We start from the raw sequence: 288358 nt of genomic DNA, 5'->3' as shown, positions 1-288358 counted from the left end.
TGTCCACCCTTCTCAGCAACTGGTTGCTTTCTGCTCCTGAAATCCACAATCTAGAATCCAGTAGAGTCAGCATCAGCTGCTAAGATACAACAGTTCAACCTTGAAACTCAGTGAACCCTCCCCTCTCCTTCACAAATACAGCCATCAAATGACTACTCAACATACTACCAATAGGAAAGTAGGTGGAGCACACTTCGAAATGTAAATATGTAATGAAAAAAATAATTTTATGAGCCTGTCTTCAGAATGTGTTCAGATTTGAAACACATTTTTATTCCTCGACAAAGGATCTAGTGATGGTACAGGCAGGTGCAATATTATGGCATGTGGAAAAACGAACAGCCAATGTCCAAAAAGAAACACGTCCAATATGGACTCCCCAGGAAGAGAACTAGGATTAGAGGTAAGTAACTTATCGTTCTCTTCCTGGGGATCCTCATCAATAGTCATGGGCACTGAATAGAGTAGCAAGCCCATCCCACACCCCTGCAGACAAAGCAAGCAGAAACAACTACCATCATCAAAAAAGGTTTCTTAAGGAGTCCTACCCTACTGGGGGGTCCATCTTAGTGCTTGAATCTATACAGTAATGCTTTGTGAAAGTATGCACCGATCTCCAAGTAGCAGCTTTGCAGATTTCGGAGAGTGCTTTACTAGTGCTGCTGTTGCCACCTTGCCCCTTGTCGAGTGGGCTTTGGTCTGGCACTTTACTCTTTGCTGGCTAACTGGTAGGTGAACAAAATACAAGAAACTATCCATCTAGAAAGGGTTTGTTTAGAGGAGGCTATACTTGTCCTCATAGGGCCATAGTTTACAGATGGTCATACTGTCTGATGGATTTGGTCTTGTCCAAATACAATTTCAGCACTCTCTTAAGATCTAGACAATGTAATATTCTTTCTGCTGGTGTGGATGGATTAAGAGAGAATGTAGGTTGTGACATTCTCTGATTAATATGGAAATCAGACACTACCATAGGAAGAAACCTGGGGTGAGTTCTCATCACTACCCTGTTAGCATGGAATACCATGTAAGGCACAGAGAGACTGAATTTCATTGACTGTGTGCTGGAATAATAGCAACAAGTAGAACAATTTTCCAGGTAAGGTGCTGTAGGGATGCCTTATGAATAGGTTTGAAAGGTGGTCCCACGAGTTTCAAAAGTACCACATTCAACTCCCAAGGTGGAGAGGGGGAACGGACAGGTGGGAACACCTTTCCCAGTCCCTCTAAAAAGCTTTAACTACAGGCATTTGGAAAAATGTCATTTGAGTAGGGGATTTCAGGTAAGCAGTAATCACTGCCAGATGCACCCTGATAAAAGAGAATTGCAAACTAGATTTTGCTAAATGGAAGAGATAGGGTAAGATTACTTCCTCCTGAATTGGGTGGAATTGATTCTGAACACAGCACATGTAAACCATTTCCCACTTAAAACCATAGGAACGTCTGGCTGATGTTTTTTTGGACTCCTTAAGAATGTGCATGCATTCCTGAGAAAGGCCCAAGTTTCCATAATGCGGGAATTCAGGAGCCAGGCTGTCAAGCTCAGCGAGGGAAGGTTGAGGTGGAGAATCTTCCCTTTGGACTTGTAGAGGAGATCCAGTCTGCACGGCAGTCACCTGTATGGTCTGTCCGATCGGAGGAGAAGATCTGGATACCACCACTGACGGTGCCATTCTGGGGCTATCAGGATCATTCTGGTCTTGTCTCTGTACAGTTTGTTGATGACTGTAGGTATCAACGGAATGGGAGGAACAGCGTATACAAATGTCCTGAACCAGTCTATCAAAAGGGCATTCTCCTTGGTTCCTGGTCAATAAAACCTGGATGGAAGTCTGGGCATTTTTTGTTGAGTTTGTCTGCAAGCTGGTCTATTTGCAGATGTTCACATTTTCGGAAGATGTCTCGCACAACATCGTTGTGAAGAATCCAGTTGTGCACTTCAGTGAAGTTTCAGCTGAGTCTGCTTCTGTGTCTGGACTTCTGGGAGGTGAATGGCCATGCTTGTCAACTTCCTGGCTAGTAGCCAGTTCCAGATGGCCCATGCTTCCCACGACAGGGGGGCAAGATCGAGTGCCCCCCTGCATTGTGGTTGTGTTCTCTGTTAGGACGAGGAGAGAAGTTGGTTTGAATAGATTTACAGAAGGATTTGAGGGCTAGATGGTCTGCCCCAAGTTCCAGCATATTGATGTGGTAACATTGGTCCATGTCTGACCACAGGCCCTGTGCCTGGAGGGGACCCATGTTATCCCCCCATCCCTGGAAGGATGCATGTGTTACAAGTGTTTGTGCAGGAATATTGGAAAGGGACACCTACCAGGAGATTTTGGTGGCGAGACCACCATTGCAGTGAATGATTTGCAGCCGGTGACAGGGAAAGCTTGTCGCCCCAGTGGTTTGTGAATTGATTACACTGATCCTCCAGATTCTCTTGCAGTGGTCTCATGTGTAATCTGGCATTGGGGACAATGACAATACACAAGGCCATTGACCCAAGCACAGGGATGCTACTTGTCTGGCAGATGGATGTGGAGCATGGAGGAGGTTGGAACACTTCTGGGTTATTGAGGATAGTTTCTCATCTGAAGGATAATTTTATGAGGTTTGTGTCCAGGGTCACACCTAGATAATGCAGCCTCTGGATTGAAGTCTGAATTGATTTCTCCACATTGACCTGGAAACATGCATTCTTGGAAGTCTCGAGACAGACACAGTAGTGCTGTCTTGTTTGAGTTAGAGAGGAGCTTTACACCGCCAGTTGTCCAGGATTTGGTAGACAAAAATCTTTCTCCTTCGTACGGCTGCAGCTGCCACTGCCATGCACTTGGAGAATGTGCGAGGGACTGACTTCAGGTCAAGGCAGCACCTTATACAGGTAGTTTTTGGATGCCTCTGTGAAATGTAGGAACATCAGGTGTTTCCTGGCTATTGGGATGTGGATGTCTGCATCCTGTAGATTGATGAAACGCATCCAGTCCCTCTGATGGAGCTGGGGGTATATCTGGTGAAGAGCAAGCATCCTGAACTTCTCCTTGCGTATGTATTTTGTTAGTAGATGAAAGTCAAGAATGGGCCCTGATTTCCACCTTTGGGCCTTTTTTCTTTTCTAGAAAGTACTGTGAGTATACTCCTATTCCTCTTTGTGGATCAATTCTGTTTATTGGTATTTCAGATTATAAAAGGAGAATAACACAGCCACATGCCTACAACCTTACAGGCCGGCAGCGATAATAACGCTCAAAGTACAACATCGTTTTGACGCCTTCCCTAGGGGTCGGCAGTGCAACCAATTAGGATGAGCACAGCATTTTCAAGAACAACTAACAGAACAATATGGTGTAAAATTGGTCCCCTCCCTGCCCTGCCCTTGTTGGTGTATCCCTTGTGTCCCATCTCCAGGTGTGTATTAAGAATCCCGTCCAGCCTCCCTCCCCGTTCACGGGTTGAGTGAGTATCTTTGAGTGTGATCTATGAGTTCCAAGGTCACCCAACAGGCATAGGACTTTTAGGTATGTGGGGCATGTAATATGGGTGACCATAGTGTGGAAACTTCTGCTGATCGATGTTCCTCTGCTAGGGGAAGTTTCTCCATCCCCAGCAGCAATCATAGTTTGTGTAGCCAGGACGTGTAGGTTGGAGTTCTATCTGTGCCCAAATGTGATGATAATATCTAGTGGGCAGTGTTAAGGGCGAGAGCGATTTGACGACCTCTAATCGATTGTAGAGGAAAGGTAAGGGGGTTAGATAAGCCAAGGATAACATATGTTGGCAATCTCGGGATCTTCTTGTGGAATGCTCGGTCAACTTCGTTCAGGATGCTATTACAGTATCGTTCCTCCAGATTGGGGCAGTGCCAAAGTAAGTGCATCAGTGTGCCTGTGTTCCTGCATCCTCACCAGCATATCTTAGGCTTAGTAGGGTTCCAAGCATGGATTCTCGCATGGGGTATAATACCAGTATGATGCTATTTTATAGGCTATTTCAGTTCACGACATACTGTGGGCAACGTGGTAGGCACTATATGGTATATCTCATCATTCCTCTTCTGTTAGGTCTCTCCATAGTTTGGCCTCCCCCTTCGTTGTCCCTTGGTTTTGGGTATTTGTGTAGTGGCCATTAGGTGCGTGTAAAGTTCAGAGATCAGCCGTTTATCATCTCTTTTAAGTGTTAACCATTTCTCGAATGCTGTGAGTGGCCTCGCCACTAGAGGTCGAACATTCGGTTGAAGCACCCAGTGTCTAACCTGTAAGTATGCCATTCTATCTGTCTACGTAAGCCCTAAGTCTTCTTTCATGCAGTCAAAAGGGATAATACCATCTGTAGGATGCTGGCTCTGTATATACTATTCCAAATGAAATATAGTGTGCAGAGTCCAGAGGTTCCCCAGAGGCTTGACAGAGGCAAAAATAGATAATACTAATGTTGTATTTGTGGTAGTGTGGTCGAGCATTTAGGCTTATCAGAGGGTAGTGTTAAGCATTTGTTGTACACACACAAGCAATAGAAGAAAAACGCACTCAAGGACTTAACTCCAGACCAATGAGTTTTTATGTAGAAAAATATGTTTTGTTAATTTATTTATTTCTCCTTGCGTATGTATTTTGTTAGTAGATGAAAGTCAAGAATGGGCCCTGATTTCCACCTTTGGGCCTTTTTTCTTTTCTAGAAAGTACTGTGAGTATACTCCTATTCCTCTTTGTGGATCAATTCTGTTTATTGGTATTTCAGATTATAAAAGGAGAATAACACAGCCACATGCCTACAACCTTACAGGCCGGCAGCGATAATAACGCTCAAAGTACAACATCGTTTTGACGCCTTCCCTAGGGGTCGGCAGTGCAACCAATTAGGATGAGCACAGCATTTTCAAGAACAACTAACAGAACAATATGGTGTAAAATTGGTCCCCTCCCTGCCCTGCCCTTGTTGGTGTATCCCTTGTGTCCCATCTCCAGGTGTGTATTAAGAATCCCGTCCAGCCTCCCTCCCCGTTCACGGGTTGAGTGAGTATCTTTGAGTGTGATCTATGAGTTCCAAGGTCACCCAACAGGCATAGGACTTTTAGGTATGTGGGGCATGTAATATGGGTGACCATAGTGTGGAAACTTCTGCTGATCGATGTTCCTCTGCTAGGGGAAGTTTCTCCATCCCCAGCAGCAATCATAGTTTGTGTAGCCAGGACGTGTAGGTTGGAGTTCTATCTGTGCCCAAATGTGATGATAATATCTAGTGGGCAGTGTTAAGGGCGAGAGCGATTTGACGACCTCTAATCGATTGTAGAGGAAAGGTAAGGGGGTTAGATAAGCCAAGGATAACATATGTTGGCAATCTCGGGATCTTCTTGTGGAATGCTCGGTCAACTTCGTTCAGGATGCTATTACAGTATCGTTCCTCCAGATTGGGGCAGTGCCAAAGTAAGTGCATCAGTGTGCCTGTGTTCCTGCATCCTCGCCAGCATATCTTAGGCTTAGTAGGGTTCCAAGCATGGATTCTCGCATGGGGTATAATACCAGTATGATGCTATTTTATAGGCTATTTCAGTTCACGACATACTGTGGGCAACGTGGTAGGCACTATATGGTATATCTCATCATTCCTCTTCTGTTAGGTCTCTCCATAGTTTGGCCTCCCCCTTCGTTGTCCCTTGGTTTTGGGTATTTGTGTAGTGGCCATTAGGTGCGTGTAAAGTTCAGAGATCAGCCGTTTATCATCTCTTTTAAGTGTTAACCATTTCTCGAATGCTGTGAGTGGCCTCGCCACTAGAGGTCGAACATTCGGTTGAAGCACCCAGTGTCTAACCTGTAAGTATGCCATTCTATCTGTCTACGTAAGCCCTAAGTCTTCTTTCATGCAGTCAAAAGGGATAATACCATCTGTAGGATGCTGGCTCTGTATATACTATTCCAAATGAAATATAGTGTGCAGAGTCCAGAGGTTCCCCAGAGGCTTGACAGAGGCAAAAATAGATCATACTAATGTTGTATTTGTGGTAGTGTGGTCGAGCATTTAGGCTTATCAGAGGGTAGTGTTAAGCATTTGTTGTACACACACAAGCAATAGAAGAAAAACGCACTCAAGGACTTAACTCCAGACCAATGAGTTTTTATGTAGAAAAATATGTTTTGTTAATTTATTTCTAGAACCACAAGATTCAGTTTGCAGGTAAGTACATAAAAGGAAAGGTACTTTGCATAGATATAATCAGGACTTTGAATGGAATCAACAATGTATACAGTTTTCTTTAAAATGGCAAAAAGCTATTTTAAAAGTGGACACTGAAGTTTTCAACAGTTCCTGGTGGAAGAAAAGATTGTACAGTTTTAAAGGTTAAGTCTTCAACTTACAGTTCCTATCTCTGGGTTTTAGGTAGTCCGTTGTTGGGGGATCAAGTTAACCCCAAATACCCACCACCAACAACACGGGCCGGTCGGGTGCAGAGGTCAAAGATGCACCAAATTTACGTGGGCCATTATGGAGACAGGGGGGTACTCGGAATCCGGTCAGCCAGCTTGTAAGTACCCGTGACTCGGAGGGCAGACCAGGGGGGTTCAAGAGAGCACTGGAGGGGCCCCAAGTAGGCATCAAACACACACCCTCAGCAGCACTAGGGTTGCCGGGTGCAAACAGGGTGTTGGGTTTTAAATGCAACTCTGTGAGGTGACCCCGACCCCAGGAGTCACTCTGAGGCAGCAGTCGAGGTCCAGGGGGGCTTTTCGGGCAAACCATGGGCTGGACAGGGAAGAGGGCCACCTGCTGGTGGATGCTGCAGCGGGGGTCAGGTTCTCCAAGGACTGGGGGCTGCAGGTGCAGTGTGCCCTTTAGGTGTCTGATATTTTCATCTGGAGCTCGCGGTCAGGGGGGTCCTCTGGATTCCTTCTGCAGGCGTCATCGTGGAGGTTTGGAGGGGTCAACCCAGGGTGGGCTCTTGCTCCTAATTGCCTGGGGACCCTTTCTTGCTGGGTGGACCACCTGGACACGGGACATGGGTGTCGGGTGCACAGGGGTCAGAACTTACGCATCTGGAGTGAGGTGGTAGTCTTTAGCTGTCAGTTTCTTTTGGACAGGGCAGTTGTCCTTGGGAGTTCTTGGTCATTTTGGGTGCAGGGCAGTCCTCTGGAGTTGGCAGAGGTCACTGGGCCCGCTGGATGCGTCACTGGTCTTCTTGCAGGTTCTTTGAAGCAGGAGACAGGCCTGTTGGGCTTGGGCCAAAGCAGTTGTCGTCTTCTTTCTTCTCTGCTGGGGTTTTCAGGTGAGCAGCCCTTTTTCTTGTAAGTCACCAGGAACCTGGTGAGCTGGGTTCAGGGAGGCCCTTAAATCCTAGATTTAGGGGTGTGTAAGGGGTCAGAGGGCAGTAGCCAGTGGCTACTGTCCCTGAGGGTGGCTACACCCTCCTTGTGCCCACTTCCTTTGGGGAGGGGGCCCATTCCTGTCCCTATTGGTCCCTGTCCTCCAAACCAAGATGGAGGATTCTGCAGGGTGGGGGTCACCTCAGCTCTGGACACCTTAGAGGTGGTCCTGGCTGAGGTGGTCACTCCTCCCTATTTTCCCAACTGGACTTGCCGCCAAAAGTGGGGCTTTGTCCCAGGGGTGGGAATCTCCCCTAGCTGGAGTCCCACGGGGCACTGTAATCCGAGGCTTGAGTCTTAAAGGCTCACTGCCAGGTGTTACAATTCCAGCAGCATCCCCACCCAGGACAGGCTTTGTTTCTGACAACAGGAGTGCACAAAGGCACTCACCCCATGTGGTCAGAAACTCGTCTGAAAGTGGTAGGCTGGCACAGACTGGTCAGTCCTACACTAGCAGTTGGGCTAACATACAGGGGGCATCTCCAAGATGCCCTCTGTGTGCATTTTTCAATAAATCCCACACTGGTATCACTGGTTTTATTGTGCTGAGAAGTTTGATACCAAACTTCCCAGTATTCATTCAGTGAAGCCATTATGGTGCTGTGGAGTTCGTAATGACTAACTCCCAGACCATATACTCATTATGGCTACACTGCACTTACAACGGCATATTGCTTATGCAGCTATGCCCTCACCTGTGGTATAGTGCACCCTTCCTTAGGGCTGTAAGGACTGCTAGAGGAGTGACTTACCTATGCCACAGGCAGTGGTTTGTGGGCATGGCACCTTGAGAGGGGTGTCATGTCGACTTTGCCTTTTTCTCCCCACCATCACACACAAGCTGCAAGGCAGTGTGCATGGGCTGAGTGAGGGGTCTCCCAGGGTGGCATAATACATGCTGCAGCCCTTAGGGACCTTCCCTGGCCACTGGGCCTCCATACCATGGGTACCTTTTACAAGGGACTTGACTGTTTCCACAATTGGCACAGCCCTGGCACACAAAGGTACAGTTTCAGGGAAGGAACACTGGTGCTGGGGCCTGATTAGCAGGGTCTCAGCACAGTTTCAATCAAAGTTGGCATCAACACTAGGTAAAACGTGGGGGGTAACCATGCCAACAGTGGCACTTTTCTATACCATCTATGTCAAATACACTCCCAACTCTCTTGTAACCTTCGGCTTGCCGTCATGGGTGAGAGGAAGGTTGTCAGTCCATCCTAACCGCAACCAAGTCCCAGACCCAGAGCTTTGTGCCAGTGATAGGGGAGGAATATAATCCCATAGCCGTATGTCTGCATTGCAGCCAAGGCTCCTTCCAGATATGCAACCCTGCAAGTGTTTCTCTGTGTATGGGCGGCTCCATTCCAGTATGAATCACAGTTGGGTAGCCTGGTAGCATTTCAAAAGGCACGGACCGCTAGTACCCCTTTCGTCTTAGGGAGATATAGGGTTTGCTGTGGTATGCACAAGGGTTTTCGATCCCATATCAATTTCAGTATGGACTATTGCATTGTGGCTAGGGTTTTGGGCAGAGGAGGGAGAGGGATTGTTTGAAAGATGTATAGAATGTGTGGTAAAATCGTCATCTTTATCGCTGCCACTCTACCCAGCCCTGACAGCTTTTTTTGCTCCAAGTCTCCCGGTCTTTCAGTACATCTTTAGACAGGGCAGCATAGTTCCTATTGGCTGTTTTGATGGTTGTGTTGGCTAGGTCAATGCAGAGGTATGGGATGTGAGAGGAGAACCACATAAAGGGAAGCCTTGAGCGAAGTTCTGCTTCGTGGGCTGGGAGTACTGGGAGCCGGCAGTGACCGTTGGGTCTGACAGTGCCAGGATTACATCATCTGCATAGAGGCTGATAAGATGATGATCGCCCCCAAATGTAATGCCCATTATGAGGGGATCTATAAGGATACTTTGGGCCAGAGGTTTCATGTAGAGGGCAAGTAAGAGTGGGGATAGTGGGCAGCCCCGTCTCGTCCCTCGTCGAATCGGGAAAGACTGAGATAGCGTACCATTGACCCGAACAGCTGCCTTGGGCTCTTTATAGACCCATTTTATTCAATTCAGAAGCTTCGGTCCAAAGCCACAGCATTCCAGGACTGTGAATAGGTATGGCCAGTGCATCCTATCAAAAGCTTTCTCGGCGTCTATAAATAGTAATATTGCCTCTCTCTGCGATCTATGCGTTTTGTCTATAAGGTGTAGAAGTCATTTGTGTTATCACCACATTGCCGGTGCAGTATAAAACCTGCCTGGTCAAGATCCACGAGGCCGGGCATGTAGGGATTAAGGCGATGCGCTAAGATGCCAGTGAACAGCTTAGTGTCTATGTTTAGAAGTGAGATGGGCCGATAAGAGCCACACTCCTCCGGGTCTTTGCCCGGTTTGGGGATTACAGTGATGATCGCGTCTAGCATACTAGCAGTGAGGGAGTTGGTCTCTGAGAAGGAGTTAAATAGCCTCATGATTATTGGGGTTAGTTCTGAGCAAAATGTTTTGTAGAAAAGTGAGGTGTAGCCATCCAGGCCCGGCGATTTACCAGTCTTCAAGCAGGAGATAGCCGATATCACTTCCTCTACCTGAATTGGCTTGTCAAGGAGACTTGCGTCATCTGGTGAGAGTGAAGCAAGAGTACAGTGGTCTAAATATGGGGAGGGATCCGTGTTGATAGAGGTATCGGCCACATATAATGCTTGGTAGAATTCGCGGAAAACTGTCGCTATTTGGGGTCTGTGCACGCATCGCTCAAGGAGGAGTGTATAATTTTAATAGTATTGGCCTAGAGCCGTGCCCTCAGCTTGTGGGCTAGAAGCTTTCCGCTGCGGTTGCCCCCCACGTAATATTTATGTTTGAGTTGTACAATGGCGTATTCAGCACGATCCCAATCTAACCGCCTCAGTTGAACGCATTTTTTTCTAGCTCCCTCTAGACTCTGGGGGCTCCCATGCATTTGTGAATGCGTTCCCATTCAACCACTCTCTGCTCAAGCTGTGCTTGCCGCTCCCTCCGAGCCTTATTCTCCATTGCAGATAGAGAGATCACCTCCCCCTGTACCACTGCCTTACAGGTGTCCCACACAGTCACTAATGAAGTGTGTTCATCATTGTTTTGGCTAAGGTGGTCCTTGATCATGCGTCTCAGAGTCGTCACTGTGCTCTGTGTCAGGAGTTTAGTGTCCCTCAATCTCCAGCCAGTATGAATTACAGGGCTCGGAAATGGTTTATGGCAATCTGAACTGTTAATGTAAGGGGTGTGTGGTCAGAGAGCGCAGGGCTTGATGGTGACATCTTGAATGTGGGCTTCGGAAGACTGAAGAAGCTAGAAAATAGTCTGCGTACGTTTTTGTTGCTCATGGATAGAAGGTGTAGTCCTGGGAGTTTGGGTTCGTGTCCCTCCATACATCAGTGAGGCCACAGTCCTTGAGCCATTGAAGCCCTGCCAGGGAGAGAGCACCTGTCTGACCTCACCTGTGTCCCGACCGGTCTAAGTCATTGTCCATGATTAAGTTAAGATCAGCTACCACGAGGATCGCCATGTCGGGGGTAGTCAAGGTTGGGGTAAGAGCTTGTGTGATGAATGCTTCCTGGTGTGTGTTAGGGGCATATATAGTGGCTAATGTGAAGTGAAATGAGTCTGTCCGCACTCCATAGGGTAGGTATCTACCTTTTTTCTTGTGTACCGTAGTGAGGAATTCTCCTGGGAATGTAATAAGACCAGGATCGCACCACCCCCCGGAGGCTGATGACCAGAAATGTTGAGGGAATCGTTTAGAACGCATTCAATAGATATCTTTGGGTAGGAGGTACGTTTCATGTAATAAGCATATATGACTCTGAGCGCTTTAGGAGGGAGAGAATATCCAGTTGTTTCAGAGGGTTATTGAGGCCTCTAACATTGAGGCTCAGACGTTTAAGTGTCAAGTGTGTTGATGGTTAGGGAAGGCCATTGGAATCTGCGTGTTATGGGTGAAAAGGAGTGGAGGGTGTTTCTCCACAGTGTGCCTATGTAGGGGTTGTCAGACATGTTTCTATGTTGCGCGGGAAGGGTAGAAGGACACCATTAACAGTGTAGCACAACAGGTGCTTAACCAAACTAATAACCAAGTCCTCTCTTCAAGACAACCCATATAGAGGGCATCGATCGAGGCTCAAGGACGTTCAGTGGGGTCCGCAGAAGCCGTCCATGGGCTCTGCCACTCCAGGCCCAGGGATCGCCACTCATCTGACCCGAGCCCGAAGGGCAGCAACCGGCTCATTCTCGCAGGCTGGTGTTGTCTCTCAGTGTCTATGCTTTGGTGCCAGAAACAATGCTATCCAGAACTGCCTGCCGCTCGTGTGTTCGCTCCTCAGATGACTGTGTTGCGTGCTTCTGCCTTCGTCCTGCCCTTTTCCATGACGTTTGGCCCCCAGGGGGGCCTTCCCCCAAAACTCTCACCTCCGAGTCCGAGGGGTCCTCCGCCATGTCCAGTACTTGTCAGGCCTCTTTAATTGTTTTCACTTGTCCCAATTGGTTGTCCGAACGAAATACAAGTCTAAAGGGGTGTCCCCAGCCATATGTGACGTTGTGAGACCAGAGGTGATCAGTGATGGGTTTAAATTCTCTGCATCGCTGCAGTATAAGCAGCGCGAGGTCCTGGAATAGAAGTAGGGTGTGAACCCTAAAGTGGATTCTAAGTTGGCTTCTCACTCGAAGGATGTCTTCTTTAATCAAAAAGTTGTGTACGCAGGCTAAAATATCCATAAGTCGTGATCCGGTCCCCCCACGAGTGGCCTGTGCTGTGAAAATGATCCAGCAAGAGCTCCTGATTGTCCTCCCATCCAAGGAGTGATCGGAACAAGGCCGTGGTGTCCTCTCTGATGTCCCAACCCTTTGATTCGTGTGTTATGACGACGGGAGCGATTCTCCAAGTCCTCAGTCATGATCTGCAGTTGCTCCTGTGGTTCCCGTAATCGAAGGATCTCTTGCTGGAGTTGTTCATCATTTTCTCCTCTCGCACTCTCATTGTCTTCCAGGCCCGAAACCCATTCCCCTATCGAGGCAAGGTCATAGCGATGCTCGCTTAGTTCTTGCGAGAGGTCTTTTTGTAGGTGCTGGAGATCAGTCTTTAGGGAGTCAAACAAGGAGGTGAGAAATCCTCTTGTCACTGGCACAAGCTCATTGTCGCCCGGGCTGCCATTGTCAGCTATCATCGAGGGTTGTAAGGAAGTATCCAAGTGTTTTGCGCCAGCATGGATCTGGTCAGCATCTCGCAGACTGACTGATCCTTTTTATTCTTTGATGTAGCCACTGTCTAATGGTGAGCCGCTATGGCAGGTGTAGGCCGACAATCAGTCAGAACAGGTTTTGTAGGTGACCTATCACTGGGCCCTCTTTCACCCGTTCCCCACAGCCACTCTTGTCAGCTCAGCAGGCCCCTGCCCAGTCGTCCCTTAGGCATACCCCAGTGTTCTCGGCGCCTCTATTTCTTTTCCACGCTGTTTAGCGATCCTTTGCCGCAGTGCACTTTTCTTTGCACCTTGGTCGCAAGGCCCAACCTCTCGGCGCCTCCTGCAGCCCGATCTGTGCCACCGATCAGTCCACTTGGTCAGTTTACTGCTGCTCGTTCATCAAAAGGGGCCCTCAACTGTGTTGCTCACCTGTGTCTAGTTGGGCCTCTGTCTTCTGCAAGCCCCAGGTCCTTCTGCTGGCGTATGTCAGGCTGCCCGCCCTGGCCAGCCCTGCCATTGGACGCCTCGCAGTTGGCAGAGGCAACTCCTCCACACTGTCTGGAGCTCGGAACTAGGGCCTATCTGATTCTATGGGTCCGGAGGCCTGATGTATCTTGTGCCGTGGCCACGAGGCCCGACTATTATGCCCTGCCCATATTGGCCTTCGCTAAGGCCCGATCCGTGCCGCCGATCAGGAGGCCTGGGGCCCACTCAGCACCCACCTCTGGTGTTGGGCCCCCTTTATGTCTGCTCCTCTGCCCTGGGGCCCCCGGACTGTGCAGTTCTCCGGTGTCCCTCTGGGCCGTGCTCAGGCCTTCGCAGCTTGTGAGCCAGAGCCCTTTCACTAGTGCGCCTCCGGTTGCAGGCCACAAAAGCCAGAAGGGTCCGTTCCTCACCGGCACCTCCTCTTGCGCTACTTAGTTTATTGTGTAGGGGGTGGCTAAGGGGGCTCTGCAACGTCCCTCTTTTCAGGCCCGGGTGGCGGAGAGCCCTAGCGGCACGTCCATTCACGCCGCCATCTTGGCCACACACCCCTCCTACTCCTCTTTGAGATAATGAAGCCTCCTGTATTGCGTCTTTACAGAGTAAAGTGGAGACTTCATTTTGCAGCAGCTCCTGCTGTTGGTAAGAGGCTTTTGACGGGGGAATAGCCGGAGGAGGGGACTTGAAGCAAAGTAGGTACCCATCCTCTTTAATATTTAAGACCCAGCTGTCACTTATGATTGTGATACTTCCCTCTACCGGAGTGGGTAACGGCAAAGGGGGGAAAAGAAACTCATTGTTTGCCTGGTGCCTTGAGGAAGCTAGTGGTTGACTATTAGCTACTCGCCACGCAGATCTGTGGTGCAGAGACAGAGATTTGGCTAGTTGATGTTGGTGGTGGCATGAAAACCAGTGAGTGGTTTGTTGGTAGTGCTGCTTGTCATAAGGCCTGTAGGTTCTGCGGACTTCTTTCCTTTTCTGTAGTCGGATGACCTTAAGTGTGTCTAACTCTGTTTTTATCTTAGCCATTTTATCACCCGTATGAGACCCAAACAATGAGCTGTCAGTAAAAGGAAGGCGTATGATGCGCTGCTGCACCTCTGGCCTAAGACCTGTAAGACAAAGCCACGATGAGCGTCTGGCATACATATGTGAACATCTGCATGCCACCAAAAAGCCATCTGCAGCTGTGCTAATTATGTGGTTGGCAACCTAACTTCCTTCCTGCAGGACCTCCTCAAAGTCCTGTCTGTCTTGTCCGGGTAGCTTTTCTGCAAATATGGCCAGTGAGTCCCAGAGAGACCCATAGTATCGCCTTAGTAATGCCGTCGCACTAGACACCTTCATAAAGGAGGCCGATGTGCCACACATTTATCTCTGTTTCCTTTCCTTGTCTGGTGGGGCGGATAGTGAATCGTCAATTGAGTGCGTCTTCTTGGCAGCTGCTATAATTACTGAATCTGGTGGAGAGTCGGTTCTTAGAAATAAAGGATCTTGATCTGGAGCCTTGTATTTCTTTAGAATTCTAGCTGGAGCCACTCGAAGAGAGGCTGGAGTAAGAAAAATGTCCATTACAGGTTCAAGAAGCCCTGGGACCAAAGGCAGCAATGGTCTTGATGAAGACCTATGATGTAATGTCTCAAAAATGACTGATGAGGTTATAGCGGGCACTGGAATATCAATGTTCAGCTAAATTGGATCTTCTAATCAACACCTCTTGAAATGTATTTAATTCACTTACTGGGGATAGCCTCATTGGTGGAGTGTCCTTAAGTAATCCCACTTTGATGATCTTGTGGAAGTAAACCATGTACGGGATCTATGTGTGCAATGGCATGAGAGACCTTCGAGAATTTCAGGCAGGAGTAGAGTATCTTGCTTTGGCCATGTAACAAGATCTACTCCTTGTCAGTGATCTGCACTGAGGAGTGGGCTTCCTATATATCTGGGATTTGTTGGGAACCTAGGAGAGCCCACCTCTGCCAAGCAGGCTAGAGACACCTTGTTTCGTGGAGACGGTTTTGGAGGATGAGTCCATGGGGGAGAGCTTGAAAGCGAGTATGTCCTTGAGTACTGTGAGTCCATATTGTGTGGCACATGCCAGTTGCAACCATTTTTTTGTGATTGTGGTGTCTGAGGTGCTTCTGACTGATGGAGAGATCTTTGTCTAGCAGAAGAGTGTGGGGAAGTCCTTGAAGGCGCAGCTGAAAGCTGTCTAGAAGAATGATGCACTGTAGGCCCGTCCATGGGGGAATGCTGCCTCGATGTCAAGCAACGAGCAGCTTCCATTGACGGTGGTCTAGTGGATGGTTCATGACGTTGAGGTGGTGAGACCTCGACGGCATCTCAATGCTGTTAGCAAAGACTTCCAGTAGGTATCTGTCTCAACCTCGATTGGCACCTGGTTACATCCAACAGAGAATTGTATCTCGATGTGGAACTGCACCTGATTGCTGTTGGCAGAGTATTCTGCCTCTACGGCGCATGGCACGTAGTTGCCGCCGATGGAGATGTGTGGCTCGATGTCGAACGGCATCTGGTTGCCATCGACGGAGACATGTGCCTTGAAACCAAACAGAGTTTGGTTACTGTCTACAGAGATTGCCTTGGTGGTGTGTGCCTTGATGGTGAGAGGTGATGAGATACAGTCGATGGAGTCTTGTCCTGCCTCAATGTTGATTGGTAGGTGTAGAAAGCTGGCCTGGTGTGTGGAAAGCAGCTATGGTGTTATCACCTTATACCAGGTCCAGGTATCCCCTATTAGTGAGGTGTAGGCAGTGTCTAGCAAGCCAGGGCTCTCTAGAGGTAGGTGTGGATGGGCAACCGAGACTTATCTAGGAGATGTGCAAAGCTTGTGAAATACCAGTACATTCACAATACCACTACAGTCACACAGTGTTACAAAAATAAGGGTACTTTATTATAGTAACACAAATACTAAAATACAGAATAGGCAATACTTCAATAGGAGTTAAGTAAACACACTATTATGTACACATTAGAAGTCAGTGATCAGCATAGAAAGCAATAGCAAATAGTAAAAACTACAGAAAATATTGAAGGCCCTAGGGTGAGAACAAGTCATATACTAAATAAGTGGAATTTGAAAGGCAGTCCCCCCACACAATGAAGTGGAATCAGTGGAGGGGAGGTGGAGGAACCCCAAAAGGTAAGTACCACAGTGCCCCCCCAGCGACCAGGAAAGCAGAGGTAGGTACCTGGGCCCATATTTATACTTTTTTTGCGCCGCATTTGCGTTGTTTTTTGACGCAAAAACGGCGCAAACTTGTAAAATGACGTATTTTGTAGGTTTGCGACGTTTTGCGCCAAAAAGCGGCGCAAATGCGGCGCTAAAAAAAGTATAAATACGGGCCCTGGTTTTTCCCCAAACCCACAGGGATACTTTGGTAAAGGACTGTGCAAGACCCAGACAAGACGAAGAAACCAAAGGTGGATTCTGACAGAAGAGGACATACAAAAGAAGGGGACCAGGTCCAGTTTGAGATGGAGTGTCCGGCTGTGACAGGAGCCACTATCCTCCCTTCTTTGGATGCAGGACCAGGTCGATGGCAGACAAAGAAAGTCAGCAGTGCAGCACAGGAGCCAAAGAGGAGTTCCAGAAGTGATGCAAGCAATGTCCCACGTCAGCAGTCGGGTTGCAGTCGGATAGTGGTGCTGGAAAACCACCACCAAGCCTCGGCAAATGCAAGAGTTGGAGAAGGTTTTCAAGGCTGAAGGGGACCAGCAAGATCCAAGGGACTCAACCCAAGAAGGGGAGTCCAGGGTGACCCTCAGCAACTGGAAGAATCGCAAGAGGAAGCAGCCCCCACAGGCGACCCATAGGCAGTAGGTACAGGAGCCATAGTGAGTCTCACTTAGCATACCTGGCAAGATGTCCAGTGTCTCTGGAGCAGCAGGCAGGAGACTGTACTTTGCAGGGAAGAGTGATGGAGTCCAGGGCTACACGGAGCCTGAAGATCCCTTGGAGGAGGAACAAAACAAGCCTTGGTAGCTGCAAGAGTTGTGGTGCACAAGGGTACTGAGCTGCAAGGAGAGGCAAGGGCTTACCGTCTCCCAAGTTGGACATCTGGTAGAGTGGACCAAGAGGACCACTCCAGAGCACCACTTGTGATGCAGGATCCATGCAACTCTGGAGGAGAAAAGATCCACGCAGCCAGTCATTGTTGCAGCTGGTGCCTGCGGATGCAAGGGAGTGAATCCTTCACTCCAAGGGAGATTCTTTCTTGTGCAGGCTGAAGACTCATCGCCCTCTGAGGATGCAAAGACGGGGAAATGTTGCAGTTGCTGGAAGGAGCCAGAAAAACAATGTTGAAGAGCTGAGTTGTTGTTGTAGCTGCAGATTGTTGGTTCCTGGAGGGTCCAGTTGCAGTCCCAGTGGCCAGAAGATGAAGTATACAATGCAGAGGAGTCCTGCTTGAATCTTGTACATCGAATCTGAGGACCCACCAAAGAGGAAGACCATAAATGGCCAAGGAAGGGGGGATTGGTCACCTAGCAAGGTGACTGCCTATCAGGAGGGGACTGTGATGTCACTTACCTGACCACTGATGCTCCCAGGTGCCTCTGTCCACCTTGGACTCAAGATGGCAGAATCAAGTAGCCACCTGCAGCAGCTCTGGGCACCACCCTTAGGGTGGTGATGGACAAGGGAGTGGTCACTCCCCTTTCCTTTGTCCAGTTTCACACCAGAGTGGGGGCAGAGGGTCCTTGGACTGGGGCAAACCGGCTTATGCAAGGAGGGCACCAAAATGTGCCCTTTAAAGCATACTGGTGGATTGGGAGGTTACCCCTCCCAAGCCATGTAACACCTATTTCCAAAGGGAGAGGGCGTTGCCTCCCTCTCCCACAGGAAATCATTTGTTCTGCCTTGGATGGTCAAGCAGCAGGAGGGCAGGATCCTGTCTGACGGGTGGCGGCAGCACAAGCTGCCCGGAAAAGACTGGTAGAACCAATGCTGGGGGTCCTCGAAGGAGCTTTCAGAGTCCATGAATCACACAACCAATACTGGCAACAGTATTGGGGTACGATTCTGACATATTTGATTCCAAACATGCCCAGATTTGGATTTACCATTATGCAGTTCGACACAGGTAAAATGGCTTCCCTGCACTTACGAAGTCCAGTGTAATGGAGCTGGAGTTTGTAGGGGCACCTCTGCTCATGGAGATGTGTCCTCGCACACAGGTTCCTGCACCCTGCCCTCTGGGCTTGGAGGGCCTACCATAGTGGTGACTTACAGTGACCTGTAGTGAAAGGGTGCATGCACCTTTCCACACAGGCTGCAACGGCAGATGTGCAGACACAATTTGTCTATGCTCCCATGGGTGGCACAATACATGTTGCAGCCCATGGGGGACCCTGGTGCTCCAATGCCAGGGGAACCTAGGTACCATATACTAGGGACTTATATTGGACACCAGTATGCAGACTGTGGGGTGTGCAAAGTCCTAAGCAACCAAAGCAAGAGGGAAGAAAGAGCACAGTCACTAGGGTCCTGGTTAGCAGGATCCCAGTGAACAGCCAAAACACACTGACAGCAGGCAAAACCATGCCAGAAAGAGGGTACTTTCCTACAAACTGAATCCCATAAACCTTGTATTGTGAGATTGTTGAGATGTGCTTCCCAACCTGTCTGGAATGCATCGGTAGTCAGAGTGGCCTGAGGCACAGGGTCTTGAAAGGGCTGCCCCTTGGAAAGGTTGGTGGGATTCCACCATTGCAGAGAGCGTTGAGTATAGCAGTCCAACAACACTAGATCTTGGTGATGACCCTGTGACTGAGACCATTGATGAGCTAGACACTGCTGTAAGTGGCACTGTTGTTTAGCCATTATTAGTTGTAAGCTACAGGCATGTTATTTTAGCATACTAGGCCTGACGCTGTGCACTTTCACCTAGATATGTTTTATTCGGCTTTGCTTTATTATTTTTACAGTAGTCACTTTTACGGTCTTTGTTTTATTTTCTTCTATCTGACTGTTTTTGCCTAGGCCAGCACTCTGTTCTCAAACAAGACATTCTTGCTCACTCTGTGCTTTTTCCAAGGCTATAGAAAGATAGGTTGCCGGTGAACGTGGTATGAGTTTAATCTCTGACATTCATAGAAAACACACATCCTAACGTAGGGACAGTTTCTCAGAACATCAGCTATTTTATTATAAAAACTCCCCCCTGTCCTTTACACATTAGAGGGAGATCCAGCCAGACAACCACTGCTGTTTGCGGATTGCCGAATGCTTCGCTACAGGTGCTAATGCAGAATTCAGGCCTCTGCTCAGGTATGGGGAAGATGTCTTCCCGGGGGAACCTGAAGGGCAGATTTCGAGCTTAACACGCCGTGCTTCATTATAACCTAGGTAGGGATTAGTCTATTGACTTTAGTGACAACATGGTAGTGTTATTTTTATGCTTTACCCGTTTCGTCTCAATTCTAATCTTATGTTGTGTCGTCCTGGTTATCGAAGCTCATGCTTTGCTAAATAAGATGCAGTCGCTTAATTCAAATCTTATTGAAACATATACTGCCTCTGTTTGTCATTATGTATGAGACTGATGTAACTGAGAGAAACGGATGTAACTGAGAGAAACGGAAGTGACCTAAGTGACCACGGCTTCCCTGAGAAACCATTTATGTCATGCGCTTGGCTGTCCAATCATCCCTGCCCTTGGGTAGAGATGAGGCACTGCTAGTTAGCCGGAGCAAAACCCAGACTTGAGCAACAGGTATCACCCGTAGAGGGCTAGACTCAGTCTCTCACACCGCAGGTCATTCTGCCGCTTAAAACCCAGTAGTGTCATTAGAATAATGAGAGCCTACGCAACATGTCGCCGAGTGTTTGGTCAGGCTCTAATTTTCAGGTCTTCCTGAGTACCTCTGTCTCGTTACATATAATGACACCTCAGTACTATATACAGAGACGTCCGTGGTATTGAGGATTTCCTCCTCAGCTAAGTAGGACATCCTATCTGATGCTGGAGATTGTTCAAGCTTGAACTATAGAAGGAAAATCCCTATTCGGTATGCCTTCTCTGGACAAATTTAGTATATACTATGGCGAATCCACAACAGGTAGCAATTGCAGTTAATGAGACAACCCCTGACTACGCATTTACTGGCAAATGGCGTAATGGCCCAAGGGGGTCGAGTCACATTTATTGTAGACACAGATGCAGCTTCTAGAACAGAACTCTTCCATTCTTGGGTCACATTTCCAGCAGTTGATGGGAACACAAATACATTTCATCACTATACACTTGCAAACGTACATGGACAATACAGGGCTTATGCATATATAGAAATACCTCTATCTTCTCAAGAACATAATGAAGGCTTGATAGCACCCTACCCAACAATTTTACCGGTTAGGTTAGATCCTCTAAGTAATGATGTTCCTACCTGGCCTTTATTTGCCACCTATACACCTCATCCTGCAGTAGCGAACTTAGCAGTAGCTGAAGTCCGTCGCTTATATACTGAACTGGATATACCTGTAACACCTACCAGCTGGATTCCTAGAGTGAGGGATCTAGTACGCTAAAAGGTTGCTGTGAAAAAGGAATTTATTCCTTCTTATCGTGCACCAGTCCCAGTCTTGGGAATACACGGTACCAGAACTGTCATTCTACCACTGTTGGCAGGTGCCAAAGAAAATCACTTTGTCCCCATTGACAATGTCAAACTACACCATGTGGCCGATGCTACACAGTCAACGAAAAGGAACAGCCAGTAGTTCCCGAATCCCTCTCACTACTGGTCAAGAAGTTCCTGTACAAGTTGTAAGCAGCAACACTGATACCTCTCCGAGCTTGGGGATGGTGGAAAATTATCTTGCATTGGTTCCACTAACAACAAATAATACAGAAATAATTGATCGATTTGATCCAATTTCGACACAGACTGATGGTGCTATTTACTCGGTGCCACCAAGAGAAACACCGACTCCACTGATTAACACAGCCCCAGTTTTTGCACGAACTGCCTCTGGATATTTTGCCAACATCCATGATGACGTCTCAGACTCATTCGCCACCGCCTCCAGAACTGTCAAAAACACATAAGCTGATAAACTGGCTTAAAGTAACTCATTTCGTTTTTCCATTGAACTATCTGTGGTTTTCTCTGACTGTTCTAGCTTTCCTGCTTTGGATTGGGTTTGTCATCACCTTCTTTTTGTACATAAATGGTAATTTTCTTCCTGAAAAATCAACAGGTGAACTGGTGGATGAGGTCCTAAAACTAAATTATTCTTCGCACAAGGTCAGCAGAGACTTGTCATTTGTGAACATTTCCACTATTCCAATTCCTGATGGGATTGTTTGGGATAAAGTAATATTTGATATATACGGCCCTACAGAGGTAATTCAAATACAATGTGTGTTCAAACATTCAATGAACGATATAATAGTACCAGGTATTGTTTCTGATGATTGGGATGTGAAAACAGTTGATTCTATGATGACTGAATTACAGTAATCTACTGGATTTGAAAAATAAGATGTTTATCAATCTAAAGAGAATTATGGTGATATGTTTTGCTATAATTATTATGGACACCATTTCATCCACAGAGCAAGCAGCCCAATGACTGTTTTTAACTATACACAATGGGAACATTGTCCAACTCCCCCACAAGGGAGTTCTAAAACGTATGCTGAAAAGTTTACATATTTTACTGGGAATGATGTCAAAAATGCTGAGTCGTATTATTTTAAATTGCCACTTAGAGAAAACACACATATATTATTGACAAATACAAAATTCATATCTTCGGATTCCTTTGTTTCCCGGTTGACTATAGAAGGCTATGAATATTGGCTGAAATCGATTGACTTAAAGAGTGTGTGGGGAACGAGACATTGGCAAGTAAGGGGGAAGGAAGCTTTATTTAGAGCATGCCTGATACCTATACAAATGATATTTTTAAATGACACTGTACAACAAACAAGTTGTTTAGGCTTAGCAAAGATTAAGGAATTGAACACTCACAGTATACCTGCCCCTGCAAAGTTTTATAAATGGCAAAAAATATATAAATGCGACTGAAGATCAACTCGAAGAATGGATCCAAAATGGTACAATTAATGTTTCACTCACATGTCCTGGCTGGTGGTTATTGTGGCCAATAGATACCAATGTGGGTCACAAGCGTTTTGTTAACTCCTCAGGGGTGGGTTTGAACAAGTAGGCTGGTCCCTCGCTATATATCGTCCAAGCATGCAGGTATAGTAGCAACATAGTGTAGGGAAACTATGCCAGCAAGGGTTAAGGACTTCTCACTAAATGTGGTCTCCTGTCTAATAAAACTGACTTACAGGACTTCCTATCAGGTCCCAGAAAACAACGTAAAAAACGCTTCCTATATGAAGTGTATAATGAAATTTGGAAGCTTTCACAACAAGAAGCTGCTGCCCGGTTAAGGCATATAGACCAGGAAACATTAAAAAAGGCATTAGCTGTTGTAGATAATGGGATTAATACCTGTCCGACCGGATATACACTTTAAACAACATTGGGCCTGATTCTAACTTTGGAGGACGGTGTTAAACCGTCCCAAAAGTGGCGGATATACCACCTACCGTATTACGAGTCCATTATATCCTATGGAACTCGTAATACGGTAGGTGGTATATCCGCCACTTTTGGGACGGTTTAACACCGTCCTCCAAAGTTAGAATCAGGCCCATTGTTTCTTCTGCAATAGACATTATACAAACTGATATGTCTTCTTTACATCAGGGATAGAGTCAACTAAGGTCCATTATGCAGTTGGGTTGGACACTCCAAACATTGATGGTGGGTTGAGTTCCCTGGCAACATGTCAGTGTGAGGGAAATATTTTCTTTTAATTTAACGCAACAACAACTAATGGCTAAGAAAGAAGAGACTTATGTCATGTTAAAAATCGAAAAGTTAGAAAAATTGCCTTTTACTGTGGCTGAAATACCATCTGCTGAGTGGTTAATACACGGGGGTCATTAATCTGCTGTTTCCACACTACAATTCATCTCCTATTTAAAACACATTCCAGTATGCAGATATGAAAGGCTAGGAGATAGTTACATCCATGAGGTGTGGGAGCTTCCCTTCTTGTACAAATGTCTCAGTGGCATGAAAGAAGTCTTTCTTAGTGGTAGTGAATGCAAGACTTCAGTCAGCCATTCGATGGTTTGCAAACAGCTGTCCTTGCATGGGGCGTGTAACGCGTCTGCAGCAAACTTGGCTTGTTATCTGAAGGGAGTTCCAGTCCCCTTGATTAGACCTATGTTCCAGGTGCTTTCAAAAGGCAGCCATGTCCTCCTCAGTGGTGAAGACTGCTATGTGATGCGAGCCGGAATAGTTTATGTTGTTTCGGCCTCTAAGATCGTTACATGCTGCACGAACGCACTTTTTCCTCCCACAAGAGTAAAAGAGTAGCTAACATTTGGCTTCAAATTGCTACTTCTAATGTGAATTTTGACAAGTTGTTATTGTTCCAAAAACATGTGGCTCTTACTTCTGCACACAAGAACTATGCACTTCAGGTGGCAAGGTCATCAGCAGAGATACAGTCCCTTTTAACCGCTTGTATGTCACGGACGAGATCACCTCGTCCTGCACCCGACCCACGAGGGGAGCGCTAACGCTCACCCCGTGGGCCCCTCACCCACACCCCCTGGTCGTGGATGGAAGGGGAATCCCTTCCACCCCGATCCCCCCGAGGCAATCTGATGACATCAGCGCGCCGATATAATCAAGTATTGCCGAGGACGCGCTGGGAGCCATTTGCTTCCAGCGCGTCGAGGGAAGAGGACATCAAATAGGTGAGTCCTTCCCTTTTTGAGGGTTAGGGGGGGAAAACAGACACGGGGAAAGGAAAGGGTTTTTCCTTTCCCCCTGTGCCTGTTTTCAGTGGATTCCTGCTCCACGATCGCGGGCGGGGCCTGCGATCGTGGAGCAGGAATCCCCAATAGGCACCAGGGATTATTTTTGAATTGTATTTAGGGGAGCGACCCCTTGAGTAAGGATCGCTCCCATTGGGGGCTATTTTATTTCTTATTTCGGCCCCCCTGGGGGCATATCCGCCGATTGTTTGGCCGATCTGCCCCCGGGGGGGGGGGGGCGAAAACCACTAGACACCAGGGACTTGATTTTTGTTATGTATTTTTGGAGCGACCCCTTGGGCAAGGGTCGCTCCCATGGGGGGGTATTTTTTTTCCCTATTTCGGCCCCCCTGAGGGCAGATCGGCCGATTTTTGGGACGATCTGCCCCCATGGGGGGCCGAAAACCACTAGACACCAGGGATTTGATTTTCTTTGTGCTTTTGGGCAGCGACCCCTTAGACAAGGGTCGCTGCCCTGGGGGGCAATAATTTTTTTATATGTTTCGGCCCCCCCATGGGGCTAGATCGGCCTTGTTTTTGGACGATCTGGCCCCCGGGGGGGGGTCGAAACCCACTAGGCACCAGGGATTGTGTGTGTGTGTTTTGTGTGTTTGGGGCCACCCCTTGGGCAAGGGTCGCCCCCCCTCAAAGAGGGGAAATTTTGTATTGGCTATCTCTGCCCCCCTTGGGGGCAGATGGGCCTATTTTTGTAGGCCCATCTGCCCCTAAGGAGGGCAGAAACCACCAATACGACAGGGATTTCTGTTCTCCCCCCTTTTTTTTTGTGCTGGGGTGCACCCTTTGGCAAGAGTCGCCCCATAAAGGGGGCACAGAGCTGTTGGCCATTTTTGCCCCCCTTGGGGGCAGATCGGGCAATTTTTTTTACACCCATCTGCCCCCAAGGGGGGCAGAATCCACTTAGGCACCAGGGATCGTGTGTGTGTTTTGTGTGGGGGGGCAGCATCTTTGGCAAGGGTGCCCCCCCAAAGGGGGCACGTTAGTGTGGGCCATTTCTGCCCACAATGGAGGCAGATCAGCCTATTTTTTTTTAGGCCCATCTGCCTCCAAGGAGGGCCGAAGGCACCAAGATGTCAGAGATTTATTTGGTTCCCTTTGTTTTATTTGTGCTGGGGGCACCCCCACTCGCCCCCTTTGTCAAGGGCCACCCCCCCCAAACAGGGTATAGAGCTGTTGGCCATTTCTGCCCCACTTTGGGGCAGATCAGCTTTTTTTTTTTTTAGGCCCATCTGCCTCCTAGTGGGGCAGAAACCACTTAGGCACCAGGGACAATTTCTCAGTTCTTGGTGGCGCAGTGTTTGTCAACTGGCAAAATATTTGTGATTATAACAGTTTATTTCTTCTTTTTGTTCTAGTTTAAAGCTGTTGCTTCCTTTGCTGTGGATCCTCGTGGTTTTGGCAGTAGTTGTCCTGCGGTTTGCATAGTTGCATGTTTTAGGTAAGTGAAAGCAATTTACTCCAAAGGAATATTGTTGACATGCATGAATGACATGTTTGTAGGTGGTGTACTAAATGCAGTATTGTGTGTGAAATTGTCCTTAGATTTGAGCACAATGATATTTGTGTTGTCATATGTCTAATTTGCTTTTTTCTTTTTAGTGGGATATCCTTGGTGATTGCTGTGTCTGTGCAGAGTAGTTGCTGGTGAGTAGCTTTTTCAGGCAAGTGAGTGGTATAGTTTTACAGTACATAACTCTTTGTTATAAAGCTACACTTTGTTTATTACTTATTTTAGTGCTAGTTGTTGGCAATCCATTTGTCGTTAGTGAGGGTCATGGCTAGCCGCAGAGTGACCGCTCTGCAGGTTGTTGGCCTGCTCTTTGAGTCGTCTTCAGACCATGATTACGAGACTGACCCTGCATCTGAGGCAGAGGAGGAAGTGAGAGATTCTGGCAGTGAGTTTTCTGTCCGAGAGAGTTTTTCTGATGAGGAAGCTACTCTCAGTGCAGATGAAGGGGCTGTGTTAGAGGAGGACATTGATGTGCCAAGAGTGCAGCAGCTTGGGGCTGAAGGGTTTCCCATTAGAAGACATGACACCTGGATTGCCCCAAACATGGAGCAGCCACAGTTACCTGCATTTACTGGTCTCCCAGGGTGTAGAGTCAATACGTAAAACTTTTTGCCTGTCCATTTCTTTCACTTGTTTATGGACGATGTGTTTTTGGAAGAGATTGTGGAGCAGACTAATTTGTATGCAGAGCAATATTTGAGGGACAACGCTGCCAGACTTAGGCCTCAGTCTAGAGCTACTCAGTGGGTTCCCACATATCTGGAAGAGATGAAAAAGTTTTTAGGTTTGACTTTTTTGATGGGGTTGATGAGAAAGCAGTCACTGGCTTCTTATTGGTCTACTAGTCCCTTGATGGCAACGGCTATATTTCCTGCAACTATGACACGTAATCGCTATTTGCTTCTTCTTCGTATGCTGCATTTTGTAGACAAGGCTTTAGCCTTGCCACAAGATCACCCTGATTGTGACCGTCTTTTTAAGATTAGGCCTATACTTGATCATTTTGTAGATCGGTTTTCAGAGGTCTATGTTCCAGGCAAAGAGATAAGTGTGGACGAGTCTTTGGTCCTTTTCAAGGGGCGTTTAGTTTTTAAGCAGTACATTCCTAGTAAGAGGGCAGTACAGGATATGTGTATAATTTCTAGGTCTACACTGGTAGGGATTCCAGTATTGACCCTCCTGGTTGTCCGGCCACTTTTGGAGTTAGCGAAAAAATTGTGTGGGAACTTGGTAGACGACTGTTTAACAAAGGTCACGATTTGTACGTAGATAATTTCTACACTGGAGTGCAGTTGTTCAAGGAGTTGTTTAGAGTGGAAACTGTTGCTTGTGGCACAATCCGTTCTAACCAGAAAGGCTATCCAAGTGAGCTTGTCTGGTAAAAAAAACTTGAGAGGGGACAGTGCAGTGCCTTGCAGAATAATGAGCTGGTAGGCTCTGAAATTTTCAGACAGGAGGGATGTGTACATGCTATCTACCATCCATGATGAGAGTACTTCCCTTGTGACTGTTTGGGGTCAGGTTGCGGAAGTGTGCAAACCTGCGTGCATTTTGGACTACAATAGGCACATGGGTGGTGTTGATAGAGTAGATCAGAGGTTGGAACCTTACACTGCTCTTCGTAAGTCTTACGTGTGGTATAAAAAAATTGGGCCTACATTTATTTCATTTGGCAACTTTTAATGCTTTTATTGTGTTCAAGGATTGTTCACCTGTGTCAAGGATGACATTTGTTAAATTTCAGGAGTTAGTGATAGAGAGCCTTATTGTGGTGGAACAGGCAAGAGTTCCTAGAGTAGAAGTGGTGGAGGAAGTGGCTAGATTGAAAGATCGCCACTTTTCAGATCACATTCCTCCCACTCCTAAAAAAGACTTGCCCACAAAGAAATGTAGAGTATGTGCCCGGAGAGCAATCCGGAGGGAGAGCCAGATGTACTGCCCCGATTGCCCTTCAAAGCCTAGGCTGTGTGTGCCCGGCTGTTTTAGAAGTTACCACACCAGGAAAAACTTTTGGGAAATACTGTGAGCTTAAACTGCCAGTTTTATATTTTCATATGTTCAGTTTAACGGTTGGCATTACTGTCCTGTATTTAGTTAGAGCTCTTGTGTTTGCAGTTTTGTACTTATTTTATAATTAGTTAGTGGTTTCTTTGTTGTTTATAAACAAAAAAAAGTGATGGCGGTGTGCGTGGGGTGGCGCTTGGCTGACGGTGTGCGTGGGGTGGCGCTTGGCTGGCGGTGTGCTTGGGGTGGCGCTTGGCTGGTGGTATGGGTGGGGCAGCGCTTGGCTGGCGGTATGGGTGGGGCGGCGCTTGGCTGGCGGTATGGGTGGGGCGGCGCTTGGCTAGCGGTGCCAGCCAAATGCCAGTCCACACACTCATCAGCTGGTGTGATTGCTTTATCAGGCATGTGGGCTTATGAAAGTGATGGGCCCTTGACTGGTGCTGTCTGTCGATACAAGTGTTGTAATGTGCTGGGCCCGTGGCTGGCGGCGTGAATGGTCTTGCACATGTCATGTATGAAAGGTGTGTGAATAGACTGTAAAGCGGTTGGTGCCTTGCCGTGGCTTTACAGCTCAAGAGCTGTGAGTCATTGTTTCAGTTTTTTGACCTTTCAGTTATTACCAGTGCATTTCACTTTTGTGAAATCTCTTGTTAATAAAATTTGATCTACTGAACCATCACTCACCCTCGTGCCAAATCCAACAGGTATGTGTGGTAAAAATTAAAAAACCTGCTCCGCTGTAAACAGGCGTCGCAGCACACTTGTGACACGTTAGGTGTCTCAGGTGGGACCCCGATGATGAAGCATGTCACCAACTTGGTTGGTGGGTGAGGGGTCTTTTTCACATAACCTAAGTGCGTTTCTTTTCACAATGTTAGTGTTTGGCACATCACAGACGTATGTGGACACGTCACAATGATATATTACAAAACTACCTTGGGGGGGGGGAGGGGGAACCTATGTTTTTGGTCCTGGGTGCGGCCTTCATCTAGGGAAACCTACCAAACCCAGACATTTTTTCAAACTAGACACCCCAAGGAGTCCAGGGAGGTGTGGCTTGCGTGGATCCCCCAAAATTTTCTTACCCAGACTCCTCTGTAAACCTCAGAATTTGCTTAAAAAAGCATATTTTCCTGACTTTTGTTTGTACGATCACCACTACAGCACAAAATTCCTACTCCCCAGCGTTCCCCTCAGTCTCCCAAGTAAAATAACACCTCACTTATGTGGGCCCCCAAAGCAGAGTCAGCCTAAAGATGTATAAAAGAAGAATATGTGCTTATCAACTCGCTGTGCTATCCCCATAATCTCTACAAGTTTGTGGCCTTTTTCTGTTGCAGGCACCTGGCCCACATCCACAAGTGAGGTATCATGTTTATCGGGAGACTTGGGGGAACGCTGGGTGGAAGGAAATTTGTGGCTCCACTCAGATTCCAGAACTTTGTCACCAAAATGTGAGGAAAATTTGTTTTTTTTAGCCAAATCTTGAGGTTTGCAAAGGATTCTGGGTAACAGAACCTGGTGAGAGCACCACAAGTCACCCCATCTTGGATTCCCCTAGGTCTCTAGTTTTCAAAAATGCACAGATTTGGCAGGTTTCCCTAGGTGCTGGGTGAGCTAGAGGCCAAAATCTACAGGTAGGCACTTTGAAAAAAAACACCTCTGTTTTCTGTACAAAAATGGGATGTGTCCACGTTGTGTTTTGGGGCATTTCCTGTCGCGGGCGCTAGGCCTACCCACACAAGTGAGGTATAATTTTTATCGGGAGACTTGGGGGAACATAGAATAGCAAAACAAGTGTTATTGCCCCTTGTCTTTCTCTACATTTTTTTCTTCCAAATATAAGAGTGTGTAAAAAAGACGTCTATTTGAGAAATGCCCTGTAATTCATATGCTAGTATGGGCACCCCGGAATTCAGAGATATGCAAATAACCACTGCTCCTCAACACCTTATCTTGTGCCCATTTTGGAAATACTAAGGTTTACTTGACAGCTATTTTTCACTCTTTATATTTCAGCAAATGAATTGCTGTATACCCGGTATAGAATGAAAACCCACTGCAGGGTACAGCTCATGTATTGGCTCTGGGTACCTAGGGTTCTTGATGAACCTACAAGCTCTATATATCCCGCAACCAGAAGAGTCCAGCAGACGTAACGGTATATTGCTTTAAAAAATCTGACATTGCAGGAAAAAGTTACAGAGTAAAACGTAGAGACAAATTGCGGTTTTTTTCACCTCAATTTCAATATATCTTTTTTTCAGGTGTTATTTTCTGTAGGAAACCCTTGTAGGATCTACACAAATGACACCTTGCTAAATTTAGAATTTTGTCTACTTTTCAGAAATGTTTAGGTTTCTGGGATCCAGCATTGGTTTCACACCCATTTCGGTCACTGGAATGAGGCTGAAAGCACAAAAAAATCATAAAAATGGGATATGTCCCAGTAAAATGCAAAAATTGTGTTGAAAAATTGGGTTTTCTGATTCAAGTCTGCCTGTTCCTGAATGCTGGGAAGCTGATGATTTTAGCACTGCAAACCCTTTGATGATGCCATTTTCAGGGAAAAAAACACAAGCCTTCTTCTACAGCCCCTTTTTCTAATTTTTTGGGAAAAAACTAAATTTTCACTGTATTTTGGCTAATTTCTTGGCCTCCTTCAGGAGAACCCACAAAGTCTGGGTACCTCTAGAATCCCTAGGATGTTGGAAAACAAGGACTCAAATTTGGCTTGGCTAGCTTATGTGGACAAAAAGTTATGAGGGCCTAAGCGAGAACTGTTCCAAATAGCCCAAAAAAGGCCTTGCACAGGAGGGGGAAAGGCCTAGCAGCGAAGGGGTTAAGTACCAACTTTCCGAGACACTTTGGTGAACTCGTGGGACCAATATTTAATGCGTCCAGTACTACTGGAATCACAAACTTCTTTAAGGCAGTTGGTTCTACTTTCATTCACACCTTCTCCTACATATTTGGTTTAATACCATCAGCCATTCCCTCAATTTTCTCTAGTATTTCCGGAGGCTTCCCAATAACTTTGGCTATAATAGCTGGCGTTTTGCTGTTGCTATTTTTCATGCGCAATGGCTGTCCCGCCGCATCAAGGAGGAATGAAAGCGCACCCATCAGCGCAGCTGTGTCGTGAACGCATGATGCAGTATGTTGGAGCAACACTACTGGAGCAATTGGAGTGTGACTGGTCTCTGGTCATTCAGACCGGTTTTATAGTGTGCAGCCCGTGTTTCGGTGCCTCTGGTGCACTTTTGAACATGCTGTGCAGGAGGCTGGCCTGGCTTATAGTGGGTACCTTGTGGTATCTACACCCTGTGCCAGGTCCAGTTATCCCTTATTAGTAGAATAGAGGCGTTTCTAGCAGCTTAGGCTGATAGAAGGTAGCTATGGCAAAGCAGCTTAGGCTGAACTAGGAGACATGCAAAGCTCCTACTAAACCACTTATATCATATAACACAATATCATAAGAAAACACAATACTCCGAGTTACTCAAAATAAAGGTACTTTATTTTAGTGACAATATGCCAAAGGTATCTTAGAGAATACCCTCACTTAAGAGGTAAGTAATATACACAAGTTCTATGTACACAAACCCAAAACAGGTAAGTAACAGTAAGAAAAGTAGTGCAAACAATGTAGAATCACAATAGGATGCAATAGGTGAACATAGGTCTAGGGGCAACACAAACCGTGTACTCCAAAAGGGGAATGCGAATCACGAATGGACCCCAGACCTATGGGAGATTGTAGAGGGTTGCTGGGACTGTGAGAAAACAGTAAGGGTGTCCAAAATACCCCACCCCACCCCAATACCCTAGAAAGTAGGAGTTGAGTTACTCTACTACCACAGAAAGACACAATAGTTGTGATAGGGGGATTCTGCAAGAATCACAAGCACCAGCAAAACACTGAAGACGTATTCCTGTACGTGAGGACCTGCAAGGCAAGGGGACCAAGTCTAAGAGTCTCTATAGTGTCGGGGGTGGGGGTAGGAGCCCAGGAAACCCCAGATGAAGGTACAAAAGGTCTGCCTCCGGGTGGAAGAAGCCGAAGATTCTGCAACAACGAAAAGGGCTAGGAACTTCTCCTTTGGATGGAAGATGTCCCACGGCGTGCTGGATGTTGCAGAAGTGTTTCCATGCAGAAAGACCGCAAACAAGCCTTGCTAGCTGCAACAGTCGTGGTAGAGGTTTTTGGGTGCTGCTGGGGACCAGGAAGGACCAGGATGTCACCCCTTGGAGGAGGAGACAGAGGGGGCGCTCAGCAACTCAGAGAGCCCCCGCAGAAGCAGGCAGCAACCGCAGAAGTACCGGAGCGGGCACTTGAAAGTTCTGTAAACTCAGAGTCACAAAAGGAGGGTCCCACGACGTCGGAGTCCAACTCAGCGGGTTGAGCACTGCAGGACGGAGTGCTGGGGACCCAGGCTAGGCTATGCACAAAGGAATACTTGGAGAACTGCACAGAAGCTGGAGCAGCTGCAAATCACGCAGAACACAGGTTTGCTGTCTGGCATGGGGAGGCAAGGTCTTATCTCCACCAAATTTGGACAGAAGGGCCACAGGACTGTCAGTGACACCTGGACCCAGCTCCTGTGTTCCAGAGAGCACGCTCGTCAGGATGAGAGGGGACCCAGAGGAGCAGTGATGCAGTCTTTTGTGCCTGCGTTAGCAGGGGGAAGATTCCGTCGACCCACTGGAGATTTCTTCTTGGCTTCCAGTGCAGGGTGAAGGCAGACAGCCCTCAGAGCATGCACCACCAGGAAACAGTCGATAAAGCCGGCAGGATGAGGCGCTACAATGTTGCTGGTAGTCATCTTGCTACTTTGTTACGGTTTTTCAGGAGTCCTGGAGCAGTCAGCGGTCGATCCTTGGCAGAAGTCGAAGAGGGAAGTGCAGAGGAACTCTGGTGAGCTCTTGCATTCGTTATCTGAGGAATAGCCCAGAGGAGAGACCCTAAATAGCCAGAAAAGGAGGTTTGGCTACCAAGAAAGAAGGTTTGGCTACCAAGAGGGGTAAGAACCTATCAGGAGGGGTATCGGACGTCACCTGCTGGCACTGGCCACTCAGAGCAGTCCAGTGTGCCCCCAATACCTCTGAATCCAAGATGGCAGAGGTCTGGGACACACTGGAGCAGCTCTGGGCACCTCCCCTGGGAGGTACTGGTCAGGGGAGTGGTCACTCCCCTTTCCTTTGTCCAGTTTCACGCCAGAGCAGGGCTGGGGGATCCCTGAACCGGTGTAGACTGGCTTATGCAGAGATGGGCACCATCTGTGCCCATCAAAGCATTTCCAAAGGCTGCGGGAGGCTACTCCTCCCCAGCCCTTCACACCTATTTCCAAAGGGAGAGGGTGTGACACCCTCTCTCAGAGAAAATCCTTTGTTCTGCCTTCCTGGTCTGGGGCTGCCCAGACCCCAGGAGGGCAGAATCCTGTCTGAGGGGTTGGCAGCAGCAACAGCTGCAGTGGAATCCCCGGAAAGCAAGTTTGGCAGTACCCAGGTTCTGTGCTAGAGATCCGGGGGATCATGGAATTGTACCCCCAATACCAGAATGGTATTGGGGTGACAATTCCATGATCTTAGACATGTTACATGGCCATGTTCGGAGTTACCATTGTGACGCTACACATAGGTAGTGGCCTATGTGCAGTGCACGCGTGGAATGGTGCCCCCGCACTAAAAAAGTTCGGGGAATTTGCTTATGTGCAGTGAAAAATGGCTGTGAAATAACGTGGACGTTATATCACTCAGGCTGCAGTGGCAGTCCTGTGTAAGAATTGTCTGAGCTCCCTATAGGTGGCAAAAGAAATGCTGCAGCCCATAGGGATCTCCTGTAACCCCAATACCCTGGGTACCGAAGTACCACATACAAGGGAATTATATGGGTGTACCAGTGTGCCAATGAGAATTGGTAAAATTAGTCACTAGCCTGCAGTGACAATTTTAGAAAGCAGAGAGAGCATAAACACTGAGGTTCTGGTTAGCAGAGTCTCAGTGATACAGTTAGGTACCACACAGGGGAACACATACAGGGCATACACTATGAGCACTGGGGTCCTGCCTAGCAGGATCCCAGTGACACAAGGGCAAAAACAAACATACATACAGTGAAAATGGGGGTAACATGCCAGGCAAGATGGTAATTTCCTACACACTGGAAGTTTGTCTTTCTACGCAGCGTTTGCTTTCATTGGACACTGATCTGTTGATGTTCTCGGTGAGGGCTCATTACCAGACATGCGCATTGAGGGTGCGTTTGCTACGGGAAGCTACTTATGAGTCTCCCTTCCTGGAGGCTGTGGCTCTTAACTCATCAATGGGCACACCACGGAATGCCACCTTGGCTGACGCTCAGTCTATGGAACACAAATGCTCCTTGGTCGTTCTTGGCGATGCTTTTCCAACTTTAATACCTGCCCAAGCGGAAGATTTCCTGTCCTCTATTGTCCTGGAATCGATTGGAAATTCTACAAATAACTTTGACTCTTGAAATTCGGTCCTTTTTATGCCACATGTTACCAGCTTTAAATTGTCCTTTTATATGCTTGCATCCTTTTAACATGTCATTATTGACATTTTTACATGCATCTTAAAGAGAGTTTTAGTAGCTTTTATGTACATTTAGGCTTTGAACCACCTTCAACCGACAAGGGGAGGGTGTTGTGTAGCCATTATTAGTTGTAGGCTACAGGCACATTATTTTAGCATACTAGGCCTGCTGCTGTGCACTTTCACCTAGATATGTTTTATTCAGCTTTGCTTTATTATTTTTATAGTTGTTGGAAAAGCCCCTTTTTGCAGGGTTATCCCCAAACTTTTTGCCTTCTTCCTCCTATTTTTTCAGGTCTGTTTTTGCTGGTTTATTGTCTCTGCGCACTTTACCACTGCTAATCAGTTCTAAAGTGCAACCGCTCCCTAAATAAATTGTACTATTGATTGATATATCCATGATTGGCATATTTGATTTACTGATACTTCCCTAGTAAAGTGCACTAGAGGTGCCCAGGGCCTGTAAATCAAATCCTACTAGTGGGCCTGCAGCACTGGTTGTGCCACCCACATGAGTAGCTCTGTAATCATGTCTCAGACCTGCCACTGCAGTGTCTGTGTGTGCCGGTTTGACTGTAACTTCCCTTTTCTAACATGTAAGGCACCCCTAAGGTAGGCCCTAGGTAGCCACAAGGGCAGGGTGCAGTGTATGGCTAAGGTAGGACATATAGTAATGTGTTTTATATGTCCTGACAGTGAAATATTGCTAAATTCGTTTTTCACTGTTGCAAGGCCTGTCCCTCTCATAGGTTAACATGGGGGCTATCTTTAAATCTGATTAAAGTGTAGATTCCCTTTGGGAGCGAATGGACATGGGGAGTTTGGGGTCTCTGAGCTCACAATTTAAAAATACATCTTTTAGTAAAGTTGATTTTAAGATTGTGCGTTTGAAAATGAAAATGTCACTTACCCAGTGTACATCTGTTCGTGGCATTAGTCGCTGCAGATTCACATGTTTAGCACAGTCCGCTGCCTGGTGTTGGGCTCGGAGTATTACAAGTTGTTTTTCTTCGAAGAAGTCTTTTTTGGTCACGGGACCGAAGGACTCCTCCCTCTTCGGCTCCATTGCGCATGGGCGTCGACTCCATCTTAGATTGTTTTCCCCGCAGAGGGTGAGGATGGAGTTGTTTGCTATAAATAGTGCCCATGCAATGGAGGAAATACGTATGTACATAAAAAGTTTATAATAATTATTTACAAATGTACAAATGTTTAAGATTTAAGATCTACTTCTAAACGGCTACAGGCTTCCCGGGGAGGCGGGAGGGCACATGTGAATCTGCAGCGACTAATGCCACGAACAGATGTACACTGGGTAAGTGACATTTTCAGTTCGATGGCATATGTTGCTGCAGATACACATGTTTAGCATAGACTATAAAGCAGTTACCTCCCCTAAAAGCGGTGGTTTAGCCTGTAGGAGTTGAAGTAGTTTGGAATAATGTTCTTAGTACAGCTTGGCCCACTGTAGCTTGTTGTGCATTTAGTACGTCTACACAGTAGTGTTTAGTAAATGTATGAGGCGTAGACCAGGTTGCAGCCTTACATATTTCGCTCATAGGAATGTTTCCTAGAAAGGCCATTGTAGCACCTTTCTTTCTGGTTGAGTGTGCCTTTGGTGTAATAGGCAATTCTCTCTTGGCTTTAAGATAGCATGTTTGAATACATCTGACTATCCATCTAGCAATGCCTTGTTTAGAGATTGGATTTCCTATGTGTGGTTTTTGAAAAGCTATGAACAGTTGTTTTGTTTTCCTGATTAGCTTTGTTCTGTCAATGTAGTACATTAGTGCTCTTTTGATGTCTAATGTATGTAGTGCCCTTTCAGCCACGGAATCTGGTAGTGGGAAGAACACTGGCAATTCTACTGTTTGATTTAAATGGAATGGTGAGATTACTTTTGGTAGAAATTTTGGATTTGTTCTTAGAACTATTTTATTTTTGTGTATTTGAATAAATGGTTCTTGTATGGTAAATGCCTGTATTTCACTTACTCTTCTGAGGGATGTGATTGCAATGAGAAATGCGACTTTCCACGTTAGATATTGCATTTCACAGGAATGCATGGGTTCGAAAGGTGGACCCATGAGTCTTGTTAAGACGATGTTAAGGTTCCATGAAGGAACTGGTGGTGTTCTTGGTGGTATAATTCTTTTTAGCCCTTCCATGAATGCTTTAATAACTGGTATTCTAAATAGAGACGATGAATGAGTAGTTTGTAGGTAAGCAGATATTGCTGCGAGGTGTATTTTTATAGATGAAAAAGCGAGACTCGCTTTTTGCAAATGTAGTAAGTATCCCACTATGTCCTTTGTAGAGGCATGCAATGGTTGGATTTGATTGGTATGGCAGTAGCAAACAAATCTTTTCCACTTAGATGCATAGCAGTGTCTAGTGGAAGCTTTTCTAGCTTGTTTTATGACCTCCATACATTCTTGTGTGAGGTCTAAGTGTCCGAATTCTAGGATTTCAGGAGCCAAATTGCTAGATTCAATGATGCTGGGTTTGGATGCCTGATCTGTTGTTTGTGTTGTGTTAACAGATCTGGTCTGTTGGGTAGTTTGACATGCGGTACTAGTGAAAGGTCTAGTAGAGTTGTATACCAAGGTTGTCTTGCCCATGTGGGTGCTAGCAGTATGAGTTTGAGTTGGTTTTGACTCAATTTGTTTACTAGATATGGAAGGAGAGGGAGAGGGGGAAAAGCGTATGCAAATATCCCTGACCAACTCATCCATAGAGCATTGCCTTGTGATTCGCGGTGTGGGTACCTGGATGCGAAGTTTTGGCATTTTGCGTTTTCTTTTGTTGCGAACAAATCTATCTGGGGTGTTCCCCAAATTTGAAAGTATTTGTTCAGAACTTGGGGGTGAATTTCCCATTCGTGGACTTGTTGGTGGTCTCGCAAAAGGTTGTCTGCTAGTTGGTTTTGGATCCCTGGAATAAATTGTGCTATTAGGCGAATGTGGTTGTGAATCGCCCACTGCCATATTTTTTGTGTTAGGAGACACAATTGTGTTGAGTGTGTTCCTCCTTGTTTGTTTAAATAATACATTGTTGTCATGTTGTCTGTTTTGACAAGAATGTATTTGTGTGTTATGGGTTGAAAGGCTTTTAACGCTAGAAATACTGCTAACAGTTCTAGGTAATTTATATGAAATTTTGTTTGGTGTACATCCCATTGTCCTTGAATGCTGTGGTGATTGAGGTGTGCTCCCCACCCTGTCATGGAAGCATCTGTTGTTATAACGTATTGAGGCACTGGGTCCTGAAATGTCCGCCCTTTGTTTAAATTGTTGCTGTTCCACCATAGAAGCAAGAGGTATGTTTGGCGGTCTACCAACACCAGATCTTGAAGTTGACCCTGTGCCTGTGACCATTGTGATGCTAGGCACTGTTGTAAGGGTCGCATGTGTAGTCTTGCGTTTGGGACAATGGCTATGCATGATGACATCATGCCTAGAAGTTTTAGCACAAATTTTGCTTGTATCTTTTGGTTTGGAAACATAGCACTTATTACCTTGTGGAATGCTTGCACTCTTTGTGGACTTGGAGTGGCAATTCCTTTTGATGTGTTGATGGTTGCCCCTAGATATTGTTGTGTCTGACACGGTTCGAGGTGTGACTTTGTATAGTTGATGGAGAAACCCAGTTTGTGAAGGGTTTGTATGACATATGTGGTGTCGTTTGTGCACTTTTTTACTGTGTTGGTCTTGATTAGCCAATCGTCTAGGTAAGGAAACACATGTATCTGTTGTCTCCTGATATGTGCTGCTACTACTGCTAGACATTTTGTGAATACTCTTGGTGCAGTTGTTATTCCGAATGGCAACACCTTGAATTGGTAATGTATTCCTTTGAATACGAACCTTAGGTACTTTCTGTGAGAAGGGTGTATCGGTATATGAAAGTACGCATCTTTTAGGTCTAATGTGGTCATGTAATCTTGCTGTTTGAGCAGTGGAATGATGTCTTGTAGTGTGACCATGTGAAAGTGGTCCGATATGATGTAGGTATTTAGTGTCCTGAGATCTAATATTGGTCTTAATGTTTTGTCTTTTTTTGGAATTAGAAAGTACAGGGAGTAAACTCCTGTGTTTTTTTGTTGTACTGGTACTAACTCTATTGCATCCTTTTGCAGTAGTGCTTGTACTTCTAGTCCTAAAAGTTCTAAATGTTGTGGTGACATTTTGCGTGTTTTTGGAGGGATGTTTGGTGGGAATTTGTGGAATTCTATGCAATAGCCATGTTGGATTATTGCTAATACCCAATTGTCTGTTGTAATCTGCTGCCAAGATTGGTAGAATTGGCTTAGTCTTCCCCCCACTGGTGTTGAGTGAAGGGGTTGTGTGACTTGAAAGTCACTGTTTAGGAGGAGGTGTTTTTGGAGTCTGGAATCTTCCCCTACTCCTTGGGAATTGACCCCCTCTATATCCCCTGAAACCTCCCCTTTGGAATGAACCCTGATATGGTGTGGTTCTTGTTTGTTGGCTGGTGGTGTCTGTGGGTTGGCCACAAAACCCCCCTCTAAATGGAGTTTTTCTAAAAGAGCCTCTGCTCTGCGGGGAGTAGAGTGCGCCCATGGCTTTGGCCGTGTCTGTGTCCTTTTTAAGTTTTTCAATGGCTGTGTCCACTTCAGGGCCAAAAAGTTGTTTCTCGTTGAAGGTCATATTAAGGACAGCCTGCTGGATTTCAGGTTTGAAGCCTGAAGTGCGGAGCCAAGCGTGTCTCCTTATGGTGACAGCAGTGTTGACTGTTCTCGCTGCAGTATCGGCTGCGTCCAGTGAAGAGCGGATTTGATTGTTTGAGATTGTTTGTCCCTCTTCAACTATTTGCTGCGCCCTTTTTTGGTATTCCTGGGGAAGATGGTCTACGAGAAGTTGCATCTCATCCCAGTGTGCGCGGTCATATCTGGCCAGCAGCGCTTGAGAATTTGCGATGCGCCACTGGTTGGCTGCCTGTGATGCCACTCTTTTTCCTGCCGCATCAAATTTTCTGCTTTCTTTGTCCGGAGGTGGGGCGTCGCCAGATGTATGGTGTAAAGAAATGGCTCCCTGTTGCAGTTACCCCCCACTTTTTGCCTGATACTGATGCTGACTTGACTGAGAAGAGTGCTGGGACCCTGCTAACCAGGCCCCAGCACGAGTGTTCCTTCACCTAAAATGTACCATTGTATCCACAATTGGCACACCCTGGCATTCAGATAAGTCCCTTGTAACTGGTACTTCTAGTACCAAGGGCCCTGATGCCAAGGGAGGTCTCTAAGGGCTGCAGCATGTCTTATGCCACCCTAGAGACCCCTCACTCAGCACAGACACACTGCTTACAAGCCTGTGTGTGCTAGTGAGAACAAAATGAGTAAGTCGACATGGCACTCCCCTCAGGGTGCCATGCCAGCCTCTCACTGCCTATGCAGTATAGGTAAGACACCCCTCTAGCAGGCCTTACAGCCCTAAGGCAGGGTGCACTATACCATAGGTGAGGGTACCAGTGCATGAGCATGGTACCCCTACAGTGTCTAAACAAAACCTTAGACATTGTAAGTGCAGGGTAGCCATAAGAGTATATGGTCTGGGAGTCTGTCAAACACGAACTCCACAGCACCATAATGGCTACACTGAAAACTGGGAAGTTTGGTATCAAACTTCTCAGCACAATAAATGCACACTGATGCCAGTGTACATTTTATTGCAAAACACACCCCAGAGGGCACCTTAGAGGTGCCCCCTGAAACTTAACCGACTGTCTGTGTAGGCTGACTAGTTCCAGCAGCCTGCCACACCAGAGACATGTTGCTGGCCCCATGGGGAGAGTGCCTTTGTCACTCTGAGGCCAGTAACAAAGCCTGCACTGGGTGGAGATGCTAACACCTCCCCCAGGCAGGAGCTGTAACACCTGGCGGTGAGCCTCAAAGGCTCACCCCTTTGTCACAGCCCAGCAGGGCACTCCAGCTTAGTGGAGTTGCCCGCCCCCTCCGGCCACGGCCCCCACTTTTGGCGGCAAGGCTGGAGGGAACAAAGAAAGCAACAAGGAGGAGTCACTGGCCAGTCAGGACAGCCCCTAAGGTGTCCTGAGCTGAGGTGACTCTGACTTTTAGAAATCCTCCATCTTGCAGATGGAGGATTCCCCCAATAGGGTTAGGATTGTGACCCCCTCCCCTTGGGAGGAGGCACAAAGAGGGTGTACCCACCCTCAGGGCTAGTAGCCATTGGCTACTAACCCCCCAGACCTAAACACGCCCTTAAATTTAGTATTTAAGGGCTACCCTGAACCCTAGAAAATTAGATTCCTGCGACTACAAGAAGAAGGACTGCCTAGCTGAAAACCCCTGCAGAGGAAGACCAGAAGACGACAACTGCCTTGGCTCCAGAAACTCACCGGCCTGTCTCCTGCCTTCCAAAGATCCTGCTCCAGCGACGCCTTCCAAAGGGACCAGCGACCTCGACATCCTCTGAGGACTGCCCCTGCTTCGAAAAGACAAGAAACTCCCGAGGACAGCGGACCTGCTCCAAGAAAAGCTGCAACTTTGTTTCCAGCAGCTTTAAAGAACCCTGCAAGCTCCCCGCAAGAAGCGTGAGACTTGCAACACTGCACCCGGCGACCCCGACTCGGCTGGTGGCGATCCAACACCTCAGGAGGGACCCCAGGACTACTCTGATACTGTGAGTACCAAAACCTGTCCCCCCTGAGCCCCCACAGCGCCGCCTGCAGAGGGAATCCCGAGGCTTCCCCTGACCGCGACTCTTTGAACCTAAAGTCCCGACGCCTGGGAGAGACCCTGCACCCGCAGCCCCCAGGACCTGAAGGACCAGACTTTCACTGGAGAAGTGACCCCCAGGAGTCCCTCTCCCTTGCCCAAGTGGAGGTTTCCCCGAGGAATCCCCCCCTTGCCTGTCTGCAGCGCTGAAGAGATCCCGAGATCTCTCATAGACTAACATTGCGAACCCGACGCCTGTTCCTACACTGCACCCGGCCGCCCCCGCGCTGCTGAGGGTGAAATTTCTGTGTGGACTTGTGTCCCCCCCGGTGCCCTACAAAACCCCCCGGGTCTGCCCTCCGAAAACGCGGGTACTTACCTGCAAGCAGACCGGAACCGGGGCACCCCCTTCTCTCCATTCTAGCCTATGTGTTTTGGGCACCACTTTGAACTCTGCACCTGACCGGCCCTGAGCTGCTGGTGTGGTGACTTTGGGGTTGCTCTGAACCCCCAACGGTGGGCTACCTTGGACCAAGAACTAAGCCCTGTAAGTGTCTTACTTACCTGGTTAACCTAACAAATACTTACCTCCCCTAGGAACTGTGAAAATTGCACTAAGTGTCCACTTTTAAAACAGCTATTTGTGAATAACTTGAAAAGTATACATGCAATTTTGATGATTTGAAGTTCCTAAAGTACTTACCTGCAATACCTTTCGAATGAGATATTACATGTAGAATTTGAACCTGTGGTTCTTAAAATAAACTAAGAAAAGATATTTTTCTATATAAAAACCTATTGGCTGGATTTGTCTCTGAGTGTGTGTACCTCATTTATTGTCTATGTGTATGTACAACAAATGCTTAACACTACTCCTTGGATAAGCCTACTGCTCGACCACACTACCACAAAATAGAGCATTAGTATTATCTATTTTTACCACTGTTTTACCTCTAAGGGGAACCCTTGGACTCTGTGCATGCTATTCCTTACTTTGAAATAGCACATACAGAGCCAACTTCCTACATATGGGAATTTGCTCTCTTGCGAGCTGCCCCTACTACTACGGAGTCAGGTGGTAACTGCGAAGTAATAAACACTGGGTCTGTGGGTGGTGGTTTGTATTTCTTATCCACCCTTGGGGTGATGGCTCTTGATTTTACGGGCTCTTCAAAAATTTGTTTTGCGTGCCGGAACATCCCTGGTAGCATTGGGAGACAACGATATTGGCTATGTGTAGCCGAGAGGGTGTTAAATAAAAAATCATCCTCTATAGGATCGGAATGCAGTTGGACATTGTGGAATTCTGCAGCCCTAGCCACCAGTTGCGAGTATGAGGTACTGTCCTCTGGCGGTGACGGCTTTGTGGGGTATGAATCGGGATCATTGTCCGGCACTGGGGTGTCATATAGGTCCCAAGCGTCTTGATCCTGATTATCTTGACTTATGGTAGTTTGCGCTGGTGAGTGCATTTGTGGCGGTGTTTGTGCCGGCGATGCCTGTTGTGGTGGAGAGGGCGGAGGCGTGACTTTTTTAACCACTTTGGCTTGTGGTTGTGCGTCATCCTTAAGAAGTCCGATCCTTCTTTTCCTTATTATTGGGGGAAGGGTTGATATCTTCCCTGTGTCTTGCTGGATGTACAGTCTCTTTTATGTGTAGTCTGATTCTACACTTTGGAGCTCTTGTCCAAATCTGTGCATTTGGCCACTTATTCCTTGTTCCTCTGTATAGGATGAAGGTGTGGAACTTTTCGGTGCCGAGAGAGAATCTTTTTTCGGCTTCGGCACCGACAGAATTTTTGTGGATTTCGGCAGTGTGTCTCGGTGCCGAGGTTTTTCGGTGCCGGCATCTTGTTTTTGCCTCTCGGAGCCGCTATCTCGGCTCCGAGGTTGCTCCATGGCGGTCCCTCGACCGGAGTCGGGTGACTTCGCTATGGGCGTGCCCTTTTTCGGCGCCTTCGACGGGTCGCCGGTCTTATGGGTCGAGCCATGGCCTGTTGGCAGTGGCGTCCCCTGGGCTTTTGTCTTCTCGATGGTTTTAATTTTCGACGTCTTACTCACTGTTTGTTGCTGTTGTTCGACGTCGGAGTCTCCGGATTCTGATTCCGGAACCGAGAAAGTTTCCTCTTCGTCGTCGAAACGTTGTTTTGTTGGCGTGGACGCCATTTGTAGACGCCTGGCTCTTCGGTCCCGGAGTGTTTTTCTGGACCGGAAGGCTCGACAGGCCTCACAGGTATCCTCCTTGTGCTCGGGGGACAAGCACAAGTTACAGACCAAGTGCTGATCTGTATAAGGATACTTACTGTGACATTTTGGGCAGAAACGGAACGGGGTCCGTTCCATCGGCTTCGATGTCGCACGCGGTCGGGCCGACCAGGCCCCGATGGGGGAATCGAAGCTACCCCAAAGTCTTCCGATGATCGATGTCGATGTACCTAACTATCCCGATACCGAACGGAACAATACCGACGCTTTCTTCCGAGATTCTGACTAACTTTCCGAACCGAAACACGGAGCGAAAAGGAATACGTCCGAACCCGACAGCGGAAAAAAAACAATCTAAGATGGAGTCGACGCCCATGCGCAATGGAGCCGAAGAGGGAGGAGTCCTTCGGTCCCGTGACCAAAAAAGACTTCTTCGAAGAAAAACAACTTGTAATACTCCGAGCCCAACACCAGGCAGCGGACTGTGCTAAACATGTGTATCTGCAGCAACATATGCCATCGAACTGCCACTTTTAGAAAGTAGGCATTTTCTTGCTTAATCCATTCTGTGACTGCCTGTTTATGGATTCCCTGTCTGGGTCAGTTTGACAGTTGGGCTGTTCACACCTCTCCTCTAGACAGTGACACAAAGGGGGCTGGGGTGTAGCCTGCATATCTTGATTAGACATCTGTGTTGGAGGGGAGGAGTGGTCACTCACACCTGGAAGGACTGTGCCTGCCATCACACAATACCGCCTCCGACCCCCTGGTGAGTGTCTGGGGCCTGGCCTGGCCAAGGAAGGATCTTGCAAACACTTGAGACTTTGCTTTGAAGTTTGGAAACTTCAAAGGCAGAACTGGGTATAAGAAGCAGACCCAAAACCCCTGACTTTTAGAATCTTTCTGGAATCAAGAGGAACCTCTATCCAGGCGAAGAGATGAAGGAGGAGTACTGTCCCTTTGCTGTGTTGCTTTGCTGGACTGGCCTGCAGTTGCTGCTTCTGCCTGAAGGGTGTGCAAAGGGTGAACTTTGCTGTGTGTCCTGCTTGAGAAAGTTCTCCAAGGGCTTGGAGTAGAGCTTGACTCCTGTTGGAAGTCTCAGGGACACCAAAGACTTCAGTTTCCTCGACCTGCAGCACTGGGAACTGTGTGTTTTGTGATGTTGAAGAGGAGAAACCACTGCGATGCCGCAAACGACACCGCTGGCCTACACCGTGACCTGCTGACGCCACACGGAGTCGCATTGCCACGCTTCGCACCGCAACCCTGGTCTCACCGACGCAGTCATCGGATGACTTCACCAAGCTGCTGCTCGCACCGCGACCTGTGGGCCCGCACTCCGGCGTCACCTGCTCCCACCGCAGCCTGTACATCCCCAAATACGTCACTCCTGTTGACACTGGCGCCACTGCCTGCGCCGTGGCCTGTGGACAACGTTCATGAGGAGCACGAAGCACCGTCCCGTCATGCACCGCAGCCACGGTCCACCGACACCAGCACCATCGGCTCCAGTGTCGTCACCAGGCATCCTTGCCTGCAACGTGGCCTGTGGACAACAGTTGAGGGTCACGAAGCACCGTCCCGTCCCGCACCGCAGCCACGGTCCACCGACGCCAGCACCATCAACTCCAGTGTCATCACCAGGCATCCTTGCCTGCACCGTGGCCTGTGGGCACCGCTCATGAGGGTCACAAAGCACCGTCCCGACCTGCACCGCTGGCTTGGACCTACAGACGACAGCGCTTCTGCAACGACGACGACGCTGCCTGCACCGTGACCTGTGGACACCGCACATTGCACCGCCCCACACCGCAGCCCTGGTCTCATGACACTGCTGGACGCTGTCACCGAGCCGTTGCCTGCACTATGACCTGTGGGCACCGCACATCACATCGTCCCACTTTGCCCCACAGCCCTGACTCCATCCCCGCCAGTGCACCTGATTTCATTAGCCCAGAGTTCGATCCCCGAGGTGCGTGACTTCAAGGGCCCGGCGACTCCTGCACCGACGCCACTCTCTGGAGCTCACCGCGAGGATCACAACGCCCTGCAAATCCAAGGTACTATTTGTGGGTCTTCCTGACACTGCAGCTGGCCCGCGACACAGAGGCCAGCCTGAACTTTTGGTTTTGTTGTTCAGGACACAGTGATAGCCCCAGGTGGAGTTATCGACTTCAAGGAACTGTATTGTTAAGTACATATTGCAGCATTCATATTTGTATTACTGTATGTTGGATTTTTATCATATTTTGTCTTGTTTTATATAGATAAATATTGGTTACTTGTCTAAAACTGGTGTGGAGTCCTTTTGTAGTGTTTTCACTTATTACTGTGTGTTATGTGCAAATGCTTTACACATTGCTTCTGAGATAAGCCTGACTGCTCGTGCCAAGCTACCAAGGGGTTGAGCAGGGGTTATCTGAGCGGGTATCTCCCTTATCCAGACTAGAGTGAGGGTCCCTACTTGGACAGGGTGCAAACCGACTGCCAACTAGAGACCTCATTTCTAACAGTCTTGTTTTATTTTCTTCTGACTTTTTGCCTAGACCAGCACTTTTCTCAAAAAGACAGTCTTGCTCACTCTGTGCCTCTTCCAAGGCTATAGAGAGATAGGTTGCCTTGAACGTGGAAAGAGTTTTGTCTCCGACATTCATAGAAAACACACATCCTAACGTAGGGACAATTTCTCAGAACATCAGCTGTTTCATTATAAAAACACCCCACTGTCCATTACACGTTAGAGGAAGATTCCAGCCAGAAAACCATGGCTGTATGCTGATTGCCAAATGATTTGCTACAGATGCTAATGCAGAATTCAGGCCGTTGCTCAGGTATGGGGGATGATGTCTTCCCGGGGTAACCTGAAGGGCAGATTTAGAGCTTAACATGCTGTGCTCCATTATAACCTAGGTAGGGATTAGTCATTTGACTTTAGTGACATGATAGCATTATTTGTATGCTTTACCTTTTTCGTCACAATTCTAATCTTGTTATGTAGTATCGTCCTGGTTATCGCAGCTCATGCTTTGCTGAATAAGATGCAGTCGCTTCATTCAAATCTTATTGAAACATATACTGCCTCTGTTTGTCATTACGCATATGGGACTGATGTAACAGAGAAACAGATGTGACCTGAGAGACCACTGCTTCCCTGAGAAACCATTTATGTCATGCGCTCGGCTGCCCAATCATCCCTGCCCTTGGGTAGAGATGAAGCACTGCTAGTTAGCTGGAGCAAAACCCAGATTGGAGCAACAGGCATCACCTGCAGTGGGCTAGACTCCGTCTCCCACACCGCAGGCGATTTTGCCACTCGAAACCCAGTAATCTCATTAAAATAATGAGAGCCTAAGCAACAGCGCATGTGTAGTCTGGCATTGGGAACGATGGCAATACATGACGCCACCATCCCGAATAACTGCATCACTGTCCTCACAGTGTAAGATTGGTTTTGTTGTAGCTGTGAAAGGGCTGTATCTGTGGAGGTTGGAGGTGGGATTTGAGAAAGTTGATTATGAACCCCAGAGTGAGGAGAAGGTCTACTGTGGTTTGAGTAGGTTGTCACCCCCGAATGGTAAAATCTTGAATTGATAATGTTTCCCTGCAATGACAAATCTTAGGTATTTGCAGTGTGCTAGGTGAATGGGAATGTGGAAGTAGGCGTCCTTCAGATCTAGTGTTGGCAGTAAGTCACCCTGCTGTCAAAGGGGAATGACATCTTGGAGAGTGAACATTTGGAAATGCTCTGAGAGAATGTATAGATTGAGTAGTCCGATCTAAAATTGGTCTTAGTGACCCATCTTTCTTTGGTAAAAGGAAGTATAGGGAGTATACTCCTAAACCTTGCTGTGAGAGGTGAACTGGCTCTATAGCCCCTTTGACAAGTATGGACTGTACCTCTTCTTTTAAAAGAGCAAGATGGTCTTGTGGAAGTCTGAACGCGAGGGAGAATATGTGGTGGGGTAGAAATTAGTTCCAGTCAGTAACAATGTTGGATAATTGATAGAACCCACTGATCTGTGATGATATTGGGCCATTGTTGATAAAAGTGCATTAATCCCCCCTACTGGAGAGCTGTGAGCTGGAAGGTTTAAGTCACTGCCGTGTATTAGAGGCAGATCTTCTAGAGGTGGACACTTTTCCTCTGCCTTCATTATTCGCACCCCTGTATGACCCTCTAAAGGAAATTATGATAGAAATGGGTACCTTGCTTAGTTTGTGACATGGAGGACGAAAATGACCCGTTTGTGGTGTAATGAGTAGGGCCCCCATAGCCTTTGCTATTTCTGAATCCTTTGAGCTTTTCTATAGTGGTGTCCACCTCCTGCACAAATACATGTGGGATGTCAAAAGGCATATTAAGAACTGCATGTTGGGCTTCAGTCTTGAAACCTGAACATCTGAGCCAAGCATGCCTTCTGATAATGATGCTGGTAGTACTACCACGTGCAGCAGTATCAGGTGCATCAGTGGCATACCTAATAGCATTATTTGAAATAATTTGGCCCTCAGAAACTATTTCTTGTCCCCTTTTGCGATGTTGGGAAATACTGGAGAAGGTCTTCTATCTCATCCTAGCTGGCCCTATCGTAGAGTGCTAGGAGTGCCTGTGAACTGGTGATTGGCTAATGATTGGCTGCTTGTGCAACTACTCGTTTTTCTGTCTGCCAGAACCAGACAGTAGAGAGAAAACAATATAACAAAGGATTTGATGCCCATGCACTGTATCACTAAGAGGAGGAGTCACTCAATCTCGTGTCTCGAAAAGATTCTGTGAAAAAAAATAACACTACAGACCCAAAACTAGATGGCGGACTTATGCAAATCATGCATATCTAAAGCAACACATGCCATCGAACACAGGCTATTCCTGTAGTAAAATCTACTTTTTACATAAAAGTGTTCATTCTTAGTGCAGTGGGTGTGTGATACTGTTAACAACAAAACAGGTTTGTTAGTGTTCCCATGGTGCCCCTGATCGTTCCATAGAGATTGTTAGTAATCCAAAAACAATTTATCTATTTCAATTATACATTGACTAGTGTTCTGCAGTGCTAAAATAACCAGTCTTTCACATTCCTTGATGGTGCACTGAAGTAACTTCACCCATAGGTGGGAAAGTTCATCTTGTAAAACTACGCCAGAGTCCGTTTACGAAACAGAATGTGGGTTTAATATCTCAAAGAAATCCTGTCCCAGCTCTGGGAAGGTTTTCTGTAAACTTCAGCAGTCGCTCATAGAGACTAATTGTATTTTGTATTGTACTTTTGGTCCCGTGGAACTTCCTGCACTCTTGGTTAGCAGACCTAACTACTTAAAAAATAAAAAATATTATAACGAAAACCAATCATTCAAACTAAGTTAATGTTTGTTTGAAATGTGAATGAAGTACAGACAACAGCCTATTTTGTTGGTTAAGGTGTCCAAATGCTTTGATTATTCTTGTTTTTGTAAAAATCAGATGCTTTTGGACTAAGCATGTCAGAGAGATAACATGCTACAATTCAAGGCATATTGCAAATGCCTGTGTGGGTTTCCTAATAGTTTTAAGAGTAACCCCTCGTTACATTAAGTTACTAACCTTTGAAAACTTTGCAAGCGCCAGACTGGCTCTGGAAACTTTTATCAGCAATGCTCCAGCACGCTACCAAGTGGTAATGTGCAGCCCGAAGCTGGCTCCGTACCAGCCCAGAAGTGACAGTGGATCTGAATTCAAGCATCACCCCTATGAACCTATGTCAATGTTTTCACAGAATGGGGAGGTGGGAGGCCGATGAGTCTGCATATCTACTAAAAAGAGCATTATGAAACATAAGTAACTTGTTGCTCTGCTGTATACTTTAAAGTGCAGATTCCTCACCTTAGAAAATATGCCAATGCAGTACTGAGCTGGGGAAACTTTCCTTACCACCCGACCTGGCAGCCAATGTAGTAGTGCTTTGTGAACATACACCAAACCTTAAGTCACAGCAGGAAAGATCTCAAGGATAGGCACTCCTTGTGCCAGCGCAGGGGTATCTCTGAACTTCCAGAGGCTGCGTCGTAACCAGTGCATGTATTTTAATACACAGGACTAACCACACAGCCCAACACAGGAAGGAGTTACAACTTTTGGAAAGAAAGACCCCCTTCCCCAAGTTCAACACCAATTTGTTTGTAAAAAGAAGAAAAAAAAAAGTGGCACGGCAGTTGCACAGTGACTGAAGATCACTCGTGCAACAAGCTGATGTAATCACTAAGGGGAAGATGTCTTCAAAGTCAAGCAATGCATGCTCATGCCCATACGTTCAAGGTAAAACAATCTCCTGTCCCAATCCAGAACCACTAAGATGACGTGGGCCTATCTGCTCCCGATTGTTTTCAAATTCTGGGAGGGAGTGGCAGGAGCAGGAAGGCAAATAGAAGTCCGGTATTCCATTCAAGGAAGAAAGCATTTCCTAATGCAGAAACTCCAATGCACAAAACCTTGGACACTAAGCGTTCTCAATGGTGGTGAAAAGGTCTAGCCAGGGCTTTCCCCACTGTTGGAAGATGAACTGCGGTACCTTGGGTTCGAGGTGATGTGTGGTCCGCCAGACACGGTCTGCTTAGTATTGTTCACTCCGACATTAAAAGATCCCATCAGGTAGTTTGCAAGACGGGAAAAGCCCCAACGCTTCAACCAACTCCATAAGGCATAGAACCTCCTGGCACCGGACTCAAGACCCCACTCAGCCCTGCTTGATGCTATATGTTAACTGTGTCTGCACTAGCCTCCTCCTTAATGAGCGACAAGAAAGTCCTCAGTGCTAGGTGAATGCCCCGCAACTCTAACAAACTGATTAGGGTTCCACCAGAGTCCTATGCTCTTCACATATCACTTCCCCAACCCAGTAGTGATGCGTCGGTCACCACCATCAGCTTTGAGTGGAGAAGGAAGAGGTGTTGCAAGTGGAGCAATTGTGTTCAGGCAGTCACCAATGCAGAACAAGCCCTCTCTTACGATATCTGGATGGCATTGGATAGATTTGCTTGGGGTGGGCCCACTGAAACTAAGAGGCTAAGAAACCTCAGTGCTGCTCTCGCCAAAATCCAGGTCTGAGCCAGAAACATCACCATATTTATCCCACAAGTCCTGGACTTGTGGTGAAAGGAAGGTCTTGAACTGCACTGTATTCAGGATGCGTTCCAATAAATGTTAGCCACTGCAAAGTAGTCCATTAAGACTTTGGCTCACTCATTGTGATCCCCGATGATAACAAGAGGTTTACCATTGTCTGGAGGTGGTCTAGGACTGACTGTGGTGAGCCCAACTTTAACAGACAGGCATCGAGGTAGGAGAAAAACAGCATCTCCAACCTCCAAAGGTGTGCCAAAGCCACCACCATCACTTTTGTGATTATCTAAGGGGTGCTGGTGAGGGCAAGGCGAGCGATGCAAATTGGACCTCGCTGACCTTGAACCTCAGGTAACAACTGAGAGACTACAAAATGTGTATATTGACTATGTCCTGCAGATCGAAGGACACCATCCCCTCTTCCCTGCCCAGAGCAGCCAAGCTCTGAGCTAGCACAAGCCTTTCGAATTTGTTCTTCTGCCAACAGGCTATCAGAGCTCGAAGGTCCCATTAAAGCTAGAGGCATTTCATCCTCTTAGCTCAAGGAAATATTCCCGTTCCAAATTCAGAACACACTCAGTAGCACCCCCGAAGAGCAACAGTTGCACCTCCTGTAGCAGGGAGGTGTGCTCCTTGGAAAGTCAGTTGATGTGTTGGAAAACGTGCTGGATAGCCATGCAGTCAGGCATGGTGGATTGCTACCCAGAGACAAAGTACTTAATCTTGCCCTCCAGGGGATGAGTGTGCACTGCTAATGGCAAACGAAAACAGCTTAGTGGCTGTTGCTGCAGGGGAAGGAGACAAGGACTCGTGCCCCTGCTGGCCTGAATGATGCTTTCCTGACATATGTCTCTTGTCTCGTAAGGACTGGGGTGACTGGTGCAGTGGTTCAGGCCAGTGTCACTGTGGATACGGTAACAACCTGCAATAGCCTCCGATATTTCTCAACTGATATGAAACTTACTTGAGAGGTCAAGAGACCCAGGGAGCACAACAATGCTCTATTACCCTTAAAACGCTCCAGGACAGACTGATTTTCAGAATATAAATATGAGCCATCAAATGTCGAACCTAAGAAAATGCATGTACAGCTCCAAAACATCTTGTGGAATGGACCAATGAATGGCGACAAGGCACAATGCTGGTGCCATTTGCCATTCTCAAGCAGTCAGTAATGCTGAATCCCCCATGAATCACTTATTTCATTGCTTCCTGACCATCATGAATTGTACGAGGCAGAGAGGCCCCAATATCTTCGATGAGAACCAGCAAGATCTTGCTGTCCAAGTTCCAGAGGCAATGCATGTAGCAACCCAACAGACTGCACTAACTAATCTCAATGAGAGTCCACCTTCACGTTTTTGTAGGTACTTTGCCTTTAATTTTGACTTACCTGAGAATTTCGATCAAAAGGTTGACATCTGATTGTAAGGGCCCCTAGAGTTAAGGAGTTCACGATCTAGAGCTGGACTTGCCCATGAGTCTCAACTTATGTTTGGCGACATACATCTTTGCTTCTCAGCCCCAGATTGCCTTGTGTGCATGAGAGCACACTTACTGGAGGACTTCGAATCATGTGCTAAACCCCTGTGCGGGTGTGTGACTAACATCTATTTTCTACAGTCACTGCATGGTTTGAAACCTGCAGTTTTGTTTTCAGGAGCTGTCGGGTAGGCTGACGAATTTGGGATTGGAGCGCCAGATCAGTGTTGGAAGGTGTGGAAAGAAAATAGCACTTCAGCAGATGACGTGTGGGTCACTCTGTCCATTCTGGGTCAGTACGAAGCCAGCACAAAAACATTTAACAGCACAAGGACGATCCCTTGAAAAGGTTTCCGGGTCCAGTCCAGAGCCCAGGGAGTACTGTGTTAGAAGTATTAATCAGAATATCCAGTTAAAAAAAAAAAAAAGGCAAAAAGTTAAGCACAATGTTGTTTGAAGAAAAGGCTCATTTTGTTTTTCTAATATCTTTCCAGTTTCACTGCAATGTACATAAGCCAGAAATAGTAATTTTCAGAAGAAATTGCTGTCATTTCTAGTATATATCGCATTCCTAAAAACGTATATATAATATAGATTTTTGTTTTTTTGTATAACTTTATTGAAAAAAAGATACTTTGAGGGAAGGCATCCACCTCCTACAACCTGTATATACAAAAACATTGAGGATTTTAAACTTGCACCCTTCCTGCACATTATTTCTGTTTTTACAGCATGAAGATTGCAAGGGAAACGTTTGCTTAAAAGGTGGTATGTTTGGATAACTTCTGGTTACAGACCTTATTTCCTTATCCCGCCCTCCCCAATAGAATTACTTCTTAAGAAAAACAGACAGAGCTTCTGACATTTCAAGTAAAACATACATGTCTAAGAATCAAAACCTTTGCTCACTAAAGAACAGTGCAGATAACCACAGAGTAAAACTGCCAGTGAGGAATGACTCAGGATGGATGGGAAACAATTCCAGACAGGAGATCAATAACAAACAGATAGCAATTGTGCCAAATCCAGCCATCACCAATTTCCACAAATGATTGCAAGCAGTTGTAATGCAACATGAGTCTTTCACCACAACCATTAACTGGACTTCTACCCTTCACCCAATCAGCTAGAAAAATAAAAGGTTTAAATCCATCTAAAATAAGCTCTACAATCCGACAGTTTTCATCCTTCCATGTCGACATTTTCTGTGTTGTCAATATCATTCTGCTCAGATACTGGTGTTTTTTCCACTTCTTTCATATCTACATCCTCCAATGCAGACATTACTTCCTTGTGGTCACCTTTGCCTCCATGCCCTTTTTCAGCTTCCAGCTAAGGAAACAAAAATAAGTAAATAAGTACTGTATTCATTTAATAAGATCAACATTTTTCTTTACCTCCCATGCATCCTCTTAAGAGCATATCTGCAAGCTTGCAAATTAAATCAGCCTTAAGTTGAAGGAAATAAAAAAATGTCCTTACTAGGCACATGCCATATGTATTTCTAGGTTTACCTGGCATGCTAGCATTTTATACTGCAGCACTTCTAAGCTACTCTTCCCTGCATACATCAAAATGGCATGGTAATTAAGTACTTATTTCTAGATAGTTATTACCGTGTCTGGACACATGCAATGATTATGGCACTTTTGGCAAAGTGATTTTTGATCCAAAACCCTCCCGTCTGGCTAAGTAAACCATATTTACTACACTACCACCTTAAGAAGGCCACCTAGATGAACAAGTTACTTAACTCTGTATCACCATTTAACCGTAGATTCTTCACAGAAGAATGTTACCCTGGTGTCAGATTGGATCCAGAAAATTCATAGCAGTACCTATGTGCTCTCTGCGTCAGAAGTGATGTGCACCTTGCCTATATAGGCGACACCCTGGGCGCTGACATCAGTTTCTTTAGTGACTATTTCCGCACCAAAAACACAGCCATGTTAGACTGACTATATGACCAGTGTGCACAATCTAACAGAATATTAGGATGAAGAGCCTATTTCAAAGAATGGGGAGGATGATGGGCCCGGTAAGTAATCATCGGTTAGACAGTATCAGAAAAAGCGTTACCGAAGGTGAATAACTTTTTCTTCTTATATAAACTTGTAACTGCAGATTCCTCACTTAAGCAGAGATACCAAAGCAACACATCCCAGGTGATGGGACTGCTAATGACTCAAACTAGGATGCCCCGGAGAAGTCAATGGGGAAAATGCCTGTACTGATGGACCAGACTGTTTGTTGGTTAATGTTTGGCAGGACGCTCATGTAGCAGTTTGGCAAATGTCCAAGATGGGTACCTGCATGCTAATGCAGTGGTAAACGGCCTTGGCCCTGGTGGAATGGGTCCGCAAACCCTCAAGAGGCCGCTTTTCAGGTAATGAGTGGCAGGTCTTGATACACAGTACACAGTCCATTGAGAGAGAGCCTGTTTCTGCACTGTCCTGCACTTTTTCACTTCAGTACACCCAATAAAGAGCTGATCAGCCACCAGATGTTCTTTGGTACAATCAATGTTGAAAGAGCACTCTTTGGGTCCAAGCGGTGGAGTCTCTCCTCCTCCTCCTAAGAAGGATGAGGCTGGGCGAAAAATGTGGGCAGCATGATTTTCTAGTTGACATAAAAGGAGTGACCACCTTCGGCAGAACGAAGAAACGTGTCCAAAGAACCAGTTTGTCTTGGCAAAAGCTGGCCTATGGAGGTTTAACTGAGAGTTTGAAGGCTGCTGACCCTCCTGGTCGATGTAATGGCCACCAAGAAGATGGTCTTGAGAGTTAGAAGTACGAGTGGAAAAAATATGCAGGGGCTCGAATGGGGAACCTAGAAGGAACGATAGGGACAAAATAAGGTTCTATTGGTACCTGATGAAAGGGATAGGAGGGAATAAATGTTACAAGCCATTAAGGAAACAAGTAACAACGGATGACAAACAGTGAGGGATGATCTGCTAACCACACAAGCGAATGCAGATGGTTTGTCGTAGCCTGGAGGTGGGTGACAACTGCCTTGGTGAGCCCACCTTGAGCAACCAGTCATTGAGACAGGGAAAGTCTAGGTCCCCTGACCTCCGAAGGTGAGCTGCAACTACCACGACCACTTTTGTTAACACCCGGGTGCACTGGAGAGGCTGAAGGAGAGCACAGCAAACTGGAAGTGCTCATGCCCCACCATGAACCGCACAAAAACCTGTGGGCTTGCAGGGCAGGGGTGTGGAAGTAAACATTTTACAAGACCAACACTACCATCCAGTCTCCATGACCAGGGCAGACAAATCCTGAGCTATGGTGAGCATACTGAATCTATTTCTTCAGAAAGGCATTGACGGAGGCACAGATCTAGTATGGGGCAGAGCCCCCGGCACTGGAATCCACTCTATCTTTGGCCAACATAGCCTGCTGTCAGGGGTCTTGTATGACAACACGCTGGCTTTGGTTCCCAAGTCCATGAAAAAGGCTGGAAGACCTCGTGCCCTTGCCGGTTTGGCTGGTATTGAGATGCAGCTGGAAGCCCCTACAATAGTCACGGAGGAGGCAAAAGGAGGAGTTCAGCTGGAGCAACAAGGGAGGAATCCAAACATCTGGTGGTAGTCTGACTCAAATAAGCGCTCAAGAGTTGAATCGGCCTCAACACCGAACAGACTGCGTCAAAGAGAACGTCCATCAGAGCCAACTGGGCCCCAACAAGCCGGTTAATCGAAGCCAAGCATAGCAGCATAGTGCCAGTGTGTGGAGGCAATAACCCTGCAGAGCGAATCAGTGGTGTCCAGTCCGTACTAACTGGAGAACTTTGTTGTGACCCTGCCATCAATAATCGCCCGTTCAGTTTGGCTCAGACTTCGGAGGCCATGTGCTGCACTTGCACGACAGGGTCTCACAAGGTATGGGAGTAATGGCCCAAGAGAGGACATAAAGTCCCCACTGCCACACTCCATCTTGAGCAGACCAAGGCTTTTTTTCCTCCATGCAGGAAAGTCCCTCTTTCTAGCATGGTTACCCCCCCCCCTCCACACTTTTAGCCTGTTCTCAGTGTGCTTAGACTGTTTGCTGGGATCCTGCTAGCCAGGACCCCAGTGATTGTGTTCTCTCCTCTAAATGTGGTTGTCTTGGTACTCTTTGGCATACTGGTGTACCCCTATATGTCCCTAGTATTTGGTACTTCGATACCCAGGGCATTACTATACCAGGGGTCCCTCATGGGCTGCAGCATGTATTATGCCACTCATGGGAGCCCATGCAAACTGCGTCTACAGGCCTGCCATTTTCAGCCTGCGTGAAAAGGTGCATGCACCCTTTCACTGCTGGTCACTACACCAGGTCACTGTTAGTCACCCCTATGGTACGCCCTTACCGCCCTGAGGGCAGGGTGCAGCTCCCTGTGTGCAGAGGTACCCCTACAAACTCCAGTTCTAATTCCCTGGGCTGTGTAAGTACAGGGAAGCCATTTTAGCTATGGACTGGCCATAGGTAAATCCGAACCTAGGCATGTTTGGTATCAAACATGTCGGAATCATACCCTAATACTGATGCCTGTATTGGTGGAATGATTCCATGCACTCTGGGAGCTCCTTATAGGACCACCCCAATATTGCTCCTACCAGTGTTCCAGGGTCTGAGAACTGCCAAGCTGCAGCAGCCCCTTAGACAGGATTCTGCCAGCTCAAGAAGGGGAAGGCATAAGAGGATTTCCTGTGGGAGAGGGGTGCAACCGCCTCTCCCTTGAAAATAAGTGTTACAAGGCTGGGGAGGGGTAGACTCCCCACACCACCCGCTTGCTTTTAAGGGCAAATTTGGGGCCCTCCTTGCATAATCCGGTTTGCACCAGTCCAGGGACCCCAGGTCCCTGCTCTGGGGCGAAACTTCAAAGAAAAGAGGTGCGACTACTCCCCTGTCCTTCCAGGTGGCCACTTGATTATGCCAACTTGAAATCAAGATGGGAGCATCTGACTGGTCAGGTTAGGCAGATGACGTCAGTGACCTCCTCTGATGGGTAGGTGGGTCACCTTGCAAAGTGACCAAACCACTTTTTCTGCTATTTAGGGACTCCCTTGCGGGTGGGTCCACAAATTTGGAATGCAAGACTCCACCAGGATTCCTCTACAATGATCTCTTCTGATCCTGGTCACCGGAACCGCTGCTGGACTTCACAGGAACCTAACACCTAGACGACCTCTCCTTGCAACATTGTTTCCGTGGCTCCTGTCAGCAACTTTCAACATTTCCACAGCTGTGCATGCTCTGGGGTCGGCAAAAACTTCAGCTGCACCAAAGAAGCAAGAAGAAATCTCCCTTGGAGTGAAGGAGTCACTCCCCTGCATCCGAGGACAATGACCAGCTAATGGATCCTGCGGTCCCATGGACAACGAAAAGGCTCAGCACACAGGTGGTTCTGTGGTCCTCTCCGGGTCCAACTTGTCTTCTGTTCAACTTGGGAGATGGTGGGCCCTTGCTGCAGCCACTGGAACGGAAACCCTGAACACCTCAACTGTTGCTCTTACCAAGGCTTGCTGACTCTTCCTCCAGGAGATCTTCAGGCTCCAAGAAGCCCCAGCCTCCAGGACTCAAACTCCTAATTCAGTTTTCACTCTGCAGCTCCTACGACGAGGGACTCTGGTCTGGCTGGGTTGCTGAGGCCTCCCTGTGCCTGCTGCCAGTGAGTCACTCGTGGGTTCTCCGACGACTGGCTTTTCTTCCTGCTGACCTTGTTGGTCCTCAAAAACCCACAATTTTCCTTGCAACTACTTGTGCATTTGCCAAGGCTTGTTGGTGGTCCTGCAGGCCACTGACCCTCCTGCAATATAGCAACTATCATGGGACAGCTCGTGGGTGACTCCAAGACTCTCCTGCATCACCTGGACTCCGCAGCTGGACTTCTTCCTTCACCATCCTGCAGGAACTTCACCTCCAACAGGGTTGGCATTGCCCACCTGCACCGCCTGGACATCGGAGTGGTCTGGATACTGTCCCCTTCTTTTTCAGGTTCTTCATGTCTAGAATCCACCTTTGGGTTCCACTGATCCTGGTCCTCAGGTCGCGACAGCAGCTGGACAACAGAGGCTTCCACTGACTCCAATAAGGGTTTGGAATGTCACTTCACTTCAAATCAAATCATTAGCATTTATAAAGCGCGCTACTCACCCGTGCGGGTCTCAAGGGGCTAGGGACAAAGGGGGTGGTTATCGCTGCTCGAACAGCCAGGTCTTTAGGAGTCTCCGGAAAGCGGAGTGGTCCTGGGGCTGGTGGGGAGGGAGTTCCAGGTCTTGGCCGCCAGGAAGGAGAAAGATCTCCCACCCGCCGTGGAGCGTCGGATGCGAGGGACGGCGGAGAGTGCGAGGCCAGAGGAGCGGAGGGGGCGGGTGGGGACGTAGAAGTTGAGGCGTCTGTTGAGGTATTCCGGTCCCTTGTCGTGGAGGGCTTTGTGTGCGTGGGTGAGAAGTCGGAAGGTGATCCTTTTGCTGACTGGGAGCCAATGCAGGTGTCTCAGGTGTGTGGAGATGTGGCTGTTGCGGGGTACGTCGAGGATGAGGCGGGCTGAGGCGTTTTGAATGCGTTGTAGGCGATTTTTGAGTTTGGCGGTGGTCCCAGCGTAGAGGGTGTTGCCGTAGTCCAGGCGGCTCGTGACGAGGGCGTGGGTCACGGTTTTTCTGGTGTCGGCGGGGATCCAGCGGAAGATCTTGCAGAGCATGCGGAGGGTGAGGAAGCAGGCGGAGGACACGGCGTTGACTTGCTTGGTCATGGTGAGAAGGGGGTCCAAGATGAAGCCGAGGTTGCGGGCGTGGTCTGCGGGGGTCGGTGCGGTGCCGAGGGCCGTGGGCCACCAGGAGTCGTCCCAGGCGGACAGGGTGTTGCCGAGGATGAGGACTTCAGTTTTTTCAGAGTTCAGCTTTAGGCAGCTGAGCCTCATCCAATCTGCGACGTCCTTCATACCCTCTTGTAGGTTGGTCTTGGCGCTGGCGGGGTCCTTGGTGAGGGAGAGTAGAAGTTGGGTGTCGTCGGCGTAGGAGGTGATGATGATGATGTCGTGCTTGCGTACGATGTTAGCGAGGGGGCTCATGTAGACATTGAAGAGTGTCGGGCTGAGTGATGAGCCTGGAGGTACGCCGCAGATGATCTCAGTGGGTTCTGAGCGAAACGGAGGGAGGTAGACTCTTTGGGAGCGGTTTACGAGGAAGGAGGCGATCCAGTCCAGGGCCTGGTCTTGGATCCCGGTGGAGCGGAGGCGGGTGATTAGGGTGCGGTGACAGACGGTGTCAAAGGCAGCCGAGAGGTCGAGAAGAATGAGGGCGACTGTTTCACCGTTGTCCATCAGGGTTCTGATGTCGTCAGTGACTGAGATGAGGGCGGTTTCAGTGCTGTGGTTGGTTCGGAATCCGGTCTGTGAGGGGTCGAGCAGGTTGTTGTCTTCCAGGAAGGTGGTCAGCTGTTTGTTGACGGTCTTCTCTATTACTTTGGCTGGGAAAGGCAGAAGGGAGATGGGGCGGAAGTTTTTCAGGTCGCTCGGGTCAGCCGTAGGTTTCTTTAGTAGGGCGTTGACTTCGGCGTGTTTCCAGCATTCGGGGAAGGTAGCAGAAGAAAAAGAAGAGTTGATGACGGTCTGGAGGTGCGGGGCGATGATGTTGTCGGCTTTGTTAAAGATGAAGTGCGGGCAGGGGTCCGAAGGGGCGCCAGAGTGGATAGAGTTCATGATGGATTTGGTTTCTTCCGTGCTGATGTGTGTCCAGTTGTTGAGGGTGATGGTCGGGGATGTGGGTTCGGTGGTGTTAGGTTGGGTCTGGTGTCCGAAGCTGTCGTGGAGGTCACTGATCTTGCGATGGAAGAAAGTGGCGAGGGATTCGCATAGATCCTGTGAGGGCGTGACGGCGTTGGGGTTGGAGAACTCCTTGACGATGCTGAAGAGTTCTCTGCTGTTGTGGCTGTTTTTGTCCAGTCTGTCGGTGAAAAAATTCCTTTTGGCAGTGCGGATCAGGTTGTGGTGTTTGCGGGTAGCGTTCTTGAGGGCGGTCATGTTGTCAGCGGTGCGGTCCTTGCGCCAGGCTTTCTCAAGTGCGCGACAAGTTTTCTTTGATTCTTTGAGGGTGTCAATAGAACCAGAGGGGTTTCTTGGTGTTGTTCTGTCGCTGCGAGCGTTTGAGGGGAGCAAGGTTGTCTGTGCAGTTGGAGATCCAGTTTGTGAGGTTGAGGGCTGCGACGTTGGGGTCGGTGGTGAGGGTGGGTTGGTTGGCGGCGAGTGCGGCGAAGAGTTGCTCTTCAGGGATCTTGTTCCACTGTCGGCGAGGGATGGGTTGAGTGCGGAGGTGGCGGGTCTCGCGTCGGAATGTGAAGTGGACGCAGCTGTGGTCGGTCCAATGAAGGGCGGAGGCGTGGCTGAAGAAGACGTGTTTGCTGGCGGAGAAGATAGGGTCGAGTGTGTGTCCGGCGATGTGGGTGGCAGTGTTCACCAGTTGTTTGAGGCCGAGGTTGGCGAGGTTGTCGAGCAGGGTGGTGGTGTTGGGGTCGTTGTTTTGTTCCAGATGGAAGTTGAGGTCGCCTAGGAGGATGTAGTCTGGTGAGGCGAGGGCGTGCGGGGAGATGAAGTCGGCGATGGTGTCGCTGAAAGGGGCGCGAGGTCCGGGAGGACGGTAGACGAGGGATCCTCTGAGGGTGGTCCTCGGGTCGGTGCAAATCTGAAAATGCAGGTGTTCAGCGGCAAGAGGGGAGTCTTCAGTGGAGGTGGTGACGCTGATGGAGTCTTTGAAGACGATGGCGATACCTCCTCCTACTTGGTTGGTGCGGTCTTTCCTGGAGATCTTGTAGCCTTCGGGGATGGCGGTGGCGATGTCTGGAGCAGAGGAGGCGTTCATCCAGGTCTCCGTGATGAAGGAGACGTCCGGTGCTGTGGAGTCTAGGAGGTCCCAGAGTTCAACGGCGTGTTTGTGAACGGAGCGAGCGTTGACTAGGATGCACTTGAGGTGGTTGATGGCGCGTGGGCTTGTGGTCGTAGTTGTTGCGTGGTGGAAGATGCGTTTGCAGGAGTTGCAGGCGAAGGGTCCATGGGTGCGTTTGGGGTGAGCTTGGAAGCAGGTGTTGGAGCGTCCTGGGTTGAGGGCATGGAGGGTGGTGGGGTCATAGCGGATCATCGGGGCTTGGGAGCGCTGGGGACCAGGGGTCATGGCGCTGGGCGCGGGCCAGGCGCGGATGGGCGCAGACGGGCTTGCCATAAGGTAGGGGGGGGGGGGGGGGGGGAGGGGTCAGCTGGGGGCGAATGGGAGCTGGGGGCGGGGGCGTGCAGGAGGTCGCGGCGGGAAAGCGCGAGGGAGGGGGGGGGGACAGGTAGAGTGAGAAGAGCTGGGGGAGGGGGGTTTAAGGGTGGAGAGTGTTAGGAGGTTTAGAAGATTAGGGAGAAAGATAGGTGTAGGGTTGTGAAGATAGGGGAGGGGGGGTTGTAGAGGTGGGTGAGAGGTAGAGTGACGGGATAGGAAGATAGGTAATAGAGGGAGTGGCGGGAGGGGGGGAGAGATAGAGAAATAGGTAGAGAGAAAAGGTAGATAGAGAAATCGATAGATAGGGAAAAAGATAGAGAGATAGGAAGATAGGAGGAGGTGGAGAGTGAGGGAGTTGGATAGTGGGATAGAGAGATGGAGAGATAGGTAGATAGGAGGAGTGAGGGAGGTAGGAAGTGAACGGGTTAGATAGGGGAGATAGAGGGGGGGGATGCGAGTGGGGGAGGGGGATGAGGCAGGAGCAGGAGGGCAGGCGCGGGGAGAAGAGGACGGAGGAGGCAGAAGAGCCAAAGGCAGAAGACAAGAAGAAAAGAACAGAAGAGCAGAAAAACACCGAGGAAGACAGAAAAACACAGAGGAAGACAGAAAAACACAGAGGAAGACAGAAAAACACAGAGGAAGACAGAAAAACACAGAGGAAGACAGAAAAACACGGAGGAAGACGGAGGAAGACGGAGGAAGACGGAGGAAGACGGAGGAAGACGGAGGAAGACGGAGGAAGACGGAGGAAGACGGAGGAAGACGGAGGGAGACGGAGGGAGATACAAAAAACGAAGAAACAGAGTGCAGAATACCACAGCAGAAGATGAGGAAGAAGAGGAGAGAAGACGGGGAGAAGAGGAGGAGTACAGAAGAAGAATACAGACGAGGAGCGAGGAGGAAGAACAGAGAAGAAGGAAAGAGGAAAAGAAGCAGGAGCAGGAGAGAGGGTGAGTAGCGCGGGGCAGAACGAGGGGCTGGGAGGTGGGGGGTACTTACTGTGGGGTGGGTCTCAGGAACTCAGGAACCTGGAGGAGCTGCAGCGGCAGGGGGAGCGACCTACCCTTGGGTCAAGGGTCGCTACCACTGTCGCGCAGCGGCCGCCATATGAGGTAGGGAGGGGTCAGCTGGGGGCGAATGGGAGCTGGGGCGTGCAGGAGGTCGCGGCGGGAAAGCGCGAGGGAGGGGGGGGGGACGACAGGTAGAGTGAGAAGAGCTGGGGGAGGGGGGTTTAAGGGTGGAGGGGGAGAGTGTTAGGAGGTTTAGGAGATTAGGGAGAAAGATAGGTGTAGGGTTGTGAAGATAGGGGAGGGGGGGTTGTAGAGGTGGGTGAGAGGTAGAGTGAGGGGATAGGAAGATAGGTAACAGAGGGAGTGGCGGGAGGGGGGGAGAGATAGAGAAATAGGTAGAGAGAAAAGGTAGATAGAGAAATCGATAGATAGGGAAAAAGATAGAGAGATAGGAAGATAGGAGGAGGTGGAGAGTGAGGGAGTTGGATAGTGGGATAGAGAGATGGAGAGATAGGTAGATAGGAGGAGTGAGGGAGGTAGGAAGTGAACGGGTTAGATAGGGGAGATAGAGGGGGGGATGCGAGTGGGGGAGGGGGATGAGGCAGGAGCAGGAGGGCAGGCGCGGGGAGAAGAGGACGGAGGAGGCAGAAGAGCCGAAGGCAGAAGACAAGAAGAACAGAAGAAAAGAAGACCGGAAGGACTGAAGACCGGAAGGACTGAAGACCGGAAGGACTGAAGACCGGAAGGACTGAAGACCGGAAGGACTGAAGACCGGAAGGACTGAAGACCGGAAGGACTGAAGACCGGAAGAGCAGAAGACCGGAAGAGCAGAAGACCGGAAGAGCAGAAGACCGGAAGAGCAGAAGACCGGAAGAGCAGAAGAACAGAGAGGAGTACAGAAGAACAGAGAAGAATACAGAAGAACACAGAGGAAGACAGAAGAAGACCGAGGAAGATAGAAGAACAGAGAAGAATACAGAAGAACACAGAGGGAAACAGAAGAACACCGAGGAAGACAGAAAAACACAAAGGAAGACAGAAGACAGAAGAACACAGAAGAACACGGAGGGAGATACAAAAAACGAAGAAACAGAGTGCAGAATACCACAGCAGAAGATGAGGAAGAAGAGAAGAGGAGAGAAGACGGGGAGAAGAGGAGTACAGAAGAAGAATACAGACGAGGAGGAAGAACAGAGAAGAAGGAAAGAGGAAAAGAAGCAGGAGCAGGAGAGAGGGTGAGTAGCGCAGGGCAGAACGAGGGGCTGGGAGGTGGGGGGTACTTACTGTGGGGTGGGTCTCAGGAACTCAGGAACCTGGAGGAGCTGCAGCGGCAGGGGGAGCGACCTACCCTTGGGTCAAGGGTCGCTACCACTGTCGCGCAGCGGCCGCCATATGAGGTAGGAGGGGGGGGAGGGGTCAGCTGGGGGCGAATGGGAGCTGGGGGGCGGGGGCGTGCAGGAGGTCGCGGCGGGAAAGCGCGAGGGAGGGGGGGGGGACAGGTAGAGTGAGAAGAGCTGGGGGAGGGCGGTTTAAGGGTGGAGGGGGGAGAGTTAAGAGGTTTAGGAGATTAGGGAGAAAGATAGGTGTAGGGTTGTGAAGATAGGGGAGGGGGGTTGTAGAGGTGGGTGAGGGTGAGAGGTAGAGTGAGGGGATAGGAATATAGGTAATAGAGGGGGTGGCGGGAGGGGGGGGAGAGATAGAGAAATAGGTAGAGAGAAAAGGTAGATAGAGAAATCGATAGATAGGGAAAAAGATAGAGAGATAGGAAGATAGGAGGAGGTGGAGAGTGAGGGAGTTGGATAGTGGGATAGAGAGATGGAGAGATAGGTAGATAGGAGGAGTGAGGGAGGTACGAAGTGAACGGGTTAGATAGGGGAGATAGAGGGGGGGATGCGAGTGGGGGAGGGGGATGAGGCAGGAGCAGGAGGGCAGGCGGAGGGCAGGCGCGGGGAGAAGAGGACGGAGGAGGCAGAAGAGCCGAAGGCAGAAGACAAGAAGACAAGAAGAACAGAAGAGCAGAAGACACACTGAAGAACACAGAAGAACAGAGAGGAATACAGAAGAACACAGAGGAATACAGAAGAACACAGAGGAATACAGAAGAACACAGAGGAATACAGAAGAACACAGAGGAAGATAGAAGAACAGAGAAGAATACAGAAGAACACCGAGGAAGATAGAAGAACACCGAGGAAGATAGAAGAACACCGAGGAAGACAGAAGAACACCGAGGAAGACAGAAGAACACCGAGGAAGACAGAAGAACACCGAGGAAGACAGAAGAACACCGAGGAAGACAGAAGAACACCGAGGAAGACAGAAGAACACCGAGGAAGACAGAAGAACACCGAGGAAGACAGAAGAACACCGAGGAAGACAGAAGAACACCGAGGAAGACAGAAGAACACCGAGGAAGACAGAAGAACACCGAGGAAGACAGAAGAACACCGAGGAAGACAGAAGAACACCGAGGAAGACAGAAGAACACCGAGGAAGACAGAAGAACACCGAGGAAGACAGAAGAAGACAGAAGAACACGGAGGGAGATACAAAAAACGAAGAAACAGAGTGCAGAATACCACAGCAGAAGATGAGGAAGAAGAGAAGAGAGAAGACGGGGAGAAGAGGAGTACAGAAGAAGAATACAGATGAGGAGCGAGGAGGAAGAACAGAGAAGAAGGAAAGAGGAAAAGAAGCAGGAGCAGGAGAGAGGGTGAGTAGCGCGGGGCAGAACAAGGGGCTGGGAGGTACTTACTGTGGGGTGGGTCTCAGGAACTCAGGAACCTGGAGGAGCTGCAGCGGCAGGGGGAGCGACCTACCCTTGGGTCAAGCACCCTGGTTCCCTGGTGTAGGTACTCTGATCTTCTAGGTAGCCACAGGTGGGGTCCAACCTCCTTTGCGCCAACTGTTTCTCGGGCCCACTGGGAAGGGTCCTGGATCCATAAAATCCAACCGCAACGGTCCTGTGTTATCCTACAGGAAACCCGGCTCGATAACTCTGCACCCAGGTGCTTGTAGGATTTCTGATATTTACCTCTGGTAATTCCCTACTCCCCCAGCCCTTGGGATTCTAACACACTTACCTTGGTTGGGCACCTCCTTTCTTATATCACTTTATTAATATACGGTTTGGCCTCCCCATAGGGTCCCATGTTGTTCTACGCTTTTCCTGCTAGTTCCTAAGTGTATATTTTGTGTGTAGATATCTCAAAGTGGAGATGTAACCATGTTAGTACAGAAGTATTGATTTAGTAAAGAATACTTTAATTTTTAAACAACTGGTGTGGTTCTTTCTTGTGTGGCAGTCGATGCCAGACTATTGTGATATTGCAAGTGCTTTACACTCCTCCCAGATAAGCTTTAGCTGCTCACTACAGCTACCCCTATAGAGCTTCGCTATCTGGACACCTAAACACTATCATTAAGGGTTGCCTGAACTCAATATAGGGTGCCACACCATAGGTGTACACCATAAACTGAGCCAGCCTCCTACATTGTTTCAGCATAATCACAAACTTTTCTTCAATATGAACAGAATGTCACTCAAACCCCAAAAGCTGTATTAGAATTTAGCCGGTGTTTACCACTTACAATCAGGCGGGGTGGTGGGGAAGGTATTGGGGTTTGCCTTACTGGTCGACGCCTCCACCACCTATTAGCCTATTGTTGGAGAAGTATCTAGGCCACCATCTTTTAGTTTTCTACACTCTCCCCCCACCCCCCACAATAAAAAAAAATTGTCAGTCCAAATCAGTGCCCAAAAGGTTCTGTAAATTATGGTCTCTACAGTGTGCTAAAGGTATTGTAAGGAAATGCCTCTTATATGATCACCTCCAAGCTATTTTTTTAACTGATGCTGCTGGTTTTTCGATTCAGAGTGCACCAAGGCCTCCTAACAAGACCTGTGTCCAGACCCTTCAGAGTATGTCAAAATGGCAATACCAAATTTTAAATGTCTAGCTTACATGTACATCCCTAGTATATGGCACCCTGGTACCCGGTGCATGCATGTTAGAGGGGTACCATAGGGCTGCAGAAAGGATTGAGAGCCTGCAGGTCCACCAAAGAGAAGTCATCTTGCATCAGAACCAGTCAATAGGGAACCATTGTAATGTGGATAAAGTGCCTGGAACTGCTAAAGGGCTGTTTCTTCTGTGGAGAAAACTGTTTGAGGACCTTGCTGTTTCTTCTAACTCCCTGTCGGAGTTAGTCGCCCAAAATAACTACCTATCCCTATTGACACTCACCCAAGTTTTCCTTGAAAACATTAGTTATCAAAGTTGTTAAATTTGCCAATGTTTGTTCGCAGCGGAGTGAAAAGCTTTGATTTATTAATACTTGTAATATCTATGGAGCCCTCTGGTGGATCTTTTTCAATCTGATGTCAAAATTCTTATAAATATACAGTATTTTTAGAAATTGGTGCCTGATTTCTTGTGTCAATTTCTTCAATTGTTTTGGCGCGGTTTAAATGCTTTACATTAGTTCCTAAGTGGTTAATGCTCAGTGCCACAGTCATCCTGGATTAGACCGAGGGTTTAACAGACAAACCTACTGGACCTAAAGGGATTTTAAGTATTACATGGTGAGCGCGCACAGCCACACCATATATTAGACCTAATTTTCTCACAAGTATCAAACTGCAGGGTTGCCCGTTGGCTGCGCTCCAATGGGATCGGCACATGACCTCGATAGTGCTTGGGGTGGATTCTGCTCGAAATAAAGAAACACAATGGGTTGCCAATCCTTCTCCGGCACTGGTAGTGTTGGAACAGACATCGATGTGAAGGGGCTGGAGCAGTTGGTGGGTCTGGAACTAGAGCAGGTGCTGAACCCAATACTGGTTCATGAGGCACAGGCTGCACAGAGGGCAGACCTGCAAGCTCAAGTCAGACTGGAGACCCTTGCAGATCCTTGAAGCTTGAAGGTGCGCCGGAGGGCACCAGTAAAGTGCTAAAAATGACAGATCATGGTGTTGAGTGTGTTTGGCGACTAAGCTTTGGTTGCAGGACGGTAAGGTCTTTGAATTCATCTGGGCGCAGTCTTCACAGGTCTTGGAACCATGCACCGACCCCAGACACCATAGCCCTCCAGGACATGAACCCTGCCGTCTTAGGTGATGACATTTTCCATTGCATATTGGAAAAAAAAGCTTAGCAAAATTATTTTGAAAACCTTTGAAGACTAAAGTATACTTGGGTCTATCTCTAAAGGTGCAGAAAGGCAGGTACTCTTGTCTGCACTTATGGGAGGTGGCTCAGCTCGTCTGTTCCAGAGCAGAACAATGGTCTGTGCAGAACCACATAACGTCACCTACTGCCACATCGTAGTACTTTGGAATTTCAGGTTTCAGTTACACACCTGCAGAATATTCACAAGGTGAGGAATCTGCAGAATTATCAATACAGATTACTCACCTTTAGAATAGGAACCTTTGAATGTTTGAAGAGTGGACTCAAACCGGGACGTCTTGCAGGACAGAGGGCACAATGGCCCTCTCTATGGCCTGGTCAAGCACCAATCACCATGCAAACAGCAAGGTAGATATCGAAGACTGGCACGTCCCTGGTCTGCGCAGTTGTGGTGTCAGTGAAATAGGCCGAGGCTCTGAAGAAGTTTTTTTTTTTTACAGCTAACATGCAATATTATATAAAGAGTATCCAGCTCGACAGACTCCTTTTATGCACCACTCTGCCTTCTTATCTTCAGTAACACTCTTTCTGGTACAGAATATCTAGTCGTAGATGCTGTCCTGCCATTTGATAAAGTTTTGTTTTGACCAATGACTTTGTGTTTCACCACTGCGCATATTAGTTGCTCAATGTTCACCAGTAGCACATGGTATGTTTTGTTCAGTTTAGCCGCCTATGGGCTTTGACATTGCATTAGTCATTACATTCTGTATTGTGCCTATTGGCTTGGACATGGCATTAGCCATTGCTTTCTGTATTCAGTTTAGCCGTCTATGGGCTTTGACATTGCATTAGCCATTACATTCTGTATTCTGCCTATTGGCTTTGATATGCTGTATCCAGTCTAGCCGCCTATTGGCTTTGACATTGCATGCCTATTGACTTTGACATGATGTATTCAATTTAGCTGCCTATTGACTTTGACATGCTATTAGATATTCTGCCTATTGGCTTTGACATGATATCATATATTACATTTTGTATTCAGCTCCGCTGCCTATTGGCTTTGACATGATATCATATATTACACTTTGTATTCAGCTTAACTGCCTATTGGCTTTGACATGATATTCAGCTCCGCTGCCTATTGGCTTTGACATGATATTATACATTGCATTTTATATTCAGCTCAGCTGCCTATGGGCTTTGACATGATATAAGACATTGCATTTTGTATTCAGCTTAGATGCCTATTGGCTTTGACATGACACTAGACATTGCATTTGATATTTAGGTTAGCTGCCTATTGCCTTTAACATGACATTGCATTTGATATTTAGGTTAGCTGCCCATTGCCTTTAACGTGGAGTTCTGTATTTTTCCAAGCTGTGTTTTTGCACCAGAGAACCAAGATGTTTTGCTCTCACAGTAGACTAGACCTGATAAGAGAGAGTACATGGGCGTCGTTTCTCTTCCCTTGAGCTTGGGAACAGGAGTAGTCTTGGAGACCTGGCCAGTCTCCAAAAGGCTTGCTCAGTTTCCCAGGTCTGAGAGGAGGGGGCACACCTTTGTAACGAATGTAACAGGCTGCAGAGAGTCAGATTCGAATCTGCCGGACCTCGTGCTGGAGCTTGGCGCCAGCTGCCAGCATCCCGTGTGGGTAGATGACACTCTTTCTCGCGGCTGACAGGGGTCATCAGCTTGCAGACCTTAGAAAGATGTAGCTGTAAATAGTTCCTACACGGTGAAGTATTTGTTTTGCTTTGCATTCAATATCTTATAAATATAACCTGCTGTGTATATTGCAAACTGATATATTTTGTTTGATTAACGCGGACTTGAAAGCTACTAATTCGTCATTCATTCATAAACATTGTGGTTGGGGAAGAATAAAATAACAATAAAAGTCTTCTTTGACCTCAGAAGTGCATTTCTGTTGTGTTATGTTAGTGCTTAGAAACTAAATAAGAGGAAAGCACTACAATTGGTACCTGGAGTCGTGGGGTCGGTCATTAAGAGGTGATTAAGAAGGGGTTTGACGAGTTAGTAGATTTCTAAGTGCACACTTTAAAAGTGTAATTGTTTTTTTGTTGTTTGGAGAATTACAGAAATTGTTTTCTGTTTGGAGAATCACAGTAGCACGGCAGACCATGTCTGAGAATACATGTGTTGATGAACTGCCTGATGGTGCTAAGAAAAACTGTGAATTGTTTTCTGTTTGGGGAATTACAGAAGAAAATGCATGTGTAGCTAAAATGCCTGATGTTGTTTTGAGAAATAATTCCCGTTGTATATATGTAGAAAACGTGTGTTTTGGAAGTAATGATGACAGAAAGGTCTGGATACCTTTATCTGCTTACAGAGAAATGCAGGAAGTTGGAACATGAAAATAGGAATTTACGTGAGCAAATTAGCCAGGATACGATAATTCAAAATAATGCTGAAAGTTATAAAAATGAAGAATCTTTCTTGTCCCATTCCAGTAATGAGGGGGTTAAGACAGCTCCGAGCTGCACTGAGTTTCCGTGTGAGCCAGGGTTTTTGGCAGCCAAAGTGCATTCCTTAACTGATAACACGGACGAGAGAGCTCAGAATGTGATTTACGAGTTACCGTTGCAAAATGCACAAGTAAAACGAAGGATTTTAGAGCAAGACACCCCGAGTTTCATTAGCTTGTTTGATTTTTGGAAAAAGAATAGCCCTCATTTGAGAGAAATCCTAACACTTTTGTACATGGTCACTGTGAAAAATAATATGCAGCTGCGCGCTTGTGATTTGGCAAATGAAATAATGCAGACTTTAGGTTTCTGCGCAGTGCAAGAAGGAAATACTTATGTATATTTAAATCAAGAACAAGGAAAGAAAATAGTGCCCCTAGCTAGAATCATACAATGGATCTGGTACTTGCAAGACAGGGCTAGAGTACCACAGGTAAAAGAATTATCAATGAAATTGTGTGCACCATTTGAATTCGTGTCTACTGAAGATATAAAGCATGTTTGTTTTACTAATGATTCATTGACTGAAATGTTGCTTTCTGGCACAGTAGAAGGAACAGCGTATGTGTGTCTACGTGAGATGTGTCATTTTTATGCTGATTTTTGGTTCTTTGATAATGTTTTAGCCACATGGCTTGTACCTAACTGGTTCAATTACCTTGCTGATGTTAATGAGAAAAATGCAGAGAGAGAAGTGTTCACCCAGAATTCTGCCTTAGTGGGGATGGCTATGTGGGTGCCCCAGAAATGTGAAAAGGCCACTTACAGGTGGGCAGAGATGAGAGAGATGCACATTCCCCTAGATTTGATAAAAACTGTGCAGCACGCACAAAAGCAATCTGTCATGCAAGCAGTCACAGAGCAGTTGGGGAGAGGAAAGTTACCAGAACAGAAATGGCAAATTGATCAGGTTTTAGGGAGAGTGATTGCTGCAAATTACCAAGGAAAAATCGAAATTATGCTGATACCTAGAAAAGAATCTGATTCATTCATACAAATTGGAGACAGAATGGCCCAACTTGGCAAAAATGCAGTGAATGGAGGTTTGGTAAAGAAGGAGTCTGCCCCAGCCCTTCTGACAGTGCAAGAAAAGGGAAGCTGTGGTGCAGCAGATAAAAACCTCAGTGCTGATGTGTGGGCTGACGCCCCAAGTGACCCTCCAGAACCTGCAGAGAATATAACAAAGGGCCCCAAAAACGTCCTGCTGATTATAAAACAGGGAAAGAAAGAGGAAGGGTGCAGTTTAAATGAAAAATGTTATTTGCAAGAAAAGTCATACTTGTTTCTTTTGCAGATCCTACCACGTTTCGCCACTGTCCCTGAGTGCGCTGTGTGGTCCCCCTTCCGGTGTGTGCGTGTGGGGTCGGGGAAGGGACCGAATCCCCAACCTGAACCTGGCTGAGTAAAGTGCCAGCACCATGGATCCATTTTGCGCAAACTGCGCCTTCAGTTCAAGTTCAACTTGTTTGCTGTGTTTTTTTTTTTTTCCCTCTCGTATGGAACTCTGACTTTTGCTTACCTTCCAGCAAACCTTTCAGGTGGACCGTGCACCTTTACATGAGCAGAACTCATGCCACATCAAATTGCTAACACTGTTGAATTAGAGACTCATTCAGAGAAAAAAAAAAAAAAAAAAATAAATTGCCCAGTCTTTTCTATGTAGATGTATCTGATGTGAAAGGTTATGAAATCAATGTGTTAATTCACTTCTATTGCTTTACAGGGATTGCTTTGATCATAATGTTTTTTTTGTGCTGATGTTTTTTTTATGTTTGTTTGAAATATGAGATATGTGAAACAAAAATTCATTGGTCAAAGGGCGGAATGTCCTGCCATTTGATAAAGTTTTGTTTTGACCAATGACTTTGTGTTTCACCACTGCGCATATTAGTTGCTCAATGTTCACCAGTAGCACATGGTATGTTTTGTTCAGTTTAGCCGCCTATGGGCTTTGACATTGCATTAGTCATTACATTCTGTATTGTGCCTATTGGCTTGGACATGGCATTAGCCATTGCTTTCTGTATTCAGTTTAGCCGTCTATGGGCTTTGACATTGCATTAGCCATTACATTCTGTATTCTGCCTATTGGCTTTGATATGCTGTATCCAGTCTAGCCGCCTATTGGCTTTGACATTGCATGCCTATTGACTTTGACATGATGTATTCAATTTAGCTGCCTATTGACTTTGACATGCTATTAGATATTCTGCCTATTGGCTTTGACATGATATCATATATTACATTTTGTATTCAGCTCCGCTGCCTATTGGCTTTGACATGATATCATATATTACACTTTGTATTCAGCTTAACTGCCTATTGGCTTTGACATGATATTCAGCTCCGCTGCCTATTGGCTTTGACATGATATTATACATTACACTTTGTATTCAGCTCCGCTGCCTATTGGCTTTGACATGATATTATACATTGCATTTTATATTCAGCTCAGCTGCCTATGGGCTTTGACATGATATAAGACATTGCATTTTGTATTCAGCTTAGATGCCTATTGGCTTTGACATGACACTAGACATTGCATTTGATATTTAGGTTAGCTGCCTATTGCCTTTAACATGACATTGCATTTGATATTTAGGTTAGCTGCCCATTGCCTTTAACGTGGAGTTCTGTATTTTTCCAAGCTGTGTTTTTGCACCAGAGAACCAAGATGTTTTGCTCTCACAGTAGACTAGACCTGATAAGAGAGAGTACATGGGCGTCGTTTCTCTTCCCTTGAGCTTGGGAACAGGAGTAGTCTTGGAGACCTGGCCAGTCTCCAAAAGGCTTGCTCAGTTTCCCAGGTCTGAGAGGAGGGGGCACACCTTTGTAACGAATGTAACAGGCTGCAGAGAGTCAGATTCGAATCTGCCGGACCTCGTGCTGGAGTTTGGCGCCAGCTGCCAGCATCCCGTGTGGGTAGATGACACTCTTTCTCGCGGCTGACAGGGGTCATCAGCTTGCAGACCTTAGAAAGATGTAGCTGTAAATAGTTCCTACACGGTGAAGTATTTGTTTTGCTTTGCATTCAATATCTTATAAATATAACCTGCTGTGTATATTGCAAACTGATATATTTTGTTTGATTAACGCGGACTTGAAAGCTACTAATTCGTCATTCATTCATAAACATTGTGGTTGGGGAAGAATAAAATAACAATAAAAGTCTTCTTTGACCTCAGAAGTGCTTTTCTGTTGTGTTATGTTAGTGCTTAGAAACTAAATAAGAGGAAAGCACTACAGATGCCTCTTCTTTTGATTATTTATCAAGCATCGTACTGGACCTAGAAGCTTTCAGCAGTACCTCAGAGCACCAGCAGGCAGCACCTTGCAATGCACACTGAAGTGGTTCTGCTTCGGAAATAATATGCGGAGTCAAATAGGCACCACCCCTTTGATGATGCCTGAACTCACAGAAGCAGAGCCCCAAGAGTAAATTAGTTGTGACTACTGTACCGATTCGGAGACTTGGGAACTTAACGTATTAAGTCCACGCACAAACAGGGAGGATCAGTAAGTAATCTGCAGATAAGAGACTCCATCAGAAAGAGCGGTACCAAAGGTAAATAACTTGTTCTTCTGATAGACAATTCTAGCCGCAGATTCCTCCCCCTTTAAATAGATGCCAAAGCAGTTCACATTTGGAGGCTGGTCTGTGAATGTATTCAACCCAGAAAGTCCTGCAGGAACTATCAGGAAAAATGACCCCCTCAGCAAATCTGTCCAGGCAATACTGCTTCGCAAACACATGGCGGGACGCACACACAGCTGCCTGGCATACATCCAGAACAGGTATCTCACACACTAAAGCAGTGGAAGGAGCTTTGCCCTGGTTGATTGAGAGTACAGTCTTACAGAAGCTGCTTTTTGGTTAATGCATAGCAGATCTTCATGCGAAGAACAATACAGCGGGAGATGGCTCTCTTCTGCATTGCCTTGATTTGTTTTACTTCAGAAAACCCCAAAAAGAGTTGATCGACCACATAAAAGCGTAGAGATCTTGGGATTCAAGCAATGCACCCTCTCCTCCTTAGAAGGGGTAAGGTGAAAGAGAACACCATCAGGATGATAGTTTTAACAAAGTGGAACAAGTCACAACTTTTTGTAAGAATGATGCTCGCATCCGTAGAACCAGTTTGTCTGGGAAGAAGGTAGTGTATGGGGGATGGACTGGTGTTGCGGCAAAATGTTTGTAGCAGAAATCTTACTATAGTAAGGACTGGGTTTTGGTGATCTTGTAGAGCAACATCTGTCAAGATGTAGCTGTTTTCTACATCTCAAATTGCTGCCTCTAGAGCTGCAGTATTGTGTTGAATCTGGGTGACCATGAGCAAATATGCAGAGGTGCAGACTGCCATCTGGATAGTGGGCCTAAAGGCACTCTTAGAGAACCTGGAATCATCTGACATGCTGTAGAGTTTATGGTCCAAGAAATTTCACCTGCATCAACGAACTGTGGAATGGAATCAGGGTCACACGAAGGCAGTAGAGTAAGATCCTTACAGCAAAGACTGCATGACCTCTCGCTGGAATCAGAGGGAGGCATGGACTCCTGCTTACATTTTTTTTTTTTTTTTTTTGTACTTGCACTGCGATTTACCTATTGATTCTCCTGGACTTAACCGAGGAAAGTGATGTGGACCAGTACTTTAAAAGTGACCAACGTTGTTACTTGGTGCATGAAACAAAGTTGTACATCACTAAACCCAATGGTCTTGTGGTGCATCAGAGACTACTTAATAGACAGGTTTGGAACCCAATCACCAAAGGCAGACTTAATGCAGATCTGTTACGTACATCAGTTTTTCGGCAGGCATGGCATAAAACCGGTCGCCTTTGGTGGGGACCTTTTCTCTACACTTGCTGTTATTCGTAGTCAGTGAAGACTGATCACATCCATATCAAAAGGGAATAGAAAAAAGAAACTGAGTGGTGCTCGTGGTGGCACTTATAAGGCTCTGTATTGTCATGTTCAGAGGTTAGGCAAGTCTACCACAGAGTTTAAGTGCACTACTTTTTGGAGTGCAAGAATTATTCAAGCCACCTGGAAGAACCCTTAGTGAGAAATTGGCAGATAGAAGTGTCCATCTGAAAACACTGTTTTTAATTATTTACATTTCTTCCAATATGGAGCTTGTTATACTGCCACCATGTATAGCTTTTAAAATACTTCACAGCCCTCAGTGTTTTCTATACATTTAGTGACTACTCTCTAATAATATGACGACATGGCCCAAAGGTGGTAGTCCTGGAATTTCACTATTTAGTTCCACTGTAGCACTTTAACCATCTGCGCTACCTGCTGCATTTTCGTCACATTAACAGGAGACAGTATCGCCAGACCACTTCATTTGAACATGTACAACCTCACTGAATCATTTTACTCAGCTTTTTGTCTCTGCGCATCTTTACACTCATGTGGGCTTTCACAATATAAAATTAAAATCAATGTACACTGTCCCTAACTTAGTGACTGCTGCCATATGCACATAGTTTATACACCCTTCAATGAAGTTCCGGCTTTCTGTGGCATTCTTGCATATTTATTTTCAAACAATGCTGTTGTGGCAGGACTAAGACACCACCTCATGACCACTGTCTTCAAAGCATTTATTGGGTCACTAAGCCCTTTACATTTGAGAAAAAGTTTGTTTCATGTGGCTTATCAATATTTATTTTAATTACATTACATTCTCTAGTTGCCAGGCTATTCCTGCACCTGTTTCAGCAGACTACAACAGGGTATAGTTTATGTTACTTTGTTTGCATTGTAGAGAAGATCAACAAAATGCCAATTGTCGGCTGATGAAGGGAAGCCTTCCAAAATGCATTTGGGCATATCTTCAAACATCATGTTTTAAAGGAACATTAATTGAAAATGCATACATAAATGTGTGTGAAAAAAGCTGACACATCTGTCCATGATTTCTGAAAGTAAACAAGTACACCTTTTGGTGAATAAATAGTGGTGCCACAGGGTATACACTCGCACAGAAGTGTGTAAACTGACTAATACACCTTTCCAGTGGGGCAGTAGCAGGTACAGAAAGTAATTATATTCTGAACTTCAGGAAGCATATATTGCATTCCCTGAGAAATACAGCAGTAACTCAGGTCTGAGACAGATTAGAATGCTGCCAATTAAAAGAAAAACGTACTTCCCATGTGTGCCTTTGGCACCATTAAGGATAAAAAGTAGTTCTGGGGATCTAAAAGTGAAGGCCAGTAGACAAAAAACGTAATATTGGGTGGTAGGGCTGGAGTTAAAGCAGAGTATCCAAGTATATGCGGTGTCACAGATTGCTTCAATGATGCTGCTAGAAGAGGATAAAGGTAATGACATATTGAAGAGCCATGTGGTATGCTGTCAACCTGTAAGGGTGGACAAGCTAATCCGATGTTAAGATTAAAATTATTTTTTAAAAAAATTAAATACATTTAAAAAAAAAAAAAAGCTTTTGCCCTCATCTTGGCAACCTTCCTGCAAAATGAATGGGTGCCAGATGCCCCAGCCATTATGAATTTGACACAGCCTCATGCTTTCTCATATTTGTTGCGAACAACACTTCAGTGGGAGGGAGAGCTACATGTGAGAAATAGAGCTCATGTATGTCTGCGTTCAGGCCTTCCACAGAGTAACCTGAATGCTGATATGCTAGATTAAACAAGTTGCACAACAGTCAACACGACTTTGCAGATAGCAGAGCTGAAAACCTACTTTGGCATCCCTCTCTGCAAACCTCTGGAACATGTTGGCGTAGATCTTCTTATCCCGTTCATGCTGCTGTCGTATTTTTTGCTGACACACAGCTAGCTGTGCTTTTGCTGCCTTGTTGCTTGGATATAGGCTAAGAACCTTATGGAAATCTTCCTTTGCAGAGTCGTATTCATTCACACCAAGATAGGCCTCGCCTCGTCTGAACAGTGCCTTTTCGTTGTTCTTGTCCTGTTCAAGTGCCTGGGAATTAGGAGTGAAGAACAATTTAGAGAAAGCATATTGTTCCCTAAAAGCAGCAAATAACAGCACATCGTTATTTGTCTTTTGTTTAAACATGAATATTTAAGATTCTTGATGCGATAGCAACAATCTTTTCAGATCTGATACAGTATCCTCGGTACTTTTGGTCCTAAACGTCCTCGATTTACCATTATGCAATCCAACATCTACATAAGCCAAAAACACATCATGTCCCAGGCTGCGTCATTAGAGACAGGATATTTTACCTCACGGAGTTGAACAATCATAAAACAAACATTAAGTGGAGCTTGGGGTTGGATTGTTCATACTTTATCATTGAGAATAGAATTTTCTACATCAGGAAAGGAAAAGTTACTTTTAAATTGCTGAAATAAAATTGAAAACAACATTGAAATAACATTGCTGGAAAGTTTTGACTTTTAATTGATTTCACATAAAAAAGGTTGCCTATTAGGACTGGAAAACAGAAATTGTTAGTACTTTGGCTCTCTAATCTAGCACTGCAGGAGTAAGAAATATGACGTAATATTAATCTATGAATACCAGGTAAGAAAGATGTGAAATTTAGGCATCTTAAGTTCCGAAGCAAAACAAAAAGTAATTCTGTAATGCTCCTTCTTGTGGCTACTCTCAGGCATGGTTCTCACCTTTAGAATATCCCGAGACTGGAGTGAGAGAATTCTTCAGCACTGCTCTCATGGGCTGGTAGATGGTGCTGTATAGTTCGGCGATGATTCACAAATGCAACAAATCAGAGTTGAATCACATTAGCACCACCCTGTGCACGGACATGGGTGGTTGCCTGTATGTTGGCAGCAGTGTGTTGATCTGTAATGTGGGACCTTTCTCGAATATCCAAGAAGTTACTTGCCAGAACAGGGAGGTGAGAGGCGGTGAAGAATCAGTGAGAAACAAGTATCCACCAGAGAGCGTTACCAAAAGTACATCACTTTTCTTCCTATAGATACTTGTAACTACAGTTTCCTCACCTTAGGAATAGATAGTGTAGCAGTACTGCCCATATTGGAGTAATATCACTGTGGACCTGGTTGCAAGGGGCTAGTGTCTCGTGAACGCATGGATCAATGGCATATCTAGAGAAGGCGCAAATCTCACCAGTGCATGATAGTTGGCTTGGTCATGGTGGCAAAATCCTCAGAGGACTGCTTCTTGGCTACTGCAAAGATTTAATGCAGAGTACTATCCACCTTGACAAGATCCCATTTTCCACTGTCTCGCCACTTTCACATCTGAAAATCATACAAAAAGCTCACCACCTGCCCAATATTCCTTAGTGCTATTGATGCAGAAGCTAAGCACACCCATGAGGTTAAGGCAGTGGGGTCTCCTTCGCCGGACGAGGCAGAGCAAAGAATACTGGCAGAGGCATCATTTGGCTAATGTAAAAAGTCATTACAACGCACAGAAGAAATGCTGCTGGTGTTCTCAATAGTAATTTGCCATGGAAAAAGGGGGCGTATGGGAGCTATTCTGACATCACCTGCAGTTCACTCATGCAGCGTGGTGACGTGATGGCAATAAGAAAAACCTTTCAGAACTAAGAGCTTTAAGGCACAGCTAAACATGAGATGAAAGGACATGCACCTCAAATGTCAATACTAGATTAAGGTTCCACCCACCAATTCCCCCTGGGTTGGGAGAAAGTAGGCAGCAGACGTGTGTCAAAACGGAAAAAAACCCAACTAATATCCTTTGTCAGTGCCCACCACAAGACCCAGCAGGCTAACAAATGAACAAACAAAAGGACCCCAGAAAGCTTATCCTGAAAGAGTGTTTCAGGCACCACACCAAGAGACAATTGTATCCCAGAGTCCTACAAGAATGACACTCATCACCTTGGTTGCCAAGTTGAATGCATTTAGCTGCTACCACACAATCCCCACGCATGGAGGTGGAGACCCAACGCAGGATCCTGCTCTGTTACTGAGACAGGAGGCCCTCCCACAGTAGAAGTCTGATTAGAGAACAAATGTTAAGGCCCAAGAGTTTGGGAAGCCACACTATCATGGCCAAGTCTAGAGCAATGAGAATGACTCGAGCCTGGTCTGGCTTGCTATGGTCATTGGCAGTAATTAGATGTAGCCAGTGTGTAAAGCAATAAATCGAAAACAGTGCGTCACCTCAGGAAGGAGACGCCACTCATGGTCCAGTAACAACACCTACTAAGTCTAGTATTCAGGGTTCAGCGACCCCCTTTAGGTGGCTGGAGACCAAGGAGATGTTCTGTCGCTCTCTCCACCTCCTAACTGTAGCACCTTCAATCACAGGATGGAGGACCCCACCCTGGCCTGCTTGTTGCACTACCACTTGATGGTACCGTTGTTCATGAGCTACTGCAGCATCCTCCCTATGATGGACAGCAAGTAAGCTTTCGGGGCTAGATTAATTACCTGAAGCACCAAAAGGGTGATGTGAAGCTGGCATTCCACTGGAGAACTAATGTGTCATCTAAACCTCTCAAACCAAGCAGCGACTGGTCTGCCACAACTGTAAAGCCCGGAGTGGAGAAGGGATAGAGGGCTGCGCAGGTCAAGCTGAAGTTCACCCGTCAGTAATGCAGATCCTTTGTAGTTTCCTTTGAGTGCTGGATAGAGTAAAAGACACAACCCTGATGCAGGGCCCATTCGGATTTGCGGTCCCACTGCAGTTCCCCACATGTGCCACCTGCCATTTGGGATAACTAGAATAAATGAGGCCTGGAGACCAAGAACCTCTGTCCTCCCCACCGAGACTGAACCTTTGGGAAAATATCCTAAACATCCCAGGCTCACTGCAGCAGAGGAAACAACTTGAACACATCTGCGTCCAGGATTGCTCCAATAAATGAAATACTATTCATGGGGTTCAGGTGAGGCTTTGGATCGTAAATAGTGAACTCAAACGACACGAGAAGCAGGTGAGCCTGCCTGGAGCTGGTCAGACGTCAGAAAAAACACCTGCAGGAGCCCGTCATGGAGGTTGAGAAATGCAGGTTATGCTGGCCACCAATGATGTAGTGACCACTGACCGCACTTTTGTGAACTCCCGAGGGATCACGTTAAAGCTGAAGGGCACAGCAAACAGTGATCTTGGCCACCATGAACCACAAATAATTTCTGTTTAATCAGAGGACGGGTATATGGAAAAACTTGTCCTGTAAGTCCAAGGACACTGTCCAATCTCTTGGCCGCAGTCCGAAAGGAATCCAAGCCAAGGTAAGTATCTTAAATATGCCCTTTCATAGAACGGCATTCGTTCCCCCCTATGTAAGTCACCCCCACAGCAGGCTCGACAGCTCTTAGGCAGGGTGCATTATATTACACGAGAGCCTATCTGCAGCAGCAGATATGTCCCTGCTATGTCTTTGTCGATTCCTAGACATAGTAAGTGGACAGGGAAGCCATTTTAAATGCATGTTCTGGACACTGGTCAATCCGAGCTCCCCAGCTACATGATGGCTTCACAGAAGCTAGGGACGTTTGGTATCTAACATCTTGTATTGATAAGCCCACACTGGTCCCAGTGATGGATTTACCAATACATGCACCAAGAGGGCAGTTTAGAGGTGCCCCCGAAAACCTACCAGCCTCTGGTGTGCTAACTGACTAGTTTGAGCCAACCTACTACCACCACCACACACTAGTCTGACACCGCCCCCACATCCCCAGGTAAGAGCCTTTGATCTAGGAGGGGTGTTACACACCCCCACACAACAGGATGACCTGCAAATCTACATTCCAAGGCAGAAAGCTTCAAAGAAGCCCGCCGCCCTTGGTATGCAGATCTGGCTTTCCTCACAAGGGAAATGCCGACCAGCTGGCTTTTTCATATTTGGAGAGGTGTGTACACCCCTCAGATCAGTCCCACACCTAAGGTGAGATGCTTGAAGTGGACACTAATACATTTCAGAATCTACCATCTTGGTGTTAGCAGAGTTAGGAATTCTCTGACATGGTTATGCCCACTTCCCACAGAAACTGGACATATAGGGGGTGTAGTCACCCCAGGGTAAGTAGCCTATTGGCTACTACCCTACACTCCCTGAAACGCCCCTAAATGTTGTATTTAGGGGAGTCGCTGGCACCAGAGAAGCAGATCCTGACTACCTCGGAAGCCCAAGGACCCTGAAGATCTACAAAAGTAGAAGAGGAGAAAAGAAGCAGCTGACCTGGTACCGACCCCGGCCTGTATGCATCTTTCATCGAAATATGCACGTTCTTCAGCTGTGTCTCCAGAAATCCAGGACTGCCTGCCTTCGAAAAAGACTCATGACCTCCTTTGAACAGCGGACTGGTTCTTCGGCAAACTCTAAAGAGGGGACTCTGAAGCTTCTGGAAAAGCCAAAACCGTCTGAAGTCACCACTGCACCCACAGTCTCCAACTTGAGTTGAAGTGGTCCACCAGTGCCAACAAGGTTCCCTAACCCTTCAGAGTCCGAGCCATCATGGTTTTACCCCTCTTGGACTCCCCGACGAGGCCTGCAGCCTCTGCATGGTCCCCCCTCCTCTACTGCCACCGCTCCAATAAGGAAAGCTCAACACCTGAAGACACCTGTGCACCCATCTCCCCTGAGCCATGGACCAAAGGTGCCTTCCTGTGCCAAGCATTGTGAGGTCCCAGACACGTTGTTGGTTGAGCCTATTGGCTTTCTAGCCAGAGCCTGCAGCCTCTTTTTGCAGTGACCAATCTTGGCCACCCAATGCCGTTTTGCAACTAGCACCCGGACGCCCTCATGCCGCTGGTGGTGTACTGCTGGTGTTGCCTTGGACCCTGCCTACCACTCACCTTAACTCCTGGAGATGCGTCTTGTAAGTCAGTGTACTATACCTGTTTGCATAAATTGTTCCTCCTCCCATAGGATAACATTGCAGAGCTCTGAAACTGCAGTGTCCACTTTTGAAAGTGAATAGAGTTGATATTTAGAAGCATACTTACCTGAACGATTTTTCTCCAATGCCTAAACATATATAAAGATATTTGCTATTTTAATGAGTTGGTGTAGACCTCCTTTGTGAGTCATGCATGTCATTTACAGACCATTGTGTGTATTTCTGGATGTCTTGCACTCCTGTGTTAAGACAGACTGCTTGACCACACTACCACCAAACAGAGCACTTTGGGATTGCATAGCAAGCCCTGTCAACTCATCGGGGAACCCCTGGACTCTCTACACGGTGCATCTAGTTATTGATATACCACATAAAGAGCCAGCTACCTACAATTAAGACAAGACAATGTGCAGTAGTGTGCCATGGGATACTCTCACCTCTATCACCAAAACACACAAATGGATTTCACGTAGGCATGCCTTCTAAGCACAACACTGGTGCCAACAGCCTTGCCAATACAGTCAGTCCGACCAAGACTATGTACTTTGCGACATCATGAACAGTGCAGGCTAATGAGGCCCTAAGATCCACTGGTACATCTGGCAAAATATCACTGGCTACTTCCCACAAGATAAGTGTTCACCTACCTAGTAAGTAAAACTGTGTTGATAGGTGAAAGTGCTACAATGGCCATAGAACTGCCTCTTCCTAAAAGCATTCATTTTTCTCGATTATATATCCAGGGAATTGGCAGGAAATAATGAAAATGTCACTTACCCAGTGTACATCTGTTCGTGGCATTAGTCGCTGCAGATTCACATGCTGTGCATAGTCCGCCGTCTGGTGTTGGGTCGGAGTGTTACAAGTTGTTTTTCTTCGAAGAAGTCTTTTCGAGTCACGAGACCGAGGGACTCCTCCTCCTTTGTTTCCATTGCACATGGGCGTCGACTCCATCTTAGATTGTTTTCCCCGCAGAGGGTGAGGTAGGAGTTGTGTATGTTAGTAATAGTGCCCATGCAATGGAATGAATAAGTATGTACAAAATAAAGTTTAAGTAATATATTTACAAATGTACAAATGTTGAAGATTACTTCCAAACGGCTACAGGCTCCCGGGGAGGCGGGTGGGCGCATGTGAATCTGCAGCGACTAATGCCACGAACAGATGTACACTGGGTAAGTGACATTTTCAGTTCGGTGGCATGTGTAGCTGCAGATACACATGCTGTGCATAGACTAGTAAGCAGTTATCTCCCCAAAAGCGGTGGCTCAGCCTGTAGGAGTGGAAGTAGTTTGAAATAAAGTTCTTAGTACGGCTTGACCTACTGTGGCTTGTTGTGCGGATAGCACGTCTACACAGTAGTGCTTAGTAAATGTGTGAGGCGTAGACCATGTGGCTGCCTTACATATTTCGTTCATTGGAATATTTCCTAGGAAGGCCATGGTAGCGCCTTTCTTTCTGGTTGAGTGTGCCTTTGGTGTAATGGGCAGCTCTCTCTTTGCTTTAAGGTAGCAGGTTTGGATACACTTAACTATCCATCTGGCTATACCCTGTTTTGATATTGGGTTTCCTGTATGAGGTTTTTGAAATGCAATAAACAGTTGTTTTGTTTTCCTAATTAGTTTTGTTCTGTCAATGTAGTACATTAGTGCTCTTCTGATGTCTAATGTATGTAGTGCCCTTTCAGCTACTGAGTCTGGCTGTGGAAAGAACACTGGTAGTTCTACTGTTTGATTTAAGTGGAATGGTGAAATAACTTTTGGTAAAAATTTAGGATTAGTTCTTAGAACTACCTTATTTTTGTGTATTTGAATAAAAGGTTCCTGTATAGTAAACGCTTGAATTTCGCTTACTCTTCTTGGAGATGTAATGGCAACGAGAAATGCAACCTTCCACGTTAAGAATTGCATTTCGCAAGAATGCATGGGTTCGAAAGGTGGACCCATGAGTCTTGTTAAGACGATGTTGAGGTTCCATGAAGGAACAGGTGGTGTTCTTGGTGGTATAGTTCTTTTTAGGCCTTCCATAAACGCTTTAATGACAGGTATCCTAAATAGTGAAGTTGAATGGGTAATCTGCAGGTATGCAGAAATTGCCGCGAGGTGTATCTTTATGGAAGAGAAGGCCAGATTTGATTTCTGCAAATGTAGTAAGTATCCTACTACATCCTTTGGAGATGCATGTAATGGTTGAACTTGATTACTATGGCAGTAGCAAACAAATCTTTTCCATTTACTTGCATAGCAGTGTCTAGTGGATGGCCTTCTAGCCTGTTTTATGACCTCCATACATTCTTGGGTGAGGTTTAAATGTCCGAATTCTAGGATTTCAGGAGCCAGATTGCTAGATTCAGCGATGCTGGGTTTGGATGCCTGATCTGTTGTTTGTGTTGTGTTAGCAGATCTGGCCTGTTGGGTAGCTTGACATGGGGTACTACTGACATGTCTAGTAGTGTTGTGTACCAGGGTTGTCTTGCCCATGTTGGTGCTATTAGTATGAGTTTGAGTTTGTTTTGACTCAATTTGTTTACTAGATATGGAAGGAGAGGGAGAGGGGGAAAAGCGTATGCAAATATCCCTGACCAATTCATCCATAGAGCATTGCCTTGAGACTGCCTGTGTGGGTACCTGGATGCGAAGTTTTGGCATTTTGCGTTCTCCTTTGTTGCAAATAGGTCTATTTGAGGTGTTCCCCAAATGTGGAAGTAAGTGTTTAGAATTTGGGGGTGAATCTCCCATTCGTGGACTTGTTGGTGATCTCGAGAGAGGTTGTCTGCTCGTTGATTCTGGATCCCTGGAATAAACTGTGCTATTAGGCGAATGTGGTTGTGAATTGCCCATTGCCATATCTTTTGTGCCAGGAGGCACAGCTGTGTCGAGTGTGTTCCCCCCGTTTGTTTAGATAATACATTCTTGTCAAAACAGACAACATGACAACAATGTATTTGTGGGTTATGATGGGTTGAAATGCTTTCAACGCTAGGAATACTGCTAACAATTCGAGGTGATTTATATGCAGCTTCGTTTGATGTACGTCCCATTGTCCTTGGATGCGGTGTTGATTGAGGTGTGCTCCCCACCCTGTCATGGAAGCATCTGTTGTTATCACGTATTGTGGCACTGGGTCTTGGAAAGGCCGCCCCTTGTTTAAATTTATACTGTTCCACCATAGAAGCGAGATGTATGTTTGGCGGTTTATCAACACCAGATCTAGAAGGTGACCCTGTGCCTGTGACCATTGCGATGCTAGGCACTGTTGTAAGGGCCTCATGTGCAGTCTTGCGTTTGGGACAATGGCTATACATGAAGACATCATGCCTAGGAGTTTTAATACCATCTTTGCATGTATTTTTTGTGTCGGATACATGGCTTGTATAACCTTGTAATTTTTTTTAACCCTTTGTGGACTTGGAGTGGCTATCCCCTTTGTTGTGTTGATTGTCGCTCCTAAGTATTGCTGTGTTTTGCATGGCAGAATGTGTGATTTTGCATAGTTGATGGAGAAACCGAGTTTGTAGAGGGTTTGTATGACCTACTCTGTGTGGTGTGAACACTTTGTTAGGGAGTTGGTCTTCATTAGCCAATCGTCTAGGTAGGGGAACACGTGTATTTGCTGCCTTCTGATATGTGCAGCTACTACTGCTAGGCATTTTGTAAATACTCTTGGTGCGGTCGTTATACCGAACGGCAACACTTTGAATTGGTAATGTATTCCCTTGAATACGAACCTTAGGTATTTCCTGTGCGAGGGATGTATCGGTATGTGGAAATACGCGTCCTTTAGATCTAAGGTTGTCATATAGTCTTGTTGTTTTAGCAGTGGTAATACATCTTGTAGCGTGACCATGTGAAAGTGTTCCGATTTGATGTAGATGTTTAGTGTTCTGAGATCTAAGATTGGTCTCAGTGTTTTGTCTTTTTTTGGTATTAGAAAGTACAGTGAGTAAACTCCTGTGTTCCTTTGTGTACGTGGTACAAATTCTATTGCGTCCTTTTGCAGTAATGCCTGAACTTCTAATTCCAGAAGGTCTAGATGCTGTTTTGACATGTTTTGTGTTTTTGGTGGGACATTTGGAGGGATTTGGAGAAATTCTATGCAATAACCATGTTGGATAATTGCTAAGACCCAAGTGTCTGTTGTTATCTCCTCCCAAGCTTTGTAAAATTGGCTTAGTCTTCCCCCCACTGGTGTTGTGTGAAGGGGTTGAGTGACATGTGAGTCACTGTTTGGTTGTAGGGGTTTTGGGACCTTGAAATTTTCCCCGGTTTCTAGGGAATTGTCCTCCTCTGTACTGGCCCCGAAAGCCTCCCCTTTGGTACTGTCCCTGGTAGGTAGACGGTGTTGATTGTGAGGTGCTGGCTTGTGTGGCTTGACCCCGAAACCCTCCTCCGAAGGGTGTTCTGCGAAATGTGCCAAAAGTGCCTCTGCCCTGCGGGGAATAGAGTGCGCCCATGGCCTTGGCCGTGTCAGTGTCCTTTTTCAATTTCTCAATCGCCGTGTCCACATCGGGTCCAAACAATTGTTGAACGGCATATTGAGCCCTGCCTGTTGTATCCCGGGTGTAAAGAAATGGCTCCCTGTTGCAGTTACCCCCCACTTTTTGCCTGATACTGATGCTGACTTGACTGAGAAGAGTGCTGGGACCCTGCTAACCAGGCCCCAGCACCAGTGTTCCTTCACCTAAAATGTACCATTGTATCCACAATTGGCACACCCTGGCATTCAGATAAGTCCCTTGTAACTGGTACTTCTAGTACCAAGGGCCCTGATGCCAAGGAAGGTCTCTAAGGGCTGCAGCATGTCTTATGCCACCCTAGAGACCCCTCACTCAGCACAGACACACTGCTTACAAGCCTGTGTGTGCTAGTGAGAACAAAATGAGTAAGTCGACATGGCACTCCCCTCAGGGTGCCATGCCAGCCTCTCACTGCCTATGCAGTATAGGTAAGACACCCCTCTAGCAGGCCTTACAGCCCTAAGGCAGGGTGCACTATACCATAGGTGAGGGTACCAGTGCATGAGCATGGTACCCCTACAGTGTCTAAACAAAACCTTAGACATTGTAAGTGCAGGGTAGCCATAAGAGTATATGGTCTGGGAGTCTGTCAAACACGAACTCCACAGCACCATAATGGCTACACTGAAAACTGGGAAGTTTGGTATCAAACTTCTCAGCACAATAAATGCACACTGATGCCAGTGTACATTTTATTGTAAAATACACCCCAGAGGGCACCTTAGAGGTGCCCCCTGAAACTTAACCGACTATCTGTGTAGGCTGACTAGTTCTAGCAGCCTGCCACAAACCGAGACATGTTGCTGGCCCCATGGGGAGAGTGCCTTTGTCACTCTGAGGCCAGTAACAAAGCCTGCACTGGGTGGAGATGCTAACACCTCCCCCAGGCAGGAATTGTCACACCTGGCGGTGAGCCTCAAAGGCTCACCTCCTTTGTGCCAACCCAGCAGGACACTCCAGCTAGTGGAGTTGCCCGCCCCCTCCGGCCAGGCCCCACTTTTGGCGGCAAGGCCGGAGAAAATAATGAGAAAAACAAGGAGGAGTCACTGGCCAGTCAGGACAGCCCCTAAGGTGTCCTGAGCTGAAGTGACTCTAACTTTTAGAAATCCTCCATCTTGCAGATGGAGGATTCCCCCAATAGGGTTAGGATTGTGACCCCCTCCCCTTGGGAGGAGGCACAAAGAGGGTGTACCCACCCTCAGGGCTAGTAGCCATTGGCTACTAACCCCCCAGACCTAAACACGCCCTTAAATTTAGTATTTAAGGGCTACCCTGAACCCTAGAAAATTAGATTCCTACAACTACAAGAAGAAGGACTGCCTAGCTGAAAACCCCTGCAGAGGAAGACCAGAAGACGACAACTGCCTTGGCTCCAGAAACTCACCGGCCTGTCTCCTGCCTTCCAAAGATCCTGCTCCAGCGACGCCTTCCAAAGGGACCAGCGACCTCGACATCCTCTGAGGACTGCCCCTGCTTCGAAAAGACAAGAAACTCCCGAGGACAGCGGACCTGCTCCAAGAAAAGCTGCAACTTTGTTTCCAGCAGCTTTAAAGATCCCTGCAAGCTCCCCGCAAGAAGCGTGAGACTTGCAACCCTGCACCCGGCGACCCCGACTCGGCTGGTGGAGATCCGACGCCTCAGGAGGGACCCCAGGACTACTCTGATACTGTGAGTACCAAAACCTGTCCCCCCTGAGCCCCCACAGCGCCGCCTGCAGAGGGAATCCCGAGGCTTCCCCTGACCGCGACTCTTTGAACCTAAAGTCCCGACGCCTGGGAGAGACCCTGCACCCGCAGCCCCCAGGACCTGAAGGACCGGACTTTCACTGGAGAAGTGACCCCCAGGAGTCCCTCTCCCTTAACCAAGTGGAGGTTTCCCCGAGGAATCCCCCCCTTGCCTGCCTGCAGCGCTGAAGAGATCCCGAGATCTCTCATAGACTAACCTTGCGAACCCGACGCTTGTTTCTACACTGCACCCGGCCGCCCCCGCGCCGCTGAGGGTGAAATTTCTGTGTGGGCTTGTGTCCCCCCCGGTGCCCTACAAAACCCCCCTGGTCTGCCCTCCGAAGACGCGGGTACTTACCTGCAAGCAGACCGGAACCGGGGCACCCCCTTCTCTCCATTCTAGCCTATGTGTTTTGGGCACCACTTTGAACTCTGCACCTGACCGGCCCTGAGCTGCTGGTGTGGTGACTTTGGGGTTGCTCTGAACCCCCAACGGTGGGCTACCTTGGACCAAGAACTAAGCCCTGTAAGTGTCTTACTTACCTGGTTAACCTAACAAATACTTACCTCCCCTAGGAACTGTGAAAATTGCACTAAGTGTCCACTTTTAAAACAGCTATTTGTCAATAACTTGTAAAGTATACATGCAATTTTTATGATTTGAAGTTCCTAAAGTACTTACCTGCAATACCTTTCGAATGAGATATTACATGTAGAATTTGAACCTGTGGTTCTTAAAATAAACTAAGAAAAGATATTTTTCTATACAAAAACCTATTGGCTGGATTTGTCTCTGAGTGTGTGTACCTCATTTATTGTCTATGTGTATGTACAACAAATGCTTAACACTACTCCTTGGATAAGCCTACTGCTCGACCACACTACCACAAAATAGAGCATTAGTATTATCTCTTTTTACCACTATTTTACCTCTAAGGGGAACCCTTGGACTCTGTGCATGCTATTCCTTACTTTGAAATAGCACATACAGAGCCAACTTCCTACATTGGTGGATCAGCGGTGGGGTACAAGACTTTGCATTTGCTGGACTACTCAGCCAATACCTGATCACACGACAAATTCCAAAATTGTCATTAGAAATTCATTTTTGCAATTTGAAATTTTTCTAAATTCTTAAAAGTCCTGCTAGGGCCTTGTGTGTTAAGTCCCTGTTTAGCATTGTCTTTTAGAGTTTAAAAGTTTGTTAAAGGTTTGAAATTAGATTCTAGAAACAGTTTTAGATTCTTAAAAAAGTATTCCAACTCTTAGCAGGATAATGTCTGATACAGAGATGCAGGTGGTGGAACTCGACACCACACCTTACCTCCATCTTAAGATGAGGGAGCTAAGGTCTCTCTGTAATATAAAGAAAATAACCATTGGCTCCAGACCTACCAAAATTCAGCTCCAGGAGCTGTTGGCAGAGTTTGAAAAAGCCAACCCCTCTGAGGATGACTTCACAGAGGAAGAAATTAGTGACTTGGAGGGCAATTCCCCCCTTCCAGTCCTAAATAGGGAGACCAGGGCCTCTCAAGCCCTGTCTCCAAAAATGATAGTCAGAAATGTTGCTTCCCTCACAGGAGGGTCCAGCATTTCTGAAATCACTGAGGATGCTCTCAGTGAAGATGACCCCCTGTTAGCCAGGATGGTCAAAAGATTGGCTTTGGAAAAGCAGCTCCTAGCCATAGAAAGGGAAAGAAAAGAGATGGGCCTAGGTCCCATCAATGGTGGCAGCAACTTAAATAGGGTCAGAGATTCTCCTGACATCCTAAAAATCCCCAAAGGGATTGTAACAAAATATGAAGATGGTGATGACATCACCAAATGGTTCACAGCTTTTGAGAGGGCTTGTGTAACCAGAAAAGTGAACAGATCTCACTGGGGTGCTCTCCTTTGGGAAATGTTCACTGGAAAGTGTAGGGATAGACTCCTCACACTCTCTGGAAAAGATGCAGAATCTTATGACCTCATGAAGGGTACCCTGATTGAGGGCTTTGGATTCTCCACTGAGGAGTATAGAATTAGATTCAGGGGGGCTCAAAAATCCTCGAGCCAGACCTGGGTTGATTTTGTAGACTACTCAGTAAAAACACTAGATGGTTGGTTAACTGGAAATGAAGTGTGTGACTATGTTGGGCTTTATAATTTGTTTATGAAAGAACACATTTTAAGTAACTGCTTCAATGAAAAGTTGCATCAGTATCTGGTAGACCTAGGTCCAATTTCTCCCCAAGAATTGGGAAAGAAGGCAGACCACTGGGTCAAGACTAGGGTAACCAAAACTTCCACTGGGGGTGACCAAAAGAAAGGGGTTACAAAAACTCCCCAGGAGAAAGTGGGTAACACTAGAAACAAAGAAAAAGAGTCCTCTGTAGGCCCCCAAAAACCAGAACAGGTGGGTGGGCCCCAAGACACAACCCAAAACAAAGGTGGGTACCAGGGTAAGAACTGGGATGCCACTAAGGCATGGTGCCACAACTGTAAACAGTCTGGGCACCACACCAAGGACACTTCTTGTCCCAAAAACAAACCCCAGAACAAAATTCCAGGGGTAACCAGTGTAGCCATGGGAGATGACTCCTCAGATGAGGAGGTCTTCCTAGCCTTCAACTGGGAACAGGGCCCAACAGGTGAGTTGGAGATTCCAGAGGGAAGTAGACACTTCCACCACCTACTGGTGAATGGAATCCCAACCACTGCCCTGAGAGACACTTGTGCCAGTCACACTATTGTGCATGACAGGCTGGTGCTCTCAAACCAGTACATCCCAGGTGAGACTGCCAGGGTAAGAGTTAGCCTAGACAGGGTCACTAAGAGACCTGTGGCTTTAGTGCCCATAGAAGTGGGTGGCACTCTTAGCTGGAGAAGGGTAGTAGTCAGTACAGACCTCCCCCTTGATTGTCTCCTTGGAAATGACTACCCAGAGGTTAGTCAGAGCCCAAGAGAGAAACTGGTTCAGTGCCAGTCCTCTCCCAAGGATTCTGGAAGTCCTGCCTCTGCAGTAAATGCAAGCAGGCCCCAGAAGAAGAAGAAAAGAAAACAGAGTAGGAAGGGTGGACAACCTTTAGCCAAGGTCACAGCAAGCCAAGGAGATTCTGCTCCAGTAGGGGAGAACTCCAAAAATGGCCCTGATAAAGTCCAACCTGACCCACCAGAAGTCCTGGCTAGTCAGGCAACTGTTAAACCTGAGTGGGTGGCTCCTCAGCTAACAGAAGAAAGAGTGGAAGAAGGGTGTTTACTACAAGATGTGGTAACCCCCCACTCCAATACAGCAGACAGGCAACCTGAACCCAAAGAAGCCTGTAACTTAGCCCCCTCCCTTTTAGGTGAAGAGCTAAAGGTGTGGTTCTGGGCACTGACAGCTGTCAGTGGCCTCTGCTGGGTGTTAGCCTTTATGGCTGCACTATCCTTAGCATGGTGGTCTGACCCCATGCCAAATAGCAAGTTAGGCCCCCTGACCCTATTGGTCATGGTGGGGTTACTCCAGCTCTGGGTAACCTCTCTGGGTAAGCTAGGGGTAACCCTGGCCAAGATAAGGTTAGCAGAGGTGGATACCTCTAAGACCAAGATAGAAAGAATGGGTGGAGACATTGAAGAGGCAGACAAGAGGCAATTCAGACTAGGTCCTATCACTGTGGAAGTAGGTCAGTTCCCCAAAGGGAATGACCTGAACAGAAGGATGTAAGGCAGAGTAGGCCCTGCAACTAACCAGCCTATTTCTCCTACTCTTCCTCGCCTGACAGACTAGGAAGACTCTCCCAGCTTGGGCTGAGTCTCCTGGCCTGTGGGCTGGGGGGGGCTTGTGTAAAGAAATGGCTCCCTGTTGCAGTTACCCCCCACTTTTTGCCTGATACTGATGCTGACTTGACTGAGAAGAGTGCTGGGACCCTGCTAACCAGGCCCCAGCACCAGTGTTCCTTCACCTAAAATGTACCATTGTATCCACAATTGGCACACCCTGGCATTCAGATAAGTCCCTTGTAACTGGTACTTCTAGTACCAAGGGCCCTGATGCCAAGGAAGGTCTCTAAGGGCTGCAGCATGTCTTATGCCACCCTAGAGACCCCTCACTCAGCACAGACACACTGCTTACAAGCCTGTGTGTGCTAGTGAGAACAAAATGAGTAAGTCGACATGGCACTCCCCTCAGGGTGCCATGCCAGCCTCTCACTGCCTATGCAGTATAGGTAAGACACCCCTCTAGCAGGCCTTACAGCCCTAAGGCAGGGTGCACTATACCATAGGTGAGGGTACCAGTGCATGAGCATGGTACCCCTACAGTGTCTAAACAAAACCTTAGACATTGTAAGTGCAGGGTAGCCATAAGAGTATATGGTCTGGGAGTCTGTCAAACACGAACTCCACAGCACCATAATGGCTACACTGAAAACTGGGAAGTTTGGTATCAAACTTCTCAGCACAATAAATGCACACTGATGCCAGTGTACATTTTATTGTAAAATACACCCCAGAGGGCACCTTAGAGGTGCCCCCTGAAACTTAACCGACTATCTGTGTAGGCTGACTAGTTCTAGCAGCCTGCCACAAACCGAGACATGTTGCTGGCCCCATGGGGAGAGTGCCTTTGTCACTCTGAGGCCAGTAACAAAGCCTGCACTGGGTGGAGATGCTAACACCTCCCCCAGGCAGGAATTGTCACACCTGGCGGTGAGCCTCAAAGGCTCACCTCCTTTGTGCCAACCCAGCAGGACACTCCAGCTAGTGGAGTTGCCCGCCCCCTCCGGCCAGGCCCCACTTTTGGCGGCAAGGCCGGAGAAAATAATGAGAAAAACAAGGAGGAGTCACTGGCCAGTCAGGACAGCCCCTAAGGTGTCCTGAGCTGAAGTGACTCTAACTTTTAGAAATCCTCCATCTTGCAGATGGAGGATTCCCCCAATAGGGTTAGGATTGTGACCCCCTCCCCTTGGGAGGAGGCACAAAGAGGGTGTACCCACCCTCAGGGCTAGTAGCCATTGGCTACTAACCCCCCAGACCTAAACACGCCCTTAAATTTAGTATTTAAGGGCTACCCTGAACCCTAGAAAATTAGATTCCTACAACTACAAGAAGAAGGACTGCCTAGCTGAAAACCCCTGCAGAGGAAGACCAGAAGACGACAACTGCCTTGGCTCCAGAAACTCACCGGCCTGTCTCCTGCCTTCCAAAGATCCTGCTCCAGCGACGCCTTCCAAAGGGACCAGCGACCTCGACATCCTCTGAGGACTGCCCCTGCTTCGAAAAGACAAGAAACTCCCGAGGACAGCGGACCTGCTCCAAGAAAAGCTGCAACTTTGTTTCCAGCAGCTTTAAAGATCCCTGCAAGCTCCCCGCAAGAAGCGTGAGACTTGCAACCCTGCACCCGGCGACCCCGACTCGGCTGGTGGAGATCCGACGCCTCAGGAGGGACCCCAGGACTACTCTGATACTGTGAGTACCAAAACCTGTCCCCCCTGAGCCCCCACAGCGCCGCCTGCAGAGGGAATCCCGAGGCTTCCCCTGACCGCGACTCTTTGAACCTAAAGTCCCGACGCCTGGGAGAGACCCTGCACCCGCAGCCCCCAGGACCTGAAGGACCGGACTTTCACTGGAGAAGTGACCCCCAGGAGTCCCTCTCCCTTAACCAAGTGGAGGTTTCCCCGAGGAATCCCCCCCTTGCCTGCCTGCAGCGCTGAAGAGATCCCGAGATCTCTCATAGACTAACCTTGCGAACCCGACGCTTGTTTCTACACTGCACCCGGCCGCCCCCGCGCCGCTGAGGGTGAAATTTCTGTGTGGGCTTGTGTCCCCCCCGGTGCCCTACAAAACCCCCCTGGTCTGCCCTCCGAAGACGCGGGTACTTACCTGCAAGCAGACCGGAACCGGGGCACCCCCTTCTCTCCATTCTAGCCTATGTGTTTTGGGCACCACTTTGAACTCTGCACCTGACCGGCCCTGAGCTGCTGGTGTGGTGACTTTGGGGTTGCTCTGAACCCCCAACGGTGGGCTACCTTGGACCAAGAACTAAGCCCTGTAAGTGTCTTACTTACCTGGTTAACCTAACAAATACTTACCTCCCCTAGGAACTGTGAAAATTGCACTAAGTGTCCACTTTTAAAACAGCTATTTGTCAATAACTTGTAAAGTATACATGCAATTTTTATGATTTGAAGTTCCTAAAGTACTTACCTGCAATACCTTTCGAATGAGATATTACATGTAGAATTTGAACCTGTGGTTCTTAAAATAAACTAAGAAAAGATATTTTTCTATACAAAAACCTATTGGCTGGATTTGTCTCTGAGTGTGTGTACCTCATTTATTGTCTATGTGTATGTACAACAAATGCTTAACACTACTCCTTGGATAAGCCTACTGCTCGACCACACTACCACAAAATAGAGCATTAGTATTATCTCTTTTTACCACTATTTTACCTCTAAGGGGAACCCTTGGACTCTGTGCATGCTATTCCTTACTTTGAAATAGCACATACAGAGCCAACTTCCTACATTGGTGGATCAGCGGTGGGGTACAAGACTTTGCATTTGCTGGACTACTCAGCCAATACCTGATCACACGACAAATTCCAAAATTGTCATTAGAAATTCATTTTTGCAATTTGAAATTTTTCTAAATTCTTAAAAGTCCTGCTAGGGCCTTGTGTGTTAAGTCCCTGTTTAGCATTGTCTTTTAGAGTTTAAAAGTTTGTTAAAGGTTTGAAATTAGATTCTAGAAACAGTTTTAGATTCTTAAAAAAGTATTCCAACTCTTAGCAGAATAATGTCTGATACAGAGATGCAGGTGGTGGAACTCGACACCACACCTTACCTCCATCTTAAGATGAGGGAGCTAAGGTCTCTCTGTAATATAAAGAAAATAACCATTGGCTCCAGACCTACCAAAATTCAGCTCCAGGAGCTGTTGGCAGAGTTTGAAAAAGCCAACCCCTCTGAGGATGACTTCACAGAGGAAGAAATTAGTGACTTGGAGGGCAATTCCCCCCTTCCAGTCCTAAATAGGGAGACCAGGGCCTCTCAAGCCCTGTCTCCAAAAATGATAGTCAGAAATGTTGCTTCCCTCACAGGAGGGTCCAGCATTTCTGAAATCACTGAGGATGCTCTCAGTGAAGATGACCCCCTGTTAGCCAGGATGGTCAAAAGATTGGCTTTGGAAAAGCAGCTCCTAGCCATAGAAAGGGAAAGAAAAGAGATGGGCCTAGGTCCCATCAATGGTGGCAGCAACTTAAATAGGGTCAGAGATTCTCCTGACATCCTAAAAATCCCCAAAGGGATTGTAACAAAATATGAAGATGGTGATGACATCACCAAATGGTTCACAGCTTTTGAGAGGGCTTGTGTAACCAGAAAAGTGAACAGATCTCACTGGGGTGCTCTCCTTTGGGAAATGTTCACTGGAAAGTGTAGGGATAGACTCCTCACACTCTCTGGAAAAGATGCAGAATCTTATGACCTCATGAAGGGTACCCTGATTGAGGGCTTTGGATTCTCCACTGAGGAGTATAGAATTAGATTCAGGGGGGCTCAAAAATCCTCGAGCCAGACCTGGGTTGATTTTGTAGACTACTCAGTAAAAACACTAGATGGTTGGTTAACTGGAAATGAAGTGTGTGACTATGTTGGGCTTTATAATTTGTTTATGAAAGAACACATTTTAAGTAACTGCTTCAATGAAAAGTTGCATCAGTATCTGGTAGACCTAGGTCCAATTTCTCCCCAAGAATTGGGAAAGAAGGCAGACCACTGGGTCAAGACTAGGGTAACCAAAACTTCCACTGGGGGTGACCAAAAGAAAGGGGTTACAAAAACTCCCCAGGAGAAAGTGGGTAACACTAGAAACAAAGAAAAAGAGTCCTCTGTAGGCCCCCAAAAACCAGAACAGGTGGGTGGGCCCCAAGACACAACCCAAAACAAAGGTGGGTACCAGGGTAAGAACTGGGATGCCACTAAGGCATGGTGCCACAACTGTAAACAGTCTGGGCACCACACCAAGGACACTTCTTGTCCCAAAAACAAACCCCAGAACAAAATTCCAGGGGTAACCAGTGTAGCCATGGGAGATGACTCCTCAGATGAGGAGGTCTTCCTAGCCTTCAACTGGGAACAGGGCCCAACAGGTGAGTTGGAGATTCCAGAGGGAAGTAGACACTTCCACCACCTACTGGTGAATGGAATCCCAACCACTGCCCTGAGAGACACTTGTGCCAGTCACACTATTGTGCATGACAGGCTGGTGCTCTCAAACCAGTACATCCCAGGTGAGACTGCCAGGGTAAGAGTTAGCCTAGACAGGGTCACTAAGAGACCTGTGGCTTTAGTGCCCATAGAAGTGGGTGGCACTCTTAGCTGGAGAAGGGTAGTAGTCAGTACAGACCTCCCCCTTGATTGTCTCCTTGGAAATGACTACCCAGAGGTTAGTCAGAGCCCAAGAGAGAAACTGGTTCAGTGCCAGTCCTCTCCCAAGGATTCTGGAAGTCCTGCCTCTGCAGTAAATGCAAGCAGGCCCCAGAAGAAGAAGAAAAGAAAACAGAGTAGGAAGGGTGGACAACCTTTAGCCAAGGTCACAGCAAGCCAAGGAGATTCTGCTCCAGTAGGGGAGAACTCCAAAAATGGCCCTGATAAAGTCCAACCTGACCCACCAGAAGTCCTGGCTAGTCAGGCAACTGTTAAACCTGAGTGGGTGGCTCCTCAGCTAACAGAAGAAAGAGTGGAAGAAGGGTGTTTACTACAAGATGTGGTAACCCCCCACTCCAATACAGCAGACAGGCAACCTGAACCCAAAGAAGCCTGTAACTTAGCCCCCTCCCTTTTAGGTGAAGAGCTAAAGGTGTGGTTCTGGGCACTGACAGCTGTCAGTGGCCTCTGCTGGGTGTTAGCCTTTATGGCTGCACTATCCTTAGCATGGTGGTCTGACCCCATGCCAAATAGCAAGTTAGGCCCCCTGACCCTATTGGTCATGGTGGGGTTACTCCAGCTCTGGGTAACCTCTCTGGGTAAGCTAGGGGTAACCCTGGCCAAGATAAGGTTAGCAGAGGTGGATACCTCTAAGACCAAGATAGAAAGAATGGGTGGAGACATTGAAGAGGCAGACAAGAGGCAATTCAGACTAGGTCCTATCACTGTGGAAGTAGGTCAGTTCCCCAAAGGGAATGACCTGAACAGAAGGATGTAAGGCAGAGTAGGCCCTGCAACTAACCAGCCTATTTCTCCTACTCTTCCTCGCCTGACAGACTAGGAAGACTCTCCCAGCTTGGGCTGAGTCTCCTGGCCTGTGGGATGGGGGGGGCTTGTGTAAAGAAATGGCTCCCTGTTGCAGTTACCCCCCACTTTTTGCCTGATACTGATGCTGACTTGACTGAGAAGAGTGCTGGGACCCTGCTAACCAGGCCCCAGCACCAGTGTTCCTTCACCTACAATGTACCATTGTATCCACAATTGGCACACCCTGGCATTCAGATAAGTCCCTTGTAACTGGTACTTCTAGTACCAAGGGCCCTGATGCCAAGGAAGGTCTCTAAGGGCTGCAGCATGTCTTATGCCACCCTAGAGACCCCTCACTCAGCACAGACACACTGCTTACAAGCCTGTGTGTGCTAGTGAGAACAAAATGAGTAAGTCGACATGGCACTCCCCTCAGGGTGCCATGCCAGCCTCTCACTGCCTATGCAGTATAGGTAAGACACCCCTCTAGCAGGCCTTACAGCCCTAAGGCAGGGTGCACTATACCATAGGTGAGGGTACCAGTGCATGAGCATGGTACCCCTACAGTGTCTAAACAAAACCTTAGACATTGTAAGTGCAGGGTAGCCATAAGAGTATATGGTCTGGGAGTCTGTCAAACACGAACTCCACAGCACCATAATGGCTACACTGAAAACTGGGAAGTTTGGTATCAAACTTCTCAGCACAATAAATGCACACTGATGCCAGTGTACATTTTATTGTAAAATACACCCCAGAGGGCACCTTAGAGGTGCCCCCTGAAACTTAACCGACTATCTGTGTAGGCTGACTAGTTCTAGCAGCCTGCCACAAACCGAGACATGTTGCTGGCCCCATGGGGAGAGTGCCTTTGTCACTCTGAGGCCAGTAACAAAGCCTGCACTGGGTGGAGATGCTAACACCTCCCCCAGGCAGGAATTGTCACACCTGGCGGTGAGCTTCAAAGGCTCACCTCCTTTGTGCCAACCCAGCAGGACACTCCAGCTAGTGGAGTTGCCCGCCCCCTCCGGCCAGGCCCCACTTTTGCCGGCAAGGCCGGAGAAAATAATGAGAAAAACAAGGAGGAGTCACTGGCCAGTCAGGACAGCCCCTAAGGTGTCCTGAGCTGAAGTGACTAACTTTTAGAAATCCTCCATCTTGCAGATGGAGGATTCCCCCAATAGGGTTAGGATTGTGACCCCCTCCCCTTGGGAGGAGGCACAAAGAGGGTGTACCCACCCTCAGGGCTAGTAGCCATTGGCTACTAACCCCCCAGACCTAAACACGCCCTTAAATTTAGTATTTAAGGGCTACCCTGAACCCTAGAAAATTAGATTCCTGCAACTACAAGAAGAAGGACTGCCTAGCTGAAAACCCCTGCAGAGGAAGACCAGAAGACGACAACTGCCTTGGCTCCAGAAACTCACCGGCCTGTCTCCTGCCTTCCAAAGATCCTGCTCCAGCGACGCCTTCCAAAGGGACCAGCGACCTCGACATCCTCTGAGGACTGCCCCTGCTTCGAAAAGACAAGAAACTCCCGAGGACAGCGGACCTGCTCCAAGAAAAGCTGCAACTTTGTTTCCAGCAGCTTTAAAGATCCCTGCAAGCTCCCCGCAAGAAGCGTGAGACTTGCAACCCTGCACCCGGCGACCCCGACTCGGCTGGTGGAGATCCGACGCCTCAGGAGGGACCCCAGGACTACTCTGATACTGTGAGTACCAAAACCTGTCCCCCCTGAGCCCCCACAGCGCCGCCTGCAGAGGGAATCCCGAGGCTTCCCCTGACCGCGACTCTTTGAACCTAAAGTCCCGACGCCTGGGAGAGACCCTGCACCCGCAGCCCCCAGGACCTGAAGGACCGGACTTTCACTGGAGAAGTGACCCCCAGGAGTCCCTCTCCCTTAACCAAGTGGAGGTTTCCCCGAGGAATCCCCCCCTTGCCTGCCTGCAGCGCTGAAGAGATCCCGAGATCTCTCATAGACTAACCTTGCGAACCCAACGCTTGTTTCTACACTGCACCCGGCCGCCCCCGCGCCGCTGAGGGTGAAATTTCTGTGTGGGCTTGTGTCCCCCCCGGTGCCCTACAAAACCCCCCTGGTCTGCCCTCCGAAGACGCGGGTACTTACCTGCAAGCAGACCGGAACCGGGGCACCCCCTTCTCTCCATTCTAGCCTATGTGTTTTGGGCACCACTTTGAACTCTGCACCTGACCGGCCCTGAGCTGCTGGTGTGGTGACTTTGGGGTTGCTCTGAACCCCCAACGGTGGGCTACCTTGGACCAAGAACTAAGCCCTGTAAGTGTCTTACTTACCTGGTTAACCTAACAAATACTTACCTCCCCTAGGAACTGTGAAAATTGCACTAAGTGTCCACTTTTAAAACAGCTATTTGTCAATAACTTGTAAAGTATACATGCAATTTTTATGATTTGAAGTTCCTAAAGTACTTACCTGCAATACCTTTCGAATGAGATATTACATGTAGAATTTGAACCTGTGGTTCTTAAAATAAACTAAGAAAAGATATTTTTCTATACAAAAACCTATTGGCTGGATTTGTCTCTGAGTGTGTGTACCTCATTTATTGTCTATGTGTATGTACAACAAATGCTTAACACTACTCCTTGGATAAGCCTACTGCTCAACCACACTACCACAAAATAGAGCATTAGTATTATCTCTTTTTACCACTATTTTACCTCTAAGGGGAACCCTTGGACTCTGTGCATGCTATTCCTTACTTTGAAATAGCACATACAGAGCCAACTTCCTACACCGGGTTTAACCCGGATGTGCGCAACCATGCGTGTCTTCTTATGGTTACCGCGGTATTTATTGTTCTTGCAGCTGTATCCGCTGCATCCATAGAGGAGCGTATTTGGTTATTAGAGATATTTTGTCCCTCCTCAACTACTTGTTTTGCCCATTTCTGTAATTCTTTGGGTAGATGCTCGATGAGATGCTGCATCTCATCCCAATGGGCTCTGTCATATCGCGCTAGGAGCGCCTGAGAGTTCGCGATGCGCCACTGGTTTGCAGCTTGTACAGCAACCCTTTTTCCAGCTGCGTCAAACTTGCGGCTCTCTTTGTCCGGAGGTGGGGCGTCGCCTGATGTGTGCGAGTTGGCTCTCTTGCGAGCTGCCCCTACTACAACTGAATCTGGTGGCAGTTGTGATGTGATAAAAGCAGGGTCCGTGGGCGGTGGTTTATATTTTTTCTCCACCCGTGGAGTTATCGCTCTGCTTTTGACAGGTTCTTTAAAGATCTGTTTTGTGTGCCTTAGCATTCCCGGGAGCATAGGCAGGCTTTGATAGGTGCTATGGGTGGAGGAGAGGGTGTTGAAAAGGAAGTCATCCTCGACAGGTTCTGAGTGTAACGACACGTTATGGAACTCTGCTGCCCTAGCTACCCCCTGTGCATACGCTGTGCTGTCCTCAGGTGGTGAGGGCTTCGTAGGGTACGACTCAGGACTATTGTCTGATACTGGGGCGTCATATAGGTCCCAAGCGTCCTGGTCATCTTGGCTCATGGTGGTATGAGCTGGTGAATGTGAAGGAGTTCGTGCCGGTGATGTATGAGTTACAGGTGGAGGAGAGGGTGGTGGAGTTACTTTCTTCACCACTTTTGTTTGTGGTGTTTGTTCTTGTGTTTGGAACTCGAGTCTCCTTTTCCTCCTGATTGGGGGAAGAGTGCTGATCTTCCCTGTCCCACTCTGTATGAAGATCCGCTTCTGGGTGTGGTCTACGTCAGTGGTTTGTAACTCTTCTTCAAATCTGTGTTTGCGCATTTGAGAGGACAGTGATTGTTCCTCTGAATACGAGCTGGCAGTCGGTTCGGTTGCTGGGCGTTTTGGCACCGAAACTGTGTCTTTGCTTGTTTTCGGCTCCGAGGAGAATTTTCTCTTTTTTGTAGTCGAGCTTTCTCGGCGTCGATCATCCTCGGTGCCGCTGTCTCTGCGTCGAGCAGCTTCGGTTCCGCTGTCTCGGCGTCGACCCTTTTCGGCAGCACTTTCTCGGTCCCGAGATTGCTGCGTGCCTGTGTCTCGACCCGAGTCGGACGATCTCGGGACCAGTTCGCCCTTTTTCGGTGCCGATGGACGGTCACCTATTTTATGGGTTGAGCCATGGCCTGTTGGCAGTGGCGTCCCCTGGGCCTTGTCTGTTTTCCCGTGTGGTGCTTGTTTCGACGTCTTACTCACGGTTTCTTCGACGTCGAACTCCTCCAAGTCAGATTCATGGATGGAGGCGGCTTCCTCTTCTCCTTGTTCCTCGAACCCTCGTTGTCCTGTCGGCGTGGACGCCATTTGCAACCTTCTGGCTCTTCGGTCACAGAGCGTCTTTCGGGACCGAAACGCACGACAGGCCTCACACGTTTCTTCCTTGTGCTCGGGCGACAGGCACAAGTTACAGACCAAATGTTGGTCTGTATATGGATATTTACTATGTCATTTAGGACAGAATCGGAACGGGGTCCGTTCCATCGGTGTCAATGTTACACGCGGTCGGGCCGACCAGGCCCCGACGGGGGTCGAAGTTACCCCGAAGGGCTACCGGAGCTCTTCACGATTCGGTGTAGATTCTATCTAACCTGATACCGAACGAAACAATACCGACGTAGTTTTCCGAAGTTCTGACTATCTTTCCGTCCCGAAACCCGGAGCGAAAAGGAACACGTCCGTACCCGATGGCGGAAAAAAAACAATCTAAGATGGAGTCGACGCCCATGCGCAATGGAAACAAAGGAGGAGGAGTCCCTCGGTCTCGTGACTCGAAAAGACTTCTTCGAAGAAAAACCACTTGTAACACTCCGACCCAACACCAGACGGCGGACTATGCACAGCATGTGTATCTGCAGCTACACATGCCACCGAACACCTAGTATCACCATACATGTTGAGGCTTGAACTATCAGCTCTCTAATGCTGTACGTTTTGTGAAAAAGACTTGATAACCAGGACTAGGTCTATGCTTTCGTGCTATGGGTCATATGCATAGCAGATATGAACATTGGCTTAACCAACTTAACCATAAGGGCATCAGTAAGGGCTTCATTAAACCGTAGCAGTGGCCTAGCAGAAGGATTTCAGACAATCCGGGATCTCCAGTTGTAGTACTGCTGGCTTAATCTGCATGTAATGCAGTCTGTCCCAGCTAGACCGGTTACCTGGCCCCTACTGATTCCAGTACAGATCTCATCATTGGCATGTATGTCCACATGGGTTCCTTCTGTACCAGCACAGGTATTTCGCTGCTGCTGATAGATCCAGCACTGAAGTCCGCCTGATCTCAACTGATTTTATTCAGAGATCACATACACACATCCAGTTGTAATAGAATCTGAATCGAGACCTCTACCTCAGCGCCATTACAAGAATACTATCCATTGATTCTTTACCTCGGAGTCTGGCCCCTTATAAGAGATGGTCTTTTTTTAAGACACCAATAATGGGAAGTGTAATTTTTTAAAAGTTACCTTTACCCTGCTTGAAGCTGCTGGGGGCTAATCTGCATTAGCTCTCCAGCAACTGCAGAGTCAGTGCCTGGCCTGAATTAGGTGTGAAAACCGCTCCCAGAGCAGAGATAATGGCCTGGGAGTGGGTATGTGTTTTACTCCACTGGCAAGACAACCAAATGGAGTGGGCTCAGAACCTTAATTAGCTTTAAAGGGGCCTGTCATCTAACAGGCACATGCTAGAGGGCACCTAGAAAATCTCAGCTTTTGTTCCCATAGTCTGGCTGGCACCCACTCCAGTGTAAGGAAGCAACCATCAGAACTGGTTTTGAGTGGCCACAAAAGAGGGGACTGCTAATTATTGCAGTCACACCTCTGAGTGGAAAGATAGGTTCTTTACAAGGGGAAAAGGTTTTTACACATCTTCAAATTGAGGATGAGGGGCACTACGGGGTTTGCATTAGAGCAAACAAACTGCAGAAAAAGTTGGTAATGTTATCCCAAGGAACCTTTACTCTGTTGGTTAGGTAGGGCATACGAGTCTTCCCCACCCACATAATGGTGAAACCTACAAAGCTGGACTCTCACCCAGCAATCCTCAGAACACTTTCTGGACATGTGGAAGAGGACTGTAAATGTCATCTGTGAGGAGCTGTAAAAGACTGGAACTGCACCCATTTGGCCCGGGCACCGAAAAGTATCAAGGGTCTGAAAACAGTAGTCTGCCCGCCTAGGTTGTGTGTGTTTATGGAGATACTGGCGCTTTTAATTGCATAAATTGTGGTAGTATGTCATTTAATTTGTACACTAGTTTGCAACCTCATGCATCTCTTTCAACCAGGAGTCAAGCGATTGGGTTTTGTCGGTTTGCCAGCGGCATAAAATGCAGATCTTTGCCTCTCTCATTGCCTTAGAGAGTGACTGGGAGGGTGCGTGGGAAAGTGCTGGAAGCTCATGTCATTGAAGAGAAGTACGTGATGTGCCAGCCTCCAGTTAATGGATAGCATCAGTACCATCAAGTTCCAGACAACCTGCAGTAACCCCATAAAGCTTTTCTAGCGACCAGTGAAATCTATGAAGGTCTTTGTAGCAGCTGCATTTCAGTCAGGATTCCCGGAGTTCCTCATTGTAATACCCCATGACCAAGTCCCAATTGTCCCGAAATTATAAGTCTGAGCCCCCCAACATTGTAAGGCGAGGGAGGTGGAGGTTTACAGACTAAAGAGTCAATTGTGGCCTAGAAGCCAGCAACCATCCCTTTGACGTTTCTCCATATAAAAAGATAATGGACGATTGAGGAAGTTGTGTTGGGGTGGCAGTCAAGCAAGAATGGCATGCATGTAAGAACTGCTTATTACACCATTTTTCAGTAGACAGGAAGCCAGTGTCCCGCTGCAAATCAGTAAATGATTTCTGGGTGCCAATTGTAATGTCGGTCAATTATCCATTTTTGCAGCACTTCCATTGGGACCAGCCAATTTCCTCCTCACCTATGTGAATGACAGAGTTGTGGCATATCAGGGCCCAGCGGGGTAACCATCAGTTTGTGGGCCTTTCACCAGGCCCTCAAACTTTTTCCAAACATGCGACTCAGATTTTCACCAGGACCAGTCAACTTACTGTATCCAGCCAGGTCTCTTTGAAGACTGCCTCAAATTGCCGATAGGTTCTGGTCTAGTGCTTCCATAGACTATTATTGGCACTTACATCTTTACAAATAACTCCATTTCCCTTTATTGGAATTTTGTTGTTTTGGTCTTACTTTACTGAACATTCAAACTCTATTTCAAAATTGGTTGTGGAATTTTAGCATGTTTTATTTGACCTTTGCTACTGCCTAGATATTTTACACATTGCCTTTGATTTGAGCACGACTGCTCTGTGTCACCTTACCAGGGATTGGGTACAGGTTTGTTTTAAATAGTCTGTGCCACATTCAGCCAATTGTGGTATTATCCTTTGAAGTGGACACTTGTCTACCTCAAATAACAATTCACTTTACTACAGAAGGGGATAGACTCATTTGACAATCTGGAGGATCAAACAGTCCTTGGGGAGGGGCCTGCAGGGCGCCAAACAAAAATATAGTGGCCCTGCTACAGGGTGCATGCGCACCCATGGTGAGCTAAAATGGTCTGATTGGCGGAAGAGACAGAAAAGGGGAAGGAATAGCACTGATGCTAGACCTTTGGCACTGCCATGCCCAAAGTAGCTGCGAAAAATAAATTAACTTATATGGAGTATGTCACTTACCCAGTGTACATCTGTTCGTGGCATGTTCCGCTGCAGATTCACATGCTATGCACAGGTCCTGCCATCTAGTGTTGGGCTCGGAGTGTTACAAGTTGTTTTTCTTCGAAGAAGTCTGAGTCACTGGACCGAGTGACTCCTCCTTTTCGGCTCCATTGCATATGGGCATAGACTCCATCTTAGATTGTTTTCCCGCAGATGGTGAGGTAGGAGTGATAAGAGTGTAAAGAAAGATGTCCATGCAATGGAAGAGAGATGGAAAATGTCACTTACCCAGTGTACATCTGTTCATGGCATGAGTCGCTGCAGATTCACATGCTTTGCACATCCCGCCATCTAGTGTTGGGCTCGGAGTGTTACAAGTTGTTTTTCTTCGAAGAAGTCTTTCGAGTCACGAGATCGAGGGACTCCTCCCCTTTCGGCTCCATTGCGCATGGGCGTCGACTCCATCTTAGATTGTTTTCCCCGCAGAGGGTGAGGTAGGAGTTGTGTATTATAGTAATAGTGCCCACGCAATGGAGTAAACATGTCTGTACATAATGTAGTTTAAAGTGATATTCTACGAATTTACAAATGTTCAAGATCAACTTCAAAACGGCTACAGGCTCCCGGGGAGGCGGGTGGGCACATGTGAATCTGCAGCGACTCATGGCACGAACAGATGTACACTGGGTAAGTGACATTTTCCGTTCGATGGCATGTGTAGCTGCAGATACACATGCTTTGCATAGACTAGTAAGCAGTTATCTCCCCAAAAGCGGTGGTTCAGCCTGTAGGAGTTGAAGATGTTTGAAATAAAGTTCGTAGTACTGCTTGTCCTACTGTGGCTTGTTGTGCTGTTAACACATCCACACAGTAGTGCTTGGTAAACGTATGAGACGTAGACCATGTGGCTGCCTTACATATTTCAGTCATTGAAATGTTTCCTAGAAAGGCCATGGTAGCACCTTTCTTTCTAGTTGAGTGTGCCCTTGGTGTAATAGGCAGTTCTCTTTTTGCTTTGAGATAACAGGTTTGAATGCATTTTACTATCCATCTAGCAATGCCTTGTTTGGAAATTGGATTTCCTGTATGAGGTTTTTGGAAAGCAACAAATAATTGTTTTGTTTTCCGAATTTGTTTTCTTCTGGCAATGTAGTACATTACCGCTCTTTTGATATCTAATGTATGTAGTGCTCTCTCAGCTACAGAACCTGGCTGTAGGAAGAACACTGGTAGTTCTACTGTTTGATTCAAGTGGAACGGTGATATGACTTTTGGTAAAAATCTGGATTTGTCCGTAGAACTACTTTATGCTTGTGTATTTGAATAAATGGTTCTTGTATGGTAAATGCTTGGATTTCACCGACTCTTCTTAGAGATGTGATGGCAATTAGAAATTCAACTTTCCATGTTAAATATTGCATTTCACATGAGTGCATGGGTTCAAAAGGTGGCCCCATGAGTCGCGTTAAGACAATGTTGAGGTTCCATGAAGGAACTGGTGGTGTTCTTGGTGGTATAATTCTTTTTAGGCCTTCCATAAAGGCTTTTATGACTGGTATCCTAAACAGTGAAGTTGAGTGGGTAATTTGCAGGTAAGCTGAAATTGCGGTAAGATGTATCTTAATGGATGAAAAAGCTAGTTTTGACTTTTGCAAATGTAGTAAGTAGCTTACGATATCTTTAGCAGATGCGTGTAAGGCTTTAATTTGATTATTATGACAATAATCAACAATCCTTTTCCACTTATTTGCATAGCAATGTCTAGTGGTTGGTTTTCTAGCTTGTTTTAGGACTTCCATACATTCCTGTGTAAGGTCTAAGTGTCCGAATTCTAAGACTTCAGGAGCCAGATTGCTAGATTCAGCGATGCTGGATTGGGGTGTCTGATCTGTTGATTGTGTTGAGTTAACAGATCTGGTCTGTTTGGTAGTTTGATATGAGGCACTACTGAGAGGTCTAGTAGTGTTGTGTACCAAGGTTGTCTTGCCCAAGTTGGTGCTATGAGTACGAGTTTGAGTTTGTTTTGACTCAACTGGTTTACTAGATATGGAAGGAGTGGGAGGAGTGGAAAAGCGTATGCAAATATCCCTGACCAACTCATCCATAACGCATTGCCCAGAGACTGATCTTGTGGGTACCTGGATGCGAAGTTTTGGCATTTTGCGTTTTCTTTTGTTGCAAACAGGTATATTTGTGGTGTTCCCCAATTTTGGAAGTAAGTGTGTAGTACTTGGGGATGAATCTCCCATTCGTGGATCTGTTGGTGATCCCGAGAGAGATTGTCTGCTAATTGATTCTGAATCCCTGGAATGAACTGTGCTATTAGGCGAATGTGGTTGTGTATCGCCCAATGCCATATTTTCTGTGTCAGGAGACACAACTGTGTTGAGTGTGTTCCCCCCAGTTTGTTTAGGAAATATATTGTTGTCATGTTGTCTGTTTTGACAAGAATGTGTTTGTGGCTTATTATTGGTTGAAATGCTTTTAACGCTAGAAATACTGCCAATAGTTCTAAGTGATTTATGTGAAACTGTTTTTGCTGAGAGTCCCATTGCCCCTGAATGCTGTGTTGATTGAGGTGTGCTCCCCACCCTATCATGGAGGCATCTGTAGTTATTACGTATTGAGGCACTGGGTCTTGAAAAGGCCGCCGTTGATTTAAATTTATATTGTTCCACCATTGAAGCGAGGTGTATGTTTGGCGGTCTATCAACACTAGATCTAGAAGTTGACCCTGTGCCTGCGACCATTGTGATGCTAGGCACCGTTGTAAGGGCCGCATGTGCAATCTTTCGTTTGGGACAATGGCTATGCATGAGGACATCATGCCTAGTAGTTTCATTACTATTTTGACTTGTATCCTTTGGTTTGGATATATGACCTGTATTACATTGTGAAATGCTTGTACTCTTTGTGGACTTGGCGTGGCAATCGCTCTTGTTGTGTCGATTGTTGCCCTTAAGTATTGCTGTTTTTGACACGGCTGAAGGTGTGACTGTGTAGTTGATTGAGAAACCTAGTTTGTGTAGGGTTTCTATGACGTACTTTGTGTGTTGTGAACACCGTTTTAGTGTGTTGGTTTTGATTAACCAATCGTCTAGGTATGGAAACACATGTATTTGCTGCCTTCTGATATGCGCAGCTACTACTGCCAGGCATTTTGTAAAGACTCTTGGCGCAGTAGTTATTCCGAATGGCAACACTTTGAATTGGTAGTGTACCCTTTGGAATACAAATCTTAAGTACTTTCTGTGTGAAGGATGTATTGGTATATGGAAATATGCATCCTTGAGGTCTAGTGTTGCCGTGTAGTCTTGTTGTTTGAGCAGTGGGATTACGTCTTGTAATGTCACCATGTGAAAGTGGTCTGATTTGATGTAGATATTTAATGTTCTTAGATCTAATATAGGTCTTAGTGTTTTGTCCTTTTTGGGTATGAGAAAGTACAGAGTAAACTCCTGTTCCTTTCTGTTGGATTGGTACTAATTCTATTGCTCCTTTCTATAGCAATGCCTGGACTTCTAGTCCTAGAAGATCTATATGTTGTTTTGACATTGTGTGTTTTCGGTGGGACGTTTGGAGGAAATTTGAGAAATTCTATGCAATAACCATGCTGGATAATTGCCAGTACCCAAGTGTCTGTTGTTATCTCCTCCCAATGTTTGTAAAATTTGCTTAGTCTCCCCCCCACAGGTGTTATGTGTTGGGGATGTATGACTTGGAAGTCACTGCTTGTTTTGAGGAGTTTTGGGGCTTTGGAAATACCCTCTATTCTTTTGGAATTGTCCCCCTCTATATTGCTCCCGAAAACTTCCCCGCTGATATTGACTTCGATAAGTGGGCCTTGCTTGTGAGGTTGTGGCTTCTGTAGGTTGACCTCGAAACCCTCCCCTAAATTGTGCCTTGCGAAATGTGCCTCTGCTCTGTGGGGAGTAGAGTGCGCCCATGGCTTTTGCCGTATCAATGTCTTTTTTGAGTTTCTCAATAGCAGTGTCCACCTCCGGACCAAACAACTGCTGTTCATTAAAGGGCATATTCAGCACGGCTTGTTGTATTTCCGGCTTGAATCCGGACGTACGCAACCATGCGTGTCTCCTTATCGTTATTGCAGTATTTACTGTCCTTGCAGCCGTATCTGCTGCATCCATTGCTGACCGTATCTGATTATTGGAGATACTTTGTCCTTCTTCCACCACTTGTTGTGCCCTTTTCTAGAACTCTTTGGGTAAGTGTTCTATGAAATGCTGCATTTCGTCCCAATGAGCTCTATCGTATCTTGCCAGAAGTGCTTGTGAGTTGGCAATGCGCCATTGGTTTGCTGCTTGTGCTGCAACCCTTTTCCCCGCAGCGTCGAATTTGCGACTCTCCTTGTCTGGAGGTGGTGCGTCTCCCGAGGTATGAGAGTTTGCTCTCTTGCGAGCTGCCCCGACAACCACAGAGTCTGGTGTTAATTGCTGCGTAATATAAACAGGGTCTGTTGGCGGTGGCTTGTACTTCTTCTCCACCCTTGGAGTTAAGGCCCTGCCTTTTACAGGATCCTGAAATATTTGTTTGGAGTGTTTTAGCATTCCAGGGAGCATAGGTAAGCTTTGGTATTGGCTATGAGTGGAGGATAGTGTATTAAACAAAAAGTCATCCTCAATTGGTTCTGCATGCAAGGTGACGTTATGAAAAGCAGCTGCCCTTGAGACCACCTGCGTGTAGGATGTACTATCTTCAGGTGGCGACGGCCTCGCAGGGTAACAGTCTGGGCTGTTATCTGATACCGGAGCATCATAAAGGTCCCATGCGTCGGGATCATTTTGACTCATTGCAGTATGAGTCGGGGATTGCATCAGTGGTGGAGATGGTTGCGGAGTGGTTTGTCTTGCCACCTTTGCCTGTGGCTGCTTGTCCTTTTCTTGAAAGGCAAGTCTTCTTTTCATCTTAATTGGGGTAAAGATTGCTTATCTTTCCTGTGTCCTTTTGAATGTGGAGCCTCCTTTGAGTGTAGTCTGGCTCCATTGATTCAAGTACTTCTCCGAACTTATGTCCTTGCATTTGGGAGGACAATCCCTGTTCCTCTGTGTAGGAACCTGTTTTCGGTTCCGAGGCTGGATGTTTCCAATCAAAACTTTTTCGGTCGCCTTTTTGGGCTCCGAGGAAACCTTTTTTTTCGGCGTCGTGGTGTCTCGGGGCCGACCCATTTCGGTGCCACTGTCTCGGTGCCGAATCTGCTCGGAGCCGCTGTCTCGGGCCAGAGATTGTTGTGTGCCGGTATCTTGACCGAGTCGGATGACTTCGACACAAGCGTGCCCTTTTTCAGTGCCTATGATCGGTCACCTATTTTTCGGGTTACGCCATGGCCTGTTGGCGGTGGAGTCACCTGGGCTTTTGTGGTCTTCTCGTGAGTTTTATGTTTCGACGTCTTACTCACAGTTTTCGGCGTTTCTTCGGGATCAAGCTCATCTGAGTCCGATTCCTGAATGGAGAAGGTTTCTTCTTCCTCCTCGAAACGCCCTTGTCCTGTCGGCGCCAACGCCATCTGCAGTCTTCTCGCTCGTCGGTCTCTTAATGTCTTCCTCGAACGAAACGCTCGACAGGCTTCACAAGTATCTTCCTTGTGCTCTGGAGACAGACACAAGTTACAGACCAGATGCTGATCTGTATACGGATACTTGTTGTGACATTTTGGGCAGAAGCGGAATGGGGTCCGTTCCATCAGCCTTGAAGAGACACGTGGCCGGGCCGACCAGGCCCCGACGGGGGAATCGAAAAAACCCCAAAGGGCCACCGGAGCTCTTCAAAAGTCGGTGTCGATCTGTTGTAACTAACCCGATACCAAACGCAAACAATACCGACGATTTTTCCGAGATTCTAACTAACTTTCCGACCCGAAACACGGAGCGAAAAGGAAAACGTCCAAACCCGATGGCGGGAAAAAAACAATCTAAGATGGAGTCGACGCCCATGCGCAATGGAGCCGAAAGGGGAGGAGTCCCTCGATCTCGTGACTCGAAAGACTTCTTCGAAGAAAAACAACTTGTAACACTCCGAGCCCAACACTAGATGGCGGGATGTGCAAAGCATGTGTATCTGCAGCTACACATGCCATCGAACATATATATACACACACATATATATATATATGTGCACATCTATCTCTGGAAAATGTCACTTACCCAGTGTACATCTGTTCGTGGCATGTTGCGCTGCAGATTCACATGCTGTGCATTATCCTGCCATCTAGTGTTGGGCTCAGAGTGTTACAAGTTGTTTTTCTTCGAAGAAGTCTTTTCGAGTCACGGGACCGAGTGGCTCCTCCCTTTTAGCTCCACAGCGCATGGGCATCGACTCCATCTTAGATTGTTTTCCCCGCAAAGGGTGAGGTAGGAGAGGTGCCCATGCAATGGAGTAGAAATGTATGTACATAGTGTGTATTAAAGGAATATTTATTTACATATTTACAATTTACATGCAACTAAAACGGCTACAGGCTCCCGGGGAGGGCGCATGTGAATCTGCAGCGCAACATGCCACGAACAGATGTACACTGGGTAAGTGACATTTTCCGTTCAATGGCATGTGTAGCTGCAGATACACATGCTGTGCATAGACTAAAAAGCAGTAATCTCCCCAAAAGCGGTGGTCAGCCTGTAGGAGTTGAAGTTGTCTGAAATAATGTTCTTAGTACAGCCTGTCCTATTGTGGCTTGTTGTGTTGCTAAAAACATCTACACAGTAATGCTTAGTGAATGTATGAGGCGTAGACCAGGTGGCTGCTTTACAAACCTCTGTCATTGGTAAATTACCAAGAAAAGCCATTGTGGCACCTTTTTTCCTAGTGGAATGTGCTCTTGGTGTAATAATCAATTCTCTTTTTGCTTTAATATAGCAAGTTCAAATACATTTAACTATCCATCTGGCGATGCCTTGTTTGGATATAGGATTACCTGCATGAGGTTTTTGGAAGGCTACAAACAACTTTTGTTTTACAAAATTGCTTTGTTCTGTCAATGTAATACATTAGTGCTCTTTTTATATTCAATTTATGTAAGGCTCTTTCAGCTACTGAGTCTGGTTGCTTAAAGGAGACTGGGAGTTCCACAGTTTGGTTTAAGTGGAATGGTGATATGACCTTTGGTAAGAATTTCGGATTTGTTCGGAGAACCACTTTATGTTTATGTATTTGTACAAAGGGTTCTTGAATAGTAAATGCTTGTTTCTCACTTACTCTTCTAAGGCTACTTTCCAAGTCAGATATTGCATTTCACAAGAATGGATGGGTTCGAATGGTGGGCCCATGAGTCGTGTTAATACAATATTAAGGTTCCACGATGGTACTGGTGGTGTTCTTGGGGGTATGATTCTTTTTAGTCTCTCCATAAATGCTTTAATGACTGGGATTCTAAAAAGCGATGTTGTATGTGTAATGTGCAGATAGGCAGATATTGCAGTGAGATGTATTTTAATGGAAGAGAATGCTAGATTAGACTTTTGTAAGTGTAATAAGTAGCTTACGATGTCCTTTGTGGAGGCATGTAGTGGTTGAATCTGATTAGTGTGGCAGTAGCAAACAAATCTTTTCCATTTGTTTGCGTAACAATGTCTTCTTGTTGGTTTTCTCGCTTGTTTAATGACCTCCATACACTATTGTGTAAGATTTAAATGTCCGAATTCTAAGACTTCAGGAGCCAGATTGCTAGATTGAGCGATGCTGGATTCGGGTGTTTGACCTGTTGTTTGTATTGTGTTAACAGATCTGGTATGCTTGGTAATTTGATGTGGGGTACTACTGATAAGTCCAACAGTGTTGTGTACCACAGTTGGCGAGCCCAGGTTGGTGCTATGAGTATTAGTCTGAGTTTGTTTTGACTTCGTTTTTTGACCAGATAAGGAATGAGTGGGAGAGGGGGAAAAGCGTAAGCAAATATATCTGGCCAACTGATCCATAGTGCATTGCCCTTGGATTGAGGGTGTGGGTACCTGGACGCGAAGTTTTGGCATTTTGCATTTTCTTTTGTTGCGAATAGGTCTATGTTTGGTGTTCCCCGGCAGAGGAAGTGATCCTGTAGGATCTGGGGATGAATTTCCCATTCGTGAGTTTCTGGTGATCTCGACTGAGATTGTCGGCTAACTGATTCTGAATGCCTGGTATGTATTGTGCTATCGGGCGAATGTGATTGTGAATTGCCCAATGCCAAATCCTTTGTGCTAAGAGAGACAGTTGTGACGAGTGCCCCCCCCTGTTTGTTGAGATACATTGTTGTCATGTTGTCGGTTTTGACAAGGATGTGTTTGTGGGCTACCAGTGGTTGAAATGCTTTTAATGCTAGAAACACCGCTAGTAGTCCCAAATGATTTATGTGAAGTTGTTTTTGCTGATTGTCCCATTGACCCTGTATGCTGTGCTTGTTGATGTGTGCCCCCCACCCCATCATGGAAGCATCTGTTGTGATAACAGCTGGAGGCACAGGGTCTTGGAATGGCCGCCCTCCGTTTAAATTTATAGGGTTCCACCATTGAAGCGAGAAGTGTGTTTGGCGGTCTATCAACACTAGATCTTGAAGTTGACCCTGTGCTTGTGTCCATTGTTTTGCTAGGCACTGTTGTAAGGGCCTCATGTGTAATCTTGCATTTGGGACAATGGCTATGCATGAAGACATCATGCCTAGAAGTTTCATTACAAACCTTACTGAGTAGTGTTGGTTTGACTGTATGCTTAATGTTACATTTTGGAACGCTTGGACCCTTTGTGGACTTGGAGTGGCAATTGCTCTTTGTGTGTTGAGTGTTGCTCCCAAGTATTGTGTTATTTGGGATGGTTGCAGATTTGATTTCTGGTAATTTATAGAGAACCCTAGTTTGTGTAGAGTTTCTATGACGTATTGCATGTGAAGACACTGTTGTTGAGTGTTCGCTAATAAAAACCAGTTGTCTAAATATGGGAATATTTAGAGCCTTTGAGGCTCACCGCCAAGTGTTACAGTTCCTGCAGGGGGAGGTGAGAAGCACCTCCACCCACTACAGGCTTTGTTCCCGACCACAAAAGGGACAAAGGCACTCTCCCCATGTGGCCAGCAACTTGTCTGGTTTGTGGCAGGAACTGGTCAGCCTAACATTCGTAGTCAGATTGGTATTCAGGGGGCATCTCTAAGATGCCCTCTGGTTGCATTTTACAATAAATTCCACACTAGCATCAGTGTGCATTTATTATGCTGAGAAGTTTAATACCAAGCTTCCCAGATTTCAGTGTAGCCATTATGGAACTGTGGAGTTCGTGTTTGACAAACTCCCAGACCATATACTCTTATGGCTACCCTGCACTTACAATGTCTAAGGTTTTTCTTAGACACTGTAGGGGCATAGTGCTCATGCACATATGCCCTCACCTGTGGCATAGTGCACCCTGCCTTCGGGCTGTGAGGCCTGCTAGAGGGGTGACTTAACTATGCCACATGCAGTGTGGGGTTGGCATGGCAGTCTGAGGGGAGTGCTATGTCGACTTAGTCATTTTCTCCCCACCAGCACACACAAGCTGTGAAGCACTGTGCATGTGCTGAGTGAGGGGTCCCCAGGGTGGCATAAGACATGCTGCAACCGTTAGAGACCTACCCTGGCATCAGGGCCCTTGGTGCCAGGGGTACCAGTTACAAGGGACTTACCTGAGTGCCAGGGTTGTGCCAATTGTGGAGACAAAGGTACAGTTTAGGGAAAGAACACTGGTGCTGGGGCCTGGTTAGCAGGGTCCCAGCACACTTTCAAATCATAACTTAGCATCAGCAAAGGCAAAACGTTAGGGGGTAACTATGCCAAGGAGGCATTTCCTCACAGTCACCTAGCCAGGTAAGTACCTATCAGAAGGGGGTTCGGACGTCACCTGCCTGGCTGGCCACTCAGATGCTAACAGAGTTCCCTGCAAATCTTGGAAGCAAGATGGCAGAACCCAAGGACCCTCTGGAGGAGTTGAGCACCACCTCTGGGGTGGTGATGGACAGGGGAGTGATCACTCCCCATTCCATTGTCAAATTTTGTGCCAGAGCAGGGGACTGGGGGTCCCTGAACCGGTGTGGACTAGTTTATGCACACAGGGCACCAAATGTGCCCTTCAAAGCATACCAGTGGCTTGTATCCCAAGCCCATCACACCCATTTCCAAAGGGAGAGGGTTTTACCTTCCTCTCCCAAAGGAAATCGTTTGCTTGATCAGATCAAGCAGCGGGAGGGCAGAGACCTGTGAGGTGTGGTAGCAGCTGGGGCTGCCTGGAAAACCCTGTAAGACTGGTGATAGCAAGGGTGGGGGTCCTCTAAGGAGCCACTAGAGTGCATGGAATCATACTTCCAATACTTGCAACAGTAATGGGGTATGATTCAGACATGTTTGATACCAAACATGCCCAGGTTCGGAGTTACCATTATGAAGCTGGACATAGGTAGTGACGTATGTCCAGTAGACACATAAAATGGTGTCCCCACACGCACAAAGTCAAGGAGAATAGATCTGGAGTTTGTGGGGGCACCTCTGCTAGTGCAGGGGTGCCCTCAGACACAGGTACCTGCACTCTGCCCTCTGGGCTGAGAGGGCCTACAATAGGCGTGACCGGTAGTGAAAATGGGTAAATGCACTCATCTCACGCAGAGTGCAATGGCAGGCCTGCAGAACCCGTGGCAGGGGCTCCCTATGGTTGGCAGAGTATCTGCTGCAGCCCATAGGGTCCGCTGGTACCCTAATGCCCTGGGTACTTGGGTACCATGTACTAGGGACTTGCACGGGGGTACCAGTATTCCAATTGTGTGGAGAAAAAGGTACAGTTACCAAGTTAGTAGGGAGAGAGCATAATCACTGAGGTCCTGGTTAGCAGGATCCCAGTGAATGCAGCCGAACACACTGACAAACAGGCCAAAAAGTGGGGGTAACCATGCAAGAAAGAAGCTACTTTCCTGCAGACAGGAGATGCCAAACGGAACTGAAAAGACATCGAAGTGGACAAATCTCTCTTACAGTGCTTTGTCTCCTGCAAGATGGTTTGTCCTTGAAAACAGCCTGCTTCAAAGAGCTACCTGTCAAAGAAGGCTTGAAGTGAAATCTAGGGAACATCCTGAAGCCGCAACGGATCAGGCAGTCACTGGTGACCTGTGCAATGAAGAACAAAATACTTACCTTCAGTGACTATCTTTCAGGTGTATACTATATCTAACATCAGATTCCTCGCTTTGTGCATATTTCCCAGGCGTCGGACTGGATCCGTAAACTTCAAAGCAATATTCCTGTGTGCTGGTAGGTGGTGCACTGCGGCTCTGTGACAATGCAGTTTCGCTAGGTAAGTGTTGAGTGGAGCTACATATAAGTGCCACCCATGCGTGTTGTCGCCACTTTCTTAACCTGTCTGCACCATCAGACAGAGCCTATCACCCAATTGTCATGACCAGTGTGCAAATATCTAAATTGGGAAGTTTTAAGATGGAAAAAGACCAGTACAATTCACAGACAGGAGAGGTGGGAGGGTCAGTGAGGACTCTCCGGCTAAAGTATCCACCAGACAGATAGTTACTGTAAGTAAATAAATTGTTCTTCTGATAAAACTTCTCACCTTGTGAAGTGATACCATAGCGGTCCACAGTTGGTGGTGGGTCTGCCACACTTCCCAGGAATTGGTCACTGGGAGGGAGGGAACGTGGTAGCCCCTTGGGTCTAAACTGGATCGAAGAAATAACTTTTGCAGGACCAAGCAGACAAAACGCCCCTCTCAACAGACAGAAGCAGTAATGCTTTAACATATGTACCAATGCCCACATAGCCAACTTAGAAATATCAAGGACGGGCACTTTGTGTGCCAGTCCTGTGGAAGCAGCTTTGGGTAAGAAGCCATCAGGGGTCTGCTCCAGCCTCAGGACGCACAACACATCACTGGGGATCCAGAGTAGGCCCATTCTCAACTAGTCAAGTGGTCTCCTGGTTTCAGAGGTTACCTGCAAGTAAGTAAATCTTTCTTCTAGGAGGCCCAGGGTCCACTTTGGCTCAGTCACAGGTCCTACAACCTAAGGGGCACTTGTTGTAGGTCAAGACTCCCAAGATGCACCTCAGAAACCAGCAGCAAGCAGGTGATAATGCGCAGCAGGGCTATATGGTGCAGGCCTCCTCAGCTTTTGCAGTTGTGATGCTTAACAGGATAGCCACCCAGCCCTTCGAGTCAGATCTGTTCTGGCACAATTGGAGTAGTTTTTCACAAGTGGGCACAGTCTTCTTTGTAAGTCCATCGAGTTCAGAAAGTGCATCTTAATCTTTGAGGCAGACTCTTTGCTGGGCCCAGGGAACAGTAGAGCAGTCCATCTTCTCTCTGCTTTCCAGTCCAGAATGGACCCGAGGACTTTTTGCCTGGGATGCCACTATTATGACACCTTTGTGTTTGAGGGAGGAGAGAACTTAGCCAACACAGCAATAATTCCCATGACTCTACCCTTCCCACTTCACATCCCAGCCTGAGGGACTGGCCAGAAACAATACCAAAGTACCCTTCTCTTCCTGAATCCAAGATGGCTCAAGTCTCCTTCCCATGTGTGGAGCTCTAGGCACACCCTTAAGGATTACCAGCATAATGAGACACTATTTCTGGAAAACTGCTTCTGCAACAGGATTTCCCCCCCCTCAGGAAGAGATACCAGATTGACTCATGACACTGCAGCGGAGAGAGCAAGTTATGATTAGCGTTTACTCCACCAATAATTTCAAACTGGCCTATATGTGGCTACCACCCAGTAGCTCTAGCACGAGTGTTCCTTTCCCTGAACAAGACACCTGGCCACCTGATCCCCAAGTGACCAGGCCCTTTAGCACCTCTGTAAGTCTCTAGTATATGGTCCCACTGGCACCTAGGGCATGGGTACCGAAGAGCGTTGCAGCACAACTTGTCCCACTCTAAGGGACCCAGCACCGACCTCATGTCAGAATGCCACTGCAGGTTCTTCCCCAAAGTGAAAACACAACATGGCATAAATACTGTGTGCCAGGTCTCCTAAACACTGCATGTAATGTTTGTAATTCATCCCTACAGCACGCCTGACAGCCCTAAGCCCTGACAGCCCTAAGGTGTATTACAGTGATCTACAAGAGCAGATATGCCCCTACTATGTCTTTGTCGATTCTTGGACATAGTGTGCAGTGAAGCCATTTTAAATACATGTACTGGACACTGGTCAATACGAGTTTCCCCACAGCATAATGGCTTCACTGCAAATAGTGATGTTTGGTATCAAACATCTCTTATTAATAAATCCTCACACTGATTCTAGTGATGGATGTATTAATGCAGGCACTCAGAGGGCACATTAGAGATGCCCCCTGGAAACTTACCAACAAGCTGGTGACCTCACTGACCAGTTCTGGCCAGTCTGCCACCAACAGATGAGCATCTAGCCCCTCTCTTCCCCCCAATGAGAGCCTTCACTCTCCAGGGATCAGAAACAAAAGCCTGCCGGGCAGGAGCGTGGAACACCCCTTCCCACAGGATGACCTGCATCCCAAGGTAGGGAGCTTCAAAGAAACCCACCACCGTTGGTATGCAGATCTGGCCTTTCTCAGAGGCAGATGTCAACTCCCTTGCCCCAGGGCCCATCTGCTTCCCAGACCGGCAGGAAAATTAGCTATGCAGGAGGAGTGACATTTCCAGACTGGGAACCCCCCTACGGTGACCAGCCTGAACTGGACACGACTTAGGAAATTCCACCATCTTGCTTGCAGTGGAATTTAGGAACTCTGGAGAGGGTAATGCCCATTTCGCACAGGAACTGGCCATGTAGGGGGTGCAGTGACCCCAATGGTAAGGCTACAACCTTTCACTCCCTTTGGCATCCCCTTAAGTATTTAAGGGACACCCTGATATCAAGTCCTCAGATCTTTGCTAGATAACAAAGGAGTGGACAAGAAGACTGCTGAACCTGGGAACAGAGGACGATGACTGACCTGCCGCAAACCCTGCTATCCTGCCTGCTGCATCCGACCCTCAAAGAGCAACTGAACTGTCCTGCCACTATAGCCTCCAGGTAACTGGGAGAGCTGCTAGTGCTTCGCAAATCACCAAGAACTCCCTTACAGCAGAGGAGCTGCAAGCGACCCAACAAAGAACTGTGAGGACTAGGACTACCAAAAACCCAACGCCAGACATCACCACTGCACCCGGGCCACCTACCTCGAGTTGAAGAGAATACTTTGAGTTCGACCACTGTAGACTTCCCGATGGCATCTGCAGCCTCTTTCTGAAGACCCCCTCCCTTCACTGCAGCCTCCTCCAGTGACTGAGATCCAGACAGTCCACTGCACCGGGAAGCCCCAGACTGTGGCAAAGAGGACCACTGGTGTTCCTACATCCCCTGGCTTTTGAGATCTAAGCTCATTTGTTGGTTAGGCTGGACTGGACTGGACGGACTGTCGTCTCCCCCCCACCCCCACAGTCCACACCTGCAGCCTGCTTCTGTGGGCCACCAAGTTGTCTCAGATGACCTAGGCGTTGTCTTTGAGCTGTATCCTTGGCTACAAAAAGGCTGCAAGGCCTGCTGAGCTGGTGGTAGGGTCTGGTGTTGGCAGAACTGAAAACCTGCACCACAGCCAGGGAGGCACCAAAATTATTGTTGGAACTGCCAGGTGGTGTTGTAGTTGGACTCTCACTCCTTAGCAAGACCTTTTTTTCTTTTTTTTTTTTTAGGGATGACAGCACTTCTGTTTGTAGATGACTGAGTCACTCCTAGAACAAGTTGCAACTGTCCACCCAACCCCCCACCCCGGCTCAGAAGCAGTACCTCACCAAAACCCAGCCAGTAAAGGTGAATACTGGCAGCCTTACGCATGGACTACAGATGGGACTTTTCAGGGGAGTCTTGGTGGAACGGAAGGTACCTTTCGCTCTTTAGAAGTAAGTCTCATACACACAAAGTCAACGAAGGAGATGCAGGAAAGTTTACAATACATTTATTGAAACAACTGCAATTTATGGTAAAATGTATGAATTGCAATGATGGTTTCAGTTCTTCAAGCTAAGCAGTCGGTTGTGTCAATCAATCAATCAGGAATTCTGTAAAGCTCACTACTCACCCGTCAGGGTCTCAAGGTGCTGGTGGCGGGTCGGGGTGTAGAAGGAGAGTCGTCTGTTGAGGTAGTCTGGTCCAGTGTTGTGCAGTACTTTGTGAGCGTGGGTGAGGAGTTTGAGGGGGATTCTCTTGTAGACTGTGAGCCAGTGCAGGTTTTTCAGGTGGTCTGATGTGGCAGTGGAGGGGGATGTCCAGGATGAGGAGTGCGGAGGTGTTCTGGATGCGTTGCAGCCTCTTCTGGAGTTTGGCCGTGGTTCCTGCGTAGAGGGCATTGCCGTAATCCAGTTTGCTGCTTACGAGGGCTTGGGTGACTGTTCTGGTTTCGGTGGGTATCCATTTGTAAATCTTTCGGAGCATGCGGAGGGTGTTGAAGCAGGAGGAGGAGATGCCATTGACTTGCTGGGTCATGGGTAGTGAGGACTCCAAGATGAATCCTAGGTTGCGTGCGTGGTCGCTGGGAGTCAGAGCGGTTCCGAGAGTGGCAGGCCACCAGGAGTCATCCCATGCGAAGGGGGTGGAGCCTATGATGAGGACTTCCGTCTAGTCGGAATGGAGTTTGAGGTAGCTGCTCTTCATGCATTCGGTGATGGCCTTCATTCCTTCGTGGAGGTTGGTCTTGGTGGAGTCCTTGGGGAGAGAGAGGATCAGCTGGGTGTCGGCGTATGAGATGATGTTGAGGTATCGGGCAATGTTAGCGAGCGGGGCCATGTAGACGTTGAAGAGGGTCAGGCTGAGGGACAAACCCTGGGGTACGCCACAGATGATTTTGGTGGCCTCTGAGCGGAATGGGAGGAGGTGGACTCTCTGGGTTCTGCTGATGAGAAAGGGGGTGACTCAGTCCACGGCTCTGTTGCAGACTCCAGCAGGAGGTCCAGGAGGATGAGGCCACGGTTTCGCCACTGTCCAGTATGGTTCTGATGTTGTCTGTGTTGGCAATGAGGGCAGGTTCGGTGGGGGGGGAGGGGTCGTGGATGTCTGCAACCTTGCGGTGGAAGTAGGAGGCTAGAGAATCGCAGAGGTCTTGGGACGGCGAGATGTCGTTGGAGCGTTCCTTCACAGCGTTGAAGAGCTCCTTGTCGCTGTGTGCGTGTTGATTCGGTCTTTGAAAGCGGTTCTCTTGGCGGCTCGGATGAGTTGGTGGTGTCTGGATGGCGTTTTTGAAGGCTGTGAGGTTGTCCAGAGTCTGATCTTAGCGCCACTTTCTTTCGAGCTTTGCTTAGATTCGTGGTGGTCTCCAGTAAACCAGAAGGCCTTTCTGTCGGTGCGTCTGTTGGAGGGATTCCTGATGGGGGGGGGGGGGTCAAGAGTATTGGCACAGGTGTTGACCCACTGCCTGAAGTTGGGGGCAGCTGCATCAGTGTCGGTGGTGTTGGTGGGTGGGCTCAGAGAGGGTCGCAATAAGTTGGTCTTCGGTGACCTTGTTCCAACTGCAGTGGGGGATCCGTTGTGGGTGGTGGTGTATTGTGGGTTTCTTGAAGGAGAAGTGGATGCAACAACGGTGGTCTGTCCAGTGTAGCTCAGTGGTCTTGCTGAAAGAGAAGTGATTGCTGGCGGAAAAAAAAGTGTTGAGTGTGTGTCCTGCAGAGTGGGTTGGTGTTGTGATGAGCTGTTTGAGGTGGAGGTTGTCGAGCAAGGTGGTGGTGTCCAAACCACTGCGGATGACAAGCTTTGCTACATCATGTCCATCCCGAATAGCCTAGAGTGAGGGACACATGCAGGTCTTCTAGGACACCTGGCAAAATTCAGGTCACCGTGTTCCAAAGGAAATGTGAGTACAGACTTAAGAGCCAGATGATGTTAGAGAGCAAGGCACACAGACAAAAAGGAATATGTTAGTTAACCTGTAAGCATCTGTTTGTGGTATGTAGTGCTGTAGATTCACACACTCTGTATACTCCTACCAAGAAGTGTCAGGCTTGGACATGTGCAACTTGTTTCTCTCAAGAAGTCTTTCAAATCACGAGGTATAGTGACTCTCCCTATAACCAGCAAAGCACAAGGGCACCTACTCCATTGTTGGACTGTTTTCCGCCCGGCGGGTAAGGACAAAGGTGGAACACAGTAAAGAAAAGCTGGATGACCAGGCAAAAAGAAGAGGAAATGCATCTGCAACAATCAGTGCTTTCCAGGGAAGTGGAAGGCTGCAAGCGATTCTACATCACTACATGCCACCAACAGATGCTTACAGGGTAACATTTTGTTCATTGCATGTGTAGCAGTAGATACACATGCTCTGCAGACTGTAAAGCATTCCCCACTAGTGGCTAGAGGATGTTACACAAGAATTAAAAAAGGAGTCAGTGGAACAGTTAGCCCAGTGTTTGCTTGCTTGCGTGCTAAGTCCACACAATAATGCCTAATGAAAACGTGAGCAGTGGACCAAGTAGCTGCCTTAAGTGTGTCCGCATAGGGAATGTTGCCAAGGAAGGCCATAGAGGCCCCCTTCTTGTGACTGGAGTTTTGTATTGAAGTGACAGGCAGCAAGTAAAGAATTTCTTTTTGGCACTGTGCTAAGTGTCACCAATAAAAAGCATGATTCTTGCTGCTCTGCCTCTATTCGGACATCAAAATGGCTGCTCTTTTCACTACACTATGATTATCTGATGAGGATGCTTCGTAGGGTAAGATTTTAAATCCTCCACTGGTGAGTCTCCCTTAATTTCATTCTATTTTCTCCACTTTTCCCTCCTAAACCTTCACAGGAGTTTCCTCTTCCCTTTCTGGACTTCTGAAAAGTTGCTAATATAATACCACATGTGTATCCCTAACTTTTACATAAGGCTTCATGTTTGCATATTTTTTTTGTTGTTAAATCTTTGGTGGCAACTTTCATTCCAGGAATAGAATCCTGCCGCCATACCAAAAAATTAAATAATGCACACAAACAAAAACAAAAAAAATACACACACATATATATATATATATATATATATATATATATATATATATACACACACACATACACACACATACATATACATACACACACACACACTTCCCGGAGGACAAATTCTTGCTTATGCACCTTTTGTGCCTCCTCTGAAGCCAACCCTATGTCATGCTCAGTTGGCATGAGTCTCTTGTCCGAAGTGTGTATTTTAGCAATTGTTGTTGGAAACAAAATACACAGATTGCAGTTCAAGCTATAAAATGGAGTTAAGAGAACTCCAGTAAACAAATACAATTAAATACATTCTCAAACATAGACGAAAACAGGTTTTTGCCTATACTATTTAGTATCTTTCCTCTACTTCTTGGTAATCCAAAATAACAACGTGACATCTTTCGCCTTTGAGAGCTTCCTACTACACCTCTAAAACCTTTGGCAAAAAACAAACAAAAAAAATTACAAATTGAGGTCATATTTTGGGACATTATGGGCAGTTTATAGTTAGCGTTGAAGAGTCCTATGGCTTTGCTCTGGCCAATGTCCATACTGAAAACTAATAGTTGCAAACACTTCCAGGATCAAACACTAAATGGTGAAATATTACACAGCATGTGAACCTAGAAGATGATTGAGGCTGCAAAATAATTTAATCAACTTAAATTTAAAGCTAAGCTGTCCACAACCTTATTGTAAGGAAGACTACAAATCTAATTGGCCACCTCAATGAATCCTAATATAAGAATGTATTATGGCTTAAGCAGCAGACTTGCTTAACTGCCTAAAACAAGTGTTAATCATATAAATGTAATGTGGCTGCCAAGACGTAAAACCTTGCAATAGAGCAGAGTTTTACAAATTCTTGAAGATGTACATGTAAACTGCAGGACATATGCTTGAAATCCTGCAGGGTTAATTCTAACTTTCCTCACAGGTCAATGTATGGAGAAAAACTGAGACAGTCTCCCACAACACACTAATCACCAGACTCCACAATGCAGGAATTCAAGGACCAACCCACCAATGGATGCACTCCATCCGGTCTAGAAGGACGCAACGGATCAGTCTGACGACTTTCACCTCTGAACCAAAATATGTCATCTGCGGAGTCCCATAAGGGTCATCACCCAGTCCCACCCTCTTAACATCTACCTTGGGCCCCTGGCAAAGGTCAACTGCTCCCATGGACTCAGCATCATGTTGTAAACTGATGACACAACTCATCCTGTGGCTCTCAGAAGACCCCACCAAAAACAACTTCAAACACTGTATGACTCAAGTCGCTACCTGGATGTGCACCTGAAACTCAACGCTGAGAAAATAGAAGTCCTGATTTTCGGAACCACTAATTTCCCCTGGGACGTCATCTAGAGGCCCACTAACCTGGGACCCACCCCGATCCCCACCGACTAGGCTTGTAACTTGCATGTCATCCTGGACACTGAACTCTCCACGAGACCCAAAATTAATGCTGCCACACCTGACTGCTTTAAAACCTACGTATACTCAGGAAAATGTTCAAATTGCCACCCCTGAACACCAGAAAGACTGTCACCCACGCCCTGATCATGAGCAGGTTAGACGACAGCAATGCCATCTACTACAGAATACCTGTCCATCTCAAGAGCAAGCTCCAAACCATCCAAAACACTACAGCAAGTCTTGTTCTGAACCTTCCCCACCACACCTCACTTGAGGTAACTCCACTGCCCCCTCCCCCCCATCCAGAAACATTGACACTTCAACATACTCACCCTTGCCAACAAAGCTCTACACCAGAAAGAACACGTAAACTTCAAACGGCATCGCTGTCACTCTCACACATTCCCCCCCCATTCACTGAAGCAGAGCAGGAGGCTGATCAATCTCTTACCTGGAATGCCCTCTCCCAGGACATCAGAACAGCCACTACACTTAACTTTCCGCAAGAAACTGAAGATCTGGCTCTCCGTCTGATGCTTCTGAGCCTCTGCACCTACACATCGTCTAGAGACCCTCGCATGTGATTAGCGAGTGATATACAAAATTCCATTACAACATATTCGTTGTAATCTAGACCATTCTCCATCAAACATCACTGCATTATAGCAAAATATCAAAACAAAGTACATGTATTACAGCCATTTACTGTTGTGTTGCTTATTTAAGAAGTATACTCCTGTTAATAAATACAACAAAAAAATATGCTTGCACAATCTCCATGTCACGTCACACCTAGAAAATTACTAAAAAAGACCATGCTCATTATCCATTTAGTAATGCATTACGAGAGTCGTATAGGCAAGATCTTAAAAAGCAAATTTTTCACTATCAAAGCATGACCCAGGCAGAGCCTATACATAAACATTGTACCTTGTTGCAGTTTTCCAAAGCTTGCAAATATTCCTTCGATTTCAAGAAACACATGGCCAGGTTGAGGAAGGCAGCCAGAGTCAGGGCTTTGGCATTTGCTTCATTCTCTCCAGTAAGACCAGATTCGTTCTCTAGCCAGGATACTATCTTCTTATATTGCAGAGAAGCCTGTTTGTATTTCCCCTCCTGTACATCAAAATTGAACTTCCATTAGAAACATCGTTCGGTAGACAATGTTTTTATTGTATTCAAAACGTGCAAGTCTGTATGTAACCTAATAAAATCACAAATGTGCATAATACGTTATTGTGAAGAAGAACGAGTTACTTACCTTCGGTAACGACTTTTCTGGTGAGCTACCTGTGGATTCCTCACCTAATGAATACTCCCATGGCACCAGCATTCGATGGAAATCTTCTTCCTAGTCTCTGCACGTCGACGAGGACGTCACTCTAGCCCACGCGACGCCGTCTGACGTCATACAGGCAATAAGAGGTCCTCGCCGACGTGCCGACGTCAGTACCAACATTTTTTACGTGCATGAGAACAACAACCCAATGCAATGAAAGAGCAAGGCAACATCCCATAACACTGTAAAATACACAACATTGCAATAAAATGGCTGTAGATTTAATATAACTTTTTTTTTTTTTTAAACAACAAATATATGCAAATCATGTATATACACAAAGATATATACATATATATACACATATAAATATATACAAGTATCCATATATACAACATCTATTGCAACCTTGAAGACCAAGAGGAGCGCACTCAAGGATTACTTGGTAAAACCAGAAAGGCAACGGGGAGGCGGGTGGGACCGTGAGGAATCCACAGGTAGCTAATGTATCCACCAGAAAAGTCGTTACTGAAGGTAAGTAACTCGTTCTTCTGATGGATACAACTACCTGTGGATTCCTCACCTAATGAATAGAGTCCCAAAGCAGTACCACTCCCGGTGGTGGGTGCCGAAATGGTCAAACCAAGAAATCCTGCAGCACTGACCGTGCAAAATGGCCGTCCCTTCTGACCTCAGAGTCCAAACAGTAATGTTTCGCAAAAGTGTGAAGGGACGACCAAATTGCGGCCTTGCAGATGTCGACCACAGGAACACCCCTGGCCAAGGCCGAAGTGGCCGACTTAGCTCTGGTGGAATGAGCTCTAATGCCATCAGGAGGATCCTTCTTTGCCAAAGAGTAACAGATTTTAATGCAAAGAACAACCCACCTGGAGAGTGTTCTCTTGTGGACTGCCTTTCCTCTCCTCTTGCCCACGTATCCGATGAACAGCTGATCCTCCAGCCTGAAGTCCTTCGTTTTATCAATGTAGAAGCTTAACGCCCTCTTTGGGTCCAATCGATGTAGTCTCTCTTCCTCCTTTGAAGGATGAGGCGGAGGATAGAACGTGGACAAAGTAATTGTCTGGGCCAAATGGAAGGGTGAAACAACCTTCGGGAGGAAAGCAGCCTTGGTCCTCAACACCACCTTATCCCCATAAAAAGTTGTATAAGGGGGTTTTACCGATAAGGCTTGCAACTCACTCACTCTCCTTGCAGATGTTATAGCCACCAGGAAGACTGTTTTAATAACCAAATACCTTAAGGGGCAAGAATGCATAGGCTCAAAAGGGGACCCCATAAGGAAAGTGAGGACCAAGGACAAATCCCATAGAGGCATAACGAATGGTTTTGGAGGATATTTATTTAGAAGACCTTTCAAGAATCTGAGAACAATAGGGGACTTAAATAACGATGGTTGGTCTGGAAGACAGATAAAGGCTGACAGGGCAGACAAATAACCTTTAATGGTAGCCACTGCACAACCTTTCTGCACTAGAGACAGAGCAAAAGACAAAACGTCCGACAGATGAGCATGTAAGGGATCAATCTGTCTCTCCACACCACATAACAAATTTAGACCACCTATTAGCGTAGATAGATTTAGTGGAGTGTCGCCTGGCCGCTAATATAACATCCACTACATCAGGCGGGAGAGAGAAGGAACTCAGGTTGCCCCGTTCAATCTCCAGGCATGTAGGTGTAGACTCTGGAGGTTGGGGAGTAAAACCTGCCCCTGCGACTGCGAGAGGAGGTCTGCCCTGAGAGGGAGACGGAGCGGAGGGCACAGCGAGAGTTGAAGAAGGTCGGAGTACCACATCCTCCTTGGCCAATCCGGAGCTATTAAGATGACTTGGGCCCGGTCTTGGCGAATCTTCCTCAACACTCGAGGAATCAAGGGTATGGGGGGGAAACGCGTAAAGCAACTGGTCGCACCAGGTTATCAGAAACGCGTCCCCCAATGCTCCCTGCACTGGATACTGGAGGCTGCAGAATAACGGACAATGCGCGTTCTCCAGAGTGGCAAACAGATCTACCCGAGGAAACCCCCACATCTGAAAGATTAAACGGACTTGATCTGGATGGAGACGCCACTCGTGGTCGGCCGAGAATTGGCGACAGACTGTCCGCACGTACATTCAAGACCCCGGCCAAATGATTTGCTACCAAGCAAATCTGATGGTCCTTTGCCCAGGACCATAGTCGAAGAGCTTCTCTGCAGAGAAGGTACGACCCTACTCCTCCCTGTTTGTTTATGTACCACATCGTGGTAGTATTGTCCGTCAGGACCTGTACCGACTGACCACGAAGGGAAGGGAGGAAGGCCTTGAGAGCCAGACGTACATCCCGTAACTCTAACAGATTGATATGAAACATCTGTTCCTCTGGAGACCAAAGTCCTTTGATCTCCAGATCCCCCAGATGAGCTCCCCACCCTAGAGTGGAAGCATCCGTTATGACCGTGGCCACCGGTGGCGACAGCGCGAACGGCTTTCCTTGCGAAAGATTGTTGCTCGCAATCCACCACTTCAAGTCCACAGCAGCATCTCTGGAGATCTTGACTGCACCTTCTAGATCTCCCTTGTGTTGAGACCACTGCCTTCGGAGGCACCACTGAAGAGCCCTCATGTGCCAGCGAGCATGCGTGACCAACAGAATGCAGGAGGCAAACAGACCGAGCAGACGAAGGACCTTGAGGACTGGAACTACCGCTCCATTTAGAAACATTGGAACCAATTCCTGAATATCTTGAACCCGCTGAGGCGGAGGAAAGGCTCGATTCAATGTTGTATCCAGTACTGCCCCTATGAACAGGAGGCGCTGAGAGGGCTCCAGGTGAGATTTGGGCACGTTCACCGAAAAGCCCAGGTCGAACAACAACTGGGTTGTTGACTGCAGATGATACGACACAAGCTCCGGGGACTTGGCTTTGATCAACCAGTCGTCCAATTAAGGGAATACTGCTATCCCCTTCCTTCTGAGCTCTGCCGCAACCACTGACATCACCTTCATGAAGACTCGAGGTGCTGAAGTAAGACTAAACGGGAGGACCGCAAACGGATAGTGCTGCGACCCTACCACAAACCGGAGATACTTCCTGTGCGACTTGAGTATCGGGATATGAAAATAAGCATCCTGCAAGTCGACAGACACCATCCAATCTTCTTTGTTCAACGCCAAAAGCACCTGTGCTAGGGTCAGCATCTTGAACTTTTCCTGATTGAGGAACCAATTCAAGATCCTCAGATCCAGGATCGGTCTCAACCGACCATCTTTCTTGGGAATCAGGAAGTACCTTGAGTAACAACCTCGACCCCTTTCCTGCTCTGGAACCAACTCCACTGCGCCCTTTGAAAGGAGGACTTGAACCTCCTGTTCTAGCACCAGGAGGTGTTCTTCTGAACAATAAGATGGGCGAGGCGGGAGGGGGGGCCGAAACTCCCAAAAGGGAAGGGTGTAGCCTTTCTCCACAATACTGATAATCCAAGTGTCCGTTGTAATAGTCTCCCACTTGTGGAGAAAATGCCGTAATCTTCCCCCTACAGGAGAGGAGTGAGTGGGAAATGGTGGAAGCCTAAGGCTGCTTTCCCTGCTGCACCCCTCCAGAGGACGAGGAAGAGGCAGAGTGCTGTTGAGAGGCTCCTCTGGTGCGGGCCCTACCTCTCCCTCTAAATGATCTATAGGGGTGAGAAGAGGCGGGTTGCTGGAACCTCCCCCGAAAGGAAGAGCCACGCCCAAATCCACGAAACCTCCTGAAAAACCTGGAAGAGGCAGAGGAAGAAGGAGCTTGCAGCCCTAACGATTTGGCTGTGGCCCTGCTCTCTTTAAATCGCTCCAAGGCCGAATCTGCCTTTGCTCCAAACAATTTGTCCCCATCAAACGGGAGGTCTAATAGGGTCAACTGTACATCCGCAGAAAACCCTGAATTACGGAGCCAGGCCTGTCTCCTTGCCACCACAGCCGTGCCCATCGCCCTAGCCACCGAGTCGGTCGTGTCCAGCCCAGACTGGATAATCTGGGTTGCGGCAGCCTGGGCGTCTGAGACAACATCCAAGAGTCCCTGGGGAAGCTCCGTAAAAGAAGATGAAATATCATCCATAAGAGCATGAATATATCTCCCCAGAATGCAAGTTACGTTGGTGGCCTTCAACGCCAAACTGCAAGAAGAAAATATTTTCTTGGATTGCGCATCCAGTTTTTTTGAGTCCCTGTCTCCTGGTACCGTCGGGAAAGATCCAGGCGCTGATTTTGATGAACAGGAGGCTTGCACCACCAAGCTCTCCGACGTAGGGTGTCTTGAAAGAAAACCAGGGTCAGATGGTGCAACCCGATATCTCCTGGCAACAGCCCTATGAACTGCCGAGGAAGATACAGGCTTCTTCCACACCTCCAACACCGGATCAAGCAAAAGCCTCATTAAACGGCAAGAGAGGCTCCGCTGCAGCAGAGGCCGGATGCAGCACCTCCGTCAATAAATTCTGCTTCGCCTCTGCCACCGGCAAAGGCAGGTCCAGAAAGTTAGCCGCCTTCCTCACCACCGCGTGAAAGGTAGCAGCCTCCTCCGTATACTCCCCTGGAGATGAAAGGTCTCACTCAGGGGGAAGTATCCAGCCCACTGGCCGTATCCAGACCATGCAGTCCATCACCAGAGTCCTCAACCTCTCCTTCCTCCAGGACTCGCTGGTACTCCTGCTCTTCCAAAAGACGGAGAGCACGCCTCCTTGAATGTAGTCTCTGCTCAATACGCGGAGTCGACATGGCCTCTGCCGAAGATCGGCGCCGATCTCCAGAAGCATCCGACGCCGCATCCGGAGCCACAGGTAGCTTCGGCGCTGATGAAGGAGCAGGACAAAAAGATCTTGGAGCTGATGGACCCACCGGAGTCACAGGACGAAATCCCGACGTCGACGGGATGGAAACCTCCGGAGCCAATCCCTCTGAAGCCACAGGAGCGGCCACCGGCGCCGAGCCCACATTCCCAAAAGGGAGGAAGGGCATAAAGGGTGCCGGCCGAAGAGGCGCAGGATTACCCAATGAAAAGGTCAAAGGCCCCGAAGGACCAGCCGGACCACCTCCTGGAGCCATCTGCTGAAAGATGGTATACATCGCATTCAGAAATGCGGTACTATCGGCTCCAGGGGCTGGAAAAGCCGGATACTGAGGTGCCTGGATCGAGGGCGACCCCGACGCCAGCCTCGACGTCCGCGACGCCGGAGACATCACAATAGGCTGCATCACCTCAACCACAGAGGCTTGTCCAGGCGAAGTCGGTGACGCCGGAGAGGGCAACGGCGTCGATGGATGCGGCGTGACCGTGGGGCTGACCTCCCAAGTCCTCCGACGCCGAGCCGAAGGCGACCTCGAACGAGTCTCCTTGCTGGAATGACGCTGTGAATCTCTACAGCGCCGGGAATCTCGATGGCGCCGATGAGACCTTGGCGAGGAAGACTTTTTGTGATGTTTTTCCTTTCTCTTCGACTTCGCCAAGAATAGTTTAGCCTCACGTTCCTTTAGGGCCTTCGGATTCATGTGCTGACATGAATCGCAAGTCACGACGTCGTGGTCGGAGCTCAAACACCAGAGACAGTCGGAGTGAAGATCTGTAACGGACATCTTGCCCCCACACTCTCGACAGGGCTTGAAACCCGACTTTCTCTGAGACATTGTTACCGCAGAGAAGAACTACGCAGCAGAAAACACACTGTAACCACTAAAGCAACAGTAGCTCCCTCGAAGATAACCGTTTCGAATGCACGGAAAAAAGGGAACCGACGTCGGCGAGGACCTCTTATTGCCTGTATGACGTCAGACGGCGTCGCGTGGGCTAGAGTGACGTCCTCGTCGACGTGCAGAGACTAGGAAGAAGATTTCCGTTGAATGCTGGCGCCATGGGAGTATTCATTAGGTGAGGAATCCACAGGTAGTTGTATCCATCAGAAACAGGATTTTTGAAGGTTTCACTCCCATATTTTTCCCCATTATGATTACTAGGCAGTGGTCCAATGGCTCTGAAATGTCCTGAGCCCAAGACAGGACTCCATACTCTGACCCTTAAAAAATGTACATGGTTGATTTGTTTATACCCAATTGACAGCCTAATTTACCTGCAAGTCCTTACTGTATACTACCAGGGGTACCCAGGGTCTGTAACTTAGAGTGTCACTTCCGGGCCTGTAGCACTTGCTGTATCACACCGGTGGAATAAGGTAAAACATGACTCCCAGTCTACCACTGCAGACTGGAAGGGAAATTTCAAACTGCTAATTCAACTTTTCCATTTTAAGCAACTGCAAAGTCCCTTTGTAATGTGTGCAAGTCCCCTAGAGCAGAGCTCTCGAGTCCTAGGGAAGGGTGCAACAGACAGTAGAACGTTTGTTTTACATGTAAAAACCCACAACTGTGGAAGATTGGTTGCCCAACTGGCAGGTATAGAGTTACACACTGACAACTCAGCTGTGTTGACTTCTGAATGAGACTAACAAAGTTGGTACTTCAAGGTAACAATTTGTTACATTAAACCCAACTTGATCCCAAAGACGAAATTAACATAAGTTGTAGCCACATGCAACTTTTAAAGAAGTGCCACTTTGTTGTTCGAGTTTACTAGTGTCCATCTGCAGAGGGTGGCCATGAACACAGCCTTCTGCTTCCCTAAGGAGACAGATAGGCGACTCCCATGACAGGCAACAATAGAGGCCTGCCGTTGGATGTGGTGTTACCTCCTCTTGGAAAGAAGCCACGCGGAGTGTTGCCCCTAAAAGGCGAACTTCAAAGGGGAAGCCACCTCTGAAGGACAAATGGTGAACACACTTCAGAGGGGCTGCTTTTCTGCACAGGTAGATGTAGGAGTCATCAAGAGGGAAACCCTGGCCAAACCATCCCCCCCCCCCCCCCCCCCCCCCCCCCCCATCCCAAGTGGTAGTGTAGCCCCCAGGTAGCCACACATCTAGGGCAGACTACAGAGCGCCACACATCAAGAGAAGGGTCCAACACCTTCATAGTGGGTAGAATAGTGCACTCTGGGATAGCTAGATGTCAAACTTCACAGGTAGTTCTCTTTAGGCAGGAGAGAACCTAGTAGCCCATTGGCTATTGACCGCGACATCCCCTAAGGGCACTTTCTGGGCATAAATGGGGCACTCCGACATCCAGAACTCAGGTCTTGTTTGGACTGTACAAGAGGACCGAAGAACACCTTGCTGACCATGGAATCAGCAAAGAAGGGGCTGCACCAAAGTTGGACTGCATCAGCTGCTCCTTGCCTAGCGAAGGAAAAGATTGCCCACGGTGTTAGTTTATGGAAAAGTCATCCCAAGCCCAGTCAGAAGAGGAGACTCCAAGAGTCAGTTGGCTGACTTCCTGTTCACAGCACAGGGCCACAAAAGCTGAAAGAGCTATGTGCTTTACACATGTTCCTTGTGGGAGCCTCACTGTCAAACCTTAGCTGACAAACAATCTGACTGGTTCCACAGGGGCTAGTAGTGTATTACACAGGGGAGTCTCAACTACACCATATAATTCACCCCATTTTCTCACACAGGGGAACACATGAATCTCTGGCCATGGAAGGTGGGCAGCAACCACTGACATCACTTTCGGGAACATCAGTAGGGCTGAGCTAAGGCCAAAGAGGAGCTAAGAAAATTTAAAATGTTTCAAACACCCCATGAACCACAGACAATGTCTGTAGGTCTGCAGGACAGGTACATGAAAATATGCATTCAGCAAATCCAATACTACCATATAGTCCCCTGGGTCAGGAGCAGAAAGAATCTGAGACTGGGTGAGCATTCTGAATTAGTCTTTCATCAGAAAAGCATTCAGTGGGTGAAGATTCAGTATAGACCTAAGGCCTCTGTCCTGTGGTATGAAGAAGCAGCACGAACAGCAACAACCCTCTCCTCTTTACAAACCTAGCACCCACGTAATACCACCCTTGGCCAGTAGAAGACCAACTTCTTGCAGCGAGGCTGAGGAATGATCTACCTAGAATCGTTTGATGTGAGGGGGCAGGTGAGAGAAGGGCAGCTAGGAAATTAAATGCTGGGCATAGCCCATTTCAATGATTTGCAGGACCAATTCGTCACTAGTAATGAATCTCCAACTGGGGAGATAATATTGTACCATGCCTCCAAGGTTAGGGTCTGTGAGGGCAAACAAACAGATTGGCAGCTGCAGCAGCAAGGAGCACAAGTTAGAGGAAAGCTGCTCCTGCTGGGGGGAACTTTCTTGGCCACCACCACAACCTCTGTCCTGAAAGGACTGCGTCTGCTGTTTCTGCACAGTTTGGGAGGACTGTTGTTGTCTATACTAGTTTCTACATTTCATGCTATGGGTGAAACTGCTATTGGGATGGCGCTGTTCCAGGTCTGACCTTAAATTGTTCGAGTGCTATAGTCTTCTTTTCAAACAATCAGGAGCAGTCTTAAGGCATGTCCGTCAAGGACGCTTAGACGACATCTGAACATCCAGATCTCATACAGGCATGACTTCCAAGACTAAACACTTGTTCCAATAGGTTTTTCAATACAGTCTGCTTTGTCCAAGCCAGAACACAAGACTTCCTCTGCTGCACCCTATCCTTCATGCTGGTTTTATGACAATGAGGCTCTGAGGTCTTCGACAGCCGGGAAGATCTTGTTGCCCAGGTCCCATAAAATATTGGTGTACCAGTGTTTAAGGACAATAAGGTCTAAGAGATTCTCTTTTGGAAGACATTAATAGGTTCCAACGCTATCCGCAGAATGGGTTGGAAAGATATTAGGAGCAACAATACTTGTTGATGTCTGTTCTACCACAGTCTCAGGCATAGGATGCTGGTCAAAAGATCAGGATCACCAGGGACTGGTCTATGTCACCTGACCACAGATTGGCTTAGCAGAGGACCGGAGTATGGCTTTGCCCAAGTAGCCATGAGATGTTATGTGATAACCTCACTGTGTGGGAAAACTGGCTTGGATAAGGTTGAGTCAGGTTAAAAAATCTCATGAATCTAAAATATTTGTCTTAGTTTCAACAGCAGGCATCTTAAGTCTAGCTCTTCTCATGCCCATCACAGTAATACTGCAAAATAATCACTTTCTTCTGTTGGTGATCCAGATGGCAACTCAAACTCTTCTCCAGAGATTTATGTAGCCCATTGGCATGCCGTAAATCCTATATCCCTTGTCATCAGTATAGTGAGTGGGAAAGTAGGTTGTCTGCATCGTCATCAGTGTGGGGAACATTTTACATACCAAATAAAGCCTCACTCTGATCTGAATAAAAGGTTCTAGCCTCCAATAGTACTGGTGTCAAAAACAAAGGTTGCACAATAATATGGCTACATAATAGCTGTGCTTTTGTAATCTCATATCACAACATTGGCCTGGCATGGAATGCCATCAGTTCAGGTTCAGAGACATACATCTGAAGTGGACCTAGGTGACAGTGGATCCAGCACTGGCTGCGCACAAGAGGTGTAAGTTTAAACAGGTGCCGCTATTGGTACAGGAACAGGCTAAAACATCTCAGATGGCATCAGGGAAGGGACCATCAGCTGACGACCAACTAAAGACCCCTGTGGCTCCAAGGAGCCACAAAGGCATGCCAAAGGGAGCATATGAAAAAGTACGACCTCCTTGAAAGCAGCTATTTGGTGCAGGGTTGACAGTTGGGGGAATTCATGATCAGAAAGCAGATACATAACCAGATTGGAGTCGAAGCTGTTGGCAGGATATGACCATTTGATTTTAACCAGTTCTGAAAGAAATGCTGCCTGCATGGTTCATAGTTGTGTGCCCTTCCCTTCATGCCCAACTGAGATTCTGATTTTACGATTCCTAGATTTTTTGGCCCCAGGCTAACACTAATTTAGCAAGGCCTCCGACCTGCACATAAGAACTGGTGCTACCCTTTATCTTGGCCCTAGAGAGTCACACAAAGGGCGCCCTCATTAGTGAGAGAAAGACAACCAGCGATGTTCACTCATGTAGCATGGTGGTGGAGACAGCATGCCATGCTTTGCAGTATCCTTTTCCCCACAGACCGCAATGCCGGCACGCTCCAAAACATCAACAATGCTACCAGGACATACCTGCCTGCATGTGACTATCGATCTACCAATACACAAGAGGATATTGCAGCATCTAAGAGCGATAAGGAACCTTGATGCAACATACTTGGTGGTTAAACACTCTGCCAAAAACACATACAAGTGATGAGACAAAACTGAAATACAGTGGTTTAATTCAAGTACCAAAACACCTAGTAGGAGGAAATAGAAAACAGAGACCAAGGAGACTAGAGGGCAGACAAATCCTCGATTTGGACAGCAGCGAACCTAATAGTTTAAACTCAGATGAGGAACTGCATGTTTTTTTTTTTTTTGTAGAAACAGCTGCCATGTTCACGCTACCAGCCAAGTGTTGTCTTTGTGAATTTCTTTATTTTAAAGTATTTTTGTAAACATTTTCAATTTTAGATTATGTATGAGGAAAGACTGGATCTGACTGATTTGATTACTCACTTGGGTTTACTAGTGGAACAAGAGCATGGAGAAGAAACGCAACCATTTTGGCATTATGTGCCACAGATGGGATTTTAGCTTTTGGAAATTATGATTTTTTTTAGCGTGCATTACAGACATTGATGTTCAGTTCCTTTTGATGTTCATTATTTGCATGTGTTCTTTGGGCATTCTGACTAGGATGGAGAGTATTTGTTTTTCCTAAACACTGCACAAAATATGTTTAAGTTGAATAAAACAATGAATTAATAAAAAAAGCAGTAATAATGAGTTGTCCAATACGAAATGTAGTGGGAGAAATCGGGTTTGAGTCGAACACTATGAAATAATTTTACACAGGTGATTAGGATGCCTGGTTGAGTCAAGTGTATTAATGATTTTTAGTATTCATGCATTTACTTATAATGCACATCAGTTTTTGCCTACTCGAAGATGAAATAACCAGTGCAGGATTATTCCCATCCTTTAGTTATGTTTGTGTAGAATGAATTGATTGGTCTAATGGTGGCGCTAATTTTTTTCTTCTACATTTAAATACCAACGTGAACAAGAGTTTTGTTGAAACACATCATTAGTGCCTCAGCAATAAACGGAAATCACTGAATCCAGCTGCCTGATTGTCATTCTCTTATTTACTGTGCAAGAAGAGTGCAAGATATATATATACACATATACACACACACACACACACATATATATACACATATACACACACACACACACACACACTTTCACCCCCCCAAAAAAAAAAAAAAAAAAAAAAAAAAAAAAAGATTACAGGAACATTAAAGTTCACATTTTACTTGCAATAAAGAGCATTTGAAAAAATTATTATAAAGAATTTTTTTTTTTTTTTTAAAACAAACTTTTGCCGAAATTCGCAGACAATCCGCAAATTGGAGGCTGGGGGATGACAGTCTCCCGTGCTTGTTCAGTATGGAACCTTGGGTGGCAAGGGCTGGGGTGGGGCGGGGTTTAAGATCTTGGAGATGGGCTGTGCGGACTGCCCTCCATTGTGCTCTTATGAGCCCTGGGGACTCAGTGTGGCAAGGGTCACTCCCATTAAGAGGCACATATTTTGGCTGTTTCTGCACCCCTTTTTCCATCTGTCCCAAGGGGGGGGGGCATAAACAACTAGATACCAAGGATGTTTTATTCACTATGTTTTTGTGGTGGGGAGCTGCCCCTTGGGGGGGTGAATGCTTTGGCCATAGTTTTAGGCCTATCTGCCCCCTCCCACCCTCCACAGCTTGCTGTGTGTAGACTGGCGCATTATTTGCATTTGTGATCGTAATGTTTATTTCTTTTTATTCTAGTGCAAAGCTTTTTATTCCTTTGTTGTGACGCCTGCTTGCGATTTTAGCACTGGTAAATCTTCAGTTTGCGCAGCTGCTTGGTGTGTGGTAAGAAAACGTTTTTTGCACTGTTTACTTCAACAAGTACCATTGCCATGCATGGATGAGTTTTTTTGTAAATGGTTCAATAATAGCCGTATATTTAGCATATGTTTTATTGTGTGTGAAATTCTTCTTGGATTTATGCACTGTTTATTGTGTTGTCTTGGATGTAATTTTGTCTTGCCTTTTTATTGCCATATCATTGGTGCTTGCTGTGCATATGCAGAGTAGGTGCTGTTGAGTCTAGCAATCTCTGGCAAGTGAGGGTAGTGTTTTTCAGTATATGTCTTTGTGATAAATAAAGAATAAACAAAGTGTGGCTTTAACACAGTGTTGGTTGTGGTTGACTCATTTGTCATGTTACTTTTGATTAGTAAGGATCATGGCTAGCCGCAGAATTACCACTAAGCATCCTTACGCATAAAACATAAAAAGTATGTTTTTCAATATTCTTCTGACCATGATTATGAGCCGGACTCTGCATTTGAGGCAGAAGAGGAGGTACAACATTCTGGCAGGGAATTTTCGGTCAAAGAGGAATCATCCGATGATGAAGCCACTCAGTGTGGATGAAGTGTTTGTTTTATAGGAGGACCCTGATGTTCCAAAAGTGAATCAGCCTGGGGCTACAAGGCTTTCCTTTGGAAGATCTTAACTCTTGGTTGCCCCAAACATGGTGCAGCTGGCATTGCCTGCCTTAACTGGTGTTGCAGGGTATAGAGTGAATACTAAAAATCTTTGCCTCTAACTTTGAGTTGTTTAAGAATAATGTATTTTTTGCATGCGATTGTGGAGAGCAGACTAATTTGTATGCTGAACAGTATTTTAGGGACAAAAGTGCCAGACGTGGGCCCCACTTTAGAGCTAACTGGTGGACTCCTACAAATCTGGAAGAGGAAAACAAGACACCAGGGGAGTCCAGGGCGGTGTGGCTTGCATGGGTCCCCCAAAGTTTTCTAATCCATAATCTCCCTGCAAACCTCAAATTTAGCTTAAAAACAATATTACTTTTTCCTCACATTGTGTGTGAGATCACTGTGCCGGCACAAATTTCCTACCCCCCAGCGTTCCCCCTCAATACGCACGTGTGTGTGGGGACCAAGTGTCTGCGACAGGGAAGGGCTAAAAACGTGTAGAGATTGAGAGTGCACCAAAGCATCTTCATAAGCGCAGTTTTTTTTCCCGTACTTTTTAGGCTGACTCTGCTTTGGGCACTCAAAAGTGCAAAAAGAAATATGAGATAGAGATTTGTGATGGCAGTGATCAGACAGAGTTAATAAGCAATTAAGATAATTACCGTCTAACATCTACATAAAATAGATTGGCAGTGTCAAGGTAGGGAAGGACGATATGCAGAGATGGAGGAAGAAACTTCACTCCGCTACACCAAAAAAAGAATCACCTATGGAGATGAGGAATGGGGAATATGAGAGGGTGGGAGGTGGTTCTTTTTATGAGAAAATATTTAAGGCAGGTTCGATCCCACCAAATTATGTTGCATTTTTCTTTTTTAAATTTTAAAAAATATTAAAATGTAAATCTTGAACAAGTACCTTAAAATACTGGGTCCCTCGATCTTTCACAATGACTCCCTGTTCCAGTTTTTCTTCAGCATTCATCTCCCAGGATTCTTTTGCCTGTACAGATAAAACATTCCAGTAAGACCAATTGGCAGCATAATATTTGCATATCACCAAGAGCAGAGAACTGTTCTGAAACCAAAATGTTGCACACAGAGTTACAGCCGCATCCCTACATTATCAAATCATTCACAGAGCTAAGAAAACATAATTTTTGTTGCTGTTAGTAGGAAAAAATGCTGCATTGGGACATGTGACCATGGTGCACTCTGTAATGGTAGTAAAAATGTTTTGCTGCTGATAGTGTATTAACAGCCCTTCGGTTTTAGAAGTACCAAGACTTTCTTTAGGATAGTATGAGCAATCTGCATTTATGAACCAATAAAACCTAAGCAGTAGCACGAGGTGGAGGTCTCTGCCAACATGGATAGTATCCTAAAACAAAGAAGGTCTCTTTTCCGTGGCTAGATCCGATTCTAATTTCATACAATTTTCTTCCTCAACAAGCACTGGCTACACCAACACGTATCACCATAACAACGGGGTGCAGAAAGACTGGTTTTCTCTAAGGTTTTTGTTGCCATCTTTTATGGCATACACCATTAGTAGATCGATGCTGCATACATGCAGAGAAGCCCCATTAATTTTTTTTAAAATAAAGTACAAGAAACACCATTAAAAGATTGCTGCAGCACACCTATGGACAGCCACATAGCAAATATTTCAAAACCATTAAAAGAGCACAGCTAGGTGCTCAAATGGTGGCATGTGGTGGCCGGCAAAGCATGTGAGGACGGACAGAGTAATTTTGAAGTGAGCTCAAGAATGTCAAGCAGGGCAGAAGTGATGGAACTAGATGGATGGATAGAGCGAAATGCCAACAAAAATGGGGGTAGGAGCAGCATGGTGACAAGGGGATTAGATAAAATACTCCTTGTACAATACAATGCAAGGTCATAGCACAGTGGAAGAACACATTTCCATTAAAAAAAACAGTCCAAGAACAATGCTCTTCTGGGTGGGACAAAAACAGAACATGACGCATGCCATCAAATGAGAAGCAGAGAACTGAGATAGACGGGAAGGTGTTAGAGAATTGAATTTAAAAAAAACAAAAAAAAACACATTACGTCTGAAGCAAAAGCTGCCCAGATTTAGCAGTGTTGGGCTGTACCCAGCAAAACGAATACAAGCCCCCAAATAGATATAAATCCAGAGTGTCCACACGTAAGCAGATTTTTTTCCTATTATTTCATTTTAGTCAAAGGAGAGAGAATCACACCTTTTTAATTTACAAAGACAAAAGCGATGATGCACCATCGAAACAGACTAGAAATGTCCAATATCTCAATTCCACTTTTTTTTTTATTGATTTATCTTCAGAAGGAGATCTTCAAATGATAAAAAATAATACTTTTTATTTCTTCAACAGTTGTGGTGTTAAAAACACAGCCAACACGTTTTGTTCCTCATGAATTTATGACCAGAGACGCCTGGTCAGAAATTAAGTGTTTCGCTGTGCAGTCTACGGTTGAGGTTGCTACTCTCTGGAGTGCCTTAATCTGTCAACAATGGAGATCGCTAGTCTTAAATGCAGGGACTGGGCGTGGTATTAACTATACTGCGAATTGCTTCACAGGTCATAAATTCATGAGGAAGAAACTGGTATTATTTTGCAAGATACATATGCCCTGGAGAAGTTTACAGAAGTAAAGAAAAGACGTTGGCTGGCTGTTTTTTTAACCACACAACCGCTGAAGAAATAAAAAGGATTATTTGCCAGCAAGACTTGGCTTTAACTGGTGTAACACAATAGAAAATGTCACCAGGCACAAAACACCATAACCCTAGTTCGTTGAAGTGTATCATATTGCTTTCAGGTGAACAAATTGGATAAGTTACTTACCTGTAAATCCTAGTTCTCTTCCAGGGGTATCCTCATCAAAGTCATAAACATTGAATATTCCCGCCCTTGTGCGGGGACCCCGGAGCATATATAAAATATACACATATTATACATGTGTAACAAATAGTCATGCAGGCTATCATGTTAAAAACAGGCTAAAATGCTTTATTTCTATGAAGTTTTTTTTATTTTTATATTAAATACTACAATAGAGCATAAATATGTACCCAAGCTCCTAAAACTAGGCTTAGGGAAGTAAGCAGTAGCAAACTCTAGAGGAAAAAATAGAAAAAACTGCATTGAAAAACAATGAAGCATTCTTAGCCAATAGGCTGCATGCAGGTTAACACAGGAGAACCATAAAAACTTTGGCACTGTGCCTTTAAGACCCTGAGCACCTCCAGTATCCCACCATGCCTCAGGGGTGAAGGAAAGGTGACAGTTGGTTCACAGTTAGGTCAGTTCTTTTTACGGTGACAATTTGTATAACTGATTCCAGACACAATCTGTCCTGCACTTCTAGGAGACATGCGTCCGGGGAGGAGGGTGGGTTGTTTATGACTTTGCTGAGGATACCCCTGGAAGAGAACTAGGATTTACAGATAAGTAACTTATCCTTCTCTTCCAGGGGATCCTCATCAATAGTCATAAACATTGAATAGATTAGCAAGCCCATCCCTAAACCCAGCGGACTGTCCGATAGAAGTGCAGGAATAGATATGTCTTACGCAAATAGATTTCTTAGAGAGGCCTGCCCCACTTGGGCATCCGCTCTTGCATCTGAGTCTAAACAATAATGTCTTGTAAACGTATGGACAGACTTCCATGTAGCAGCCTTACAAATCTCAGATATCGGAACATTGTTAAGGAGAGCAGCAGTAGCCGCTTTACCCCTTGTGGAATGCGCTCTAGGCCGCGCTAGTAATTGTTTATTAGCTAGCTGGTAAGTATTAACAATACAAGAAACTATCCATCTTGATATTGATCGCTTAGATGCTGCCTCTCCTGTCCTTAAATAACCATAGTTTACAAACAAGCGGTTAGAGTGTCTAATCGATTTTGTCTTGTCCAGATAAAATTTCAGCACTCTTTTCAAGTCTAATGAGTGCAATGCTTTCTCTGCCGGAGTCTCCGGATTGGGAAAGAACGTCGGTAAAGATATGGTCTGATTAATATGGAATTCTGACCCCACCTTCGGAAGGAAAGATGGGTGAGTTCGAAGAACCACTCTATTGTCATGAAAAACCGTGTACGGTTCTTTTGAAGACAAGGCCTGGATTTCACTGACCCTCCTCGCTGAAGTAATGGCCACTAGAAAAGCCGTCTTCCACGTAAGGGGTTGTAAAGAGGCCTTATGTATAGGCTCGAAAGGAGGGCCCATAAGTTTTGCCAGGACTATGTTCAGTTCCCATGGAGGAGAAGGCCTCCGAATTGGCGGAAAAACTTTCTTCAAACCCTCTAAGAAATCCTTGACTACAGGTTTTGTAAAGAAGGATTCCTGAGAAGGTGACTTGCGATAGGCTGTAATAGCAGACAAATGTACCTTAATAGATGATACCTGCAGACCGGACTTCGCTAGATGAAGCAAATAGGACAGTATGACATCTTCCTGCGCCCGTATGGGATTATGACCTTTCTGACGGCACCATATGTAGAATCTCTTCCACTTAAAAGCGTAAGAACGCCGCGTGGAAGGCCGTTTGGACTCTTTCAAGATGTTCATGCACTCCTGCGAGAGCCCTAGGTGCCCATACTGCAGGAATTCAGGAGCCATGCTGTTAAGCTCAGAGAGGGTAGGTTGGGATGTAGAATCCTGCCCTCCATTCTGCTCAGAAGATCCGGTCTGCACGGCAGCCTCCTGTGAGGTTTTTCCGACAGGTTGAGGAGATCCGTGTACCATAACTGTCGGGGTCATTGTGGCGCTATAAGAATCATTCTGGTCCTGGATCTGTAAAGTTTGCTGATCACTGCCGGAATGAGGGGAATCGGCGGAAAAGCGTAAAGAAATATCCCTGACCAGTCGATCAACAGGGCATTCCCTCGAGATCCCGGACGGTAGAACCTGGATGCGAAGTCTGGGCATTTCTTGTTTACTTCATCTGCGAAGAGATCCAGTTGAGGCCGACCCCATTGCGCGAAGATGTATTCTGCGACTTCGCCGTGTAGGACCCAATCGTGAACGTCCTCCAGGTGTCTGCTTAGAAAGTCTGCTTCCACGTTCTGTTGACCTGGCAGGTGAACTGCTGTAATTGACATTCCTCTGGTCAGGAGCCAATGCCATATCGCTTGGGACTCTCGCGATAGGGGTAGGGACCTCGTTCCCCCTGGTTTGTTCAAGTAATACATCGTGGTTGTATTGTCCGTCTGTATCAAGAGAGTTTTCCCCTGAATTAGCGGTATGAAAGACGAGAGCCAGATGGACCGCTCTGAGTTCTAGCAGATTGATGTGGTACTGCTTTTCCTTGTCTGACCACAGACCCTGCGCTTGAAAAGGATCCAAATGAGCCCCCCATCCCTGAAGAGATGCATCCGTTACTAGGGTGTCGGATGGAAGCACCTGGTGAAACGGAGCACCCACTGACAGGTGAGGTCTGTGCATCCACCATCTCAATGACTGAAGTGCTACCGCCGGTAGCCGCACCGTGTCGTCCCAGCGACCTGTTCTTTGGCTCCAGTTGGTCTCCAATGCCTCTTGGAGGGGTCTCATGTGGAGTCTGGCATTTGGGACAATAAAAATGCACGATGCCATGGAGCCCAGCAGTGATGTCACCTGACGTGCCGTAGGTGCGCTGGCTCTCAACAGGTCCTGGCACTTCCTGTCTATTGAGGATAGTCGTTCCTCCGAAGGATACACTTTTTGGAGTTCTGTGTTTATGATAGCTCCTAGGTAGTGAAGATTCTGCGTTGGAATCAAGGTTGACTTCTGGTAATTGACCTGAAGACCCTAGAGCTTTGCAAACTCCTAGTACAATGTCCGATGGCTTCTCGCCTGCTCCGGAGAAGAAGCCTTTAGTAGCCAGCCGTCTAGGTATGGATATATGTATATCCTTTGTCTTCGGAGATGTGCCGCCACCACTGCCATACATTTCGAGAAAACTCTTGGGGCAGATTTCAGGCCAAAGGGTAGAACTCTGAACTGGTAATGCTGTAACGCTACTCGGAAGCGCAGGAATTTTCGATGTTTGGGAGCTATCGGGATGTGAAAGTACGCATCCTGTAGGTCGATGAAGCACATCCAGTCTCCCTGATGCAGTTGAGGGAAAATCTGGTGAAGCGCTAGCATTCTGAACTTCTGCTTCCTTATGTATTTGTTCAGCAGCCGTAGGTCCAGAATTGGCCTGAAAACGCCCTCTCGACCCTTCTTTGCCACTAGAAAGTAACGGGAGTAGACCCCCTGTCCTCTGTGTGCAGGTGGAACCTTTTCTATGGCATTCTTTTTTAGGAGGGCGAGAGCCTCCTTGCGTAGCAAGCTGAGATGAGATGGATTGTCTTTGGTTGGTGGCAAGCGTGGTGGAGGCTGTTTGAAAAGAAGAGAATAGCCATGTTCGACAATATTGAGCACCCATTTGTCTCTTGTGATAGAGTGCCACTCGTGAAGATAAGCCGTAATACTTCCCCCCACCGGAGTGGTGTACAGTGTCGAGGGAAGCGAGATTTCATTGCTTGGTGGGTGCTTTCGGAGTGGACTGTTGAGGTCTACTTGACCCTCGCTCCCTTGTGTTTCTCCTTTGAAAAAGAGGGCGTCCCTGTCGTTGCTGTGACCTTTGCGACCAATGAGGGGATTGAACCCTCTGCTGGAAAGGGCGCCTGTCATACGGCCTGTACCTCCGCCTGAAATCTTTCTTTCTTTCGAGGCCCACCGCCTTCATGGTATCCACCTCGGTCTTCATGCGGGCCATCTCTTCGTCTGCATGGGTACCGAATAGAGAGTTCCCGGCAAATGGGAGATTCAGGATGCGTTGTTGTGCTTCCTGTTTCAAGCCAGTGAGCCTCAGCCAGGAAGATCTCCTCGCACAGATACCATGTGCGTATCCATGAGCAGCCAAATCCGCCCCATCTGCTGCCGCGCTGATGACCTGGTTGGATACCAGGCATCCTTCTTGTAGTATCTCCTGGAAATCTTGTCTGTCTTCTCTGGGCAATTTTTCTGTAAATCTACTGAGGGAGTCCCACAGAGAACGATCATACCTGCCCAGGAGCGCAGACGCACTGGAGACCTTCATTGCTGAAGCCGCTGTCCCGCATATCTTTCTCCCCAGAGAGTCTAGATGCCTGCTCTCTTTATCCGGGGGTACCGTGGATGAAGATGCCACCGAGTGGGTCTTTCGGGCGGCAGCTATGATAACCGAGTCCGGTGGCGGATCCTTTCTAAGGAATAAAGGGTCCTGTTCTGGAGCCTTGTATTTTTTGAGAATTCTAGCCGGTGCAGACTTAAGCGAGGCTGGGGCCAGAAAAGTGTCCATGGTTGGCTGCAACAAACCAGGCACTAGAGGCAGCAACTTTTTTGACGCTGATCTCTGTTGTAGAGTCTCAAAGATGACCGATGAGGAGGTAGATGGTTCTGGAACCTCTATGTTGAGTTTCTGCCCTCCTCTTAGCGCCACCTCGTTGAATGTGGTAATGTCATCCACCGGTGAGACTCTAGCAGGTGGTGAATCTGTTAGGGTGGGTGAGTAACGCCCGACAGATGAACCTGATGAAGACCAAGAGGGTGATCTTCTTCTTGACCGCGACCTGGATCTTCGTTGAAAGCGAGACCTGCTGCGAGACGCTGTAGCCGAGCGTCTAGGCCTCGCGGTCGGTTGGCGAGGTGCTGAACGAGCCCGTTCTGCCCTGGCTGTCGGTGATGGCGTTCTTGGCAGGGAGGCAGTAGGTGAATACATTCGCGAATATTGCGAATCTGGGGAGGCCGCTGGTCTATTGAGGCTCTCCAGCCATCTCGGAGATAGGTTGATGGGCGAGACATGCCCAGAAGATGCCGCTCTTGACCGAGAAGAGTCGCTCGGTATGGAGACCACTGGAGATGGCGCCTTGTCTGGCGTGGGGCGATGTTCTGCTCCCTGTGGGACAGGTAAAACCTGTGTCGACGTCGAGGGCTGTTTCGACGTCGAAGGACGCCCAGCCGGTTGCTCATGCCTCGACGTTGAGTGCCACGACGTCGAACGGCGATCCTTGGACCTCGACCTGCTCGCCGTCGTGTGCCTCGACGTGGAGCGATGGGAGGTCGACGGCGGATGCCTCTCGTGCCGTCGTGGCGTTTTCGACGTCGTGTGTCCTGACGTCGGGGGGCGCACAGCCTTTGGTGGCGATCGGGCACACCGGCGATGGCTCGACGTCGATCGGCGGGCTGCCGTCGACGGAGACCTGCCCCTGCTCTGATGTCCCTCCGACGCCGTTCCCTTCGACGTCAGGCGTGTCGCCGTCGATCTATGCCGGTGAGACGGTGGTAGCGACGACGTCGACGGTGAACAAACAGGTACTTTCCTACCTGTCGACGTCGACCGGGCCATTCTCTCCTGAGAATGGCCTTCTGGCTGTGTGGGAAGTGAGGAGGACGATGTTCTTTTCCTCTCCTGAAGCCCATGTAGCCGGATCTTCTCTCTGTCTTTCAGAGTCCTCCTAGACATGTTCTTGCAGTACTTACAAGTGTCAGGGCAGTGACTCTGAGGCAGGCACACTATGCACAGAGAGTGGGGATCAGACTGGGCCTTCTTCTTCCCACAAGCAGGGCATTTGACAAAAAGTGAAGGCATTTTTCTGTCAGAAAAAACCTGCTTAGCTCAGACAAAGGTGTTATTTGTCGAGTGAAAAGTGAAAAAACGCTTTTTTAAAGAATTTTTCTGAGAAAAACTCAGAAAAACTGAGAGCTCAATGCTCCAGGATCCTCTCAGAAGAAGCCGGAAAAAATAACTGACCTAACTGTGAACCAACTGTCACCTTTCCTTCACCCCTGAGGCATGGTGCCAAAGTTTTTATGGTTCTCCTGTGTTAACCTGCATGCAGCCTATTGGCTAAGAATGCTTCATTGTTTTTCAATGCAGTTTTTTCTATTTTTTCTCTAGAGTTTGCTACTGCTTACTTCCCTAAGCCTAGTTTTAGGAGCTTGGGTACATATTTATGCTCTATTGTAGTATTTAATATAAAAAAATAAATTAAAAAAACTTCATAGAAATAAAGCATTTTAGCCTGTTTTTAACATGATGGCCTGCATGACTATTTGTTACACATGTATAATATGTGTATATTTTATATATGCTCCGGGGTCCCCGCACAAGGGTGGGAATATTCAATGTTTATGACTATTGATGAGGATCCCCTGGAAGAGAACTAGGAAATACTTAACTCAATTTTATCACCTAGAATGACTTTTTATACAGTTTTGTTACCCACAGGCCATGATCTCCCTGACTGCTCCAAGACACACCAGATACTCTGACATAATCAATCATCTGGCTGTCAGCCACCAATAATCTGGCAATTCACTGTCTATAAGCTGCTCTAAGCAGAAACATCCTATGTATCTTTCTAAAACGAAGATGCTACTCAATGGCTTGGAGGTACATTGGAATAGTTTACCTTAATAGGGCTCCCTGTTCTTACACTTTCAAGGCCTGCCCTAGCTCCAATATACATAGGGGACACCCTCTCACTTATAAGCTACTATGAGTATTTTTAAAATCTTTCATATTGAACTTGGAGAAATTTGCACTTTCACCCAGTGTTTTCAGGTACTACTTGGAGGACTGTGCGGGGAGTAAGTATTAATAGGAAAACATGAGCTTTTATTGCATGTAAAGCTCAACCCCCGCATTAGTTCCAGTTCCGACCTGAAAAGTGTGTAAAGGGAAACATTTAGGATAAACCGCACCCAGGAATTAATGCTTTTTCCACCAGGAGTTTCTACACAAAGAAATTATAAGAGTGACAGTCGACTTGCGGCAAGCTAGAAAATCTGTACACTGCAAGACATATTGACAATCAGTTTCAAATGGGAGGGGCAATTATCTCAGATTACAGTGCTCAGTGAAGAATTTTTGCAATTGGGCCTGAAACACCTCTTCGGGCAAATTGTAGCACAAACTTGTACACCATTCAAACTGAGACCTGGTATCTTGAAAATGGTGTAGGACACCACCTTCTCTCGGAAAAAAAGGCTGCCTGCGTTGCAAGTCAGTGGATTCAACAAAAAGGCCAGACTCCTTAGCACACTGACTAAAAAGATAGTCCATTCTTACACAATCATGCATATATGTAACTTACCAGGTTGATTAAGGAGAGGAGGGACTGTGTAAAGACCTATAACCGCCCGCCTCTTGAACACAACTGCCATCAGATCAATTTGAGCACAGAAAATCTGTTCGAACTGCACCGTCAGCCCTGACCGGCAGACCCTGCTGTATATACAAAGAGGTTAGGTCAGGTTTCTGACTACGCTAGCAGCTGAGACTTCCCGATCAGTATTTTGCTTTCCTAAATTCCTACAAAGTACAAGCAATCCCAGCCTCAATTTATCAGCTCCTGACTTTGTCCTTAGTTACCTCACCGTATGCCTGAATTTTTGTATTAAGTCACCAATTAAGCCATTAATCAAAATGTTTAATTGTTTTTAGACCTCCCCCATTTTTTCATCTTTGGAAGCAAAAGGATATTCAGTATGAAGTTTGCCAGCTACATACAAGATCACTAGGTTCTTTTCTCACCTGTTACTTCATTGTTGCTGAACACTCGCAACAATCCTTCATTTCTGAAAACTGATGTAATAAACTTTCACCCTTTTTCTTAACTGTTTCGACATTTCAGGTGGCACTGGCTGGTTTACACCCCTGAAACATGGATAATTAAATGCAAATATAAGTAGATCATGGTCACAAAAGCAAAATTACCAGGCTGGTGTGAAATCGCTGGTATGTAATGTGCTAAGGCAAACAACACATTCAAGTTGGCAAGCTGTTTAAACAGCCAACAATGAGTGATAACTCACAGCACAGCTAATCCAGGTGGGTGGAGGAGGGGTGGCATGAAAGCCAAAATTAGGAATCCACCATTGGTGACAATCCTCAAAATAGCCCACTTTGGCAGCAGTATCACGAGGCCAGAGGCCATATGTTAAGAAGCTATACTGCTCTACAACATTTTTAATGTTCCAGGCCTGAAGTTTACACACAAGTACATAAATAGTTGCCAGCCAATTAAGGCAACCTTAGGTCCAGGAACCTTGCACTTTTATCTGGCCAATGCGAAGTCCACCAGTGTCAAGCAGGGGCCTAATGACCAAGTACTATGCTTGGGCTCAAATGCCTCTTTATTGTACTGCTATTTTCTTTACCAGCAGCAGCCGATGGATAGGTCTGCTAACGGGGTTTTTTTTTTGGGGGGGGGGGGGGGGGGGGTCATCATATACACTCAAAGGTTTTGTGAACTAAACCAGCAACCTAGGCTACAAGACCTCATTTTATTGATTTAGGTGATTGGGAACTTTAGGAAATAATTCACTCTCACTTCCCCATTACGTTGTAGATTAGGTTTCTGGTCCTGAACACCAGACAGCCGGTATATGTACAATATTTGTAAAATAATTCTATAACGACCACAGGGCGCATGTGAATCTATAGCACTACATGCCACGAACGGATGTCTACTGGGTAGGTAACATTTTCGGTTCAATGGCATGTGTGGTTGTAGAGACATATGCTTTGCATAGACTGTAAAGCAGTCCCCTCCAAGTAGGCGGTGGCTAGCCTGCAGGACTTGAAGTAGCCTGACCCCTAAATCCCCCTCCCTCCCACCCAATTTTGGCCCTTTATGGTACAAATAACCTCTGTCCCCACTGTGTCTGCTGGTAGGGCTAGCCAGTGGGTTGAATGCTCCACAAGAAGAAACATCGATCCCTATAATATATATTGGTTTTAAACTAGCTTTTTCTTCTAAACGTACTGCTTTGACATAGTTTCATTCTTAATTATGTCCAGGTCCTCTTTAAGCTGACCACAAAGTGAGAGAAGCCAGAGAAAGAAGATTTAGAAGTTCAAGTTGTGTATTCGGTTTTAATATCATGATTATGAGGAGCACCTGAAGATGACACCGACAATAACTAGACGCTGCTAATTTGTTCGGTTTACTTAGTTGAGGATCACTGAAACCTTACACACCATCTACTTAAAGTCTTCCCTGCAGTCATCAGGCAGGTTATGAGAAAACCTGCCTGAGGACTAGTCATAGTCCCTACACAGAAGCAGTGGTTAGTCTTTGGGAGTTGCAGTTGACTGGAAAAGTCAACAGTGGCACTGCTTGGCCTACATTGGCTTGCTGGCGTGCTAGTACATCTACACAATGTTTTGTACATGTATGTGGTGTAGACCATGTATCTGCCTTACAGATGTCCGCTATAGGTATGTTTCCAAGGAAAGCCATAGTGGCTACATTTTTCCTCGTAGTGTGCGCTCTAGGATTGTCAGGTAGCTGTTTTTTGTTTTAGCATAACAAGTATGTATACATTTTATTATCCATCTAGCTATGCTATTTTTGGATATTCGGATGCCTTTGTGAGGTAGTGAAAAAGCTACAAAGACCTGTTTAGTTTAAGTCTTTTGTTCAGTCAATGTAAAACATGAACGCTTATTTAACATCTAAAGTGTGGATGGCTCTTTCTGCAACTGAGTCAGGCTGCCAAAAGAATACTTGTGGCTCAACAGATTGGTTAATATGGAATTGAGAAACCACTTTAGGAAGGAACTTCATGTTTGCGAAAAGGATTACCTCGTGTCTATGAGTTCGGAAAAAAGGTTCTTCCAAGGTTAGGGCCTGGAGCTCACTAACGCGCCTGAGTGATGTGATAGTGACCAACACCACTTTCTAGGAAAGATACTGAAGACGGCATGAATGAAGTGGTTTAAAAGGAGAGCCCATGAGCCTGGTAAGCACAATACTGAGGATCCAGGATGGTGCAAGCAGCACTCTGGGTGGAATAACCCTTTTAAAGGCATTCCATTAAATCTTTGATGACTGGGATTCTGAACAAGGAAGTATGTTTTTCTGTTCCGTAGATATGCAGCTATAGCTGCTAGCTGAAAGCGAATGGAAGCGTAAGCTAAATTTGATTTCTGCAAGTGGAACAAATAACAAATGATGTCTTGGACAGCAGCTTCAATGGGATTAATATGTTTGGGTCGGCAGTAGCATACAAAACGTTTCCATTTTGCAGCATTACATGCTCTAGTGGAGGATCTACGAGCTTCCCTGCGAATGTCCATACATTCTGCAGGAAATTCTAAGTAACCAAACTCCATGTTTTCTGGAGCAGCGGTGGTGGTGCTTTTTTTATCCATCTCAGTTGTTACTGCCTCTCTAGTCTCCCCCTGAAGAAACCCAGAGAATATGAGGCTGAAGGCTGTCTGGGGTGGGAAGTAGAGGCCTCTGAAGTTGTAGATCTGTAACCACCTCTGAATGTAGGGTGAAACAAAGTTCCCCTTTGTGTGGGGGACTGAAGAGCACCCATGGCTTTTGTGGTGTCCATATCTTTTTCCAGCTTTAAGGGTGGAGTACACTTGAGGGTCAAAAAGGTGCTCCTTGTCGAAGGGCATATAAGCACCGCTTGCTGGATCTCTGGTTTGAACCTAGATCATTGAAGCTACACGTGCCTCCTTATTAACACACCAGTGTTAATGCCGCGTGCGGCAGTGTCTGCAGCATCTAGGGCACAGCAGACGGATTTATTTGTGACTGTTAGCCCCTCTGCAACAATCTGCTGCCCTCTTTTGTGGTATTCATCTGGGAGAAATTAGAGGAGCTCCTCCATCTCATCCCAGTGAGCATGGTAGGTATCTGGCTAACAAGACCCATGAATTGGCGATATGCCAATGATTGACTGTGCAGCCACCCTTTTGCCGGCAGTATCCAGCTTTTTACTCTCCTTATCTGGAGAAGAGTCCACTATGCCCAGACTATTGGCCCGCTTCTGCACATTGGTGGCCACTATAGGGTCTGGAGGGACCTGGGATCGGATGTACAGTGGGTCAGGGGGAGCAGGCTACTATCCTCTGGTGGGGAGGCTTGTGGGAGCTACAATTCTGGCTCAGTACTGAACATAGGATCAAGGTCATGTGTGTCCATGGATCAGGTCCTGCTGTGTCCCCACCCAAATCTTCCCCAGTATAAACAGGGGAGCCCTGAGGTGTCAGGACTCCTGCTATATGTGAGGCAGGTAAATGAGGAGTGAGAGAGGTAGAGGAGAAGCAGAGAGTGGAGGAGGTGGAGAAGGTAGTTCAGGAGGAAGAGAAGGCCTGTGAAGTGTGTTGGTAGCCTTATCCTTGGTGACCTTCTTTTGGAGAAAGTGTCCAAAGCCTCTTAAAAAGGACAATTTCCTCTTCAGCATAACATGGGGGAAAGCAATAATGCACCCTGTACCCTCCTGGATATGGAGGCGGTGCTGTTAAGCATCCATTATCTCCAAAACAGTTGATGATGTAGCTGAAGACTGGCTGGAGTCTTTCTGCTCCAAAAGGTGTTTGCTCCCTTGTTTTCGGCACTGAAAGTTTTAGTCGGTGTCCTTTTGTTGGCACCAAAGCAGAGGTGGAAGTTTGTCAGCTCAAAGCCGAAGTACTCAGTGCCGAAGTCCGGATTGAGATGGCTCAGACCGAAGAGCTCTAGGTTGATGCCAAAGATGGTGGGGTCTTAGCTATCCTCAGAGCAGAGCCACAGGGCAGGGCATCCGAAGCAGTTTTTCGTTGCTGGCCAGGGCCTGGTGGCAATGGCGGTCCGGTGACCTTTGTAAGGGGCTTTGTAGCAGTTTTAGGGTGCACAGGAGGGGCTGCAGTACTCACGGGTTGTGCGGATGTCACCTTGTGGCTTTTGATGTGACTGGATGTTAGAGTCCTGGATGGAGAAGGCCTCCTCTTGTTCCCACTCCTGGGCATGCTCCTCCCCAAAGATGTCTGGAGTGTCGTCCAGAGTCTTGAGCCCCATTGCCAATTAACTAGCTCTTCAGTCCCCAAGGGTCTTCTACAACCGGAAGGATTTGTAGGCATTGCAGGTAGCTTCCTGGTGATCGGGGAGAAGCACAAGTTACACACCAGATGTTGGTCAATGTGGGTGAATTTGAAGAAGCGCAGAGGACAAACAAAACGGCACCTATTCCATCAGCTCAGCCTATTTTCCTGTGCCACTTGGTGAGGTAGGCCTGAAACTGGCAAGGTCACCTCGGCAGGCATGTGGTCAGTCCCCAGACTGATGAGTGGAGACTAATGCGAGGATGGAAATAGGCGATCGAGAAACAATACTGTTAATAAAGAGAAGACTGACTAAAATGTTTTGAACGGGAGCAAGTTGTAACAGTGAAGACACACACATCCAAACAAGACTTAACAAAGGAGTCGATGTCCATGCACAGTATCATAGTCGAGGAGTCACTCGATCTTGTGACTCGAAAAGTGCTTCTTCGAAGAACAACACTCCGGACCCAACACTAGGTAGCAGGAGTATGCAGCTCATCAGTAGAGATAGCCTGAAGCTTACTTGCATTCAGTCTAATGTAAAAGCCACTAAAAACTAACTTTCAGAGGCGTGCCGTGAATAAGCCATGTTCCCAGGTTCAAAGGGGAACCTACTGACTTGAAAACAGCAGTCAACTTCGATGGAGAAGGCCTCTAACTGGAGAAATTTTTCCATAGGATTTCAGGATTTCTAAATTAGTTAGCTTTGTCTAAGTGAGGCACCCTTTACTTCTCAATATCAGAGGACAAACTTTGGCATAAAGCGTTGCCCTACATTTCCATTGAGCCATACACAAAAAGCTTTATAGTTCATATAAAAATTAGACCGTCTTTAAAATCCACTCCTGCCACTTCCACTCACATTAGCCGTTCACTATTCGCTTCCTGCGCAAGCATTCATTTAGGCATAGAAATGAAAATGTCACTTACCCAGTGTACATCTGTTCGTGGCATCGGTCGCAGTAGATTCGCATGTTCTGCAATAGCTCGCCATCTGGTGTTGGGCCGGAGTGTTACAAGTTGTTTTTCTTCGAAGAAGTCTTTCGAGTCACGGGACCGAGTGACTCCTCCTTTTGTCTCCATTGCGCATGGGCGTCGACTCCATCTTCGATTGTTTTTCCCCCGCAGAGGGTGAGGTAGGAGTTGAATTGTAGTAATAGTGCCCATGCAATGGAGTGACTAAGTATGCACCTATTTAAGGTTGAGATGATACATATATAAATAATTGAAGGTAACTTCCAAACTGCTACAGGCTCCCGGGGAGGCGGGTGGGCACATGCGAATCTACTGCGACCGATGCCACGAACAGATGTACACTGGGTAAGTGACATTTTCAGTTCGATGGCATCTGTCGCTGTAGATACGCATGTTCTGCATAGACTAGTAAGCAGTTATTTCCCCCAAAGCGGTGGATCAGCCTGTAGGAGTGGAAGTAGTCTGAAATAATGTCCTTAATACGGCTTGACCTACTGTGGCTTGTTGTGCGGATAACACGTCTACACAGTAGTGCTTGGTGAATGTGTGAGGCGTAGACCATGTGGCTGCCTTACATATTTCTTGCATTGGGATGTTTCCTAGAAAGGCCATGGTAGCACCTTTCTTTCTGGTTGAGTGTGCCCTTGGTGTAATGGGCAGCTGTCGTTTAGCTTTAAGGTAGCAGATTTGGATGCATTTAACTATCCATCTGGCTATACCTTGTTTTGAAATTGGGTTTCCTGCGTGAGGTTTTTGAAATGCAATAAAGAGTTGTTTAGTCTTTCTGATGTTTTTTGTTCTGTCAATGTAATACATTAATGCTCTTTTGACATCTAATGTATGTAGTGCCCTTTCAGCTACGGTATCTGGCTGTGGAAAGAACACTGGAAGTTCCACTGTTTGATTTAGATGGAACGGTGAAATAACCTTTGGCAAAAATTTAGGATTGGTCCTTAGGACGACTTTATTTTTGTGTAGTTGTATAAAAGGTTCCTGTATAGTAAACGCCTGAATCTCGCTTACTCTTCTTAGGGAAGTAATGGCGATGAGAAATGCCACCTTCCAGGTTAGGAACTGTATGTTGCAGGAGTGCATGGGTTCAAAAGGTGGACCCATAAGTCTAGTTAGGACAACATTTAGGTTCCATGAAGGAACAGGTAGTGTTCTTGGTGGTATAATTCTCCTAAGGCCCTCCATGAATGCTTTAATGACTGGTATTTTATATAGGGAAGTTGAATAGGTAGTTTGCAGGTATGCAGATATTGCTGCAAGGTGAATCTTAATGGAAGAGAAAGCTAGGTTAGATTTTTGTAAGTGAAGCAAGTAACCCACTACTTGTTCTGGAGTTGTGTGTAATGGTTGTATTTGATTAATATGGCAGTAGCAAACAAACCTCTTCCATTTACTTGCATAGCAGTGCCTGGTGGATGGCCTTCTTGCTTGTTTTATGACTTCCATACATTCTTGGGTAAGTTGTAAGTGCCCGAATTCTAGGATTTCAGGAGCCAGATTGCTAGATTCAGCGATGCTGGATCTGGGTGTCTGATCTTTTGGTTGTGCTGTGTCAACAGATCTGGCCTGTTGGGCAATTTGATGCAGGGTACCACTGATAGGTCTAGCAGCGTTGTGTACCAGGGTTGCCTTGCCCAAGTTGGTGCTATCAATATGAGTTTGAGTTTGCTTTGACTGAGTTTGTTTACCAGGTAAGGAAGGAGAGGGAGAGGAGGAAAAGCGTAAGCAAATATCCCTGACCAGTTCATCCATAGGGCATTGCCTTGGGATTGTTTGTGTGGGTATCTGGATGCGAAGTTTTGGCATTTTGCGTTCTCCCTTGTCGCAAACAAGTCTATCTGAGGTGTTCCCCAGAGTTTGAAATAAGTGTTCAGAATTTGGGGGTGAATTTCCCATTCGTGGACCTGTTGGTGATCTCGAGAGAGATTGTCTGCGAGTTGGTTTTGTATCCCTGGTATAAACTGTGCAATTAGGCGAATTTGGTTGTGAATTGCCCAATGCCAAATTTTTTGTGCTAGCAGGCTTAACTGCGTGGAGTGCGTCCCCCCCTGCTTGTTTAGATAATACATTGTTGTCATGTTGTCTGTTTTGACGAGAATGTATTTGTGAACTATTATTGGTTGGAAAGCTTTTAGTGCTTGAAAAACTGCTAGAAGTTCTAGGTGATTGATATGCAGTTTTGTTTGATGTACGTTCCATTGTCCTTGTATGCTGTGTTGATCGAGGTGTGCTCCCCACCCTGTCATGGAAGCATCTGTTGTTATTACGTATTGTGGCACTGGGTCTTGGAAAGGCCGCCCCTTGTTTAAATTTATGTTGTTCCACCACAGAAGCGAGAGGTAAGTTTGGCGGTCTATTAACACCAGATCTAGAAGGTGACCCTGTGCTTGAGACCACTGTGATGCTAGGCATTGTTGTAAGGGCCTCATGTGCAGTCTTGCGTTTGGGACAATGGCTATGCATGATGACATCATGCCTAGGAGTTGTAATACCATCTTTGCTTGTATGTTTTGTGTTGGATACATGCGTTGTATGATGGTGTTGAAATTTTGAATTCTTTGTGGACTTGGAGTGGCTACTCCTTTTGATGTGTCTATTATGGCTCCCAGGTATTGTTGTACCTTGCGTGGCAGAATTTTGGATTTTGTGAAATTGACGGTGAACCCTAGTTTGAAGAGGGTTTGTATGATATGATTTGTGTGATTTGAGCACTCTATTAACGAATGGGCCTTGATTAGCCAGTCGTCTAGATATGGGAACACATGTATTTGCTGCCTTCTTATGTGTGCTGCGACTACCGCTAGACATTTGGTAAAGACTCTTGGTGCGGTTGTTAATCCGAAAGGCAGTACCTTGAATTGGTAATGTATTCCTTTGAATACAAACCTTAGGTATTTCCTGTGCGATGGGTGTATTGGTATATGGAAATAAGCATCCTTGAGGTCTAAAGTTGCCATGTAGTCGTGCAGCTTTAGCAATGGCAATACTTCTTGTAGTGTGACCATGTGGAAGTGGTCTGATTTGATGAAAGTGTTCACTACTCTGAGGTCTAGGATTGGTCTCAGTGTTTTGTCCTCCTTTGGTATCAGAAAGTACAGTGAGTAAACTCCTGTGTTTATTTGTGTGTTTGGCACTAATTCGATTGCATTCTTTTGCAATAATGCCTGCACTTCTATCTCCAGGAGATTGGAATGGTGTGTTGTTAAATTTTGTGCTTTTGGTGGTATGTTTGGAGGGAATTGTAGAAATTCTATGCAATAACCATGTTGGATAATTGCTAGAACCCAAGTGTCTGTAGTGATTTCCTCCCATGCTTTGTAATAATGACGTATTCTTCCCCCCACTGGTGTTGTGTGGAGGGGGTGAGTGACCTGTGAGTCACTGTTTAGTAGTAGGGGCTTTGGGGCTTTGAAATCTTCCTCTATTTCTAGGGAATTGCCCTCCTCTATATTGTCCCCGAAAACCTCCTCTATACTGTCCCTGGTAACTGGACGGTGTGGCTTGTGAGGTGCTGGCTTGTGTGCTTTGACCTCGAAACCCCCCTCGAAAGGGCGTTTTACGGAATGTGCTGTAATTCCCTCTGCTCTGCGGGGAGTAGAGTGCGCCCATGGCTTTGGCAGTGTCCGTATCTTTTTTGAGTTTCTCAATCGCTGTGTCCACTTCTGGACCGAACAGTTCTTTTTCATTAAAAGGCATATTGAGAACTGCTTGTTGAATCTCTGGTTTAAATCCAGACGTTCGGAGCCATGCATGCCTTCTGATAGTTACAGATGTATTAATTGTCCGTGCAGCTGTATCTGCAGCGTCCATGGAGGAGCGGATCTGGTTGTTGGAAATGGTCTGTCCTTCCTCGACCACTTGCTTTGCCCTATTTTGTAAGTCCTTGGGCAGATGTTCAATGAGATGTTGCATCTCGTCCCAGTGGGCTCTGTCATAGCGCGCAAGTAGTGCCTGGGAGTTCGCGATGCGCCACTGGTTTGCAGCTTGTGCTGCGACTCTCTTACCAGCTGCATCGAACTTGCGGCTTTCTTTATCTGGGGGTGGTGCATCTCCAGATGTGTGGGAGTTGGCCCTTTTCCTAGCTGCTCCTACAACAACAGAGTCTGGTGGCAGCTGTGTAGTGATGAAAACCGGGTCCGTAGGAGGCGGCTTATACTTTTTTTCCACCCTTGGTGTGATTGCCCTACTTTTGACCGGCTCCTTAAATATGTCTTTTGCGTGCCGGAGCATACCAGGGAGCATAGGCAGGCTTTGGTATGAGCTGTGGGTGGAGGAGAGTGTGTTGAACAAGAAATCATCCTCGACCTGTTCTGAGTGGAGGCTTACATTGTGATATTGTGCTGCTCTAGCCACCACCTGAGAGTACGCGGTGCTGTCTTCTGGTGGAGATGGCTTTGTAGGGTATGCCTCCGGGCTGTTATCCGACACTGGGGCGTCGTATAGGTCCCATGCGTCCTGATCTTGGTCACCCTGGCTCATGGTGGTGTGAGCTGGGGAGTGTGATGGAGTTTGTGCTGGTGAAACGTCAATCACGGGCGGAGGAGAGGGTGGTGGTGTAACTCTTTTCACCACTTTTGGTTGTGGTGTTTGATCCGTCTGGAACTCCAACCTCCTCTTTCTCCTAATGGGGGGAAGGGTGCTTATTTTTCCTGTCCCCTGCTGAATGAAGATACGCTTTTGCGTATGGTCCACATCAGTTGCTTGTAGCTCTTCCTCAAATCTATGCTTCTGCATTTGGGAGGTTAGCGAGTGCTCTTCTGTATAAGAGCCTGAAGCTGGGTCGCTTGCAGTTTGTTTCGGCATCGAAACTTTGTCTGCGTGTTTTTTCGGCTCCGAGGTGACTTTTTTCCTTTTCGGGGCCGAAACCTCTCGGCGTCGATCTGTTTCGGTGCCGCTGTCTCGGCGTCGAGCCGTGTCCACCCCGGCAACACGGTGTCGAGGCTTGTCTCCAGCACTTTCTCGGTCCCGAGAAGGCTGCGTGCCGGTGTCTCGACCGGAGTCGGACGATCTCGGCACTGTTTGGGCCTTTTTCGGTGCCGACGGTCGGTCACCGAATTTATGGGTCGAGCCATGGCCTGGTGGCAGTGGCGTCCCCTGGGCCTTGTAAATGTTTCTCTGTGTGGTTTTCGACGTCTTACTCACGGTTTGTGTATCGTCGAATCCTTCGGAGTCTGAGTCTTGGATCGAGAAGGTACCTTCCTCTTCCTGTTCCTCGAACTCCCGTTGGGCTGTCGGTGCAGACGCCATCTGAAGTCTTCTGGCTCGACGGTCTCGGAGTGTTTTTCGGGACCGGAACGCACGACAGGCCTCGCAGGTGTCTTCGCTGTGCTCAGGTGACAGGCACAGGTTGCAGACCAAGTGTTGGTCTGTGTAGGGGTATTTATTGTGGCATTTGGGGCAGAAACGAAACGGGGTCCGTTCCATCGGCGTTCTTCAGCACGCGGTCGGGCCGACCAGGCCCTGACGGAGGATCGAAAAACTACCCCGAAGGGCACCGGAGCTCTTCGATCTTCGATGCGGTGTTGAATGTAAGTACGCCGATCCCGAACGCAACAATACCGACGAAAATCTTCCGAAATTAGCTAATTTTCCGTTCCGAAACTCGGAGCGACAGGAACACGTCCGAACCCGATGGCGGAAAAAAAACAATCGAAGATGGAGTCGACGCCCATGCGCAATGGAGACAAAAGGAGGAGTCACTCGGTCCCGTGACTCGAAAGACTTCTTCGAAGAAAAACAACTTGTAACACTCCGGCCCAACACCAGATGGCGAGCTATTGCAGAACATGCGTATCTACAGCGACAGATGCCATCGAACAAGAGCATTACGCGGCTCATGTAACTGAAGATGGGTATATTGCACCTGACAAATGGATGTAGTTAAGATGATGTTCACATATATCTGTACCGAATTTTGGTCTTACCTTTTCAAAACTCTTAAGTTTTATTTCATATCGAAGCTCAGCATCTCGTGGGATTTGAAACTTTTCATTACCTCCACTCCCAAAACCATACCTGAAATGGAGAACATTTTTTTTTTATAGAACAGAAATGACCGTTCATACACTGTTTAGTTTTTCAGAGAATGAAAGAAATTACATAAGGAATTAGGCTCTTTCAAAGCAAGCAACACAAACAATAAGCACTTAAAATCAAGATTCCGTAATCAATGTATCCATCAAAGGGCCCCAAATTCAGGTGCTGTCTACTTCAACAATATACCCTTGTAAGGAAATGCCTCCTTGGCATGGTTACCCCCTGACCTTTTGCCTTTGCTGATGTTAAGTTATGATTTGAAAGTGTGCTGGGACCCTGCTAACCAGGCCCCAGCACCAGTGTTCTTTCCCTAAATTGTACCTTTGTCTCCACAACTGCCACAACCCTGGCACTCAGGTAAGACCCTAGTAACTGGAACCAAGGGCCTTGATGCCAGGGAAGGTCTCTAAGGGCTGCAGCATGTCTTATGCCACCCTAGGGACCCCTCACTCAGTACATGCACACTGCTTCACAGCTTGTGTGTGCTGGTGGGGAGAAAATGACTAAGTCGACATGGCACTCCCCTCAGACACCCCTCTAGCAGGCCTTACAGCCCTAAGGCAGGCTGCACTATACCACAGGTGAGGGCATAGGTGCATGAGCACTATGCCCCTACAATGCCTAAGCAAAACCTTAGACATTGTAAGTGCAGGGTAGCCATACGAGTATATGGTTTGGGAGTTTGTCAAACACGAACTCCACAGTACCATAATGGCTACACTGAAAACTGGGAAGTTTGGTATCAAACTTCTCAGCACAATAAATGCACACTGATGCCAGTGTACAATTTATTGTAAAATACACCCAGAGGGCATCTTAGAGCTGCCCCCTGAAAACATACCCTCCTTCCAGTGTAGGCTGACCAGTTTCTGCCAGCCTGCCACTCATCAGACATGTTGCTGGCCACATGGGGAGAGTGCCGTTGTCACTCTGTGGCCAGGAAGAAAGCCTGTACTGGGTGGAGGTGCTTCTCACCTCCCCCTGCAGAAACTGTAACACCTGGCGGTGAGCCTCAAAGGCTCACCCCTTTTGTTACAGCACCCCCGGGCATCCCAGCTAGTGGAGATGCCCGCCCCTCCGGCCACTACCCCCATTTTTGGCGACAAGGCTGGAGGAGATAATGAGAAAAACAAGGAGGAGTCACCCACCAGTCAGGACAGCCTCTAAGGTATCCTGAGCTGAGGTGACCCCCTGCCTTGAGAAATCCTTCATCTTGAGTTTGGAGGATTTCCCCAATAGGATTAGGGATGTCCCCCGCCCCTTCCCCACAGGGAGCAGGCACGAAGAGCCATTGGCTACTGCCCTCCCAGACCTAAACGCACCCCTAAATTCAGTATTTAGGGGCACCCTAGAACCTAGGAAACTAGATTCCTGCAACCTTAACAAGAAGGACTGCTGACCTGAAGCCCTGCAGAGAAGACTGAGACGACAACTGCTTTGGCCCCAGCCCTACCGGCCTGTCTCCCAACTTCGAAGAAAAACTGCAACAGCGACGCATCCAACAGGGACCAGTGACCTCTGAAGCCTCAGAGGACTGCCCTGCAACCAAGGACCAAGAAACTCCAGTGAACAGCGGCTCTCTTCAAAAACCTGCAACTGCTTTGCAACAAAGAAGCAACTTTAATGACTTCACGTTTCCCGGGGAAGCGTGAGACTTCCCACTCCGCACCAGACGCCCCCGGCTCGACCTGCAGAAAACCAACACCTCAGGGAGGACTCCCCGGCGACTGCGAGCCCGTGAGTAACCAAACACGACCCCCCCTGGGCCCCCACAGCAACGCCTGCAGAGAGAATCCAGAGGCTCCCTCTGACCGCGACTGCCTGTAACAAGGGACACAATGCCTGGAACCAACACTGCACCCGTAGCCCCCAGGACCTGAAGGAACCGAACTCCAGTGCAAGAGCGACCCCCAGGCGACCCTCTGCCTAGCCCAGGTGGTGGCTGTCCCGAGGAGCCTCCTCCCCCCGTGCCTGCCTGCATCATTGAAGTGACCCCCAGGTCCCTCCATTACTTCCCATCTAAAACCCGACACCTGTTTGCACACTGCACCCGGCCGCCCCTGTGCCGCTGAGGGTGTACTTTCTGTGCCTTCTTGTGTCCCCCTCCGGTGCCCTACAATACCCCCCTGGTCTGCCCCTCAAGGACGCGGGTACTTACCTGCTGGCAGACTGGAACTGGGGCACCCCTGTTCTCCATTGAAGCCTATGTGTTTTGGGCACCTCTTTGACCTCTGCACCTGACCGGCCCTGAGCTGCTGGTGTGGTAACTTTGGGGTTGCCTTGAACCCCCCAACGGTGGGCTACCTATGCCCCAACTTTGAGACTTGTAAGTGTTGTACTTACCTCCCCCAAGCAAGACTGTATATGATATTACTTTTATTCAAAGTTCCTAAAGTATCTAAGTGAAGTACCTTACATTTAAAGTATTACTTGTAAATCTTGAACCTGTGGTTCTTAAAATAAACTTAAGAAAACATTTTGTTTTCAATATAAAAACCTATTGGCCTGGAGTAAGTCTGAGTGTGTGTACCTCATTTATTGCCTGTGTGTGTATAACAAATGCTTAACACTACCCTCAGATAAGCCTACTGCTCGACCACACTACCACAAAATAGAGCATTAGAATTATCTCTTTTTGCCACTATCTTACCTCTAAGGGGAACCCTTGGACTCTGTGCACACTATTTCTTACTTTGAAATAGTATATACAGAGCCAACTTCCTACAACCCTCAAGAGCATCTTTACCATGGATAAACAACAACACTGTGGAGTAGGGCCACATAATGTCATGGCCTCAACTCAAACCAAACCAATGGACATCTTAGATTAAACGGATTTTACACTGTTTCCGCTCACTCCTCTCCACACCAGCAACCAAGATGTGCGTTTTAACAACCTTTTTTGTTCAACAAAGCATGTTTCCTCTTTGTCAAAATATTTGTATGCTACAGTGTAGATGTAACAAATATCACTAGAAGTTAAAGAAATGCCAAGTTACTATATATGTTTAAACTATCTCATAATTAGGGGTGGGCAGTAAACTTTGCACCACCGGCGGAGTCTGCGCAGTTTTGCCACTCTGCGCTCCACTGGGATCATGGACTTCAGCAAAAACTCTGCTAACCACAGTGTGGTGGTGTTTACTGGCACCTACCCCTCTAGGTGAGGTGCATGGCCTCAAATGTCAGATTCTCAGTTTACTCTGAGACCTTAGATACTGAGAGATAAAGTGTACATCCCTCGTTTGGTATACAGGTTTCCGAGTGGCGACATCATAGCTGCAGACAAATGTTGAAAGGTAGAAATCATGCAGAATAAGCAAAATGACACATGACTGATTATAATATGGCAACTGTGTAACAAAGTTTTATGTTTCAAGGCTGTATCTTGCGAGATATGTACTTCCAGCAGATGTTCGTGGCAAAGGGGATGCAATTTTAAACTGAAAATTGTGGCTGGCTTGATAAAGGGGATTATCCTAGGAAGATTCCTGTATGTTTGATTACCAGTAAGTAGTTGTAGGATGTGGCAAGTGACCTGGTCATCTTGCAGGACACAAGAACACACAGTGCATGCTTTATTGAGGCAATATTATAGACTGCTTTTAACTTTTAGGGTGATGTGGGCAAATAACTTGTTGATTTTGGTTAAGGAGCAGGGTTTATGGAAATAAACTAGGATGCACTGCGATTTACCAAATGACAGCACAAGAACACATCTAATTAAGACGAGAGGCACAGATTTTAAAAGTAAAAAATGATTTCAATGCACCTTTCACCTGCCCAAAAGTGTCCCCACTTCTATACAAGTCACTTGGGAAAATAAAGCCCTTGATTATTATTTTAAAGTTCACTGTTTCTGCTTAGTAAGTGTTAACAAGTATGCTACAACATGTTTAGTGACTAGGTCTAACTAATAACGGTCTGGATGTCACTATTTTCGGGGAGTGGCATTCGGCCTCTGGTCACTAGATTTCAGTTGTATTTTCGCTACTGCAGAAGTGAGGAGCTTCTTAGGGCTTTTTGGTAGGACTTGTGCTTGTTTAGGTCTGTTGTTTTCAATGAAGGATTGTATATTTTAGTTTTCAGAACTGGCATACGACAGCGGAAGCACAGGCTGATGGTTGACAGAGGACTGGGGGTGTGTGACTGCACTGCTGGAGAGACCTCCATGACAGCTGTCGCCACTGCCTGGGGTAAGCCACGTGTGACAATCATTTGAAGCAGACTTTTAAAGGTCAGGTGTGGAGGGACGTGTTTTGGTACAGCTTCATCCTGGCTGCACTGCCCCAAGTGCTTCTACTGCATAGCAATCCACAAAGTAAGCAGGGATCCTTCCAAAATACACCTTTCTGCACACTCCGCCAAGCAACCGAAACATCGGGCAGAAGACGCGAGGTGCATGCCAGCCAGTCCCTTGCTACCTGCCAGCTTTGCCCTCTCTGGCACTCAGTTTCAATGAGCCAATGCAGAAGCTCTGCCCATCCTCTCAAGATTATATGCACTTAGGTGAAACACAAGCCGAATGCCTAATGCAGCAACATTCTGTGCACCCCTGATGAGATAGTATTACACAGACCCTGCTGGCTCCCTCTGCCTGCTCTCATCCTCAGAAACGGCTTGACTCATGTCATGAATAATATTGCTCTTAAAAGATGCAGCTTTGCCGTATTAATCATCTGCCCTTGAGAGGCATGCAGAGGAGGGGTTTTAAAAGATTTGCTTTAAAATAAAATGCTGTGAGAGACAGTGGACCAGCAGTGACAAAAAACATAACAGCTGCTAAGCTTTTTCATCCAACAAATCAAGACAAGGAGCTAGCTCTATTTACACCAAGAACAGAACAACTAGGGGTGGGTGGAATTCTGCTGCATTTCGATGAGTGTTTATGTAACTACGCAGAATTCTGTAAGTGTAAAGTAAAACTCTGCAGGTTCCACCCACCCCCTACTCAATGTGCTTCCATGACATACATCAAGTCATCTTACTTTAGGATTTTGCTTATCTTCCTCTGTTGTCTTTGGATTACAATTAACTTTTCTATTTTATCACAGGTCATTTAAATGGTACGAGATTTTCAAGCAATTTAGTTTCATCATACTGATTTTACTGATGTAATTGTTTACATTAAAAATACATACACCATACCTATTTGCACTATGTTCAAGGTAAGACATTTCAGGCTCTAAAAAAATAAGAATGGTTGTCCAAATGCACACAAAGTAAGAAAGTCACTGTTTTAATTGCTTTATAGGCCAAAAAAAAAAAAAAGAAGAGGACTATGCGGTATTACCAAAGACTGAGGCATTTGAGACTTACAGAGGCCTAAGGTACACTACGGATTCTTCACCCTTCTCCATCTGCTGCACCACTTTCTCCAAGCCAGGTGGTATGTCGTGACTCTCCCCTTCTCCCACCTCAAACTGCACGTCTCGTTCATCAAACAACCGGTCTCCATGATAACCCTGCAAATGGACTAACATGTACCCACAGGACATTTGTTAAATTAAATATCGAAAGACCATGTGCAAATCATTAACTTTGAGATGAGAAACTCTTTAAAGTTGCTTGCCTATTCCTGCAACCTAACACTATTTTCAGTGTGCTTACCTGAAGATGCTACATGCCACTAGCATCTTCAAAGAACACTTCCTATTATATTTGTGCAACACACTTCAAGGTGGAACGAAAATGTGCCTCAAAAGATAAAGTCCAGTAACAGCTGACCAGACATTTACAACAACTACCAACAGCCTAAAACCACTAGGTATGGATCAGAGGCTGGAAGTATCAAAAGATGCGTTAGTGGAGCAAATGGCAACTGGTGGATGTTGATCGGAGAAATCCTGGAGTTACTAGTGATGAACAGTCTTTCAATAATCTTGCATTGTTCGCTTTAATGAGGTGTCTCTTAGAGCTAGCCCTCTATGCTCCGTAGTCGCAAACTTATTGGTTGCTCAAACTGTTTTTAAGAACCACCTATAGCTTCAAACCAGATTCAAAAAGATATGAACACCTCTCTTAGGTGGTTAGGACCGGGTTCTTTAAATCAGGACATATGCTGAGAAGTCAAAATAACCACCACAGTGAGACTCACTTATCAGCACCTTTACACTATCCAGGAGTTACCAAATAGCAATTTCTGCACAAGACATTCCTGTAAAAGGTGGATTTTTCTCTGTGGAAATTCTAATCTGCCCTTCTGATCAGGGGACACCCATGCCACCTCAGAGTAAATCAAAGGATGGGATGCAGGAACTAATCAACTGCCATAGCAGATAGAATATAGAATCTGAAAGAGACGCAAACCCCAATGTGGCCCCCGTTCTTAACTACATGAGGACTGTAACAGGTCAGGTTCGGTCAGTGTTAATTCACAAGGATATGTAAAAAAATATATATATATTTTACTTCGAGTCCTGATTGACTAGAACTATGATTGAAACAAACACTTTCCTCAGATGTCTGTGATGAAGTTCTAGAATCTGCAGGGAGCAGTATTTTCTACCACCTACCACTAACCCAAGTCTCTTGATAAAAATACTACCTTACTTGTGTGGTTAGGGCTAAGACCCACGACAGGAAAGTCTCCAGAACACAAATATTGGCACATCACATTTTTCCACTGAAAAGGACCCTTTTTTCCCCAATGTAAAGGACCCTTTTTTGCAGTGTGCCTACCTGTGAATTTTGGGCCCTAGTTTAGCCAGCATCTAGGGAAACCTGGCAAACCTGTACATTTTTGAAGACTAGACACTTAGGAAAGCTTGGCGTGTGTCTACCACCAGGTTTTCCTACACAGAAGCTCTGGCAAACCTCGACCAAAAAAAAAAAAAAAAAAAAAAAAAAAGGAGTACTGACGATAAGCCAACTATTCCAGCGTCTTGCGACCCTCAAGGATTATTTGCCGCACTTTGCGAGTCCTGATTGAAACATTGACTAAAACAGACATTTTCCTAACATTTCTGAAAGGCCTTTAAAATGTGCTCCTTTCTCTACAAAGAAGCATACGTTTCCTCCCAGTTCACCCCTAGGCATCGATAGAAAGGAGCAGGTTTAGGCAAGGGATACCAAAAATACCCACTTCGCATCCCACCACACATTAACTCCTGAAAGCAGAAAAGAAGGCCTCTCATGGAAGAGATCACTTGCAGCTCATTTTAAAAAGCAAACAGCTTATCTACAGCATCGTTGTTGATTTGTGCTCTAGTCCGTCCTCCTATGCAAGATGCTCTAACCATTTGAAACTGTGAGCAGACTGACTGCTTCTACTTGCTGTAGGAAGACCACTAGGGAAACCATAGCCGAAAAAGTGGTGTTTTGGAAATATGATTAAAACAGAGGAAATGCAGGTGAGCTAACATACAATGACTTAAGTGATTGAACTTAGGTGGGAAAGAGTACACTTTGAAGGGAATTTCTCAGGTAAGGTCTGGAGAACGTTCTGAGTAAGTTCTTCAGACAAAGTGCATTTTTACAGCTTGTCAGTTCCAACAGGGGTCTCTGGAATAAAATGCTAAAAATAAATCCAGAATAAGGGAATATCGAATGAAGTAAAAAGAAACAATACTTGAAATATGGGAAGTGCAAAGCACTGCATCTCAAGAACTTCATGTTGCACAATGGTGCATGTCAAATCTGTCCAGGACCTAGCTCCTGGGGCAGTAAATGGTATTTGAACAGTAGTAAGGGTATGTAGTATTTACCACTGGTGTTCCAGGTCCTTGGCAGCTATGCTGCGCTCTAAATGCACAACAAGCTATTCCCTAGTACACATTACTTGTTGAATCTTAAAAAAGTTGAAGCAATAAGAGCTGGTTAAGAATTTGAAAATCAGATGCTGTCTGGTACAAGTAATTACACTCAACGTAGTTCCCAATCAGATCTATATCTTTGAAAACTAGGTAAGAGCACACAGAAAAAAACCTAAGGTACTGGCACAGTCTGTAGCGAAGACAAAATTGCAACTCAATCAATAAAGCAATATTGCCAGGTTTAAACACCCAATCGATGTCTGGCCGCCTAATCCAAAAGAATAGCACAAATGTGCTATTGAATTTACCACACTGCAACAGGATAAGCGTCTATAAAGACACTTTGAAGATAATGTTTACTACAAGTCACAAGCAAAACCTAGCCAGGTCTGCGATTTTAACCTCTTCTGGAAACAAACGCACCAACATGCAAAAAAAAAAAAAAAAAAAATCAAAATTGCATGATAATAATGGGTTCTACTATTTGCCCTAGTGAGACAAGGCTCACTCATTTTTCTTCAAGTTACAATAAGAAAATGGAACAATGGACAGTGTCACTTTCTAGCTAAGTCATGGTTCAAGTTCAACATGTTGCATTTGGTCATTCAAAATAAACCTAGTGAAAAAGGACAAGAACTAAAATGCATGGATAACCTTTCGAGTTGCCGTTCACTGCTTCTAAATAGTCTCCAGTAATGAAAATGAACACCAAAAGCACTTATATGCCTACTGCACTGTTATACTTTATTTGTACACTGCGTATATCTATCCCACATTAATAAAGGTATTTGTAAAATCTACTTACTCTCCACCATAGCACCATCATTGGGTTTGCTGTATCCTTCTCCTTTCACTCGAGTTCTTCGTATAATGCCACCATTCTCCTCATCGGTCAAATCTTCACCCTTAAACTCAAACAGTTCTATCTGCAAAGAAGAAAGAAACATAACCTCACAAGGCTGCGATGTTAAAGAATCAGCTTGACGAACCTCTTATCTTGTTACATAAAAAATATACAGCCTGCTGCTGTCATTTGTGAGGTCTTAAAACCCACTGAAAAGCAGAGGTGTAACATCTCTCAAATATCTAAGCTTTTACTTTTATACGAAAACGTTTTGTGTTGAATAAATCTGAAAATGAGTAATAAACTAAGGGATATTTCTAAAGTAAAATGTTAATTTCAATTCATTAGTTCATTTTTATTTATAAAAACAGGTCTATTTTCTTAATGAAAATTAAGAAAGGTAACAGGTGCAAGTGAGAACCAATACTATCACAAAAAATAAGTACTGATGTGTAGGGACAACACCAGACATATATATTAAAAAAAAAAAAAAAAAATGCGAAGGTGAATAAGTGATACAACTTGTGCAGAAAGAACACGGGGTTTAAGGACCTTTGTTACTGTTTTAAACATCGGACTGGGTAGAGCCTGTCCGTTCCTAGGAGCAGACAATTACATGTATCTTCAGCAACACATGGGCTAGTTCCGTAAGAACACCAATGAACCAAGGTTCACAAGTGCAGATCTTTTTTCACTTTCTGGAATCAAAAACCTTTCCACTAGTATACCTTGCGCCTAATTTGAAGTAACCCATTCTCTCTAAAGTTACTTCCCATTCCGTATCTGAATTTATATCGGATTGTCATGAAATGTGCCCAATAGAGTAGCATTCATGATCAGCTATAGTTATTGGCCCCTGCGGAATTAGAAAGGTGATATAAAGCTTAGAAGAGTAAAAACAAAATAACTGGTGTTACTGGCTAGCCACCGCATATGCAATTAATCATTCATATTAGAGGTCTGTCTAAATTGCATTTCCCGTTGGTGTGCTGTAAGCTTCAACTGAGGCCCTCTCCAAGTAGTTACTGGTTATATTCAGAGCAACGTGAAATGCACACTGCAACCTAACCTCTATATCACTTTAATTGTGTACATTTACTAACCTCAAACACAAGGGTAGCATTAGGAGGTATTTTAGGTGGGCTTCCAGAAGCTCCATATGCATATTCCGGTTTACAGATGATCTGACAAATCTCACCAGTTTTCATGGTTGCCACAGCAATGTCCCATGCTTTTATCACTTGACCTAATGAAAAAGACCATTGGAAAACATGGTTATGAAACTCAAACAGTACTATCTACAAAGTTATGAAGCTCAAACAGTTTGATGAAGCATTCAGACATATAGTTGTATTCACTACAAAATATTTACCAATTCAAAACCACCTTCCATTTTCAGTGAAAAGCCTCGTAAACTGTAAAAATATACCATCACTGGCCCGCCATACCCACTGATGTATTCCTTATGCCCTGTGTTATTACCACAACAGTGTAAGTGAAAAGTTGTAACAAAAAAAGCTTGCAATTAATTTTATAATCAAGATTTGGAACAAAAAAAATGTAAGGAGTGCATGGAGGGTACAAATCACATAAAATTAAATTGGTATATTAAAAGTTCAAAAATCAACCACTAAATGTGAGAAAGTGCATTCTCCATCTAAGCATTTTCTAGAGGCTAACCTAAAAACAAGAGAGACAGCAGAAGGCATATATTCAATTATCAGGAGAAACTTAATCTGATATTTGAAGGAGCAGACAATTCAACCTCATGTGTTCCCTCACCTCCAAGACCTCGCCCACCACAAGTTAGTAAGTGCCATCTTGCATTCCAGGGGGATCACTGGCACACTTGTGAAAAGTAGAGGAAAACCTACAAGTCTCTGTTTCTGACTATCAGGATAGGCTTGGATTGTGTTAGGCAGCATGTCTGCCTAGCTTGCTTTGAGGCTGCTGCACAGGTCCCAAGATGGTGGTCAAGGGCTGGCCCCGAATCGTCATGACTCCAGCCCACCACAGGCGCAGTCTGTAGCTTGGCAGTCCTAAAGCGGTACAGAACTCTCAGGAAGTGTGTTTCTACCTGCGCATCTCACAGCCACCGGGGATGATCTGGCCCTTGCTCTTTCCAGGACAGTACCACCTTGTGCAGAACAGGGCGGGCTCCTTACATCTATGATGATATTCCTCTGGGACACTGGCTTTCAGGCAGTACCAGCTCTAGTTACACAGCAGTGCGAGCGCTCTGTGGAGTACTCCCTTCCTTAATTATAGAGAAACTGGAACAAAGTGGGGGTAGTTTGGGTCTCTTTTTATCCATAAGTTCTAGATGGGGGATGTGGATCCATGGTCTCTGAAACCGTTTAACTAGTCTGGGTTTTTTCTTATTTTAAGTGTCCTTCTCAAGCTGTTTTCCAGACAGTGTTTCTGTGAGGTGAGGTTTCATACAGCAAGTAGCATATTGAGGTGTGGGGGGGGGGGGGGGCATCTCCTTCCTAGTGTACGCACAACAAAAGTACAAGGTGTGAGGTGTCAGTACTTGGCTGTCAGCCCAGGCAATAAGTAATCAGGGAACGCTCTGCAGTTCCAACCCTCATACATACCATCCAGTAAACGGCAGTGCTCAAGGAGGCTAATCAGCAACGTCTTGCTAACCAAAAGGTCTTATAGATTTTCTAAATCAGACCTATCTCCACTCCCATCACATCAGTGACTGGTCTGGATTGCTTCCAATCACACAAATTAAAGCAATACACTTGCACGGTCTAAAAGAACAGTCCTCAAACTCCATCTTTTACTAGATCAGGCCCGGGGTAATCCAATTGTATCCCACTGGCATCCATACGCTGGGTAATTCACACACTATGCATGTGCTTCATTGGCTACTTAAGCAATCAAGCTTAACACACACTTGTGTCAGCACAAGGGTTTGTGAAAGCATATCAAAAGACAAAAAGAGGAGCTTTATAAAAGCTAGGCCAGAAGGCCCACTTTACAAAGGTAACTTACATAAAAATATCTGGTCATATTGTTGCTTGCCTTAACTACTTTATTCAGCCACCACTGCTTTATGCTTTAAACTCATGATGGGGACATTAGTCCATTTTCTCAGGTGGTTTGATCCTTCAGGTTACAGGGCAGGTTATGGTCCTCTCACAGTCCTAGACTACTATGCCCATGTTGAGAGGAGTCTGATTACAGGGTCAAAACATCAGGTACCAGATAATTTGGTCAGGTATGCAAGGCAGGGAAACCCGTCTGTGTAACAAGCGGGGAAGCCCTGTGAGAGGAAACACTCCAGTGTTCCAAGCATGGGACATTCCCTTCCGCACATGGAGTACCAGCACAGCTTTATAGTACATAGTTGGCTGTCAATAACCACACCAGGGGTGCAGGTAGAAAGGCAGACCTCAGAACCACAGTCTGCTGGCTTCCTCATTACCCGGCGCAAGGGGGCAGAAGGCTCACTCAACATGGGAGCAGAACTGAACTCTGCTTTTAAGTTCCTATTTTTAAAATAGAGCACCTCGAGTAGAATTGACAATTGTACAGTCAACTGGGGCTTGAATTGCAAAAACAACTGCTAAAGCAGGTGGATGCAGCTTTCAAAAGCCATGCAGACGATGTCTGGTTATACAAAAAGAAGAAAAAAGGGGGGGAAAAAAAAAACTTTCCAGAAAGGTAGGATGAATATCTGCCAGGCACTTTCATATCTTGATGTGTCTACATTAACCTGGCAAGTAGGACATAAGTAGTTTTGGCACAAAATACTTTGTCTCAAGGAACGCTAATCCAAAAACGCACATAGGAGGCAAGGCTCTTGCCCATACTAAAGCACTTCTGCTACCAAAATGGATTACACTGAAAGTCAGTCACAAGGAAGATACATCAGAGTCTACTCACAGTTTCTCATCCGAATATCTATCCGGTAAGGAGATCATTTTTTTTTTTTTCCAAACAGTTGGCTATTTTACAAATCCCTCTTGAACCATTAAAATTCAGCTGAATGTCAACTTAAAGTAAAATGCATATTGGTCAATACAAAAGACGGCAACTAGATTTTGAGACGCAAAGTCATTTAACAGGATGAGTAACCTAAAGTAATGCATTTCATCTCCAAAATGAAAGTTGATCGTGCTTTGGGGTGCTCTGGGGCAACCAGAATGCAGCTAGATAAAAAGGAGTAAATTTCAGGAGACTCAAACTATCATTAGGAAAATCACTCCAGCAGGACCACATAAAGTGCAGCTTCTGTATCCTAACCACTTCCTTCTTTAGGTTAGTTATCCCTTTTCTATGTGCTGCATACTCTCGTTAAGAATCCTTCAATACTGTTATGCACAAATTATGCTAAACCTCATTTAGTATTGAATAAAAGGTACACGTTATCAAACACTACCGTTAGACAATGATAAATAGAACATGAAACAAATTGCAGCTCGTGTTTGGGTCGTGTTGTTCTGCCCTCATCTAAGTAACATAAAATGGAAGTATTTAGTCTTTTCAAATCAACATTTGAAAATATGAGTTCTATGGTTTCTTGATCTCATCAGAGAAGGGGAAGCCAAGTATTCTAAATAACTAAGGAACTTAACCTGTTTGAGAAGATTCTTGTGATCAAAGTGTGAGATATCATGGAAGGCAAATGGAAAAGTCTGTAGACGGGTCAAGTCCCGCTGAAAAGAAAAGGTTATATATAAAAAAAAAAATAATTAAGGATCCATTTGATTTTGCAAGACATGGGTCCCATGGAGACACATTTGGGGTGCCATTAAAACGGATTCCAAAGACTCTCAAGACTACCCCTAAGATACAAACCAAAGGAGGTACTGGTGTTTCTGACCTATTACACTATGAGAAACCAATGATGGTTTAAAATTATACTATGAAAAGGAATATGGAAGTGCCTGCTGCAGATTCAAACACATCTGCTTTTCCCAACCTTCTGAAAAAAGGCTAAGGGTTTTAGCTAGCCTCACCACCATCTTAAATTCACCTACGGGACAGATTCAGTTAATTTGAACAGTGTGGTTGGATCACAGGGGAATGGCTTTAGCAATTAGCTCCACACCCCGGTGTGCACTACAAGATCTGATCCATTCTACAGACATCTTTACCATTCACACAGAAATACAGAAACAAGTTGAAGAACCGAATAAGACCTGCTTGAGGATGGACAGCCCTGCCTCTATCCCCACAATTCAGTCACCAAACTTCAAGACGGCAGTGCTGCCAATCTACGACTAACCTGGGAACAGTTAGGAGAATGAAAGCAGACCACAACCAGGCAGTGGACCGACCCTGACCTGCGGTGAAGTATCTTCTGGATATTGAAAGTGTGGACTAATTGAGTTAGATTCCTGATCTTGTATGCTCGTCAAGCCAACGTGACACGGTCTCCAAACCATAGAATACACTGTAATTTGAGAAATAAGCAACACATTTATCTCAGGTGTTTCTTATGCTGCAAAGGAGGTGCGGTCTTGCAATGCACACAACTTCTATATTACACTGGATGCAAGCTACTCGCCTTCCAATCCCATTTAATATAATCACAGAGGTTATTCAAAATTGTAGAGGATTCACTCCCTCATCTCCACATAGTGCAAGAAGCACTCACCAATAAGAAACAACATGTCTTTCCACATGTACTGCCTTAGAAATACAGTCTCAGGAACCACCATACCCTGGCCAAATTTCCATCTGCCTATGTGCAAGCTGACTATATCAACTCTTTTTTTAATGTGATTCAATAGATTTAGCACAAGTCAGCAAATCTAGGGAAATAAGAAACCTTAACTTCAGACAGTAGAACTGTCTTCACAGTATATTCAAGTTTAACTATAGTACTCCTTTAAATTATCTTAGAGAGTCTTGAAGTCCGTAGAAGGCTCAGCTTATGAGAGCATGTGGACAGCCCCAAAATATTTACATTTTTTCTTCTTAGGATCTTAGAGCTCAGAATATTCACAAGTATGTCACAGCCAAATGATAATGATGGGAAAAGGTGTAAAATGTATTAAATCAAATTCCTCTATTCCTGCCTCACAGACTAAATAAAAAGCTAATTTAGAATATATGATGGGCATGATTCTCAAACAATTAGCAGGTAACAAGACTTCAGAGCAGTAACCATTAAGTATCAGACACAGAGTTCAGGATCCACAGAATGGAAGATGCTGAAGCAAAACCAAGGGAGGAGTAATGGTCTAAGAGAACCAATGCTACTGAGCTGCAAAAAAGTAGAACCGGATTTAAAAGTTTTTGAAATCACACAGGCTACCTCTAGTTCAAGGATCCTTGAAGGAGTGAAAGACATGTGGGGAAGGTTTTGAAACCCAGGTTCCACTCCCACTGAGAGTGATCTTTGACAGACCTAGAACAGTTGATGGAAAATGTATCTGACTCAAAGACTGAAACATTAATATATCAAACTCTCCAAGTAGTATACCTTTTTATGTCCACTACGCAAGTTATATTGTTCTTTGTGTATGTGCTGCACCTACAGCTTGCTTTTTGTCTGACTGGATAGGTAAGATGCGGTTTAACAAGCTCACCAGCTATCAGAACTCTGTTTTTGTTGTTTAGATGTATAGAAGCTGACACTCATGTAGCAAGAGTAAGAGAATACGAGAGTGCATGACCAGCCCAAGCTATTATCTAGCGTGTGAAGACTTCTTTCTGTGATCTCCACGTTCTTACTGAGTGTTGAGGGGAAAGGGAGATCAGGGTAGTAAGTGAAGAGGAGGACTGTCACTTTTTCATCCTCCATCTTTTTTGTATGCCATCACAGTCAATAAGGTTGCATTTATAACATTTGTTAAGTGTTTTACTCAATCAATTACTCTTTTACAAAAGGGTTGGGCAGTTTGGATGGTATCACTTGCACATGGTGAACAAGTTATGGCATTTCTATTTACATGTTGGCTTGTCATATAATAAAGTTGTTTTTACAATACGTATGTCACCTTTAAACAAGCAGGAATAAAGCACTATCCATCAACACAAAAAGCTGAACAATCCTATATATAAAAGTAAAATAAAATAAAATGTCAGACTAACCAAACAAAGTAAAAGGGGATATAATTTTCCACAAGAAACAATTTCACTAAGAACTCGTTGAGCTATGAGTTGACCTCCGTCCAAAGACAAGGTTAGAATAGAGTGCAGGAACTCACAGGTAGAGTGGGGTCAGGTTATCAGACAATGCAAATTACTTATGTGAGCAGGAACATTTTCAGAGTCTGCATTTAAAATCGAGAGTTTTAGAAGGGGAAATTGCTCAAGGGAATCCTAGCATTTACATGCAGAAAATAAAGGCTTAAGGCGGCTACGTTAATTGACGTCACCCAAAACATGTGTAATAGCGGGCATAGCACGGGTACATGTTAAATTAACATAATACATTCACGAAAAGAAACCAGTGTACCTTTTCCTAAGTCAAAGGTGAACTTATCGGCACGATCTCTACTCGAGTCGAATTTGGACCTGTCCAGCAACCAGCCTGTGTAATGGACACTCACTTTGTCTCCAATCATAGGCGTCTCATCACCAGCGCCTTCTGTTTTGATTAGCTGCAAAGAAAATGAGCAATTATAAAGTGTGGCAGCTAAAAATGCAAGTTCACCTCATAAGAAAACAGACGTTCTTTATAGAGAACTTCCATGACATTTGCCATTCTAGTTTTTGTCTACCAGCCATATGCCCTCCCTACACACCCACTACCCCCTGCCCTATGGAAATACTGATTGATTTAAGTTTCATGTCCTTGCGTTAAAGGATAAAAGCTTTCCAGGAAAAATTAATCCTCCAATACATACACCCATCTTCTGAAGTCTTCAAGTCCCTGGCAAATGGATCTCAAAATCAACACAGGTACGACCCTCGGATATAGACTCTTTTACCAACTTATAAGAACTCTGACAAGTACCACACACTACAAGCAACCAAAGTATGCCCACTTAAATACCAAGATGATTAACTTTTACACAAATCTACCTACTTCAGTGGAAGGTTTTTTTTGGTTTGTGGGTCCCATAAAGGCACGATTCTTACAGAAAGAGTCTGCGTTCTGATGAGACACCACAGATACTCGGTCATAAAGTGCCAACCTCAGAACTGAAGAATGCCATAACCAAGGAATACTAGGAATCTACATGTGGGACAAGGACTTTTACACACACTATTATGGTTGATAATTGTATGACTTGAATGAAGATTCCACTGATAATGGCCCAAACCTCTTGCTAAATTGAAACCTTTAACATTTCTTCGGGTCTTACAAATTGAAGTTTAAAAGTGATAAAACCGGCATATGCACAACTAATGTTAGTTACTTTGTGGTTCAGTTGTTTTTAGGTGCAGCACGCAAGCGCTTTGACCTTTTGTAAGTATTGTGGGCTTTTAACCATGCCCATCGCACACTCCTCACTTTCACACGTTCATGGGCTTGCCTTTCAAAAATCTTTTTTTTGACTGGTAAGTGCTTTACGTTTCTCCCTACTTGGGACAGTTTTGTTACCGCCTTGCGGACTGCCCCTGTGACATGGATAATTGCACAACTGCCGATACGTTTGACTGCGAGCAAACTTTTCTTTGTGTCCCTCCTTCGTGCTCATGGCGACCAAAAAGAAGAAAAAGAACAACCACCACACAAGGCAGGTGACTACAGTAGTTTCTAGGCCAGGCCTAAAAAAAAAAAAAACACAAAAAAGAGGTGCAAAGTGACATGAATCTGTAGCTCCCCTAAAGTCGATTCTTCAAATGCTGGAACTAGGAGTGACTGTTTAACAGGAGTAATTTTAGTAAACTGAATAGTGTTCCTTTTAAACAAGTTTCAAATCAACAGCTCATCTTTACTGGCCAGGTGGACAATTGACCAGGGTTTTCAATGTCTTCTGTAGAGCATGCATGTATGTATGTATGGGTTTTGTTGTGCACAATGTTCTAGTGCCAGCCAGAGGGGAAGCAACTTGTGATGTCATCAATGGAACGTAGAAGATGCTGCAGAGCTAAAGGAGAATGCTCTGTTAGTCTGAAGTGGAGGTGGAACAATAAGAGGTGAAGACTAAAAGCTGTGTAATTCTGAAGATATCTTCACAGATGGGACCCCCAGAGCGCTTTCATATTTGGAGCACCCTATGATGTGAGGTCTCAGGTTTTTGTACAAGATGGCATAATTTGAGGTGAGATCATTTGCCTTTTCCTGACGTGACTGACAACACTTAGTTAGAACTGCATGTTGTCTCAACAGGACACAGTTTTTCTTTTTTTTAAACCAACTTTATTGAATTTCACAAAGCAGTTATACGTTGCAATCATGGTTGATCATTTGGCCCACTGCACTCCTCAAATTACATGAAACATAACTATACTTTCCAATGGAGTTTATGAGATTGCATGCTATGATTCAATTACATAGCATAGTCTTGGTAGTACTTTAGCGTTAAGTAGTAACACGATGTACTGAAGAACAGAAGAAACCCCTCCCCACCCACCATTCTGACATACCATTATCGCTATGTTTCTTATCTATCTTGTCGTCCTTTGCAGTGTATGTGCTAATAAATCCGGGAACAGACATTATCTGTAATTGTACGTGCTGTTTGTTGTCACATTATGGAGGTGTCCTTCGTATTTGTTGTGCAAGTCGGGGAGAGGGAGCCCCAACTTCATTTGTGACGGCACATATCTATGTGTGCAATCATTTTGTTGTGTTTGTGGTCATCGGGACAACAAAAGAGCCAGGGCTTTTAATGACTCTAATAATGCACCCAATTCCAGTGCAATGGGCTTCCTCCTCAGTCCTCTATATTCTTCCCTGCCCAGAGACGAGCTCTCCACACAGTCTGTCATAAGGTAAGGACAGTAAATCTAATGAAAATCCACACGAAAAAGGTACGACCATGCAAAAATGTCGTTCTCATCAGAAAAGAAACACTTCAGTTTTTACGACTGGCCTAGTGACAGCTCCAGCTATTTTGACCAGCGTCATGCTTTCAAAGAAAAATATTGATTAAAAAAAATATAATACAAAGATATAGGGGATTTCAGTCAGCATGCTCCAACCACTGCACTATTCAGGATGACAATTACTTTTTGCATCCATCTACTTTCCATAGAACACAAAAATAAAAATAACAGCTTTTCACCATATCACATGTAAAGAGCTGCCTGAAAAGTAATCCTTCTGTAGCAGAGCTGGTGTGACTCGGCATTCATATTTGAATTTGAAAGACATTTTCTTCCAAAAAGCAAGTTTATTTATATATTACCCACCTGGGCAAATTATGAATATTATAATTTTTATATATTATTTTAAATTTTGTATGTTTGCCAAACCCAGACTTATTAACTTTGCCTTTGCTTGTTTTTCTTTTAATAAACGAAAGATGTTGCGAAAGATTCTTAACAGAAACCTATATTAATATTATCATTAAAATGAGTAAAAAAATGACACATACCCTGCAAAAGGAGTTTGATTTCAGTGAAGAGTTGTTCAAAACACCCCCCCCCCCCCCTCCCCCCCAAGAAGTGTCCAGGGATGTGAAATTCCTATTGCCAGACGCCCAGGACATATTGTTTGGGGTCGAAGGCAAAACGTTTTCAAGTTTATCTTGTCCTTGGGACAAGTAGGCCCAACCCCCTGCAGCACAAACCCTTTACAGAAAAGGGAACGGTCTGCAGTTGAGGTATAGGGTCTCCAAATGGTAATGCTGTTTTAATTCATATTCATGGCTCAATAATGAAAAGCCTTCATTATTAGGATGAGCATTGTAAATTTACATTTTGAGGTCACAGTGCTCTACTGACAGTAGTTCCAGTAAACAAATTAAAAAAAAAAAATAATGATGCATGCTAGTATTTCCAAAAATATTCCTAATGGAAAAATCACTGTAGCCATTTTCAAAAAGATTATGGCACACATGAAAATAAACAAGCACTGGCAAAGCCAGCCAATAAAACTTTTTTTTGTGGGTTTTCGGTTTTGTTAATGCCTGTTTTGTTTTGACAGGGCTTTTTGTAGAACTTTATTGCTGTGGGAGCTGCCAGACCCACGCCATTGTAACAAACAATGGCAAAAAGGGAAAAAAATGTTTTTGGTCTTAAAAAGCACACATTGCCACTAGTGGCGTAACAAAGGCCCAACAGACCCCCTCCAGGGGACCCCCACTGTAAAGCTAGCCAATAGACAGAGTGAAACAGAAGTTTAATAAAAGCAAAATGTCTTGGTTAACGCCAGACCTAATTAGGGACCCAATTCCTAAAGAAAGTGACAACAGTGCACCTGTGATAAATGTTTTTGAATTTGTGGCTTTCATTAATTCACAAGAACTTACAGAACAGACCATGAAATCTTACTCCTAGGAAATATATGTGAACTGTATTTTAGCACGAACAAATGTGTGTGTAGATTGACTCATGTGAAAAATCTATTGAAAATTTAAAAGTTCACTTTGCCTCCAACCACGTTTTTCCCAACCCTGAAAGAACTTCTACTATTGTCAGGAGCAAATTTCCCACCTTTCTCATTATGGGAAAAGATTAGGGAAGAGCTGGTGAGAATCCTCAACACATGCAAGTTAGTAGGTTTGCATATTCAAAGGCATTCCAGTCCTGTAACTATTGCTTACTGCATCCGTCAGCCCCAATATGTAGATCTGCGGAAAGGTGACAAAATAAGGAAATTGCTATAGTAGGGATTGGAATTGCAAACATTCAAGCCCTACTATAGTAGTAGCCCTGGCATAATCAGATAGGCTATTATCAGAGCTCTCACATATTGAGATTGCTACCATAATTTAATCGCCACACAACATGGCACCAAAGGGACAAGTAGATTTAAGAAGCAACCTGTCCCATGGACAAGTAGTTATTTTATTAAATTCCACACCTCTGAATGTCATGTTCTACAAAAATGAGATCCAAGTCTGGATGAACTTTTACTTATTTAACAGTGCCACTAGCCGCGTAAGAAGGAATTCTCAACCAGTTTTTTTTTTTTTTTTTTTTTTTTTTTTTTTTAACTAGAATATTCACCCCTCCAGGGATAGAAGATCTTTATAATCGGATAGCCCACCTTTGATATGTGGCTTAGCTTTGGGCCTTTAGACGCAGGTCTAGCCCATAACACCGGGTTATGAGACTGAATTTGAACAATTTTGTTGTAGCAATTTACTAAGTTGACTTCTAAACAAAACATAAGAAACATAACATATTCCTTCCTTAAAAAGAACAAAATCTGCTAACAAACTTACTTTCAAATTAGTGAAAAGCTATAATACAAGATTTAAATACAGTTCAACAAAGAAAATCGAACCCTTTGGGTTTAATAGTCCTTCTTTTTGTTTTTCAACATGTATACATGCTCCTTCCTCTTGACCATGAGCACTATCCTCTTGACCATGAGCACTATCTTCTCCTTCATTTTCTATAATCATATCTTGGGTAGTACCACATAGTTCATCATACATTTAGGCATTGACTTGCTCTTTTCTTGAGCTTTCACTGTCTATGGTACATTCAGTTTTTTTGCACTTGCTCCTCAGTATTACACTCATAACTAGCTTCTTTTTGCTTAGACCCATAACTACCATTATACAAATCAATAATACCCTTGAGAATTGCAATTCTTTTGAGGTTCCAAACTTTTCCATCACTCAAAAGAACAGCATTGCGTAATACCTTGGATAATTGTAAAGGTTCTGAAAATTGACTTTCACCCTTTCGTACCGTCCATTTTTTTTCACTTTTACCCACATACCTTTGTAGACCACTACCTTACTAGAACCTATCCTGGAGTCCAAATTCTCTTTAAAAAAATTTATGTGTATCAATAATTCACTTCCTAATATCAGATTGAATCAACCATTCCAGATTGTATTTGGTTCTTGGCTCTCTTTCCGTCATTATTTCAAAAGGGGTCATTCCTAACGCCTCATGAATGCTTGTACAGTACGTCCATGCAGGCTTACATACCTGAACTGCCCAACCTTCTCCATTCATGCTAGCTATCTGTATGGCATTATTTTTTTTTACTTTATTGAACCTGTCAATCATACCGTTACCACTGGGATTATATAAAGAGGTGGTCTTATGACTGACTAATTTTCTCATAGCCAACTTAGACACAAATTGCACACCATTATAACTTACAATTTGCACAGGCAGACGTTCATCTACAAACATCTTGTCCACAAATCTCAACACTTTTTCAGAGTCTATTTTGTTTTTACAACCTTAATGACTGGCCATCTAGAAAATACACCAATCGTGGCAATAATAATGTATTTTGGAGCAGAACGTTTGGGTCCCATAATGTCTATGGCAACTGTATGCCATGGTTTTTCCAGAACAATTTGTTCACACATATTGGGTCTCAAGGTTTTTAAAGCGTTATCTGCATTTGCACAAACTATGCAATTCCGGACCATTCTTTCAGCATTCATATTAATACCAGGCCACCAATACCATTTCTTTACTCTTTTGTTTAGTCTTCACTACACCACGATGATCTCATGGCACAAGTTCATTACACAACTTCTAAGAGTGGTTGGGGGAATTACTCTATCACTTCTGAAAACTATACCATTAACTACAGATAATTCATCTTTAATCCCCCAAAAGGGTTTACATTTTTTGTAGATTTTATCTTTTTTAGGCCAACCCCGCTCTACCCACTCAATGACTTGCTGCAACTCCTTATCCTTGATGTACTCTTGGTTCTAAACTTCTTTCACACTGATGACACCTGCACCATGAATTAATGCAGATCATCCCATTCATTCTCATTACATTCTTGTATTTTCAAGGGCATGCAAGAGGAGGGAAAAAAAAAAAAAAGAAAATCAGCTAATACATTGCTCTTACCAGGTACATACTCAATACTACAAAAATAAAAGGACATTCTTGCAATTCTAGCCGACTCCTTTTAAATACCTTTAGTGGTTTATAATTAAACTCAAGGTTTGTGGTCACTACAAACAATGTACAACTTGCCCCACACAAATGTCCAAAAATGTTCCAGTGCCCAAACACAAGCAAGAGTTTCCTTTTCAATAACAGAGAACGTCTCTTCAGTAGGTGGTGAAGCACGGGATGCAATTGCAATTAAGGTTTCCTTCCCCTTCTCATCAACCTGTGACAAAACACCTCCTAACTCTTTATTACTAGCATCTACTGTGACAAAATTATTTCAATCAGGGTCAAAACAGCCCAATACAGTTGCCTGCAAATGGCATTCTTAATATCAGCGAACTCTTTCACCTGCATCAGACCATAAGGATTCCACTCTATTTTTGAGTAACTGTCTGATATTGTACACTGTATTAGAAACTCATCTCACAAATTTAGAATAAAATTCCACCAATCCCAAAAATGACTTTACATCATCTTTGCTGGCGGGATTGGGGAATTTTGGATAGCTTCTACTAACGTACGTTTAGTGGCCACTCCCTCACTACACAAAACATATCCCAGGTAGGATAAAGAATTTACTCCAAATTTGCATTTAGAGAGTGTTCTATCGTTAAACCATGATCTTTCAATTTCCTTATCACTTCTATCATGCTCTAACTTATCCTCGCCAAATAATAAAATGTCATCTTGAAAACACCTCACTCTAGGATGTTTCCCAAACAATTGATGCATTTAATCTTTGAAAAACTGCTGCCACAGAAGCTAGCCCAAAAGGCATCCTTTTATACTGAAAACACCCACAGTGGGTAACAAACACTGTGTACTGTTTACTCTTGTAATTTAATTTGATCTGGTAATAAGCTAACGATCAGTCTATAGTCGAAAACTATTTAGCATTCTTCACCAATACTAACATCTCAGAAATTTTGGGAAGAGGAAATGTATCTACAACTATGTTAAATAAATGACTTAAATCAACACACAACCATATTTTGCCATTGGACCGTCTTGCCACAACAACTGGAGAACTCCACTCAGATGATTCGATAGTTGTTATGTCAGCCTTAGACAATTTCTCCAATTCCTCCACCACATCCTTTCTAAGGATAACAGGAATATTTCTTGCCTTGTGTACCTTTGAAGAAGCATTACTTTTTAAAACTATGCAGTGCAGTGCACAAAACATTTCAATATACCAATGCCCCCACTGAAAACCTTCAGGAATTTTTTTAAGCATCTCCTTTCCCACTCTCCCCATCATCTATAACCATGACCGGTTCAGGACTTTTCATATCCAAAAATCATATGTAATTCATCTTGATCTCTCCACCCCAATATAGATGGTCCCTTCCTTGCTACATATTTCTATGACCTAAAAGGCTTATTTTCCCTCCTGAAAATCCTTCCGGATTTATATCCGTTTCTAATAAGTTTTTTCCAAGCTTATTATTTTTTATTCATTCTTCCACACTTCTTCATTTACAATTGTAAATGGTAATCCCGAATCCACATGCATCTGTGTTTCCACACTACCTATGGTCATTAAACAATGTTTTTTTCTTCTTCACTTCTGAATTCTCATTTATATTTAAACACAAAAGACTTCTTTAAATTGTTCAATGTCAAGCTAGTTATCCTTAACAACATAAACAACTTTTTCAATACCGAGTTCTTCCTCACTGGAACTCACTTTTGTCATCAATACATTTCACTTTAATATTTTCTTTTTGTTACATGCCCTCGCAAAATGTCCAATTATTCCACATGCTGAACATCTTTAATTGCTGGGCAATTTTTGTTAGAAGCTAAATGTGAACAGCTATCGCACCGATAACATTTTAAAGTTTATTTCCCTATAATTTCTTGTGTTTACACTTTTTATTTTTTATTTTTTTAACTTTGTTGAACAAGTTACTTACCTTCGGTAACGCTTTTTCTGGTGGATACAATAGCTTCCTCACCTTAGGAATTCATCCTTGCACCAGCATCCGACGGAAAGTTCTCTTCCTAGCTCTCCACGTAGACGAGGACGTCACAGTAGGACGGCTCCACGCGACTCCGTCTGACGTCACCGTGCCAATAAGAGGCCCGCATAGATATATATATATATATATATATATATATGGAAAATGTCACTTACCCAGTGTACATCTGTTCATGGCATGAGACGCTGCAGATTCACATGCTTTGCACATCCCGCCATCTAGTGTTGGGCTCGGAGTGTTACAAGTTGTTTTTCTTCGAAGAAGTATTTTAGAGTCACGAGATCGAGGGACTCCTCCCCTTTCGGCTCCATTGTGCATGGGCGTCGACTCCATCTTAGATTGTTTTCCCCGCAGAGGGTGAGATAGGAGTTGTGTATTATAGTAATAGTGCCCATGCAATGGAGTAAATATGTATGTACATAATGTTGTTTGAAGCGATATATTTACAAATGTTCAAGATCAACTTTAAAACGGCTACAGGCTCCCGGGGAGGCGGGCGGGCGCATGTGAATCTGCAGCGTCTCATGCCACGAACAGATGTACACTGGATAAGTGACATTTTCCGTTCAATGGCATGTGTAGCTGCAGATACACATGCTTTGCATAGACTAGTAAGCAGTTATCTCCCCAAAAGCTGTGGCTCAGCCTGTAGGAGTTGAAGATGTTTGAAATAAAGTTCGTAGTACTGCTTGTCCTACTGTGGCTTGCTGTGTTGTTAACACATCCACGCAGTAATGCTTGGTAAACGTATGAGGCGTAGACCATGTGGCTGCCTTACATATTTCAGTCATTGGAATGTTTCCTAGAAAGGCCATGGTAGCACCTTTCTTTCTAGTTGAGTGCACCTTTGGTGTTATAGGCAGTTCTCTTTTTGCTTTGAGATAACAGGTTTGAATGCATTTAACTATCCATCTGGCAATGCCTTGTTTAGATATTGGATTCCCTGTATGAGGTTTTTGGAAAGTAACGAACAATTGTTTTGTTTTTCGAATTTGTTTTGTTCTGTCAATGTAGTACATTAATGCTCTTTTGATGTCTAATGTATGTAGTGCTCTTTCAGCTACAGAATCTGGTTCTGGAAAGAACACTGGTAGTTCTACCATTTGATTTAAGTGGAACGGTGATATGATTTTTGGTAAGAACTTAGGATTTGTTCTTAAAACTACTTTATGCTTGTGTATCTGAATAAAGGGTTCTTGTATGGTAAATGCTTGTATTTCACTTACTCTTCTTAGAGATGTGATGGCAATTAGAAATGCTACTTTCCATGTTAAATATTGTATCTCACATGAGTGCATGGGTTCAAATGGTGGACCCATGAGCCGTGTTAAGACAATGTTGAGGTTCCACGAAGAAACTGGTGGTGTTCTTGGTGGGATAATTCTTTTCAGGCCCTCCATAAAAGCCTTTATGACTGGGATCCTAAATAGTGAAGTTGAGTGCATAATTTGCAGATAAGCTGAAATTGCGGTGAGATGTATCTTAATGGATGAAAAAGCTAGCTTTGACTTTTGTAAGTGCAGTCGGTAGCTGACAATGTCTTTAGCAGATGCGTGTAAGGGTTGAATTTGTTTATTATGGCATTAATAAACAAATCTTTTCCACTTATTTGCATAGCAATGTCTTGTGGTTGGTTTTCTAGCTTGTTTAATGACCTCCATACATTCCTGTGTAAGGTCTAGATGTCCGAATTCTAAGACTTCAGGAGCCAAATTGCTAGATTCAGCGATGCTGGATTTGGGTGTCTGATCTGATGTTTGCGTTGAGTTAACAGATCTGGTCTGTTTGGTAGCTTGATATGAGGCACTACTGAGAGGTCTAGTAGTGTTGTGTACCAAGGTTGTCGTGCCCAAGTTGGTGCTATTAATATGAGTTTGAGTTTGTTTTGACTCAATTTGTTTACCAGATATGGAAGGAGTGGGAGAGGGGGAAAAGCGTATGCAAATATCCCTGACCAACTCATCCATAACGCATTGCCCAGAGACTGATCCTGTGGGTACCTGGATGCGAAGTTTTGGCATTTTGAGTTTTCTTTTGTTGCAAATAGGTCTATTTGTGGTGTTCCCCATCTTTGGAAGTAAGTGTTTAGTATTTGGGGTTGAATCTCCCAATCGTGGATCTGTTGGTGATCCCGAGAGAGATTGTCTGCTAACTGGTTCTGAATTCCTGGAATGAACTGCGCTATTAGGCGAATGTGGTTGTGAATCGCCCAATGCCATATTTTCTGTGCCAGGAGACACAACTGTGTTGAGTGTGTTCCTCCCAGTTTGTTCAGATAATACATCGTTGTCATATTGTCTGTTTTGACAAGAATGTGTTTGTGGGTTATTATAGGTTGAAATGCTTTCATCGCTAGAAATACTGCAAGTAGTTCTAAGTGATTTATGTGAAACTGACTCTGCTGAGTGTACCACTGTCCTTGGATGCTGTGTTGGTTGAGGTGTGCTCCCCACCCTATCATGGAGGCATCTGTTGTTATTACGTATTGAGGCACTGGGTCTTGAAAAGGCCGCCCTTTGTTTAAATTTATAGTGTTCCACCATTGAAGCGAGGTGTATGTTTGGCGGTCTATCAACACTAGGTCTTGAAGTTGACCCTGTGCCTGTGACCATTGTGATGCTAGGCACTGTTGTAATGGCCGCATGTGCAATCTTGCGTTTGGGACAATGGCTATGCATGAGGACATCATGCCTAGTACTTTCATCACCATCTTGACTTGTATCTTTTGTTTTGGGTGCATGGCCTGTATTACATTGTGAAATGCCTGTACCCTTTGTGGACTTGGAGTGGCAATCCCTTTTGTGCTGATTGTCGCTCCTAAGTATTGTTGTATTTGACACGGATGAAGGTGTGACTTGTTGTAGTTGAGTGAGAAACCTAGTTTGTGAAGGGTTTCTATTACATGCTTTGTGTGTTGTGAACACCGTTCCTTCGTGTTGGTTTTGATTAACCAATCGTCTAGGTACGGGAACACATGTATTTGCTGTCTTCTGATATGAGCAGCCACTACTGCCAGGCATTTTGTAAAAACTCTTGGCGCAGTTGTTATCCCGAATGGCAACACTTTGAATTGGTAATGTACCCCTTGGAATACAAACCTTAAGTATTTTCTGTGTGAAGGATGTATCGGTATATGGAAGTATGCATCCTTTAGGTCTAGTGTTGTCATGTAGTCTTGTTGTTTGAGCAATGGGATTACGTCCTGCAGTGTCACCATGTGAAAGTGATCTGATTTGATGTAGATATTTAATGTTCTGAGATCTAATATAGGTCTTAGAGTTTTGTCTTTTTTGGGTATGAGAAAGTACAGTGAGTAAACTCCTGTTCCTCTCTGATGTATTGGTACCAACTCTATTGCCTCTTTTTGCAACAACGCTTGGACCTCCGGTTGTAGAAGATCCATGTGTTGTTTTGACATATTGTGTGTTTTCGGTGGGACATTTGGAGGGAATTCTAGAAATTCTATGCAATAACCATGCTGGATAATGGCTAGGACCCACGTGTCTGTTATTTCCTCCCAGTTTTTGTAGAACTTGGTTAGTCTCCCCCCCCCCGACTGGTGTTATGTGTTGGGGATTTGTGACGCCGAAGTCACTGTTTATTTTGTGGAGTTTTGGGACTTTGGAACTTCCCTCTACTCTTTGGGAACTGTCCCCCTCTATATATTGTCCCCAAAAACTTCCCCGCTGGTATTGGCTCTGATAAGTGGGCCTTGTTTGTGAGGTTGTGGGTTCTGTGCCTTGTCCTCGAAAGCCCCCTCGAAACTGTGATTTGGGACATGTGCCTCTGGTCTGTGGGGAGTAGATTGCGCCCATGGGTTTGGCCGTATCCGTGTCCTTTAAGTTTTGATAGCGGTGTCCACCTCCGGCCCAAACAACTGCTGTCCGTTAAATGGCATATTCAGCACGGCTTGTTGTATTTCCAGCTTGACTCCTGATGTACGCAGCCATGCATGTCTCCGTAATGTCACTGCTGTATTTAAAGTCCTAGCAGCTGTGTCTGCTGCATCCATTGCTGACCGTATCTGACTGTTCGAGATACTCTGTCCTTCCTCCACCACTTGTTGTGCTCTCTTTTGGAACTCCTTTGGCAAATGTTCTATAAATGTTGCATTTCATCCCAATGAGCCCTATCATATCGCTCCAACAAGGCCTGTGAGTTGGTAATGCGCCAATGGTTGGCTGCTTGTGCCGCCACTCTTTTCCCTGCCGAACTTACGACTCTCTTTGTCTGGAGGCGGTGCATCTCCTGAGGTGTGTGAGTTTGCCCTCTTGCGAACTGCCCCTACTACCACTGAGTCCGGTGTTAACTGTTGTGTGATGTACACAGGGTCTGTTGGTGGCGGTTTAAATTTTTTCTCCACCCTTGGAGTAATGGCCCTTCCTTTCACAGGCTCCTCAAACACTTGTTTGGAGTGTTTTAGCATTCCAGGTAGCATGGGGAGGCTCTGGTACTGGCTATGTGTGGACGACAGTGTGTTAAATAAGAAGTCGTCTTCAATTGGCTCTGCATGCAGGGTGACATGAAACGCTGCTGCTCTTGACACCACCTGTGTGTAGGCGGTACTGTCCTCAGGTGGTGATGCGCCAGTGTCAGATAACATTCCTGACTGTTATCCAGCTAGACCATCATAAAGATCTCACACGTCTGGATCATCCTGACTTATCCCTGTATGAGTTGGGGACTGCATCACTGGTGGAGTGGCTACCGGTGATGGCTGTGGAGAGCGTTGTGGAGATGGTGGCGGGGTTACTTGTCTTGCCACCTTTGCCTGTGGCTGCTTGTCTTTTTCTTGGAAGGCAAGTTTTCGTTTCATTCGTATCGGAGGAAGAGTACTGATCTTCCCTGTGTCCTTTTGAATGTGGAGCCTTCTTTGGGTGTAATCTGGCTCCATTATCTCTAGCTCCTGTCCAAATCTGTGTGTTTGCATTTGTGAGGACAGGCCTTGTTCCTCTGTGTAGGAACTTGTTTTCAGTTCCGAGGCTGAATCTTTCGGTACCGAAACCTTTTCGGCTGCTTTTTTCGGTTCAGACAACACTTTTTTGCTCTTTGGCATACTGATCTCTTGGTGCCGACTTGGTTCGGTGCCGCTCTCTCTGTGCCGAGATTGCTCTGACCCGGTGTCTCGGGGTCAAGTCTGCTCTGTGCCGGTATCTCGACCAGAGTCGGATGACTTCGACACATGCATGCCCTTTTTCGGTGCCGATGCTAGGTCACTTATTTTTTGGGTTAAGTCATGGCCTGCCGGAGTGGCGTCCCCTGGGCTTTAGCGGTCTTTGCATGAGTTTTGTGTATCGACGTCTTACTCACGGTTTTTGGCGTCTGTTCAGGATCGACCTCTTCCAAGTCCGAATCCTCGATGGAGAAGGTTTCCTCTTCTTCCTCCATGTGTTTTTGTCCTGTCGGCACCGACGCCATCTGTAGTCTTCTTGCTCTTCGGTCTCTCAACGTCTTCCTGGACCGAAACGCTCGACAGGCCTCACAGGTATCCTCCTTGTGTTCTGGAGACAAACACAAATTACAGACCAGATGCTGATCTGTATAAGGATACTTGTTGTGACATTCGGGGCAGAAGCGGAATGGGGTCCGTTCCATTAGCCTTGAAGACGCACGTGGTCGGGCCGACCTGGCCCCGCCGGGGAATCGAAAACCCCAAAGGGCCGCCGGAGCTCTTCAAAATTCGATGTCGATCTGTTGTAACTAACCAGATACCGAACGCAAACAATACCGTATAATTTTCTGAAATTTTCACTAACTTTCCGAACCGAAACGCGGAGCGAAAATGAACGCGTCCGAACCTGATGGCGGAAAGAAAACAATCTAAGATGGAGTTGACACCCATGCGCAATGGAGCCGAAAGGGGAGGAGTCCCTCGATCTCGTGACTCGAAAAGACTTCTTCGAAGAAAAACAACTTGTAACACTCCGAGCCCAACACTAGATGATGGGATGTGCAAAGCATGTGTATCTATATATATGGAAAATATCAATATATATACATATATCTATACAACCACATATCCTAGTGCAATCAGACAGGCAAGGGGGAGGCAGGTGGGACTGTGAGGAATCCACAGGTAGCTATTGTATCCACCAGAAAAAGCGTTACAGAAGGTAAGTAACTTGTTCTTCTGATGGATACAAACTACCCGTGGATTCCTCACCTTATGAATAGAGTCCCAAAACAGTACCGCACTCAGAGGTGGGTGCCCGTCTGATTACACCAAGAAATCCTGTATAACAGATCGTGCAAAACGGCCGTCCCTCTGAACCTCACCATTCAAGCAGTAATGCTTAGCAAAAGTGTGGAGGGGCGCCCAAGTTGCCGCCTTACAAAATGTCCACCACCGGGACTCCCCTTGCCAGGGCCGAAGTGGCCAACTTAGCCCAGGTGGAGTGAGCCCTGATTCCCTCAGGAGGAATTTTCTTTACCAGTAAGTAGCAAACTTTTATACAAAGAAGGACCCACCTGGAGACTGTTTTTTTATTGACAGCTCTGACCTTCCGCTGACCAACATACCCCACGAACAGCTGATCTTTTCGTCCTCTCAATATAAAAACTGATAGCCCTTCTAGGGTCCAATCGGTGGAGTCTCTCTTCCTCTTTAGAGGGGTGGGGAGGAGGGTAGAAAGAAGGAAGGGTAATAGCCTGTCCCATATGAAAAGGAGTGACAACTTTTGGCAAGAAAGCCACCCTGGTTTTCAGTACCACTTTATCAGTAAAAAAACAAGGTAAAGGGGGGGTGTTACAGAAACGGCTTGAAGCTCCCCCATCCTCCTAGAAGAAGTTATAGCAACAAGGAATACTGTCTTAAGAACCAAATACCTTAAAGGACATGAATGCATGGGCTCGAACCGTGAACCCATCAGAAATGTTAACACAAGATTTAAATCCCACTGAGGCATGTTAAAAGGCGTGGGGGAAACTTATTAAGTAAGCCCTTAATAAACCTATTTTCGGAGATTTGAACAAAGAGGGCTGATCCGGGAGACAAAGAAAAGCTAATAAAGCAGCAAAATATACTTTCACTGTAGCTACTGAACAGCCATTCTTCGCCAAAGTAAGGGCAAATAACAAAACATCGTAAAGGTGGGCCTTCAAGGGATCTTTCCTCTTCTCTCCACACCAACTAACAAATTTAGCCCACCTATTGGCATAAATGGATTTAGTGGAGTGTCGCCTGGACGATAGAATAACATCCACTACATCCGGTGGGAGAGAAAAAGAACTCAGGTTGCCCCGTTCAATCTCCAGGCATGTAGTTGTAAGCTCTAGAGGTGGGGGTGTAGAACCTGCCCTGCGACTGCGAGAGGTCTGCCCTGAGCGGGAGACAGAGCGGAGGGCACTTTGAGAGTTGTAGAAGGTCTGTACACCACACCCTTCTCGGCCAATCCGGTGCCACCAAGATGACTTGGGCTCTGTCTTGGCAAATCTTCCTTAGGACCCAAGGAATCAAGGGTAGGAGGTCGCGTAAAGCAACTGGCCGCCCCGGGGTATTTGAAACGCGTCCCCCAACGCTCCTCACAACGGATACGGGAGACTGCAGAACAATGGACAGTGCGCATTCTCCAGAGAGGCGACTAGATCTACTTGCAGAGACCCCCACATCTCGAAGATGTACCGGACTAGATCTGGGTGGAGGTGCCACTCATGATCGCCCAAGAAGCGCCAACTGAGACTGTCCGCACGTACGTTCAGAACCCCGGCCAAATGATTTGCTATCAAGCAAATCTGATAGTCCTGAACCCAGGACCAGAGCCGCAGAGCCTCTCTGCAGGGAAGGTACGACCCTACTCCTCCCTGCTTGTGTACGTACCACATCGCAGTAGTGTTGTCTGTGAGGACTTGAACTGACTGACCGCGAAGGGAAGGGAGGAAGGCCTTGAGAGCCAGACGTATTGCCCGCAGTTCCAACAGACTGATATGAAACATCTGTTCCACTGGAGACCAATGACCCTTGATCTCCAGATCCCCCAGATGAGCACCCCACCCTAGAGTGGAGGCCTCCGTTACAACTGTGGCCACTGGAGGTGGTAGTGAGAACGGCCTTCCTTGGGAAAGGTTGTCATCCACTGCCCACCACTGGAGATCCGCTGCAGTGTCCCTGGAGATCCTTACCGAATCCTTGATATCCCCTTTGTGCTGAAACCACTTCCTGCGGAGGCACCACTGAAGAGCCCTCACATGCCAGCACGCATGAGTGACCAACAGAATACAAGAAGCGAACAGACCAAGCAGGCGTAAGACCTTGAGGACCGGGACAACCGATCCATTTCAAAACATTGGAATCAGCGCCTGAATGTCCCCAATCCGCTGAAGCGGAGGGTAGGCCCGATACAATGTTGTATCCAGTACTGCCCCTATGAACAGGAAGCGTTGAGGGCTCCAGGTGAGACTTGGGCACGTTTACCGAAAACCCCAGGTCGAACAACAACTGGGTTGTCACCTGCAGGTGATGCAGCACCAACTCAGAAGACTTGGCTTTGATCAACCAATCGTCCAGGTAAGGGAATACCGCTATTCCTTTCCGCCTGAGATGTGCTGCAACCATCGATATCACCTTTGTGAAGACTCGAGGTGCTGAAGTAAGTCGAAACGGAAGGACCGCAAACTGGTAGCGTTGCGACCCCACTACAAACCGGAGATACTTCCTGTGCGACTTGAGTATAGAGATGTGAAAGTACGCATCCTGCAAGTCGACAGACACCATCCAATCCCCCTTGTTCAATGCCAGAAGTACCTGTGCCAGAGTCAGCATTTTTAATTTCTCCGGCTTGAGGAACCAATTCAAAATCCTCAGGTCTAGGATCGGCCTCAGACGACCGTCCTTCTTGGGGATCAAGAAATATCTTGAACAACCACCTGACCCCTTTCCTGCTCTGGAACCAACTCTATTGCACCCCTTGATAACATGGTCAGAACCTCCTCTTGCAACAACAGAAGATGGCCCTCCGAACAAAACTAGGGACGAGGGGGGAAGGGAGGAGGCAGCTCCAGAATGGGGAGAGCATATCCTTTTTCCACAATATTCAACACCCAGGAGTCTGCTGTTATCAACTCCCACTTGCAGAGAAAAAGATGAAGCCTTCCCCCTACAGGAGAGGCATGTTCGATAAAGTGTGGAAAACTAGGGCTGCCTTCCCTGCTGTTGTCAACCAGAGGAAGAGGATGACAAAGAAGGGTGTTGCTGGACTGCCCCTCTAACTCTAGCCCTCCCACACCATCTAAAGGGTCAATAAGACCCGTTGGCAGGCTGTTGGGTCAAGAACTGGGGCCTTCGAAACACCGCCCCACGACCAAACCCTCTGAATCTGCGAAAGGACCTATACTGAGCAGCAGGGGTAGCTTGTAAACCTAAGGACTTTGTAGTCGCTCGGCCTGCCTTAAAACGTTCAAGGGCAGTCTCCGCTTTCTCTCCAAACAGCCGTTCACCATCGAAGGGCAAGTCAAGTAAGGTGGTCTGTACGTCCGAGGAGAATCCGGAGGACCTCAGCCACGCGTGCCTCCTTGTAGCAACAGATGTCCCCATCGCTCTAGCAATCGAGTCAGTGGTATCAAGGCCAGATTGTATAATCTGCTGCGCTGCAGCCTGTGCATCCGAAAAGTGTTCCAAAAGGCTTCTGCGCCTCCTGTGGCAGATCTCCGACCATAGCCGTGGCAGAATCCATAAGGGCATGGACATACCTGCCCAGCACACAGGTAGCGTTCACAGCCTTAAGCGCCATGCTGCAAGACGAAAAGATCTTTTTTGAAGACTGCTGCATTCGTTTGGACTCCCTATCAGACGGGGCCACAGGGAACGGACCAGGAGCAGACTTTGTGGAGCAAGACGCTTGAACCACTAAACTCTCCGGGGTTGTATCACGTGAGAGGAACCCAGGATCCTCGGGTGCCCCCCTATGTCTCCTTGCCACCACTCTTAACAGCTGGAGCCGAAACTGGCTTCCTCAACAAGTCCATAATAGGCTCCAACAAAGCCTCGTTAAAGGGCAGCAAAGGATCAGCAGATGTAGAAGGATGCAGCACCTCAGTCAGTAGATTGGTCTTCACCTCTGCTGCAGATAAAGGCCGGTCTAAATAGTCTGCTGCCTTTCTAATGACCGAGTGGAAGGACGCTGCCTCCTCCGTACACTCCCCCGGAGATGAAATGTCCCATTCCGGGGAAGTATCCAATCCACTGGCCGACCCCAATCCTTGGAATTCCTCCATAGGCTCCCCCTCTTCTAATTGTCGGTATTCTCCAAGAAGAGGTAAGGCCTCCCTCCGAGACCTCAAGCGGGATTCTAACCTCAGCGTTGACATAGACTCCATCAACGCAGAATCCTGACCAGGCACAGAAGATGCATGACGACAAACATCACTTGGACCCGGCGGCGACACGGACTTCAACGGCGCCTCCTTTGGAGTCGGTTGGCACACAGGTAATGGAGCCGGCTGGCCAGGGGAGAGCATCAGCGTCAGCTGACGCGGAGATGGCAACGGCGCCACAGATGTAGATGGGGACGCCAAGCCTCGAGGAGACACCATCGACGACGACCCGGCATAAACGGCTTTGACTGATATGGAGCCGGGGAGCCCAAAGAAAAAGCTAATGGCCCAGTGGGAACCGCCGGCCACCAGCAGGGGTCATAGCCTGGAAAACAGCATACATGGCATTTAAGAATGCAGTTGGATCCGCTCCCGGAGCCGGGAAGGCAGGCTAACGCTGTTCTTGATCCTGCTGCTGCACATCAGGCTCTTGTGGCGCCAGAGAAAACTGAGAGCCATGAGGAGCCACCTCATATACTGACGGCGTCGGAGAAACTTCTGGGCTTTGGAGCTGCGGAGTCACAGTAGGGCTCACTTCCCAATTACTCAGACGTCGAGTTGATGGCGACCTCGACTGGCTCTGTGTCGATCGGCGCCATGAACCATGACGACGCCGGGAGTCATGCAACTTCTCTTCTTATGCCTCCTGGAAGAGGTGTGAGAGGAAGCCCTCTTGTGGTCCTTCTTCTTAGCCTTCGCTAAGAAAAGCTTGACCTCTTTCCTTAAGTGCCTTAGGATTCATACTCTGGTACGAACCACACCCCTCAACATCGTGCTCGGAGATAAGGCACCAAAGGCAGTTCTCATGTGGATCCGTGACCGACATCCTACCTCCACACTCAAGGCTTGAAACCCGATTTTCTCGCAGGAGACATTGTAACAACCAAGGATACACTCTATCCAACGAGCCAGGAAAAAAATGTTGGAGTCTAAGGCACAGAAAAAAGGAAACTGATGTCAGCATGCTGACGAGGACCTCTTACTGGCACGGTGATGTCTGATGGAGTCGTATGGAGCCGTGCTATTGTGATGTCCTCGTCGACGTGGCGAGCTAGGAAGAGAACTTTCCGTTGGATGCTGGCGCAAGGATGAATTCATAAGGTGAGGATTCCATAGGTAGTTTGTATCCATCAGAAATTACTCTTATACTTAATCTTATTATAACTCTTTAGATTTTTTTTTTAAAAGCCTTTGCACTACGACTTGATAATTCAGCCTGTATTACTATCACAAATGTCTCTTTCAATTCAGCATCACTATTTACCCACAATCTCTCTTGAATTGGAGGATAATACGTATGCATGACCACTTGATCTCAAAAAGTTGTTCCTGCAAGTGGTCAAACTAGCAATCTTCCACCAATTTCCTTAGAGCACCAATATTTCCATCAATCGATTCTCCTGGTTCTTGCTTCCTCTGAAAAAAAATGTACATCTTAAAATCGTAATGCACACTTTGGGTGCAAAGTGGTTATCGAACTTCCTTAGCGCATCCTCAAAAACGTTAGAGTCACCACTCCCAATAGATTGTTATTCCCTCATGCACTTTCAATCCTTCAGGACCAACTGAACGTAGAAACATTTTCTTTTTCGGCTTCATAATATCTTCCTCATCAACTGTCTGAAAAACAAAAAACAAAAAAAAAAATGAAGCTTTCCATTGAACCCATTTCATTCATGGGTTCCCTCCAGCTAGCCAACCGGCTTGTGGAGATTGAAGTGCAAAATTCTGTGTTGTCATTTTCTAAACAGAATTCAGTCAGTGTCCTTTCTTCACCATAGGAGTAAATGACTTGTCCCAAAAAGAGCAAAGAGAAACCACAACTCACAAAGGGACTAGTTCACTGGTAAAAAATAAAAAGGTAAAATAGGTGTCATCTCAAATACTGTACTTGTTCCACTTGTGCTCCGCTGAACCATCACTTTAAGTACAATGCTTGTTCCACTTGAGCTTCATAGATCCAAAATACTTTAATTAGAGATACATACCTCAGATAGAATCTATACCGTTGACTTGAATGTATAGCTTCCACATCCACGAGTACAGAAAATGCATCCAAAATGGTCGTACGTAAACGTAAGATCTGCGCAGAGCAGCATACAGCAACAAAACTTGATGATGCACACAGCATACACTTCGTAGTACGCTCCTTTAAAAATGTAGTGCGCATCCAGGACAGAATCTCCGATGCAACAGCCCAGAAATTTATAAAATGTCGTTTACCATTACTGACATATTGTTACGAAGAAAATTGACTGAGCGGTAACCATTGTTAAGTTAATTATTATGCACGAAGATGGCAATAGATTAACAAACAGTACCTCAAGCTATCCAAAAGAAATGTGCCAAAATAGAAATAACATTTCCATAGCGTGATGCGTTCGTCCTCACAATGTTTTGAAAGAAGAACTCGTTGCCAATTTTGTTGTGTCGAAAAAAAATTAAGTTCTTCCGTTCAAGTCTATTTTATTCCAATTCAAACCATCCAAGCACAATTCTTCCGACAGCAAGTCTCTGCTCTCCACTTCACGAAACTACTCTCCCTGAATTCTATTACAGAAGAGAATTCCTGAAACATGCAGTGGAATGAAGAGCTGACACTGAAAATACACAACGCCTGTGCTTAAAGAAAAACGTAGCAATTTACTAAGTTGACTTCTAAACAAAACTTAAACATACCAAATGGAAAGCAGGGACCTCCACTGTAGACAGAGTGGTGCACAACCACTAATAGTTTGCAGAGAATTTAACATTCCAATGCTCATCTTTCTGTTACTTCCGGGTAATTTTAGTACATTCTACCCTTCAAACGGAGGAATGCTGAAACAGAACTCTGGACTTACAGCACTGGGCTATATGAGTTATTCAAAGGTATCTCCATCGTTATAGGCCGTTGGCTATGGTTCGTTTGGGAAACAGGAATTTACCACAACAGCCCTCATCAGCAGGCACTAATGCGGTAACCAAATTCTTTCCATTTACTTTGGATCGGTTTTATACTATATAGCAAACATGAATCCGAATGTTTCAATGAGAAAAGATATCTTAGCTCATCTTGCAGAAACCTGTGAGACTCCAGTTATAGGCAATGTCAAGGCACCAGATGTAAAATAACCCCCGGTACAGCATGATAGAGGCTGATATATATTAGCATACACTGCCACAGAGTTAGCATGAGCTGTACTATGCTCATGACATACATGGGCCACTGCAAAATTGTACCCTTGAGGGAAACAATGACACAGGTGGAAACACAGTCAAGTGCTACCAAAACAGATCACGTTGTTGCATATCTGTGAAAATGTACAAACATATAAAAGGAATAAGACTACTTAGGGAATGTGATGCACCGACTACTTTGGGAATGTAATGCACCCATGAATTTTACCTATATAGAACATAAGATATCATTAACAATAAAATCATTGCTGCTGCATTATTGACTAAAACCAGAAAATCTACATTGTATACATCATTTTGATCAAACTTCAAGTTGCAAAGTTAAGAGAAACAGTAGACAGCTGGCACTGCGAAGTATAACACATGCCTTTGATTTCATGGTTAGTTATATGTTTTAGCTCCTTGTGTGCTTCACTACTTAATAGGAAAGAGGTCCCCTATTCATTACCATGCCATGAATGGTAATGGACACACTAACATTGGTCCTAGCCCAGCATTAAGAGACGAATGCTGGATTTTGTATGTCACATTGCGCTGTGAATGATGGTTTGTGCATGGTAAAGTTATACGAGTATATAATATTTAAGAGAAGAAGCTAGGCAAAAGGACTTTATTTTCCATCAGCACAAGAAGTGCCATCACTGGTCTCCTCACCCATGTACCCAGAGCTCCACCATCCTCCCAGGACCTATGTAATGGCACATGGAGTGCAGTTGCATGGCTGGCGTGCCAAAGGCAAGCCTGTCTGCACCCCAAACCCTTGTTCTCCCACTACCTCAGATATCGTGCTGGGTTCCACAATGCTCTTAACACCAGCTGCCATTGGGCAAACAGTTGCCATACCACAACACAGAAGGAAGTTTACTTGCACCCCCTGCAAGTTCTCATTGACTCTCCCACACCCACCACTTACACACCAGAACCCCACTCTCTAACACTGAATAAACACCACCCAAATCACAACATGCCAACCTTAGAAGTATGCGCCTCAACACCTGCTCACTCACTAAATATGCCACAGAGATATGGGACCCACTGCACAACCAAACTCCAGACCTACTCTCACAAAAACATGACTAAACCCAACATCCGCACCAGATATCACTACCACCATCCCCGCAGGCTAGCAGATCGTTAGGCAGGACCATCAGCACAAGTTCAGAGGTGGAGTCACCATCATATTCAAAGAAGGCATCAGCTGAACCACCTACGTGGACACTACCGTCAGCTACTTGGAACAGTTCACAGTTAAGAAACACATCACAGTCAACAACGGCCTGGGCAGAACCCTCGCATACAGACCACATGGACCTTGTACCAATTTCACCGACAAGAGATTGTCACACCACTCAAAGTCAGCACCTTCATGCTGCTCGGGGAACATAACTTTCAGCCAGACAACCACACCAACCCAAACTCCACAGTCCTTCTTAAAAATAAAAATAAAAAAAAAGTTAAAAAAATACAAATAAAAAGCTTTACAAACCTTGGACTCACCCAGCACATTATCGAACCCACCCACACCACTGGACATATACTGGACCAGATTTTCTCCTCAATCTGCAAATCACAGAGGCAAGTCAGGTACTATAACCTGGACAGCCACGCCTTTGTCAGTTTCAGTGCACCCATCCCAGACTTATGACCATAGGAACAGCCTGCCGGAGTAGGAAAAGCATCTTAGAAAAGGAGGAGGATTTTGCCCTCTCCAAGCATTAACCTAAGCACACCAGCGACTTGCTGAAAGCCATCCAAAACCTCAGCAGCTCGATCACTGCATGTGCCAAAACCTTGGCTACCAGCAAGCACAACCCAAAGCCAAGAGCATAATCACAGGAACTAAGGCTGACAAAACGCCACCACAGGCAACTGAAGTGCAAATGGAGAACAAGTCAGGATATCGCAGATAAAGACTTCTTCAATTCAGCGAAAAGACGGTACCATCAACAGATATGGAACACCAAGAGCACAGCTCTTGCAGATCGCATCAACATCAGCACGGACATAAGCAAGAAAATCTTCAAAGATTACCACACCTTCTGCAACATATTTTCACAAGACCTTTGTAACAAGCTTTATGAATTAGTCTGTAACAAAATTGTGTGTGTGTATTATATATATATAATGTCACTTACCCAGTGTACATCTGTTCGTGGCATTAGTCGCTGCAGATTCACATGCTGTGCACATCCCGCCATCTGGTGTTGGGCTCGGAGTGTTACAAGTTGTTTTTCTTCGAAGAAGTCTTTTCGAGTCACGAGACCGAGGGACTCCTCCCATTTTGACTCCATTGCGCATGGGCGTCGACTCCATCTTAGATTGTTTTCCCCGCAGAGGGTGAGGTAGGAGTTGTGTATGCTAGTAATAGTGCCCATGCAATGGAGTGAATACGTATGTACATAATGAAGTTTAAAGTAATCTATTTACAAATTTACAAATGTTTAAGATCAACTTCTAAACGGCTACAGGCTCCCGCGGAGGCTGGTGGGCGCATGTGAATCTGCAGCGACTAATGCCACGAACAGATGTACACTGGGTAAGTGACATTTTCCATTCGATGGCATGTGTAGCTGCAGATACACATGCTGTGCATAGACTAGTAAGCAGTTATCTCCCCAAAAGCGGTGGTTCAGCCTGTAGGAGTTGAAGTTGTTTGAAACAATGTTCGTAGTACAGCTTGACCTACTGTGGCTTGTTGTGAAGTTAACACATCTACACAGTAGTGTTTGGTAAATGTATGAGGCGTAGACCATGTTGCTGCCTTACATATTTAGTTCATTGGAATATTTCCTAGAAAGGCCATGGTAGCACCTTTCTTTCTGGTTGAGTGTGCCTTTGGTGTAATAGGCAGCTCTCTCTTTGCTTTAAGATAGCAGGTTTGAATACACTTAACTATCCATCTAGCAATGCCTTGTTTTGAAATTGGATTTCCTGTATGAGGCTTTTGAAAGGCAATAAATAGTTGTTTTGTTTTTCGAATTAGTTATGTTCTGTCAATGTAGTACATTAGCGCTCTTTTGATGTCTAATGTATGTAGTGCTCTTTCAGCTACAAAATCTGGCTGTGGGAAGAACACTGGTAATTCTACCGATTGATTCAAGTGGAACGGTGAGATAACTTTTGGTAAAAATTTTGGATTTGTCCTTAGAACTACTTTATTCTTGTGTATTTGAATAAATGGTTCTTGTATGGTAAATGCTTGAATTTCACTCACCCTTCTTAAAGATGTGATAGCAATCAAAAATGCAACTTTCCACGTTAAGTATTGCATTTCACAAGAGTGCATGGGCTCAAAAGGCGGACCCATGAGTCGTGTTAAGACAATGTTGAGGTTCCATGAAGGAACTGGTGGTGTTCTTGGTGGTATAATTCTCTTTAGGCCTTCCATAAATGCTTTTATGACTGGTATCCTAAATAATGAAGTTGAGTGCGTAATTTGTAGGTAAGCTGAAATTGCAAGTAAGATGTATCTTTATGGAAGAGAAAGCTAGTTTTGATTTTTGCAAATATAGTAAGTATCCTACTATATCTTTTGCAGATGCGTGTGAGGGTTGAATTTGATTATTATGGCAGTAATAAACAAATCTTTTCCACTTATTTGCATAGCAGTGTCTAGTGGTAGGCTTCCTAGCTTGTCTTATGACGTCCATACATTCTTGTGTGAGGTCTAAGTGTCCGAATTCTAGTATTTCAGGAGCCAAATTGCTAGATTCAGCGATGCTGGATTTGGATGTCTGATCTGTTGTTTGTGCTGTGTTAACAGATCTGGTCTGTTTGGTAGTTTGACATGAGGTACTACTGAAAGGTCTAGTAGTGTTGTGTACCAAGGTTGTCTTGCCCATGTTGGTGCTATTAGTATAAGTTTGAGTTTGTTTTGACTCAACTTGTTTACTAGATATGAAAGGAGTGGGAGAGGGGGAAAAGCGTACGCAAATATCCCTGACCAATTCATCCATAGCGCATTGCCCTGAGACTGATGTTGTGGGTACCTGGATGCGAAGTTTTGGCATTTGGAGTTTTCCTTTGTTGCAAATAGATCTATTTGTGGTGTTCCCCAAATTTGGAAGTAAGTGTTTAGTATTTGGAGGTGAATCTCCCATTCGTGGATCTGTTGGTGATCCCGAGAGAGATTGTCTGCTAACTGATTCTGAATTCCTGGAATAAATTGTGCTATTAGGCGAATGTGGTTGTGAATCGCCCAATGCCATATTTTCAGTGTCAGGAGACACAACTGTGTTGAGTGTGTCCCTCCCTGTTTGTTTAGGTAATACATTGTTGTCATGTTGTCTGTTTTGACAAGAATGTATTTGTGGGTTATTATGGGTTGAAATGCTTTCAGCGCTAGAAATACCGCTAACAGTTCTAAGTGATTTATGTGAAGCCGTCTTTGCTGTATGTCCCATTGTCCTTGGATGCTGTGTTGATTGAGGTGTGCTCCCCACCCTGTCATGGAAGCATCTGTCGTGATCACGTATTGTGGCACTGGGTCTTGGAAAGGCCGCCCTTGGTTTAAATTTATACTGTTCCACCATTGAAGCGAGATGTATGTTTGACGGTCTATCAACACCAGATCTAGAAGCTGACCCTGTGCTTGTGACCATTGTGATGCTAGGCACTGTTGTAAGGGCCGCATGTGCAACCTTGCATTTGGGACAATGGGTATGCATGAAGACATCATGCCTAGTAGTTTCATTACTATTTTGACTTGTATCCTTTGTTTTGGATACATGGCCTGTATTATATTGTGAAATGTTTGAACTCTTCGTGGACTTGGAGTGGCAATCCCTTTTGCTGTGTTGATTGTTGCTCCTAAGTATTGCTGTGTTTGACACGGCAGAAGGTGTGACTTCGCGTAGTTGATAGAGAAACCTAGTTTGTGTAGGATTTCGATGACATATTTTGTGTGTTGTGAACACCGTTTTAGCGTGTTGGTTTTGATTAACCAATCGTCTAGGTACGGGAACACATGTATTTGCTGCCTTCTGATATGTGCAGCTACTACTGCCAGGCATTTTGTAAAAACTCTTGGTGCAGTGGTTATTCCGAATGGCAACACTTTGAATTGGTAATGTATCCCTTGGAATACAAACCTTAGGTACTTTCTGTGTGAAGGATGTATTGGTATATGGAAATACGCATCCTTTAGGTCTAGTGTTGTCATGTAGTCCTGGTGTTTGAGCAGTGGGATTACGTCTTGTAAAGTAACCATGTGAAAGTGGTCTGATTTGATGTAGGTATTTAATGTTCTGAGATCTAGTATAGGTCTCAGACTCTTGTCTTTTTTGGGTATCAGAAAGTACAGTGAGTAAACTCCTGTGTTTAATTGTTGTTTTGGTACTAATTCTATTGCTTCTTTCTGTAGCAATGCCTGAACTTCTATTCTTAGAAGATCTATATGTTGTTTTGACATACTGTGTGTTTTTGGTGGGACGTTTGGAGGGAATTTGAGAAATTCTATGCAATAACCATGCTGGATAATCGCTAAGACCCAAGTGTCTGTTGTTATTTCCTCCCAATGTGTGTAAAACTTGGTTAGTCTCCCCCCCACAGGTGTTATGTGTTGGGGATTTGTGACCTTGAAGTCGCTGTTTGTTCGGAGGAGTTTTGGGACTTTGGAACTTTCCTCTATTTCTTTGAAATTGTCCTCCTCTATATTGTCCCCGAAAACCTCCCCGCTGATACTGGCTCTGGTAAGTGGGCTTTGTTTGTGAGGTTGTGGCTTCTGTGGTCTGCCCTCGAAACCCTCCTCGAAATTGTGTTTTTCGAAATGTGCCTCTGCTCTGCGGGGAGTAGAGTGCGCCCATGGCTTTGTCTGTTTCAGTGTCTTTTTTTAAAGTTTTTCTATCGCAGTGTCCACCTCCGGCCCAAACAACTGCTGTCCGTTGAATGGCATATTCAGCACAGCTTGCTGTATCTCTGGTTTAAATCCTGATGTACGCAGCCATGCATGTCTCCTTATTGTTACTGCTGTGTTGACAGTTCTAGCAGCTGTGTCTGCAGCTTCCATTGCTGACCGTATCTGATTATTAGAGATACTCTGTCACTCTTCTACCACTTGCTGCGCTCTTTTTTGGAACTCTTTTGGTAAATGTTCAATAAAGTGTTGCATCTCATCCCAGTGGGCCCTATCATATCTGGCTAACAAAGCTTGCGAATTTGCAATGCGCCACTGGTTTGCTGCCTGTGGCGCCACCCTTTTGCCTGCAGCATCAAATTTTCTGCTTTCTTTATCTGGAGGTGGTGCATCTCCTGACGTATGCGAGTTGGCTCTTTTGCGCGCTGCTCCCACTACAACAGAGTCTGGTGTTAGCTGTTGTGTGATGTACACTGGGTCTGTTGGTGGCGGTTTATATTTTTTGTCTACTCTTGGAGTAATGGCTCTCCCTTTGACAGGCTCCTCAAACACTTGTTTGGAGTGTTTGAGCATTCCGGGTAACATCGGAAGACTCTGATATTGACTGTGTGTAGACGACATTGTATTAAAAAGAAAGTCGTCTTCAATGGGTTCTGAATGAAGGCTGACATTGTGAAATGCTGCAGCTCTCGATACCACTTGAGCGTAGCCTGTACTATCCTCTGGTGGCGATGGTCTTGCTGGATAGCCTTCAGGGCTATTATCTGACACTGGTGCGTCATAAAGGTCCCATGCGTCAGGGTCATCTTGACTCATTCCCGTATGTGTTGGGGATTGCATCATTGGTGGAGTGGCTACAGGTGATGGTTGCGGAGAGTGATGTGGGGATGGTGGTGGTGTTACTTGTTTAGCCACCTTTGCGTGTGGCTGTTTGCCCTTGTCTTGGAAGGCAAGTTTCCGTTTCATTTTGATTGGAGGAAGAGTGCTGATCTTCCCCGTATCTTTTTGAATAAAGAGCCGCCTTTGTGTGTGATCTGGCTCTATTGTCTCTAATTCTTGTTCAAATCTGTGTGTCTTCATTTGTGAGGACAGTCCTTGTTCCTCTGAATAGGAACTTATTTTCGGTTCAGAGGCCGGATGTTTCGGTACCGAAACCTTTTCGGCTGCTTTTTTTCGGCTTGGACGAAATCTTTTTAACTTTCGGCGTCGTGCCCTCTCGGTGCCGACCCATTTCGGTGCCGCTGTCTCGATGCCGAATCTTTTCGGAGCCACTATCTCGGGCCCGAGATTGCTGTGTGCCGGTATCTCGACCGAGGTCGGATGACTTCGACACCAGCTCGCCCTTTTTCGGTGCCGATGGACGGTCACCTATTTTTCGGGTTAAGTCATGGCCTGTTGGCGGTGGCGTCCCCTGGGCTTTAGCGGTCTTGTCGTGAGTTCTTTTCTTCGACGTCTTACTCACGGTTTTCGGCGTTTCTTCGGGATCGATCACCTCACAGTCCGATTCCTGGGTGGAGAATGTTTCTTCCTCCTCCTCAAAACGCTCTTGTCTGGTCGGCGCCGACGCCATTTGCAGTCTTCTTGCTCTTCGGTCCCTGAGTGTCTTCCTGGACCGAAACGCCTCACAAGTATCCTCCTTGTGTTCTGGTGACACACAAGTTACAGACCAGGTGTTGATCTGTATATGGATACTTGTTATGGCATTTTGGACAGAAGCGGAATGGGGTCCGTTCCATCAGCCTTGAAGAGACACGTGGCCGGGCCGACCAGGCCCCGACGGGGATAAAAAAAAAAACCCGAAGGGCCACCGGAGCTCTTCTTAATTCGGTGTCGATCTGTTGTAACTAACCAGATACCGAACGCAAACAATACAGACGATTTGTCCGAGATTCTAACTAACTTTCCGACCCGAAACACGGAGCGAAAAGGAACACGTCCGAACCCGATGGCGGAAAAAAAAACAATCTAAAATGGAGTCGACGCCCATGCGCAATGGAGTCGAAATGGGAGGAGTCCCTCGGTCTCGTGACTCGAAAAGACTTCTTCGAAGAAAAACAACTTGTAACACTCCGAGCCCAACACCAGATGGCGGGATGTGCACAGCATATGTATCTGCAGCTACACATGCCATCGAACATATATATATGTATGGAAAATGTCACTTACCCAGTGTACATCTGTTCGTGGCATGAGACGCTGCAGATTCACATGCGGTGCATTATCCTGCCATCTAGTGTTGGACTCGGAGTGTTACAAGTTGTTTTTCTTCGAAGAAGTCTTTTCGAGTCACAAGACCGAGGGACTCCTCCCTTTCGGCTCCATTGCGCATGGGCGTCGACTCCATCTTAGATTGTTTTCCCCGCAGAGGGTGAGGTAGGAGTTGTGTATATAGTAACGGTGCCCATGCAATGGAGTAAGTATGTATGTACATAATGTATATAAAAATAGTCTATATTTACAAATTTACAAATGTTAAGTTTCATCAAATTATAACGGCTACAGACTCCCGGGGAGGTGGGAGGGCGCATGTGAATCTGCAGCGTCTCATGCCACGAACAGATGTACACTGGGTAAGTGACATTTTCCGTTCAATGGCATGTGTAGCTGCAGATACACATGCTGTGCATAGACTAGTAAGCAGTAATCTCCCCAAAAGCGGTGGCTTAGCCTGTAGGAGTTGAAGTTGTCTGAAATAATGTTCGTAATACAGCCTGTCCTACTGTGGCTTATTGTGTTGTTAACACGTCTACACAGTAGTGTTTTGTGAATGTATGAGGCGTAGACCATGTGGTTGCCTTACAAATCTCTATCATAGGTATATTCCCTAGAAAAGCCATTGTGGCGCCTTTTTTCCTAGTAGAATGCGCCTTTGGTGTAATAGGTAGATCTCTTTTTGCTTCAATATAGCAGGTTTGAATACATTTCACTATCCATCTGGCAATGCCTTGTTTGGATATAGGATTTCCTGCTTGAGGTTTTTGGAAGGCTACAAACAATTGTTTTGTTTTGCAAAACTGTTTTGTTCTGTCAATGTAATACATTAGTGCTCTTTTAATGTCTAATGTATGTAAGGCTCTTTCGGCTACTGAGACTGGTTGTGGAAAAAAGACTGGGAGTTCCACTGTTTGGTTTAGGTGGAATGGTGATATAACTTTTGGTAAGAATTTGGGATTTGTACGGAGAACCACTTTATGTTTATGTATTTGTATAAAGGGTCCTTGTATAGTGAATGCTTGTGTCTCACTTACTCTTCTAAGAGATGTGATAGCTATAAGGAAGGCTAGCTTCCAAGTTAAGTATTGCATTTCACAAGAGTGCATGGGTTCAAATGGTGGTCCCATGAGTCGTGTTAATACAATGTTAAGGTTCCACAAAGGTACTGGTGGTGTTCTCCCGGGTATGATTCTCTTTAATCCTTCCATAAATGCTTTGATAACTGGGATTCTAAAAAGCAATGTAGAATGTGTAATCTGCAGATAGGCAGATATTGCTGTGAGATGTATTTTAATAGAAGAGAATGCTAGTTTAGATTTTTGTAAGTGTAATAAGTAACTTACAATGTTTGGCTTGCCTCCGGAGGCGCGCCAGAGGCAAGCCAGTCTGCGCCCGTCCGCGCCTGTCCCGCGCCACGACCCCTGGTCCCCAGCTCTCCCAAGCCCCGCTGACCCGCTACGACCCCACCACCCTCCACGCCCTCAACCCAGGACGCTCCAACACTTGCTTCCAAGCTCACCCCAAACGCACCCATGGACCCTTCGCCTGCAACTCCTGCAAACGCACCTTCCACCACGCAACAACCATGACAACCAGCCCACGCGCCATCAACCACCTCAAGTGCATCCTAGTCAACGCTCGCTTCGTCCACAAACACGCCGTTGAACTCTGGGACCTCCTGGACTCCATAGCACCGGACGTCGCCTTCATCACGGAGACCTGGATGAACGCCTCCTCGGCCCCTGACATCGCCACTGCCATCCCCGAAGGCTACAAGATCTCCAGAAAAGACCGCACCAACCAGGTAGGAGGAGGTATCGCCATCGTCTTCAAAGACTCCATCAGCGTCACCACCTCCACCGAAGACACCCCTCTCGCCGCTGAACACCTGCATTTTCAGATTCGCACCGATCCGAGGACCACCCTCAGAGGATCCCTCATCTACCGTCCTCCCGGGCCACGCGCCCCTTTCAGCGACGCCATCGCCGACTTCATCTCCCCGCACGCCCTCGCCGGACTACATCTTCCTAGGTGACCTCAACTTCCATCTGGAACAAAACAACGACCCCAACACCACCACCCTGCTCGACAACCTCGGCCTCAAACAACTGGTGAACACCGCCACCCACATCGCCGGACACACGCTTGACCCCATCTTCTCCGCCAGCAAACACGTCTTTTCTTCAGCCACGCCTCCGCCCTACACTGGACCGACCACAGCTGCATCCACTTCACATTCCGACGCGAGACCCGCCACCTCCGCACCCAACCCATCCCTCGTCGACAGTGGAACAAGATCCCCGAAGAGCAACTCTTCTCCGCACTCGCCGCCAACCAACCCACCCTCACCACCGACCAACGACGCAGCCCACAACCTCACAAACTGGATCTCCAACTGCGCAGACATCCTTGCTCCCCTCAAACTCACGCATCGACAGACCAACACCAAAAAACCTCTCTGGTTCTCTGACACCCTCAAAGAATCAAAGAAAACTTGTTGCGCCCTTGAGAAAGCCTGGCGCAAGGACCGCACCGCTGACAACATGACCGCCCTCAAGAACGCTACCCGCGAACACCACCACCTGACCCGCGCCGCCAAAAGGAACTTTTTCACCGACAGACTGGACAAAAACAGACACAACAGCAGAGAACTCTTCAGCATCGTCAAGGAGTTCTCCAACCCCAGCGCCAACGCCAACGCCGTCACACCCTCACAGGATCTGTGCGAATCCCTCGCCACTTTCTTCCATCGCAAGATTAGCGACCTCCACGACAGCTTCGGACACCAGACCCAACCAAACACCACCGAACCGGCATCCACGTCCATCACCCTCAACAACACAAGATGGTCCCACATCAACACGGAAGAAACCAAATCCATCATGAACTCGATCCACTCCGGTGCCCCTTCGGACCCCTGCCCGCACTTCATCTTTAACAAAGCCGACGACATCATCGCCCCGCACCTCCAGACGGTCATCAACTCTTCTTTTTCTTCTGCTACCTTCCCCGAATGCTGGAAACACGCCGAAGTCAACGCCCTACTAAAGAAACCTACGGCTGACCAGAGCGACCTGAAAAACTTCCGCCCCATCTCTCTTCTGCCTTTCCCAGCCAAAGTAATAGAGAAGACCGTCAAACAGCTGACCACCTTCCTGGAAGACAACAACCTGCTCGACCCCTCACAAACCGGATTCCGAACCAACCACAGCACTGAAACCGCCCTCATCTCAGTCACTGACGACATCAGAACCCTGATGGACAACGGTGAAACAGTCGCCCTCATTCTGCTCGACCTCTCGGCTGCCTTTGACACCGTCTGTCACCGCACCCTAATCACCCGCCTCCGCTCCACCGGAATCCAAGGCCAGGCCCTGGACTGGATCGCCTCCTTCCTCTCAAACCGTTCCTAAAGTTTACCTCGCTCCGTTTCGCTCAGAACCCACTGAGATCATCTGCGGCGTACCCCAAGGCTCATCACTCAGCCCGACACTCTTCAATGTCTACATGAGCCCCCTCGCCAACATCGTACGCAAGCACGACATCATCACCTCCTACGCCGACTACACGCAACTTATACTCTCCCTCACCAAGGACCCCGCCAGCGCCAAGACCAACCTACAAGAGGGTATGAAGGACGTCGCAGATTGGATGAGGCTCAGCCGCCTAAAGCTGAACTCTGAAAAAACGGAAGTCCTCATCCTCGGCAACACCCCGTCCACCTGGGACGACTCCTGGTGGCCCACAGCCCTCGGCACCGCACCGACCCCCACAGACCACGCCCGCAACCTCGGCTTCATCTTGGACCCTCTTCTCACCATGACCAAGCAAGTCAACGCCGTGTCCTCCGCCTGCTTCCTCACCCTCCGCATGCTCCGCAAGATCTTCCGCTGGATCCCCGCCGACACCAGAAAAACCGTGACCCACGCCCTCGTCACGAGCCGCCGGGACCACAGCCAAACTCCAAAATCGCCTGCAACGCATTCAAAACGCCTCGGCCCGCCTCATCCTCGACATACCCCGCAGCAGCCACATCTCCGCACACCTGAGACACCTGCACTGGCTCCCAGTCAGCAAAAGGATCACTTCCGACTTCTCACCCACGCACACAAAGCCCTCCACGACAAGGGACCGGAATACCTCAACAGACGCCTCAGCTTCTACGTCCCCACCCGCCTCCTCCGCTCCTCTGGCCTCGCACTCGCTGCTGTCCCTCGCATCCGCCGCTCCACGGCGGGTGGGAGATCTTTCTCCTTCCTGGCGGCCAAGACCTGGAACTCCCTCCCCACCAGCCTCAGGACCACCCAGGACCACTCCGCTTTCCGGAGACTCCTAAAGACCTGGCTGTTCGAGCAGCGATAACCCCCCCTTTTTCCCCTAGCGCCTTGAGACCCGCACGGGTGAGTAGCGCGCTTTATAAATGTTAATGATTTGATTTGATTTGATTTGCAGAAGCATGTAGTGGTTGGATTTGATTATTGTGGCAGTAGTAAACAAATCTTTTCCATTTGTTTGCACAACAATGTCTTGTAGTAGGTTTCCTACTTGTTTAACCTCTTAGCTGCTGGGCCATTCCCCCCCCCCAGTGCTGAGCCCTTTTTTTGGCTATTTGGAGTAGTTTGCACTTAGGCCTTCATAACTTTTTGTCCACATAAGCTATCCATGCCAAATTTGCGTCCTTTTTTTCCAACATCCTAGGGATTCTAATGGTACCCAGAGTTTGTGGTTTCCCCTGGAGGAGACCAAGAAATTAGCCAAAATACAGTGACAATTTCGTTTTTTCCAACAAAATGGGACAAAAGGCTTGTGGTTTTTTCCCTGAAAATGCCATCAACAAAGGGTTTCTGGTGCTGAAATCACCATCTTCACACCTTTCAGGAACAGACAGACTTGAATCAGAAAACCACATTTTTCAACACAAATTAGGCATTTTACTGGGACATACCCCATTTTTACTATTTTTGGTGCTTTCAGCCTCCTTCCAGTCAGTGACAGGAATGGGTGCGAAACCAATGCTGGATCCCGGAAAGCTAAACATTTCTGAAAACTAGACAAAATTCTGAATTCAGCAAGGGGTCATTTGTGTAGATCCTACAAGGTTTTCTTACAGAAAATAACAGCTGAAATAAAAAAATATTGAAATTGAGCTGAAAACAACAGCCATTTTTCTTTGTTTTACTCTAACTTTTTCCTGCGATGTCAGATTTCTGAAAGCAATATACCGTTTTGTCTGCTGGACTCTTCTGGTTGCGGGGACATAAAGGGCTTGTAGGTTCATCAAGAACCCTAGGTACCCAGAGCTAATAAATGAGCTGCACCCTGCAGTTGGTTTTCATTCTATAGTGGGTATACAGCAATTCATTTGCTGAAATATGAAGAGTGAAAAATAGGTATCAAGAAAGCCTTTGCATTTCCAAAATGGGCTCAAGATAAGGTTTTGAGGAGCAGTGGTTATTTGCACATCTCTGAATTCCGGGGTGCCCATACTAGCATGTGAATTGCAGGGCATTTCTCAAATAGATGTCTTTTTTACACACTCTCCTATATTTGGAAGGAAAAAATGTAGAGAAAGACAAGGGGCAATAACACTTGTTTTGCTATTCTATGTTCCCCCAAGTCTCCCGATAAAAATGATACCTCACTTGTGTGGGTAGGCCTAGCGCCAGCGACAGGAAATTCCCCAAAACACAACGTGGACACATACCAATTTTTGACAGAAAACAGAGCTGTTTTTTTCCAAAGTGCCTACCTGTAGATTTTGGCCTCTAGCTCAGCCGGCACATAGGGAAACCTACCAAACCTGTGCATTTTTTTAAAACTAGAGAGCTAGGGGAATCCAAGATGGGGTGACTTGTGGTGCTCTGAGGGTGGGAGAGCACCTACCTTTAAAAAAAATATATATATATATATATATATCTCCCCGGGGGGGCTTGGGGTCTGCCCGTTTTCTGAGGGGGGGCGACCCCCCCCTCCACCAAAGTGAAATCCCTGACGTCTAGTAGTGTTTCCTGGCCAGGGGGCCAGGAAACAGTTTCAGAAGGCCTCGTAAGAAAGGGGAGAGTCTCCCCTTTCTTACGAGGCCTTCCCGAACATGGGAAGGCCGTTTTCCCCATCGGAGCAGGAAGCGGCCGCAAGGCTGCTTCCTGCTCCGATGGGGAAATCAACTTTGTAACGTCGGCGCGCTGACATCACAAAGGGGCGGGGAGACACAGAAGCTTCAGTGTCTCCCTGGGATGTTAAAAAAAAAAAAAAAAAAAAAAAAAAAAAAACTCCCTGTAGTCGGCCACTGGTCGTGACCCCCACCAGGGAGGTAGTGCGGGCGTCGGCCAGTGGCCGACGCCCGCAGGGAAGGGGTTAACGACCTCCATACATTCTTGTGTAAGGACTAAGTGTCCAAATTCTAAGACTTCAGGAGCCAGATTGCTAGATTGAGCGATGCTGGATTCGGGTGTCTGATCTGTTGATTGTGTTGAGTTAACAAATCTGGTCTGTTTGGTAATCTGACATGAGGTACTACTGATAGGTCCAGCAGTGTTGTGTACCACGGTTGGCGAGCCCAGGTTGGTGCTATGAGTATTAGTTTGAGTCTGTTTTGACTCAGTTTGTTTACCAGATAAGGAATGAGTGGGAGAGGAGGGAAAAGCATAAGCAAATATCCCTGACCAACTCATCCATAACGCATTGCCCTTGGAACGAGGGTGTGGGTACCTGGACGCGAAGTCTTGGCATTTTGCGTTTTCCTTTGTTGCGAATAGGTCTATCTTTGGTGTTCCCCAACGTAGAAAGTAATCTTGTAGAATCTGGGGATAAATTTCCCATTTGTGTGTTTGTTGGTGATCTCGACTGAGATTGTCGGCTAACTGGTTTTGAATACCTGGGATGTACTGAGCTATTAGGCGAATGGGATTGTGAATTGCCCAATGCCAGATTGTCTGTGCTAAGAGACACAGTTGTGACGAGTGTGTCCCTCCTTGCTTGTTGAGGTAGTACATTGTCGTCATGTCTGTTTTGACAAGTATGTGTTTGTGGGCTATCAGTGGTTGAAACGCTTTCAATGCTAGAAACACTGCCAACAGTTCTAAATGATTTGTGTGCAGTTGTTTTTGTTGAATGTTCCATTGTCCCTGTATACTGTGCTGGTTGAGGTGTGCTCCCCACCCCATCATGGAAGCATCTGTTGTGATCACGTATTGAGGCACGGGGTCTTGGAATGGCCGCCCTTGGTTTAAATTTATAGGGTTCCACCATTGAAGCGAGAAGTGTGTCTGGCGGTCTAACAACACTAGATCTTGGAGTTGACCCTGTGCTTGTGTCCATTGTCTTGCTAGGCACTGTTGTAAGGGCCGCATGTGTAGTCTTGCGTTTGGGACAATGGCTATGTGTAAGGAAATGCCTCCTTGGCATGGTTACCCCCTGACTTTTTGCCTTTGCTGATGCTATGTTTTGATTTGAAAGTGTGCTGAGGCCTGCTAACCAGGCCCCAGCACCAGTGTTCTTTCCCTAGCCTGTACTTTTGTTTTCACAATAGGCACACACTGGCATCCAGGTAAGTCCCTTGTAACTGGTACCCCTGGTACCAAGGGCCCTGATGCCAGGGAAGGTCTCTAAGGGCTGCAGCATATCTTATGCCACCCTGGGGACCCCTCACTCAGCACAGACACACTGCTTGCCAGCTTGTGTGTGCTGGTGAGGACAAAACGAGTAAGTCGACATGGCACTCCCCTCAGGGTGCCATGCCAACCTCACACTGCCTATGCCGTATAGATAAGTCACCCCTCTAGCAGGCCTTACAGCCCTAAGGCAGGGTGCACTATACCATAGGTGAGGGCACCAGTGCATGAGCACTGTGTCCCTACAGTGTCTAAACAAAACCTTAGACATTGTAAGTGCAGGGTAGCCATAAGAGTATATGGTCTGGGAGTCTGTCAAACACGAACTCCACAGCCCCATAATGGCTACACTGAAAACTGGGAAGTTTGGTATCAAACTTCTCAGCACAATAAATGCACACTGATGCCAGTGTACATTTTATTGTAAAATACACCCCAGAGGGCACCTTAGAGGTGCCCCCTGAAACCTTAACCAACTACCTGTGTAGGCTGACTGGTTTTAGCAGCCTGCCACACTCAAGACATGTTGCTGGCCACATGGTGTAAAGAAATGGCTCCCTGTTGCAGTTACCCCCCACTTTTTGCCTGAGACTTATGCTGACTTGACTGAGAAGTGTGCTGGGACCCTGCTAACCAGGCCCCAGCACCAGTGTTCTTTCACCTAAAATGTACCATTGTTTCCACAATTGGCACAACCCTGGCACCTAGGTAAGTCCCTTGTAACTGGTACCCCTGGTACCAAGGGCCCTGATGCCAGGGAAGGTCTCTAAGGGCTGCAGCATGTCTTATGCCACCCTAGGGACCCCTCACTCAGCACAGACACACTGCTTGCCAGCTTGTGTGTGCTGGTGGGGAGAAAATGACTAAGTCTACATGGCACTCCCCTCAGGGTGCCATGCCAACCTCCCACTGCCTGTGGCATAGGTAAGTCACCCCTCTAGTAGGCCTTACAGCCCTAAGGCAGGGTGCACTATACCACAGGTGAGGGCATATGTGCATGAGCACTATGCCCCTACAGTGTCTAAGCAAAACCTTAGACATTGTAAGTGCAGGGTAGCCATAAGAGTATATGGGCTGGGAGTCTGTCAAAAACGAACCCCACAGCTCCATAATGGCTACACTGAATACTGGGAAGTTTAGTATCAAACTTCTCAGAATAATAAACCCACACTGATGCCAGTGTTGGATTTATTAAAAAATGCACACAGAGGGCATCTTAGAGATATCCCCTGTATTTTACCCAATTGTTCAGTTCAGGACTGACTGGTCTGTGCCAGCCTGCTGCTGAGAGACGAGTTTCTGACCCCATGCGGTGAGAGCCTTTGTGCTCTCTGAGGACAGAAACAAAGCCTGCTCTGGGTGGAGGTGCTTCACAACTCCCCCCTGCCGGAACTGTAACACCTAGCAGTGAGCTTCAAAGGCTCAAGCTTCGTGTTACAATGCCCCAGGGCACTCCAGCTAGTGGAGATGCCCGCCCCCTGGACACAGCCCCCACTTTTGGCGGCAAGTCCAGGAGAGATAATGAGAAAAACAAGGAGGAGTCGCTGGCCAGTCAGGACAGCCCCTAAGGTGTCCTGAGCTGAGGTGACTCTGACTTTTAGAAATCCTCCATCTTGTAGAAGGAGGATTCCCCCAATAGGGATAGGAATGTGACCACCCTCCCCTTGGGAGGATGCACAAAGAGGGTGTATCCACCCTCAGGGCTAGTAGCCATTGGTTACTAACCCCCCAGACCTAAACACGCCTTTAAATTTAGTATTTAAGGGCTTCCCTGACCTAAGAATTTAGATTCCTGAAACTACAAGAAAAAGAGGACTGCTGAGCTGAAAAACCCCTGCAGAGGAAGAACAGAAGACACCAACTGCTTTGGCCCCAGACTCACCGGCCTGTCTCCTGCCTTCCAAAGAAACCTGCTCCAGCGACGCTTTCCAAGGGACCAGCGACCTCTGAATCCTCTGAGGACTGCCCTGCTTCGAGAAAGACAAGAAACTCCCGAGGACAGCGGCCCTGCTCCAAAAGAACTGCAACTGTGTTTCAAGTAGCAGATTTAAAGACCCCTGCAACTCCCCGCAAGAAGCGTGAGACTTGCAACACTGCACCCGGCGACCCCGACTCGACTGGTGGAGAACCAACACCTCAGGGAGGACCCTCCGGCGACTCCAAGACTGTGAGTAACAAAGTTGTCCCCCCGGAGCCCCTACAGCGACGCCTGGAGAGGGGATCTGAACTCCATTTCCAGACGGCTGGAAAAGACCCTGCACCCGCAGCCCCCAGCACCTAAAGGAACGGAACTCCGGTGCAGGAGTGACCCCCAGGAGGCCCTCTCCCTTGCCCAGGTGGTGGCTACCCAGAGGAGCCCCCCCCCTTGCCTGCCTGCACCGCTGAAGAGATCCCTTGGTCTCTCATTGAAAACCATTGAAAACCCGACGCGTGTTTGCACACTGCACCCGTCCGCCCCCGCGCTGCTGAGGGTGTACTTTTTGTGCTGACTTGTGTCCCCCCCGGTGCCCTACAAAACCCCCCTGGTCTGCCCTCCGAAGACGCGGGTACTTACCTGCTGGCAGACTGGAACCGGGGCACCCCCTTCTCTCCATTGAAGCCTATGTGTTTTGGGCACCTCTTTGACCTCTGCACCTGACCGGCCCTGAGCTGCTGGTGTGGTAACTTTGGGGTTGCTCTGAACCCCCAACGGTGGGCTACCTTGGACCAAAAACTGAAACCTGTAAGTGACTTACTTACCTGTTAAAACTAACAATAACTTACCTCCCCCAGGAACTGTGAAAATTGCACTAAGTGTCCACTTTTAAAACAGCTATTTGTGTTTTATGTAAAAAGTATACATGCTAATGTAAGGATTCAAAGTTCCTAAAGTACTTACCTGCAATACCTTTCAAATGAGATATTACATGTAGAATTTGAACCTGTGGTTCTTAAAATAAACTAAGAAAAGATATTTTTCTATAACAAAACCTATTGGCTGGATTTGTCTCTGAGTGTGTGTTCCTCATTTATTGCCTGTGTGTATGTACAACAAATGCTTAACACTACTCCTTTGATAAGCCTACTGCTCGACCACACTACCATAAAATAGAGCATTAGTATTATCTCTTTTTGCCACTATCTTACCTCTAAGGGGAACCCTTGGACTCTGTGCATGCTATTCCTTACTTTGAAATAGCACATACAGAGCCAACTTCCTACACATGGGGAGAGTGCCTTTGTCACGCTGAGGCTAGTAACAAAGCCTGCACTGTGTGGAGATGCTATCACCTCCCCCAGGCAGGAGCTGTAACACCTGGCGGTGAGCCTCAAAGGCTCACCCCCTTTGTTCCAGCACCACAGGGCATTCCAGCTAGTGGAGTTGCCCGCCCCCCTCTGGCCACAGCCCCACTTTTGGCGGCAAGGCCGGAGGAGATAATGAGAAAAACAAGGAGGAGTCACTGGCCAGTCAGGACAGCCCCTAAGGCAACCTGAGCTGAAGTGACTGACTTTTAGGAATCCTCCATCTTGCAGATGGAGGATCCCCCCAATAGGGATAGGAATGTGACCCGCTCCCCTTGGGAGGAGGCACAAAGAGGGTGTAGCCACCCACAGGGCTAGTAGCCATTGGCTACTGCCCTCCCTGACCTAAACACACCCCTAAATTCTGTATTTAGGGGCTCCCCTGAACCTAGGAACGGAGATTCCTGCAACCTAAGAAGAAGAGGACTGCTGAGCAGAAAAACCCTGCAGAGAAGACGGAGACACCAACTGCCTTGGCCCCAGCTCTACCGGCCTGTCTCCCCCCTTCAGAAGAAAACTGCTCCAGCGACGCTTTCCCCAGGACCAGTGACCTCTGAATCCTCAGAGGACTGCCCTGCTCTAAAAGGACCAAGAAACTCCCGAGAACAGCGGCCCTGTTCAACAAAGACTGCAACTTTGTTTCCAGAGGAGCAACTTTAAAGACCCCTGCAATTTCCGCCAGAATCGTGAGACTTGCAACACTGCACCCGGCGACCAGGATTCGACTGGTGAAGAAACAACGCTACAGGGAGGACCCCCAGGCGACTCCAAGACTGTGAGTAACCAAAGTTGACCCCCCTGAACCCCCACAGTGACACCTGCAGAGGGAATCCCGAGGCTTCCCCTGACCGCGACTGCCTGACTCTGAAATCCCGACGCCTGGAAAAGAACCTGCACCCGCAGCCCCCAGGACCTGAAGGATCGGAACTCCAGTGCAGGAGTGACCCCCCCAGGAGGCCCTCTCCCTTGCCCAGGTGGTGGCTACCCCGAGGAGCCCCCCCCCCTTGCCTGCCTGCACCGCTGAAGAGACCGCTTGGTCTCCCATTGATTCCAATTGAAAACCCGACGTGTGTTTGCACACTGCACCCGGCCGCCCCCGTGCTGCTGAGGGTGTGCTGTCTGTGCTAACTTGTGTTCCCCCCCCCCCCCCCCCCGGTGACCTACAAAACCCCCCGGGTCTGCCCTCCGAAGACGCGGGTACTTACCTGCTGGCAGACTGGAACCGGGGCACCCCCTTCTCCATTGAAGCCTATGTGTTTTGGGCACCACTTTGAACTCTGCACCTGACCGGCCCTGAGCTGCTGGTGTGGTAACTTTGGGGTTGCTCTGAACCCCCAACGGTGGGCTACCTTGGACCCCAATTTGAACCCCGTAGGTGGTTTACTTACCTGCAAGAACTAACATTAACTTACCTCCCCTAGGAACTGTGAAAATTGCACTGTGTCCACTTTTAAAATAGCTATATGTGTTTTATGTAAAAAGTATATATGGTATTGTGATTATTCAAAGTTCCTAAAGTACTTACCTGCAATACCTTTCAAATGAGATATTAAAGTAGAATTTGAACCTGTGGTTCTTAAAATAAACTAAGAAAATATATTTTTCTATACAAAAACCTATTGGCCTGGAATTGTCTCCGAGTGTGTGTTCCTCATTTATTGCCTGTGTGTATGTACAACAAATGCTTAACACTACTCCTTTGATAAGCCTACTGCTCGACCACACTACCACAAAATAGAGCATTAGTATTATCTCTTTTTGCCACTATCTTACCTCTAAGGGGAACCCTTGGACTCTGTGCATACTATTCCTTACTTTGAAATAGTACATACAGAGCCAACTTCCTACACTATGCATGAAGACATCATGCCTAGAAGTTTCATTAAATACCTCACCTGGTAGTGTTGGTTTGGCTGTATGTTTAGTATTATATTTTGGAATGCTTGTACCCTTTGTCGACTTGGAGTGGCAATCGCTTTTTGTGCGTCGAGTGTTGCTCCTAAGTATTGTTGTATTTGGGATGGTTGTAGATGCGATTTTTGGAAATTTATAGAAAACCCTAGTTTGTGTAGAGTTTCTATAATGTATTGTGTGTGTTGAAGACACTGTTGCTGAGTGCTGGTTTTTATTAACCAATCGTCTAAGTATGGGAATACGTGCATGTGCGGTCTCCTTATATGAGCGGCTACTACCGCAAGGCATTTTGTGAATACCCTTGGGGCTGTTGTTATCCCGAAGGGTAACACCTTGAATTGGTAATGCACGCCCTGAATTACAAACCTTAAGTATTTCCTGTGAGAAGGATGTATGGGTATGTGGAAATATGCATCATTTAGATCTAAAGTTGACATGTAGTCCTGTTTTTTGAGCAAGGGAATCACGTCTTGAAGTGTTATCATGTGGAAGTGATCTAATTTGATGTAGAGATTCTGAGGTCTAATATGGGTCTCAGCGTTTTGTCTTTCTTTGGGATTAGGAAATACAGGTAGTAGACACCCGTTCCTTTTTGATGGCTGGGTACTAGTTCTATTGCTTGTTTTTGTAACAATGCTTGGACTTCTAGCTGTAACAGGTTTAAGTGTTGTTTGGACATATTGTGTGCTCTTGGGGGCACATCTGGTGGGAAATTAATGAATTCTATACAATAACCATGTTGGATAATGGCTAGGACCCATGCGTCCATAGTTATGTTTGTACAGTTTTGGTAGTATGCAGTAAGTCTCCCCCCCCACTGGTGTTGAGTGTTGGGGGTTTGTGACATTGAAGTCACTGTTTGGATTGAGGTGCCTTTGGGCTTTGGAAATTTCCTCTTGTTTTTGGGAATTGTCCACCCCTGTACGATCCTCAAAACCCTCCTCTCTGGTACTGCCCCGGATAGGTAGGTTTGGCATGTGAGGTGGAAGTCTCTGCGGTTTGGGAACAAAACCCCCCCTCTAAACTGTGGTCTTCTAAAAGTGCCTCTGCTTTGTGGGGAGTAGAGCGCGCCCATGGCTTTGTCCGTGTCTGTATCCTTCTTTAGTTTTTGGATTGCCGTGTCCACCTCCGGCCCAAACAATTGTTCTTGGTTAAACGGCATATTGAGCACAGCCTGCTGGATTTCTGGTTTAAAGCCTGAGCTCCGTAACCATGCATGCCTGCGAATGGTTACCGCAGTGTTCACTGTCTGTGCTGCTGTGTCTGCTGAGTCCAGTGCCGACAGTATTTGGTTGTTGGAAATCACCTGTCCTTCCTCAACAACCTGTTGGGCACGTTTTTGATGTTCTTTGGGCAAGTGCTGTATTATATGTTGCATCTCGTCCCAGTGTGCCCTGTCGTAGTGAGCCAGTAGAGCCTGCGAATTGGCAATTCGCCATTGATTGGCTGCCTGTGCCGCCACCCGTTTGCCCGCAGCATCGAACTTCCGTCTTTCCTTGTCGGACGGCGGTGCGTCTCCTGATGATTGGGAGTTCGCCCTTTTTCTGGCAGCTCCCACGACCACCGAATCTGGCGTCAGCTGCTGTGTTATAAACACAGGGTCCGTTGGGGGAGGTTTATATTTCTTCTCCACCCTAGGCGTAATAGCTCTGCCTTTTACTGGGTCCTGGAACACCTGTTTGGCGTGCTTTCGCGTGCCTGGGAGCATTGGCAAACTTTGAAACGAGCTGTGAGTGGATGCCAGGGTGTTAAATAAGAAGTCATCTTCTATTGGCTCCGCATGCATTGCCACATTGTGGAAATTAGCTGCTCTTGATAACACCTGCATATATTCAGTGCTGTCCTCTGGTGGTGACGGCCTTGCTGGGTAACAATCGGGACTGTTGTCGGAGATCGGTGCATCATATAAGTCCCATGCATCCGGGTCATCCTGAGTCATCCCCGTGTGTGTTGGAGATTGCATTGGGGGTGTTGCTACCGGGGACAGCTGAGGTGAGTGCAGTAGAGAAGGCTGTGGCGAAATCCTTGCTGGTGGTGTACTGTCTCTTGCCACCTTTGCCTTTGGCTGCATTTCCGACTCCTGAAATGCTAGCTTTCTTTTTATTTGAGGAAGAGTTTGAATTTTACCAGTCTCTTTCTGGATGTGCAGCCTCCTTTGAGTATGGTCTGGCTCTCCCATACTTAATTCCTGCTCAAATCTGTGCTCTTGCATGAGTGGAAAGTCCGTGCTCTTCTCTGTAGGAGCATATTTTCAGCTCAGAGGCTGCCTTTTTCGGCTTCGAAGAAACCTTCTTAACTTTGGGTGTATCGAACTCTCTGTGCCGAGATGGTTCGGAGCCGGTTTCTCGACCGGAGTCAGATGTCTTTGGCTGTTGGGAGGCCATTTTCGGTGCCGATGTTTGGTCACCGTGTTTTCGGGTTAAGCCATGGCCTGTTAGCGGTGGCATCCCCTTGGCCTTTATGATTTTGGAGTGAATCTTGGCCGGGGCAGTTTTACTCACAGTTTTTTGCTGTGCCGTCGGTAGCTCATTTTCGGAGTCGTCCGAGTCAGATTCTTTTATGGAGATTCTCTCCTCCTGCTCGACGGCGATCTGCTCGGCCGGTGTCGATGCCATCTGAAGTCTTCTAGCTCTTCGATCGCGTAGGGTCTTTCAATCGAAATGCCCAGCGGGCCTCGCAGGTATCCTCCCTGTGTTCCGGTGATAGACACAGGTTACAGACCAAGTGTTGATCCGTATAAGGATACTTGGTGTGGCAATTCGGGCAGAAGCGGAAGGGGGTCCGCTCCATGAGTTTCGACGATCGACGGTCAGGCCGACCAGGCCCCGCTGAAGAGTGGAAGCCGCGAAGGGCCGCCGCAGTGCTTCTTCTATCGGTGCTGATGTACTAACACTAAACCGGTACCGAGCGCGAACAATACCGTCGAATTTTCTGATAATTAGCTAACTTTCCCGATTCGAAATACAGAGCGAAGAGGAACACGTCCGAACCTGATGGCGGAAAGAAAACAACCTAAGATGGAGTCGACGCCCATGCGCAATGGAGCCGAAAGGGAGGAGTCCCTCGGTCTTGTGACTCGCAAAGACTTCTTCGAAGAAAAACTACTTGTAACACTCCGAGCCCAACACTAGATGGCAGGATAATGCACAGCATGTGTATCTGCAGCTACACATGCCATTGAACATATATATATATATATATATACACACACACACACACATATATATATACACACACTCACACATACACAACTTTGACCCTCAACTGGACCTAGAAGGCAATCTATATTTATCCGAAATGTTTAGTTTGGCAGGACAGAGTCTATTTCAGATGATCGGACAGATACTGACATCTCCCGTACATTGCCTGGATCTTACCATAATTTATTTTGCCATAGAAGAAATTCAGCTGAAGTAAAGAGGACTCAAAGTTATATTTATAGCTGCTTATAAAAGTTACCAAGGGTAACCAGTCTAATTAAGCGCTCACTATGAAAAGATGAGAATTTTTTTTTTACCAAATGACCACACACACCCTTGAAACACAATTGAGTGCATTTGTTGTTTGCGGACCACGAGAGACCCATTGAACTGTTTGTCGTCTCATCATTTCTCCTTAGACTTTCACTAAGCCACTCATCTACATACGTTCACCGAATATCAAGAATATTCTGCAACTTTGACCTTTTAAATTGAATGATTCCAAATATTTCTAGTGTGACATCACTTATTAGCTTCAATATAGGAGAATTACAATCTAAAACCTTACTTCAAGCTTTCTAAATTCATCACATGTATGTGGTCTGCAAATCCATTTCCTACGAAATAAACCTCTTTGTAATCTATGCAAAGTGAAAAGCCACCACTGTCAAGTACAATGTTTTAGGTCTCGAGTTTGAAGCGCACCAACTGAGGCAGACTCTTCAGACTGGTCTCAGCTCCTTAATAAAAGATGCAACTACCTTCCAAGGTGTTTTTAGGCTCTCCATATGATTTAAAACCCTAGTTTGAAAGCACTGCAAAATTGTCCCTTTAGCTGCACCTGGAAACACTGGACACTATCAAACCAATTGTTTTCCAACAAATGCTCCCATTGGACACCAATCATGAATACAGCGTTTTTTCTTTTTACACAGTATTAAAGTTAAATGCTTGATGTCCAGGGACGTCTAAATATTCATACTTGACCAACATAACTTGTAGAAACTATAAAATTACCAAGGACGGGCAGCAAACTCCGTTCCAGCGGTTGAGATTTTCCGGCGAGAGCAAGAGAAAACAAGCGCAAGACCGCCTCCCCACAAGATTTCTCAACGTGGGTGGTCAGAACCACTAGTGTTCAGAAACTTGCGCTTGCATTGCGAAAGCTGCCACTCGAGTACAAAACCTACTCAAGCGGCAGAAAGAAGTGGCTACCCTTGACAAGCCATGTGGTGTAGTTCGCTTTGATTTTACATCGCAGGACAAGCGCCCATCGCTAAATATCAGCCTGTGCAGCGCAACAGACTGGAATTTCACTTCTTGTGGAATTCTGCGTATTTTCACTCATCCCTAGTAGAAACACAGCTCGTTACAGCAAAATGTGGCAGGTTTAAAGTTGCACAATAAACTTTCAGGATTAGAGCGCCACAAATTATGCAAGAAGGATGCAAAGAACTATGGGTAGTTCCCAAATTTAGGTGGAGCAGCTCCTAAATAGAGGTGAGCAGATTAAGAGTGTCGCTAATGCTGTACAGTGTTCTATATAGGAGTTGCCCTCCACCTAAACTTGGGAATTACCCATAGAACTCTGGTTCACTTTTTTGTAAAATTTGCTTGGCACTCTAAGCCTGAAGGGATATTGTTTTGTCTTATACCGAGTGCTCCCTTGTGCCAGGACAAAGCTAAACCTCCTCGAAGAGCTGTAATGACAGTGAAACAAGTGTCAGGTGTTGCTTTTATTAATGTCAGGTTAGCTTGGATGATATTTTACCAATCCAAAGCTGCAATACGGTGCCTGAAGTGGTAAAAGGCTTTTGTCATTTAACAGCTCAGCATGGATGGCACTAACTAATCCTATGCTTAAACACTTTGCTAGAAGAACAGACATTTGAGGCGAGCAGATTCAGAGTGTCACTGGTGTGGTAGAGGTCTCTATTCAGAAGCTGCCCCCACCTAAATTTGGTTAACTATTCAGAGTGCTCTGCTTCCTTTTTTTGCAGGTTTAATGATAAAATATTCTACATGCCAAATGTCTAGATTCAATAGTGAAAATCGGCAATCTGCTGTTACCCATCTGTGTACAAGACCTATATGGAATAAAAACCAAGATACCTGGAACACTACAGTCAGTAAACTAGCTGTTAAACATACCTGCCCTCAAGATACACTGCAAATAGTCACATTATCTGCCAACTAACTACTAAAAGATGCAACTAGTCAATGAATACATAGGAGCTTTGCAGCAGTGCGATACTAACTGAACAATAACAAGGTCTGAATTAGACTACAAGAAGAAAGTGATGAAGCAAAGAGCACTTGAGAGAGTAGCATTAGTATAATAATAGATTAGTAATGTACTGCAACTGCATTCATATAGTGCTTAATAACCCTGACAAGCCACCAAAGATTTGTTGTCGGGTAGCACTCTTCTTTGTGGGACCTCTTGATACAAGAGTGCTACGTCTCATACAACCTACGTGAGTAGTGTATGAGATTGCGCATGAGGAACACAGCTGTGCTGTTTTGGGGTTTTTGCTGCACCTACACCTAGATTTAAAGTGAAGTAGCATGGGATAGAATGTTGTGTCAGTAAATTCTATTGTGTTTATACATAAGAGGTACAGGAGTGAATAGAGGCCTATGAGGGAAGTGTTTGTGTTGTGCTACATGGTAGAGTTGGCTCCGATCATTCTGCAAACATGTAACCATGGATGTTGCAGAGTGTGTGAACGAGATGCTATAATGCATGCAGAAACATCTTTAAAAGACAACCAAGATATAGTTTATCAGTTAACAACATCTATGGACGTGCCAGGTGCAAAAGAGTCTTGCTTCCCAAAATTAGAGGAGCAGTTTGGATATAGTGCAATATATACTTTGAAGTCAACCCAGAGTGGTAGAAGAGAAACCACAAAAAAAGCTGCACTGTTAAGCTACAGTTGCTGCGCGGGTGGCCTATTTTTATCTAGAATGCACTGGTACACAGAAGAATGTAGTTTATACTTGATGACTGAGTGTATGACTCCTACAGCTGGAAAGCAGACTCATCTCACCACTCCTCTACAACCATGCTTGAGTGATGGTAGGAAGTTCTTGTTACGATACAACGTTTCTGTTTTTCAATCCGTACAGCATTACGCCAAAACTCCTCCTCTTTGGGCTCATCTATCCAGATGGCAATGTTCTTAATAGCTTGTAGTACATTCAGGTGCTGTTTTAGAAAGTAAAGCTGTGTATCATTATTATTTTGAAGAGAAGGGGTTTACTCGTGGCTATCTTTCCACTAAAGACAGTCAGATCTTGGAGTGAATTCACCGAGACACCCAATCCTGGGTAGACTGGCCTCCAGCCTGAACTTGCTCCATATGTAAACAACGTTTCTCACTGTGGACGTTTATTTTTTTGATCAGCTACTGAAAGTTCACAAACTCACAATGTAAACAGCTCTTCTGCGATAAGGAGGGTACATAAGAGGGGTGCATGGCCTGAATGGCCAAAATGGCATACAGAATTTTCCAGGCCACTCCTTATATCTCCTTTCCTGGGTGCTGGCGTGCCACGTAGAAGTGGAAACACTGGCCTGACTGCTGTGCTCTCCTGTAGACGCAGCCCTCTTCAACGGCTTCCAGAAGGCCCCAGCGACCTAAGCACTGGAGGCATGGCCCAACAGTGATGGCAGAGCAGGGATCCCTTCATGCAACCCCGGCGCTGCGGTGAGCATACAAGGTGCACATAGCCCTGATTGCACTCTCTAGATGGAGGGCTATTGGGCCGGGGGCCGCAACAGTAAACCTCTATCATTGGGGACGTGGTAGCCCAACTGCACTTGATCCTGAAATGGAGAAAACAGCCCTGATATCTATGAGGCCTATGAGGAGCACAATGTAAGCTCAAATTAGATGGGCCAGCAGGGGCAACATGACTGGACCTCAGACCCTGCAGGGAGGTGTGGGGGGGGGGGGGGGGACGGGGGGGGGGCGTTGGGGAGGCAGTGGTGTTTTGTCCCAATAAATTGGAGGCCTTGGGTGGCAGGGGTTGTTAAAACTCGGGTTTCATTTTGTGCCCGGTGTCAACGGGCCCGAAGCTTCTTGCAGTGTGACTTTGGGCCTCGTCCCAGGTACCCTAGGTTCTGCCCTGCAGCATGGGAACTCCAAACCCACTGCCATATGATTTACTGACCTGGTTTACTGGGGGAATCTGTGTACTGGTCATAGGGATGATTGGAGAGAGAGCTTATTACCATAAAACTCCAAGGTTCCTTTAGGTATGCTACCCCAGGGAGCAGTCCCCCCCTCCTGGAGCACCACTAACGCCCCTTATAGTGTGCTTTGTAAATTCTAAGCCCTGAGATGCCATCCTGAAAGGCACACGCCTCGTAAAAAAAAAAAAAAAAACTACCTTTCCAATCAGGGCACATTCTGATCTTGCTGGGCTATATGAGCACGGTACAATCCCAGCGTAGGTCTTTTGACCAAGTTAAAGCCAAATTGTGGTCCATGTGGGTCCCCTACATGCTCCTGTATCCAGCTGAGCTGCAGATGGTTCACCAGTTTGACACTTTTTTGATTTCCCAAACAGACCTGGCTCAATGAGCCGCAACTGATCACTCCCAATCGACCTGTTTCATGGGGCAACTAAGTCCTCCTCCCATATCCACCCATGAATCCATAAAACCAAAGACTAAACGACAGCGAAAGAGACCAAGAAGGCGTCCAACGGGAGAACGTGAAACTGATCTTACCTCAGATTTGGAGGGAGAAAAAGGGGCATCGAACAGAAGATGACACCTTGCTATCTCAGTGTGGTCCTGGCAAATCCACCAACTGACCCTAGTATAAATTACTTCCGGTCCTGCACTGATACGCCTCTCACCCTTCCCCCCCACCCCAATTGTTGAATAGTTTGTAGTTTGTGTATAGTATGCTGGGAAAGGGGCGACAGATGCTTCTCCTGGTTGGGAAATAGAGAGAGAGAGAGAGAGAGAGAGAGAGAGAGAGAGAGAGAGAGGAGTTAGGGGCGGTTGAAAACTGGGATCGCATGTAATTGTTCAGTTGTACGGTTTTATTCTGCCTTGCATTTAGTCTGGAGGGGTGAAGGGCCCGATGCGCCCCATGGAAGGCTCCCGTTATTGGCCTCTATTGCCCTTTCCACCTCCACTGTCAAGTCTTCTAAGCCACACTCCACCGAGCACTGGTTATATCAATCATTCATCCATTCATTTTTAAGGGGCAACCTTATCACTCCTAGGGTTATCTGGGCGCTGGGGTTGCTATGTTTGCGTGGAAACCCCAGGTCTTGAGTTGCTTTCTAAAGTCTGCCAGGGAGGGTGCTGTTTGGAGGTGGAGGGGGAGGCCATTCCATGTTTTGGCGGCGATGTAGGAGAATTAGAGCCCCCGCCCGCTGCAGGTGTGATGAGTGCGAAGGCAAGTGAAAAGAAGTGCAAGTTTCTCAAGGGAAGATGGAAGTTCATCCGGTCGTTGATGTAGGACAGTTCCAGTTTGTGAAGGCCTTTGTAGGCGTGTACGCATCGAACTAGGATCTTTTCTGCACAGGGAGCCAGTGGAGTTTCCTGAGGTGAGGAGTGATGTGGGTTAACTTGGGGGGGGGGGGTCCAGGATTAGTCTGGCTGCCACATTCTGCATTGTCTGGAGCCTTCCGAGGAGCTGTGATGTGATGTCAGTGTAGAGCATGTTGCCATAGTCGAGGCAGCTGGCAACAAGGGCTTGTGCGACTGTCTTTCTGGTGTTTACTGGGATCCATCTGAAGATCTTGCAGAGCATACGGAGGGTGTGTAAACAGGAGAAGGCGACTGCAATGACTTGTTGTTTCATGGTCAGTTGACTGCTCAAGATTATGCTGAGGTTGCGAGCATTGTCAGTCGGTGTCGGAGTGGGTCAGAGTCCTTCCGGCCTCCAGCTGTAGTCCTGAGCGGAGGTGTTCTTTCAAAAGATCAGTATCTCGGTTTTGTCAGAGTTCAATTTGAGGCAGCTGTCTCTCATCCAGTAGACTATGTCGGTTAAGGCGTTGCAAAGTTTGGTTTTGATGTTTGAGAGGTCTTTGGTGAGCAAGAGGACGAGCGGCGTGTCGTCAGCATAGGAGATGATGTTGAGTCCATGTGCTCTGCCGATGTCCGCGGGGTTTAGATGTTGAACAGCTTGGGGCTGAGCAATGATCCTTGGGGCACACTGCATATGATGTTCTTGGGGGCAGATGAGAACGGTAGGCGGATGCTGTGGGTGCGTCCTGAGAGGAATGAGGTGATCCACTTGAGGGTGTGTTAATGAATTCCGATGCTGTGGAGTCTGTCGAGGAGGATGTGGTGGGCGACTGTGTTGAATGCTGCAGACAGGACGAGGAGAAGCGGGTCCTGAAGAGGGTTCTGATGTTGTCTGTTGCAGTGATGAGTGCACCGACTCTACCATGTTCAAATCTTTTACAGTTATAACTTGAAATGTCAACGGTCTACTGGACCATATTAAGAGGGGGCCATTATTCAAATTATCCAGCAACAATCTGCAAAGTTTGAGCTACTACAAGAAACACATCTACACAACACCAACTGTCATTTTCTTGCTAACATGGGATATGACAGAATATTCCACATCAGTTACACCATGGGCTCCAGAGGAGTGGCCATCCCTCTTCATAAATCCCAGCCAATGGCCATAACCAAAGTTCCAGAGGATATCCAGGGTAGATATATCCTACTGGAGGGTGTCATGTACAATATAAGTCTTCCCCACCCCTACTCCCCCCTACAATGCATCAGATTACGCTGAAAGTCCTTGGAGGTCTAGTGGCTGCACTCCAACGGGGTGACAACACTAGGGGAGGACTTAAACGACATTATGGATCAGGGCAACTAGCATGGGCCCCAAGAGTCATGCGCCCAGACGTAGTCCGGGTTTGGCGCACTTTTCAAAAGGATTTGGCCTCTGACATTTGGCAGGTGTGGCACCCCAGGGCTTTACCTATGCTTTGGCTGCCCAGAGCTCACTATCTCGCACAGATTATTTGTTCTTAACAACCGCCCATCTCCTTCGCACAGGATCACCTCCGGCACACAGGATCCCAAATCCTGCCTCAAGGGGATAACCGATCATGAACAGTTTTACTTCACATTAACATGCCCCCCAGGGGCAACCGCCCTACGTGGCGCACAATGACTGGTTCCTGCAAGACATTAGGCTTACGGAACATTTACTGGACAAATTTAAGTCTATTCTTGGGGTGGACAAGGGCTCGGTCAACTCTGCCTGGACACTGAAGGACACAGGTGAGTCTTATATGAGAGGCGTGGCTCCCTCTTAACTTCGAGGGGTGTACCACAAAAAACAACATTACTGAATGATCAAACTTGAACCCTCGATAATGCTATTGGACCACATGGAGCCCGGATCCCTTAGCGATTTAGAGACACGACAGTTAGATTTAGACTGTGCCTCACTACGCCACTTAAGCCAGGACGAGGCCTGCAAGTGTTGAATGGCTTCCATGCACCGGGTGTATAAATAGGCAGATATATTTAAGTAAATTGCTACACTGGCTTGGCACACATCAATCTGAAAACAGGGTTATACCCCGCATCCCGGGGGCTGAAAGGGATTGGGTGGAAGATTCTAAGGGGGTCGCTGCATTGTTTGCCCAGTACTATAGGGAGCTTCATGCTCGCCAGATACATCCGGACACTGAAACGTCATCCCCTTTGGTGGGGGAAACTCACCCTTATTGTCTCCCCTCTGGAAAGGGCCATCTTGGAGAGCGATATTGGGTAAGACACCAGGACCCGCCGGATACCACTTCTAGTTCTATCACAAACGCCACCTCCTTGCTTAAATTATATAATGATGTCAAGAACCACTTCTCTTCAGGGATTGACCAAGCCACAAATGTGGTCCTTCCCAAATCCTGGTCGCACACAATCAACTTGTGCATGTTTCCGACCTACATCCCTTATCAATAGCACGGTCAAACTTTATGCAAAGCTTCAGGCGAAACCGGTTGATGGTCATTCATAAAATGATTTTATCCCTCGGTGTAGCACCAGGCACTGCATCCGCAGAGTACTCATAGCACTGTCCCGTATTGGAGCTCTTGGTTTTGAAAAGGTGTTTCATACGGTTGACTGGACCTATCTTGATGACTTGCTTAGTGGCATGGGATTCGGACCTTCCTTGCAGGCACAGGTCCAGGTTCTTTAATTGGGCACCTGGACCCAGGTTAATAGAGTACTGTCAGATGCCTTTCCGGTGAAACAGGGCATCAGGCAGTGGTGCCCACTGTCCTCCCTGTTATCCGTGCTCCCCATCAAGTTGCTGGCATTGTGGATTCATTAAGACACCCAGGAATGGACCTTTGATTGGGGCTTAGTGCTGGAATACCGCAAAGCGCTATTCGTAGACATCATTGTATTTATGTCCAATGAGAGGACACTGGGCCCAGACTTCTTCAAATCTTGGGCATTTTCTGGGAGGCATTGGGGCTTCAGGTCAACTTGGGCAAATCCCTACTAGTCCTTTTTAAGTGAGACCGCTAGTATGAGGCCTGGCAATCCCAGATTCCAGTGCACAGGGGTTACCTTTAAATACCTCGGAGTGCACAATCCCTGGGAGCCAGACTGGACATGAAGTTTGAACCTTGCTCCTGCAACAAGCAGGGCCAGGAAGAACCTTCGCAAAGGAAAAACCTTTGACTCAATACCATGGGTAGAATCGCATGTACAAGATGATGATCTTTCCAAAATTACTCTATGTCGTACTAAACTACCCTTTACACATATCACAAGCTTGGTGTGACTGTTCTGGCTCTGGGATGTAAATTTATCTGGGCCGGTGGCACTCAAAGTAGCCTTTGGAAAATGCACTCAAGTAATGTAAGATGGGGCGTCGCCATACAGGATATTATAACTGAGCTGCTGTAATGGAACTGTATGTGAGCGGGGTCCCAGTAAAGGAAAGGAAGTGACCTCGCTGAGATGGAACTGAGGTGCACTGATGGAGATGTGCTCGAGGTCCTAGTACTGGAACAGCAGTGTGTACTGAGGCGCTTTGGCAGACAGCATGTGTGGGGTTCTGGCACAGGCACAGCTGAGGGGCTTGGAGTGTGTAAACCGAGGTGGACTGATGGAGATGAGCCCAAGGTCCCAGTACTGGAAGAGCAGTGTGTACTGTCTGCGAGAGGTGCTCTGGCAGACAGCGTTTGTGGGAGGGGTTCTGGCACAACCGAGGGGCTTGGAGTGTGTTAACTGAGGTGCACTGATTTAGCTGCGCCCAAGGACTAAGCACTGATACAGCAGTGTGTACAGACTGTAATAACTGAGGTGATCTGGGAGACAGCGTGTGGAGTTCTGGCACTGGAACAGCTGAGGGCTTGGAGCATGTGAATTGAGGTGCACTGATGGAGCTGCGAGTGTGATCCCAGTATGGAGCAGAAGTGGGGTACTGTCTCTAAGGATTGCAGAGCCCTGGTGAAGGTGGGTGAGGGGCCCCAGCACTGGAACAGCAATGGGCACTGAGCAACTGGAAAAAGGTGCTTTGGCTGAGCTGCATGTGGTTAGCAGAGCTGAAAGAGCAGGGACACCATACACAGGATTCCTAGGTGAAATCAGGTTACATCTGGGCGCTGGACCTCTGGATGGCTTAGGCAGACAAACCAAATGTGACCAAGACAGCCTGATTTATAGCCTTGTTTTCACCTAAGCTCAGAAACTGAGGTGCCCTGGCAGACAATGTGTGTGGGGTTCTGGCAGGGACACAGTAGAGGGCTGTGTGAACTGAGGTGCAGTGCTGGAGCTGTGCCTGAGGTCCCAGTACTGGAGCAGCAGAGTGTACTGACTGGAAGGACTGAGATGCTCTGGCAGACAGCGTGTGCGAGGTTCCTGGCATTAGCACGGCTGAGGGCCTAGAGTGTGTGAACTGCGGTGCACTGCTGGAGCTGCGAGTAGGATCCTAATATGGAGCAGAAGTGGGCACTGTCTCTAAGGATTGCGGAGCCCCGGTAGAGCTGGGTGTCTGGCTATAAGCAATTACAAGCATTCCTCTGCCCTTGCTCTCAGCACACAGGCACTCGCACTTGGTAAAGAAACTCCAAGCCAAGGAATGGCGGGAGCCAGGCAGCCGAGAGAGAGTGAAGAGAGCCCACAAAGACCAAATGTGATCAACATAACAGCCTGATTTGTAGCCTTGTTTACAGCTGAGCTCAGAGAAAGAATGCTCTGCAAATGAAAGGGGAAAGCTTCACTGGACAGGAGCAGGAAACATAAAAAATTTAAAAAAATAAGACCTGCTACAGACCAGATAAACAGGACAAAGAGGAATTATACAGTAGTTGGTCCCTGCTCCCACATAGAAGGAAGGGCAAGGAGGCATGACTTATCACTAGCAAGCAATGATTTTTAGATTACACAAACTAACAAATGAAAAAGCTGGAAGCCCACAGAAAAAGAATACAAGAGGTTATGCGCTTACGCTTGACCTAAAAAGTGCCCTCCTTTCTACAAATAAGAAAGCTGCAACAGTGGTGCTCCCGATTATGGACAGAGATCCACTAGACACTTGTTTGTAGAGGTAATAATAGTTGCTTAATTTAGACTATAAACTTTTGAGCAAGGTGTGAGCAAACAGAGCAAAAACAGCTCTGCAACAGCTGGTCAATTATGACCAGAGCAGCTGCATTCCAGGTAGAAGCACGGTCACTATCATCCAAAGATTATGTCATGTGAGGAGTTGTACCCTAGAACGGGTGGGTAGAGGTGGGCACCATTAATATAGAGAAAAACTTTAATAATCCAGACTGGGGATATTTCTATGAAGTCCAGCGAAACATGGATCTCAGAAAAACATGTTGAAGCGAGTGGACAAACATACCCTACAGCACACCTTAAGACTGGCAACATGATATTTGATCCCTTTTGGTGCAGTGGGGAACAAGATAGGGCTGTATATTATAAAAATTACTATATGTATTGGTAAATGATCTTGTGGTGTGCCACATGAGGTGATTAGCCAAGCAGCTTTCGATACATGCAACTGATAACCCCACATGCGATCTCGCTATATGAGATGTGCTCGTGAATTGAGGGAGCAAGGGAGGTCCTTACAATTGTACTAAAGGAAATGAACAGATCTGAATTTCAAAATGCCTCGGTCCTGATCTTCAGTAGAATTCAACTGTGCTATTCCCGATCACTGAAGCGTGAACTAGAGTCACAGTTCCCGAAACAGCCCAGAGAATGGTTACAGCAGAGGTCTTCTAGTATTCAGATGTGAGACTGCGTAGGAGCTCAGACCTAAGTGTTCATAGGAGCCTTGGTAGGGCAATTACTTCTGCCAGGCAATCACTAACTGGTTTCTGGAGCAAGCTTCCCCCAGTGTTGGGTCTTGCAGTATTACCCAAGCTACATCCTATCCCGAACATTCCTATACTTTTGGTGAATAGATCGATGAAGCTCATCTGTCCTTTTTTTTCTTCCTTCAAAGACCTGGACATGTTACAGATGATTCATGATACAGGACGATATAGGGTGGCACGAAGCAAACTACACCTAACTATATGCCGAAGACTGAGCTTCTCCAGATTTAGAATCTTACTCCATAGTGGCCTAGCTGGAATATTCAGTGTCCTGGTTTGTGCCTGGTGCAGAACCAAAACTTGCCGACATGCAAGACAAGCTTATACTACTAGGAATTATTGAATTTATACTCAACATGCACAAGTCATTAAAGCCTACCTCTGTCCTCCTTAGGGTGGCAAACGTAGCTGGAATTGCCATCTAAGCAGGAGAGGAGGCAGTGTGTCTTGTGCTCCTGAATTGCCAGTATGGGAGCTGCATGGTTTCAAGCAGGTTGCGGAAAGAGTTAACAAAGCGTTATGGGCAACACAATGGCCCACATACATTTAAAAAAAAAAAAAAAAAAAATGCAGACCGTAGGGCCCTTAGGATGAAACAGGTAAACAGACTGGCAGACGGTCTGGTTCCAAAAAAAAAAAAAGCAGACTGTATTGCTTAGTTATGTAGATCGAGACTCAATTAAAGGCCTGCTTAAACTGCTGCAGTTTGACTATATACACAGCACTTAACTGACACATGCACAATTACATGCCGTGGTTCTGACAAGAGCACACTCCCAGCTCAGGTGCGAAGAGGAGAAAGCATCCTTAGTTCATGTGGTGTGTACATGTAGTGAGCTACTACATGAGTATAATGGTAGGTCATATCAAAGTAGATTCAGGTTAATCTCAAGAACTGTCAGCCTGGTTTGCTGCCCAGACTTAAAACAGCTAAATCCATACACAAGGTTGTGGACCTGGACTTGGCCTTAGCAATATCTAAGTGTTGGGAGACTGCCACAGGAACTGGACTGCTCGAGGGAGGGGTGAATTACATCAATTCACACACGGAGAGGCAAACATTTAAGTACACACAGGCTAACAGGCCAGTGGTAGTAAAGGTTTGGGATTCTACACTTGTAGCAGCCATAATACCCAAATTTGTTGAAAAGCTGCACTAGACTGAGCAGATGAGTGTTTAGAACCACCAATGTGCTTAGCACCTGTCATCTTGCCCTGTGGTTAAAGCCTTGCTGTTTACGCATCCTGAAGAATGCAGTGTCACTAAGGTTTCTTGAGTGGACAGCCATTTTCAGTCTGCCCCCCTAGGTTCCTCTGGTTAAGGTTTAATCTTCCTCCCTATTATTTTCCTCTGCTACAAGTTGGGAAACTGGCTTAAGCAGTCCTAGAAAGGGGAACGGGAGGGGGGAAACTTAACAGTCTTGATTAATAGTAACCCTTAACTCAACTGCATGATTTCACTATCACATGGAATATCAAGGGGCTTAATAACCCAACTAAATGCTATAAGGTTCAACCACTTTTTAAGCGTAAGGGCCTCTAAATACCTTTCTCACTTTTCCGATATGCTTGTCCATCACTATGGCTAAATAAGCAGATCGAAGAGTCTGACTGGGTTTGTGAAAAGTGACTTGATTCCGTAGAACAAACGGCCCGGTTTCATAGTGTTCTATGAACATAACATAGTAGTTTAAATTTGACCCTTTTACATACAGGGAGCCAGTGCAGTGTGTTCAAACCAGCAGCAGCAGAGCTATTTTGTGTGCTGTTACAGATCAGTCTAGCATCTGTATTCTGGATTGACTGTAATCAGGTAAATAGGAAGGCAGCCATTCCAAGACATAAGGCATTCCCACAATGCAGTCTACTCATAATTGAGGCCAGAGTAACTATCCTTTGCCAGTCTGCTATGAAGCAGTGAAAAAGCTTGCACAGCATCCAGAGAAGGCCAAAACATACACCGTATGTTGCTTCGATCTGGTCTTTCATAGACAGGATATCATCTAGTATAAAACCAAAGTTCTTTGTCACCATCTTTGGTATGGGCACAGAGCCAGAAGCGATGGCCACCAAGAATCATTCAAGACTTTTGCTTCCTCCACCAAAGAGCAATATTTCTCTGTTTAGCTTCAAGCATTGGGATTGCATCCAAGTTGTGACTTCAGAGAGGCAGCCAATACGACTGCCATGTGTTTCTCCCCCATGGAAATAGGAAGCTGAGTGTCATCAGCATAGGAGAGAATCTCAAAGCCCCAAGCCTTGACAATACCTGCTAATGAACACACAGATATTAAACAGGGACAGGCTGAGTGGAGATCTCAGAGGGTCCCCACATTTGGGCATACCATAGTTGGACTTTAAACGAGGCAGCTTGACCGACTGGGACCTATCCTTCAAAAAGGAAGAAGAGCTTCAAATATAGACCAATTTCATGAAGTCTCTGCAGCAAAAGTTTGTGAGACCGTGCCAAACGCTGCAGACAAACCTAATAGGATCAGGGCAGTAGCCTTGTGTGGAAACGGAAAGTTCTTAACTTGACATGAGGGCTCCATTTTGTATGCTATTTGATTTTTCTAAATGTATGGACTACATGCAGGGCTGCATTTTGCTTGTGACAGCAGTTCTGTTGGACCTTTAGACCTGCTTTACTATGAATTTGTTTGCTCACACTTAACCAATGGTTTTTACTGCTACTTCCCCTATTTTGAGATATTTTGACCCAGAGATGTTATCCGTATCTTGTTAGCTCAAGGCGCTTCATTGGAGACATTGCCTATATCAGGGCAGTTTGCAAATGTTTTCCGATAAGACGTTATCTGTATCCTGTCAGCAGAAACAGTTCCTGTTAATAATGCAATCTGCATCCTGCTGATCTAGCTAAAACCAGTTTGGGGACAATTTATACAGAGGCAGCATCCTAGCACTACTCCAGCAATTATGAGTAGTCCTATGAACACTTTCCAACACCAAGAAGTAAGAATTCCCCAGAACCATCCTGACATGGTCCATGTCCTGGTATCTTGGTGTATTTCTTCTTCTATTTTATGTAATTTATTTATTGCCAAGTGGACAGAAGAGGCATTATCCGGTATATATACACAGCAAGAAGACCCAATTATGCGCATACACCACCACGGTCAGCCAGTATTATATCCAAGGCAACCATGTGTTGAAGAGTCATCAACCTATTGGCTTGCATCTCAAGTTATGTTAGCTAATGCGCCTGCAGTTTCATTTATGACAGCTCCATCCACACAAGTGAGTCTCCTAATGTCTACTCGCCAGACCTGCTCCTACTGGGTAGAACAGGGCTAGGAAGAAATCTGTGGCTACCTCACCTGTTCTGTGGTAGCTAGGGGACGTAATATAAACAGGGGGTGTAAGAAAGGTTAAATAGAAAGCACCAGACCATTCTGGTGGGAGGCGAATATAGATTTTTTTCCCCACACACAAACACTGTGACTGATGTCGTCGCAAATTCAGGAGGGCCTATCTCATTCAAATGTATTGATGTCCTACATTTACTCTGACCAATCCACTTCTGTCCCTGGCATGAGAAACAGAGGGGGGCCTTCACACTGGTCACTTACTCTAGTTCGCAGTCCCTTCCTTATCTGTGATGTGGTGTAGGAGCTGTTATAACTTTCATCTTCCTTTTCCTTCAGTCTGTTTCCCCTCCTCCACATGTATTATTTAGTTTTAACAGGAAGTCAAGAATCCCCGGTGTTTCCTTTGTTATGGACCTTTTTAGAAGGAGTGTTGTTTCTGCCATGAACTGACTTATCCTGCATGTACCATTGAATGAAAAGGGAAGAGTACCAAATGGCATACTACTCTCAGTAGAATGGGGAAGGAACCCACAAACATAGCAATCAGATTTATTAAAAATATGCTGAACCGCCCTCATTTTAATAAAAGTATTATTCATATAATCCACCCTTTGGGCTTCCTTGTGGGGTGCTAACGTAATAGTGATGTTCGGGAGGGCAAGCAGTTGTGGGTACTATCTTCTGCGTGGGAGCATGCCATTCAAGTGCAAAAAATGCCAACAATGCAAGGGAGCATACGGAAAGTAATATAGTAAATTCAAACTCTGCCGCTTCACACTTGCGTCGTCAAATTTTCTGCATACATTGAAGTATAATAATCTGTTGAAAGACAGTGTAATTTTTAAACTGGTGTAGTATTTGTGCTATATCTTTTTCGCCTGTTCTCTTTCCCCCTCCCCCTTTCAGTGCTCTGACACGAGACCTGGGGATGGAAAGGGGAGTCACTGCCCCAGGGGTGGTGCCCAGAGCTCCTCCAGAGGGTCCCTGGGTTCTGCCATCTTGAATCCAAGGTTGGCGGGGACCTCTGGGAGCATCCAAGTAGCCAGGTGATATCAGAGCCCCCCTCCTGATAGTTGGTCAACTGGCTAGGTGACCAATCCCCCCTTTCAGGGCTATTTAGGGTCTCTCTCTTGGGTGGGTCCTCAGATTCTGCTTGTAGGATTCCAGCAGGACTCCTCTGCAACCTCTGCTTTGACTTCTAGCCACTGAAATTGCGCTGGATCCTTCAGGAACCGACAATCTGCATCCACAAAGAAGACTCTGCTTGCAACACTGTTTCCATGGCTCCTTCCAGCTTCTGCAACATTTCCCCGGCTGAGCATCCTGAGGGCAGCAAGTCTTCAGTCTGCATGAGAAGTAAGAAGGAATCTCCCTTGGGGTGAAAGTCACTCCCCTGCATCCATAGGCACAAACTGCAACAATGACAGACTGCATGTATCTCCTCTCACCTGAGCAGCGTGGATCATGCATCACAGGGGGTGGTTCGGAGTGGTCCTCTCTGCCAGCTGCCTAACTTTGGTGGAGGTAAGCCCTTGCCTTCCCATGCAGGTGCTCCCCATCCAGTCAATCTCCTGTGGGGGCTGCCTCTTCTTCTGTGGACTCTCTGCCTTGCTGAGGGTCCCCCCAAGACTCTACCCCCCCCTCCTCCCCCCACCAGGGAGGTTGAGTCCTCCTGGGCCTTGCTGCCTTGCTGGTCCCCGGCAGCTCCACTTTGTGCTTCACTGTGACTTTTGCCTATGCCAAGGCTTGTTGGTGGCTATTCCATGCCACTGACCGACTGCAATCTTCTATCCAGCGTAGGGCGTCGACTGCATCCGTTAGAACTCTTCACCTGCTCCAGGGCTGCATTCCTGACAAGTCTTCATCCTACCATCGACCAACTCCTGCAACATCTGGGTGGGTAGTAGCTCCTGCTCCCCCTGGACTCTTCTGTGACTTCTGGAGTTTGTCCCCTTCCTCCACAGGTAACCTCCTCAGGAATCCACCGGTGGTTTCTTACAATCTTGTCTGGGTGTTGCATTTTCTTCTTTTTCTTCCTTTTGGGTTGCTTGGGGAAAACACAGTAACTTCTTTCTTCCTGGTCGCTGGGGGGCACTGTGATACTTACCTTTAAGCTTTTCTAGTTCCTCCCGCTCCCCTCTACACATCCCATTTACCTAGGTGGGGGTCCTGCATTTGCATTCATTTTTTTTTTTTTTTCTTTTTTTTTTTTTAAGTCTATGGTTTGGGCTCCCCCTTGGATCATTAATGTCTTTTTGCATTTGCACTGTTTTCTATCACTTTTTATGCCTATTGCGGATTACTAGTGTGCATACCTAGTGTGTTACTTACCTCCTATTGGAGGGTTACCTCTATAGTACTATTTGGTAATTGTGTCACTAAAATAAAATACCTTTATTTTTGTAACACTGAGTGTTTTCTTTTGTGTACAAGTGCTGTCTGTCTACAGGGGTATTGCATGAGCGTTGCATGTCTCCCAGATAAGCCTTGGCTACTCATCCACAGCTACCTCTAGAGACTGCCTAAACTACACTAATAAGTGATACCTGGACCTGGTATAGGTTCTAAGTACCTTAGGTACCCACCACACACCAGGCCAGCTTCCTACAGTACCCAAGTTTAAACTTGGCACAGCACTCTCACAAGGCTGTTTTACTGTGGTCACTCAACAAGGCAAGTGAAGATTTATGGGAAGCCTGCTTTCCGCTCCCATTGCCCCAAACACTTGGATGTTTATTTTATATAGAACAAGTTGAGGCATGAGCAGGCTAAAGGGAACGTTTTCATTTTTGGTTACATCTCACGAGCTAAGTTTATAAATTAGTACTGGAGGTGAAATGATGGATTCAGGTAGTGGGCACATACTGCAGTGTACCTGCTAGGAGACGAAAGCCAGGCAGTGCCCTGGCTCCCACGTGACCAGCAGACAGCCTACTCAGCGCAGACTGTGGTGTATTTCCTCCACCTGGTGGATTCTGTAGAAATTGTGCAAACTGACAGAGCAGAAATTTCACAGTTAGTCCTAAGGAAGCAATCCGTCCAATTTACTGTTTGTATGTAATATGTAATATAAGCATGTCTCATGCCCCCTCACTGTGTGACCTCCTTCTGTAATACAGCTTAAAATGGCTTTATAGCTAGGACTGTGCTATCTGAATAACACATATTGAGTGCTTTTATAAGGTAGGCAATAGTTTCCATAACAAGCGGGCCCAGTCACTCCCACCACTGGGGACCGCACGCAGGCACACTCGGCGAAAGATCCTATCAAGAGAAAACGTCACCAAGATCACAGCCCGGTTTACATCCTTGTTTGCGGGGAAGTGAAGCTAAGCTGAGAGCAAGAAGGCTCTGCAAATAAAAACTGAAGCGTCGCTGAACACAAGCAGGAAACAAAGGGTAAAAAAAAAAGTCCACTAAAGAAGGGATAGACAGAAAAAAAGGGTATTTATACAGTAGTTGGTCCCTGCCCCCAAACAGAAAAAGGAAGGATAGAGAGGCATGACTAACCACTGTAGGAGGCTGGCCTGGCTTATAGTGAGTACCTTGTGGTACTTACACCTTGTGCCAGGTCCAGATATCCCTTATTCGTAGATTAGAGGTGTTCTAGCAGCTTAGGCTGATAGAGGTAGCTAGAGCAGCTTAGGCTGAACCAGGAGACATGCAAAGCTCCTACTATACCACTTAGCACTATATCATAAGAAAGCACAATACTCAGTTACTAAAAATAAAGGTACTTTATTTTAGTGACAATATGCCAAAAGTATCTCAGAGGATATACTCCCTTAGGAGGTAAGTAATAAACACAAAATATACACACAAACCAAAATCAGTTAAGTAAACAGTTAGAAAAGTAGTGCAAACACTGTAGGACACAATAGAATGCAATAGGAGACAATAGGCTTGGAGGCTACACAAACCATATACTCCAAAAGTGGAATGCAAACCACAAATGGACCCCAGGCCTAGTGTAGTGTGTAGAGGGTCTCTGGGAGTGTAAGAAAACACTAAGGGTGTTCAAGATACCCCACCCCAAGCCCCTGAAAAGTAGGAGTGAAGTAACCCTACTGCCCCAGAAAGACAGTAAAGTCGAGATAGGGGATTCTGCAAAGACAACAACTGACTGCAAAGCACTGAAGATGGATTCCTGGACCGGAGGACCTGCAAAGGAAGAGGACCAAGTCCAAGAGTCATGCAAGTGTCCAGGGGGGGCAGGAGTCCACTAAACCCCGGACAAAGGTGCAAAAGGGCTGCCTCCGGGTGGAAGAAGGCAAAGATTCTGCAACAGAACGTGCAAGGAACTTCTCCTTTCGTCAGAAGATGTCCCACGGCGTGCTGGAGGATGCAGAGTTGTTTCCACGCAAAAAGACCGCAAACAAGCCTGGATAGCTGCAAGAGTCGCAATTGAGGATTTTGGTTGCTGCCAGTGCCCAGGAAGGACCAGGAGGCCGCCCCTTAGAGGAGAAGGGGATCCCACAAAGTCTGAGTCCAACTCAGCAAGTTGGGCAATGCAGGACGGAGTGCTGGGGACCTGGACTATGCTGTGCATGAAGGAAGTCTTGCAAAAGTGCATAGAAGCCCTAGCAGCTTCACGCAGTACAGAGGATTACTGTCTGGCGTGGGGAGGCAAGGACTTCCCTCCACCAGCTTTGGAAAGAAGGGCCACTGGACTGTCGGGGACACTTTGATCCAGCTCCTGTGTTCCAAGGACCACTCTTGTCAAGATGAGAGGGGACCCAGAGGACTGGTGATGCAGAAGTTTGGTGCCTGTGTTGGCAGGGGCAAGATTCCGTTGACTCACAGGAGATTTCTTCTTGGCTTCCAGTGCAGGGTGAAGCCAGTCAGCCCTTAGAGCATGCACCACCAGGAAACAGTCGAGAAAGCCGGCAGGATGAGGCGCTACTATGTTGCTGGTAGTCTTCTAGCTAGTTTGTTGAGGTTTTGTTGAGAAGTGCAGAGGAACTCGCATTCGTTATCTGGTGAGATACCCACAGGAGAGACCCTAAATAGCCCTCAGAGTAGGATTGGCTACAGAGAAAGGTAAGCACCTATCAGGAGGGGTCGCTGACATCACCTACTGGCACTGGCCACTCAGAGGTGTTGATTGTGCCCTCACACCTCTGAATCCAAGATGGCAGAGGTCTGGGACACACTTGAGGAGCTCTGGGCACCTCTTGGGAGGTGCTAGTTAGGGGAGTGGTCACTCCTATTTCCTTTGTCCAGTTTCCCGCCAGAGCAGGGCTGGGGGGGTGAAATCTCTGAACCGGTGTAGACTGGCTTATGCAAGGAGGGCACCATCTGTACCCTTCAAAGCATTTCCAGAGGCCAGGAGAGGGTACTCCTCTCAGGCCCTTCACACCTCTTTCCAAAGGGAGAGGGTGTAACACCCTCTCTCAGAGGAAACCCTTTGTTCTGCCTTCCTGGGACTGGGCTGCCTAGACCCGGGGGGGGGGGGGGGGGGGGGGGGCAGAAACCTGCCGGAGGGTTGGCAGCAGCGGTAGCTGCAGAGAAAACCCCAGAGAGTAAGTTTGGCAGTACCCAGGCTCTATGCTGGAGCCCCGGGGATGCATGGAATTGTCCCCCCAATACCAGAATGGTATTGGGGAGACAATTTCATGATCCTAGACATGTTACATGGCCATGTTCGGAGTTACCATGGTGACGCTACATTTTGATATTGACCTATATGTAGTGCACGCGTGTAATGGTGTCCGCGCACTGACAAAGTCCGGGGAAATTGCCCTGAACAATGTGGGGTCCCCTTGGCTAGTGCCAGGGTGCCCTCACACTAAGTAACTTGGCACCTAACCTTCACTAAGTGAGGGTTAGACATATAGGTGACTTATAAGTTACTTAAATGCAGTGTAAAATGGCTGCGAAATAACGTGGACGTTATTTCACTAAGGCTGCAGTGGCAATCCTGTGTAAGAATTGTCTGAGCTGCCTATGGGTGGCAAAAGAAATGCTGCAGCCCATAGGGATTTCCTGGAACCCAATACCCTGGGTACCATATACTAAGGAAGTATAAGGGTGTTCCAGTGTGCCAATCAGAATTGGTGAAATTAGTCTCTAGCCTGCAGTGACAATTTTAAAAGCAGAGAGAGCATAAACACTGAGGTTCTGGTTAGCAGAGCCTTAGTGATACAGTTAGGCATCACACAGGGAACACATATAGGCCACAAACGAATGAGCACTGGGGTCCTGGCTAACAGGATCCCAGTGACACATATCAAAAACATACTGACAACATGGGGTTTTCACTATGAGCACCGGGCCCTGGCTAGCAGGTTTCCAGTGAGACAATAAAAACACCCTGACATATACTCAGAAACAGGCCAAAAGTGGGGGTAACAAGGATAGAAAGAGGCTACCTTCCTACAACCACTAGCAAAAAAGGATTTTTAAATGACACAAACAAGAGCAAATGAAATGACTAAGCCCGCTATAGAGGAGGCCCCAATGACATGGCCCTACACTGCTGTAGTGGTTTTGGACAAGGAGAAGGTGTTTGATACACTGGTATGGAGCTACCTCTCTGAAGTGCTTCATAAATTTAGGTTTCAATCATGCACCATGTGTTGTGAAATTACTCTATACAGACCCTGTGGCTAGGATTAGGTTGGGAAAGTTTATTTCTACTATTGGTAGGATGGGTGGAGGAACCAGACAGGAATGCCTCACAACCCCTTCTGTTTGTGCTTATCACAGAACCACCAGCAATATGGCTGTGACATGAAGCGAAGGCATGGTGAATCCTTCTCCCGGGCAGAATACATACCACATCGCCTTAAACGGCAGGTGTCAACCTAATTCATTATTCCCCCCCCCCCTTTAAAAAAAAAAAATATATCATATTTTTAAAAAAAACATGGGGTCCAATCAGCTGAGAGGGCAATACATTTTTGTGCCTGGGTAGCAATTTATCTCCAAGCAAGACTTAGTGAAGGACAACCTCAAAACATTTAGCTCCCTCAGAAATCAGGTGACCTTTGCAAGGACGCTCCTTCTTTCAACTATAGGGCAAAAAGCTGCATTTTAAAACGTGACTCTGCACAGATGACTATTATTATGTGAATATTCCAATCTGCCTCAACTGGAACGTTCTTTTAAACTGAAAAGTAGACATCCTTTTAGCGGATTTTAATAGTGCAATGGTTTACTGTCTAGTGCTCACCAGAGAAATAAGGTTACTTGCATGCTCTCATATGTTGTAAACACATGAATCTATATGAATTACTACACTCATACATTAAAAGGTTATCAAAATTAGTTTGATACAGGATGTGCACCACCATTAAATATGGAAAAGCTTATAATCTAAAACTCAATAAAAGCCCATTTAATAAAAAAAAAAAAAAAAACACACACAGATATGATTGATATATTAGATATTAGACATCATGCAATGGTTTGGGGCCTAGTAAGGTTCTGCTTTTTCCACACTTCCACATATACTAAATAAATGTAGGAGCTGGAAGCAGGCAGGTAATAAGGTGTCCAAGTTGGAATACACTTCCAGCGTGTGCCTACCCACAAACTGACATTTAAAAAAGATTCATCAACTCCTCTGCAGTCTCTTCATGCAGTGGAAAAGATTGGAAATGTAGTCCTGGCAAGAATAACATGTCTTTCAATGTGGGGGAAAACGGGTTATAGGCAAAGGGAATTTGCAACAGCGGAGCAGACTATATTCACACGAGTACAAATATATACACACCACAGTTTTTTCTTTGTTTATTTTATGTTTTACACGTGGGGAGCGACCCCTTAGCCAAGGGTTGCTCCCCTGGTGAGGCAAATAGTTTTTAGGCCATTTCTGCCCCCCTTGGGGGCAGATCGGCCCATCATAATTGGGCTTCTCTGCCCCGGGGAGAGGGGAGGGACAGAAACCACTAGACACCAGGGATTTTTTTTTTTTTTCCTCAATTCCACGCAAGAGGAGCGACTCCTTAGGCAAGGATCACTCCCCTTTTAAAAAGGGGGTGGGGGGGTTTATTTTAGGCCATTTCTGCTCCCCTTGGGGGCATACCGGCCTATTTCTATTAGGCCGATATGCCCCAGGGGAGGACAGAAACCACTTAGGCACCATGGATTAGTGTGTATGTTTTGTTTGGGGGGGCACCTTGGGCAAGAGTCGCTCCCCATGGGGGCACATTACTGTTGGCCATTGGCCTATTTTTGGAAGGCTCATCTGCCGAGGTGGGGTGGCAGAAGAAAGCCCATGAGAGACTAGAGAAGATTTTTTTTTTTTCCCAAAAAAAATAAGAGGGTGGGGGTAGGCCATACAAAGTTGTTCTGCCCACCAGTGGGGAGATGGGGCAATTATCCCGGATTCACACCACGGGGGGGGTTTAGGAAGCCTACTAGGTTCCCCTTTAGTTTCGACAAGTTTTTCGCTCTTCCCTATCACAGACACTTGGTTCACCTACACAAGTGAGGTATCTTTTTTAACCGGGTAGGAAAATGTGTCCCGGTGCGGTGATCCCACACCGAAATGTGGGAAATGTTTGATTTTTTCGCTCAATTTGAGGTTTGCCGAGGATTCTGGTAAGAAAACATTGGGGGATCCACACAAGTCACACCTCCATGGACTCCCTAGGGTGTCTAGTTTTCAGAAACGTCTGGGTTTGGTAGGTTTCCCTGCATGGCTGCTGAGCCCAGGGCAAAAAATGCAGACCCCCCCCCGCAAAAACAGGTAGTTTTGTATTTGATAATTTTGATGGTTCCAGGTAAGTGTTTTGGGACATTTCGTTTCTTAGGCACTAGGCCTACCCACACAAGAGAGGTACAATTTTTAATTGGGAGACTTGGGGGAACGCTGGGTGGAAGAAAATGTGTGGCTCCTCTCAGATTCCAGAACTTCCTGTCACCAAAATGCAAGGAAAACTTGTTTTTTTGGCCAAAATTTGAGGTGTGCAAAGGATTCTGCGTAACACAACCTGGTGAGAGCCACACAAGTCACACCATCTTGGATTCCCCTAGGTCTCTAGTTTTAAAAAATGCACAGGTTTGGTAGGTTTACATAGGTGCCGGCTGAGATAGAGATCAAAATCCACAGCTAGGCACTTTCTAAAAAACATGTCAGTTTTCAATGTAAAAATTTCATTTTTCTGATTCAAGTCTGCCTGTTCCTAAAAGTTAGTGATTTTTAGCACTGTAAACAATTTGTTGAGGCCATTTTCAGGGAAAAACCACAAGCCTTCTTCTGCAGCCCTTCTTCCCAATTTTTTTTTTTTTTTTAAAGCAAAATGTCACTGTATTTTGGTTAATTTATTGGTCTCCTTCAGGGGAACCCCAAACTCTGGGCACCTCTAGAATCCCTAGGATGTTGGAGGAAAAAAAAAAGGGAAGGACGCAAATTTGGCGTGGGTAGCTTATATGTACAAAGAGCTATGAGGGCTCAGACGCGAACTGCTCCAAATAGCCCAAAAAAAAAGGCCTGGCAGCGAAGGGGTTAAATGGCTCTCATTGAATTCAATAGAAAATAAACCTAAGTGGGCACTCGGGCACTTGCAGGGCGAGTTCCAGGAAGCCTACCTGGACTGAAGGTTCTGCGGGCCCTAGACTAAGAGTCAACAGTCAGTTTCTTATTACCTTGCCCAGGGAGTCAAGGTGCAGATGTGCTTTCGCTATCCTTGGTGCAGACGTGGCTGCTGGTGTGTTTGCACAACTTGGCAAACTGGTACTTGGGGTGGACAAAATTGTCTAACATTGCCAGATCAAACATTTTACAAATTGGTGTCCCAGAAAAATGGTATTTAAAGATGCCCAATTGCAGGGCAAAAACGTTCTGCAGGCCGCGTTCATTTTATAGAGTCATAGTTTTAGGAAATGCTCAAAAGATCGTGATATCAGACTGGACGGAATTACATCAAAGCAACCGCGAACGTTACATCATAGATAATGGAGTCGGAAACAATTGTCTTTAGAGATAATTGTTTTTAATACTATAAACCTTTAACGACAGAAACAATTATGTAAAAAAGAGGGGTCGACTTATAGCATAAAAGGCTTGAGAAAGTAAATTGCAACATAATTTATTAGTCCGCAAACCTGGACAAACCACTTTTTTTTTTAAGGCTTGTGATACTAATTTATAATATTTTCTGGAAGACGTCTTTCGGCAGCCATTAAACTTTCAATGATAATTTCCAGGGTGACAAGATACTGCTCACCACCTCCCCCAAATCCCCATATATACAGGCTTCTGGCAAAGTCGCAGTGATTTTTTTTTTTTTTTTTTTTTTTAAACGGGCACAACTACATTATATAATAATTAGGGTAATTTCATCATATCACATTAAATAGAAACTACAAAATACTCGCAATAAACATTACCAATTACCTGTCGGCTGCCGATGCCTACGTCATTGTTTCATCCCTGCCATGTACTGATTCTTCGATACATAAAACTGTGCAACTCAAGCCATAAGACAATAATATTTAGTAAGCATGAAAGCTTACAATAAGTGAAATTGCTGAGTTCTTCCTAAATGTCTTTATTGTATACCCCAATAATTAAAAAAATGGATGAGCGTAGAGGCCAGGCGTGCAAGGGCAGCTGCTGTCAGACATGAGGAGCAAAGTGTCGGGTTAAGGGAAAGGAGTAGGCACTGTCAAGTGTGAGCGTGGCGGTATCTGGATACAGGACCCCTGTCAGGCGAACAGACCCCTGTCAGGCTAAGAGTCGTGCATGGGAATCGGCAGAAACTGCGGTGGGCTCACTGACATTTGTATACGCAGCACCCTCCCCAAACAAGAATCTTTACGCAGCTCTCTGCGGCGCATTCAACCCCCTACGCTCCCCCACACTGGCACCTCACCTTCAGTATACCCTCGTCTTGCTTGGGAGTGATGTCCACCCCCTCCACGGTGAAGGGCTGCTGGGCCTCAGCCTTCATCTCCTCGGCGGTCATGGTGCGAAAGACCGTGATAGGAGATTAGTCCACCCAGTCCCCTGCGCTCGCGCTGCACGGGGTGGGAAGAGCCGAGCTACAGCGTCGCACGCGCTTCCGGACTCCCCGGTCTACTTCCGGGTAACACGCCCACAGCCTACGGCAACCGCCCCTCAAAGTACAGTATGAGAGGACTAGATGGGCACGCGGTGGCCGGGCACCCAGTCCGGTCGGGATAGGTCGTTGGCGGACGGGAGGTAGAGGCACTCAGCGAAGCTAGAGCAGTTTATCGTAGACGGTTGCGAGGCGGCGCTCTTTGAAAGTTCTCGGTCGGGTCGGAAAATATTCAGGGCGAAATGTTCTGGATCGGTTCACTCAGCTGCTTTTCCCGTTTCAACACGCCTCAACCAAAATATTAATAATAAAAAAAAGCTTTTCAGAGCGGAAGGTTGCGAAGCGGCGTCAAAAAGAGGGAGACCGGCCAATAATGAAATGCTGGCGCACAGAGCGCTTCATAAAAGCCGAACGCTGGGGTGACGCAGGCACTCTCGGAGCAACCGTTCTCGTTGGGTCCTCAACATCAAACACGTCGACCCGTCCACAACCGAGCTACCTCCACATCTGCGTTTCTCTTTCTGCAGCTTTTGCTCTTCCACTCCTCGGTGGAGGAAGGAGGCGGGTCACGGAAGTTTCCAGACATTTCCAGCGAGGGCGGGGCGAGCCTTGTGGGTCTAGAACCCTGCAGGGAGGTAGACGCAGCGAGTGGGGCTTCGTCCCTGCTGTGCACGTGTATGCGGTAAACACAGCCTAGTGCGCAGTGACCCGTGTACGTTGCGCACTATGCTGTCTAAATAAAATAGCTGCGCAGCACGCGGTATCTATGCAGCCCATCTGAATGTTCTGACGCATCGTTTTCGTGTAGTTATACGTTTGGCAGCAATCTAGTGCACTAACATCCTCCGAAAACAAACAAGCATTGGCAACGCCAATTAGTCTGTCTAAGGACTGGTGACTTTGGTAGTGTTATGTAGCCATGTTGCACGGCATGGCTAAAACTGCTTTAAAAAAAAGCAAATGTTGCACCACAGCGCTAATGCATTTTTTTTTTTTTAAATTAAAAATAAGCGTGTTAGAGAGTTTTTTTGGGTACATTTTTAGCCTTGTGCTTACTAGAGGCAGTGCTGAGGGAGAACGGGAGATAAGGACACGGGGAGCACATGGACAGTGGTATGGGGGCAAACTAATGGAGTACCGAGGACCGGTGGCAAGCACAGGGACAGTGTTGGGGGCAGGGGCAACCACACGTACAGTGGAGGTTGGGCTGGGGACCAACAGAAAATGAAGGGTGAGTGCGAGCAGCTGGGGCAAGCATACTGACGACAGAGGAAGATGTGCGTCAGGGACTGGGGAGGAATACATGAGAAGTAAAGTAAAAACACTGATGTAGATTGCTTAAAAAGAAAGAAAATACCCCCTCCAAATGAGCCGTAGAATGACACAAGTAGTGTGGCCGTGCTCCAGGGGAGGGACAAACCTATAAAGAGGAAGAAAGTTGGGGGCGTGGCCACGCAAGATGGCCAACAGGACGTGCTTCTGAGAGGCTCCTCGTCATCCGGCGTTATCCTTTTGTATCCAGTTGTCTGGGTGGTAGCATTGCCACCACAGACCACCCCACACCGGTCTAGTGCCATGTGAGCGTAATTTTGGACATAAGGGGTGCAGGATTGCCTTCCTGTGTTGCGGAGCCTGCTGAGGCCTGGCAGCTGCGGCAGGAGCCCATGTGCTCTGTGCCGGGAGTGTCCTGCGGGTCTGGAAATCCTCTAGAAGACTCGGAGCGTCCTGACTGCCATTGTCTTGGATCTCACTACCACTCCCAAAAGGCATGCCAGTAGATTCAGAGGGATCCCTATGGCCGTAGTCATGATAATGGTAGGCACCACTCCCCTCCAGGAACCCTGAACCCTAGTGCACGCACACGCCAGGTGCAAAAATGTTGCCCCCAGCTCACTGCATCGCACACACCACGCTTCCCAGGAAAGGTCCATCCTATTCAGCTGTCTAGGAGTTACATAGGTGCAATGCAGAAAGTTGCAATGCAGTAACTTGAATCTATGATTACAGGACACCCTCTTCACCAATTCACATGTGTGCCCAGTCTGCATCTTCAATGAGCTCAAGTTCTCTCTCCCAGGCCCCTGCACAACACAAGGGGTGGTAGCCATGTCCCCTCGAATCGCTTTTTAGCACAAGGTAATCAGGTGCCTCCCCACCCTCCATTGGAGGAGACCACCTAGCATTTGAGAGGGCTGCGGCGCTGCCGGGAACCCATTCCACACCTCCCGAGTGGTGCTTTCCAGTTTGGCATAATGTAGGAAACACCCCAGTTCTACCGCAAATGTCTCCTGTGCCTCCTGAAAGGTGATGAAAACCTCCCTGGTATAAATGTCCCCCACCTGGTAACCTCCCACCCTCCATTGTTCCATGGATATATCCTCATTGATCGCCCAAAACAGCTCAAAAGCCCAAAGACAAAGCTCCTTGTCAAAGTGGGCCCTGCGCAGCACACTCCTGACCACTGGTGCCTAAATCGCCGCCGTCTGTTTTACCAAGTATGGGACCCGGCCTTCAGATCAACCCACCCCACATCAAAAAGCGCACCAGGGTGTCTTCACCCAGCATGTCAACAGACACATTTTTTCCCAGTTGTTAATTTCAGATAAGCGCTGCGCGGCATGCTGTAAATTCACTGCTTAATAATAGTGTTGAATGTCCAGGAGAGCCAAGCCCCTGTCTTCTAAGTCCCATTTCAAGACTAACAATACCACCCTACTACATCAGCCAGACCAACGACGTGCAAAGAAACAAGGATACTAATGGCTGCTGATGGTTTTTTTAATGTGTTGTAGTTACCCCTGCCAAAGAGATTTAAACCAGAAATACATTGGGTTTACATGCAGAATGTTGAGTGTATTTCCACATGTTGGGGGGGGGGGAAGCTTGGATGGGCATTTCCCATACATTTGAAGATTGGATACATGACGCCTGTGCATTTAACACTGAACATCGGAGAAAGTTCAATAAAATACTGGATTATGTGGATTAAACTGGATTCCTTGTTGATTGTTTCTGAATTCAGCTCTGCGTCTTTGTGCTTGTGGCACGTACACACCAGCCTGTTTTTGCACATATTTCAGTTACCATAAACAGCATTCTCTCCTTCTTGTGCACAATTCTTCCTGCTGACATAGAAGTTTAACTCTTCTACTTTTCATAATAAAATGACTGAACTCCTATACATTTAATGCTTGTATTTCATTTATAAAATTAGAACACCTCACATACATTTTGTTGTTGCTCTGATAAGTGAGTTGCGATATTGTGGATGACATTTTCTTATTAGATTAATTATTGTTGGTGGCCCATTTTCCAAGTCTGCAGAACTCTTCTGTGTGGAGAAGCAGTGGGTACAAGGCTCCTCCAATATCTTGAGGCTGGAGGGGATTGGCAAAAGCTTGTAGATTTATACCTCTTGAGGACATCACAGCCAGAGGACATTCAGTGTACAGTGTGCTCATCGAAGGAACAGTGGCACGGTCTGAGGTGAATTTGGAAAAGGGTTACACAGTAGCACTTCTTACTGTACACCCTAATGCCATCCTAAAAGAAGAGCTAATCTGCCAGTGTTGCTCAGCATTCAGGCCAAAAAAGGAAAGCTCTTAGAGGATCTTCTGCGAAAGTAGTGACTCCCTGGATGGAGAGAAAATATGCACTCCTCTTAAGACCCTACCTACATAAAGGGCAATGCAGAGACAGACCACATTATTGTGAGAAAAGGAAGAGGGTTGACATGCCTACATCAGTGTGGCCATTCCAGACTAAGGAAGCAAATTGGCGGGGGCGGTCAGCCATACAGTGCAGGACTGCTGACTCCAGCTTACTCCTGAAACGCTATGGAAATCAGCAGTGAAGTTGGAAGATATTGAAGAGCTGATGCAACATCTTCCCAAAAAGTACAGCCAGAGAAAAATACTTTTTGCTTCCTGAATGGTAGTTTTTACCATCACCTGCCTCATGCCTGCACTGGGTGCAACAAACACTGCAAATGTGCACAGTCACAGTGCCGAGAAGGCATTTCTGGCTGTGTATGTCAGGTTTCAAACAAAAGATTAAAACCTCAGTAATAACATTCCCTTCACAAGGGGCTCATCACTTTGGCACAGCAGTGGATGAAGCATTGCAACAATTTAAAGAAGACAGGAAACGTCAAGAGCAAAGGACATCCTACACTTTTGGAGGTCTTTCAGAAGAGACATGGCACCTGACAGAAGACCATACAGTAGAAGGATTTTTTTTTATTCAAGTACCCCTCAAATGTCTGCACACAATACCCCATAGGGCACAGCATACTGCACTAGTGACAATATCCCTCACACCTCACCAGCCTTTTTGAGGCAGAGCAAGTGGGAGAAGACAAACTCCAAGACAGTTGGCGACCAAACTAAACAACTACTATGGAGAGGTGCCAACAAACGGTGGGGGAATTTGTCTGAATTTTATATTGGTTTGTTATCCATCTAATGTATTTAAAGGACTGAATACTACAATTCCCAGAATACACTAGGTTATTAAACAAAAACTCAAGACTGGAAATGGTATCCACACGGAGCAGTTGCTAATTTATACAGAACAATAAGTGTATTCTTAACGTTGCAAAGAAACACTCATAAAGAAAAATATACACTGCCTGCTAGTACCCGATGAGAGAGCCTATGCAGGCTACCAACTGATATGATTTACAGATTACAACTGAGCAGGAAGCATTTTTCATAAATTAAATAGCATTTAAAGATTAGTCCAAAAGGAAAGCCTTGCACCAATTCTAGCAGACGGTGTAGTATACACACCTGCAGGATACAAACACCTTGCAATAAAAGAAAGCAAATGTAAAAACATTTTTGTTCTCGGGACGAACATAAATGGCCATAATGTAACTATTAGCAGTGGGACAGTGCAGTGTGTGTCCGTCACTGACAACATGCCAGTAGATTTATTTTCTGCCTCCCTTGCTGCCACCAATTTTGTCAATGTAATCCAAAGATATTTTAAAATACAGAAATGCACAGTGGAATTTGCAGCTTCATGTATCATGTGAAAAGAATGGTGCTGTGGTATCCTACAGTAACAATAGATCACCGGTTTTGAAAAAATCTTGTCTGTCTCCATTCAAATAAAGGAAAATTGTTCTTCATAATAAAGTGCTAATCCATGTACTACAAACTGGAATAAAGCATGATCACTAAGTATACTAGCTAAAAACGCTTTGCTAGCGGGAATGGACCTAATGGAGCAGTCTGCCAGTGGCTTGAAAGACCCAATGGCATGTAAGTTAATAATATATGGAAGTGAAAGTGCAGCAGAGAATCTCACTGACACATTTTTATAAACTCAGGAGCCCTCCAGTGGAGCTTGACTGAATACAGTTAGTCCTGGCCTCTTGATATACCTCTGTAAAAAATTGTTGTCCAGAGATTTTCACTTTTGATTTGTGTTTTTGTATCATTAGAGAAGTTTTTTAGCTTGAGTAGACATTGCTTATTCTGGCCGAATTATTATTATTTTGTTCTGGACATTTTTAAAAATGGCAGATGTGTTGCAGTGGTGATGTAATATTTTAGGAACCAAGAGACCTATATACTTCATTTAGATTTTAAAGCATATGTTTTAAGGGTCAAGTAGTCTTTTAGAGACCGAAAATAACTCATCAGAGCAACCCTTCCGCCATAATGATGTGTTTTAGTCATCATATTTGTAAATTTATTTTAATATTTTTGTTTCAGATTTTCAGTTGATTCAAATTTGTAAACTTGAGCGAAGCAGGTAGTATCAGAGGATCTTTACCTCCTGACAGAGTGTTGCTAACTACAAAATCTGAGGACTCCTTCAACAAAGACAAATGTGTCCTATGCCAAATTAATCAGAATGAAAAGCTAACATCAACTGTGGCTAGACGGAAGAGAGCTTGAGATGCTGCAGATATACAGCAAGGCAAATTTCACAAAAGATTCAAACTAATCGGTGATGAGTGTCAAATATTTTATCATTGTAACAACAAGTGCTATAAGTCGTAAACAATGGAAAAAAGCCTGGGAAAAATTGTCAAAAAATAGTAGAAACCACTGAATCACAACAACAACCAGAGTCTTCGAGAAAGCAACAACAACCAAACCCAATGCCCATCCACTTAGAAGATCGATGGCTACCCCTCGTCCACTTCCAACAACTGATCAGAAAGCAGAGGCTCTTCAATGTGTTATCTGTAGTTTAGCTAGAACAAGGCCCGAAGGGACTGATAAAAGAACAAAGCATAGAGTATGTGAGAATCAAAGGGAAAACATGTTCTCTGCAGCTAGTTTCTTCCAAGATGAAGTTTGCATCCGAGTAGCTGATCTAAACAGCGAGGTGAATGTATTTGTGGCAGATTTGTATGCCCATCGGAACTGCATTCTTGCATACATTTGAAAACATGAATGCACAATGAGCTCTCAGCAGCCATGTAACCGACAGCCTTCAGTTAAGTTTGTACTCTTTGAAAAAAATGAAGTTTTAAAGCCACTCTTGAGATCAGGGAATGGTCAACATTTATTAAACTGTATTGATCCTTAGTAATGAAATTAAGATTTTTCTGGTGAGAAAGTACAATGGCAGAATTTGTTTTTTTAGTATAACAGAAAGAATGAGCCACTTATGGTGTTCTCAGCTGATTTGACTCCTGAAGTTCTTGCTGCCAAAATAAGATCACAGGATGCAATAATATCCACAGGAACCATTTTAAGAAAAGCCCTGAAAGATTTAGGTTTTGGACTTAATGACAAATTTTGTGATGCCCTAGAGCTCCGTAAATCATGGGAGTCAACAAGAATGCCTGATGTTGTCTTAACATTTTTTTACATCATTGTTTAATATCAACAAAGCAAAACTTACTGGAGGAAGCTGGCCCTGTATATACTATATCAAAATGAGATGTAGTGTGCACAGAGTCCAGGAGTTCCCCAGAGGCTTAACAGAGGTTGAAGTAGATGATACTAATGCTCTCTTTTGTGGTAGTGTGGTCAAGCTGTTAGGCTTATCAAAAGATAGTGCAAAGCATTTGTTGTACACACACAGGCAATAAAGAAAGCACACACTCAATAACTAACTCCAGATCAATGGTTTCAGTATAGCAAAAATATGTTTGGTTACTTTATTTCTAGATCCACAAGATTAAGTTTGCAGCTAAGTATATTTGCAAGTAAGTATGAAACATATGTATCAAACCACTTTGTTTCAATTTTGGAAAGTTAAACGGTTTCAAGAAAATAGCACATATCTGTTTTAAAAGTTGACGGTGCAATTTTCAGAAACAGTTCTGGGGGAAGAAAGGTTAGTACGGTTCCGAGGTAAGTACAAGACTTATAGTTCCAGTCTCTGGGGGGTGAGGATGTCCATAGGACAGGGTTCAAGTTAACCCCAAACACCCACCACCAGCAACCTGGGGCCGGCCGGGTGCAGAGGTCAAAGATGGTGCAAGATTTAAAATGGGGTCATATGGGGACTGTGGGTACTTGGAATCAGGCCTCCTTGCAGATAAGTAACAGCGTCTTCAGAGTGCAGACCGCAGGGGTTTAGGTAAGCACCGGACTGGGTGAGGGCACAGGTCAGCACCAAACACACACTCTGCGGCACAGGGGCAGCAGGGTGCAAACACAGCATTGGGCTCTCAATGCTTTTTTTTTAATAGGGTGATCCCGGGGGTAATATAGATGCCCAGGCTAGGTCCAAGGGGTCGTTCTGGACAACCACAGGCTGGACAAGGAGGAGGGCCGTCTGCTGAACGTTGCTGGACTGGTGGTCGGATTCCCCAAAGCCAGGGGACTGCAAGTGCAAGGGTACCTTTGGGCGTCAGGAATTTTCACCCGGTTCTCTCATGGTCAGGGGCGTCTTCCAGATTTAGGCGGCAGGAGTTGTGTTGGCCAGGAGGAGTCAACCCAGGGTGAACACTAGGTTGGAATCACCTGGGGGCCTGCTCTGGACCGGTGACTAACCGGACACGGGCCGTGGGCGTTGGGTGCAGAGTGGGCAGGGCTCACGGATACAGGGCAGTTCTGGAGTCTTTTTCTGGAGTTTCGTTATGGACAGGGCCACTTTCCACACAAGATCTTGGTCCTCTGGTGTGCAGGTAGTCCTTTTGAGGCTTTTCAGAGGTCGCTGGTCCTGCAGGATGCTTCACCTTTTTGTAGTAAGGCTCCAGAAGCTGGGGCCAGGCCTGCAGGGCTGGGCCCAAATTAGTTAGTGTCTTCAGTCTTCTCTGCTGGAGGTCAGCTTAGCAGTCCTTCATTCTTCTTGTCGTCTTCTTGAGGTGACCAGGAATCTGATGAGCTAGGTTTAGGGGAGCCCTTAAATCCTGGAGTTAGGGGTGTTACAGGGGTCAGAGGGCAGTAGCCAATGGCTGAGGGTGACTACACCCTTCTGGTGTCCACTCCCTTTGGGGAGCGAGACACAGACCCAACCCTATTGGTATGTCTTCTCCAAACCAAGATGGAGGATTGTGCAAAGAGAGGATCACTTCAGCTCCAGACACCTTAGTGGGGGTTCTGGCTGAAGTGATCACTCCTCCTTGTTTTTACTAATTTTCCCTCCAGATTTGCCACCAAAAGTGGGGCTTCGTCGGGTAGGGCGGGCATCTCCACTTGCTCGAGTGCCCTGGGGCACTGTAACAAGAGGCCTGAGCCTGCAAGGCTTACTGCCAGGTGTCACAGCTCCTGCAGGGGGGAGGTGTGAAGCACTACACCCAGTGCAGGCTTTGTGTCTGGCCACCCATCTGGTCAGAAACTCACCTGGAAGTGGCAGGCTGACACAGTCCGGTCAGTCCTGCACTAGAAGTTTGGTTAAAATACAGGGGGCATCTCTAAGATGCCACCTGGGTGCATTTTTCAATAACTTCAATACTGGCAGCAGTGTGGGTTTATTGTGCTGAGAAGTTTGATACCAAACTTCCCAGACTTCAGTAAAGCCATTATGGAGCTGTGGCGTTCTTAATGACAGACTCCCAGCCCATACACCCAGTATGGCCACAGTGCACGTACAGTGTCTAAGAATTGACTTAGACACTGTAGGGGCATATTACTCATGCAACTATGCCCTCACCTGTGGTATAGTGCACCCTGCCTTAGGGCTGACTTACCTATGCCACAGGCAGTGGTTTGTAGGCATGGCACCCTGAGAGGGGTGCCATGTCGACTTTATCTTATTCTCCCCACCAACACACACAAACTGTAATGGCAGTGTGCATGTGATTGCCGAGGGGATCACCCACAGTGGCATAATATATGCTGCAGCCCTTGGGGACCTTCCCTGGCCACAGAACCCTTGGTACCATGGGTACCTTTTACATGTGACTTAGCTGTATGCCAGGGTGTTAGAATTGGGGAAACAATGGTACAGTTTTGGGAAAGAACACTAGTGTTGGGCCCTGGTTAGCAGGATCCCAGCACACTCTCAGTAAAGTCAGCATCAATATCAGACAAAAAGTGTTGGGGTCTGAGGGTAACCATGCCAAAAGGAGCACTTTCCTACAGTTACAAACTAAAGTTCTTGAGTTCAAAACAGAAACCAACAACATTGATGATGGCTTTGAAGATATAAGTGAAGAAGTGGAAGACAGTCCCATGAACTGACAGACTTATGCTATGCAAATGTACTGTCTTTTCCAAATCATGTTTTATGAATTACATCACAGCAAAAAGAAAACTCCGCTACACATGGTGACTGCCCACGCAATCTATGACAAGTGCAACAGTAGAGAACTAATCACTTCAATGGATAGGACTGGTGTATCACCAAGTTATAATGACATAGTACAGAACAGGAACTTGTTAGCAGCTCATGCTGTAAAATCCTGTGACTCCGACAGCACACCACTTCCAAGTCACTTTACCAGGGAAGAATTTACAATTGCTACCCTTGATAATTTTGATTTTGAAGACAGCTCTTCTTTATCTGGAACATTCAGCACACATGATACTGCCATGGTGCTTTTTCAAGACTGTACCAGTGAAGTAGCTGCTGGAAAACAAGCTGTGTCAGCTGTAGGCATAAACAAATGAAGCTGCAAACATAAACCCAGCTGCCTTGTCCACATGTGCAAAATCACTACACGCCATCAGCATGTCCCAGTCTATCAGAAAATTTTAAAGTAGCTGAGGACATGTATCTTCTACCTGATGCTGCGATCCGCAATGCTGACTTAACTAAATTTATCATGTCGGTTATTCGGTGCAGACTGAAGGATGAAGAAATGCCTTTTGCTCTGTTGGCTGGAATGCATGCTCTGATCTCCCAGAATAGTAGCCATTGAAGAAGGCTGGGTTCTTACCAGTAGTACCATCTCCAGTCACAAACTACGGAACACTATACACAGCTCTAAAAATGTCCAAAATATGCGTGCTCAGCTTGAAGACCAGCCTATCCTGCCAATTTTCTGCGATTAAGGTGTTTTCCGTGTTTTAGCTGACATTTTTATGAGCAATCCAGTAAACTTTGATCTTTATCCAATGATGGGGGTTTCCTACATGACAAAAGTTGTGTTGAAGTGTGCAGGAAGTTATCTCAGTGGATATGCAATAGACTATGCACTTATTGAGGCTGGAATCTTCTGAAGCAAAACTGTCCAGTCTGTATTGAGCAGAACTCATTATGTTTGTTCATTACAAGGTATGCTAACCGTATCTGAGACTGTTGCAACATTGTGTAGGAATGTTTTCTGGAACAGTAATGACAAATTAGGTTTTGCATATCTTACTTCAGAAGTGAACAAGACACAGGAAGCACTTCATTCAAAAGTCATCATGCAAAGCCAGGCAGTGTTCAATACACTCAGTTCAAAATCAGAAAACCTGAAAACCAAGTTCATAGAGTTTGTCAAAGAATGTGAAGAAAAATCTGAACTTTTGAAGTACTGAGGACATGTTTTACACAATAGCTCTACTGAAAAACTTGGTACATGCTGATCGAAAAGATGATTGGGGCTGCACGTGAAGATTTTGGAGTCACTGATTAGTATATTTCGCTAATTCGATTGCATAAGCTACATGAGATATGAGTCCTGGTATTTGGAAAGAGTAAAGAAGCTAGAGGTAAAAAAAACATACCTGTACACAAAATTAATCCAAAGACATTTTGTGGTGAAAGACAGAGAGGGAAGGTTCAGTTCTGTGGCTCCAGATACGAAACTGGAGCAGCCGATCCAGAGATTATAGAAAAGCTTAAAGGGAATTGTTAGTCAGACATGTAAAAGTGAATATGTTGCTCATCAGCAGCTAGTTTAACATGAAGTCCTTTCTGTTTGCAAAGTTTTCAGAGACATGACAAATTCAAAATTAATGGACCATAGTGAAACAGATCCTTACCACAAGCTTGTGGGAAAGTGATGGGAACTTTGTAATAAACATGTTCACAGCTTTTTCATTTCATGCAGAAGAAAGGAAACCCCTTTGAAATAACCGAGCCTCTGTGACCGCACAACTTTGTGACCAAACAATATGCGGATAACAATATAAAGACATGTCTACTAGATGTCATGGAACATGGATCTAAACTATACGCAGAACTGAAGCAGGAGAGGTTTGTAGTGAAAGAGAAAAAGCTGTTTAACATAATCACTAAAGTTAAACTTCTTCACTTTAATTGCCATAGTAAAAGCCTTGTCCAACCAGCCACTACAAAACAGGTTACAAAAGATATATTTTGCAAGCACATAGAGAGATGGATGTAGCAAAAGAAAGGGGTGAACTTATCAAGGACATTCTGTCATATGATCTTCTAACAAGCACATTATTTGACTCAGATGCTTCAACCAAACCAGTGATGCCCAAACTCGTACAAGTACTCGAAAAAACCTTTCACCTAAAGAATTTCAATTCAAAAAGTTGTCCTCATTGAAAACTGCTGTTGTTGCGGACTATATGTCGCAGTTGCGAATGGTCAAGATTTTATCCATGCAAATCTTCAGAGAAGTTGTTCAGACTGTTCTATAGATATCAAAGTCAGTGTGCACCTTGCAAGAACTGCATATTGTCTTTGACAGCTATCCTAAACTGTCTGTCAAAGAATGTGAGAATCAAATAAATATCTACAAGTGGAACAATTCACCTTGCCTGCATCAAAAATTCAACCCCTATATCTGTGCAACTTGATAAATTCTGGTCCTCAACATTGAACAAGATGAACTTGGAGATGTTAACTCGCCAAAACATTACTAATGCTTCAGTGACCACTGAATTTCCAATTATTACAAGTGTAATTATTGTCAATGAGGAGTTGGTTCCTGTAGAGAGATATTCAAAAGGTATAAGCAATATTGTTCAAGAACGGGACCCCTTTCCCTTGGGGAATGGAAGCAAAAATATATTTTAAGAGCAGGCAGTGGTCCGGGACCACTGCCTACTCCTAAAAAATGAAAAGAAAACTTTTCATTTTTCTTTTTTAAACACATCCCGTTTTCCTATAAGGAAAACGGGCTGTATTAAAAAAAAAGATTGCTTTATTGAAAAGCAATCACAGACATGGTGGTCTGCTGTGCCCAGCAGGCCACCATCCCTGTGATTGTAGCCATTCGCAATGGGTCGCAAATTGTGACCTACCTCATGAATATTAATGAGGTAGGGCCATTTGCGAGTCCTTGCGAATCGCTATATGAAACTCCTGGAGTTTCATATATTCCAGTAGCGTTTACTTAATTGCGATTCGCAAAAAATCGCAATTTGGTAATCGCTATTGGAAAGAATGATACATCTGTCCCTTAATCCTGCTTCATATTCTGTACAAGAAACTTGACCCAGAGATGCCCAGTGTTCTTATTAATGCATATTCTTATAGGTAATGTCACTAAGAACAAAATTGGAACACAAGCTTGGAGCTTTAACTGCCGAACCTGTGAAGTTTATAAAAGGATTTGCTGAGACAGAAGAAGAATATGACTTTAAAGACGTAGAAAAATACCTTGTGCGTGTATGGAAAATGAGTTCTGACTGTCACACATTTGACGATCATCAGTACAATGATTTTAAGAGATAAGTCCCACTAAGTCACTTCCCACCGACCTCATTTTCTGTGCGTGGACACATTAAAAAAAGCTTCCTATTTGATCAGAAGATGTGTAAATGTTGTGTGGCTGAATTTGGTTGTGAAGATTTTGAAGGGGTGCTAAAACCTACAACATTTCTTAAGCCTCTACCCACAGAACTTACACGTACATGTACTTGCAAAATCTGTGCTACAAAAAGTTGTCCCTGTCTATATGCTCTTCTAAAATTTTCAACATTCTGCAATTGTACCACAAGCGACTGCCGAAACAAAAAAGTGAAATATGAAAATGTGTCTAAAACAGGAGTGCTAAACTTTTTTTTCTTCACATTCAGATCATAAACATTGTTCAGTGTATGCACAAAAGGATTAAAACCATTATTATTTGCTTAATATCTATATATGTTTCTTCCTCCTTTACTATAGCTGCCATTTTGGAAAATGGGACTACTTGACCCATAAAACCTATATTTTGACACCAAAATAAATTATACAGGTCTCATGGTTCCTGAAATGTTACATCATCACTGCAGCACATCCGCCACTTTTAAAAATGTTGTCCAGAAAAAATTGGCTTGTTTCAGAAATGTCAACTCAAGCTAAATTGCTTCTCTAATGATCCAAAAATACAAATCAAAAATGAAAATCTCTGGATAGCTATTTTTTACATAGGTATATCAGGGGGCCTGGATTAAATATACTATCTGACTGAACTGGGTTCAGTCAATGTATCTTAGCCACTGTTACATGCTCTCATGGAAAACATTCTCTTTGGGAAAAAATATACCTTTCCTTGTAATCTGCTGTAAATACGTTAACACCAAAGTGGAACAGTTGGGTTCCTACTTACTGTCATTTCATATTTAGTTGTCAGACAAAATAGGCAATAACATTCCTTGTACTTGTCAGAAACTATAGATTTCAGGTGTTAGGCAATAGAAATCCCACACCCTTACTGAATGTCGTGGACTATTTTTCAAAAATCAGAGTCAAAAGTTGTAGTGTCAATTAAAGTAGAACATGTCTTCGAAGCTGATGCAGGAGCTATATGAAACCAGTTTTTCCACAGGACATAACTGGGTCAGAAAATTACTCTATGTCATGTGTTTAATAGTGAACTGAGCTAAAGTAAGAAAAGCTTACGCCAGGATGTCCTATGTCTCCTTTAGTATTTGCACTAGTGATAGAACCACAAGCAAACCTGATGAGACAAACTGGCAATGAGGTTAGCATCACTATTGGGATAAACCCACAGTACATCATTATATGCAGATTTCCTACTGTATGTGTGAAACCTAGACTGGGAATTTCAACCCTCTTTGCTATTTAAAAAAATTGCCATAGTCTCTGGGGTAGGAATCATTTGGAAAATGAATGTATATATCTTTTGACCCCAAGTGTTGTGACATATAGAGAGGCAAACAAAAAGGATTCAGGTGTCAGAACAGATCTACTATGCAGCCTATGATGTACTGCAGTGAAGCATCTCAAAAGCAGTCACAGTAACAAGATGGCAAATTACATTCTGGGCCTTGTTACCACTGTCTGCTTTGGCACTGACAAAAATGGTTGTCTTGCCTAGTTTCTTATTTTTTATGCAGCCTATTCTATAGAGGTAACCAGTAAATGGTTTTGTGAAGCAGACAGTCCAATCACAACATTATTATGGGGATCTGGCAGATGTACAACAGCACTAACCAGCTGATGATGGAACAGTAAGCATTGCAGAACCAGAACATTACTATTTAGCTGGAGTAACTGCAGTGGGGAGTTGGTGGACATTCCTGGACATGAAGCAGTGCCTTACTTGCATAAGTTGGATATTGGGGACCACATTGTCTCTTTACTAGATGTGAAATATAATCCCAAAACTATGAATAAACTGGCAGATGTGGCTGAATGCAACAAAAAGCTGAATGTAAAATGAACCACACATTGTAATAAGAGGTACCTGGCTCCAAATAATACTGAAGTGGTAGGAAAGAGGCAAGGATGGAATACTTGAAAGATGTGTCTAGCGGTGATGTGATGTGTTCTTTCAAGGAGCTTGTTAATGCTTCTCCACTTTAACAGGGACAATTTATAACATTCAGGAAGTTAATATCATATTCCAGAAACAATGAGAAACAGGAGTTCATGAACCATCCACTAGCGTAGTTCTCTAAACAGGATTAGCCATGGGTTCTGATAAAACAGGCTGCCAGAACAATGAATGCCCAAATGAACAAATTAGCAAATCCAAGCTTCATCACCATGAAAACCCTGATGTGCATCTTCCCCCTCCTGGGATTTCCACACAAGTGCTAGGCTACTATCTCTCTGGTCCAGTTTAAACTGGAATACGCCAATGGCCCCTACCATATGTCATCTCTATCTACCATGAAAAGACTACAATGGATTCAGAACTCTGCTACCAGACTACGCCTACATATAAAGCCACAAGCCCACATCTCCCCTGCCTTGAATGCCCTTCATTGGTTACCGGTTGCCAGGAGATCCACCTTCAAGCTGCTTTGTATCCTCACAAAGCAATACATGGAACAGGACAGCTTTTCATCAGGAATAAAATCACCAAATACATTAAACAAAGGAAACTCCACTCAAAATTGGCACCTTGCCTCAAAACCCTGCCATACAAGAAAGACAATAGATGGTACATCTTTCTCTGTTCAAGCAGCCAAACTATGGAATTCATTACCCCCAAATTTACGATCCACAGATAACTATCTTATCTTCAGAAGATTACTAAAGAGTTATCTCTTTCCTATATATTCACCATACTCAAACAGCAATGTTCTACATATCCCTGTGAAACCGGTTTGTGCATTTTTTCCTTTGAGGGCCAATGAAGAAGACCGTGATGGTTGAAACGCGTAGCCCTATTTTTGTATTTGGGAAATTGGAAAATTTAATGACATGAAATGGATTTTTTGGTCTGAATAAATAATTTAGTTGCATGGAGTGCCAGCGTTTGAATCTTATTTGGTGGAACATATTAAATGGGTCCTGCGCCCATATTTGGAGCACCAACCTCACCAGGCGAGCACAGGAAGAACAGCAGGATTTTTTCTCAGTTATATATATATATATATATATATATATATATATATATATATAGATAGATAGATAGATATGTGTATTTCTTTGTACAAATATGTATAAGGACTTTGCTTTTCCCCTAAAATATATACATACTCTATAAATCTGCCTAATAAATGTAAATATTACGTACGTTTTTTTATATATACTATCTTATCTTCAGAAGACTACTAAATAGTTGTCTCTTTCCTATATACCACCTTCTCAATTATCCAAGAATGTTAAAAACCTTGGAATCACCATGGATTCCAAGTTAACAATGAACGCCCAAGTGGATAAATTAGCACGAACAAGCTTCATCACCTTGAAGACTCTACGACGCATCTTCCCCCACCTCGGATTTCCACACAAGGTGCAAGCTACTATCTTGCTTGTACTATCCAAACTGGATTATGCCAATGGCCTGTACCATGGATCATCTCTATCTATTATGAAAAAACTACAACGTATTCAGAATTCCGCAGCCAGGCTACTAATACATGTAAAGCTGCAAGCCCACATCTCCCCTGCCTTGAGAGCACTACACTGGTTACCTGTTGCCAGAAGCCGCACTTTCAAGCTGCTTTGTATCACCCACAAAGCTATACATGGAACAGGGCCACTTTTTATCAGAAACAAAATAACCAAATACATCCAACAAAGAAACCTCCGCTCAAGATTGGCACCCTGCCTTAGAACACCACCATACAAGAAAAAGACTATAGATGGTACATCCTTCTCTGTTCAAGCAGCCAAACTATGGAATTCATTACCACCAACTATAAGAGCCACAGATAACTTTCTTGTCTTCAGAAGACAACTCAAGAGTTGGCTCTTTCCTTCATAACCACCATATTCAAACAACTATAGACTGCATATGCCTATGCTGATAAATATTTTTTATGATTATGTGTATATTTCTAGTTATGTATAGTGCTTTAGAAAATATGTATCTCTACTATGTCATAACAATAAAATACAGACACACTCTTCAAACCTGTTTAACTAAGTATATTTACCTATGGTTCTAAATATGTATTGTATGTACATATATGGGTGCATATGTGTGTGTATTCATGTGTGTATGTGTGTGTGTATATATATATATATATATATATATATATATATATATATATATATATATATATATGTATGTATATGTGTGTATGTTGTTTCTGTGCTTGGCATGTCCGTGGGTCATTGATGGCTCCTGGGTTGGTTGTTATACTAGATATCTATGAATCCCTGCTCTCATCTTGTCACACTTATCTACCCATCATCATATGTCATGTCTCTATCAATCTATCCTCCATTCCCACTCTGACTCATCCCAAACCCATTCTACTACTTTCATCTCCTAAATAACTCTGCCTAAGCTCTTCCCTCCGCTTCCACATCTAACTCACCAAGCCTCACTCTACTACCATAACCTCCCAAACAACCCTACTAAATTCACCCTCAGTTATCTCACCCTGCTACTATGATCTCCCTAACCCTTCCACAGACTCTTCCCTCCTCCATCCCCCTTTACACATCCCAAACCTACTATTACCATATACTCCCAATTAACACTTCTGGATTTCTTTCCTCCTCCACCCCTCCATTACTCCATTCAATCTAACTAACAAACTCTCATATTCACGGCTCAAATTAACTCATAATAATACTAAAACTGTACTCATATTTCCCAATACTAATCCATCACTAATTCTTGTTGGGTTCCGGAGTAGCGTGCTACTCGCCGAAAAGCGCTTCAACGCCTCGTCAGGGGTAGTAAGCGATATATAAATACCATTACAATACAATACAATACAATATATTCAGCATACTCAAACAGCAATGTTCTACAGATCCCTGTGTATGTGAACGTTTACAGTTTGATTATTATTATATATATATATATATATAGATATGTGTATTTCTTTGTACAAATATGTATAAGAACTTTGCTTTTCCCCTAAAATATATACAAACTCTTTAAACCTGCTTACAAATGTATATATTACTTACGGGTTTTAGATATATATATATATATATATATATATATATATATATATATATTCTACACATAACATGTTTATAGGTCATTCTATAGTTTCTATATACATTTTCTGATTAAATGCTTATGAGTGTCTGTTTATCTATCACAATTGGTAAATACTGTCTTAACTATTTATCTACAAACATTTCACTATTGAAATATTGAGGTAAAAATAAAAATAATTTTTATAAAAAATACACAAATTAAATTAACTCTAAATACTGCAACTCTTGAAAGTCTGTGTTTATATGATACTACTTTAAATCTCATTTTTTTAATCTTTCCTTACACACATATATATCCCCTTCCTATGTAATGTATCTATATATTTATTACCTTAATCTTACTGTACAAGAAAATAAAAAAGAATGAAATCACTCTCCAATGCATTAAGTGTCTCACCTTATGCCTCTATCAATCTATCCTCTATCCCACTTTCTGACTCATCAGTTTCTATGAACTCCAAAATAACCCTTCCTAGAATGTTCCTCCCTGTACCCCTCCTGTCTCACCCAAACCTCTGTTTACTATTATGTTCTCCCTAACCAATTTCTACATACTCTTCCCTCCTCCATCTCTTTACTCATCCCAAACCTCATCTTACTACAATCATCTCCCACTTAACACTACTGGATTCTTCCTTCTTCGATACTTCCATTATTCTACTCAATCGAGCTAACAGACTCACATGTCCACCACTCCAATCAACTCATATTTCCCTAGATGAATACTACTACTTTACTCATACTTCCCTGTACTAATCCACCATAGTTCTTTTTGGGTTCCAGAGTAGCGTCCTTACAAGCGCTTCAACGCCTTGTCAGGGGTAGTAAGCGCTATATAAATACAGTCACAAATTACAAAACGAATAAAACCTTTTTTTTTTTTTTTTAAAAGAGGAAGGGAGCCAATAAAAACTGATGGGTAAGAATTAAGCAAATGAAAGTGACAGTGAAGCCAACCGATTGTAAACAATGGGTGGTCTCAAAGCCCCTGTAAGCTAAGAAAAAGTGTCACAGTGTCACAAGAGACAGTGTATGCATAGTCTTATACAACACCTAAAAACAGCAGCTGCCACAAGTTCACATTGATATGCTACTAAAAGTCAACAAAAATAAAGGCTGACTGAAAGACAAAGGCAATACAGTTAGTCCTCAAACTCAGTGACTACTAGCTAGAGCACCTGTGGTACATAGAACTTGTGACTGCCTATATTTAGAGTTCTGGAAGCAGAAGAAATATATTTGTGCACCTGAACAGTAGAATGTAATCAAATTGCTTGACCTCCAAGTCACGGCTATACAGACAGGTGATCATCATTCCACAGATGAATTAACCCCAAGTAAAATGTATACATTACCAAACTATCTTCACAGCAAACACAGTAATAATTGGCTTCATATAAACAAATTACAAAAACAGAATGCAATTATGACCAAAAAGGTAAAAATGCACTGCCTACTAGTTTTGCAAACTTACAGTCCATTGTAGACTACATGAGGTCCTCGCCAACTTTACCATAAAAAAGACCCTTGCCTAACAGCCTCCAATGCCCAACATCGATTAGTGAAACATTCAATGTTAACTGTATGGTCATACAACCTATTGACCATTCTAATTAAATCATACTTCCAGCAAAGGAGGTATATCAATCACAATTAATAAATTATGTATCCATGCAAGACCACACTGCATATGAAAATACAAAAAAACTGCATGTCAGTGAGTGATGCATCTAGCTAGAGAACAGCAAGTTTATTTGAAAGGTACAAGCGTGCATTCATTAAGATGGATGAGTCCTTATATTCAACCACTGCTAAAAATTTCAAGCACACACGTCAATCAAGAAGCACTGCACCTCAAACTGCTAATTGTGTGGCATCTCACCATCACTGACATTTATTGGAATGGCATAACAACAACGGTGCTCATCAGTGGAACTGACTCTTCAGTATTCTCAGTCATTTTACACAATATGAAGTGACTTGATCGAAAATGATTTTAAAAGTTCTCCTTTGATTAAACACATAGGGGGTCATTCCAACCCTGGCGGTCGGTGTTAAAGCGGTGGTCAAACCGCCAACAGGCTGGCGGTAAAAAAAATGCAATTCCGACCCTGGCGGAAACCGCCAACAGAGACCGCCACTTTAACACACCGCCCGCCACGGCGGGACAAACAAACAGCGCGGCGGTCACCGCCAACAGACAGGCGGGAGACAATGTACCGCCCACCCTATCACAACCCACCAATCCGCCACCTTTTCCGGGGCGGTGGCCCCGCCGATAAAAACACGGCGGAAACAGCCATTTCAAACGGAAAACGCTCACCTCCATACACCCCACGAGGAATCTGGACAGCATGGAACCCGAACTACACATCCTACCAGCCATTGTCTTCCTGCTCCTCTACCAGGAGCACGAACGCCGGCGCAGAAGACCACGGTGAGTACTGCACCTACGACACAGGGGGGGGGGAGGCAAAAAATTACGGGGACACACATATGCGACACACCCACCCTCACCCTCAACCACTACAACACACACATCAATGCATAGCAACACATCACAGTTACACCCCCAAACCCCCCGGAAGAATGCAAAGGCAAAAGGAAATGATTATAAATATAGAATTATATTGTAAGACTGAGTATAAAATATATCACACATCTATAACTTTATATACATAAATTGTCCAGTCCGATATGTCTATCAGCCATTGTTCGTGGGCCACTGGGCCAAAACACATGGGCAAAGCCCACACAGGATACCTGCCTCCAACAGAGAGAACACTGCAGGGGCATCAGATAGGAAAACTACAGGCACCTCAGGGGGAAGGGAAGGGGGGGGGGCACCTCAGCCAGATGAGTCCACGACGGCAGATCCACGAGGGGCCTCCATGGCCACTGTGCCATCCTGGGGAGGGCAAAGCCACAGTCTCACAAGTCTCTACAGTGGGTGGGTTGCCCACTGTGCCATCCTGGGGAGTGCAAAGCCACAGTCTCTCAAGTCTCTACAGTGGGTGGGGTGCCCACTGTGCCATCCTGGGGAGTGCAAAGCCACAGTCTCTCAAGTCTCTACAGTGGGTGGGGTGCCCACTGTGCCATCCTGGGGAGTGCAAAGCCACAGTCTCTCAAGTCTCTACAGTGGGTGGGGTGCCCACTGTGCCATCCTGGGGAGTGCAAAGCCACAGTCTCTCAAGTCTCTACAGTGGGTGGGTTGCCCACTGTGCCATCCTGGGGAGTGCAAAGCCACAGTCTCTCAAGTGGATACCAGTCTCCACTGGTACTGGAGGGGGACTAGTGCCCAGAGTGCTTCGTGCAGCCCTGCCCGACACAGATGCGGGCCTGCCCCTTCCGCCAATGGGCCAGCGGTGCTTGAGATGAAGGGCCCAGTTCAGCGGTGCTTGAGATGAAGGGCCCAGTTCAGCGGTGCTTGAGATGAAGGGCCCAGCGGAGCAGTGCTTGAGATGAAGGGCCCAGCGGAGCGGTGCTTGAGATGAAGGGCCCAGTTCAGCGGTGCTTGAGACGGCGGTGCCCAGCGGAGCAGTGCTTGAGATGAAGGGCCCAGCGGAGCGGTGCTTGAGATGAAGGGCCCTGTTCAGCGGTGCTTGAGACGGCGGTGCCCAGTTCAGCAGTGCTTGAGACGGCGGTGCCCAGTTCAGCAGTGCTTGAGATGGCGGTGCCCTGTTCAGCGGTGCTTGAGATGGCGGTGCCCTGTTCAGCGGTGCTTGAGATGAAGGGCCCAGTTCAGCGGTGCTTGAGACGTCAGTGCCCAGCAGAGCGGTGCTTGAGATGAAGGGCCCTGTTCACCGGTGCCCGGCGGTGCCCAGCGGAGCGGTGCTTGAGATGAGTGTCCTGGTCAGCGGATCCGGCCCAGGCATGGATGTCACTCGCCACCTGACATGTGGCTGGCGGGGCCTTCCTGCCCATCTGTCTGGTGGCTTGCGGGGCCCTCCTGGGCTGCAGTACCGGGCCTGTGTGTGTCCTCCTGCACACCTGGGATGGGGCTGGTGGGGCCCTCCTGGCCAGATGGCCTGCTGCCGGACTTGTCGGGCGTGCTGCCCTTCCCACCCTTCCCTGCACGCTTGTGGCCCTTTCCCACCTTTGGCGGTGTGCCAGGTGCCATCCGACTTCCTGCCGGAGCCAATGTAGGGATTTTTGTCCCTGGGGTCTTTGGTCGCTCGCGCCGGGCACTGGCAATCTTAGGATGCTTTTCCGGTGGTGGGCTGGCCGTGCCTTGGCTCCTAGCTGAACTGGATGCCCTTGAGGGTGGGGGACTCCACAGTCCATGGACAACAGTCTTCACAGGTCCCGGTTTTGTGGTGGCTGAGGTGCTGATTGGAGTCTTATGAGATGAACGGGGTGGGGGAGTTGTTGGAAAGAGGTTAAGGTTGGCAAGGAAAAGCAATTTGGAAAGAGAGGGACGGGTAGGTGTAGTGGGTATGGGAGTGGAGGAAGAGGATGTGGTTGTAGGAGTGTGAAGTCTGGTGTCTTTGGGTGCAGGTGCTTGGGCTGGAGGCTGTCGTGAGGTGGATGGCTGTTGGGTGGGTGGCTGCCTGCGTTTGTGTAGTTTGGAAGAGGGGGTGACAGACACACTGGGAGAGGACACAGGGGATGTGTAAATGGTAGTGGGGGTGGTGACTGCACGTGTGCGGAGTGTTCTGGTGGGTGTGCTGGTGATGGACGTAGTGGCTGAAGATGTTGTGCATGCAAGTGTGAGTGGAGACGTGACAGGGAGGGAGGAGGGAGACGAGGAGGAGGGGGACACAGTGGTGGCAGTGGCTGTTGGTATGTCTGCATGTGGATGTTGCTTGTGTGAATGCTTGTGTGATGTGTGGTGCTTATGTCTGGATGAGTTTCCCTTGGGTGTTGAGGTGTGTGCAGGCTGGTCTGATGGTGTGTCTGGGATAGGCAGAGGTACAGGGGGTTGGGTCTGGGTGGAGGGAGTTGGAGGGGGGAGGCTAGAGACAGGGACAATTGCTGCCGTCAGTGCCGAGGCCAGAGCGTTGAACGATCGCTGATGGGCAGCCTGACCCGAATGAATGCCCTCCAGGTATGCATTACTCTGGTGCACCTCCCTTTGTACACCCTGGATGGCATTCAAAAGGGTAGACTGCCCAACAATGATGGTCCCCAGGAGGTCAATGACCTCCTCACTGAGGGCAGCAGGGGCGACAGGGGCAGGGCCTGAGGTGCCTGGGGCGAAGGATATGCCCACCTTCCTGGGTGAGCGGGCACGGGGCAAACGCTGAGGGGCTGCTGGGAGGGCGGTGCTGGTGCGCTGGGTGGCGGCTGTACCTGTTGTTGCGGGGGCACGGATGTTGCCGCCACCACAAGGGAGCTCCCTTCAGAGGACGAGTCGCTGTCACTGACATCAGCACGAGTCCCCGCTGTGGAGCTCCCCTCGCCCTCGTCTCACTGGGGAAATCCGAGTCAGTTGCATGGCCCGCCATGGCCATGTGAGATGCAGCTCCCTCGTGCTCCGATGCCACTTCTCCTCCGCCTGATGATGCTAATGCACACATGAACAGGAAGACCACAAAAAAGGGGGGGAGGAGAAATAAAGACATGTTGAGTGCATGGATTACCGCTACCGTTGGCGGACAAGACAGACACAGAAGCCCCCTGCACTACGCCGCGCACTTGGGGTCCACTACGCAATCTGTGGGACATGGCCTACAAGCCTATGGACGACAACTGCACACATAGATACAGGGCCCTGGATACCTGTACTTGGCACCCTACAGAGGTGGGAGGCGGGGGCACAGGGCCATGCCTTACGGAGGGGCCTAGCCTACAGAAATCGCCCTGGCCTACGGATATCCACAGCCCTCCTCCCCCACCCAGACACCTCCACTGCGCGCAAAGTCAGCAGAATGTATTTGTACTCACCCCCTTGTGTCTGCTGTGATGTCCTCACGCGTCCATCCAAATCGGGTTAGGACACCGCCAGGATCCGGGACATCAGGGGGGTCAAATGACGACTGGCACCCCTCCTACGTTGTGAGGCCATCCCCAGCTGAGCCTCCGCCGTCTTCCTGCTCCAGCGTCGGATGTCCTCCCACCTTTTCCGGCAGTGGGTGCCCCGTCTGTTGTGGACACCCAGGGTCCGGACGTCCTTGGCGATGGCACGCCAAATCGCGACTTTCTGGTGGGCGCTGACCTATGTGACATGTACAGGGAGAGAAAAATTGTCTTCACCTTCTGCATGCTCGATGTGAGTGGCCCCCCATCCCCACCCTTGCCATGTGGCACATGCTCTCATCTGTCATTTGATGCATGCCTCAATTGCTCCCCTCCCCACCCCACCATCTTTCATCCACCCCACTCAACCCAGGCATTGCCCACTAAGCATGGTCCCAGTGTACTTACCTGTTGGTCTGGAGGACCGTAGAGTAGCGCATACTGGGGGAGGACCCCATCCACAAGTTTCTCCAACTCCTCCGCAGTGAAGGCAGGGGCCCTTTCCCCAGTCGCATGAGCCATTGTCTCTTCCAGACCGAGGTCACAGCAGCACTTGCAGTGTAGGTCCTCTCCTGTCGAAGATCAGGTATCGAGTGATTAAGCAGATAGAAAATGGCGGTCACGCCCGCGGCGGTGCGTACATCGACCGCCGGCGCACATCGTCATTGGCTCCTGAAACCCATAGGGTTCAATGTTAACCAATGCGGCTTAGCGCCGCGGTCTTCGACCGCCTACCGCTGCGGTGTGCCACGCCAGCGCATTGACCTCACATCCCACTGTCGCACTTCACAGGTCAGGCAGCCGCCATTTCAAGGGCCCACATGGCCTAATTACCAACTGCGTCACACATACCTAGGCCATGCACCAACACTCATACAAGCCATTCAATGCATTGGGAATCGTGTTATGTGCAAGCTGTGGTTACGTACCTGTGGGTTGCTTGACTCTGTGCTCGCTGTTGTCCTTCATAGGCACCGTCCGCTGGGACATGCGAGGAGATGGAGGAATCTTCCCGTGTACAGACCGCTGGTGGACCTGTCGACAATGGAGGAACGACATGTCATACTGACATACAGGCTTGACCGAGCCACTATACAGGAACTGTGTGCCCAGCTGGAGCCAGACCTGATGTCACCCATCCGCCAACCCACAGGGATCCCCCCTCTAGTGCAGGTGCTGTCAGTACTCCATTTCTTAGCAAGTGGGTCATTTCAAACAACAGTGGCCATATCATCAGGGATGTCCCAGCCTATGTTTTCCAAGGTGTTGTCCAGAGTGTTGTCTGCCCTGCTGAAACACATGCGGAGCTACATCGTTTTCCCTGAGGTGGGGGATTTGCCTACAGTGAAGGGTGATTTCTATGCCCTTGGACATATCCCCAACATCATAGGTGCCCTTGATGGGACACATGTTGCTTTGGTCCCCCCCAGCAGGAGTGAACAGGTGTACAGGAACCGGAAGAGTTATCATTCCATGAATGTACAGATGGTGTGTTTGGCTGACCAGTACATCTCCCATGTTAATGCCAAGTTCCCTGGGTCAGTGCATGACGCCTACATCCTGCGGAATAGCAGCATCCCGTATGTGATGGGTCAACTCCAGAGGCACCGGGTGTGGCTATTAGGGGACTCTGGTTACCCCAACCTGTCCTGGCTACTGACCCCAGTGAGGAATCCCAGGACAAGGGCAGAGGAACGGTACAATGAGGACCATGGGCGGACTAGGAGGGTGATCGAGGGAACCTTTGGCCTCCTGAAGGCCAGGTTCAGGTGCCTCCATATGACAGGTGGATCCCTAATGTGCTCACCAAAGAAGGTGTGCCAGATCATCGTGGCCTGCTGTATGCTTCACAACCTGGCTTTGCGCCGCCAGGTGCCTTTTCTGCAGGAGGATGGTCCAGATGGTGGTGTTGTAGCAGCTGTGGAGCCTGTGGAGAGTGAAGAGGAGGAAGCCGAAGAGGACGACATAGAGAACAGGAACACAGTAATACAGCAGTATTTTCAGTGACACACAGGTAAGAGTAGACACCGGCATATTACATTTACTTAATGACTCCTACCTCTCTACTGTCTGACTTTTTCCCCCAGTGTATGGTAACTGTGTTGTGACCTTCCCTTCCGTTTTCAGAGATGTGGGCCCCACTGCGTGACATCTGCTTTGTTTCCCCATGGACTACAGCTGTGTGACAGCGGTTTGTTAGCATCACAATGTGAATGAACATTTTGGCACGGTCATGTCTAATACATTTGTTCTAAATCACAGCCAGACTCCAGATTGTTTTGTCAATAAGGGTTTTTATTCAAGTGCTCTAAATTGGATGGGTGGTTGCAAATCGGTGAGGGGTGATGGTGGAGGATTGTCCATGGCAGAGTCCAGACTATCAGTTTCACAGGTGCATTGTCCAAATGCCTGTGGGAAGTGGAGCAGGGGCAGTTTAAGGTTGGACAGGGTGACAATGTGGGACAGTGGGATGACAATCAGGGCGGTATCCTTTGCTGGCGGGGGTCTTGAAATCTTACTCTGTCTTCTTCCTGGATCTCAGGGCCCGCTTGCGGGGTGGTTCTCCTTCTGCAGGGGGTGGGGTTCTGGTGGCCTGTTGGTCTTGTGTCGGGGCCTCCTGTCCACTAGCGCCGGCGGAGGTGGTAGGCAGTTCTTGGTGCATGCTAGTGTCAGGGGCCCTTTGAGGTGCCACAGTGTCCCGCAATGTCGTGACTACCTCATTCAGGGCCACTACGATGGTACCCATGGTGGAACTGATGTTTCTTAGTTCCTCCCTGAACCCCATATACTGTTGCTCCTGCAGAAGCTGGATCTCCTGAAACCTGGCCAGGACCGTCGCCATCGTCTCCTGGGAGCGGTGGTATGCTCCCATGATGGAGGAGAGGGCCTCGTGGAGAGTGGGTTCCCTGGGCCTGTCCCCCCCCTGTCACACACCAGCCCTCCCAGTTCCCCTGTTTCCCTGGGCCTCTGTCCCCTGGACTGTGTGCCCACTACCACTGCCCCCAGGTCCCTGTTGTTGTTGGGGTGGTGGGTTAGCCTGGGTTCCCTGTAGTGGTGGACACACCGCTGATTGACGTGTCCTGGGGACAGAGGTATGGGCCCGCTGGGTGGGTGCTGTGCTGGTGTTCCCAAAGGGGGGAAGGTCTACTGTGGCCTGTGGCTGTGTGAGGGGAACCGACTGTCCCGAGGTCCCCGATGGACCGGGCTGGTCATCTAGATTCAGGGAGACAGAGCTGCTGTCCTCACTGTGGGCCTCTTCTGGGGGTGGAGTGGACATTTGTGGACCCTCCTGCGCAGTGATGTGGTGTTCGGGTCCTGCAGGGGTATAAAAGTATGGTTATTGCTTCTGTGTGTGTCATAGCGTGCAATGGGTGGGTGCCCGTGTACCCCAGTGCTGGCATTCCTTTGTGGGGGCTGTTGGGACGGTGGTTGGGGGGGGGTGGGGTTGTATGTGTATGTGCAGTGGGCATGCTTAGGTGATGGGTGTCCATGCTTTGTGGACGCATGCAGGGCTAGGTGTTGGGATGGGTGGGTTGTGATGGTGAGACAGTTGCAAGGAGTAGGATGTGATGGGGGTGAGGGTGGGGGTATGAGTTGGCATGCAGGTGGGGTGGGGGGAAGAAGTAGTTAAGATTTGCCTTACCAGAGTCCATTCCTCCGCCTACTCCTGCGAGGCCCTCAGGATGCAGGATGTTCAAGACTTGCTCCTCCCATGTTGTAAATTCTGGGGGAGGAGGTGGGGGTCCGCCGCCAGTCTTCTGCACCGCGATGTTGTGCCTGGATACCATGGAACGCACCTTCCCCCGTAGGTCGTTCCACCTCTTCCTGATGTCGTCCCGATTTCTTGGGTGCTGTCCCACAGCATTGACCCTGTCCACTATTCTGCTCCATAGCTCCATCTTCCTGGCAATGGTGGTGTGCTGCACCTGTGCCCCGAACAGCTGTGGCTCTACTCATACAATTTCCTTCACCATGACCCTGAGTTCATCATCAGAGAACCTGGGGTGTCTTTGCAGTGCCATGGGGTGGTGTGGGTGATGTGTAGGGTGGATTGTGTGGTGCTAAGTGTGGTGATGTGTATTGTTGTGTTGTGTGAAGTGCGTGCAAATATTGCTGGGTGACAGTGAATTGGGCATCTGGGTGCTGGGATGTCTTTTCTCGGTGCGTGTTCACGAATCTCTAGGAGTGGAGGTTTGTGGGTGATGTTGGTGTGTATTTTATATTTAATTGGGTGTGTGGGAGTGGTGTGTGTATGTGTCTCAGGTGTGTGTATTTTGAATTGTCCAATGTGGTTGTATTTTGTAAGTGTGTGTGTATTTTGAGCGCGGCGGTGTGTACCGCCAATGGAATACCGCGGTTGAAAGACCGCCGCTTGGATTCGTGTGTCGTGATAGTGTGGGCGTATTTCTGTTGGCGTGACGGTGGAGGTTTGGTCGTCGCCAGTTTCTCGCTGCCCTTTGGTGTGGCGGACTTTTGTGGATGTCTGTATTTTGGCGGTTTGCCTGTTGTGGGTCAGAATGATCGTGGCGGTTTACCGCAGCCATGGCGGTGTTATGGCGGTCTTCTGAACGGCGGTAAGCGCCTTTTACCGCCGAGGTTGGAATGACCACCATAGTTTTATCTTTGGCTATTGTTTTTATTTTCTTACTTGTCTTTAGGGACATTGTTTTTATCATATAAAGTTTTAATTAGCTGTTTATTGATTATAAAACTCATTAATTTATTCACTTCAAACATGGAAATAAAAACACAAATTAGATGAACCAGAAAGCAGAGTCCACATGTGGGTAAAGTAATACAACTGCTCCAGACTGCTGAGAAATTCTGCTTTCATATGAAAAAAGTAATAGGAAAGCATTTCAACCAAAAACCCACTGAAAAGGGGCACCTGTTTCGAATTTGCAATAATTGTGTTAGATACCATAGTTAACGATTTATGTTTTTGCCCCAGAAAGTGGGGGCTGTGATCTAAAAGTATCACTCACAGATGCTGTCTTTGACCATAGGTTTACTTAACAAATACATTAAATTACAAGGGTAAAAATGAAAAATGACAACCTACTTTGAATAAACCAAGCTCACTACTTCTCAAATGAACCTAGCAGAACAAAAGTTTGTAACCTTACATTAGATTGAACGTTGTTAAATAATGTATTCCATTTCTAATTTGAATAATTTTATATACTTATTTTTCTGTATTACCAATTGCAGAGTTAATAATCCCTCACAGTGGATATTAAAATGAAGAAATACAAATAAACTCTGGTTGTGTCTCCTACTGCTGAGCATTACATTGAACTAGAAATAAGGATATAATCAAGCCAACTTTTTATAACGTTCAAGGCAGAAAGAAACTTATCATGAAGTTGAGCAATCTACTGAAAAGACAATTCATTAATCCATGCTACACTGAAAAATACGACAGATGTCAGGATAGAGACAAGCTGTGATTTTGGCACACTCCATCTTGGATGCTTCTACTGCGAAGACAACAAACCCTCTTGAAGCACTATTCCCTGATTTCAAATTCAACAAAGGTAAAAAGCTAGGTAGACTTGTTACATGGTGCTGCTTTGGAAAAACCACTGCTTCAGATAGAACTAGATTAATGGAAACAAAATGTCAAGAGAAACCTATTGCCTTCAATGAGAGGCAGACATTGTGCAAGTAGCCAATTCGCCTCACGGTTCATGGCAGAAGAACGCCTGTATTTACCGTTTCATGTGGTTCAGTGTGCTGTGTGTTTTTGAAGAAGAGTTATTCAGCATCATGTAGCCTAATACTGGCAACTAACTACCACATACCTTTACTACCCAATATTATCTTGTCACGTTTGTAAACATGTTTCTTTTAATGCAAACGAAAAAATAACGTAACTTGGGGATGAGGCACTAATGAAAATACACAAATTGCTTCAAAGGCATAAAAACGGCAGGATGGGGTGGCCGGTAACAGACTGCAGTTATAATGTGAAGTTGAATTGTTTGAGCTGGCATGAAGACCTATTTTACGGAGTCCAGGTCCCTGTTGTAGCAGGGACCTTAAATGCATAATTTCGGTTTACATCTTAAATTTTACCAATCTATCCGGAAACATAAAGTCCCACTTTATACTGGTCCCAAGGGAAACGGACCTTGGATGCATGAAGGGGATTATTCAGGAGCTGCAAATCAAAAACAGTCAATTTATCATTACAATTCAATTACGTTTTCATCGGAGTCAATGATGAGATTTTGGTGTGAGTTTCAAAGTATTAATAAATCTATTAAGAATTATTTCTTTATTGAAAGCCATTAATATGAATCAATGAAATATCTATACAATACAGAACATGGCATAAAGCGCATTCCATAGAAGTTGATCCCATCCCACAGGGCCAAAGCTAATTAAAAAGGGGAGGGGGCATGCAGCTCCCATCCTCTTAGCCTTTTTGTGCCTCAGCGAGCCCGTTCCCCAGGGCCAAATTTGAGAAAAAAAGTTGAGGGGGCATATGCCCCCGAGCCTTATTAGGTACTGGGGACCCCATGCTCCGGGGGTCAAAATGTAAATAAAAATGCACAGGGCAGTGCCTTCTTTAAAAGGGAGGAGGCCTCCTGCTCCCTCTCCCTGAGCCTTATTAAGCTCCAGAGACCCAATCCCTTGGGGCCAAATATAATAAAAAAAGAGGAGGGGGCCACAAGGCCCTCCCTGGGACTTATTAGGCCCCGGCGACCCTATCCCCTGGGTGTGTTATTTTGTTGAAGGGGAAGAGGGGAGCACATGGCCCCCCTCCTCCAGTCTCATTAGGCCCTGGGGGCCCCATCCCCAGAGCTGAAGTTATTTTAAAGAGGTGGTTAGCCATGTGCCCCCCTCCGAGAGCCTTATTAGGCCCTGGGGATCCCATCCACCAGGACATGTGTATACTATGTATTATAAAAGGGGCAGGTGGCCATTTGGCCACCACTCCCTGAGCCTCATTAGGCCCTAGAAACCCTATCCTTCAGGGCTTTGTATTTTTTTTTTTCTTAAAAGGGGGTCACATTGCCTCTCTCCCAAGCCTCATTAACCCCTGGTGGCTCCATCCCCATGGCCATATTTTTTTTAAAGAGGTGCAGGCGCAGTGCCCACCTCCCTGAGCCTGTTATGGCCCTGGTGACTCCATACCCTGGAGCCAGGTATATTATCTATGGGGAGGAGGGCGTGTGGCACCACACCCCTCCTCCCTGCATCCCTCAGGTCCCGTATCAATTAAAGGTGGATGCCTCTGTGCTCACCCAGGGTGCCCACCAAACTCTAGTTGGGGCTGCGAGGGGAGCCCACGCCCCCCCCGTGGCCCCAGCTGGTTTCTTGCATACTGCGAAAGCCAGCATTCCTCTTGACCTGCTGGGGACAACCAATTTATTCTGCTCCCTCCAAGTAGGAGCAATGTGTTGATCTATTTCCCTGTCCGCATCAGTGCGGGCAGCAAAACAAATGTCAAGTCTGCTTCCAGCCAGTGGGAGCAGACTTTGTGTTTGCTTAGGTTTAGCAGGAGTTTTAAAAATGCTCACGCCAGACCAAAGAACATATAAGTTTCCCTGCCCGCGCTGGTGCAGCCAGGGAAACTACGGTGTCCCAGAAGAGGGCATCCTGGGACAAGTATGTGAGCCTTCCACAGGAGATGGTGTCTTTGGGGGCATTAGAGGCTCAGGGAGGAGCCTCCCTTTTAATTGAGTAACTGGCCTGGGAGGATGGGGTCCTCAGAGCCTTTTAATGGCTTGGGAAGGGGACACGCGCAGCCTTCCTTTCCTTATTAAATGCATAGGGCCCTGGAGACAATGTCCCTGAGGTCGAATATGGCTCAGGGATGGGGGCCGCTCTCCACCTAATTATTTAAATTGGGCTTCAGGGGATGGGGTCCAGGGAGGGGACCTGCTGCACCCAACCTCCCCTTAAATAAAGAATTTCCCCCGAAGCCACCATCTTTTTTGCGATCCCGTGGAAGTCCTGTGGGACTGCAGCAAAAATTGCTAATATTTATTTTCAATTTTGGCACCCAGGGGGTGACCCTTGGGTCCTCCCCCTTGGGGCCTCGGAGAGGCAGGGTGTCCCTACTCTGCCCTCTTATATATTTTTTAAAATATAACTTCAGGATAGGAGACTAAGGGGCTGATAAGGAGTTTGGCGTCCCCAAACTCCTGACGCGGTTGTCACCGCCAACCTGGCAACATCCCTGCCGGCCCCATTACGACTTTCCCACTGGGCGGACCTACGGAAACCAAGGTTTCTGCCGGTCAGCCCAGTGGTAAAGGTACAGCAGCATTGTCGCTGGCTCATATTAGTGCCAGCAGCAATGCTGTTGCACGCATGGGGAACCAGCACCCACAAGATGTGCACTGTCTGACAGCAGCGGCACCCTGGCTGATTACAACCTGCACCACAGTCAGCCCGCTGGGATCTGAGATCCTGGAGGAGATGGTGGTAGGTTTGCGGGCCTGCCCACCAACCTCATAATGTGGCGGTCAGACTGCCACAGCCGCGGCGGTCCCACAGCCACCACAAGGGTGGCGGTCTTCTGGCCGCCAGCCTCTTAATCAGTAATCTTGCCCTAAGACCTCTAGTCCTGTAATGGCTGCCAGCAACATTTTTCTCATTTTTCTGCTGGCAGCCAATCAGAGTGCTCGCGATATGGCCTGAGGGTAAAAAATGTGCCCATGACCAATCAGAATGCTCTGTTTCTTAAAATTGGGTTTGCAAGAGTCCCTGAAACCAAACCGTCCAGATTTACACATTTTTTCAAACCTTAATTTCTTGAAAACTACTGAACGGATTTACCCGAAATCACATAAAGCACAATCTGCGTCCCAAGATCTAGCTTTCAGCTAATTTTGGTATAATCCTGTTCAGCAGTTTTTGAAATAACACTTCTTACAAAAGTCTATGGAAAATGCATGGGACTCTGCACTGGATGTGTGTGTGCCTGTGAAGTGTACAGTACAGGGATATAGCAGTGCTGTGCAGTACATGCATGGTGAGTGTGTTTACTGGGTGCATGTACACCAGAGAGTAATACATAACATGAAAAATGTAGTACTGAGCAGTACGTATGCAAGGAAAGCATGTGTTGGGTGTGTGTGTGCTTGCAAGAAATAAAATACATGAAGAGTGAAGTGTTGTGCAGTGCACACATCAGTAATATAACTAGCATAACCAGCTATGTCTCTGTTTGCACGTAGCACACCATGGCCCTCATTACAACCCTGGCGGTCGTTGTTAAAGCGGCGGTAATACCGCCAACAGGCTGGCGGAAAACAAAATGGGATTATGACCGAGGCGGAAACTGCCAACATAGACAGCCACTTTAACACTCCGACCGCCACGGCGGTACAATCAAACAGCACAGCGGAGACCGCCAACAGACAGGCAGAAGACAATGTACCGCTCACCCTGTCACAACAGACCTATCTGCCACCTTTTCCAGGGTGGAACCAATGTGAATAAAAACACGGCGGAAACAGTACACAGAAGGGAAAACAATCACCTCTCCACACCCCACAAGGAACCAGGACGCCATGGAGCCCGAATTACAGATACTGCCGGCGATGGTCTTCCTGCTCCTCTATCAGGAGCTCCAACGACGGCGGTGACGACCACGGTGAGTACTGCACCCACAACACTGGGAGGGGGGAGGGAAAAGAGAGTGACACACACACGCAACACACAACACCCCCACCCCCACCCTCACCCACAACACCATACACAGAAATACATGCTGCAACATTACATATACATCCCCCACCCCCCTGGAAGAACGAAAGGACAAAAGGAAATGATTTGAACAAATGTAATCATGTGAAATCTCATTATCAAAATGCAAAATCCAGTATATACAATTATGTACACCAACTACACAAGTCCGGATAGTGCACCAATCATTGTCCGTGGACCATTGGGCCCAAAATGCATGGGCGAGGCCCACACTAGATACCTGACTCCAAACGGAGAGAACACTGGAGGGGCATCAAATATAAAATATACAGGCACCTCAGGGAGAGGGGGGCACCTCAGCCTGATAAACACACAACACCACTGCTCCACGAGGGGTCTCTATGCTCACAGTTTGGTCCTGGGGAGTGCAAAGCCACAGTCTCTCAAGTCTTTCCAGTGGGTGGTTTGCCCACTGCTTTATCCTGGGGAGTGCAAAGCCACAGTCTCTCAAGTCTTTCCAGTGGGTGGTTTGCCCACTGCTTTATCCTGGGAAGTGCAAAGCCACAGTCTCTCAAGTCTTTCCAGTGGATGGTTTGCCCACTGCTGCATCCTGGGGAGTGCAAAGCCACGGTCTCTCAAGTCTTTCCAGTGGGTTGTTTGCCCACTGCTTTATCCTGGGGAGTGCAAAGCCACCGTCTCTCAAGTGGATAACAGTCTCCACTGGTTCTGGAGGGGGCATGGTGCCCAGGGTGCTTCATCCTGCCAAGGACTGAGGTAGTGGATGCCTTTCTCCACTGGTTCTGGAGGGGGCTTGGTGCCCAGAGTGCTTCATCCTGCCAAGGACTGAGGTAGTGGATGTGATACTCCACTGGTTCTGGAGGGGGCATGGTGCCCAGAGTGCTTCATCCTGCCAAGGACTGAGGTAGTGGGTGCCTTTCTCCACTGATTCTGGAGGGGGCATGGTGCCCAGAGTGCTTCATCCTGCCAATGACTGAGGTATTGGATGCCTTTCTCCACTGGTTCTGGAGGGGGCTTGGTGCCCAGAGTGCTTCATCCTGCCAAGGACTGAGGTAGTGGATGTGATACTCCACTGGTTCTGGAGGGGGCATGGTTCCAGAGTGCTTCATCCTGCCAAGGACTGAGGTAGTGGATGCCTTTCTCCACTGGTTCTGGAGGGGGCATGGTGCCCAGAGTGCTTCATCCTGCCAAGGACTGAGGTAGTGGATGTGATACTCCACTGGTTCTGGAGGGGGCTTGGTGCCCAGAGTGCTCCACGTGCAGTGTGGCCGGAACAATACACTTGCCTGGGTGTGTGTGCCATGAGATTGCCGAGATACAGGTAGCATGATACGCCATGGGGCAGAGACATACCCCACACTGCTGCGGCTTCGCATTCCATATGCAGGTGACAACTGTGATGACAGTGATGCTTCATGGAAGCTGCCCAGGGTCCTGGAACTCACCACCAGCCTCGGACGACTGATCACTGGGGATGGTAGCCATGTCTGCGGTGGAGCCACTGTCTGAGGACGTCGAGGGGCCGCTGGCGGTGCTTGCGGCGGTGTCAGTCACGGCGTTGCTGGCTGCGGGGTCTGTGGTGGCGGTGTTGGCTGCGGGGTCTGTGGCGGCGGGGTCTGTGGCGGTGCAGGTGACGGTACAGGTGGCTGTGTTCTCCGCCGTACAGGTTGGCGTCGACGTGGACAGAAGGTGTGACACTGGTCCCTCAGTTGGTGCCACCATGCCCTCTCCTGAACTGCCCTTCAGTTTTTGGCCCTTCCCCACCTTTGATGGTGGCGCAGCTGTCTTGCAACTATCTCCTTTCGCTTTCCCTGATCCCCTGGTAGCAGGTGTTTTCGGCTTCTCCCTCTGGGATGTGGGCACATTATTCACCTTGGCAGGTGGCGTAGTGTCCTTGCCCTTGCTCCGTGGCACACTGGCAGCCCTGATGGTTGGCGCACTGCATGACCCCGCAGTTGCTGGCCCCACTGTGCCTGGGGATGTGGTGGCTGAGGTGCTGGGCTGTGACCTGGAAAGCCTGGCCCTAGGGGAAGGACGGGGGGAAGGTGTAGGGAAGAGGTCAATGTTAGCTAGGAAAAGTTTTTTAGACACACTGGGATGGGTAGATGGAGGGGGTTTGGGAGTGGAGGTAGAGGTAGTGGTTGTAGGAGGTGTACGTCTGCTGAATTTGGGTGAAGGTGCATGGGATGGAGGCTGTTGTGAGGTGGATGGCTGTTGGGTGGGTGTGTGCCTGCGTTTGTGTACTTTGGGAGCAGGGCTCACAGACATACTGGTAGAGGACACTGGGGATGTGTGAATGGTAGTGGGGATGGTGCGTGCACGTGAGCGTTGTGCGGTGATGGGCGTGCTGGTGATGGAGGTAGTGGCTGAGGATGTAGTGCATGCAGGTGTGAGTGGAGACGAGACTGGGAGGGAGTGTGGTGCTTATGTTTGCCTGAGTTGTGTTTTGATGTGTGTGCATGCTGGTCTGATGGTGTGCTTGGGATAAGCTGAGGTACAGGGGATTGGGTCTGGGTGGAGGAAGTTGGAGGGGGGAGGCTGGACACAGGGACAATGGCTGCCATCAGTGCTGAGGCCAGAGCCTGAAATGCTCTCTGTTGGGCTGCCTGGCCAGAATGAATGCCCTCCAGGTATGCATTTGTTTGTTGCAAATGCCTCTCAACACCCTGGATGGCATTCAGCATGGTAGACTGCCCAACAGTGAGGGATCTCAGGAGGTCAATAGCCTCCTCATTGAGGGCAGCAGGGCTGACTGGGGCAGGGCCTGAGGTGCCTGGGGCGAAGGACATGCCCACCCTCCTGGGTGAGCGGGCACAGGACACATGCTGAGGGGCTTCTGGGAGGGCAGTGCTGGTAGGGGGGGTGGCGGCTGTACCTGTTGATGCGGTGGGCACAGAGGTGCCCGCCACCGCCAGGGAGCTCCCATCAGAGGAGGAGTCGCTGTCGCTGGTCTCTGCTCCTGTCCCCGCCATGGAGCTCCCCTCGCCCTCCGTCCCACCGGTGGCTTCAGACTCCGTTGTTTCGCCCTCCAGGGCCAAGTGGGATGCAGCTCCCTCCTTCTCCGGTGCCAATGCTCCTCCGCCTGATGATGCTATTGCACACAAGAACAGGGAGACCACAAAAGGGGGAGGGGAAGACAGGAGTAAGAAATGTTCAGTGCATGCAACACCACTACAGTTGGCTGACACAACAGACACAGCAGCCCTGTGCACTTCGCCATGCACTTATAGTTCCTAAATTAATCACATGCCCATTGGGTACAAGGCCTAAGCCCGATTGCTGCACACCTGGAAGTCACAGGAGTCTGACTAGGTGTAGATGGCACTAACCACTAGTGGGGTTGGGGTGCCACAGAGCCTGCCTCACAAGGGACCTTGCCTACCAAGATCGCTCAGGCCTAGGGGAACCCACTGCCCACCTCCCCCACCCAGACACCTCATAATGCGCACAGAGTCAGCTGAATGAGAGTGTACTCACCCCCTTGTGGGTGCTGTGTTGCCCTCAAGCGCCCATCCAACTCCGGATAGGCCACCGCCAGGATCCAGAACATCAGGGGGGTCATGGTGCGACGGGTACCCCTCCCACGTTGGGAGGCCATCCCCCCCTGGGCCTCCGCCGTCTTCTTGCTCCACCAGCAGCACAGGTCCTCCCATCTTTTACGGCAGTGGGTCCTCCGTCTGTGGTGGACCCCCAGGGTCCGGACGTCCTTGGCGATGGCACGCCAAATAGCCTTCTTCTGGTGGGCGCTGACCTAGAGGAATAGTACAGGGGGAAAGGAAAATCATTACCCGTCCGGACCGTCATACTCATTGGCCCACGTTCCCACCCTTGCCCTGACCCACATACACTCACTGTCCTCACATGCAGGCCTCAGCCCCCCTCCCCCATTTATCTTCCATCCACACCACTCCAAACAGGCATTGCCCATGCAGCATGCTCACAGAGTACTCACCTGTTTGTCTGGAGGACCGTACAGTTGTGTGTACTGGGGGAGGACCCCATCCACTGGTTTCTCCAACTCCTCCGAAGGGAAGGCAGGGGCCCTTTCCCCAGACACTGTAGCCATCATCGCTTCCAGACACAGGTCACAGCAGCACTTGCAGTGTAGGTCCTCTCCTGTTGAAGGTCAGGTATCAAGTGAGTGAACAGACAGAAAATGGCGGTCACGTCCACTGCGGTGCGTACCGTCACCGCCGGCGTACATCGTCATTGGCTCCTCGGACCCATAGGGTCCAATGTTAACCAAGGCTGGATTGCGATTCGGTCTTCAACTGCCCACCACCACGGTGTACAACGCCAGCGCAGTTACCTCATATCCCCTTGTCCCATCTTACAGGTCAGGCAGCCGCCATTTCAGGGGGCCACATGGCATTAATATTAATTGCATCACACCAATGTAGGCCTTGAATACACACAGTTACAGGCACATTGCAGATTAATAAATGTGTGCAAATCACATTTTGTGTTACCTCAGTGTTGGCTGACTCTCTGCTCGCTGTTCTCGTTCATAGGGCACGTCTGCTGGGGCAGGTGATGAGATGGCGGTATCCTCCGGTGTACAGACCGCTGGTGGACCTGTCGACAATGGAAGAGAGACACATAATAGTCACCTACAGACTTGATCGTGCAACAATCCATGAACTGTGTGCCCAGTTGGAGCCAGACCTGATGTCAGCTGTCCGCCATCCTACAGGAATCCCCCCTCTAGTGCAGGTCCTGTCAGTACTCCATTTCCTGGCAAGTTGTTCCTTTCAAACAACAGTGGCCACTGCATCAGGGATGTCCCAGCCAATGTTCTCTAACGTGTTGTCCAGAGTGTTGTCTGCCCTGCTGAAACACATGCACAGCTACATCGTGTTCCCTCAGGTGGAGGATTTGCCCACAGTGAAAGGTGACTTCTATGCCCTGGGACATATCCCCAACATCATTGGTGCCATTGATGGGACACATGTGGCCTTGGTACCCCCCGCAGGAGTGAACAGATGTACAGAAACTGGAAAAGCTACCATTCTACGAATGTGCAGATGGTGTGTTTGGCAGAGCAGTACATCACCCATGTGAATGCCAAATTTCTTGGCTCAGTGCATGACGCTTACATTTTGAGGAATAGCAGCATCCCTTATGTGATGGGGCAACTCCAGAGGCACCGTGTGTGGCTAATAGGGGAGGACAAGGACCCTATACAGTGTGAATAGTTGTCTGGGTATGGGGTTGTCCCTACGGGTTAGTGTGTGTCTAACAGTTGTCCCTCCATATTTGCAGGTGACTCTGGTTACCCCAACCTGTCATGGCTACTGACCCCAGTGAGAAACCCCAGGACAAGGGCAGAGGAACGCTACAATCAGGCACATGGGCGAACTAGGAGGGTGATTGAACGCACCTTCGGCCTCCTGAAGGCCAGATTCCGGTGCCTCCATATGACAGGTGGTTCTCTCTACTATTCACCAAAGAAGGTGTGCCAGATCATCGTGGCCTGCTGTATGCTGCACAACCTGGCTTTGCGACACCAGTTGCCTTTTCTGCAGGAGGATGGGCCAGCTGGTGGTCTTGTGGCAGCTGTGGAGCCTGTGGACAGTGAAGAAGAGGAGGCAGAAGAAGAGGATATCGACAACAGAAACAACATAATCATGCAATACTTCCAGTGAGACACAGGTGTCACTGCCTCCCATAGCTCATACTATTATTGGAGCTAGCATAAGTCTGTCATTTTCACTCAGTGTATGGACCCTGACATGTCACTTTGCCTTTCCATTTCACAGATGTGGGTCCCACTTTGTGCCCTCTGCTATATTTCCTCCAGCCCTACAGCTGTATTACATCGGTATGTGCACAAGTAAATTGACATTGCTATATTCCATGGTTATTGCAATTACAAGTTTGTGAAAGCACAGACTGACTCCAGATTGTTTTGTGATTGAAGTGTGTTTATTTCTGTGCAAATAAGTGGAGGGGGTTGTAAAATGGGCAGGGGGATGGTGGAGGAATGTCCATGGCAGAGCCCAGTCTATTTGTTTCACAGGTGCATTGTCCAAAGGGGCATAGGAAGTGGAGCAATGGAAGTTTAAGGATGGACAGGGTGACAAAGTGGGACAGAAGGGTGACATTGAGGGGGGTCTCATTTCCTGGCGGGGGTCTTGGCAATGTTCTCTGTCTTGTTCCTGGATCTCAGGGACCATTTGCGGTGTGGTTCTCCATCTGCAGGGGGTGGGGTGCTGGTGTTGTGTTCCTGTGGCGGTACCTCCTGTCCACTAGCGCCTGCGGAGGTGGAGGGCTGTTCATCGTCCAGGCTAGTGTCAGGGGCCCCTTGTTGTGCCTCAGTGTCCCTCCTGGTGTTGACAAGGTCTTGCAGCACCCCTGCAATGGTGACCAGGGTGTTGTTTAAAGGACTTCAGGTCCTCCCTGATCCCCAGATAGTATTCCTTCTGCAGCCGCTGGGTCTCCTGAAACTTGGCCAGTACCGTTGCCATTGTCTCCTGGGAATGATGATAAGCTCCCATGATGTTGGAGAGTGCCTCGTGGAGAGTGGGTTACCTGGGCCTGTCCTCCCCCTGTCGCACAGCAGTCCTACCAGCTTCCCTGTTTTCCTGAGCCTGTGTCCCCTGAACCGTGTGCCCACTGCCACTGCCCCAGGTCCCTGATTTTCTTGGGTTGGTGGGTGTAAGGAAATGCCTCCTTGGCATGGTTGCCCCCTGACTTTTTGCCTTTGCTGATGCTATGTTTACAATTGAAAGTGTGCTGAGGCCTGCTAACCAGGCCCCAGCACCAGTGTTCTTTCCCTAACCTGTACTTTTGTATCCACAATTGGCAGACCCTGGCATCCAGATAAGTCCCTTGTAACTGGTACTTCTAGTACCAAGGGCCCTGATGCCAAGGAAGGTCTCTAAGGGCTGCAGCATGTCTTATGCCACCCTAGAGACCTCTCACTCAGCACAGACACACTGCTTGCCAGCTTGTGTGTGCTAGTGAGGACAAAACGAGTAAGTCGACATGGCACTCCCCTCAGGGTGCCATGCCAGCCTCTCACTGCCTATGCAGTATAGGTAAGACACCCCTCTAGCAGGCCTTACAGCCCTAAGGCAGGGTGCACTATACCATAGGTGAGGGTACCAGTGCATGAGCATGGTACCCCTACAGTGTCTAAACAAAATCTTAGACATTGTAAGTGCAGGGTAGCCATAAGAGTATATGGTCTGGGAGTTTGTCAAACACGAACCCCACAGCCCCATAATGGCTACACTGAAAACTGGGAAGTTTGGTATCAAACTTCTCAGCACAATAAATGCACACTGATGCCAGTGTACATTTTATTGTAAAGTACACCACAGAGGGCACCTTAGAGGTGCCCCCCTGAAACTTAACCGACTATCTGTGTAGGCTGACTAGTTTTAGCAGCCTGCCACAAACCGAGACATGTTGCTGGCCCCATGGGGAGAGTGCCTTTGTCACTCTGAGGCCAGTAACAAAGCCTGCACTGGGTGGAGATGCTAACACCTCTCC

At 46.5% G+C, this 288358-nt stretch overlaps 1 protein-coding gene across 2 annotated transcripts; it reads right to left on the bottom strand.

Annotated features, from left to right (window-relative positions):
• Positions 1 to 52083: 52083 nt before the first annotated feature.
• FKBP4 (FKBP prolyl isomerase 4) lies at positions 52084 to 247881 on the bottom strand. Of its 2 annotated transcripts, XM_069228152.1 has the most exons (10): positions 246905 to 247881; positions 175369 to 175513; positions 169049 to 169191; positions 167907 to 168027; positions 164667 to 164823; positions 159236 to 159326; positions 138405 to 138488; positions 124602 to 124787; positions 76094 to 76333; positions 52084 to 52820 (listed from the first exon to the last, which is right to left on the bottom strand). In XM_069228152.1, the coding sequence occupies exons 1-10, from the start codon at positions 246995 to 246997 to the stop codon at positions 52671 to 52673; spliced, it is 1410 nt and encodes a 469-aa protein (XP_069084253.1). In that variant the 5' UTR covers positions 246998 to 247881; the 3' UTR covers positions 52084 to 52670. The 2 variants fall into 2 exon arrangements, with proteins under 2 accessions (XP_069084253.1, XP_069084254.1); XM_069228153.1 differs by lacking the exon at positions 175369 to 175513 and having other exon boundaries at positions 246905 to 247060.
• Positions 247882 to 288358: the final 40477 nt, after the last annotated feature.

This window comes from Pleurodeles waltl, chromosome 4_1 (genome assembly GCF_031143425.1).
Source record: "Pleurodeles waltl isolate 20211129_DDA chromosome 4_1, aPleWal1.hap1.20221129, whole genome shotgun sequence".
Classification (NCBI taxonomy): Eukaryota; Metazoa; Chordata; class Amphibia; order Caudata; family Salamandridae; genus Pleurodeles; species Pleurodeles waltl.
The sequence above is the reverse complement of the archived record's forward strand: the minus strand, read 5'-3'. Positions and strand labels throughout refer to the sequence as shown.

Bases quoted from the DNA above. Each gene is read 5' to 3' on its own strand.
- FKBP4 (XM_069228152.1), bottom strand. From the start codon at position 246,997: ATGACCGCCGAGGAGATGAAGGCTGAGGCCCAGCAGCCCTTCACCGTG. The intron at 169,192-175,368 runs GTACACTGGTTT...CTTTTTCATTAG, and splicing joins CACCTTTGACTTAGGAAAAG to GTCAAGTGATAAAAGCATGG. The intron at 76,334-124,601 runs GTACAATGTTTA...CCTAATTCCCAG, and splicing joins CTTTGGAAAACTGCAACAAG to GCACTTGAACAGGACAAGAA.